The sequence below is a fragment of the Ctenopharyngodon idella genome, chromosome 5 (genome assembly GCF_019924925.1).
Source record: "Ctenopharyngodon idella isolate HZGC_01 chromosome 5, HZGC01, whole genome shotgun sequence".
Lineage (NCBI taxonomy): Eukaryota > Metazoa > Chordata > Actinopteri > Cypriniformes > Xenocyprididae > Ctenopharyngodon > Ctenopharyngodon idella.
This window is the reverse complement of record NC_067224.1, coordinates 9,321,590-9,607,500: the sequence shown is the minus strand read 5'-3', so window position 1 is coordinate 9,607,500 and position 285,911 is coordinate 9,321,590. Positions and strand designations below refer to the sequence as shown.

Genomic DNA, 285,911 nt, shown 5'->3' with positions numbered 1-285,911 from the left:
GGTCATTCCATAAACTCTTGATGGCATCTACATAGGGGTTGACGAACAAGAAGACCTTCTCTACATCTACTTCTCTGACAATGTTTGCATTGGCCTGTGAGGAGAAAAAGCATTAAAAAAAACAAAGCAATGCATTTTAAAACCGTGTTAAGAAGCTGATGCTTCAGCTTTAGAGACGCAATCAACACTACATCCTAGCCCACTTATACGTAACCTGGTTACAACTTTATTGACCCATTTTACTTGAGACTCAAATTTGTTAATGTTCCATTTGTCTAAAGTTGTCACTTCACCTGACCCAATAAGATGGAAATTGATTGAGGCTGTGTTCCATAATATTTCAACTACGCACAATGGAAAATGGGTTTGCCTTTGGGGGGTATCTACAAATGGAAAAAAAGCGTGACGGCACATTTCTGGAAGGCAGTAAAATGGTATAATTAATTTCATAGCTTGGAGGAGTAAGTGTGTTAAGCCTGGCCAACATGATTAGCCAAAGTGATTGTATCTCTCTCAGGGTATTTGACTCTGTTTAACCTACTTCATGGCAAAGTTATTTGAGTGGCACCTAATCATTTTGAACTTCAGTATGTAGTTTTATACACATAAATGCATTTGGAGCAGTGGCAGTTAGCACAATTGCTCTGACACATTAAGCCATGATTCTCTTCTCTGAACTTTCATATCTATAGAAGATGCAAAAAGATGCCAATCTGTAACATTCACAGCACTGTATAACATGCAATCCTTCACTATGAAATGCCTTGGTTTACCCTTTAAAAGTTTGCATAACAAATCCACAAAAACATCACAAAAGAAAGAGTGATTGGGTACGACAAAATTACTGTACCTTATTATGTTCATACTTGTAGAGGATCTGGAGAGTTTCCATTGCTCGTATCATGGACTGCATAGATGTGAAGATGTTTTGGTAGACCAGCTTGGTAAAGCTTCTCCTGTCCTCTTCTGAATAGCCTGAGCCATGGATGATTCTCATCTGTTTAATAAAAGTGCTTTTCCCACTCTCTCCAGTTCCTGAAAGTGGAAACATGCGAAAAGTGAAGTGTTAGCAGTTGGAAAAATCCATTAAATTGAACAAACTGGTTTGTTTGAATGGTTCTTTCCCATGAATGCCAGCGATACACCGATTCACTTAAATCATCACATCGAATATGTTCCCAATGTTTTGGGTTTGTATAGTCTAATAATAAGTTATATTAAGTAATCAATTAAGTGAGCCTGTTTTCAATAAGGTTAAAGATTGTAGCTACGTTTTGGAACACGGTCGCTCGTTTCTAGCTGGCCATTGGCTGGACGACCATCAGTCATGTTCCCAAAACCAGCTTGACCACTTTAAGATGATAACTGGTAGCTGGTCTCTTTCTGGTCCAAGATAGAGAACTTGCACCAACTAAAAACCAGCTAATGACCAGATTTTAGGCAAGTTAAAAAAAAAAACAAAAAAAACAACAACAACAACAACAACAACAACAACAACAACAACAACAGCCAAGTTAAAAAACAGCTGTTAAACTGAATTTTCCAGCATAGAGGAGGGGGGGGAAAAAAGAGAGAAAAAAAAAATCCTCTCTCTATAAAACATTCATATTTGGAATTTAGGAATCAGTCTTAAAGGATCTTTTTCTTTCTTAAAGGGCAATTTTTTTTACAATATTATATTGTTAATATATAGCTGTCATAAATGTTTTGCGAACCGACTCGAGTGAATATAAAAGATTCGAATAATAATAAAGTTGATGCATCAGATTTTGTTCACAAGCACTGAAACACAAGTATGTTGAGACGAACACATCCCACCGCACCTGCAACAGTTGTCCCACCTGTCGAGCTTGTAAGATTCTAAATATAGAGGGCAGATCTTTACTTTGCACTAAAAAAGACGTGCAGTGGTCAGAGACTAAATCAGTTACAACATATTTTAATTATTGTTTTTTTTTTATTCTCAGATGCCTGTGTAAAACTAAAACTATTTGCATTTGTTACGCCTTGACACAGGCACGCAAGTTTGGTAGAGTCACACGAAAGCACCTCGTACCCAACAGGAGCAGTTTGAGCTCGCGCCGAGCATCTCTTTTGTCACGGCGGAGCTGTCGCTCGATCTCATCGTTGATCCGCCGAGCTTCTTTCGCCTCCTCGCTGAGGCAGCACGCCATTATGGAGTCCAGCGTCATGATTCTCCGCGACAATTTACAATTAGGAGCTTTTCAGCAATTCCATTGAAAGAACATCAGTCCCAACTCAAATGCAATCATTCAGATAAGGCAAGAGAAAGAGTTTTCCTGTAGCGCGTTGAGGAGAGAATCCAAACCGCATTCAAAATGTGTCAGTGACTGAAATCCTGAAGCGGTTGAGCTGTGTTTTAGATCACTCACAAAAGCAACAGATCCTTTGGACTTAACTCCATTGCACATAGTTTTTTTATATTTAGTGTTCGATATTTAAAGTCTTCCTTCAATACAGTGATAGTTCCTTTTTAGACTGTTAAAAGCTGTCCATGAACTTGTGGTGTGGATTATTTGCATGAATGGTGTTGCCCCCGTGTAAAAGTCTCCACTCCGGGCGTGGTATCGCTGAATATGGCCGACAATTCCTTGGAATGCCGTTTCCGAACGTTGTGAACGCTACAACACTGTCGTACAGCGGACAGAAGTCCACGCGTGTGAAGCAATTGTGTAAATTAGTCCATTGAGGTCTTCACTCCTGTTGATTTAAATCCCAGTTTGAATAGGCTCGATTTTGACTCTCGGCTCTTCCATATGAAATAGGGATGTCTGATTCGTGAACGAATCATTCTTTTGAGCCGACTCTTCTTAATGTTTCGAACGAACCGATTAGCACGCGTTTGTGAATAAGTAAACTGTAAGAACTTTGTTAGTAAACCGTATAGTTTGCTTTTTCAAACTATGTAAATTAATATAATATAACAATCACAAACGCCAATATTTACCTTAACATATATTTTGCTACAAAAGTAACGAGTAAAATGAGCAGAGGTACTTATTCTGGTTTGACTCAAATGAATCGGTGTTTGAAATCGACTCAATAAAATGAACCGTCCGAACCAACCGAATCGCTAAAATGATTCGGATTCGGTCTGCTAACATGTAATGTTAATTAAGAAATCAGAATCATCCACTCCCCGTCAGGGTTCCTACGCAGTTTGTAAAAGTATGGAAAATAATGAAATTTGATTTGAGTAATGTACAGGTCTGTGGAAAAAAGAAAACAGGGTAGGGAAAAAAATTCCTTCCAGACTACTTAGTTAAAATATAAAATTAGGAATTTCTAAAAATACATTTATTATAGATACAGAGTGTTTTCAAGGCACACATTTTCATTATGCAAAACTGTCTCTTTTGAACTTCACAAATAAGGTTTACTCGAATTCCGCTTGAACCATCAACAGATAAAGGAGCAATCATCTAAATCAGACTGTACTTTACTGTTTGGTGATCGTGTAACATCAAACCATGATTACAGTATCAAACCTATGTGTCAAAGGTAAACATACAGTATGCCGGTTATAAAGTGTTCTAGGTTTCTTCTCATAATGTAAGCACACTTTATTACTTCAAGAAAACCAATGAAACAACAACAACAACAACAAAAAAAAAGTATTTACAGATGACTACTATATACCAAATATAATGCTGAAAATAATGCTATATGAATTATTTATGTTAAATGTGGTCTGAAAAATCCACAGAGAGGTTTGTAAAAGTATGGAATTTTAAAACTGGAAATGTGTAGGAACCGTGCCTATTGTGTGATGCGCACATGACTTGATGAGGAGCTGGTTAATATACACAAAAATAAAAATAGTTCAGACTTCAGACAGTGGACGAATCTTAATACAGTTTAAATTAATGTATAAAAAAATTATATTGGATTTTAATAACCAATAATTTGTAAGTAATCCTTTCTTATGATTCCAAAATAGCACAAAGCATATCGGAGACAACTGTCCTACAGGGAGCTACTGTATATGATTATTAACAAAAATAATTGAATGAAAATCTTTCAGGATTTTAGCTATTACATTAGTTTCAAAATAAACCCTTTTTCTCAGGGTTTACTTTGTGGTAGTGACAGCTGACTGATTACAGAGTTACATGACTTTTTACACTTCCTTGCATTGTTACACAATTTCCTTTTATTGTCTTTCCAATAAAAGTAGAATTCTAATAAAGACAATATTCAACAGGATATATTTTAGGAACTTGACCTATCGATCTAGTGTCTTATTGCGTCATCATGATTTTTATAATTAATGGTTCCCAACTACACTATATTGCCAAAAGTTTTGGGACATCTGCCTTTACATGCATGTGAACTTTAATGACATCCTATTCTTAATCCGTAGGGTTTAATATGGAGTTGGCCCACCCTTTGCAGATATAACAGCTTCAACTCTTCTGGGAAGGCTTTCCACAAGGTTCAGGAGTGTGTTTATGGGATTTTTTTGACCATTCTTCTAGAAGTGCATTTGTGAGGTCAGACACTGATGTTGGACGAGAAGGCCTGGCTCGCAGTCTGACAGTCAGTCAGGTCAGGATTCTGTGCAAGCCAGGTAAGTTACTCCATACCAAACTCGCTCATCCATGTCTTTATGGACCTTGCTTTTGCACTGGTGCGCAGTCATGTTGGAACAGGAAGGGGCCATCCCCAAACTGTTCACACAAAGTTGGGAGCATGAAATTGTCCAAAATGTCTTGGTATGCTGAAGCATTAAGTGTTCCTTTCACTGGAACTAAGGGGCAAAGCCCAACCCCTATAAAACAACTCCACACCATAATCCCCCCTCCACCAAACTTTACACTTACACGCAGTCAGGCAAGTACCGTTCTCCTGGCAACCACCAAACCCAGACTCGTCCACCGGATTGCCAGACAGAGAAGCGTGATTCGTCACTCCAGAGAACACGTCTCCACTGCTCTAGAGTCCAGTGGTGGCGTGCTTTACACCACTGCATCCGACTCTTTGCATTGCACTTTGTAGAAGCAGTCTGCATGACTAGTTGCTTGATTTTATACACCTGTGGCCATGGAAGTGATTGGAACACCTGAATTCAATGATTTGGAGGGGTGTCCCAATACTTTTGGCAATAATAGTGTATGTAGGACATTTCAAAAGAAATCCTGTATGCATTTCTTTTGATGATTAAAAAGCTGGTCAGACCTCTAAAACAACTTTACCTGTGTTGGGAAGGTACACTGAGTGCTTTTTTCTTGACCTAAATTTTATTTTTAGTTAAATATAATTTTTTTTTTTTTTTTTTTTAATTGTATTACCAATATCAACAAATACTTACAACAAATCTTCTCACACCCTTGAAAAGTTTGCTCTGCCATAAAATGTTCCTTTAGTTGTTTTCATATTTTAGTTCTATGAAATGTAATAGAATAAGGAAAATTTCATGAAATTACCTTAACCTCTTAAAAAAAATCTGCTCTACTAGTACCAGTGTAAAAAAAAAAAAAAAAAAAAAAAAAAAAAAAAAGTTATTCGTTAAAGCTGCAGTCTGTCAGTTTTACCTGTTTGTCGTCATCTCTAATTGCAGTTATTTGCGGAATTATCATCTTTACGTGGGTTGTGCATCGGCACGGCTCCTCAACGCAGATGAATCTAATGTATGTGTGGGTTGTCTATGATGATTGTCGTTTTAAACTTGCTGGATTACAAACCATCATCAAAATGATGTTTAATTATTCCAGCTGCTGTAAGAAGAGGCTACAAACGATCCACCACCTGCTGCATCCACACACACGCGGTATAGCCTGCTAGCCGAAACTCCTGTATGTATACAGACGTGACGTAATGACGCAAAGACGAACAGCGGATGCTCGTATTTCCCGCGAAATCCTACCAGTACCACTGAAATTATAAAACATTATTACAAGCTTACCGTTGTGAATCGGGCTAAGGTAAGGAGATAGTTTTGAACACTGGCTGGTTACATACTTGCTCAAAAATTGATTTTGGATAATTTTTACCAAACAAAAGTTATGGACTGCAGCTTTAATATTTTTAAATATGTGTATATGGTTAAGTTTTAGTTTAGTTATTTTAGTACTTTAAACAAAAATGAGAAACATTGCCATGGCAACCAGCTGAAATAAAATATATTATAGAATAAATAAATATAGTATAAAATTATATATATATATAAAATATTTTTATGGTATTAGTTAATGAAAATAACAATGACTACTACTAGTATGCACTGCTAACAAGCTAAGTAGCTTTAATCATTTGATTCCTCATTCTATTATGTATTATGACTTGCTTAAGAAAAAAATGCAATATACTATTTAGCAAATCTGCTAAAAATATAAAAGTACATGGCAGACATTTTCCTTTGAGCTGCCAAGATCCATTTGAAAGGGGACCTATTATGCCCCTTTTTTACAAGATGTTATACAAGTCTCTGGTGTCGCCAGAATGTGTCTGTGAAGTTTCCGTTCAAAATACCCCACAGATCATTTATTACACCATGTTGTAAATGCCCATTTTTGAGTGGAAGTTATCTTGAATGCTGTTTTCATGCATGTATCTTTAAATGCAAATGAGCTGCTGCTCCCCACCACACTTTCCAGAAGAGGGCAGAGCCTGTACAACTCATGCCTCTGATACTCTGACAAAAATTAACAAAATATCTGTTTGGTTTTGATTATCATCTCTATCGCGGTCACGCTCACGTGACATTGCAGTTCTCATCATTAAAGTTAATTATTTGCATGTATTTTAAAGCCATAACAGTTTACACTTCTGATGTATGGTTTTCTAAATGCACACATCCGAAGCACGCGCACAGAAAGCTGTCTATCAGACACCGTGTCCTGCGAGTATTAAACTGATTTCTCTTACACGTCTTATTGTACTTATACTGTCAAAAACACACAACGTAAACAGAAGGGAATGAAAACGCCTGTGTATATTAGATATCTATTAAAGTGACAGCAGCGTAATATACAGTATCTACTGCTGTATATGCTGTTAATATGAATCAAACAACAAAAGAAAAACTGCTCTCGATTAAATAACTTTAATATAAATACATTTCTTACTTGAATGCTGATGTTAAATGTTCTGGCGAGGAGACAAACACGGCAGACAGTTCACTCATGGGAGGAGCTAAACTAATAGGACAGATTCCATCATGGGCAGGGCTTCCCTACTCTATCGTTAGAGTATAGGGGAAATCTGGAACCACTCGTTTGGAGAAACGGTTTATGATTTATGGGGACTATTTAAAAAAAAAAAAAAAGGAGTGGATGGATTATTACTATTATAGGCTGGTTGTTTATACACTGTGGACACACATCTGTGTTGAAACACTTAAAAGTGAATTTTGCATAATAGGTCCCATTTAAGATGTGTATCTACTACATCCTTAAGGTGCAAACACCAGGGGCCTGTACCATGATGGTAGTTGAGCAAACTCAGGGTTATAGGATTAGTTTCGAGTTGACAAAACCAAACCACTCCAATCCAGCTTTGTTGGTACCATGATACTGATCATCAGCTTTCTCTGTCAACTCAGGCTTTGATCCTGAGTTTGTGGAGCGCGTGCACACGAATGCGTGACATCAGTGGTGAACAGCCAATCACATGCCTTGCAACAGAGAGAAACTCTGATTCACTTCTCACGAGAGAGCCAGCGTGATTCAAAACTCTTTTGCTGAAGGTTAAGAGATTGAAGAAAATGAAGAATTTAAATGCATTTACACTAAAGAAAATACTTGTCCACGAAAGAGGAAAAATAAAAGAAATGATCTTGCTCTATTAGTGCAAGTGAAACTTGTGAAGTTAGTTTATATAGTTGCTTGATAATATATAGCAAGAGACTCAAACATGTAAGGTCACATGTAGTCATTTTTAAAGAGTTATCTATTGATTTTACAGCTTATTTATATTACATATGATCTGTATATATTAATATTCATTTAAATTCATTGCTTAATAATAACTGTTAAACTAAAATTGTTTGTGTGTAATGGATTAATAATAATATAGATCATATAATAATTATATAAATCATAAAATAATTCTAATTATCATTAAAGCCAAACAATTTCATCTTTAAATATTAGTTTATACTATATAGTGACCTTTAATTTGGAGGAAGTGAAACCGGGGTCGTGACTTTATTGGGTTGGATGTGTCAGTATCACTTTGCTCACATCTGATCGGTCCAATTTCGGTTTGAGATCTCTTATCCAGAACATAACCTGCCCCAGAGCAGGTTAGCTGTGGAGCGTAAGTTACTATGGTGATTAACACCGCTAAAAGCCAAGTCACTTTCATGGTACCTAAAACCCAGGATTGGCGCAAACTAATCTGAAACTTACCTGGCTAGCCAGTGAATCCGGCTTCATGGTACAGGCCCAAGCTCTACAACTCAATCATGAGTCATACTCCACTTCTCAACAGAACAACTCAACATTTGAATTGAATCAGTCTCTTTAAATGGAAATTCATTGGAAAAGCACTACAACCAAAACACAAACACACACCCAACAAGTCATGTTTTAGTAAAAGGTGGCACAGACTTTATTTTTTTTTTTAGATTTGCAGCACATTCTACAAAGACACCAGAGGGGACAGAGAGAAAGAAAGAGGTACGAGAACATGGAAGAGACCTGCCACAACGTTTTTTTTTTCTTTTTACAGAGAAGCTTTTATTCCCCCCCCCCCTCCCCCAAACTGTGGAGAGAAAGGCATCTAGAAAGATCCATCTAAAATGGTAAAAATGCTTACAAACAGACGTACAAAAGCGCCAGCAAGATTTAACGGATCCCAATGTCAATGGAGTACAAACGGACAATCCATCTCATGAAGTTTTACGAATCTGAAAATCGGGTTGAGAAAACTAGCACAAAAAAAAAAAAAAAAAAAAAAAATTCCCCCTCAGGAATGAATCCTTTTCCCACCCTGAATATCCCCATTTTTCAAATCAAAATAGATGTTCATCCTTTAAATAAAACTGCACCGATATTAAAACTTTAAAGAACTGAACTGAATATTTACACTTCCCCCAAAAGTCTCATCATCAAGAATACAAGAAAATGGAACAATAAATTCATTGGCAAAAAAAGAAAAAGAAAAATCATATATGATAACATTCTGCATGTTGCACAGACTAAGCATGCAGCTCTGGTAAGGCCAACAGCGGACATCACAGATGGGCTCCCCCTACTTACGAAACAGTACAATCAATAATGGAAAAATCGCGTGCAGAAAGAATATGTTAAAGAAATAAGAGGATCCACTTGCTTTTGAGAAAACTTTTCCCTCAAATATGTTGTTTAAAAAAATATTGTTGTTAGGAGAACTGGCAGGGAGCACATCTACCCAAGAAGCAGAGGAATGTAGGTTCTGAAAACAAGTTGAAGTGAATGGGTATGGCAGTTTGGCTTCGATCTCCACCCTCTAGAAGAACCGACCAGAGTACTGCTTCACGCTGAAAGAGGAAATGACATGGATGAAAACAGAGACAAAACCTCACAGTGCTGGGTCAGTTCAGCCAGCGGCCAAGTGATTTTTTAGTCTGAAAATGCTGTTACAATAAACAATATTAAACAAACTGTATGCATAGCATTATAATAAAATAAATACAGTATTCACAAAGCAGGAGTATATCATCTGTGCAGGAAAGATAATTAAACATGTTGATTTACTTTGAGCATTTCAAGGTTGTTTCCTGACCCCATTAGTATCTTTAAGGTGTACTCATACTAGCATGCAACAGGTATTAAAGTCAACATAAAACATCATTAAGGCCTGGGTATACTTCACTTTCCGCGCCCGGATGTGTCTCGCGCGCAGTCGTGTCCGCGCGTCTTTCAAAGTACACTCAACCGCGGATGCGTGCGGATGACTGAGTTCGACACATGCGCAGTACAGTTTTTTTCTATACTCTACCAGACATCATGTCATCAATGGGACATTTGCTGGGCAGGATCGGAGAAGTGTGCGGACGTCCGTGAGCTCTACGGATGATGAAAATTACCTATTTACATTTACTAACTAGGGATGGACATTTTTCAAAAATATTGTATTTGAACATTTGGGCTCATAAAAAAAAAAAAAAAAAAAAAAACGAATATTCAAATATTCATTTATTTAAATGACATTTAATGAGAAAAACACTATTTTTTAAATCATCAAGTTGTCACCATTTCTGAACAAGCTTACGATTAGGCAATAATATACACAATAAGCTTCCATTATATATGTTGAGGTTTTTAGCAGAAAACATTAAATAATATGTATAAACTAATATATATATATATAATATGCAGAGCAAACAGGAAAAAAATACTAAAAGCAGACTGCGGCAATTATTGTACAGAACGTAGGCAACATTATACACTCAAGAGTTGTCATATGGTTTTCGTGTTTATATTGTTTCACATGCTCATGTTGAGAAAAACAATAATATCCACATGCTCAGGTGAAAGTTGGCTCCACAGTTTGATAACAATAGGTAAGGCCGGCTGCAGAGAAAACACACTCCACTGACACAGATGTTGCAGGGACACAAAGATAACAGCTAAGTTTCTTACAGTGCTGTGTGTTTTCTGTTCTTAAATCTGTCTACCTTGATGAAAGTTAAAGGAAGCACCTGTCTCGAGATCATTTTGCTATCAGATAAGTTACCTTCTCGGCTCACTCGGGGGTACAGCTGCGCTTACCTGCAGTCATGAGTGCAGTGATGGACAGCTGTCTTTCCTCATTCAACTCGTGTTTGGATTTCAGCGATTTCTCATTTTGGTGGTGATATTATTATAACTCAGTTTCACTGATTAATTTGATCAAAAGTAATTCTGTTTTGTAAGATTATTTATTAAGATCATTCTGATCTAAGTAATTCCAAAGTTTGCCAGGCAGACAACAACGCTCTGTGATGAAATATAATCAACATGCTCCACAACGCCACCCAGTGCATTTAGTTTTAACTTTTGTGCTTGGGATTTATCATTGATTCACTGCATTTACGGCCAGATTGCCAGGATGACTAGTTTTAGATTACACAGAAAACACTATGTAAATAAATTTCATTTGACTGCCATCTAGCTGTTTTAAAACGCATGTAAACACCCTGTAAGAAATGCATCCAAATGAACTCAGATGAACCCAAAACTAGCCTAACTATACAGAGCTTCCTTAAAGGGATAGTTCACCCAAAAATGAAAATTATTCCATGATTAACTCACCCTCAAGCCATGCAATATGTATATGATTTTCTTTTTTCAGACAAATACAACCGGAGATATATTAAAAAAAAAAAAAAAAAAAATCCTTTTCCAAGCTATATAATGGCAGTGAATGGGGGGGGGACTCGAATTTGAAGCCAAAAAACGTGCATCCATCCAGCGTAAAAATACTCCACACTGCTGGATGTAGGAGTAGCGCAAGCTTAGATGCCTCTCGCAGTTCAAACAAATAGGACTGTGTAACAAACTCAAGCTCCTCTTCTCTTATATCGAAAACCTCTGACATTTCTCTTTAAACTTTATAGTTAATAATGTTTTAAATGTTATTTATATATATTTATATTTATATATTATATATATATATATATATATATATATATATATATATATATATATATATATTATATATATATACACAGTTATTTATATATACACTGGACTTTTATTAACCCCCTGAAGCCGTGTGTAGTACTTTTACGATGGATGGACTGATGGATAGATGCACTTTTTTTTTTGCTTCAAAATAGGGCCCCCCATTTACTGCCATTATTAAGCTTGGAGAAGCCAGGATATTTTTAAATATATCTCCGATTGTGTTCATCTGAAAGAAGATAGTCATATACACCTAGGATGGCTTGAGGGTGAGTAAATCATGGGATAATTTTCATTTTTGGGTGAACTAATCCTTTAAGTCAATTTTGAAGATATGTATCCCTAGCACAATTCAGGCTATAAATAAATAAATAAATAAACATTTTAACTCTAAGGCAGGACTAAAGCCACTATACTGAGTTATGATTTCTCCATTAACTATTAAGGCAAACTTTGTAAAAGGCTGCATTACTGACAACTGCAGCATGAACCAATGAATAAACAGCTGTTTGGCAATTGCTTAACCAATAGACCTTGATAAATGACATTAGCCGAAAAGTAAGGGTGCTCCGATTGAACGGCCGATAATAGTTCTATATAGTTTAATCAGTGGTTTCTATAAATGCCTATCAGATGACACAAAACACGCAAGACAATTTTTCTATGCGCAGCTAAAATGTCTTGACTATATTCAACGGTCTCGTCTGGCAGTTCTACCAGGTGTCTGAAAAAGACAATACATTTGCAACGCTATTATGGAGACATTGCAACGACAGCAGTCCTACAGCAATGACAGCAAGAAACTAGAGCTGTACGATTTTAGTGCATTTCTTTCTTCAAAGCGGTGCGCTTTCGTTCCTCCCTAAAAGCCCAAACTTAACGTCCAAATCAGCTAGATCAGTGACTGTCATTAAATGCAGTCTACCATTTGTCAATGACGCTCAGGATCTGTTAAAACCTCCGGCATCATCTTGCCAGTCATCTCTCCTTACTCTCTTGATTTGACAGTTGGGGGCGGTGCACACTGACTACCACAGCAAGCCTAGCGTTGACTCCTCCAGACTGTAAATCGGGGCAAAAGTCATGTAGTGTATTCCAGCCTTTAGTTTTGCTGTGATATTGAAATTGGTTTTGAGAATTGTGAAATTTCAATGGCATCTAAAATTTTGGTTTTGTAACAACCTTATTTCCAGCAAAAATAACTGTATATCATTATCATGAGATAAAGTTACTAAGATTTTGGTTATACCGTCCACCCCTAATGTGCACCTAGGAATCGCTCTCAGTAATACCACATCAATTAAGAAGAGTAAAACAGGGTCAATTTCGATTTCATGCTGACTTTAAATTTAACAAAATTACTTATTACTGAATACCCATGCAATAGATAATACGAGTGTGAATAATAAGAGCGTTTCATTTGCATGAGATCATCATTGCATGTTACAGACAGGAGCCAGTTTTTCATTTTGCATTAGAAAGCAGTTACGCTAGCATGTAACAGCAGAAAGGCTGGTTTACGTTCTGTTTGTCCATGCTGAATTAACAAACGTTACAGCAGAGACACTTCAAATCAGCTTGATTTCAGACAGAGTATAAACCAGCAAAGACATGGTCAGATGAGTGTACAGATGTTAGTCAGAGTAGGTTAAACTGGCAGGCCTCTTCAGTTAAGGTGGGTGAAATGTGTTTGAGGGTAGGGGCAGATGATGCTGGGCCTGTGCTGTAGGGCAGACTGTGATTTGTTGTCACTTCATCTAACTAACAACAACAAAATCACAAGTCTTCCACACAGAAGCAAGCCAGCGTTTACTCCACTCTCCTGGGTCCCATTCATTTGCCCCTCTGTAAATTATGTTTGGATTCTATCCCAAATGGAACTAATAAAACAAACCCTTTTGTACACATTTCACAAAAGGAAAAAAAATATGAAAGGTCAGGCAAAGAGAAGTGCATGAAACAGCAGTCAAATGTATATGAAGCACAAAGCAAGTGTGTAGAACTACTGAAAATACATTTTAGTTCCACATACAAACGCAAAAAGAGACAGGCAATTTGGATTAGCATTTCAGAACCTGATAGGGTTATAGGGTATAGGGGCTTTCACACAGGTTAGTTATAGGAACTCCGTTACAGGAACTAGCCATCAGGGCAGTCCCCTAGGGCCGTTTTCCTGGATGCATTCGCACCGCCAGTAGAAACTCTGAAGTGACGTAAACCATCACAACGTCCTGCTACTCTGGTTGTTGTGCGGGACTTGTATTTGACGCCGCTGAGAACGCCAGATTCTGAGCACACAGTCTTCCAATTCTCCGTCATCATTAGACTAACAATCTGTTCAACAGTCCTATCTAATACTCTATTAGATAGACCAGTTAAACAAAGAAAGTAAACAGTATTTTAGTATTATAATGTTTGTCGTGTGGTTGATGCCCAATGGATTTGGATTTCCTCCTTAGCTTAGTTGAGAAGTGCCTAGACTTCACCGTCGGTCCATCTATCGCTGTTTTCCATATTTGTGGAGTTAGTTTGTGGAATAAGTATACGTAAACTGTGCATTTACACAGCTTTTTAAAAATGGCGGATGCCAGCATTTCGTATGGCATGCGTTTGGCCAATCAACTTACATTTTCATCACTGGTAGTTCCAATTGTGCTGGGTTAGACCCTACTCTGATGTAGGTGCTAATTTAGTCCCCCAAAAGGCGTTCCTATAACTAAAATCGTTCCCAGTTCCTGCGGTGCGAACACGCCAAAAAGCGGGTACTTCCGCCAATAGTTATAGGAACTATGAAAACATTCCTCCGGTGCGAAAGCCCCTCATTTTCACCCTAACAAAATACAAGACTTAGAATACTTAGGAAAAAAAGATTTGTTTGGTTGTTAAGTGTAAGTGTTAAGTGTGTTCAAACCAGGTTTGACAAGATAAAGCAGATGAAAATCGATTTTTTATGTGCTAACTAGCCTTGGAAATAGAGATCTGGTTCCTATTCAGAAGCAGTCTATAAGGATTGTTATTGTTAAGTAGAATCAGAACCCACACTGAAATCTCATTAGTCCAAAATCCCATTCTGATTGGCTATGATTTAGTACAGCATTTTTGTTGTTTCATTGAGCACAGAAAAGTTGCTGGAAACCTGTCGCACCTGGTCCAGACACATGACGGTTAGGTGTCAGGATGGGGTTGTGGAGTGCAGGAATATGTGATAGACTTGCCTGTTCTGTAGTAGATACTGGGCATTCTGAATCTGGTCCTGTGTGCCTGTGATGGTAATAATCCGGTCCTCTGAGCCCTCCAGAGGCTCATCGATTTTGATAGAAGCTCCTGACTCATGACGGATCTGCTTGATCCTCTGTCCGCCTTTCCCAATGATTGAGCCGGCCAGCTAGAACAAGAGTTGGGCAAAGCTTTAGTAAGTACGATTCAGGGATATTATGGTATGCTAAAAACAAATGATTTGAAATATCTGTTAAATTAAATAAATATTTGCCATTCCACTAAAAACCAAGCTAAAAACTGGTTGAAAACTAACTGAAACAACAACAATAAATAGTTATTTTTTAAAAGGCAGTATTCTGGGTGTGAATTAGGGCTGGGTATAGACCTTTATCATAGTACGCATGTCATCACATCTGGCTCCGATTAGTAGCGGAATTGAATTTCTGCCTGCGTTGTTAATGGATAATCACCAATTTTGCCAAGAAAATAAAACTTAGTTGAACTTGACAATAAATGTATTATGTAGCCTTATGTGATACCCTAGCATGTATGTGTCTTCTATGATTTTAATGTGCAACATTATCTGAGCGATCCAATTATCAGGGCTACTCGTTATGAGATGAATAAAGATCTGCACACTGTTCAAGTTGATACCAGAGGAATAGTTGTTTTAATTTTATTTTTCTTATTGTTGCTGCATATTCATTATGATTAATCTCCAATTTTGTCTACAATATACTGCAATGTGATTATTGCACTCAAACTTTGAGGTCTCATTTAAGATGATTTTTCAATAATCAACTCTGGGCTGGAAATATTCCTTTATTATTCCTTTATAACTTTTCCACTAATACTTGATTGTATTGGAAAGTAAAGTAAATGCATAAAACAATGCAAACATTATCATGAATAAAAATTACTAAAACAGAAATTTAAAAAATTAAAAAAAAAATAAAATAAACGAAGCAATTCCAATAGGGTCCTCGTATCATCGGTGGTCTGGCCCTAGTTAAAGCTATATATATATATATATATATATATATATATATATATATATATATATATATATATATATATATATATATATATATATATATATATATATATATATATATATATAAAAAATTTATGAATAAATGATTAAATATGGTAACAATATATAAATAATACTAAAATGACACTGGAGCTTAAGTGTGGGCAAATCAGACATCATTTCCCAATACCACCTGCTTGGCTTACTATTTCCACTCACTTATGTGTACCTCCAAATAAAATGCAAAAACTCACAAAAACAAAAACCAAAAATTAATTATAGTTATATAATAATATATTATAGTTATATTAATTATAGTATGAATAGTATGAAAACACAAACTATAATAACCTTGCATGTTTTACCATTTTTACAAATGTTTCATTTTACACTCACATCTTTAGGGATGGTCACTTGTGTTGTAATAACAGGCCCACCAATGTCGCTGTAAGAACCTCGACCACCTGATGACACAAACATCTTACTGTGATTCAGCCATTTCATAGTTATATGTAGGCCTCTCATTCACACTCTTATACAAGCATAATTAAAATATATAATTCATATTCCATTATCACAGTAACTGACACACTCACCAGATTGGAAGGGCTCCCAAGAAGAATTATTGTCTTCAGATGAAAAAAGAAAAGAAAAGATGGAAAAGGTGATCAAGATATCAGAGCTACGACAGTGAAGGATAAAGAGAGAGAAAAGCAGGAAACACTACGCTATCAAGAGGAGTGCAGTGCTCCGTTTGACTGGAGGTAACCTTGAGCTAGTGTGTGTGAGTATGTGTGAAGCTGAAAAACACTCACCATATCCACCTCCACTCTGTGTACAACGATGGGGGAAAAATAAACATGGAGTCAATTCAGAGAGCACAAGTATACATTCAAAGCACATTCTACATGGATAACTGATTCTTCAAGCTCCCAATCTGACATGTCTATTTAAAATTAAAGCAATATAAACCACTCAAGACCATGCAATACAGTAATTTTACCACGCTTAACCCAAAAATTAAAATTATGCCATGATTTACTCACCCTCAAACCATCCTAGGTGTATATGACTATCTTCTTTCAGACGAACACAATCAGAGTGATATTTATTTTCATTATTTTCATTTTTGGGTGAACTAACCCTTTAATAAAAGCCTTCTGAAGCGAAGCGATGGGTTTTTGTAACAAAAATATCCATATTTAAAACTTTATAACCCATCGCTTCACTTCAGAAGGCCGTTATTAATCCCCTAGAGCCATATGGATTGCTTTTATGATGGATGAATGCACTTATTTGGCTTGGAAGAGCCAGGATATATTTTAATATAACTCAGATTGTGTTCGTCTGAAAGAAGATAGTCATATACACCTAGGATGGCTTGAGGGTGGGTAAATCATGGGATAATTTTCATTTTGGGGTGAACTATCCCTTTTAAATTGGTTTCAGGTCACTGCTTCACCACACACCTAACACTCCTTACCACTGTACAATACTTATAAGGCCTGGGTTCAAGGGGCATATTACTTTTTAAAAACTGTGGCAACAGCAATATGACGTAAGATACTAGGGATCAATAAATCATTAAACATTTTCATTGCATTGTGACATTTTCATGACAATTAAGCACAATTACCCTAATTTTCATTTACAAATTTTTCACAATATTTAATTCACTGCATTACAATTTCTTTTAAATATAATTACTATATTACGGTAGTGAGCCCACTGAACAATGAAAATGGAAGGAATAAGCTATGGTATTAGGAATCAAAGGAGGAAAATGTATTAGTTTGTCATGAATTTGCCAGAATGCCAAAAACCTTAATAGTTCTTAAACAGCCTTTTTTATTGCAAAATAGAATTAATGTATTATTAAAACAGCAATTTATAACTATTCTAAAGAATTTATTACATAATTGATATTATAGACGATTGATAGATCATTGATAAAATTATATTATAGAAACAAGACCTGGATGCATTTTTTTGGTCCAGCTGAGCATATTGGCTATATTACAGCAGCTTCGAATGTACCTCATCCAATTAGAGTCTAAACTATCAGTTAGTACAGCAGAATTCAACATGCATGTTCTGATCCTCTATGTGGACAACGACAGGCTTGCCATCTTCCAAAATGCTCAACTCACTCAGAGCCCAAAGTTCATTGGCGAGTGTGATGGCTTTCACCTACGTATTTAACTGCTCCTTGGTAACCAAGGCAACAAGTGATTCAAAAATCTGTTGCCAAGCAACAGCAGGCCAAACCAGTGCACTAGGCATAAGAGCTTCACATATGCATCTATTACACTGTCACTTCAGAGAGAAAGAACAAGCTATTCCACTTTATTCTGAAAGTGCCCATTAATGAAAGGAAAAAGACTTTCCTTCACAATTATAGATGATCATCAAGTAATGAGTCTCAGTATATGTTGCAAAAATACAAATTCACATGCAAATTTTTATTTATCCTCACCATGCTCTCGTAGCGGTCTCCAGGTCGCCCCCTTCGGTCACTGCTTACAGGAAAAGAGACATGCTTAATTTGATATGCTTGTAGAGGGCATGCAACTTAAATCTCTGAAATAGCCCAACATCCTGAGAGGCCAAAAGCTATATATAAATAAAAACCCACAGAAAACTAGAAATAACACAAAAATTACATAAATGTTTAAATTTAAAAGGCTGTCATTTGATTAAAATTTTAATTGAATAAAAGCACTATCATTTTAACACATTGCTAAGAGAGCATATTCACTAGGAACGAGACTTCCTAAAGTCATTTTTACAGAAAATGTTCACAATGTGCATGTCAATTATTTTTTTCTTTTCAACCAATATGATTTATCAGCTTTTAGACCACACATAACAAACCCAACTTGAGTCCTCAGGAGTCCTTAATTATGCTTTCTCCTTTTATGTTGGTTTGCAAAGATGTAGTGTGCCAATAAATTTTACTTCTTTTCAGGTCAACAGTATTCATTTCACATCATGTGTAAAGTTTTGCATTTTGCGCCTTTCTTTCTTTCGCTCTTAGTGTAAATAGGCTGTAGGGCAGTTAAATGTACTGCTTTTGTGGTTACTTACTTTGGTCTGTCGTCCATATTGCTGTGATAGCTCTGGTGGGAAAATCGATCACCTCTGAAAACAAAAATGGCGTAATAAGTTATTCTGGTATGATTCATGATATACAAAATAGGACAGAGAACTCACAGAAGCTGCATTGATTCCCTCATCTACATTACATTGCAAACTGCATTGATTTCCTCATTAACAATATCAATGGTAATCAATTAAAACACAAAAGCTGTGGGAAAGATAATAAAAGGCACCTAATTGCATTAAAACATTTAAAAAAAATAAATAAAAAAAATTAAATGAACATGGGGGGCTTCCTGCACTTGAATCTGGACAAAAACAACAACAGCAATAATAAAAACAAGATATTATAATAATAATAATAATAATAATAATAAAAGATAAATTATAGCTCTCTAATAACAATAATAAATTACAGTTCTAATTATTATCACTATAATGATGCCCTTGTTGCAAATATAAAAACATGTAGGTTATAGAAAACACTGCAATGCACAATGAGCAACATTCTCTACATACCCTCCTCTAGGCGGTGGTGGTGGGGGCAGAGGCAGATTTCGGGCCCTACTGCCCCCACGTCCTCCTCTCCCTGGTGGGGGTGGAGGTGGTCCGCGGCGTGGGCTCATATCATCATAATCTCTTCTGGAAGGGGGCATGGGACGACCACCACGGCCAGGAGGCATGCGATCAAACCCTCCCCGGCCTCGCATCGGGAACCCACCCATAGGCCGTCGCCCTCTCTCTTCATACATCATGGTAAAGCCGCCATAGTCATATGTCTCATCATAAAAGTTTGGGTCATAGGGCTGTGCTCGACCTTTAATAGGAGCCTAGAGATAACACAGGACAAATAAGCTTTATTTATTAAGCAAAGTGTTTACATTATCTAATTAGACTCTGGATGTTGCTAAAATGCCAAATGAGAAGAAAAAAATATATATATTATTTGGTTATTTTGTTTTAAAGTGCATCTCTGTCATCTTCTCACCTCTGAAATCAGCTCCAGAATGACCTTGATGCACTCAACCACACGCTCAGGTTTACCCCCGACTAACACTACACGGTCAGTGGAGTGGGGGCAGCATTCCTGGAAGAGCTTGATTGTAGTCTGGGTATTCTTAAAATTAATACAATTTCTCATCAGAGAAATGCATTTTTTTGGTTAAGCTGATATAAATATGTTAAGATTCCTGGTTCCTAACTCTATTATTTTAAGACATGTGGTATTTTTAGCACTGTGCTTACCTCCCTCAGTTCCTTGATCTTGGCACCTTTGACTCCGATAATGCCTCCAGCCAAACTCTGATGAATCAGCAGACGCAGCTCACAGTCAAAGTCAGTCCCGCTATAGTGCTGATACTGCCAAATATACCAAAAAAAAAAAAAAAAAAATATTTAAGGACACGTGCAAACCAAAATACATATTTTTTTTAACAGTTTATATATTTTTAGTACTGTATACAAACAGTATAGCTTTCCAATTTGTAACAGAACATTGTATAAAGTTGGACTTAAAAATTTAAGTTATTGAAAATAAAACTGAAAATGTCCAAATCATATGCTTTTGGAACAATGCATCAACTTTTAGAGTAGACTAGCGTACAGATGGTCTCAAAGTTAACAGATATGGACTTAAGACCTTCGATACTGGGTTTGGTATGCTCACCTCCTCCAGTGTAGGGATGATCTTCAGCAGAATCTCACCAATGGTCTCTATATCTGCACTCACACTCAGGATACTATAGCAGCACATCAAGTGAAATGAAAGACAAAAGCAAAACAAACGGATACAAAACTTTAGATCCTGAGCCCTGCTGCATACCACAAAGCAATGAAGTAGGGGGAAATAACACTTTGAACCAAAAGAAAGTAAATTAAAAAGAGGACTGCTGAACACATGTTTTAAGTCTTCCAACACTGGACTGAGATACGGGCAATTGACATGCACTCAGTTCTCGTTCATTCAATTAATACAGGCCTTGAAGAGATGGGCGACAGTGGAAGGGGCTGAGACTGAACAGGCACTGTATGGCTACACGAGCCGAGAGAGAATGAGAAAGAGCAAGACAGGCCTGCTTATCACTATCCCACCACCAGATCATTTGGGAGAAGAAATTAAAAAAAATAAATAAATAAAAATAAAGTCTTTTGCAATTCACTCTATGGTGCCATCAGCACGTCACATTCTCTCAACGACGAGAGAAACCAAACCAAAAACTAACAGAAGCAGCAAAAGAACAAGGCGAAGGGGAAGGGAAGAATGAGAGATTTTTGCAGATTAAGAACCTGAACATATGTGGGCAAAGAGAGAAAAAACAAGGGGAAGGAAATGCAGCACCAGAGAAAAATCAAAGACAACAGTGATGAGTGACAGAGGGCCGCGCCACAGCACTAGCTCAGAATCATGGACAGTGATGTTGTGAACAGTGAGGGAGGGGGGCTCAGGGGTTGGGGGCAACAAGGACAGAGCGAAAAAGAGATGGGCTTTTCCACAGTTCACTGTCGGCATCATCAACAATGAAAAGAATCATCCAAACTAGGGCTGGGCAGTATAATGATGCATAGGATGCAATAAATTTTGATAGATATTTTGTTGTATTATGGCAGCTATATTTGAATGCATTAATGTGACTGTTTTAAATTACCGCAAAAAGCAAGGAGTATTGCAAAAATACTAGTGATGCACTGAAATGAATTAGTTCGCAAATCATCAAAACTGAAATTAAAGTTCTCATTTAGCCGAGAACCAAACCTGAAAATAAATGTTGCTGTAATTACATTTTGGTAATTGGTAACTCTTTATGCTTTTCAGGGTGTCATGTTCTCAGGTGATAAATTAAACCAGCCGTAGTAAGGTTTGCAGTGAAGCCGCTACTCTATAGAATCATTTTGGTTGCATCTGAGAAGTGCTGATTAAACGTCACTGTTTCGTTCAATGATTTCAGCCCCCCAAAACTGTTTTGGCCAAAACTGAAAATTTAATTTTTTGCTGTTTTAGCCAAATATTTTTGATTGTCAACATTTTGGTGCATTACAATAAAATACAAAGTAGGACAACTGTGACATTTAGTGATGCAACTTCTAAAATTAATACTGAATTCAACTGAAGCGTGGTCACAGGTGTGCCTTTTTTATAAATCTGAACGCAGATTATCCAATCAGATTTTATTATTGGTTTTATAATATTAGTTTTATTGTTTTAAGTCATTCGTTTTACCAATGTTAAAGCTGTTTTTGCTATCAGACTTAATCATTTGTTATGAATAACCTGATATTTTGGTTTGTATCTATTATGTTCCAAATAAAAAGAGAAATATATAAGGTACCTTTAGCTTAAAACACATACATCATGGTTATTTAAAACATTTTTTTGTTGAATGTGCACCAAAATAACATTATGGTCATACCGCCCACCCCTAATCCACACATTTAGCAGAGACTAATATGAGTGCAGTCTCTCTCCATCTGAGCCAGGAGAAGTGATTGATTACATACAATTTTGTGCAACAAAGAAAGTTCGCAAATTATATTCAAAGACTTAATGGGGGTGTTGGGGGAGGAGAGAAGACATATATATTTAAATATACAAAAAAATACAAATTAAGAAAGAAAAAAAAAAAAAGAAAAAAAAAAAGTCAAATGGAACAATACACGTTTCTTAAAGGGGGGGGGGGAGAGACTATATGTGTGAAAATGTTAAAATGAAACAGAAGGCAGGTTATCAAAGACATGTGTTCTCTTTCTAATCAGGCAGTGAGGCAATAACTGGTGGGACATACCGCTCTGGGCCACTGCTGTCTGGGACTGATACACTGGCATTGTACTGCATTGGTCGTGGAGGTTGGCATTGGGCAAGGGCATTCAATCACATGATGTCAAGTAAGGTGCCCGTTTAAGGAGGGGCACGTTTATGGGCGGGGCCAACCGGGGTGTCAGGTGGGCGGGCGGGCGATCAGGGGCGGAGGTTGGGCCAACATCAAGGTGGGCAACGCAGGAGGGGCAAGTCGATCCAGTACATGGGCAACGGAGGAAGGTGGCCAAAAACAAAAAAAAAGTAAAGGAGAGGGAAGAGGGGGAGAAGGAATACATTTTTAATTGAATACAAGGCTTTACTCATTAATCTACTGTCCATTTTTCTTTTTCTTTTTTTGAAGAGACTTGGCAAAGAATGCACAAGAAACAGGGCTGGACAGATCTGAAGACACTTAAATGTAGAACCACTGGGCAACAGTGGTTCATACAGGACTATGGGTCAGCTCAAGAGTCAAGACATCTGTAATTGGGTTTTCGAAGTGGAGGAGAGTGAAAGAGAATGCCTTCAACAATATAAAGTTGAGAAGTACTTCCCCTTTAATACACAATGTCAAAGACTCACAAAATAGCCCCATTTCAGAGAGCTTGTCTGTCCAAATGAGCCAACCTATAGCTACAAAACGGAAGATCTGCCCTCAGGATCAAATGCATAAATATTTGGAGGATTTTAATGGGATTTTAATGGACGGATTGGTGTCATGAGTTTTGATTTGTGGGATTTCAAATCCGACTGATTTGTGTTTTTGGCTGATAAAGCTGAAATGCTCATGAAAACAACTGTTGGTCAAAGGATGTTGTCAGAAGTCTTGTTAATACTTGACCATTAGAGAACATTGTTTAAAAGTTCATGATAAGCATGCAGCATTGTCTTAATACTCACATCTGTGCGCAAGGCTTTAATGTTCTTGCCTCCCTTTCCAATCACAGCCCCTGCATTCTGAAAACACAAAATTACACTGTTAAAATGTCATCTATATTGAAGAAATGGAAAAGAAAAGTGCATGTACGGCTTTACTCACTTTGCTCTGGAGAAGCACCCTGAGTTCCACCATTTCATCTGCGTTGCGAGAGCGTTTGAATGCCTGTTCCTCATCCATGTCCTCAGCAGGGCGCTTGCCTGAGGGAACACAAATCTGGCATTTGAGCCTCAACAACAATTAAGACATTCCTGTTTATCAAACTGCTCGTTCTGAGAAAGTGCCACAATGGAATTCAAAACATAACCAGACACAAGTGGATGAAGTTCTCAAAAAAATTGAGGACCTATTTAAAGCAGTTTAACAAATAACTGCCTTTTATTTAGGTTAAAGTCCAAATGTATAAATGGAGTCCAAAGGAGACCACCAAAGAAAAATGTTTGGATTTAGCATTTTTAGAATTCAACAACATTCATATACACATGTTGTGCTGAAAGCTAAAGCTTTTGGGCCAAGTGCAAGAGTCAGGTTCTGGAAGTAAAATCCCATTCATTTTCTCCATAGGGGAATTGATTTTTATTGATAACTTATAAATCTTTAAAGACAGACCTTCTGTGAGCTCCGGAGTTGTTAATCTATGGTATATGCTTTTGTTGAATTCATCACTCCGCAATTTCAACTTAACTCTCACCAAATGAACATTTTAGTGCCCACCCACTCCCATTAAGCACTGCAAATAACACAGCGCCAGTCTCCATTATATGTGTGTGTGTGCATTGTCAAAATCTGCTAAGGGGTAATAATGGAACAATAGTTTTAACAAGTGATTATTTACAGGATCTGCATTTTCATGGGTTTAAATAAAAGATTTTTGTTATAAAGAGACAATAAAAACAACTGTGGGCATCAAAACCAGTCCTTTCCTGGTTAAAGAAAAAAAAAAATTACCTGTCAAGCTCCCGAATCTATGCTTATTAGAGTCAATTATGTATTTATTGTACTTTATTGTCTCTGACAGACAGCATGTTGAAGCCATCCTTTTTAATTTGATTGTCATTCGAAATGCTTCATGGGATTGTAGTTCTTTTCCTTGTTAAAGTTGTTAAGTACACAATCTTGTACCTTTGTCTTTTTGTCAAATTTTAGTTGGTTGGTTTGGTTCCTGACTTTTAACTCTTTAATAGGGATGTGCACAAGTACTCAGACATGACCGCGACTATCGATCATGAAAACGATGATCGCCTTGACTTTAGAATTTTTTTTTTTTTTTTTTTGTCTGATTGGTTATTGCGGCATTTTGGGCAGTATCTGAGGTCTAATTGGTTAGCATTAGGACAGCATCCCATCCAGACCGGCAAAATAAAGTGAAACCTTGGATTTGAAGGCGTGCAGTAATGCCTGGAATCACTTTGATCATGAAAATACAGTAAAGTGCAAGATGTGCAGCACCAATCTGCTATATAAATAACATTATTGGAGCAGTCGTGGTCTAATGGTTAGAGAGTCAGACTGGTAACCCGAAGGTTGCGGGTTCGATTCTCAATACCGACAGGAAATGTACATCACACCTGGGCATCACAGCAAAAAAGAAATGGTTGCCCACTGCTCCGTGTGTATGTGTGTGTGTGTGTGTGTACACTACTCACTACTCCTAATGTGTGTGCACTAACTTGGATGGGTTAAATGCAGGGGACAAATTCCGAGTATGGGTTACCATACTTAACCTTCACATGTCACTTTCACTTTCACTTATAATGAGAACACTATTGTAATAAAATGTTGTAAATTCTTTGCGCTTTTGTTGCCCTTGTTTCAGCGTTGGTTTTACAGGAAGAGCGCATCCAGAGCACGGTCAAGTTCCTGTGCGCATTCACGTCCTTTTGTGCAGATGTAAGTTGTAGTATTCCTTTTATGTTGTATAGCCTATATCTGATTAATCTCATATAGGATGCATTTGGTTGAGTTTATTAACACGCTAGCAAAGCGCTCCAGTTTACCGGTGTTCATTCACTTTTCAGCTTCACTTATTCACCAATCCGCTGTTTCTTTTAGATGTTTTTATTTTTATTTTTTTTCGAAAACATTGCTGCATTATTGATAATCTAGCAATTATTTTTCTAGTCATATTTTAATAGACATATTTTCATGTCATATTTTTATTTGTCAACATTAATTTTTGTAAGTGTTTTGATTAAAATATTTTCATTATCGCCATGACGAACATGCCTCGCCCCCAAGTACTTGTTTTTGAGACCCTATCAGTACTCGAAATGAGGAAAAAAAAAAAAAGAAAAAACGCCCATCCCTACTCTTTAACAAAAAAAAAAACTATTGGACAAATGCATCCAAAACCAAGACCACAGAAAAAGTGGGCGGGCCCTGTTGCACTATATTCAAAGACTATACATTACCGTTAGTGTCAATGTTACTGAAAGTGATCTCTTCTTCCTGCTGCTCAATTTTTGTCTCCATTGTCTTCAGCCAGCAGTCAAAATGGAATAGGCTGTCCTCGACGGGTAACTCTAAGAGACAGTGTGTTGAGTGTTAAAGCAATGAAGAAAATACACCGTTTTTAAAGTCAACATGAAATCAAAAATATCGTAATTTAATTAATACTAGGGATGCACGATATATTGGCCACCATATCGGTATCGGACGATAAATGTCCATTTTTAATGTTATCATTATCGCCCCAATAGGAAAATCTGGCCGATATATTAAAGCCGATAAACAATGAATTATTTCCTCCAGATGAGACACTTTAGGTGCACACTCTTCGCATAATGATTTTGAATTTCTTGAAATATGATTTAAATCACTTCGAAAAGGAAAATACAGTTAAGTGCAACATGTGTAGTGCAAATCTGTCATATATGCTACATAAAATTATAACGAGAACACTACTGTACAAGAATGCTGTGAATTCTTTGTTTGCCTGTGTTTTAGCACATTGTTACGGGATAAGCACATCCACAACAGCATTACACCTTCATGACTAGCACAGTTCGCTTGTGCATTCGCAGCCTTTTGTTTTGTGCAATTGTAAGTTGTACTATTGTTTATTTTGTGCATAATAACTATGATTGGGACTGTCATATTAAATAACATTTATAATAAGAACACTATTGTAATAAAACATGAATTCTTCGGGTTTAGTTGACGTTTCAATGCGTTATTACGGGAAGAGTGCATCAACAACAGGAGTTACACATTCTGACTAGCATGTAACTTCATTTGTTAAGTTTACTTGTGCATTTGTGTCATTTTGTGCAGATACAAGTTGTAATATTATGTTTATGTTGGATAAATATCTGATATCTTATGTAGGATGCGTTTCATTGAGTTAATTAACCCGCTAACAAAGTGCTTCAGTTTATCAGTGTTCATTCAGCTTTTCAGCAACAGCGCACGCAGCTAAGTGCTGATATTTGAAATGGCAGCTAATATTAATTTTAGGTGTTTCTTTTTCAAAAACACTGATGCATTATTAATAATAACTAGCAATAATAAAATAGTTTTACTATTGTCCGTGCGTAGGCTATTTTATTTATGGCACATGCATTTTGAATCTTTACTTATTTTGTCCATCAGAAGTGTGCTTTCACTTTAATTGAGCGTCAGCAGCGTAACAAAAATAGACTCGGCGCGAAACCCCCGCTTCACTGCTGCTCACGCGACGCTCCTGCTCATGTGCTGCTCCTGGTGTGAATGCACTCATTGGTTAACATGCATGCCGAAAAAAATATGCGCTGCTCACACACCGCTCATGCTTGCAGTGTGAAACCGCCGTATACACAAGTAATGTCGTCCAATGTCTTGTTTGCATTATTTAGCCATTATTTTATTTCTCTGTAAGGCAATGAATTTTTTTTTTTTTTTTTGAAAAAGAAAGTTGGCCATAGGAGTTTAAAATTACCTTTGAATGTTAAGGAATCTTGCACAGGTTCAAACTAAGCTACTGAATTGTATATGCTTGTATATGTTTGTAAGTGCTTGGGACAAGGAATTTAATGGTGAAAATGGTGAACAAATTATATAAAAATTTGGATTTAGATTTAATGGCCAATATATCCGGTTATCAGATTTCAAATATAAATAATTATCCTTATTGGCCAAAATTTTCATATCCATGCATCCCTAATGAATACACTTTCCTTTGTCAAATTGTTAACGATTTATCAATAAATTCACAATTGTTCATCAAAATGTAATAGCTTGCTCCATATCTGAAATGACTTTTAGCTGATGTCAACGAGGCTTTATATTTCTCAACACCTCCATCCATCAGTCAGTGGTTCTGATTTATATGGCGATCCAACGCGGTAACAGAATCGTACAAAAAGTAAGCGAAAGTCCTTTAAATCAAGCATTGAAATGTACTGATTATTTGAAGAACTACATATGCCCAACAAAATGCAAAATTATTAACATGATGTAGACTGAACAGGAGCGAATTTATGATGAATTTATGCTACAATACAGGGGCGTTTGGACTGGACTAATGGTCTTTGACATCAACATCAGAAAATACAGGAAGTGCTTTCTCTTGCATTGCAAAAGATAAGCCTGTTTATTCTTTCATCTTAACTATACATAATAACACGGTTAGTTTAATTTATTATTTGCATATAACACCACTATTTCCCAGAATAAACCAGTGACCAACCAGTTGAAAACCACTGACACAGAGAAAACTTTTTTCCCACAATCCAATAATTTCCAGATTAATAAAATCAAGTCCTGTTCTACAGTTTTATCCTGTTCACTCTGAAATATGTCATATTAGAGAGACAAAAAAGTCTGTGTTTGTAACCATGGAACAGGGATAGTATTAGATAACAATACTATGGTACTGAATATAACCATTTTCATGCACAATGGTATTTACATGATAATGTAAAGAATACCATGGAATTACTACGGTGTATATCTACAAAAATGGTAATATATCTTGCCACTTTTCTGTTTTTCTTCTTGTCTGATATAATACAAACATGTTAAGCACACGGTTACTTTAAAAAGCAAATTCAAAATACAAACAAAAACAAGGTATACAAGAAAAAACGCAATAGAAACATACAAGACCATTTAAACGCATAGTGCGTTTTTACCGATCAAAAAATTGGGACCTGACATTAACTAACATTCACACTGGTTATAAGGACTAGTTTAGGGTTGTGTCAAGGCCCAGTGTTTCAAAATGGTGCGCATGTAGCATTTAGCCTGCTAGCCTTACTGTTACAGTTATCATAACAGTACAAGCATTCATTAATTGACAACACAGCTGCATTTTACTGAACTTCACAAGAAAAATACGTGTCAATTTTGCGGACTATAACGAGAACATCTGTCTGAAAATTTTAAATAAACGTCCTATTTTTTGCACTTACGACCAATGGGCACAAAATGGCTTGCAAAGTGACAACACAGGATTTGGTTGGTCCATTTACTTTACTTAATTATAAACAGTTTGTTTCTGCGTGCAAGACTCTGCTTTGTTTAAATAGTAGGGGGAATTATTGTCTGATGACTGTTGCGTCTGACCAGCAGGAAACTCTCCATTTTGAGAAATGCTTATCTTAGCAAGCTAGCAGGCTAATTTATAGCACGGCGACGTATATAATGGTCTAATTAACGCTCGACATTTCTGTTATTTATTATTGCCGGAAATAACAGTAAAACTGTCAACGAAAGTGCCTTTGTAGTAATATGATTCAAAATATTTAACAAACCTGCAGGCAGCCCTTCCGTCACACCAATTTTCGCCCGAAATTTCTGCGCCTTCTACCTTGATTTCATTGTAGGTTTACATGCATTTTTTTAGCTTCGTGATTGGCTATACCGGAACTCAAACGCGCAGCTGTATTGGTTAAAAACACTGTCAATATAAAAGCTAAGAATCTAATTGGGTAACGAGGCTGTCAGCCTTGCAATATTGCCCCGCCCCTTAGTATTTGCTTTCATTAGAGGCTATCGTCATAGCAACTGAGAAGCGCTGTCGTTATCCTGCGTTTAACAGCTTGGTATCATTTATCATAAATGAAAAAAGAAAATTTGTTTCAATTATCGTTTGTGCTCGCAAATTTACTGTTGATAAAGGTTCACTCTCTCGTGTCTTTCGCATTGGACTGGTTTGGTGTACACTGCATTGTAAAAAAATAATAGGCTACAAAACTGTAGTAAAACTGATATAGCCTCCTAAGACCCATGATTTTTTTTTTTTGTATTTTTTCATGTCATTAAATTGTTTAAAGCATAAAAAACAAATTGGGGAAAAAAATGAAAAATGATATTTTATTCATATGTTATGCTATGTCCTCATAAGTGGACACCAGGACTCAGTTGTTTAAAAAATAAAATGACATGAAATGACATGTATAGGCAAAAACAATTGGATTTTTTTTTTTTTTTTTTTTTTCATTCACCAATCAATTTTTAGGTTTCAGGATTTTTTTTAACCAAACATTGTTTAAAGATGATTCTCAACTATATGAAAGATATAACACAATGAACTGATATACCATTTTACTTTATGCAATATGTAAAATGGCCATACATGGGTTTTCCCATTCAATGCAATGTATCTATACACTGTATCTAATTTGCATATTAATGTGTTCTTGTAGCAAGATATAATGAAAAAAGACGTGCAATAATGGGAGTAATAGTTGGCAACATTTTCAGAATAATATCTAATATTTCATAATAATATTAATATGTAATTTCTTTCCCTATTCACTTCTAAATCTTGTCTTCTAAAATGACTGATAAACATGATTTAAGTCCTGGTGTCCTCTACAGTGGACATGTATGAAATCAATGCCCTGTTTTGTAACAGAATGTCATAATTTTCTGAGATGTTGATTTATAACAAACAATTTGAAAATTAGTCAGATTTAAATGATAATTACAAAATATTATCATATTTCCATAAAAGAGTGCTAAATTTGATCATTCAGTCATTTTAAAGACCAAAGAGAAGTTGTTGTCCTGGTGAAACCTCCAAACATTTGGTATCTCTGAAAAGTCCTGAATGTGTTCTTTATAGGGCACATCAAGACATAAAGGGTTAGTTCACCCAAAAATGAAAATAATGTAATTTACTCACTCTCATGTCGTTCTACACCCGTAAGGCCTTCAGAACACAAATTAAGATATTTGATTAAATCTGATGGCTCAGTGAGGCCTGCATTCACAGCAATGGTACTTCCTTTCCCAAGATCCATAAAGGTACTAAAAACATATTTAAAACAGTTCATGCATGATCAGTAGTTCTACCTTAATATTATAAAGCGATGAGAATATATATATATATATATATATATTTTTGCCAAAAAAAAACAAAATAACAATCACTGATTCAATTCGTAAAGCTCCGAAGCAGTGTTTTGAAATCAGCCCATCACTATATTGTTGAAAAGTCATTATTTTGTTTTTTTGGCGAACAAAAAGTATTCTCGTCGCTTTATAATATTAAGGTAGAACTACTGAACTCGCATGAACTGTTTTAAATATGCTTTTAGTACCTTTATGGATCTTGAGAGAGGAATACCATTGCTGTGAATGCATTGAGCCATCGGATTTAATCAAAATATCTTAATTTGTGTTTTGAAGATGAACGAAGGCCTTACGGATGTAGAACGACATGAGGGTGAGTAATAAATTACATTATTTTCATTTTTGGGTGAACTAACCCTTTAAAACTGACATGTATGTTGTCAGAGAAATTCACTAAAATATTATATCCTCGTACGTGGACAGAGGGACCCAGGAGGATAGACATAAGAATACATCTTATCTAGTACCTTTGCCTCTTTTTTACGACCAAAAGGCTGGTTTACTGCCGTGAATGTAATCATTTGTGTAGAGGGAAAAATCAAATAGTTATTTCTGTGATTGCAGCTCACATTGACCGTGATAAAAACGTGTTGCCTAATGCCTTTGTCGCCCTCTCCTGGTAAAAATATAACAGTCCATCACCTTTCACTTCATCTTTTGGCTTGTGCTATAGTAATTTCCTAAACCAAAGGCCCTCAGTGTACTCATGCTGAAATTAACTCAAAATGTTTATATAATGCGTGGAATCTAGTACAGATGGGTTCTAAGTTATCTCACAAGATGAACACGGACGTAGAAATGCAAGCATTGCTGTCGAATGTGAGATTCATAGGCGCATTTTTCCAAACCCATCATAGCGCTCGCGCCGTTCCCTTCACTCACACAGATTGATAATTCGTTAAACACCTCAAAATAATATTATTGATATTATTATTAATATTACTATTTCGTCTCCTTGCCATAGACTACACTGCGATTGGAATGCGAGACTGACATCGGTACAAAAAAAAAAACAAAAAAAAACATCCTGGCATTTTTGTTTAGTAATTATTTTTCTAGATGCAACCCATCTTGTGCGTCAAACAGCACGTCACACTCCGGTTATGGCTATTCATGAAGTTGTGGTATTGCTGAAAAGAGCATGATGGAAAAGCAACACAGCCAGCTCATATTGAACTGTTAAACAGACGAAAAAATGAAAACAATCAAGTAATTTCCCAAATGACTCGATATAAAAACAATCTTTGACAGCCTATACCAAATCTCCTCGTCCCTGTCAATATAAATCTCCCAAAGATAGCCCCACCGACAGCATAGGTGATCAATTATTGCCGATATGGCATCGCTGAGAGCATCTTTAACGTCCCCCTCCACATGTAATTACAGCGATGGCTGAGGGAGATGCGGTCGGTAATCAATAGGCGCTTGCAGGTACGCGCTGCTGCCTCTTCACACGCGCGCGCACACGCACACTGTCTCGCTTGTTTTCTTCCTCAGCGCTGGATGTGAGACGTCAGCGTCACCACCGCAGCCCGTAGACACACACAGCCTGCGGCCACACATTTTACCACCGCGTCTGGAAGAAGCGAAGCCCGGGTAGCGCAACATATTGGCACGCGAACATTTCCCCGTTGCGTTATCACCTTTCTGCGGAGACCAGAAAAGGCCACTCCATGACAGTCTCGCGTCGCGCACAACGTCTTTGCGCATCCCACAGCAGCGGCGTCTCATCTCGGAATTGCTGAAAATACTATAAGACATTACACAACAGTGAATGCATCGCGCTAGACCTGCTATGACCGCAGGGGTTCATGGAATGGCTCGCTGGGGGTTGTGTGGGGTTTTATTCGGGCTGCTGAGGCTCAGCTCGGCTTGTCCTGTGTCGTGCTTTTGCAATGCCTCGAGGATCTCGTGTATCGATCAAGAACCAGGGATCGAGGATTTCCCTGTCTTGGTGCCGGAGTCTGACATGGAAAACATCACGGATATGTAAGTGGAGTGTTTTACTGAGAAATAAACCGGGAGACCTGCTCCAGCTTCACGGATGCGTGAGAGAGAAAAAAAGAAGGGGGAAAAAAAAAAAACATGCGCGTGTGTTTGTGAGCGTGTGCGCGTGAGGAGTGTGTGGGTAGATTCCTCAATTCGTCGAGGGACAAAATAAGTTTAGTGCACTGCTATTCCATGACATCCACAACCTGACCATTTCAGCCACCGCTATGAGCATGTGTGGAGTTTGCTACGATAATTCAGGGCGTGCATATGAGCTCTTGACATCAAACAAGACCATAGGGTGACATGCAACAGACATTATGTAGTGTGTGAGAGGATGAGAGCGGTTGTAAGGGGTCGGGGACACGGTATATATGCAATAAGTTGGCATAATAGCATATCTAAAGGGTGTTTTTTATAAAGATGATCACTCAGAGAATAATTTAGTGGGGCTGCTGACTCACCTCAACTGACTTTCTCTACCATAGCAGGAAAAAACACTATCGGCTTACACTCAAATGTATAAATCGGCCACATAACGACATAACTGAATTAGATGCATATCGGTGAAGATGCAGCGTCCGCTTCTTAGAGATTTATCAGTGATGATCTGATCTGCTCGAGTGCCTGCATTAGGCAGCACTGACAGACGAGCCGACTTGAGAGACCGTCAAATGGCTTGGTCATGGGGAGAAAAAAAAATGTCCTTTTAGGCCTGCCTTGAGGGAAACGCTAATAAACTGCTGTTATTTCCGAATGAAATTAAGTTTTACGTGTACATTATTCCATGAATTGTTGTGTATGGGCTAGTTGGGGAGTAGTCTAACGTGTCCGCAGAGCAATAGGCATCGGCGCCTACGCAAATATGTCACTTGGTTTCCACGACAACGGCTCACTGGACCCACTCCAGGCATGTGCGCGGTGTAGTGAAATCATGGCTTTTTTTTCACGCGCACCTTTATTAACTTGTTCATATGGTGACGGTTGATGTCAAATTACCGTGCGTCTATTTTAGCCGTCTCTGAGGAAAAATCAAAACAAAACAACAACAACAAAAAAAACTGCCTGTTGATATTGGGTGATATTTTAATTTTTGCTCTAATTTTGTAATAATTGTTTTTGCATGGCAGTGCGCCTTGGAAACAGTTGGCTTGAATTTATTTGTTAGGCGCGTAGCCATACCTTGTTAAATTATACGTTCTCATATAATATTACTGAAACGTATTAAGCTAGCTAAAAAGTATCATGATTTTCTTGAGTGAAATAAACTGCAATGTAAATACCATGGTACATGCAATTAAATACCATGCTGTAGCCTACTTTTTTGTTCACTGAAACCATTGGCTTGATTAATTATATAGTTACATATAGTTCAATAGTATATTCGAATAGTGAAACTTAGTACCCTAATGAAAAAAGTAACAAAAATACAATCAAAATTAGTTTTTTGGATAAGTATAGGTACACTACCGTTCAAAGGTTTGGAGTCAGTAAGATTTGTTTTTAAAGAAATTAATAGGCCTACTTTTATTCAGCAAGGATTCATGAAATTGACAATAAAGGCATTGCTACTTTCTTTCATTGAACTTTCTATTCATCAAAAACTTCTGAAAAAATGTATTGCTGTTTTCACAGAGTAAAAGCAGCACAACTGTTTTCATCACTGATAATAATAATAAAAAATGTTTCTTGAGTAGCCTACCTATTCAGCATATTATAATGCTTTCTGAAAGATCATGTACCACTGAAGACTGGAGTAATGATGCTGAAAATTCAGCTTTGCTATCACAGGAATAATTTACAATGTAAAATATATTAAAATAGAAAAGAGTTTTAAATTGTAAAGCAATTTCACAGTATTATTATTTTTACTGTATTGATCAAATAAATGCAGCCTTGGTGAGCATAAGAGACTTCTTTGAAAAACATTAAAAAATCTTACCAACCCCAGACTTTTGAATGATAGTGTATATATCACAGTACTATGGTACTACTATGTTTATGATATATGAAGATGAGAATCATCTTCAATAAATCATGATACTAGTGGTATATTCATAAATGTACCACAGCACTTCAGGGTAGTAATCATTCCTTTCCTTTCCACAGCTATATCTCAAATCAGAAAAGGCTATATACAATCACTGAGGACCATATGAAGTTCTACTCGAATCTCAGGAATCTGTGAGTATTTGATATTTTAAGGTCATGGAAAATGTTGACACTTTACGGAAGAGCAGGACTTATGTGAGCATTTACTGTCTTACACAGAACAGTGACCAATACTCACCTGACATATGTATCTACGATGGCCTTCTTCAACAATTCCAAACTTCAATATCTGTGAGTCTTGTTAAAAAACTTAATTATTTAGCAAATGTGTGATGTTTCCAAAGAAAATTGTTGGTACTGTTATTCTTTATTTTCAAGTAATTGGGTCTTTTTTGTTTTCTATCTGTAGGAATCTCAGAGACAATAACCTATCAACACTCTCTTGGATGGCAATTCGTAATTCAAACCTGTCGACTTTGTAAGATCTTCTTTTTAATAAAAAATATGTACAAAACTATGTACAGTGCGCTGTTTTTGCAGCATACAAAGCCTCCTTTGGTTCCTGAAGTCTGTTTGGGATTGATTTAGGTTGCTCTCTGGGAACCCTTTGCAATGTGCATGTGAGAACATCTGGATCAAAGTCTGGTTGGATGATAGTGAGAGAGAAGTTCTGCAGTGTCTACAGGAAGGAGGAAGAGCAAAAGCCCTCTCCAGACTCACTCTTCCTTCATGTGGTAATGGAACTCAAACACACTTAATGCACATCTAAGTCGCACAGTTTGTGGTAAGAAGTATTAAAGTATAGTTCTTACAAACATGAAATTTCTGTCCTTATTTCAGAGTACCCACGTGTTGAGGTCATCCCTGCTGTAGTCAGTCAAATGGCAGGAAGTGATGCTACTGTGATATGCAGTGTGTCTGGAGCCCCGACCCCTGAGCTCTTCTGGAGCTTAAATTCTAGTGATCACCCTCCTCTCTCAACCAGCCATGAGGTAACACCCTGTTTGCCCTTTAAGTATAAAGCTAGTTGGAATAGCATACTAACATAGTGTTCTTACTGTTTCTGCAGTATGCGTATTGTAGGCAGCATGCAAATTGTTTAGATCTACTAAATGTGCAGTATTCAAACAAAACATACATTTTTTGTTGACGGATGTAATTATAGCCATGATTTTAAAAGGGTCATGACATGAGAAATCAAATTGATCTTTTGACATATAAGAGGTCTTTGTACCATTAAAACATCCCGCAAGTTTCATAGCTCAAAACGTCCTCTTCATAAACAAAGCATTAATTTAAAGCTGCAGTCCGTAACTTTGTTTGGTTAAAAATGATCCAAAATAAATCTCCTTACCTTAGCCCAATTCACAACGGTAAGCTTGTAATAATGTTTTATAATAAAATTGGTACTGGTGGGTTTCCACAGGAAATTTGAGCATGCAGCCGTTCGTCTTTGCGTCATTACGTCACGTCTGTTTAAATAAAGAAGCAGTCCCAGCTAGTAGGCTATATGGCATATGAGGATGCTGCTGGTAGCAGATAATTTATAGCCTTTTCTCACAGCAGCTGGAATAATTAAATTTATAATTTTGATGGCGGATTGTAATCCAGAAAGGTCCAAATGACAATCATCAGTGACAGCTGGAGATTCACCCGTAGTCAAAAGCAAAAGACTTCGGACTGCGGAGTGGCTACAGAAATTGAAATCTACAGGTAACGCTAAGACACACTAAATACAAAGTCACGCAATGCTGATGTTGTTAACATTAACAATTTGAGAACAAAGTATAACAATAATAATAATTTGCAAGGTTTGACGTGATCCGAGCTAAGTGATCGTTAGATTTGATCACCATTGGCAGCGCGATTTATTATGTAATGGTTTTTTTCTCAGTTGGTCAGAACAAAAGTGGCATTTTCCGGTGAAAATTCTTGTTTTGGTCATATTTCCAAAGACGAAGAATCTGTGATTCCAAAGTACAGTATCCACACCGATGTGGTGACTGACAGCAAACATTAGATTCATCTGCGCTGAGGAGCCGTGCTGATGCGTAACTCACGTAAAGATGATGATTCCGCATATAAATGCAATTACTGGTTTCAAACAGAGATGGCGAAAAAGAGGCAAAACTTACGGACTGCAACTTTAATCAAGCTCCAAAAGCCTGAGACGTCACACGGGCAAATACATTTGCATATGACTGCCTCCAATGCAAGACATTAGGCTTGTTCGACTTGGTGTATGACATCAAAGTACCACAAAAGTGATTAGAGAGCAGACAACTCCTTATGCTTTTAAAAACGCTCTTGCGGTACTTTGACGTCATACACCGATCGGTCTGTGCAGCGCTGCTTCAAGTCGAACAAGCCCACTGGCATTCGGTCGCTTAACGGCTAACATTTGCCTACACTGGATGTGAGTGCTGCATCATGTCAAAAGCAAATGTAACCCATTATAATCACTGACGCTGTCTACACTGTATACAGTATACAGATCCGCGTTCAGTTTCTGACATACTCCATGCACTTGAATCTGTCGACAACAGGACAGATGGAAGAGTGAAAGAATGTTCGCTTTGACACGTCCAGTTTAAACAGCTCATTTGCGTCTCTGTGCAGCCTTCAGAAGGATCCCAGCACTGGAAACAAGTGGATGGAATCGCGAATTATATGTTTGTTCGGAGCATTTTGTTTTGTAAACAAGGCACACAACGAGTTTGCAAAGAAACTTTTGTTGAGAGATGAAGCAGCCAACTGTATTGGATCTGACAGCAGCTGCATCACAAACCATGAGTAAATGATTTCATAGTGCTTTGTCTGTAATTGTAATTTTTTTATATGGATAATGTTTTCAAAACACTTATTCACATGCATTAGCGAGTGAGCGTTGATACTGTTTCATATGCAATGATGTTAGCCAATCATAACAGTGGCCATTTACTGACAAGCCTTAAAGGAACCGCCCCTTAAACGGATCATTTCAGAGAGATGGTCAGAATAAAAGTTTAAAATAATTGTTTTTCCACATATACAGTACTGTGCAAGTCTTAGGCCACCATTAGATGTTGTTTTAGCAATGATATAATGACCATATATAATTATTTCTCTGTCTCTTTATTAGAATATAAACAGAAAATACAGTAAATTATATGCAATATTAAAAAACAGAAAAAAATGAGAAAAAACAGCTTTTATAGGCTAAAGTGGCAAGTATTTAGTGATCTCCCCTTACACTTGAGCAATAGCAGGAACCTGGCCCTCTTAAACATAAATGGAACGGAAAAGGACTGGAATGCCAAGAAAACTTTCAAAATCTGATGAGAATTTTCTCAGAGTTTCTTTTTTGAGAAAATGGAAGAAGTCCAGAAGGTCACACTAAATACTTATTTTTGCTTAAAGAAACAATTTTGTTCCGAATTTTTTTTTTTTACATTTTGTGTACATATTTCCTGTATTTTCTGTTTGTATCGTAATAAAGAGACTGAAAAATAAATATGGATGGTCATTAAAACATTGCTAAAACAACAAAGCGTGGTGGCCTAAAACTTTTGCACAGTACTGTATATTTGTAAGTTTTTTTTTCGTCATGACCCAAAGGATAGTTCACCCAAAAATGAACATTCTATCATCAGTTACTCGCTCTTATGTTGATCCAAACCTTTAAGACTTTCATTTATCCTTGAAAAACACAAATGAAGATATTTTTAATAAAACTTGAGACATTTCTGTCCCTCTATTGAAAGCCCATTCCATCAAATCTATGACTCTTCAAACAGTTCATAAAGAGATAAGAGTAAAAGTAATCCATATTAATTGAGTGGTTTAATCCAAGTCTTCTGAAGAGACACAATCACTTCATATGATGAACAGATGTAATTTAGGCTTTTATTCATATATAAAAATTGATCAACGCACAAACAAGGTAAACACATCAAATATGGTAAAGAGAAGCTCAACTGTTCTTTCTTGACCAGCTAGAACAAGCTTGTTAGTTGTTGGATGCCATGTTTGATGTGCTCTATGCATGTGTGTTGATTAATGTTTATATGTGAATATAAGCCTAAATTAAATCTGTTTAACATATAAAGTGTTTGTGTCTCTTCAGTAGATTTGATTGTAAACTGCCCGGATTAATAATAATGGATTAAACTGCTTGATTCGTTACAATGTTTTTATAATGTTTTTGAACAATGAGTTTTAGTGGAATGGACTTTCAAATGAGGGACAGAAATCTCCCAGGATTCATTAAAAATATCTTCATTTGTGTTTCAAAGATGAACGAAAGTCTTATGCGTTTGGAACGACATGAAAGTGAGTGATTGGTGGCAGAATGTTAATTTTTGGGTAAACTAACCCTTTAATTTCTCTATTTTGACTATTCTATCAATGTATTTATGCTAGTATTCCATTCCAAGATCTTGATCATGAGATCTTCCACAAAATCATAAGTAACCTTAGATCCTGATGATAAACTAGGTGGAATACTACAGAGCCCCTAAAGGGACATAATGAAGGAAAAAAATAAGAGATGGGAGGAAAAATTATTTGTCAATGCTTTCGCGTTCTCTCGCAAACGTTTTGCCATCCCCTGAGTAACTTTGAGTTTCATGGGGAGGCGCAAAGGTTTTGCGAATGAAGGCAAAGTTTCTCGAGGGAACGCAACATTTTTGTGAGCGAACACAAAAGCATTGAAATGTATTTTTCCCACCCATCTTGTTTTTTTTAAAAATCACCATGTCCCTTTAGGAGCTCCGTAGAACACAATGTTTAACACACTAATCCAAAGTACAGTGATATTTTGCATATTTTATGATAGCCCTTGTAGGAGGCCTATACAGATCTGCCATCCTCACGTCAGTTTTAACCTCTTTACTCCTTATGCCAGTTTTACACATTAAGGACATTTAAACATTTAATCTCTGTAGCATTCTATAATGGGCTTTTAAAAATCATGACTGATCACAGCTCTGAAGCCACAGATGCTTGACTCTAGCCCGAGAAAGCATTACATGTCCATTAATATTTAAAATTCTCACTGTACTACTTACATTAAAGGAGCCTTCACCCATGGTATAGCAGCCTGTATGACAGATTAAATACACTGAGGTGTAGAATAAGAACATGGATTATTTAGCTCCAGATAATGGTGCTTTGTTCGCCTGGGATGTTTGGTGTTACTGCATAGTTAAAAATGACTATGGCAACCATCGCTGACATCATTAATCCTAACCAAGAATATTACAAGTAACTCGACCAGCACAGTTTGTGCTAAAGATAGCAATGATTTTGTAAGCAAAAAGTTTTGTATTTTTGCCTAGTGATAAAATGACTGAAAAAAATCTCATATACTCATAGAGGAGGGACCGGAGTCATATCTAGAAACACTGAAAAAAGTTAAACGATCATGTAATTTATTCAAAGGGAATTTTATATTGGTCTAATTGAAAATCATGGTTTCCGGCTAAGTTAAAGCAAATAACACTCCCCACAGAAACAATTAAAAGGAGAATCAGACAACAATGACCACGGACAGCTGAGCAGCTGTCTTGTATCAGATTGTGCAAAAATTCCACTTGCAAAAAATGCAACAATTATTATCCTTAATTCCCAAACAATTAAAAAGTGTAATTAAATGGAAAGGTGATGTGACATAGTGATAAACATGCCTCTGTCCCAACTTTTTTGGAGTGTGTTGCAGCCATCAAAATCAAAATTTGTTTATATTTACAAAATGCGCTTAAGTTGGTCAGTGAAAATATTAGAAATCTTGTCTTTTTGTGTGTGTGTGTGTCAGTTAAATAAATGTTCAGGAGAATTAACAAACCACAGATTCTTGATTTTATTGAATTTTACAAAAATGTCCATATCAGATTCGAGTTGTGGTTTCTTTTTTCCAGATCAGCAAAATGGAGCTGCAGTCTGCGCTGTCTCTAAGTGGACTTTCTCCTGATGACAACGGCAGAGAGCTCACCTGCAGTGCCGAGAATATTGTGGGCCAGAATGAGGCTTCAGTCCTTCTCAATATTCTTTGTAAGAACTCAGTCTCATGAGTGGATTTGCTTTGCATTGTTTTGTTCATTTGAGTGAGCCCCAAGTTAAGTTTCATTCCAATCCCCTTCTGACAGAAGGCCTAGAGCTCAAATGGTGGGTCATGACCAGTGGTGGACCAAGCACACTAATTCTGTACTTGATTTAAAGAAATTTTGATGAAATATTACTCCGTAATTACTGTATATAAAAGTATAAATACTCCTTTCAAATTTTTAAAGAGATACTACTGCTACTATGATTACTCATTATTATTATTATTATTTTGCATTTTAATGTGCTCCTTACTCATGCTCAAAATACCCATTTAAAGAGAGATGGGTTTAATGCTCTAGTCACTCAGATAGAATAGAGCTAAAACAGGTTAGAGCCCAGTCTGACATTATTATGAATTATTAGGAGTCAGTACACTGGAGCTCTGAGGATCACATTACTCCCGGTTCTTGGCTTATTTTGAGTTGCACAAGACCAGTTCAGTGATTTGTTAACTTGTTAGACTCGCTCCAACTGGATCACTTAATCAGAGAGTTAATAACAATTGCAATTGGATCTGTCAATTAAGGAAATTAACCAGTTCAACCAATTCATTGGGGGGGAAAAATCAGCAATAATACAATCATGAATTGGACATTACTAGGATCTTGGTGCAGATCTTAATTTCTTCATTTAAAAATAACTAGCAATGGCATGTGAATTAGTAGGATTGTATTTTAGTGCAAATCCATCTCTTATTTGGTTAGAAGCAATCCAAATTTGGCAGATGCCAACATGGACAGGTTGTGTGACATCCACATCCTTTTACACCATGAATGAAAACTATTGAAGCAGCTTAAAACCACTAACTAAAAGTCAGCCAGTTTTCTTTATTTCCATAAAAAAGTAAAAATTTAACATAATTAGTTTCTTTTTTTAAAGAGTTATGCAGTAGTGTAACAGGTTACTTAGTAACCTTTCCCAACACTACTGATAACCATGAATTAGAAGAACAGAACATGTGGTTATGTTCTAATGTATGAGATAATCCTATTGTCAAGTTACTAAATTGAACAAATCTGGTTTGAATTTAACAACCTCATCATGGAAATATAGAACTCAATACTGCAATAAACAATACTATTGTTAAATGTTAAAGATACAGTAAGCGATTTCTTTTGAGAGTGGATCGGACCGAGCACCACAACACACTTGTAGCCAAACAAAAGTAGGGGGCGTATACATTCATGATGGGGGAGGAGAGAGAGTGATCAAGAGGGAGACTGTAGAAAAACTGTAGAAAGAGAGATGGTTGAGAGACATTACAAAAAGTTCAGAGGAATATCACTGGAAAAAGAAGGTTTATGATCAGGCAAGAGCTTTAGGACCCACATTAATATTGGAAAAGCTTTCCAGCGCTAGAGAGACCTAAGCGGGAAGACCTGAAAACGGAGTTGCATTGTTTCTGCTCCGTATGTGAGTAACATTGGTTTTCATCAGACTTTATTATGGCTATGTTCCATATTTTAGATTAAAAGTGAAGTCATCAAAACTATGAAATAAACAATATGAAAGTATGGACATTATGTAGTGAAAAATGTTAAATCTAAAGTATCTTATATTTGAGCTTAAAAGTCACCACCCTTTGCACTTTACAGGGGCACCATTTATAGCTCTGCATGCTCTGGGCTTCCCTCAACCAAAATCATGAGGCGCATCCTAATTTTAAACAGTATTGAAGGAGTTCAAATGTTTGCTAGACCCTTGTTGCCTGTCTTTCCTTTACAATCTGCTCCAATACATCTATTTAAAAAAAAAAAAAAAAAAAAAAAAAAACTAACTATATAGTTTTGAAAGGCAATTGATACTGAATGTAGGGACAATTTATTTTTGTCTACAAAACTAATTTGAAGCCTTCAAACATAAACCATTAGATCAAAAGTGCAAGCACCATAAATTCAAGTCAAGTATGACCAAACTTTCGATTGGTACTGTTAGTAAAAATCACTCAACCTCTGATAATTTTTTCCTTTTCCCATTATTATTTCAGTGATGGAATGTGGCTGTTTATTAAAGGTGCAATTGGCTTCTCAGAATTTGTAATGATAATTAATGTCATTGAGCAGTCACACTTACAAACATTGTAAGTGATTAATGTTTTTCTATGATTTGTATGTTTGATGTCTTCCAAGTATATTTTGACAAATTAATAGGATTTCAAACTGAATTTGAGGCTCTGGGTCATTTGACATGAATGTGTGTGGAGATTAGATGGCTTCCTTGAAGAGAATGGTAGGTTGAACTATTGGACGGTTTTTAAGAGTTCAAGATACATTTGAAAATGTGCCAAATGCTTAAGATTCAGGAAGTTTCCCCTCAAGCTATCACATTAGTCTACTGGGCCTGACAAAACTCACATTGTTGCATAATACTGCTTAAAAAACTTTTTAAACGCTTTCCCACTCAATAGTAAGCTTTAAGCCTTCTTGTAGAATTCACCCATTTTATTTTGTGTGGTTATTATTGCTACTTTTACAGTTAAAGGAATAGTTCAAACATAAAGGAAAAATTAAGATTTCAGTCCAGAATTTAGTGAATATTTAATGAAGATCATTTACTCACCTTCATATCATTCAAACCATTCCAATTCCTGGAACACAAAAGCAGATGTTTAGCACAAGGTCCAAGCTGTTCAACATACAACACAATACACTACCATTCAGAAGTTTGGGGTCAGTAGAAATAAAATAATAGTTTTATTCAGCAAGGATGCATTAACTTGTGTGCATTAAAAAAAGTGACAGTAAGATTTTTACGTTGTTAAAAAAAATGAAAATGAAAATAAATAAACCTTTTGAACTTTCCTGAAATAATAATTTTTATCATGATTTGAACACCAAATCAGCGTATTGGCTGCTGGAAATTCAGCTTTGCCATCACAGAAATAAATTACATTTTAAAATATCTAACATTTGAATGATATTGTATTTGTACAGTAAACAGGGGGGTGACAAGCTTTAAATTTTAAAATATTTGAAATGTCCTGAAGCCATACAATTCGTGCTTGCGATTCAAACATGGCACATTGCAAATGGAGCAGCTTGGAAATTCTGCAGGAAAATCATATGGTTTTGAATAAGAATTTTCATTTTCGAGTGACCTCTTCTTTTAACAAACAATCTGCTTTTATATGCACATAAAACTTTTACATGTTACGCTAACATAACGTCTCATTTTTACTTAACAGTGACAAAACAGTTAACATCCAGACGTTAGTCTTTGACAACATCCTTTTATCCGTTTTGCTTTTGGTTATGCATTGCATGTTTCTTTATGTTGTTTTGTAATACTATAGTAAGCCTCTTCATTTCTTATCATTCTCTTGTATTTCTCACCCTAGAATCCTTCTATACTGCCCCTCCATTCCATGTGCTGTCAGACACTTTCCTTTCGTCTAACTACAGCGAAATTTTCCACGTTCCTCTCGTTTACTCCTATGGTACATCCTGTGATTACACTTCCTCTCCTCCTCCCCTCTTTCCTTCTTTCTCGTTCCTCTGCTCCTTCTTTTTTCTTCTGGGCCAGTTCCCCCTACTATAGTGCAGCTGTACCAGCCTGTGTTGAACCAGGACTGGTGCATCCCTTTCACTGTGACGGGCAACCCGAAGCCTGATCTACACTGGTACCATGAGGGAAAGCTGCTGGAGGAGCAGCAGTACATCAGGACTGAAATCCATGAAATCACAGATACGGAGTACCACGGCTGTCTGCAGCTGGTCATTCCCACACACATTCATAATGGCATTTACACTCTGGTGGCCAGCAATGAGTTCGGAGAGGACAGCGGAAACGTGTCGGCACACTTCATGCACATACCTGATGTGGACCACTCAGGGACAGGTATGACTCTATAATGTGATTTATTATTATGTTATAAATAATACAGTCTATTATATTGTACAAGCAAACCGCTGTCATATTTTTGTTTCCACAGAGGGAGTGTTCTATTATGGTAAGATAATATAATCTTGTGAAACAGTATTTTGGTGAATTAAGCAAGCAAAATTTTAAATATAACAAAGTCAGCTGGATGAATCTTTTTAAAGGAAATCTCTCCCCAGCAAAAAACTTTCACTCTAAAACCGAAATAAATTATATTTTGCATAAAGAAATCTGTTTAAAACCTTTAAGATTTTTAGCATAGTGACAGAAAGCACATTTTCCCACCGAATTCTTCATTACTGTGTAATTGTAATGTCTAATCCAAGGAGGAAGAAGGTAGACAAAGTACCATGGGTACCATGAAGCAGATGGTAGTGGTGCCCTGGGTGCAGACGGAGAGCAGATGGGACCAGGCAACACCGATGGTCCTGGAGGCCGAGGCGTAACCCCAGCGACGAGAGTCTGAGGTGGAGCCAGGGTGCCTGAGGACTGAGGCAGAGCCGGTGGAACTGAGGTGGAGCCAGAGGGAAGGCGGAGCCAGACGGAGCCGAAGGGGTGGAGAGATGGAGCACAGCAGACGGCTCACAAGTCTGTGGCTCAGCCAGGGTTACGTCTGACCAAAGCAGAGCCAGAGGGACGAGGGAGCATAGTGGAGCTGTAAGGACAGTGGTATCAGTGAGGGGATCAGCCTCTGGAGGCGGAGCCGGGGGGGTCAACTTGCCTGGGCGATACTGGTTCCCTGAAGACCCGAGGAAGATCCACACAACTGAGTGACACTAGAGGACAAGTTGAGAGACTGAAGGAAACCAGCGGCTGATGGACTGGCTTAATCATGAAGTGGAGGAGGGAGAGGGAGGCTGGGTGGGATCAGTGACGACGACAGAATTTGTACAGAGTGACGAAACAGGCTTTATGTTGAGCAGAACGAGTGGTGATGAACACATTGAAGACTTAGAGCTGGGCAGGACCAGCGGCGATAATGAAGGTCAGTGACAGCTCACCCTCAGTGGCAGGAGCATGGGCGGGGACCTCCTCCATTCCCTCAAACTCCAATAGCACTCCCACGGTAGCACAGGATGTTGCCGGCTCACACACCTGGTCAGACTCACTGTGGGGCTCAGGCTCCGGGGCAATGGTTGGCTCACTCCTCTTGTCTGGCTCATCCTCTGGCTTAATGTCTGTGCATAGTATGGGGGTGTTTGGCTGGGCTCTGGATCTGGTGCGGTGACAGGTGCAAGGTGGGGCTGGACGATGGTGATGGTATCCCTTTTAGGGATGTGTGCAACGACTAATTTCATAAACATTTGAACGGACATTTTGCAACCGACTAGTCTAAACCTCACCCCACCTAGCCTTTGTAAAAAAATATAAAGCAAAACATTAAATGTGCAAAAAAATGTAAACAACTGGTACTTCCAAGTCGACTAGCAGCAGCAGTATCGTTTAATCAACTAGTCGAATAGTCTCACACATCCCTAATCCCTTTCAGCTTTGCCCACAGTAAAAGTTGATGTACTCAGCTAAAGTCTAGCAGGTATTCCCCTGGGGCATCTGGAAGCGGATTTTATTGTCCAGCCCGCACCTGAAACACTCCATAAGGGTGTAGTCATCGCAGGTGGCGCGATGACAGATGTTAATGAATTCCTCCACATACTCCTCCATCGCTGTGGCACCTTGGAAAATAAAAATAATGGTTTCTTCTGGCCTGTCAAAGTTCCCCAACAGGGCTATATTAATAGCCGCTATACTCATAACTTTTTTTAAGGCCCAGTATTCTGTAATGTCTAATCCAAAGAGGAAGAAGGTAGATGAAATAGATCCATATATATATATTTATTAATATAAAGTAAACTCAGGCAATGTAATATCGAAGAACACAAATGAAACAGTGTGGCATGCACAAACAATACTGGACGATGAATGGGAACTAAAAGTGGAACTTAAATACACAGTGGTGATGAATGAAATACAGACAGGTGTGCTGATTAATCAAATGATGAATAACCATGGTAACTGCTGACAAAGGGAACATAGGAACACAGAAAACAGGAAACAAAGATGAACGAACTAAAAGTCCTTGAAAATGAAACTAAGACAAACTAAACTGAATGTAATTGTGACAGTAGTGAAAACATCTCATTCTTATTTTCATACAGAAGTCAAAAGAAAATCATCCTGTTAGCACGCAATTATTTATTTAAAATTATTATTGTAAGTTAAGTTCAGTACAACCAATAGTATACTTGTAATTTTACTTTACAGTGCACATTTATAAATAATTTATCATAAACTTAAAGTAATATATATTTTATAATTGCATTCAAGCAATTACAGGTTTTTTTCGCATTACAATAGACTACTGGCATTTGAGGTTTGTGCTTAATTGTCATGAAAATAATGCCACAAAGCAAAAAATCATTGCAGTTCTAAAAAGAGAGTTTATTTTAGACTGCATTTTCTTTATGCATACTATAATTTCTTATGATAATGGAGTGAAATATTTCATATACATTCCTTATCACTTTTCAACAGATTTACCCAGCTGCTTTTTGTAACGCATGAAAAAATAAAAACAGATAAAATACAGTTTGTAGAATGTTATGTATCACTGTTTAATTCATTTCAATTTTTCTTTCCATTTAAATGATGTAACACAGACACAACATTTAGTCCAGGTAAGACTGTTCTTTCCTTTATCGCTCACCATTTATATTTATTTGTTCAAACCTTCAGATTTTCATAGTTTTGAACTGCAATTGTATACTTAGTGTTTTTTGTTTTGTCTGCCTTCTTAAAGAAACCCCACCACTGGAGGACAAAGTTGCGGTATGTATTTGAATAGAGTGATTAAAGGAATATTCAAGGTTAAATACAGATATCAACAATATCTGTGGCCTGCTGTCAGTTACTATAGAAAATTATTTTTTCAGTTTGTACTTACACTGGAAGTGAGTGGGGCCAGCTTTCCAGAGTGTTTGAAATCAGAAATATGACTCTTGTACTTTTAAGAGCTTCAGTAAAAATGGTTTACTTGATCTGTAAAGTTGTCTAAAAGTTGTCTAAATTAGAGGCACTTGTGGCCTAATGATTAGGGAGTCAGAGGGTTAGAGAGGGTTCGATTCTCAATAATGTAGGTTGGGGAGTGAATGAACAGCGCTCTCTTCCATCCTCAATACCTATGACTGAGCACCTAACTCCCAATCACTCCAAGGGTGCCACAGCAATTGGCTGCCCACTGCTCTGAGAGTGTGTGTCCATGGTTTGCAGTGTGTGTGTTCACTACTTGTAATGTGTATGCACTAACTTGGATGGGTTAAACAAATAGATAGGACAATTTCCTAGTATGTGTTACAATACTGGCCTTCATATCATATATTACTTTTCTAGGTGGTTGAATTTTTCCCCAAAGATTTCCTTTGTAAGAACACATTCTTTTTTTGTTTGTTTTTACAAACTGAGAGACTAGTCAAGTTATTTTCATTGGTAATCAACAGCAAGCCTCAGATACTGTTGAGAGAGCTTAAAATATATTCACTAGGAACATTCCATTAATTGTTTGATTTATTATTGGACCATTTACATTTGATATAACATTGTAGAAGCAAATGATTTCAATATAAAAGTGACTTTCTTTGATACATTGTTACTTCTATAAATTATAAACTGTAGCTTTACTGTGCTAAATCAATTCAAACCGACCCCAGATTGGAGACGTGCTTGCTAGAGTAAAATCTACTGTGTGTTTTTATATTCTAGGTTTACATTGTGGTTGGGATAGCTGGGGTTGCTTTAACTGGATGCATCCTTATGTTAGTTTTCCTCAAATATGGTAGAAGCTCCAAGTTTGGTATGAAAGGTAAGTGTATCATTTAAATTGTTTCAATTCTGTCAACATGAAATCAAAATGGATCCTATTTACCTTCTTAATACATATACCTGGTGTATGATGCTCCCAGGTATGTTATTCCAAATAAATTTAAGCATTGTTTTAGCAAATGTTTTAGGGGCCGTTTACACAACACCATTTTCAACTAAAAATGGAAAACATTCTATGCGTTTTGGCCGACAACGGCGTTTTTGGGGCCTGAAAATGCAAACTTTTAAAAATGCGTTTCAAAGTGCACGTTTTTGAAAACAATACCGTTATTGTCTACATGTAAACTACAAAAACACAAATTTGTGAAAACAGTGACATCATGCACACATGCGTATTACATGTTCAGTCTATAGGTGCATAGTGTTTCTTTATAAAGTGACATCGCCAACTACTGGCCTGACATTCATAATACAGCGTTTTTAGTTGATTTCATGGATCCGTGTGAACAGGGATTTTATTGACAACGCTGTTGTCTGTACACAAAAAACGCAAAGGAAAAACCTTTTCATTTTTAGTACATCATTAAGTTAACTTTCAGGTCTGGCTCTATTCTAATATGGAACACCCACTTTTCCACAATCCAATCTGTTCTCATTGGAAAAAAACATGTCCTGGCCTAAATTTCTTTCTAGTTGAATATCTTGTTTCACTCAGAAATACGTCACATTATGGAAGTAAAAAGGCTTTATTAATGGCAAGCAGATAACATGATCTATTACAGTAACATACAAACCACAAATATAGAATAATAACATAGAATAATATAGAATAATATGAATTTTAATATTTATTCATTCATTATTGTAAGTTGTTTACTCTCATAATAATACACTTTTTTTTTAACACATTTGTATGTTTATTCATGTGTATTGACCATACAAATGCTTTTTATTTCTATGGATTATTGTATTGTCTGTTTTTTTTTTTTGCCCCCTCCACTAGGATCCTCATCTGTCATCAGTAATGATGACGACTCGGCCAGCCCGCTCCACCACGTTTCCAATGGCAACAACACGCCATCATCCTCAGAGATGGGCCCAGATGCCGTTATTATTGGAATGACAAAGATTCCAGTCATCGAGAACCCCCAGTACTTCCGCAACCCTGGCAGTATGCTGAAATCGGACACTTGTGAGTTGCCGTGGAGTGCTGGGCTGTCAGCGGCCCCACTCCATCTTCTGCAATAGATTCCAGCCTAGGTTGCCACTGGTCAGTTGTCATAGTAACCTCCCCTTCTATCACCATGGCGATGATATCAGGGGTGGCTGACGCTGTGTAACTTAATCACTGTTAGACTGTAGATTTCTGCAAGCATTCTTCATTTAAATTTCAGGATCCAACGCAGTTCATCTGTATGTCTTACCAACACCTGATCAGTCATTAGTGGTGTTTGCTAAGGCAAGCATCCCACAGGGCTGCTCATAATTAAGTCTGCATGAAATCAAAATTTACCCTATTTATTTTCTTATTGCATGTTACTTGTAATGCTTATTATGAATGATTAATATATAAAGTATATATATATATATATATATATATATATTTACCTCTAACAGTATCTATCTTTAATCAAAATACCATAAATTGGTCTTCTTGAGATATGAGTCACTTCTCTCTGCTGATGTATGCAAGGCCGCACCAGGGTTATTATCATTAACTAGAAGTAAGACAAACTAAAACCATAAAAAAATAATTACTTGAAATAAAATAAACATTAACTGAAATATATTAAAATATAAAAAACATATTTTACTTAGTTTCCAAGGCAAAATTTATAAACTAAAAAAAAAAAAAAACACTAATAAAAATGACAAAAACACACAACAAAATTACTAAACCTTTAACTAAAATAAAAATGAAAACAGAAAATATGAAAATAAAATATAAAAATATTAACATATTATATAATAATAACATTATATTAGTATATCAGTGATTCTAAAATAACACTGGGACATGCTGCAGTGATTAAGCCAATCACATTACAGTCACCATTCCAGAAAACAAGCTTACTTTTTACAATCCATTTAAGTCCCGTCCTATGTTTTCTCTATGAATTATGTCAGTAGTAAAGTATTAAACTTCTGTTTTTTGCTTACTTTAATGACTGAACAACAATACTTAACTTATTTTCACCTTGTTGGATGATTAAATAGCTAAACAATCCCATAGATCATTAAGCAACACCCTGACAGCTGCCCACAATGCCCTAGTTTTTATGTGAACAGCCATCACTCAAATGTTTTTGGAAATAGTAAAAATCTAGTTTTATAGGGGACATGTCATGAAAATCTGACTTTTGCTGTGTTTAAGTGCTATAATCAGGTCCCCAGTGCATCTACCAACCCAGAAAATGTGAAAAAGGACCACCCAGTAACTTTGTTTTGGCAAGACTTACTCTGCAAGCATGTGAAAAAATAAGCCGCTCAGATATTGTTCCCCTTGTGACATAGGAAGGGGATCTTATTACAATATTACCACCCTTTAATCTGCATTTTTCCACCCACGGCACCATCATTTTGCGAAAACGGTGTACCAGTTCTAACGCCATGGCAAAAGTTTGAGCAAAGCATGCTAACTGTTCTGTCGCTGGCTGCACAGACAAGCAGAGAACACTATTTAGAGTCTCGTTAGCTTGGATAGCCTGCAAGTTGACCCTGGCAAGCTCGATTGCTAAAAAGGAGCGTTTCTGTCTGAGCGATATTTTGGAAAAAAATATTTGACCATTTACAGCATTTGATAGCAATCATAAACATTAGCCTGGTGTGTATGGCTCTGTTTGGCAAACAGGTATGCTTTTGCACAAAAGATTAACATGACGGCACATGCTAGTCGATGAGTTGAATCAACTCCACAGCAACTACATAAATTTATCCACTAACCATTCAGAAACGTCCATTCTAAAAGTTGTAACTTCCTGAGTCTCTCCATCAGTGTCCGACTCCGGTTTGAACAATGTAAGGCTGAACACCGTTACTGAAAATCATCATTTTGGCTGTGCGAGATTCTCCAGCTTTGTTGTTGTTGAGCAACCAAAGCACGGGCTGTTAAAGCTCCTCCCTCTTTTGAAAAGCAGGCAGGGAGCAGCAGCTCATTTGCATTTAAAGGGACACACACAAAAACTGCATTTTTTGCTCACACCCAAATAGGGGCAAATTTGACAAGCTATAATAAATTATCTGTGGGGTATTTTCAGAAGAAACTTCACAGACACATTGTGGGGACACCAGAGACTAATATTACATCTTATGAAAAGGGGCATAATATGTCCTCTTTAACTATAAGTGTTCTTTGTTTTGCAGTTGTCCAACACATAAAGCGTCACAACATTCTGCTAAAGAGGGAGCTTGGAGAAGGCGCTTTTGGGAAAGTGTTCTTGGCTGAATGCTACAATTTGTCTCCTGACCAAGAGAAGATTTTAGTGGCTATTAAGGTAAGATATATTCACACAACAAAGCATTCATTGAAATTACACAAGTAATTTCAAATATATATATATGTATATATAAGAAATACTACAAGTATATTTATATATATATATAAGAGATGATACATGACTTTCTTATCTCACAGACTCTGAAAGAGGCCAGTGAAAGTGGGCGAGCAGATTTCCACCGAGAGGCGGAGCTCCTGACCAACTTGCAGCATGATCACATTGTCAAATTTTATGGCGTGTGTGTAGAAAGTGACCCCCTCATCATGGTGTTTGAGTACATGAAACATGGGGACCTCAACAAGTTTCTCAGGTTTGCATGAGAGCGTTTATCATACCCACACTTAGTTTTTATAAATATTGATGTTCTGGGTTACATACAAGTTAAAGGGATAGTTCACCCTAAAATATATATATATTTTATATTTTATACCTACTTTCATGTTGTTTCAAAACTATTTGACTTTTAACTTTTGTCCTTAGGGTGAAAGTTAGTGGGGTCCAAAACTACCTAAAAATAAAAAAAAAAATAAAAAGTTTTGGAAAGCGTACAGATTTGTAAAGCAAATATTTGTCTACAGCAAAGGAAGTTTATGGGGCAAAAAATGTGAAGCTTATAATTCTAAAGAACATGGATTATTTCAATAAAGAAACTGTTCATTTGAACTGCAAAGTTTAAGTCTAAGCAAGCTGAAAAACTGAATATGGCTTTAAATGGTGAGATTACAAATTTATTTCTATTTCTAAACTTTTACAATAACAACAGGATACAGGTACAAGAAAATAAAATACCCCCCCCCCAAAAAAAAAAAAAACAGTGCATAATTAGAGTGCATGTTAAGGATTTACAAATGTTAGTTCAAAACATAATTCATGTAAACGTGTGTTTGTGTGACATCCACTCCCTGATCTCCAACTTTTTTCAATCATACACATATTCTCATCCTCCTTCTCTCTCTCTCTCTCTCTCTGTCACAGGGCTCATGGTCCAGATGCGGTGCTGATGGCGGACGGACAGCAGAGTTTGTTGGTGGAGTTGACTCAGCCTCAGATGCTGCACATTGCTCAGCAGATAGCAGCAGGCATGGTGTATCTGGCTTCACAGCATTTTGTGCACAGAGACTTGGCCACACGTAACTGCTTGGTGGGAGAGAACCTGCTTGTCAAGATAGGAGACTTTGGCATGTCCAGAGATGTGTACAGCACCGACTACTATAGGGTAAGTTTGGGTCACCTTGGAAATGTCCATATTGCAATAATCCTTTTGGTCTGAGGAATCCAAAATCTACTACAAATTTCTTATTTCATTTAAATCTGAATGTATAACTACATTATGATCATACAGGAATAAATTAATTATATAAAATTAAGTATAGATAATAAATTCCTTTAAACAAACAAGAACAACATTATTAATAATCCTTTGACGTGTGCGATCATACCGGTGTGATTAGAACGTTCAGTGTGTCACATGATCAACTGCTAAATTCAAATGTGTTTTCACTCTTTGGCTGGCACTGAACTAGAGACGGACATGCTCAGCACTTGTCATATCTCACAACTATTTAATGTTTTCAACCACATAATGTTTATTTTAGGTTTCAGACATTTATTAAATACACATAAGTTAGCAAAACTACAGTGACTGGGAGGGGACATGTTCGGTTCTCTTAGTTTTGTCATGACCATGACATATTAACTCATGGGATCGTGATAATATGTTGTGGCCATGAGATATTAATTTGTGGGAATGTCATATTAACTCATGGGAATGTGATAATAAGTCGTGGCCACAAGATCATTTTGTTGAGGTAACAATATCCTTATGTCATGGCCACACGACGTAAAGTCATGGCCTCGAGATCCTATGTTGAGGGAACAATATATTTTTCTCATGTCCATGACTTCATGTTGTGGAAACGACATCTATTTCTCATGGCCACAAGTTAAATGTGAAAACAAAATAGTGACCTAGAATTATCAGAAATGGCCTATAATAATATTTATAGGATCTCGAGGCCATGATTTTACATCCCGTGGCCCTGACATAAGGATGTGGTTACCTCGACAAAATTATCTCGTGGCCATGACTTATCACATTCCCACAAGTTAATATGTTGTGGCCATGACAAAACTAAGTGAACCGAACATGTCCCCTCCCTGTCACCATACAAAACAATACATTTATAGTTTGTAAAATACACACTGATGTCTATGGAAGCAGCAATGTGTTTTATTCATATCAGATACACATTGTGTAGGTAACTATAAAGTTTACTGTATTCTTCTCCCACTTCACTGGCTACTAACTTTCATGTATTTCGGGAGAAGTGGATGAATTTAAGTGTTGTAAATCTGACAGATACGATTCTCTGAATCGCGGCGCAAACTAACATGGTGGCGCCTATAGATCAGGTAACATGATCATTATAAAGGTTTTTAAACGACACAACACATTCACTTATATGTATTTGAGAATCGGAATATCAGGTACAGTAGTTGATGACATAGTTAAGTTTGTGAATATTTTGAATAAAAAAGGAAAAACAAAATATTGTGGCTGCAGTGTGTCACATGACAAGCATGACACGTTGCCATGGAAATAATAAGGCGATATGTTTTAAAGTAACGGTTGTCTTAAAAAAAAGTCATGCTGGGGGGTCAGCTAGAATATTTTAAACTTATGTGTGAATGGGTTAACAACATTATCCATCTTATAGATTGAAGGGACAAATTAATCATTGACCAATATGAATTTTTCACCGGTTGATTCTTAAAGTGCCCCTATTATGCTTTTTCGAATATTACCTTTCATGCAATGTGTACTGTAGCTGTCTGTGAATGTAAATGATCTGCAAAGTTGTGAAGCTGAAAGTGCACGATAAATACAAAGTTCTGTCATGAAACTCTAGATGCGCATGCTTATAGGTCCTTTAACTCAACCTGCTCTAAAACAAATACTTTGGTAGCATTGCCTTAGTACTGCAGTGCGCTTCAGAAACCCTCCACATTCCCCAGCTCCACCTGTATAGATCTGCTACAGGTAATTCATGTACACTATATTGTACAGCAGCAGCATGTCTTACTTGCTCACAGCAGTGTGTTGTGTATGTATTGGCTGTAGCAAGTCAATAAAGCAGCAATAAAAGCAGCAATAAAAGTCAATAAAGCAGCAGTAAAAGCAGCAGCAGCGTAGCAGATCTATTCTGCCAAGACCAAACATATCAACATTGTCATACCCATTACCATGCCAAACACTCCGAGAGTTGTCATGACAGAAATAAAGTTATTGTCTCTCAAAAAAAGAATCAACTCTGGACTGCTTAAACGAGTCATCAGGAATTCGAATTCCACTTCCGTGATGGCTACACATCACTATAGGTAACACAAAATATATACTTTTGTGTTTTATATTGTGCTAGGTGTCTGGCTAACTCACGTTAGTACTGTCTTACTGAAACATTTCTGCTAATCTGCTGTGGCCTAAAATTACGTCCATTAATGCAGATTGTCTGTCGTTCTTACTACTTTGAGTAATGATAAATGATGGAGCAAGATTTGTTTTACAAACTTTAATGTTACATCAGTCATTCATGTTAGTGCTAGGCTAACATATACACCGTTATTATGGATAATGATACATGTGCACACTCCAATGCCTCCTTTCACTTGATCTGTATCTGCCATTGGAATAAACAGGTAGTCCCAAAAACTCATGCCATTTGAGTCAAGAAATGGGATGCTCAAGCAGATCATTGACTTGAAAGTGCCACAGAGCTAGCAGTGTTACACTTTTCGCATTCTTGCTTCTCAGCAGTTCAACAAACTGTCCGAGATCTCTAGGCACACTTGTGAGATCTAAGGTCAATTCTGGCTTGGGTTATTATTTCCTGATCCCAACCTCTCCCTTCTGTTTCCTGACATTTCTCATTTGTCAGTTAAAGGCAAAACTATTTTTTTTATATGTTCTAATTTGTTGAACACAGATCTGACAAATTCATAGGGATAAAAAGAACACCTAAAAGCAAAGGGCAGTTTTCCTTTTGTTATTATGATTTATTATGACTAATGATTATTTAAATGCATGCCTATGAACAGCTGATTAAATACTGTAAATATGAAAGTGCCTCAAAAACCAACAGTTCCCCACAGTGAGTTCTTCCAGAAAAAGCACAGACCATCTGACACTGAAGGGCTCTCCCAAACCTGCATCCTGCCAACACAGCCGGAAACACTCTGCTGTGTCAGCAGCCATGTGTGTGTGTGTGTGTGTGTGATGAGGGAATATCAGCTCCCTGTGCTGTATAACAATACAAAAAAAAAAAAAAAGAGAGAAAAAAAGGATTTTGACATTGCATGATCTCCAGGATTCCTGCAATGCAATGTCATGATAATGAGGTCAAATTGTTTTAGGTTTTGCAATAATCTAGGTATTGTGGCAAAACACTGCAGTCATCAGGCACCTGGTGGACTTACATAAGACATTGCCTACAAACTGCATATTTCATATCAAGTTAATTCTCTCATGTTATGCTGTTAAAGACCAATTTGAGGGTGGATGAAGTGTCTCCAATTTACGCAAGCATAATTTTCAGAGTCACAATTCCTATTCTTCTGGTCTTTGAATGGGTAGAAAGTTCATTGTGCTATCTAATGAACTTTAGAGCAGGTACTTACTGTAGGTTTAGGTTTATGTTCAATGGGTTTGAACATAATGGTATTATTAAATAGTTACTGAAATTACTAGTAAGTATACACTACTGTTCAAAAGTTTGGGGTTGGTAAATTTTTTTCTTTTGAAAGTCTATTGTTCATAAAGGCTCATTTGATTAAAAAAAAAAAAAAAAAAAAAAAACAGTAAAAACCGTAATATTGTGAAATATTGTTAAAATTTTAAATAACTATTTTCTATTTTAATAATTTTAAAATGTAATTTATTCTTGTGATGGCAAAGCTGAATTTTTAGCAGCCATTACTCCAGTCTTCAGTGTCACATGATCCTTCAGACATCATTCCAGTATACTGATTTGCTGCTCAAGACACATTTCTTATTATGATTATCAATGTTGAAAACAGTTGTGCTGGTTTTGTTCAGGATTCTTTGATGAACAGAAAATTATAGAAGTCGTTTGTAACATTATAACTGTCATTTTTTACCAATTTAATGCATCCTTGCTGAATAAAAGTATTAATTTCTATAAAAAAAATACGCAAAAAAGTTTGATCCCAAACTTTTGAATGGTAGTGTACATATGAAATAGGATTATAAAATAAAATGCTACCAATAGTCCTTTAGTATGCAAATAATATTGTTTTAATTGTATTATTGAGAGATAGCAATGAAAGAACACAGCAATACTAATAAATTTACCTAATGATAAATGTAATTAATAAATTTAAAGTATTAGGGATGACATTTGTGAAAGATTATATTTAACAGTGTTATAAAATTATTAGTGTTTTTAAAGATTAGATGCCATTAACATAGATAACATTAGGTGTTAGAAAAGATAACATTAAGTGTTAGATGATGACCAAAGTAATCTAAATGTAGAAATCATGCCAAGTTAGCATTCACAATTAAATATAAAAAAAAATCTCTATTATTGGCAGATACCTAATATAGTACTGGTATATTGTGCATCCCTGATTATAGAGACACTATTATTGAAATGGTAGGAGATAGATAAGTGCATGTGCTTCTATCAGTCACTGTGAATCTGTATCTCTTATATCAGGTGGGTGGTCACACCATGCTGCCCATCCGCTGGATGCCCCCAGAGAGCATCATGTACAGGAGATTCACCACGGAGAGTGACGTTTGGAGTCTGGGTGTGGTCCTTTGGGAAATCTTCACCTATGGCAAGCAACCCTGGTACCAGCTCTCAAACAATGAGGTAAGACATCAGATGTTAACTAATCATACAGTATCTCATATTCATAAGTAGGGAGGGAAGTTTGATTATTCACACACATCAATTAGTTCTTCCTCATTTGTGTTCAACCTGGTACCTTGTAAAAACTACTGTTTCTAGGCAGACTGATGCACCTTAGTGGAGCCTCCATTCAGTTGTCATTCTGGACCGTGTTTGTGCTGCCTCCTGCAGGTGATCGAGTGCATCACACAGGGTCGGGTGTTGCAGAGACCTCGTACTTGCCCCAAAGAGGTGTATGACCTAATGCTGGGCTGCTGGCAGAGGGAGCCCTACATGAGACTCAACATCAAAGAAATCCACAATCTGCTCCAGAGCCTGGCCAAGGCATCGCCTGTTTACCTGGACATCCTGGGCTGATCCGTTTGCCAGTATGGGTGTGTAATTGTTAGTAAGAATGAGTGTGTGAATGCATGGTATAAATGGAGTAAGGGGTGGAATATAATTTGAGTGATTGAATATACATGTGTGTGTGTGTGTGTTCATAAAAATGGCTTGTGCTTCAGCCTTCTCACCACATAGACTAAAGGCCTTAAAGTTGACTGTGTGCATTGCTTTGAGTTTTTCCACGTCTGGACATGTTCATATCTGTACTGCATCATTGTGTTTTCTAAAAACCCCAAATGGTCTACAGGCGGAAACATCTGATTGTTGTAAATATGCGTCAGAGACAATGTAGACCTTTTGTTTAAGAACCTTTTTGAAAAAGGTAAGTCAGTTTGGGAAAGTTTACACTTGTTTTTCTGTCACCATTTGTTTATCGAGATGGACAAAATTTGGACTTGATGAGGACCCAGTCATTAGCACAACGCTGATGACGCCCTGGCGACATTCTGGCAGATCGCAATACTATTCATACCGCAAATTATCGAGTAACAATCATGGAACTGCCATTCATGTTTCATTTTGATTTTTTTTTCAACACATCTGGTCTAATTTTAGACTATTCTGTGCCAAGTTTTGATGTCTAACGCTGAGGTTGATGAAAGGCGTTTTTGGACGTCTCAGTGCACCCCATCGAACTCAGTGCAAACTTTGTAATAGAAGCACAGCGACAAAGACGCCTCCCATTTTGTTTTCCTTAGGAAGAGGCTTGAGGTTGGACACAGAGTGTTTGGAGTGAGCACAGAGACAAAGTCACCAGCAGTGGCACTGAAGTATTTACTCAGAATTTGTTTGGCTCCCTGGCCATATGCGCTGAAGTTCTGATTCAAAGGGCACTTGTCTCTCAAACTGTGGTTCGAAGAACAACGGGAGAGATGCTGTTCTTGTCTTTTTTTTTAACCTTAGGGTGCTTACACACTAGAAAATGATCTGATGGACTAGCCATCCATCCAGGGTATTTCCCTGCCTTCGGCCCAATATGCTGGGATAGGCTCTCCCTACATAGGACAAGATGGATGGATATGGAGAATGGATGGATGGAAAGAACTGGGGCAGTTTGAAATCAAGCTGGAAATACAGTCAATTGGATTTCTGAAAGCACAACTGGACCCGCCTCCCTGGGATTCTCATTGGTCTACGGATGCCTATGTCAGAGCCAAATTCAAAATTCTCTCCACTTTTCGTCACATAACAGAGCATCAAAATCGACAAATTCCCAGCGTTCGCCGACATAGCATAAACTAGTGTGTAGGCGCCCTTAATCATCATCATGTTGCAATTTGATGGACCTTGCCTTTGCAAAGACTGAAATTTTTTTCTTAACTGTTCCTGGGGAGAACAAACCATAGATGTTGTCCATAATGCAACAAACCTGCCTGAACAGCTGGATTTTATTTGCTCTCTGATTATTCATTATTATCTGTTTATGTAACAACTGCGAAATAACTGCTAAATAATATGTGTATGTGATCATCTATGATCGATTTGTTTTCGATGTATTGTGGTCCGTTTCAAAGCGATGGGCTTGGTGGGCACTGTGAAGTGAATGTTCATGTGAGAATGGCACAAGTCGTACTGTCCCTGAGGTCACGACAGGAAGACCCTATGAAGGGACCGTCCCGATTCAACTTGTATTTCAACCCCACCATACAAGTTACCAGAGGAGGACTACAAAGGACTGAACGGAAACTAAAATTGTCATTATCATATGACATTATACAATGCTTTTGGAAAGTATTTAGAAACTGTCATTTTTTCACATTTTATCATGTTGCAGCCCTATGAAAAAAATTCACATCAGTCAACACTCCTAATCCAATAATGACAAAGAAAAAAACAAATTTGTGAAAACTTTCCAAAATTTTTAAAAAAGAAAAAACTGAAATATCACAATGATTTAAGTATTCAGACCCTTAACTTAGTACTTGGCAGAATCACCTTCGACTGCAATCACATCCTCGAGTCTTTTTGGGTGTGAAGTCACAAGCTTTGCGCACCTAGATTTAAGGAATTTCTGCCATTACTCTCTGCAAATTCATTCAAGCTCTGACAGGTTGGATGGGCACTGTTGGTGGACAGAGATTTTCAGGTCTTTCCCGAGATGTTTGATTCACTGAGTTCAATTTTAAGCTCTGGCTGCGTCACTTGAGTACATTCACAGAGTCGTCCCTAAGCCACACATTTGCGTTGTCTTGGCTGTGTGCTTAGGGTCATTGTCCAGTTTGGAGGTGAACCTTTGGATCAGTCCGAGGTCTTGAGGGCTCCGGGCCAGGTTTTCATTAAGGATATCTCTGTATTTCGCTGTTTTCAGCTTTCCCGCCACCTTGACCAGTTTCCACCCTGCTTTCGAAAAACACCCCCACTGCTTCACTGTTGGGATGGTATTGCACAGGTGACAAGAGGTGCCTGGTTTCCTTCACATGTGTTGCTCAGAATTGAGGTTCATCAGACCAGAGAATCTTGTTTCTCAGTCTGAGAGTCATTTAGGTGCTTTTTTTTTGTGGCAAATTCCAAGTATGCTTTTATGTGTCTTGCACTGAGGAGAGGCTTCCGTTTAGGAATTATAGAGGCCATTGGGCTTTTAGGGACCTTCAATACAACAGGATTTTTTGTAGCTTAGTCTCTGAGCTCTGCAGTCAGTTCATTTGACCTCATGGCTTGGTTTTTACCCTGATATGCATATTCTGTTAGTTAGACCTTAAAGGGATAGTTAACCCAAAAATTTAAATTTGCTGTTAATTTCAAATCACCCTCAGGTCATCTGAGATGTAGGTGATTTTTTATTTCTTCAGAAGAACAACAGATTTTTAGCTGAAACTGCAGTTATCTGTGATTCCTATAATGGAAGTCAATGGGTGCCGTCACTGAGATAAAAAACAAAAAAAAACTCATGCAGACAAAACAAAACTAAAGGGTTAGTTCACTCAAAAATGAAAATAATGTCATTTATTACTCACCCTCATGTTGTTCTATACCCGTAAGACCTTCATTCATCTTCAGAACAACAAATTAAGATATTTTTGATGAAATCCAATGGCTCAGTGAGGCCTCTATTGCCAGTACTGAACCTCTCAAGATTTAGAAAGATACTAAAGACATATTTAAAACAGTTCATGTGAGTTCAGTGGTTCTACCTTAATATTATAAAGAGACGAGAATACTTTTTGTGCGCCAAAAAAACAAAATAATGACTTTTCAACAATATCTAGTAATGGCTGATTTCAAAACACTGCTTCGAAGCTTTACGAATCTTTTGTTTTGAATCAGTGGTTCGGAGTGCCAAAGTCACATGATTTCAGTGAACAAGGCTTCGTTTACACGATCCGAACCACTGATTCGAAATATGTCTTTAGTACCTTTCTGAATCTTGAGGTTCAGTGACATTGCTGGCAATAGAGGCATCAAAAATATCTTAATTTCTTCGGAAGATGAACGAAGGTCTTATGGGTGTAGAACGACATGAGGGTGAGTAATAAATGACATTATTTTCATTTTTGGGTGAACTAACCCTTTAATACCTGTGGCTCCTGACGAAACATTGGGGTCTTAAGAAGCAAAACGCAACCTATATAAAAATAAGATTACGCTCACTTGCGTGATCTCAGTTGGGAAGTTTGCCTTTTCACAAATTCCCAATGTTTGAGCTCATACGTCTTTATGCGTCAAGAAGCTTGTGTTTCAGACTGCTGTGAACGCACTTAGGTGTTGTAAATAATGTTACGTTTCTTGCTCAGAGCGATCGTTTTGCTTCTTAAGACCTCAGTGTATCATCAGGAGCCGCAAATATTAATTTTGTTTTGTCTGGATATGTTTTTTTGAATCTCAAAGTGATGGCACCCATTGACCTCTATTACATGAATAACCGAGGACCACGGTTTCAGCTATAAACCTTCTTTATTGTTCTACTGAAGAAAAAAAGTCACCTACATCCTGGATGGCCTAAGGGGGGAATAAATTAACAGCAAATATTCATTTTTTGGGTGAACTATCCCTTTAAATAGACATGTTTGTGCATTTCCAAATCATGTCCAATCAATTCAGTTTGCCACAGGTGAACCCCAGTCAAAGTGTAGATATATCTCAAAGATGATACAGAGAAATGGGATGCAACCTGAGCTAAATTTCAAGTGTCTTAGCAAAGAGTCTGAATACTTATGTCAAATTGTGATATTTCAGTTTTATATTTTTAATAAATTTGAGAGGCCCATTCAGAGTTATCCCCATCACATACTAAACTGACATTAAAGAATTAGCGGCGAAAAAAGCTGAATGTGTTGTCACCTCGTATCATCTGTGTTTGGGCCAAAAATGTGAGCTTGAACACAACAGCCAACTAGCTCCTCTTATGTTCTGTGCCTGCATGAGCGGAAATAACTGCTTATACCAGCAGGTGGCAGTAGTCTATATTCATCATTCGTGCTTGCTTACAATTTTGAGTATGATTCATGTTGATCAGTTTGTCTTCACTTTCTTCATTTTAGATGGTCGTTGTAAAAGCCCTGTGCAATCGCACACCCCATGTGACGGTTCTGTTATGTGGTATGGAGTGTAGACTGAGGTAAAAAAAACTTAAGCTTTTAGATTAAAGGTTAGGTCACATTTACCACTGTGAATTTTTGCAGAAATCCAGTCACTTCAATTACAAGTGATTTCCCCCACGCAGATTTCAGAGTTCGCTGCATCAAAAGCTGCTTGGTTTGAAAGTGACTAGCTCTGACTAGCTAGTGACTAGTGAGCTGTATTTCATACATCACTACATTATTGAAAATGGACATTTTTTTGTCCAAGATATTTCACTACTGTGACTGTACCTTAAGGGTGAAACAAAAAAATGAAGGAATCTAAATACTTTCTGAATGCACTGTAGGTATTTCCATAGTGGAGTTTGCTAAGGCAAGCATCACTATTACTGTTGTTCATACTTAGGGCTTACTTTAATATTACACAAAGTACACATCTGAGGCCAATCAAAACTAAATCTCGTTGAGTTCCTCAACCTGACTATCATTACTGTTGACTAACTCCAGGGCTACAGTACTCGACTTGTCCTCCTCTGCAGGAGTAAATTTCTTTCTTTTTTTCCCAATTCAGATTGATGGGGCTCCTCGTGGTCCCCAGCAACACATTTTGCACCAACTGACTGATTCTTCAGGGTGTGAAGTACTGGAGATGTGTTGCTTTGAAAGCGTCTGTATATATGCAATTAGACTGTAAATATACATGAGCAGGATCAATCATTCTTTGTACACTGATGTCAAAAAAATCTTTCCAAACAGTCCATTGGCAGGACCTACTTTTAACAGCCGACATCACGAGTTTGTCGAACAGTGTCCAATCGAGTCAAGTGTCGGTCATTGCGGTCATGATCTTTTGAGCAGTGACTTATGACCTCTTAGAGCTTTGCACTTTCTTTATAGATGTACTGCTCATATTTTTGTAGTTTTCACCCTACAATTGTAAGCACTGCAAAAAAAAAAAAAAAAAAAAAAAAAGGAAAAAAAAATGCACTGAAAGAGGTTATTTACATTGAAGGGGAATATTTGCTAATGTTACAGATATTGAAGAAATGTATTCGGTCAGTTGCGCAGTTTTTCTTCTGTTGTGGCAGACTGACTTTACATGAAGACTTTATTGAACAAACATGGCATTTTCTCCATTTTTTGCTATACAGATTTCTGTCTGTTCTAATAGCCAGCCTGTACTTTATAATCCATTCTGTACAGTTCTAATAGATGTCTATATAAATAGTATGTTCTCTCTATATATTCTGTTTTAAACAGGCATCATGTCAAATGTGTGACATTATAAAGAGAAGAAAAACACATCTAATGGGCCTCTGGCAATATGTGAGTGTAAATATAGTTTATTTTTTGTATCAGTGTATTATTTCTTTTTCCTGTAGTTGTTCATAATGAAAATACGATTTTTTTAATATCTGTAATTGATCAACTAGCCTTTTCCCCTGTGTAGTAAACAATTTGACGTTACCAACGCTTACTGCGCCCTTTTTTGTTAAACTAAGGGTTGATTCACATCCAGGGGGAAAGAGCCAAGAGAGCCCCCCATCCTTATTTGATTACTGAAAAGCTCTTAACATTGTATATGAAAGAAGAACTGTGATTGAGCACTGGAACACTGTTTATGCATTATTTATCTTGTAACCCAAGATTTTTTTACTTTTTGTGATCAGTTGGGTGAATCCCACTAAAACATTTCTTTGTGAAATGCATCCGTTTAGGCAACGGGAATTAGACATTTATGTTGCCCTTTTCTTTTATTGGTTTAGATGGATCACTGGTTGTGAGTGAATGTGTGTGTGTGAGTGAGAGTGCGTGCTCCCAGCAGACTCAATCTCTCATGGCTTTAGGTGTCAGTACTCTATGCTTGTGCATCCTGTGAGAAGCTTCTGTGCAGTCAGTGGAAATGTTCCTTGTAATACTGTGCATTTAATAAAAGTGGTATGTCTTACAACATTGTTTATATGTTGCAAATTATATTCATACCTTTAAATATTTTTTATATATATATATAATATGTGAGTTTATTTTGCTATCCTCACTTACATAAATGAACTAGAGTGTCCTGCAGCCACTAGTAAAAATATATCAAAAATGTCTGAATAATTTTTGGTTTTTATATATATATATACACACTATATATATATATATATATACACACACACACACACACACACACACACACACATCTATACATATATATAAAAAGGTATCTATCTATATACTCTCTCTCACACACTCTCTCACACACACACCCATTTAAAAGTTTGGGAGCAGTAACATTTTTTTAATGCTCTTGAAATGTTCACCAAGGCTGCATTTATTTTATTTGTTCAAAAATACAGTAAAAAAGACTAATATTCTGAAACTATTTAAATTAACTACTTTCTATTTTAATATGTTTAAAAATGTAATTTATTTCTGTGATGGCAAAGCTAAAATTTCAGCATCATTACTCCAGTTTTCAGTGTCACGTGATCCTTCAGAAATCATTCTAATATGCAGATTTGGTGCACAAGAAACATTAATGTTGAAAAGAGTTGTACTGCTTAATAATTTTGTGAAAAATGTTTTTTAACAGGATTCTTTGATGAATATAAATTTCAAAAGAATAGCATTTATTTGAAACCAATTTGTGTAATATTATAAAGCCTTTACCGTCACTTTTGATTTAATGCATCTTTGTGTGTTTAATGCATCTGTGTGTATTTATTTTTTTGGGATATATATATTTTCCATGTGTAGGAACCAGTCATTCATTGTCCTACAGATTTAAATAAAATTATGCATTCTTTGTCAAAACAATGCCCTAAAATAAGGCATTATTTACTATTTACTAATAAGAACTTAAAGGGTTAGCTCACCCAAAAATGAAAATTCTGTCAATTACTCACCCTCGTGCCGTTTTACACCCGTAAGACCTTCGTTCATCTTCAGAACACAAATTATGATATTTTTCTTTAAATCGGATGGCTCCGTGAGGCCTACATAGGGAGCAATGACATTTCCTCTCTCAAGATCCATAAATGTACTAAAAACATATTTAAATCAGTTCATTTGAGTACAGTGGATCAATATTAATGTTATAAAGCGACGAGAATATTTTTGGTGCGCCAAAAACAAAACAAAACAACGACTTATTTAGTGATGGCCTTTTTCCAAACACTGCTTCAGGAAGATTCAGAGCATAATGAATCAGCGTGTCGAATCATGATTCGCATCGCGTGTCAAACCGCCAAACTGCTGAAATCATGTGACTTTGGCGCTCCGAACTGCGGATTCGACACGCTGATTCATTATGCTCCGAAGCTTCCTGAAGCAGTGTTTTGAAATCGTCCATCACTAAATTCGTCATTTTGGGGGTTTTTTTGGCGCACCAAAAATATTCTCGTCGCTTTATAATATTAATATTGATCCACTGTACTCACATGAACTGATTTAAATATGTTTTTAGTACATTTATGGATCTTGAGAGAGGAAATGTCATTGCTCCCTATGCAGGCCTCACGGAGCCATTGGATTTAAACAAAAATATCTCAATTTGCGTTCCGAAGATTAACAAAGGTCTTACGGGTCTGGAACAGCATGAGGGTGAGTAATAAATTACAGAATTTTTCATTTTTGGGTGAACTAACCCTTTAAGCTAAACTCATTTCTCTTCTTTCTATGAATGATTTGGTTTTGAATGTTTTGTACTATGGAGTTGCTCACAAAGGGTTATTTTGGTAGAAAGGCCACTGTAAGGCATGAGAGGCATCCCAAGGGTAATATTTAGGTCTAACAATAGCCGGTGAAATGACAGGGACAGTTGTTCCAAACTGAGGCACGATTCACAGAGACAATCAATTGTAGTTTGCACAAAACTTCTTGTGGCGAAGTGCCCATGGTAAAATGGCATCAGGTATCTTGAGGCTTGAGGGCTGACATCTTAGTGGTGTTTGTGATATTGCCTGTGGTGGGGACACAGCTGACAAGTCAAGCACTTTTTCTTTTTTTTTTTTTTTTTCAAAGCAGCAACTTTAATATAATTGGGCTCTTCTTTAACTTAATAAAGCTTAGAGATGAAGTGTGAATTTTTTTGACATTAAAATACTATTCAGTCAACTTCTGGTCCAAACAATGATGCGAGTTTGGGGCAGGACTACCTGTTTGACGAAACAAGAAAGACAGGACGCGTATCCCAATTCGCATATGTATGTTATTTTGTAGTATGAAGTGTGAGTAGTGTTCACACTGAAAATTCCAACAAGAAGCGCACTTACCTTACCCAGATGTTGCACAAAAACAAACAAACAAAAAAATAAAATCACTCAGCTTTTTTTTTTTTGTAGAGGCAGGGGTGCCGATGCTGGATGACAAACAACCCTTCTAAAATTAATACACTAGTACATAGTACGTCATTTGGGATACAACTTGGGAGCACGAGGCGATATGAGAAATCCATTCAAAAACAATCAGTGGTGTTTACTAGGCTGAATAGGGAGTATGAGTAGTTTCTAAATAGATTCATGTGACTAGTATTCAGACCACAGCCACAGAGAGTAAGAGGATGGGGTTTGGTTTTCATCAAAAGCTGTGCGCCGTTTTTATTGTAGTATTCTAAATTTACATTAAAAAAGAAAGTCTGCCCATGTCCTAGATCCATTATGAAAGTTAACGCACAAATTCCATATACATCTCATTGTATTTTACATAGAGGATAAGAGTATAGGCATGGAGGTGGCATGACCAATCACAAAGCTTAAAAAAAAAAAAAAAAAAAAAAAAAAATCAGATTAAAAAAACCCCCAGAATAAATAGAAGGTGCTGTCTATTAGCTGAGAGTATGTAAGCATGTCACTCTTTTGAGAAGTTCAACATAAAGCCTGTAGCATGGCAAATCTCTCGCCCTCCTTTACCGATGAAGAGAGACGGGTTCCAAGCGTACTAAAAGCAGAAATGTGAGGAGTAGAGCGAAATGACAATGGAGAGCTTAACTTGTCTGTACAGGTGCATAAGTTAGAGAGTACATCTGGTGGTTACACAGACACTAAGACATCGACGTCTAGTTAAAATGGTAAAAAGCAGGTTATCTTTTGTTGATACCTGTATAGTCTTTTTCTCGTAGGCAACAAGACATTGTTAAGGTGTTAATTCGCCACGGCCAATCAGGGCAGACCATTTAAACGTCCAACAGAGCGCAACAGTGGGGTTTCGGAAGTATAAATCTCATTTACAAAGAGAAACTAATGTAAACAGATAAACAATGAGCTCAGTTTGATTTTTTTTAAAAAAAGAAAGAAAGCTGAATTTACAGTGAGGAACTATAATACCCATAATTCTGAATAGAACTCCACCAATCAGAGACGTCACTGCTACTAAGGGGGAAAAAACAAAACAAAAGCAAACAACATTCAAAGCAAGAGTTCCCTTAAAGGGTTAGTTCACACAAAAATGAAAATTCTGTCATTAATTACTCACCCTCATGTCGTTCCACACCCGTAAGACCTTCGTTCATCTTTGGAACACAAATTAAGATATTTTTGATGAAATCCGATGGCTCAGTGAGGCCTCCATTGAGAGCAAAGCCACCGAACCTCTCAAGATCCATAAAGGTACTAAAAACATATTTAAAACAGTTCATGTGAGTACAGTGGTTCTACCTTAATAAAATAAAGCGACGAGAATACTTTTTGTGCGCAAAAAAAAACAAAATGACTTTTCAACAATATCTAGTGATGGCCGATTTCAAAACACTGCTTCAGAGCTTTACAAATCGAATCGGTGGATCGGAGTGCCAAAGTCACTTGATTTCAGCAGTTTAGCTGTTTGATAGGAGATCCAAATCACTAATTCGAAACAAAAGATTCGTAAAACTCAGAAGCAGTGTTTTGAAATCAGCCATCACGAGATATTGTTGAAAAGTCGTCATTTTGTTTTTTTGGCGCACAAAAAGTATTCTCGTCTCTTTATAAAATATTAAGAACACTGTACTCACATGAACTGTTTTAAATATGTTTTTAGTACCTTTATGGATCTTGAGAGAGGAAATGTCATTGCTCCCTATGTAGGCCTCACGGAGCCATCGGATTTCATCAAAAATATCTTAATCTGCGTTCTGAAGATGAACGAAGGTCTTACGAGTGTAGAACGACGGGTAAGCAATAAATTACATTATTTTCATTTTTGGGTGAACTAACCCTTTAAAGCACTATGAAAGACATAATCAAGTAAAGGCCTGTTCACACTAAGATTTCATTGTGATGAAATTTTTAATTTGAATCAACGGCTTGCCGTCAATGCGTTTTTTTTTTTTTTTTTTTTTTAAAGGGAGGGGTGTTCTAATCTCTTTTCCATCGCACTACAAAGAAAACTGGCCAACCACCAACAAAAGCCACTGCTGTTTCAAAGTGAATTTGCATTTTTCATTCAATTTTCATTGCATTTTCACTCCTTAAATTACTTCTATATTTGTTAAATTATTTTGCTATAAATATATAATGAAATGTAATGTTTTTATCCTTACAATGACAAGTCGGTAATTTTACATTGACTTAATTTTTATTTGTATATTATGTCACTCACAATGCTTTGATGGGTTGAGGAGTTGGTCGGTTTGTTAATGGCTAATTTTTTTTTTATCCTTATGAAGAAAATGAATGGGAAAAACACTTGTGAAACCCAGGTCGTTGATAAAGTGGGCGGTCACTGTTGCGCTCTATAGTGTCACAGACGAGGAGAGGCAGATTGGAGCCGAGTGACAAAAGCATATAGCGTTTTTTCTCACGAAGCTAATGCAGGTTCCAATTTTGCTGTCGATTTCCATTTTAAACAAAAAAGAGAATCCTACATTTTTTGATATTTCACCCATTTCAAGTGGGCTCTGTTCAAGTAACCCTGGGAAAAAATAAAGTTAAAGAAAGCTTTGGGATATTTTGCCTTTTTAATGACAAGGTCATTAAAAATCATGCACGCTGCAAATAACCTCATGCAGTAGTTATGGTAAACCATCCAAGCACTTTTTATTCATTAATATTCATAAATACACACAGCAGCTTCATTAGAGAAGGTCTCTTGTTTCCTCTTCAGTTTTTGAATGTGGAGTATTTATAAGGAGAGCCTTTTGCAAGACACAGGAAGCAGAGGTCTGCCACAGATACCTACGCTCACCTGCTAAAGGAAAAAAATTAGTTATGTGGAATTGATTATCAACTTATATATATTTATATATTTATATTTCTTATTTTCTCTCTCGCTCCGTTTATCTGTCTCTCGGTTTCGCTCACTCTCTCACACGCCTGTTCTGATGTATTTTGATTTTTTTTCCTCTCGCTCTCCTTTCATGGATTTATACAATGTAACAAAGGTGACAGACCTGAAATTACAATCACCGAAAAAAAAGAAAAGAAAAAAAGAAAAAAAAAATTAGAGAGAGCTGTGTTTTTTGCCCACCGTCATTGGCAGTTACAGCACAGAGGACATTGTCTGCGTTGTGGTGGGATATCATCAAAGAGGAGGTGGTGGAGGCTCCTTGCCTGTGGAGCTCTCCTTCAGGTTGAGGCTCTCCAGAGCCACGTCTAAAGGCATGATGTCCACGCAGCCCATGGCGCCGAAGTCAGCAAAGTCTCGCCTTTCGTCCTCGTCGGAAGACGAGCTCTCTTCTCGCATTAGTGTGGACAGCAGCAGCTCCTGCACGAACAGGCTGCGGTCCGCGCGCTCGCTCTCCAGCGCCTGCCGTTCTGCCTCTGACATTTTCGGCTCGTTCAACCTGGTGGAATTAGATGGACAGAGGGTGACTACTGAATTACAAGTACTAATCTCAAATTACAAATCTATAACGGAGCAGCCCTATGAAGCCTGTTTTATGTTTTCCCAAATTCCATTTATTTTTTTTAAATTCCATCTGCGTTTTTTCCACATTGCGGAAATCAATAACACCCTAAGGGGCCATTCACATGCTGCGTCTTTCGCGCGCTCAAGTTCGTTATTTCAAATATAAGCATGTGGCAAGCGCGCTCATAATAGAAGCGACGTGCATGCAGTGCGACGTGCTAACTTTTTTCAGGTGCAACGAGATGAAAAATTCTCAACTTTTCAGAACGCCACAAGCGCACCACAGCTAATGTGACAACAACCAACCGATCAGCTTTGGCCTTTCCGTAACAACATCGAAAGCTCAGCCGAACAGCTGATCATAGCTGTACAGGGCGGGTTTTTATTTCTCATCTCCATGAATATATCTAGTAGTAGAGCTAATGCAAGGGCTAGAAAACAATTTATCCGTTGCTAAAACTTCATTGTCATGGAGAATGCAGTTCATGGTTGCATAGCAACGACAGATGCCACGGAGAAAGGAGAAAACTGCATGGCCGTGCTTTCCATGCATTTTTAGATGCGACATGTGAACAGCCCCTGATAATACCACATTAACCTTGAGTGTACGTTTTTTGGGGAGTTTTTTTACAACCTGAACTAACCTGGCCTTACGAGTGGGCGATATACAGGTAGACACGATTAACTGGTAGAAATATGTCAACTGGTAGAGATTTTGGCCTATCGTCTCTATTGCGATTTACACTCACATGACGTTGGTGCGCTGCACCGTCACAAAAGCTTATCATCTGAATGCCTTGCCGTTTAAAAACAAGTGATATTAATCCATTCAAGCGCAATAAGCAGCGAAAGAGAACTCATTTTGGTATAACCGCGCACTGTTTCTGAGCGCACACACCTGAAATGCGTGCACATAAAGCTGCTGCTCATAGAGCGTGTGAGTACTGAACGGAGTTCTTTTTGGTGCCTTATTGAGCTTGAACATCAAATGCACACACTTGTGAGTCAAAATGCACATCTTTGTGAAAATCCTTGTACACATTACGTGTAATATTACCTGAAATTAATTTCTTTGTTTCTATTTTATCACTGACTTTACTTGTCTTCAGCTTGCTTTTTTTAATTTTATTTATTCATTTATTTTACTTACGTTAGTTAGGCTAGTATTAGCTTTTTGTGATATTAAAATTGATGAAATTTATAAAACTGCAATGGTATCAAATTGATATAAAAATTGTATTATTTAAAGAAAAAATAACTTATGATATATATCGCTATCGTGAAATAAAATTACTCACATCGTTATACAAGATTTTTGTCATATCGCCCACCCCTACCTACTCAAATTATTTTTAGTCACTTTTTTTCTATAATATTCCTGCATGCTTCTGCAACACATGACTGATCTAGTGGACAAATAAAAAATTCAAACATTCCAACTTCTAATTTTTTGTAAAAAAAAAAAAAAAAAAAATCATAAAAGATGTCAAACTATTAAGTTAGCATGAAACTTGCAATTGTCTTTTCCCTTATTGTACAGGGGTTGGACAATGAAATGAAACTGGTTTTAGACAGTTACTCCTGTTGGATGAGGCTCATCCTACGTGGTGGTATGCCGACATTAGCCTGGATACCATAGCTCTCCATACACCACAAAGACTTGCCAGTGAGACATGCACCAACAATTTGTCCTCTTCTGAACTCTGATGTCTCCCATTATATTGTATGGATTGCAGTATTTTATGTACAGCTGTGCTATTGCTCTGCTAATTCAACCTTCACACTCTGCTCTTACTGGAATGTGCAATCAGCTAAGATTGTCCACCAGATATAATCTACATTGGCCAGTGTTTCAGTTTCATTGTCCAATATATATCTGAATATCATCCATGTATATCTGAATAAAATGACTTCTTGAATAAGAAAAAAATATTAAGGGTGGGACTTAATTTTTCCCATCAGGAGCTGATTGAATCATTGGATCATTTCATAGGCTAAATGCTGCAATTGTTCCTGGAGGGGAGGGATTGAAAATTGTATGGCTATTGGACAAATAGGCTAATATACTTTCTATTCTTTTAATTTTATTTTATTGATATCAGGACAGTTTATCACCCTGACATGTTTGACTATATGCCAAACATATCTGAAATTTAAATACTTCATAAAATTCATATTTTTTGGAAGTATGAATTAATAATTAATGTAAGAAAAAAAGCTTCATGCAGGGTTCCTACACATTTTCCATTTCAAAATTCCATACTTTTCCAGACTCAAATCAATTCCCAAACCTCTCTGTAGATTTTTCCGACCATATTTAACATAAATGGCTCATGCACTATTATAATTATTTTTTCATTGGTTTTCTCGGAGCGATAATGTGCTTACATGATGAGAAAAAAAACCTAAAAAGCTTCATAACCTACTTGGGCTGGGACAATAAATCGATTTGCGATTCTGATATTTTCCGATGTATCGCAATCCTCTCTCGAATCGATTCTGAGCTTAACCACTTACATGACTCAGCCGAACGCTTGATCGCTGTCCAGCATTCTTCTTCGTGAGCATTTGAGTGTGCGGTTCAAAACTAGCCTAAAGCGCGATCTGCTGTTAAAACTCAGAATAGATTCGAGAGAGAAAATATCAGGATCGATCCAGATTCATTGTATCGCAAACCGAGAATTGAGAATCAATGTATTGTCCCAGCCCTATAACCTACACATAATCACCTGTAACACATTGGTTAGATACTGTAATCTTTGTTTGAAGTTACATGATAACCAAACAGCAAAGTGCAATCTGATTTAGATGATTGTTCCTTTATCTGTTGCTGGTTTGTGTGGCACATGCACATTTGTTTAGTGAAGTTCAAAAGAGAATCACTTATGGCAAAGACAAACAGTTTTGCATAATGAAAATGTACACCTTGAATTTGTGTTTGACAATCACAAAATTTTTGCCATGAAAATATTCTGCTTGTATTATACATTTATTTTTAGAAATTCTTAATTTTATATTTTAGAAAATAGAATAGGGGCAATAGTCTGGAAACACATTTTCCCATATTTGGTTTTCTTATTTTCCATACTTATCAAGACCTGAAAGTTATTTTATAAAAAAAAAAAAAAAAAAAAATATCCATACTTTTCCAAACTGTATAGGAAGCCTGTTCATGTCATTGGCCAATTGACTACTTTTATAAAGCTATTATAAGCTTAAAAGCCGCAACTGCCATGCACTTCTGACTACGTGTGTGGAAATGAGCAGCCTGAACTTATTTTGAAAAACAAAACAACAACAACAAAAAAAAAACAATAGATACTAGAGATGATGTCACAGTGAGTAAGACCCACCCCTTTAACAATGCATCAACAATCGTGAGCCTATGGTGAGGTCTGAGCCTTACCGTGTGAGAAGGAACTGGGAGCTGTGGGAGGCCAGCGGGTTGCTCTCAGTCATGGCTGTGTTTGTGGCGGTGCTGGGAGGCGGGATGCTGGCGCTGATGTTGCTAGGGTTGCTGCGTTGGCGTGTAGCGTTGCGGGCCGTCTCCAGCTGCTGGCGTGCCGCCTGCGCCTGCTGACGCTCCAACTGAAGCTGCATTTGCAGCTGCTGCAGCTGCGAGGCCGAGGGTCCAGAAGAGTTGAGCTGCCCTCCCGCGGAGCGCCGGACACCCGACAGCTGAGAGAGCAACTCTGGTGATGTAGACACAGGGAGAAAGAGAAAGATAGCAAAAAAAGATTGTGTGAGAAGGCCATCAAAACAGACAATTTAGGAAAGACAACACTTGGTACACATAAAAGAACGTGAAGAACTTGGTACGTGAAAATCTAAGGTAATTAAAAGTTCTGTGTACATTCTTCTTACTTCCTGTCCTTAACACATTACACACCTGCTATGGGGTCCATGGCTTCCCTATTGCTTGGAGAGTAGGAGGAGCTTTGTGAAGAGGAGAGCCCACCAGTGGAGCTGCTGGTAAAGTGCATGTTAGTCCTGCGTGCCCGAGGACCGCCCAGCCCCCGTCCAGGGTGGAACATCCGACGGACGTGCCGCACGCCGCTGCTCTCATCGTGCACACGCTGGTTAAGGAGCAACTGGTTGAGAATGCGTCACCACACACCCAATGCAGAAAACTCATCACATCTTATGCTGATTCAACTAATATTGTCATAATGCATAGACAGACACAATGAGCTGTGGCGTTTATGCAGTTTCGAGTTCGAGTCCGATTAATGTGTCCGGATTTTATTACTCTTTTTGCCTCCCACTATTTCCTGTCACTTTATCACTTTACTACACATACAGAAGAAAAGAGGCAAAAGCCTAAAAAATAATAAATCAAACAAACTTTCAAACCTCCAAGCATTAACATGCACAATTTGCTGCTGGCAAGATGGGGCTTTAAATAAAATTTGGTTGTCTATGCAGTATAAACTTTTGAAATTGGTGCTACATGACTAGACAAAAAACAAAGAAAACTGTTGCATTCCCTTTTGCCAAAAACTTCAACACCCATAATTTACTTTTGATTTTGGTGCCACCCCTCTGTTGATAGGAATGTCTGTGGGTGGGAGTACAAAAATGAAGAAATTTAATCTGTAGTTTTAAAGAACCAAAATTATGCTCATTTACAAGTTCATAATTTTATTTTAAGAGTCTGCTAGAATACATTTATATGGTTTAAAGTAAAAAAAAAAAAAAACATTATTTTTCATACTGTACAAGTTAACCTCTGCCTGAAACGCTTTGTTTTGGCTCCTTTCTCTCTAAAGCTAGCCTTCCGAAATACCAATCTACTCTGATTGGTCATCTCTGGGCCAGTCTGTCATGATTGGTCAACTGCTTAGAGCATGCGTCAGAAATGTAATGCCTTAGCGCATATATATATATATATTATATATATATATATATATTATATTATAACATAATAGGTGCCTTTTACAGGCATGAAAACGGGTCAGGGGTGAAAAAGGTGAGAAGGATATTACCCCTCTAGGGGGGTCCGGGAGCATGCTCCCCCGGAAGAAAAATTTAAATATTCCATATTTTAAAGCATCAATCTGATGCATTTTCAGATGCTTTTTTTGCCAACCTGGGGAGAGCTGGAGAAACTTAACTTCAGCCATGAGTCAAAAATTATTATGGCCTCCTTACTAAGTATTATGAAGGGGGATCGAGCGGGAATCTTTATTGGTGTCGATTTTCAGTCTCTTTTAATGATAGGCTTTACGCATCTGTCAATCATCCCCACTTGCTATTTGGGGGAAGAACCTAGCGCTATGATTGGTCGAACTCTTCTTATTTTGCTGTTGCTTGATTTGAGGACTGCGCGTGCACAGAGGTGTCACCAGGTTTTTGCGTAGTTTAGAGTGACAAATCGTACCAGCGTACTTTGAAGTCAAAATGCGTATCCGCTACGCAAATTGCGTACAGGTTGGCAGGTCTGCTTATTGATAGAACGGTGGACCACTTTACCTTCTGCCTTGTCAGTCCCCTCACCTCAAAATCTACCTCCTCAAAAATGGTAGCGTTAGCTAATAATTTTCCACCGGAGCTTTAGCTAGCTGGCTAACGTTGCGTTCTCTCCTGCTGTGTTCAATGACTCAATTTATCAAACCGTAGCTAACGTTAGCTAAGTCTATGTCAACAGAGCTCCTGGGTAACTTAACTTAGATATACCAGAAAATATTAAAATTATTGAAACCATCACTCACCAAATTCAGTCCGGTAAATCGCTGAGGCCAGGCGTGCTTTCAGCTTCTGATGGTGGTCTGCACTGGTGATGCAAGGCCCTTCGCGTTAATATTTCACTCGCGCTCCGTTCTGGCACGCGCACCTGTTCGCAATTCACTGAATCGCAGTTCGCAGTTCACTGAATCTCGCGATCCCTTCTGGCACGCGCACCTGTTCGCAGTTCACTGAATATGCATACCCCCCCCCCCAAAAAAAATTCTCTCATCGAATCTACACGATTCACGTAGGTCACCTATTTTGGTTTCAAAACGGCGAATTTCGCCGAAAGGTGAGGGTTTTTCCATGTATGCTTTTAACAAAAGACCTAGAGCTGTCAAAAACAAGTCATATTGCAGACTTTAGATATGGAGGCAGGTGATAAACGGAGATGTGGAGGCAGGTGACATGGAGAAAGTACATAGTTCATTTGCATATACTACCAACATTGTAACAATACAGAGCTGGCTGAAAATCGGCAAAGTTATCCTTTAAAAGATTAGAGGATTATAATAGTTCATAAATTGAATGAATGAAATTTCTGTCATTTACTTTCCCTCATGTCAATTCAAACCTGTATGTCTTTCCCTTCAAGGAACACTAAAGCAATTTTCATGCTACTTTTCATGCAATTATGACAAATGCCAAATGAATTTTTAAAAATTCAAATATAGCACAAAAGCACCATTAAAGTATTTTAATAGTAATATGAAATTCAATTTCAATTTAATTCACACTGAAATTCAAGTAACTACTCACTGATAATCTTCACTGCCAGTGAGATCTATGCAAGTTGAGTGAATTGAACTCGATAAGCGAATCAGTCCAGTTTGTGAACAAATCATTCAGACTGCTTTTTTTTTTATAAATTGGGTCAATTGTTTTACTGAAAAGATCCAATTCAAAAGAACATTTCATTTATGAATCAGACATTGACATTCGTTTTGACGCTTAAAAGCCTCCCCCATTCATTGCAATTGAATGGAAAAGATCATCCAGTACAAGATGATGAAATATCTTTTGTGATCCACAAAAATAAAGTCATACAGGTTTGGAACGACATTAGTAAATAATTCAGAATTTTAAGTTTTGTGAAAATGAATGCAAAGATGCAAAGAAACCACATTGACATCATGCAAGCATCGAGCAGAGTCGATAAACCTTCGTAGCAGAGACATAAGATTACCTCTGAAGTGACTTGAACATATACACCGATCAGGCATAACATTATGAGCACTGACAGGTGAAGTGAATAACACTGATTATCTCTTCATCACGGCACCTGTTAGTGGGTGGGATATATGAGGCAGCAAGTGAACATTTTGTCCTCAAATTTGATGTGTTAGAAGCAGGAAAAATGGGCAAGCGTAAGGATTTGAGTGATTTAGACAAGGGCCAAATTGTGATGGCTAAACGACTGGGTCAGAGCATCTCCAAAACTGCAGCTCTTGTGGGGTGTTCCCGGTCTGCAGTGGTCAGTATCCATCAAAAGTGGTCCAAGGAAGGAACAGTGGTGAACCGGCGACAGGGTCAGTTTTTTTTTTTTTTACATCACATGGATACCCGGGTGCGTGTGCGTCGCTTACCTGGGGAACACGTGGCACCAAGATGCACTATGGGAAGAAGGCAAGCCAGCAGAGGCAGTGTGTTGCTAAGGGCAATGTTCTGCTGGAAAAACTTGGGTCCTCTGTGTGTATATTACTTTGACACGTACCACCTACCTAAGCATTGTTGCAGACCATGTACACCCTTTCATGGAAACGGTATTCCCTGGTGGCCGTGGCCTCTTTCAGCAGGATAATGCACCCTGCCACAAAGCAAAAATGGTTCAGGAATAGTTCGAGGAGCACAACAACGAGTTTGAGGTGTTGACTTGGCCTCCAAATTCCCCAGATCTCGATCCAATCGAGCATCTGTGGGATGTGCTGAACAAACAAGTCCGGTCAGGACTTAAAGGATCTGCTGCTAACATCTTGGTGCCAGATACCACAGCACACCTTCAGGGGTCTAGTGGAGTCCATGCCTCGACAGGTCAGTGCTGTTTTGGCAGCAAAAGGGGGACCAACACAATATTAGGAAGGTGGTCATAATGTTATGCCTAATCGGTGCACACACACAGGCCTCAGTCATTAAACATGCGCTGAACCAATTTACACAATTTTATGTATATACATATTGGGTTCAGATTAAAAGGATATTAAATCTCTAGGTGCTCTGTGTTCAAGTGTGAGATGAGCAGCAAAGTCATCTGTCACATGATTGGGGTCGCCACCAGGCAAAGCTGCACAGATTGGGCAAATCTGAAACAGAGAAAAAGAATCCTTACAAATTAGAGTTGTGGAATTTATCAGTTTTTACGATGCTGAGGTGAACGATTCTTTTACTGTTTTATTGTAAATAAAATACTCTTATTATAGGCTATATTATTAAAAAGTTGCGTATGTCCTTCATAAGCAGTTGCACCTGATGTTTCAGTTTTTACGAAAAGAACATGCATGAATGAGAAAAAGTGTGGGACATGCTTGATGTTAAAAAGAGTTAAGTGCAATAAGCCACGGAAAAGATCTCAATGCTTTATTTGCGCTGACTGACACACCTGAATCGCGCACACAGAAAGATCCGTGCATTAGGTCTTAATATAAACCTGCTGCTGTCTGTGTCATTAATGTTAATCAATCAATAAAAGAAAAGAGGGAATCACTCACTGGTCTTGACTGAATAACTTCTGTAGCTTTAATAATAATCAGTTTATTTGTAATTAATACATTAAAGACTATGCAGTGATTCAATTTCTGTATTATTTCTTAATTGAATGCTTCAGATGTTAATTCCATTTCTTTCTTATTCTTATGTTGTATTTGTTCTATTGTTTATTTCCATCATTGTTGTTATTTTTAATAAAGATAAAATAACAAAAATAACTATTTTGTGATTATTAATGTAATAATTATTATTAATAAAAGAATTGGAGGAAAAGATGCTTAGTGATGCATCAAGAATCATTTTATAATCTAATTGTTACCCTCTGAATCGTAATTGAATCGTGGGGCAAGTAAAGAATCACACCTCTATTACAAATATCAGAATATAGTTGAGCTTGATACTTTAAACTACAGTCAAAATCCCACATGAAACAAATCTAAAAGGTCTGTTCACACAGAGCATTCTGTCAAAAGAGGTAATATAGAAAGCAACTGCAGATTATTATTATTATTATTATCAGAAGGTTACTATTATCATTATTTTCCTGTAATATATCCTTTTATCTCTCTATCATATTATTCATAATCCATTCCAGAAGAGCAAGAGCATATTTAACATTTTAAAGCAAATGTACCTTGTCAGATTAGTTGCATTTTGCATAAAAAGCACATAAATGATTAGTTCAGGAATGTGAACTTTTCTCTCAGTGGTTGATAAAAATTCCCTTCACGTTCTGTTAGTTTTGGTGTGAATTCCTGCAGGTGATTTGTGTTTGCTGTGAATACGCTTTATAGTAGTGTTGTCAAAAGTACCGGTACTTCGGTACTGAAATTTTGAAAATGTGACGATACCAGCATTTCTATAGTACCGGGAGTACCGAGTATCCGGGTATATTCGGTACCCACTGATAGGGCTGTGCCAGTATTTTACATGAATATGACACGAGTGAAGCACAAAGCTTTGTTTACAGAAGAAATAGGCTAATAGGTTAGCAATTAAATGTGACATCGCAGCCATGGAAACATTTTGGTTCATACTGAATGAGAGAGGTACATGAGTCCATACATTTAAACTTTGTTGGCTTTGTATTCTGTTTTTCGAATCGCGATCTGGTCACCCGATTAGCAGAGAATTTAACAATATTCCATTAGTTATTCCACTAGACATGGAATCTCTGTTTATTTTCCCAAATCTTCACTCACGAAGGGGATTATAAACGTTTCTTCCTTTGGTTCGCTCTTAATTAGACCTATTATATTTGCATTCTTTAATGTGGTAAAGTAGAAAAAACACCGTAGTTCAGACACCTTTTTGCCTTCGTCAATTTCTATTTAACACAGTTTGTGCTTCTTATTAGACTTGATAAGGCGTGTGAAGTTTATTTGTATAGCGCGTTTCACACATGTGGGTGATTTTTAGTTTTGCTTTCTCTGGCAGCGCAAAATCAAACATAGCTTGAATGTCTGAAGATAAAATTAGCTCTTCAGACCTTTTACAACAAGTGTCAGTTGCTTGTAACATCAGGAGATAACATGAAGATATTATTAAAGAGAAATGGTCTCTTTCCTGCTTATGTCCCACATCAAAGCGCAGAGCGGAAGGCTATATGACACATCTTTGTGTGGAAATAAAAAAAACTAATGTTTTTTAGAATAATATTTAACTTTCTTATTATTAGGTTACCATTATTTACTGATATTTATTTCATAGTTTTACAGGCTGTAGTGTGTCCTTTCACTGAAGGAATAGCTAAAATAAACGCACATCTGTTTCAAAATGGATGTTTGAGCATTTGTTTATTTGTTTATTTTTTTTTATATATATTTTCAAATTTATTTCATTGAGGTATATATACACAGACCAACATACACACACACGCTCCAAATATTTATATGTATGATTACCATCATATTTTATGTTTTTAAAAATAGGCTAGTTAAATAAAATAGTAAAATAGTTCCAACAGATTTTCCTGTGGTACCAAAATTGGTACCGAGAACTGTAAAATTTTACTGGTATTGGTAACGACTACTGGAATTTTGGTACTGTGACAACACTACTTTATAGTAAACAGTACATCAAACATGGAAAATAAAGGTCTTGAGAATTGTACAACAGTCATCATGGGACAAAACAAACAGCAGCTTCACACCATGTCCAAACTAGACTCTGTGATGCGTGATAAAAGGTATCTTTACCATGATCATTTTTCACTCTAACCAGTCGCAACAGCAATACATGACACAGGAATTATTTATTTATTTTTTGCAGTGTCACGGCTGGCAATAAGAAGACACAAACTGCTTGCTATGTGGAGAGAGAGCCCACCCACAAGCTCCTTTGATTGGCTGTGACTGTGATTGATTTTGTTGCATCTTTTAGCCTCGTCACGTCTAGTGTGGACAGACAATTTGCTTGTCGCTGGAATCTTATCGCATTGCATTTAGTTAGGACACGGTGTCACATGACTTAAACATTTCAACAAAGACAGCATGTGTACTCACCACCTCTGTAGAGGTCTCTGCATGCTCTGAGGTCACGTGCTCCTGTAGAGATGTTTCCGTGTAGCCCATTTTACCACAGTAAGGACAAGTAAACGACTGAGGCTGCTCTACTGAGAATGCCTCCCCCCCATAATACAAGTCTGTAGAGAGGTCAAAAACATTTTCTTCAATTACCATCAACATCATCATTACCAAGACTTAGTCAGGATGGTTTGTTCACATTCTATAATGTTTGAAACATTATTTGAATGAGGTAACATAATTATCATGTGACAGAGTAAAAAGCATGACATTATTTGACATTACTGCTTACCAAAGTCTACCCTGGTTAGTATGCACTGCATTGGGTGCTCCGTGGTGTGTCTAGTTGTTGTGGCTCCACTTTCGTAGCAAGATGCACAAAGGTCGTAGTCGTAGCAAATTAAACACTTGTATCGGCGCCCTCTGAAGTTCCCTTTTAAACACGCATCACAGCTCACACCTGCGGGAGAACACAGAGGCATTTAACTCAGAACAACAGCAGAAGCCCCTCTGAAGACCCCGATCACATTCATCACAGGCAGGATTTGCCTGGTTAGTTTCTATCCATTACAAAAAAAAAAATACAACATCAACAATTCACATGACTCGCAGAAAACTTATTCAAAGCAGCTCTGCCTTGTTATGGATGATGTGTGTGTTTTGTCTTGTGCAAATCAGAAGGAAATTATATCACAGCACTGACCACTGAATTTTTTGACATTTGGACAGTGGACTAAAAGAGTTAAATTTACACTGTCAAAACAAATGATTAAGAACATGACGCATTGTAACTCTCTCTTTGAGGGAGCAATAATCCACACTAGGGCAATGCACTGAGAATTTATACTGTAGCGCCGCAGACTAACTGAATTTTTGAGATTGTTGTGATTTGCTGTTCTTTCCTTTGCTTAGGCATTTATGTGGTTAATGCATTGGATTTTCAGATACGGAAGAAAGCACGTAGAGATTAATTTTATTATTGTTTTGATCTAAGCCATTCACTGTAATCCTGAATAAAAGCTTCAGTGAGTTGTGTTTTGTCATCAGTAAGACATTACAACACGTCTACATTTATTTAAAACACAACACTGCAAATGACAATGTATAAGTTTTTCACTTTATCGCAAACAATGGATGATGAATAGTCTATAAGAATGATAGTTTACTTTCAAGTCTTGAATGCGACACGCACATCAAAACAGTGTTTCAAAGAGAGGGTCAAAAACAGGATAGAAAATTGCCCATTAGCTCTAAATTAGGACGTTTTTTTTTTTTTTTTTAATGTAAAAATCTTGACAACATTATAAGTGGACCTCAGAGAACAACATAAAATTAAAACAAAATGCAGTTCATGACCTCATTAACAAAAAGCATGCCTTCCGTTACCATACATTTGTGCTGTATTTTACAGATTTCTTTAAACTTTCTCAATCTATTTGCCAACAATGGATGTTTGGTGAAAAAAAATGTTCCTTTCTGATTTAATATATATTTATATATAAAAATATTCAAACAAAAGGTTAAAAAAACATTAAGCTATTAAGTGTATATTATCCATTTCTTCTGCACATTGTAATAAAGCAGATATTTACCATGAACTTGGCGGTAAACTGATCCAGTGTTGGTCTTGTTAAACCTCAGGGTTCAAACAGCTGGAACAACATCAGCATAACTTCTGAATACTAGAGTCCTAATTATACTGAGCTGATCAAAGTTCAGATAATCCACGTCATTCTGTCTTCTGACCATTATCAACAGCAGTGAAGAGGAAACCAGGCTGCTGCTAAACACCCGGTGAATCATAACAAATATTTCCATCAGGCATAAACCTACTTCAATTCATTAAAGCAAAGTGAAAGAAACATCTCTCTATAATCACCAACACAATGTCCAAAATGACCTAGAATGGACCTAGAAGAAATAGCAAGCAACAATTAACCTCTCTGTAACCAGGAGCAAGACAGTAAAAGACTAAACTCCAGACTTAGATTAGATTTTCATGAGGTAATGTCATACTGCAGGTTTGCAAATGAGTTGCATCCCAATTTGTATGCACACCAACCGTTTGCTAGCTCCACCCCTTTTGGTTACTGTAAACAGCTTTACAGAACATCCCATCGGAATAATGAGTCTTTATTTTACCAATTTATTAATATCTCTAAGCTACTGTCTGGTAACTGTTGTAGCTACAGCAGTGGTTCTCAACCAGGTGGCCACAGCAAACATCCAAGATTACCGCAAGAATGCTTAAAAGTATTTGCGTTAATAAATTATTATTTATTAACACAAATATTTTTATATACAAATATATATTAAATCAGAAAGGAACTTTTTTTTTTTTTTTTTTTAAACCAAACATCCATTTTTTGACAAATAGATTGAGAAAGTTTAAAGAAATCTGTAAAATACAGCACAATTGTATGGTAACGGAAGGCATGCTTTTTATTAATGAGGTATGTGATTTAAATAATTGTATTATTAATTTATTAAAATAACCTAACTGTAATCTAATTTAAAATGCTAAAAAAAAAAAAAAAAAAAAATGAATTTAGTTATTCTTTAGTAAAACAATAGCAACTGTTTTACTAAAGAATATCCAGTTCTCAAAACCTCTGGAATTACAAAATAAATTGTGGTTGATTAAATATATCAATACTCCCAGCAGCTTTGAAACACTGAAAATATCTTATCTGTAAAGGAGGGAGGGGCTTCATATCCAAAAGGTTGAGAACCACTGAACTATTTATTTGGTAAGATTTCCTAATTTATTTTCTCTTACATTTTTGGTTAGGGTTTGGATGTAATTTTTTTTTTTTTTAAATGTTTTAACAACTTTTTCAAAATTCCACCCAGCTGCTCATTAATGCTCAAGCTGTTCAAGTCTTACATACACAACCCCTAAAGCCCCGAAATCCGATCAGACGTAGCAAGTGTGAACGACAAAAAGAAAAGAAAAGTTCTCACGAAATGTGATTTTTACAAATCCGTTTCAAGTAACATTCACATGTGGTTGCGGTTTTGGCGTATACCTACCAACGCACCGTCATTGCAATAGAAACTAATGCAGATATTCAGAAAAGTTAAAGAGCGGCATGGGACAAATGCTGAACAGCTGCGATACACAATGTGGACAGTCAATAATTTTAGATTAGATTCCAATCAGATACACAAATAATCAGATTTGGACTAACAGTGTGCACATAGCCTAAGAAATGCTTTTGATTAGTTTAAGGTGAACCCCAAACTCCACATTATACAAGGCTTCCTTAAGCAACCCTCCACACTGCGAGTAAATCACTCTCATATGCGACGACTATATATATATATAAAAAAAAAGTATCTTATTAGCCAATGGCTAGTAAATTGTACGATTTAATTGACGTCTAATTGAGTTAGAGGAAAAAAATAAGTTAACGCAGATATAATTTCATTTCCTGCTGAGTTTTACGCACCGTCATTTGGCTAAGAGCGCCCTCTGTTGTCTTCTCCCACACACGTGCAGTCACGTTGAGAAAAAAGAGAGAGCACATGCAGGGCTCGATGAAAGAACTGTCACTGTCCCGATCGGACCAGTGCTGCGTTGTTATGAAAGTTTATCATATTCACATGTTTTTAAGCCTTGCCAATTTAAACATTCAAGGGCAGGAAGACGCAAAAGATAATTCACACGCACTGTGGGAAAAGTTTTGTGCGATCCGAAGCGCGCACCAAGAAAAACCAAGTCTGACAGTACGTGAATACTGAATTGGGCTTCTCTTTCGTATCTTGCGCTTGAACGGACAATTTCACACAAAATTATGTTAAAATGCCTGTCTTGGCGAGTATCTTTCTTAGTAATGTCTTAAGTGTTATGTCTTAAGTGAATGTAAACAGCTGAGAAAGTAAACGTGTGTATAAGTATATTGGATCCGTACATTAGACAAAGTGACAGCAGCCTAATATTCCTGCTGCTGTCTGTGTTTTAATGTTAATCAAACAACAGACTCACTGCAAAATATATATAAAAAAACTCACTGCTCTTGACTGAATAACTTTTTTAACTTTAAGTTAATAAGTTAAATATTAATCTATGTTTAATTTATACAGTGAAGGCTATGCTGTGCTATTTTACATTTGATTACTTTATTCAATTTCTGTACCTAATCTACATATTACTATACTGTTAGATCTACTTGAAAAGCACTGTTTATTTAATTGGCATCTTTTCTATTGTGTTTATTTGTGCTACTGCTTGTAGTTTTACAATTTTAAATATTAGTTTGACTATTACCAACTGTTTACTTGGCTTTGTGTTTGAAATTTATATTTTATATTATATTTCTGTAAATTTTTTTCATTTGCATTGTTCTTGCATTCCATGTCTGGAAAGTAAAATAAAAAAAATTACTGGCCAATGGCGACTCAAGCTTCAGTGTGTCCGTAGAGGGTTGTTAAGACTGATTAGTCAATTATAGTATGTGAATTAGGATGCACCCACAAGTCTTTATGAATGAACAAGAAGAATGAGAAACACAAAGCAGACAAAAGCTTCTAACAATAATCCACACACAGAAACTGCAGCGGTAATGCACCGCTGGGAGGAATTAGCACAGGGAACTAATTCCAGATTCAAATAATGAAATGTTTGCTTGTAAAATTGAATCTGATAGCCTCTTATTCCCTGAGAGGAAATATGTAGACTAACAGATTTCCAATGTTCAGTGCTAACCACATTTTTAAGTCTCATACTGTGGTCTCACATACCTTTGCGTTAAAAATGAGGTTTGGGGAGTTATAACTAGCATTTTTCTTTATGACCTGCCAAATGACCTCTGTGGTCTATTCACAGCAGAGTCCTGCAAACAAACCAAACTACATATTCAAACTAAACCACAAGAGGAAGATCTCCATTTGCTCCAACTGAAAAATGTGGAATGGATGTGTTATTACATTTACCCAATAGCCTTTAAGGATTTGGGCTTCAGTTTGCATTTCTACAGGTCTTTTTTTATGATTGACAACATCAAAGTAACAAACATTAACATTTACATTTTTTCTAAGGCATATTTATAAAAGCTACTTAAATATCCTAAATGAAGGTCTAATTCTGGCTTAATCTAAGCCCTGTCTGTGAAACCAGGCCCAAAATTTTTTGGAGCTGAATGTTTTTCAAAGTTTCAAGATACCAAAACTAATTAGCATGTGAAACTTGAAAGTTTTTGCGAATATACAAAGCATTAACATTTCATGAGTCAAGCATTGTGCATGATTGGTTGTCCCGTGCCTTTTAACATAACAGAACTGCTTCATACTTTTAGCACAGTAAACTCTCTCAGAAGTTGTCTCTCAATTCATTTCCTTTAAAGCATTACAGTTACCATCAAAGCACAGATGTCTTTGGCCACTGCGTCTCACACCAGCAGTGCTTCATTTTATAAGCAGCGCGTCAAGTCAAAAATAGTTCTAAAAAACTGTTAGACAATCCACTGGCTAGGTGATTACGAAAAACTGTCGTTTGAACACTCCTTGTCTGTTGCCTTTTCGTTTATACAAGTGTGCTAACTTTAATATAGCTGTAACAATTTACAATAAGGTTCCATTTGTTAACATTACTGCTAACAATGATGATAATGATACTTCTTAATCTTTTAATAATATTAAAGTCATCGTGAAATCAAAATTGGCAATTCTTATTTTTTTTTTTTTTACATGATGTTGCAGTGTATATTTTAAATAATTTATCAGTGAACATTTTTTTTTTTTTTTAATTCACATTCCCTCATAATCGTGAATCAAAAATGCTAACCTCCACTCCCCTTGCAAATGACATCTGTTCTTTAATTAATTAATTGATTTTTTATTTTCGGCTTGGGTTTTTGGCCAAGTGCGTCGTGAATTTTAATTATCATCCTAGAGGTTTCATTTTGGTGCATCCCTAGTTATAATGTCAGAGTTGTATGGCACGTTGGCAGAGGCTGTGCAGCTAGCTGCTCTGTCTCACCTGTTTGCGTCATTTGCCAGATCACATTTGATCTAGATGTCATTAAATGACCTAAAATGCATCACAGCAACTTGCCCCATCAAGCACCACAAAACCCTTCCACTAACCAAGGGTAACAGTGCAAAAATCATGTCAAAAACCTGTCTGCACTGTATTGGACACGTTTTCTGAGAGAATCAAAACAGCACCATGGTTTTATAGACAGCGCGTCAAGTCAAAAATCAGTTGCACAACTGTGAGCTTGAGGGCCTTTCATCATTCACTTGCTTATTTCCCATTACAGAGGTTGTAAGTTCAGTTCTCACTCAGAGCAAAATGCAACCTGTAACAGTAGTGCCATGACCAAGATGAGGCACTGTGATGAGCATTAGAACAGGGAAATGGATCCTAACTTGTTTATCATTTACTATTTTGCACTGCAAAGAACAACCTACTTGATTTATCTCCTATCTCAGGCTCCCATACTACAAATCCAAATTTTGCTTTATGCAAATGTGAGATCGATCACATAAGACATGGCATATGACTTCATCTCTTTAGACATTCAATGATCAAAATTCATTTATAAAATAGACAGATCCAACTTTAAATTCTGTCTGATCAAATTCAATTCTGGAAATTATCCAATAATTTACTCACCCTCAAGCAATCATGGGTGTATATGTCTTTCTTCTTTTAGCCAAACACAATAGGAGTTATATTAAAAATTATCTAGGCTCTTCCAAGCTTTAGAATGGGAGTGAATGGTACCATTTGTTTTTTGTTTTTTTTTGAAGCCCAAAAAAGCACATCCATTCATCATAATCATAATCCATACGGCTCCAAGGGGTTAATAAAGGCCTTCTTAAGGGAAGCTATACATTTTTGTAAGAAAAATATCCGGTAAGACTGAACGCGAGTCTAGACGTATTTACAAACACGGAAGCGCAGAGGATAGAGTGAAACAAAACACCAGTCACAAATTAGAAACCTAAAACGCGAATTTAAGAGAAATGTTGGAGGAGCTTGAGTTTGTTGCCCAGTCCTATTTGTTTGAACCGCGAGACTGTCTACTTTCACCTAAGCTTACGCTAAACCTACATCATACGCCGTAACTCAACTCTCTCGTGAACACGCAGATGGATGTTAACGGAAGCTATTGATTACAGTTTATAAAGGGTTAGGGTTATAATTACGGATATTTTTCTTACAAAAACACATCGCTTCACTTCAGAAGGCCTTTATTAACCCCTTGGAGCAGTATGAATTACTTTCATGATGGATGCGCTTTTTTGGGCTTCAAAAAAAAAAAAAAAAAAAAAAAAAAAAAAATGGCACTATTCACTCCCACTATAAAGCTGGGAAGAGCCAGGATACTTTTTAATATAACTCCGACTGTGTTTGGCTGAATGAAGAAAGTCATATACACCTACGATGACTTGACGGTTAGTAAATTATGGGATCATTTTCATTTTTGGGTGAACTATACCATTATTGTGCCAAGTTGCTACATTTCTAAAGCTCCCAGCGTTCCTGTAGAACACAGAGATGAACATAGCACTAGCACTGTCAAGGTTCAGTTCCCAGAGAATTCAAGAACCGATAAAAAGTTCAGGGATTCAAAGCTTTGGAAAAAAGCATCTGACAAATGTGTAAATGTAAGTGGTGTTGTGGTTTCCATAGACATTCTACACTAGTCTTGTGTAGCCAGACAATTCAGACCTCCGGCAGAAGGTCTGGGTTCTATCGCAGCTTCATTGGCCAAGAACCACCCAGAGGCAGTCTGACCGACATGTTAAGCAACCAAGCACAGTTCCTTTTGTTCTGCGTCATGTTTAGGGGTGTGAAAATGTAAAGTTGATTTCCTTATGATAACAGACTAGCGTGCATCTAATAAATTATTCATTGTGCAAGTTTACTGCAATGGCGCTGCAAACTTCACATACTTTTGAAAATCCAGCATTCAAACATGACAGTGTTCTTCTTCCATTAGGGGGTTTGGTGTCACAATGGCTTTGTTTCCAGGTAGACCGTTAAAAAAAGCAACACACACGTCTCCTGGAAATCCTGTAGAATTCAATCAATCGATGAAAACTTTGAAACTCCCGAAGTGTTTCCTATTTTGTGTTGCCTTATCCATCAGACGGTCAACCTATGGTCCATGAGTGTGACGTCTGAGGATGCGACTAATTCTACAATAACTAGTGTAATATAACCTGGTGGAAAAAAAAAAAATTTATTATTATTATAATTTTGTGTAATATACAAACATAATAAATGTGTCTTATCAAATTGCTGTTGCTGTATATTAAATTAAAATAATGATTATTAATATAATTAAATAATCTAACTCTAATCTAAATTAAAATGCTAAAAAAATAATAATAATAATAATCAAGTTACAAACTGAAATCATATTTCTTTTCCCTCCTCAATAACTTCAGCTTATATTGAAGAACAGTGCTGGAAACTTCTGAAATAATAAACCTTAAATAAATTTTGTTCAATTTAACAATTTAACACTTCCAGTTTCTGTTTGAAAACATGCAGACTTTTCATAATTAAATCAGAAACACAGGAAGTCTATATATAGTATGTAGCCTATATAAAGGGGCCTTCAAATATTGTGTTTGACGGTGGGGTGATTTCAAGTCAGAAAGTTTGAAAACCACTGGTCTCGGGTATGAAGGGTGCAAAATTTAAATAATAGTAATTAAGTGTGCTGGGTTGGCAGAAACTGAATTATTTTGTGTTTAAAAATTTGTAAATTTATATGTAAAAGTCACTGAATGGCTGATTCGAAAAGTAATCAAAATGAACAACAAACATTACACATTACACAAAAAGTGGCAGGTCTATTATTTTGCATTTACACTTAAAGACTTAATGCACAGATCATTTTACATACAGTATCAAATTGTTTGTTCCATTCATTGCTATGATTATCAATCAACCATTTAAATGCAACTGTCAATGAAGAAACTTTGCAATGTGTAGGTAGCAGCATGAAATTACAGCGTGAGGTACACAAAGCTGCACTCTTGCGAAAACTCCTGTACGCTGTGCAATTAATCTCTTATTGTCATCGTGTTTATACTTTGTTGTTAATGAAAGGATTCATGCATGAGAGTGCAGAACTCACACTGAACAAAAAACTCTGCCATGACTAACTTATACATCTGAATTGTCACTGTGTTCATGCACTCAACAGCCGGCTATCAGCAGGTACCGGCACTGCAGAACTTCAACGGCATATATCATCACATTAAATAATTAAATAAATCTTTGGCGGGACAAAGATTAGTTTTGGCAGCCGCCAAAAAAAATTCATTGCAGGAAAAACCTGTCTAATAAATAAGCTTAATATGATGGCAAAAGTTTAAATTCCAGTGAAATTTCACAATTGTTGTTTCCAATTTCAATACCAAAGCAAAAACTACCAGCTTAACTAACATAAAAGTCCGCTTTTTATTAATGACAAATGAACAGCCAGTAATACAAAAACAAACAAAAGTTTTTATTGGAAGGTCTAACAGTAGTATTCCGGTACAGAAATTGAATTATCAAATGTAAAATAACACGACAGTGTTCGCTGTATAAATTAAATATAGGTTACTCTTTGTTAAAGCTACAGAAGTTATTTAGTCAAGAGCAGTGAGTGATTTTTGCTTTGTCTTTTGTTGTTTAATATTAATGACAAAGACAGCAGCAGGTATATTAGGCTGCTGTCACTTTAAGACCGAGTGCATGGATCCAATATAATGATACACATACGATTTCTTTCTCAGTTTACATTCACTTAAGACATAACCGACAGCTAGGATACTCGCAAAGATGGATATTTTGACATAACTTTGTGTGTATTTGTCTGTTCAAGCGTCAACTGTCAATTGCGTTGACTGTATCCAAGCATCTTTCTCGCTGGCCCTATTGGACTGTCCTTATTGTCGAGCCCTGAACTCTGTCTCATATAAAATCAGAATATATTTGTTATGACACATTTTGTTTTTTAGTTTTATTCCAATGACCTATTTGAAACTAAAACTATCGTCCATGTTAAAACTAAATGTAGCCTAAAACAAATTCTAAATCTCACATATATATTTTAAAAATGACGGCTACAAAGAAGGAAAACTGGAAATGTCTTGGGGGGACTCCTTAAGTTTGGACTTGTCCAGTCATATATGAAATGTCTGTATATAATATACCTCAGATGAGTTCTACAATCAAACGTTAAGCATAAATTACAGAATCCAGATCCTATCTCAAATGTCAGACTGAATCTGCCACTGCGCTTGAATCAAAGAACAGCTGCCAAACTATTACCAATCCAGATATTATAATAATAATTATCTGAGGTGTCACATATCACTAGGATCCTCCCATTGTAAGCTACTCTCAAGCACCATGTGCTGTTTGCAGAGAAACTAGACGCACATGTAAGCAGTGTTCATTCACAGGCAGGTGACATCTGCTGTCTTGAAATCTAGCGAGCTGCCACCAACCCAGACAGCATATTTGGGAATCAAAGGCACATATGATGATGCACAGACATGTTGTCTAGGTAGGCAGCTCACTAGGTTGAGACAGACATAAAAAGCAAGCACTTTACAAATGTCTAAACAGATTATACTTCAAATAACTTGCATTGAGTTACTAAGATTTCAGTTTAATTCATACATATAAAATAATAAGAAAAGAATAATAAAATGTACTATGATCAAATATGTAGGGCACACTGTGGTGTTTTTGGATATGAACTATTAAAGTATTCTTTGAAGTACCAGTAAAACTATGGTATATCAAAAATGTATTAGATGGTAATAATACCATACGTCAACTTATCATGATAAACGTATACATCACCTAGGAGTTTTAATATAGGTAAAAATAAACACAGAAGGCATCACACGTTTTTTCTTTAACATTCCCATTACAAAAAGTGCTGTGGAAGTGCCATGGTATATGTCCAAAAACATGCAAATACCAATGTAGAATGTCAAAAAACATGGTATTACCATGGTACCACCATGTCCAAAAGACTATGGTAATACAGTAGTAATAATGACTTGTGCTTATAGCATAAATTATGTCAGACCCAAACCGATATTTCATTGTAATGTCATTGGCATGTTATTCATTTTTGAAGTATCACTATTCGCTACACTAGCTTATATATTCCAAACTGACAGTCCTCACTGTGGTTCTGCCGACTTTTAAGCGCACTCAAAGTGACTTTTAACAAATGTGTCTGAAGCCACATGATCAAGCCATAACTTGAATGCTGAACCTCTTCCTTGTATCTAAACATACTGGTTTGACTAAATACTGAACGTCTTCACAAAGGGAGCTAAAAATATAAACGTTTCTGTTTCCAGAAATAATAAAATAAGATTCGTAAGCAATCACAGCTATGGCTTCACTGACACCAGCTAATGCTAAATCCAGACGTGCAAGTCATTCACTTGTGCTGGCCTGAAACATGACATGACTCAAGACGCTCTCTCACACACATACACCCTAACATGAGCTCCAGAGCGGTCTGACTGAGCTCTACAACCGCTTACCCAGCTGAGTTCTGGTCTTTGGTCGTCATTCTATCAGTGCTGAGTAACTTAAAGCAGAAAGCTTTAAAATTAAGTGTCTTAAAACAGGCCCTGCAGAAGCCCTGACCTCTCCACGGGCTACCTGCGGGAACACACTCACACTCACTCCCGCGGCCGAGCGAGCCGCAGAAGGCCCGGCCTAGCACACAGGCCCAGCTCAATATCACACCAAGCGGCTCCAAGAAAACGCCCTGTGCGCTACTGATGCGGTCTAAGTACATAAAAGGTTACAAAATTCACGGCGGCCGCCATGATGAGTCTTTCCCAGTGCATTTGAATTGAAAACATGGCAACCCGCGGGTCAGCACTGGCCTGCAATTCAAGCCAACGACGCAGCGATCGGCGGTTTTTTCGCACCTACCTTCATGTCGGGACATCCTACAGACAGTGACACAGCCCCTCCTCGGGCTCCCTAACGTCTATAAGTCGGAAAGGTGCCGCTAAAAACGAAATAAAAGTGGGACGCGGTCTTTCTTTCCTATTTTCTCTCTTGAAGATGGATCCGGGGCTTACTTCTCTCCGCTTCCCCCTCCCCGTCTGTCATCAAGCGAATGTGTGTGTGAGAGACGGACCGGGTGCGGATGCGGTCTGCCGGCAGGGGGCGCAGGACTCATCCACTTCTTCTTCTGTGGTGTTTGAAGGGCGGTAAACTCGTGTAGCTCTTGAATGGGGTTTCTGTTAGTGTTGACATCGCCATCTACTGTAACTAAAGATTTTTTATTATTATTCAAAACGCAGAAACAGTGGACCCAAAAGTATCAGGACTTGTGTGAATTTAATTGCACTAGATAAAAAAATATCAAAAGCAAGTGGTAGCCTATTTATCTAGCGTTTCTCAACAAATTTTGTTAGGTTTTAAATGATGAAAAAACTTTCAAACAATTTACTGTTCAAAAAATTAAATAAGGCTTTTGGACACTTTGTGGTTGTCAAACTGTATGAACTTGATGATAACCTCATGCAGCCAATAAAAAACAAACACCTGACTGAAAGTCATTGCAAAAATATCTTTGAAATGTTAAGTTAGTTCTGAAAAAGGTCTTGCATCATTTGCTTACAGATGGTTTGACATTTTGTTATCGAATGCAGTGACTCAGACATTTAAGTGTGACTTATGTGCTTGAAATTTTGGGGCCTGTAGAATGAAATTTTACATTTGATACCTATATAAAGGGGCCTTCGAGTGTGCAGGGTTGACAGAAAGACTAAATAGCCTATGTTGCAAAGAATTGAGCAATTTTATTATATACAAAGGAACAATAAGAAGCTATAAAGATTGCATTGCAAAAATTATAACTGCATGAGTTACGGTGTGCCTAAAAAGTGAAGTTGGTCTAAGAAAAGGTGTAGCATCATTTGTTTATAGATGGTTATATTTTTTTTTTTCAAATTTGATTCTGACATTCATAAGTGTGGCTTATGCACTTCGATTTTGGGGCCTCTGTAGATTGAAACTGTACAATATAGAAAAATAGTCCTCACAATTAATAAATTAATAAAAAATATTTTCTATTGTGTTTAAATAATTGTTAATTAGGCAATAAATAAAATGACAAACAATAATAAACTAATAAATACACAATCTTCTAAGTACACTTCTTCTAGGCCTAAGTATATTTTGTTATGCATATGCTTAAATTTATACATGCATTTGGAATATATATATATCAAATACCATAATACTTTGATATATATCATGTTACAATGGTACATGATACAATTTAGCTGCCATGGTACCATGGTACTTGTCTGCAGTGCATTTTGTTAGTATAGAGCAGAGAACCCTCCACTCAGGCTCTCTGTCCACTTTTCTCAGTAACACCTTATTATAAATGTTTAAATTATGAACATCATTATTATATAATTATTAATTTATGAACAACTGACTTCACTGCATTATTTAATGCTTAATAGATCATTAGTTATAAAGTTAGAAAGTAAGTAATAATTATGTCATGAAAATATACAGTAAAGAGCCACTGAATTACCCTGGTTAAAAACACTGGTTATAGAGTATTAAATCAACAAGCTACATACATAAAATAAATAATGAATCGTACCCATTCAGAACTTAAAAAGGGATCCAAACTAGATTGTTTTGCATTCTTTATTTCTGCAAGTAATATACAGTGCTATCTTATTGGCATTTTTGAGTCCTTAGACATAGAAACAGGCAGATAAACAAAGTTGACACACTAGTGTCGTGTACAAAGTGACCGTCAAATGGCCTCCAATATCATTCTGTTAATTAGACAGCAAGTTTTTTCTGTAAAATACAGTGCATTTAAAAAGACAATTGCAGCAGTTAAGATAAACATTCCTACATGCAAAACATGAACCCCCGTATATCCACATTACATTCCTTACATGTGATTATCAGATTATCAAACAGCATTCCCTCATACCATATATTACAAGCATGCGTTAAAGAATATTGAATAGGATCAAACCTCCTTCATGTTGTTCTGTGTATGTTTTAAATCACAGATTCCTTGGTAAAGCTCTGAATTCTGAGAGGAAGTCTATTGCCAGTAAGTCATTTAGATAAAAACCTGATAGTTTTTATTTATTTTAAAGGGAAATTCCTAAATAAGCAAGACTTGATGGTGAGAGTGTACTTCAAATAAAGAACATTTTGGCACAAGGGAGTGCTTTCCATTGCAATTTTTGTGTTAGATATGCCTGTTATCCTGTCTCAACACAGATTTAGACAAAAGTAAAGAAGAAATTACCATTTCTTTATTTAACAAAGCACAATATGCTTGTTGTCTAAGTTTAAAACAAATTGTTTAGTAGTATTTCTAAAATATTAAATAGCTTTGACTCATGAAATATAAAAACATGGTATAAGGCATTCATTTTAAGCTTATGTAAAGGTTCAGTTCAATGTCCACATATTTCTCTACCAGTGACCAATATCATGTAAAAAACCTTAACAAATAAAATTATTTCAATAAAATGCAGCACAAATGTGATTTATACAACTAAAAAGCAACATATGCCCTTGAAAGTACTATGATAATTTGGCAATTATCTCAGCAAAAGCATGATGATATAAATATTAACTGATGTACAGTAGATGTAATGATTTGGTTCTTCTCATTACCATCCAATGATGCTCATTCACTGTACAAAATCAGAATTTACAGACTTATCAAATGTTGGCATGGTATGGCAACTGGCTGAGTCACAACGTGGGACGTTTCTATAGACAAACAGTCCGCATGCAGAAGAACCAAACAAAGCCCATCGTTTCTGTCCTTTATAAGGCCCACTGCAAAAAGCAACATGTTCCTTTCATGAAGGGAAGAATTTTGAGTTCCAGTCATGCTCTGTTGAGATCTAAGAGACTTCATTCTGAGTCTGAGGCTGTTCAGTGTCTGGCTGATCATCTGCCGTCTTCTCTTTGACAGAGGAGGGGCTGCAGTCGGTTTTGTTGCTGTCTGGGTTGCCATGGCTTCCTGCGCTGCCCAATCGAGATGAAGCTACCACCGCTTTGACTGCTGCCTGTGGAAACATAAACATAGAGGTGTGCATTGTGTTTAGAATTTGATCACTTTTATATTTAAGCACATTTTGATTACACAAGTGCATTTATTCAGAGATTACTTCAGTGCATTTATTCAGCAACCAAAATCGCAAGCAATATATTCAAGATTCATGTTTGGATTTATTACAGTTCATCACTGAGAAGATTTGCTCACAGATTTAGCAAATAGCACAAGCAGCCTCATGAAGGATCACAGACTGGCTGTGTAGCACTTTGAGCAGAATACTGCAATGGAGATCAGAAATTAAATGAAAAATTTTTTTCAGGATAAATAACCTTCTGATTATGCTTCCGAGAGAAACGGCAATCATGATTGCGATTGAAATTTTGTCTGAGTTTGAGTTTTGTTTGAGTTGTATTCTTGGTTGTTTTGGACTGTTTCCTGCTCTGTTACCTATGTTTGTATTAGTTTCTGTGGTGATTCATTGTTTGATTAATTCGCAACATTAATTCTCATTTCCTTTCATTGGTCTGCGTTTGTATATACAGCCCTGTGTTTGTAGTGTTCTTTGTTCGGTCTCGTCTGTATTTAGTGGTTGTTCTGTTTGCTATGTTGTTTTTTGTATTTTGAGAATCTGAGAAGTGTTATTTTGAGTTTGCTTTCATTACTGCTTGCGATTAGATCCAGCCTCAACTCGTCCCTGCTGCAACCCTAGCCTGACAAGATTGGATCAAAAGAATGGACCTAGTAGCAGTTCAGATACTCCTCCTCTCCCAGGGGGATCTTTCCCTCGAGGAGCACATGTAGAGGTTTGTAGATATGCTCCATCTCATCCACTAGGACAACGACAGCCTCTGCTCGTTTTTCCTTGAGATGGCCCTTGAGGGATGTTCCAAGAGTTTGTTTTACTGGGTGCTTTTACAGTGAGGATCACCCTACACCATCTGTGAGATTGAGGAGGATCATTCATTGCCAGTGCCTGCAGTTGACACGCCCCCAACAGAGCACAAACTCACGCCCTCCGCAGACTCAGAGCCTGAGCCTGCCACGATTACAGAGCCAAAGTCCAACGAGGATGTAATGCCCGGGCCCACCGCAGACCCAGTGCCTAGTGGAGCCAAGTCTGACCAGGTGTGTGAGCCGGCCATCAATAGCTTAATGGAGTTAACCCGAGGCCACGATCGTCCCAGAGATCTAGCCAGAAAGGAAGTCTGACCAGATGTGTGAGCCGGTCCCTGTGTCTATTCGAGTTGGAATACTGATTGAGTATGAGGGCATGGAGTGGAGCCCCACCCACACCCAAAGTTGAAGTGAGTGTGCTGAGCTCGAACCACATTGTGATAATTAAGAAATGTGAAAGGATCAGTTCCAAGTCTCCTTCGTTATCCAGTTCCCCAAGTCTCCTTCATCGTCCAGTTCCCCAAGTCTCCTTCGTCTGCCAGTTCCAATTCTCTTTCATCGCTGATGCCGCTGCCCAGCACCAAGTCTGTGTTGTTGATGATGCTCCCACCCAACCTCCCACTCCCACATTCTCTGCCTATGCCATACAGTTATTCGGTTCACTGCTCCCTTGGCTCCACTTTGGCCTGTTATCCCTCAAGCTCCACAGGGCTCCCTCATCCCTCCTGCTCCAACTTGGTCAGTCATCACCTGGTTGCACCGTGGACTTCCGGTCCTCCAGCTACGCCTCATCCCTCCACCCCTTTGGCTCCACCATTGTCCTGGCTCCCTCCTGCTCCACCATGGTCTGCCGAGTCCCTGTCTCCAGCTCGGTCCAACGAGCCTTTAGTTCCGCCTCGGCCCTCCAGTCCATTGGTGTCACCCTGGGTCTTCATCTCATTGGCTCCACGTGGTTCTCCACCACCCTTATCTCCACCTCAGTCAGTCAGGCTCTTGGCTACACCATGGCTCCTCCCTCCTTCGGTTCTGCCATGAGCCTGCATTCTAGTCGCACTGTTGGGGGTCACTCCTTGCTCCTCCAGTCGTTATCTCCTCCCTGGCTCCTCCCTCGTCCTTGGTGGTTCCTTCTGCCAGCTCCGCATCCACATTTTTTTTTTGGTTAAGGTGTGTGGACATGCCTTTTTGAGGGGGGTGGTAATGTCCTGTTTTGTCTGAGTTTTGTTTGAGTTGTATTCTTGGTTGTTGGTAATCAGTGAGATCTTTATAACAATATAGCAGGCTACTTACATAAAATGCATATAATATCAGTTGTCACTCTGTATTTCGCAATAATATATGCAAAACATATAAACAATGCAATGATAATTGAGAGATAATTTTCTAAAAAATGATGTATGCAAATGTAACCGGTCTCCGGCATGAGAGAAAGGTGCTCTAACAAGGGCAATAAAGACCGCTGTCTCTAGTGTCAGTTGCTATTGCACTTCATGAGGTCTCTTACAAGCTTGCCTCCGCTACACTCAACTCTCAAAACCTTACTCCCTTCTGGGTCACGGCACCAAACGGAACCGGTCCTGCTTGACCCGCTCCGAGCGGGATTCGAACAGGCATCTCCGGCATGGGAGGCGGTGCATTAACAAGGACGCTAAAGACCACAGTTGCTAGTGCGCATCATGAGGTCAGGGGAGAGAGGTTTACACGAACAACTCTTACTTGCTTGCCTCCATTAAACATATTTAATAAGCCTAAGTTGCTTCAGTTTAGTAAGTGTTCATCTTGAAATATTACTAATAATATAAAAGTTCTTATGTTTACTAAAAATCAGTGAAGATTTCATAGCATGTGTACCACAACCTAAAAGACGTGTATCACAACCTAAAGGTGGACGTTTTTACAATTATACTAAAATGCCTTTTACTTGCAAAAAACAAACAAACAAACAAACTAACTAACAAACAAAAAAACTATCAATCAGATGACAGAGGCATGTATTAGATTGTGTACAAATTTTTGATAATTTTGATAATTTAGAATTTTGTAAATCAAATATGATACATTAGGCTTTATAGGGTTAAAACCTTCATAAAAATGTGCCATTGAGCCCAAAGCTTCAAACCTTGAGTTTTCTTCGAGCATTGAACTCCAGGAGTTTCTTCTGAGCAGTGTCCATATGGGTGAAGTTAACAGCCTTTCCAGTCACCCAGGGGTGCTGCAGCGCCTGCTGTGTCGTCAGCCGTTTCTTTGGATCCTGGACAATCAGTTTCTTCACCTATGGAGCCAAGAAAGACAAGTTACACTTTCAGTAACACTGAAGGCAGTGTTTTCTTTTGTTGTTTTTTTTTTTTTTTTTCCCACAAAGATGTGTTTTTGGTGTTCCAAAGACGGCTGTTTACTGTTGCCAAGCAACACAGCAACTTGGTGTACTAAAAAAGAACTGAACTTATGTGCACTCACAGGTGTGCGTTTATTTCAGGGGCAAACACAGATCATTAATTCATTCATTAGAAATGAACATTTGAACTATTTTAAAGAATAAAAATGACTTAAAAGACATCAATAAACTTCACTCTATGTGTGTGCTGTTTGTATACTTAGGCATTTTATATGGGTTTATAAGGATTTAGGTTATATTGAGATTTACTCACAAGGTCCTTGGCATTGAGAGACACATTGTCCCACCAGGGGGAGACAAACTCATATTCACAGTTCAAGATGCGTTTAAACATGTACTGGTCTCCTCTGTCATCAAAAAAGGGTTCAAAACCACATAACCTATAGAGAGAACAGAAACAAAAACAATACTAGATTTAACAGCAACCTCAACAAAAATACCGTAAAACAATATCAAATTCAGTTAGATTGTGAAATATTATTACAATTAAAAATAACTTTTAACTGTTTAATAGATTTTAATATGTAATTAATTATGTGATGGCTAAGTTGATTTTTTTTTAGCAGCCATTAATTCAGTCTTTAGTGTCACATGATCCTTCAGAAATCAATATAATATACTGATTTGGTTCTCAATCATTAGTAATTTACATTTATAATACTTAATATTTTGTGGAAAGCATGAAAGTTGAATGAACAACACTTATTTGAAATAAAATTCTTGATTATTATATGATTATATGATAGATGATAATATATGATATATGATTATGATTTCAGAAATAATCTTGTGACACTGATGACTGAAGTAATGGCAATCACATGATTAGATTACATTTTAAAATTAAAATGGAAAAGTTTTTTATTGTAATAATATTTTACAATATTACTGTTTTACTGTATTTTTAAGCAAATAAATTCAGCCTTGGTGAGCATAAGATAATTCTTAAACACACACACACACACACACACACACACACAAAATCATAATTATTCCAAACTTTTTATTGAATAGTGTATAATATGCAGTGCAGCTTGAATGTTTATGAACGCTTTAGAATTTTCTATATTTATGCAAAAATATGACCCAAAACATCTTCAGATGTTCAAAAAAGTAAGAAGACAAAAGAGAACCCAATCAAACAAATGAGACAAAAATACTTTGTCAATTATTTATTGAGAAAAATTACTCAGTATTACATATCTGTGAGTGGCAAAAGTATGTGAAGCTCTAGGATTATCAGTTAATTTGAAGGTAAATTTAGGCTCCACCTGTTCTTAAATGTTTCTCAATCAATGGGTTGACAATCAGGTGTCATAAAATCATCTCTAAAGAGTTTGGACTCCACAAATCCACAGTCAGACAGATTGTGTACAAATGGAGGAAATTCAAGACAACTGCTACCCTCCCCAGGAGTGGTCGACCAACAAAGATCACTCCAAAAGCAAGACAAGTTGGACTAAAGGCCTCTCTCACATTGGCTGATATTAATGTTCACCATCAGGACAACACTGAACAACCATGATGTTCATGGAGGAGTTGCAAGGAGAAAGCCAAAAAGAACACTGCTGCCTGTCTACATTTCATTCCTGTCTACATAGATGGCTATTGGAAAAATGTTTTGTGGACGGATGAGACAAAAATAGAACTTTTTGGTTTATGTTTGGAGAAAGAAAAACACTGCATTCCAGCATAAGAATCTTATGCCCTCTGTGAAACATGGTGGTGGTTTATCATGTTTTGGGCCTGTTTTGCTCATCTGGGCCAGAATGAATTGCCATCATTGGTGGAACAATGAATTCTGAATTATACCAGCAAATTCTAAGGGAAAATATCAGGACATCTGTCCGTGAACTGAAGCTCAAGAGAAAGTGGGTCATGCAGCAAGTCAATGAGCCCAAGCAAACAAGTCGTTCTACAAAGGAATTGTTAAAGAAGAACAAAGTTAATGTTTTAGAATGGCCAAGTCAAAGTCCAGACCTTAAGACAATTGAAATGTTGTGGAAGGACTTGAAGCAAGCAGTTCATGTGAGGAAACACACCAACATCCCAGAGTTGAAGCTGTTCTGTACTGAGGAATGGACTAAATCCTTCAAGTCGTTGTCCAGGACTGATCAGCAGTTACCGGAAATGCTTGCCATTATTGCTGCACAACATTATTCCAGATACTGAAAGCAAGAGTTCACATACTTTTGCCACTCACAGATACAGTTGTGGTCAGAATTATTGGCACCCCTGGTAAATATGATATAAAAATAAATCTGGTAAACAGGTAAACATGATGATAATGGACAAATGAACTGAACAAAACACATGGCTTACATAAACAGAACATCAAAAAAAAATGGAGAACAGGTGCAACTGATAATCAAACAATGAAAAACCATGGAAACAAATGAAAACCAAGGAAACTGAACTAAAATGCGAAAAACCCACCCAAAACATAAACAAACCATGAATACCTGACAACTGCAAACTGAATTACTGCAAAATACTAATTAAAATTAAAACTAAAAGACTAATGTTTTTCTTATTATTGTGTACTCCTAATAGTAAAGATTTACAGAATTATTCTGGAACTGAGCAGTTTTCTTTTTCTAATTTGTGCTACTTTGTTTTTAAGATCATCTTATACACATCTAAATATTATCATCTGTGGTTTGAAAGTGCATAAATACATTAATGTCTATTACATTGAATTTCATTGGAATACATATTGAGAAGATTTGAGAGCTATGGCAGAGTTTTTCAGTGAATAACGACCTAAATTTCAGCCGGTTCCTTACAACTGGGTCATATGGGTTTTTAACAGCAAATAGGTTAAAAGACGACATAATTTTAAAAACTTGGGCTAAAAACTTTCTTCGATTTATTGTTTTTGTAAAAGAATGCATATCCAATTCCTGGAATTACACCCAAAAGTTCAAAACATGCTTCACACTTTTCACCAGTGAGGCTGATCTGAGACAAAAGCCAGCCTCTCGCAATTAATATGACAGAGAGATTGAATAACTAAGCACAGCATTCTTGTGAAAGAATAACTTTAGACAAGTATGTCGTGTCACTCACAAAATGTACGTGATAACTCCCACAGACCACATGTCAACCTCAGGGCCATAGGCACATCCCCGTAAAATCTCAGGAGCTGAGGGAGAGAAAGAAAGAACATCAGAAGAAAAGAATAAAGGGGGGAGGTGACGCACTGCTGCAATGATGCTGTAAAAAGACTACATTTTTTCTGTAATTCTCTTTGTTGAACTAAAGCCACAGATGGTGCTCTGTTTAAAAAAAAAAAAAAAAAAAAAAAAAAAAAAACTCTTTAATGAACTCACCACAATAGCCTGGAGTCCCACACACAGTCTTCATTGTTACCTGATCGTCTACAATTTTCGACAAACCAAAATCCGCTGTAAAGATAAATCACACCAAATAAAAACAGTTTTTACATTTGAGGTGCTTGTTTATGCAAAACTTCTAATAGGGTGTTTGGCTGGTCTGTCTGTCTATCTATCTATCACATTTTTTTTTTTTTTTATCTTTTTTATTATTATTTTCTTAGTATTAAAATTAGAATTGTTGATACATTCTTGCTAAATAAAACAGTTTATTTCTTCAAAAAAAAAAAAAAAGTCATAAATCTATATATATTCAAAAGTTTGTGGTTTGTGGTTAGTAAGATTTTCTTTGAAGAAATTAACAGTTTTATTTAAGCAAGAATGTATCAACAATAAAGTTACAGTGAAGACTTTCATATTGTTACAAAAAATAATTCAAATAAATGCTGTTCTTTTGAACTTTCTATTCATCAATTTTTCCTAAGCACCAAATTACCAATGTAAATATGTGTGTATAGTGCTTAGTATATAAAAATACTGGTGCTTAATATTTTTTTCTGCATTCCATTAAATATGGTTTTGGGATGAAGCATGACCTGGACATGTTTTTATGACATAAGTGTCTCGTTTCCACCTAGCGGTACGGTTCAGTACAGTACAGTACGCAATTTTTGCCATTTCCATTGCCAGAAGTTGTGAATGGTACCCTAATTCCGGGGACCTTTCCATTGGGGTACCTAGCACAATAGTACCAATAGCACCAGTACCAAAAGGGTGGAGCTAAACTCACTGCAGAATGTTGATTGGTTGACAGAGAATTGTCATTTGCGCATGCTACAAGGGGAATGCAACACAATGTATATTTTTCGTCTGTTTTTCCTTGAAGCCTTCAGCCTTTGCTCAAACAAAGCTGCTGTATGTCCTCCATTGTTGTTTACTGTCGCATTCTTCTTCACGCGAGAATGGCATCGATCGCAACTTACCGGCATACACCATGCCTATCAAGTTAGAGTGCTGTTGGCGGTGGAAACGCAAGCCGGATAAGGGTTTACCATCCTGAATAGTACTGTACTGAACCGTACCACTCGGTGGAAACGAGCCATAAGTCACATGCTGAAGTTTAATTCTTATGAGTTTTTTTTTTTCAAATCCTTAACTCAAACTATGAATGAGCATCAAAAAAATACTAAGGAAATCATTACAAATGAACAGTGAAAGCAACATTTGAACATGACAATTTCAGTGATTATTCTTCCTTTAAATCTTACAGCGAATGTACAACAGGATGATGTTGCATTTTTGCAAGCTAATTCACCAGCAAGAGATGTTTAGCCAAACTGCAGTTCCCCCCATCAGACAAATGGAGAGCCTTACCTATTTTGAGCGGAGCATCTGGCGCTGATGTGGCGTACAGCAGGTTCTCAGGTTTCAGGTCTCTGTGCACTACACCGTTCTCATGCAGGTACTGCAAACAGACATGTAGACACAAGGGGCTGCCTCTTATTAATCTGTGTGGTACACAGACACATGTGACTGTACAATATAGTGATACTAATTAGCATGTATTACTTACTTTGTGTAATAATATTTATAGTTTTTAAATTCGTAAGGGAATCTCCTCTGTAGTTGGTAAACAGATTAATCTGGGCCTGATAATAAGCAAATTCAAAGTAATGACCAAGCTGTACTGATTAAATGTGTTTTATAACTGACAGAATTTAGTGCATCAAGAGATCTTTCCTCTGCTCAGAAGGCCATTTAAGTTTTACACTGTGTGCAAGGAAGCACTGTATTGATATTCCTCAAACATTTTCTTTCTAGACTGTTTTGTAGATCATTATAGTGTTAGTGTCACACTTGCTGTGTATAATCCAAAAGACGAGAGGAAATGAAAGCAAAAGGAGTTTTAATAAACATGGGAACAGAGTAACACACTAGCATAACAATATCAACATCATTGCAAGACAAAAGACTAAAGAAACTGAGGGCTTAAATACACAGGGATGGCAATCAACAGAACAACGAACAGGTGAGGACTAATCAGGAACCACAGTAACAAACAAGTGGCAGGAAAACTGATAACAAAGAAATCTATAGGTCAAACCAAAACACAGGAAACACAAGAACTCAAGCAAAACAGAAAATACATGTGACACTTAGATGATTTATTTAGGTGTGTTTGTTTTTGTAAACTTTGGATGCAATAGGTCAACCACATACTGAAAAAACAAGCCATTCTTATACCTTCAAGGTTTTTCAACCCTTATCCATAATTCTATATAAACAATGCCCTCTTTAATTTATGACATAAACAATTTAATAATTTGTGAATACTAATTTCAATAATTCATGCATCAAAGTGTTAAGATTAAATGTTGAAAATCTTAAAATGTTCACTATTTAAAATCTATCACTCTAAAATCTTGTTCAACCTAACACTTTTTAGTTGACTTTATGTCCAACAATTTGTTGAACTTAACTGTAAAAAAATCAATTTTTGATGCAGGGCAATCTTACTAGAAGTTTAAATCATTTTCCCACACTTCTCAGTTACTCTTAATTTGCATTCATTCATTTTCCAAAGTCATACTGAATTTTGTCAATAAATTTTTTGTGAGTACACAGATCACAGAAATTGACATAGATTCCTTAAAATGGTTGTCGTCACCATTATGGTGATTAGTGTTCCCTTTGGTTAGGCACTTGGAATTTCTTTTACTTTACTATAATTTTCTTCCTATCAGTTCAGTAATGTTACAAGAAATCAGTTATATATGTAAATTGGTTCATTAATCATTAATTACTCAACAGTGATGATGCCCATCAAGGTTGCCAAGTTCACAGGAATTGGGTTACTTTTAAACTGTTGCTGTGGGTTGGAGCAAGGTGAGTAAAACAGATAAACTGAAATACTGCTTCCGTGAAGCTCAGAATAACAAACACAAAGACTCAAGTTTCAAGGGGAAAAGTATCTTCCAAAAGGTTGGCAGGCACAGAGTTGAAAAGTTCACAAAGATCCAAAACACAAGTGGGTAAACAGGGAAGTAGCTCACAGGAGCAATGGAACTATAATAGTTTCAGTCGCCAGACAACGAAACACTGGACACAAGGAGTTTATATAGGGAGTCTGGGAAGCAGCGGGAATTGACTGCAGGTGCATTCAATCAGTCATTTGGGGAGCGTGAGAGGGTAAGTGAGAGAGTGAGGGAGTGCGGCGGTGAGGGAGGACCAGTGCACTTGTGACAGACAAAACTGTGCTAGATGGATTTTGATAGGGAGGAACACTTTTAAGGAGCCTTTGAGCGCCCGTGAGCTCCTTTATGAAAACAGACTGTGTTTATGATTACTGCTAGTCATTTACAAGTTGAAATTGTGTATAATGCTTAAAGGTGCAGTAGGAGATCTGGGAAATGCTAATGTTAGCCTGCTAGCATTGAAAGCATATGATCCCACCCTCCCTGCAAATCGCCGTCCAAAGCTACGCCTCCTCCAAAACACATGAACACAGCTGGTCTCGGAAAAGCATCACAAGTGACAGCATTAAACTACCTCATGTCTCAGCACACATAACATTACAATAATAATGAACGTGAACAACTTAGAGAGCTTGTAAAAACTGTTGACATGGAAACACATAATTCCGAGTCTGAGGACGTGAACAGCACCTACGTGGTCCTATGCCTTCCACAGACGATATATATTTATAAAAATACATTTAGATTGTTTAACATAGTGATTGCTATCAGGATATGAAGAGACTTTCAACCAGTATAACAAAAAATGTCTCTGTAGATAATCACCTATTGCAGCTGGCTTAACAGTGACTGTAAAATATGTATTTTAGGTATGGGAGAGCCATATTTAGAGTTTTGATATTTGGTTGCCTTCAGTAAGTGTTGCAATGTGATTGCTAAAGTTTTTCGAGTGTTTTTAGCAGGATTTAGTAGGGTTTTCTGGGTTGTTGCTAGGTGTGTGATGTGAGGTCAATTCATGTCCATATAACAAATTGACCAGTTAAATATGTAGAATTCAGATATGTATAGAATAGAATACATATGTAGAATTAAATATGTAGAATTCAGAAACCCTTGTTATTAGCGACACCGGTGGCCATTAAGTGAGCTGCAGCCAGCAACTTATTGCACGTGCTCGAGACTGAACGTGATTCAATGCCCCAATATACTCACAGCGAAGTTCTTTTTCATTCTTTGCTTAGAAGTAAAAATAAGTTGGAAATACTTTAGCAGCGATATACTGTTAACAAACATCCAGATGCCATGCACGCTGCTAAGAGTGATGTTTAGATGAATATGTAAATGTGTGCTGCATGCTTTTGTCAATAATAAGATAAACACACAACAAAAATAACAGTGGTGAGAAAACAACAGTTAAGAAAGCATCTGATCATAGCGATGTGGATATGCTTGCACAAGCTCTGCATTTCACCGCCATCATGTCGACAGAAGAGGTCATTAAAATTACACTGTTATGAGTATGTTTGATATAAAAAAATGTTTGAGACTATAGACTATATAGTTCTGGCTATGTGAGACTAGTTAGAATGAATCCCTTTTCTTTGCATGACACTGGCATTTTAGTACAGGTGTGTGTTTCCCGTACAACAACGTGACTCGCTGCTTAATCACTGAAGAAATCAACTAGTTAGTCATGACTGTTTCCCGAATCCGTTTTGTAGCAAATCTGTCGTTCAGACACGTTGGTTAATGATATCACGCAGGTGGTGGAGTAATAACTTATTTTAATGAATCCGTTTGAGATCGAATTAATGCTAGATGTTTTGCTATAAATTACGGACATGACGGAGGACTCATTTTCATTTTTCTCAGTTATTTTACTTTTTTTTCCAGATTCAATCATAGGCTCGTTCTTACATACTAAAGCATGTTCGCACATGTATGTAAATGACATTTGTATGTATTCAAAATAAAAGATACAGATTGTACTGAATGTCAGCTTGCTTATTTTTTTTTTTCAAGATAGGGATTTACTAAGTCCACATGTCATGCAAACAAGACCACAGGTCAAATGCTGTTGTTCCAACCACACAACTTTGCAATGCTGTTTGCGAATGTTTGTTGGAACTATGGTTTCGGGAAACATCGACTCATTGAACTATGCTGATAACGACAGAACTTGCGACCATAGTTGGCTAACAATGCTTTCGGCAAACACACCCCAGAATAGCTCTTTCGGCATTATCCTCAACATTGTATAAGCATTCATTTCATGTGTCATAGAATGCAAGAGAGGCTCTTGTGAGTGTGCGTCCTCTGTAACATCCTCTGGATTTTCAGTCTACAGGCTTTCATAGACAACCTAGGAAGTTGTTTTTTTAAAGTTTCGTTAAGCTGTTCACACACTGGCAATTCAAAAAGCGATTAATACATGAAAATACTTATATATAGCCTCTAACCAAAGTTAAATACTTAGTGTTAGAATTTAGTTCAAATCACTATTCCTCAGAATGATTAATGCTAAAAGTGACGCTTGCCTTAGAAAACACCAGTAATTAGACCAACGTCCATCGCTTACAACAGATCTGTGTTTATAATCAGCCCGACGCACTTGCCAGTGCCTTGGTGAGTGTTACCACGGAAACTCATTAAACAGAGTAGCATGGGCAATAAGTCTGCCTGGTTACAGAGAAACAATACGTGGTCACCATCTAACATGTGCTACCGAGAGAACTGATGACCATGATAGAGATGTCCAACCTGAAGAATATGTGTGGAAGATATTAATACCAGAAACAACAACAACAAAATGTATTTATTTATTAGCTAGCTCATTTTGCTAAGGCAATAATTTACAGTCAGCAATCTCCTTGTAACTACCTACTATAGAAAACACTAGCAACTGAAAAATTCTATTAGAAGAAAAGCTTCTATATAGAACCCCAGGGTTCTTGACTTATTTTTAAAGAACACTTTATGCCAAAAAGGCGGTTTATGCCATTTCAGGGGTTTCATCAAATTCATAAATGATCCCATGATGGAACCCCTGAAATGTTCTATATGAAGTTCCTGACAGAATCCTTTAAGGTTCTATATAGAACCTTTTTTTTTTTTTTTTTTTTCTAAAAGTTTGCAATAAAGTGCAACAGTCATTTGCCCCTTAAGCAAATATAAATCATTAAAGACAGCCCTACTGTGAGATGCAATGTTGATGGTTACAGCCATCAGCCCACATTATTTCAACTGATTTTTTTAATCATGTTAAACAATTCTAGATGAAAAACTACATTACCCAGGAATCTCCCCAAATCTCCACCAATTAAAGAATCGAATCAAGCAAATCACACCAAAAGGGTTTTTTCCCCCTCCACTACTGTCAACTGTTAGAGTTTTGGTTCCTTGCCAATGTAGCCTTTGGCTTACTCAGTTGGGCTTAACATAGTCTCATGTAGCCAGACCTTCAGACTAACTGCAGAAGGTCTGGACTCCATAGCAGCTTTCATTGGCCAAGGACCACCGAGAGGCTGCCTGACTGACATGTAAAGCAACCAATCACAGTTTGTTTTGTTCTGCATCATGTTTAAGGGCATGAAAATGTAACGTCAATGTCCCTACAACATACCGGTGTGTAAAATTCTATGACGTATTTTAAAGAGTTTATGCTGCGAACTTTACATACTTCACATACTCAAAATCCAGCACTTAGTTGATCCTGATATGCACTCATTGTCACAGTTAAACATGACGGCGTTCTTCTTCCATGAGGGAGTTTGGCGTCACAACATTTTTGTTTCCAGGTGGACGCAAAGAACGTGACACACACATCTCCCGGACATCCTGTAGAATTCAACCAATCAGATGACGACTTCGAAACTCCTGAAGCGTTTCTAGTTAAGTGTGCCATATGTATCAGCTGTTCAGCCAGCGGTCCATGGGCGTGACGTCTGAGGCTGAGACTAGGGTTAACAAAACATTTAATATTCAGTAATATTATAAATTTGACTACACTGATTGAACTGACTTGAGCTGAAAAACGAATAGCTGCTTATAACTGTTTTGATTATGTCTTGTTTTGATTAAGGTCTTGTACCTTTGCCTTTTTGTGTGATTTTCAAATACTTTTTTGTTTTAAATAAGTTTGTAAAGTTTTGATTCACCCGATGGTTCGGTTCATAGCTTATAACGCTTTCAAAAAGACTTTTTTAAAATCCATATGGGAAAAATAGCCTACTTCTGGAAACAAGGCTGCTGAAAAAGTGGACAGGCATAGCAACATGCTGGCAACAATTTGCAACACATTGTTGTGGCTAGTATTGCACTCACAGCTTTTTAGAAAATGTTTATCTTTATTTAAAGTATACTTTGGTTTGCAATTAAGCAATGCTAAGCTAAAATGCTAAAGTTTCCGTAAGGTCCATTATATACTCACGCCATATCTGTCGTCTCTAAACATGGATTGTCAGGTTTAAGTGCTCTCCCATATATAATTCACATGGAAAAATCAAGCCTTACACTGACAAAAACTTCTCTTAACTGTCAAACTAGTATGCACGACTGCCCAAATAAAGGCAGAGTCACCACAGTCCCCAGTGTAAAAGCATTCCAACTGGTTTGTTTGCAATAGAGCCGCAGAATGATTCCTCAGAGGAGGAGCAGTACAGTGTGCCAGCTTCCCAACACCAATTATTATGGTGACATGAAGGAGTGTTATCTTTTAGTGGGGTCCGAGGGGAATACTACCATCCTGTTCAATACTCAGTGGAGCTGACACACATAAAGTACATCATCTCTCTCCTTCTCTTCCTCCTCTCATCTGACAAGAGCAGGAGGTCTGTAGCTCGCCACTGCTGCCATCTGTGTCCCCACGCCATGAAGATTATTTTAGCAACTAGTCTCGTTATGTAGGTCCACACAGATAAAGGTGAAGTGTGTCATTTCAGTGCTACTAGTGGCTCCAAATGTAACTGCAAAATTAATGAATTAATGTTTTAAATTTTTTTGTTTGAAAACAGTCATTGTCAACTGTTTTCAAGTTACTGTCTTTGTAAAGGCTAATTTACACTTCACTGCAAATGTCAACCAGATACGTTCATTTGGTTTTGTCAGATTCGTCTGGAAGTGTTGGTCGGCATGCTTTTTTCGTTTAGTTTTTTTTCAGTCTGCATTTGTTGGGTATTTTGTGTAACAGGGAATAAAGTAACATGGAAATCATTTGGAGTGACACGAGTAAACAAGTAAATAATGGCACAACTTCCATTTTATGGTGAACTATACTTTTGAGGCATCGAATGCAATTGCGAACTATTGGCTATGTTCGGCTGCGTTCGGAATTAAGTAAAAGTTACTTACTGAATACTGCTCAGAATATTATAGAAGCCTGTTCCCAAACGAGATTTCTCGCAATTCCAAGTTTATATCTTGCAATTTTGAGTTAGCATCTCGCAATGTTTTTGCAGAATTGTAAGTTTACATCTCGCAATCCTGACTTTTTTCGTAGAATTCTGATTTACATCTCACGATTCTGACTTTTTATTTAGAATTGAGTTTACATCTCGCAATCCTGACTTTTTCCTTGAAATTCTGAGTTTACATCTCACAATTCTGACATTTTTTCTTAGAATGCTGAGTTTACATCTTGCAATTCAGACTTTTTTCTTGAAATTCTGATATTTCATCTTGTAGTTTACTTAAATATCTAGCAATTTTAAGTTAACATCTCGCAATTCAGAGATCATAAAAGTCAGAATTGCGAGATGTTAACTCAAAATTGCGAGATATTAAGTCATAATTGCGAGAAATAAAGTCAAAATGTACAATTCTGAGAAAAAAGTCAGGTCACAGTTTAGGGTCCAATTCTCACTAATAACTAACTATTAACTATGAATTTTTCCTCAATAAACTCCTAATTACTGCTTATTAGTAGTTGCTAAGTTTAGGTATTGGGTAGGAATTAGGTAGAATTAAGGGATGTAGAATATGGTCATGCAGAATAAGGCATTAATAGGTGCTATATAAGTACTAACAAACAGCCAATATCCTAGTAATATGCATGCTAATAAGCAACTAGTTAATAGTGAGAATTGGACACTAAACTAAAGTGTTACCAAAAGTCTGAATTGTGAGATGTTAACTGAAAACTGTGAAATATAAATAAAGTCAGAATTGTCTGTTTTAAACTCACAATTCTGAGAAAGAAGTCTGAATTGCGAGACGTTAGGGCAATAGTAAACTTGGAATTGCAAGAAATAAAATCAGAATTATGAGATGAAAAGTCACAAATGCCTTTTTATTTTTAAATTCATGCCAGAAACAGGCTTCCATAGTATACACTGCATGCTGCCTACATTATTTATTAAATAATAAGTGAAAGAATGTGCATTATGCCATAACAGCCATTTCAAATAGTAGCATGCTACATTGCTGCCACATGACAAGATATTAACTTGGTGGCATCAACTAGTTTCAAACCTTCTGAGTAAGAAAGATTCTCAATTCCAGCAATAAAAAATACATCATTTTCGAGAGCTCCAGACTTCAAAAGGAAAACTGCAAAGATATTGCAAAGTCCCAAGCCACTGAGGACATCCCAGCCAATCAGACTGGCAGAAATCTACAAAACACAGATCCAGAGGGATGCCACACAGCCAGCTGGCTTTGATGTGACAGACACACAGATTCTGCTGTTGTGAGGGAAACTGTGAAACTCTTCACATAATAACACATTAAAAATGCTTCCTGGAAAGTCAGGTCACTTCAAAAGGGACTCACAGCATTCACTTTTCCTTTTCTCTGCTCTGTTTTATGCCCCGGTGGGAGCTGTAGAGTTGGCGTTCTTATATTGCAGCCCACCAACTGAATCCAGCCCATGAGAAATTTGCCCACTTTCTTACCATCTCCTTGGCAACCGCCATCTTTGATGAAGTGAGAGCCAGTGGTGGAGAACACACTTTAAACGAAATGCTTTTAAAATACATTCACACAGATGAAAAACAGGCCTACTTTCTAATTCAGGCAACTATATCAATAAGGCACATGGATCCGTGACTGATATAAACAGAAAGTGTATGCACAAGATATACAGTAGATGACAAAGTAGATAAGACTCATTATACATGAACTAACAAACAAAACACAAAGAAAGAAGGGAGAGAGAGAGAGAGAGAGAGAGAGAGAGAGAGAGAGAAAGGGAGAAATATAGTAGAATGGCTTTCCCCTTCCAGAAGAAAAACGATAAATGGTCTCCTGTGGTCCTCAAATGCAATCTAGATCCACTTATGGTGACTTCATATTGGAAAGAGGATTCTCTTTCCACTAATAATGATTTCACTGATGATCTATGCATATACTGTGAGGTTGATGGACAAAAATCTCAAAGCATGATACATATGAATGAGTTACACAGTATCTGGTCTCTAGATATTACTAGGTGTTTTCAGCCTGTTTTATCATCGGCCAGAAGATAATTGTACATTTGATGACTCAGAAAACCACTGAACATTAAAATCTTCAATACTGCAAATATATACATACAATACATATATATTTTAAATATATGCTAAATAATATGTTGTACACAGTGAAGCTCAATGAAATATATTTTTGAAATTTAAAATATATTCAGTATCAGCCTTCATATACTAAAATATATTTTGAAATGTATTTCAGGGCCAAGAAAATACATATCCTATCCTACAGTAGCCTGCATTTAGGTTAAATACAAATGTAAATGGAACGGCCTCCTAGAGATCAAAACTACATTTTGTATCCACAACTTAAAATTACATTCTAAAATACACTGATCAGCCACAACATTAAAACCACCTGCATTGTGGCAGGGTGCTTTTTTTTTTTTTTTTTTTTTAACATTTAAGTATGTGCTGATTTGGAAATAAAATCTAAAACTTAACTAAAACTAAAAATCTAATAAAAATACACTAAAGCTAAATAGTGACACTTTGAAAAAAGAAAAAAAAGAAAAAACTTAAAGGGTTAGTTCACCCAAAAATGAAAATTTTGTCATTTATTACTCACGCTCATGCTGTTCCAGACCCATAAGACCTTCGTTAATCTTCGGAACGCAAATTGAGATATTTTTGTTTAAATCCGATGGCTCCGTGAGGCCTGCATAGGGAGCAATGACATTTCCTCTCTCAAGATCCATAAAGGTAATAAAAACATATTTAAATCAGTTCATGTGAGTACAGTGGTTCAATATTAATATAATAAAGCGACGAGAATATTTTTGGTGCGCCAAAAAAAACAAAATAACGAATTATTTAGTGATGGCCAATTTCAAAACACTGCTTCAGGAAGATTTGGAGCATAATGAATCAGCGTGTCGAATCCACAGTTCGGAGCGCCAAAGTCACGTGATTTCAGCAGTTTGGCGGTTTGACACGCGATCTGAATCATGATTCGACACGCTGATTCATTATGCTCCGAATCTTCCTGAAGCAGTGTTTTGAACAGGGTCAGAAGGCGAGTGTGGCTGCCCATGCCCGACTTGTGAGGAGTCAGGGATCGAAACAGCGTCCTTTCGGGAAGCCAAAAAGGGATCTCAGGGAAGTCGTTGCGACCAGGAGACAGCAGAAGTCTAAGCCCTGAGACTTTTTTAGTGGATAAAGAGGAATCTGCTCCAGGCAGACTAGATGAATGTTTCCTCAAGGTTCATAATCTTTTCCCTCCCGTAAGCCTTACATTTCTTCCCGATTTCCATGACAAAATGTTGAGATCATGGAGGAAACCATACTCGGTTCATTTGTTAGCCTTCCTTCATTCAAGCTATGTGAATGTTAAGGGGTTGGCTAATAATGGGTATGTGGGATTGCCCCAGGTTGAAGAGACTCTTGTGAGTTATCTCCCCTGGCATAGCATCCTCACTGAAGGCTTCAGTCCTGCCCTCTATGCCATGCCGGCTTACAATGTGGCTGGTGGGCAAAGCATACACGGTGATGGGCCAGGCTGGTGGCGCACACCATGGCGGTGTTACATGCATATAAGGCCGACTTATTGAGGAACTCATATCTAAGACAAGGGGTGTCCCCAGACGCAGTCCTGGAGCTTGGCATACCACAGACCGGTGGCTCCATCAGAACACCATCAGACGTTCTCTTGCTGCAATGGTTGCCACCGAGCTGCATCTGTGGTTGAACCTTGCGGGGCTCAAGGAAAAGAAAAATATTTCCTCCTTGACACCCCACTCTCATCTTCCGGGCCGTTGAGACGCTGGTCCAAAAGTTCACAGCAGTGAAAATCAGTGTTGCTCTAAAGGCTAAATTGTGGCATTTGAGTGATACACCTCCCACTGTGGTCAGGGTCCTTCAACCCAGACTTCTGGCCCTAGCTGGAGACAGGGTCAGAAGGCGAGTATGGATGCCAGTGTCCCACCTCTGAGTATTCAGGGCTCAAAACGATGACCTTGCGGGACGCCAAAAAGCGATCTCAGGGAAGTCATTGCTGTCAGAGCTGGGACTTGAACTTAGGTCTCTGGCGTGAGAGTCAGGCTCTCAATCCTTGAGCCACTGAAGGGTGATGAACCCAATAGTAAGACACACTTTCGTTGAGATGCAGAATTTATTTTATTAAAAATTCAAGTAACAAAAACTTCATAGCTGGAGCAAAAACAGCAAAAAGTAATTCTCAAGTAACAAAACCAGTCCAAAAAAGGGTAGTCCACAAAAATATTCCAAAACTCCAAAGATCTTAAAGCAAAAAACTCCAGAGGAGAAAGTCCATAAAAATAAAACAGAGAAAGGTATAATCCAAAGGCAAGAGAAATAAAATGTATCAGAGTCAGAGAACACTTACTTTGGCAACTGGCTTCAGAACAACTAAACACCAAGCAAAGAAACTAGCAGACAGTCACTTAAAGGTGAAATAGGTGATTCTCTTCAGAAACATGTTTTGTTATGCTGGTTGAAAGTCTCCTCATATCCTGATAGCAATCACTATGTTAAGTGGTCTAAATGTATTTTTATAAATATATATAGTCTGTGGAAGGCGTAGGACCATAAATTGTTTGTTCAATCATTGCATTCGGTCTGAACCGAATCACTGTTTTGTCGTCTGATGTCACCTGATGGAGTTTGGGTTCCTTGCCAGCGTCGCCTCTGGCTTGCTTAGTAGGGGACACTTGATATTCAACAACGTTTTTGATCTGCCTGCATTGACACCACTGTATGCGAACAGATCTGAGCTTGGACGATGACATCACTATTTTCTCCAGTGCTGATATATAGATAAATGAACTAATTATTGATTTTTACAACCGAATGAATCAATACTGAATTTACTTAAGCTGGACAAAATTATTCACCAGTTATCACTGTAAAGCTGCTTTGACACAATCTGCATTGTAAAAAGCGCTATATAAAAAAATAAAGGTGAACGAAATTATAGTATGTATTCCCGGTCAACGTGTGTTTGCATACCACTGCACAGCCTGTTCACGCAGGCATCATAAGTCATCATCGCGTATCTTGTACACTGTGCAGAGTCAGAGTGTGAATGACAGGCAAACAGCAACAGCCTAACTTTCCTTCTGAACCCAAAACAAGTGGCACTGTAAAAGTATCGGCCAAAAGAAAGACAGTCTTAGAAATTGCTACAATGGGAAAAAAAAGGCTGGATCTTAAAAGAGCTAAAACCCTGAATTAATATCGGTGTTGCTTTTCCACGCTGGAGACAACTGCAGGAGTCAAAGGGTCTAAAAGTTGATGCCATGGTTGCAGTATTTATTTTGGACAGGTAGGTACATGGTATGATTCGATTTTGATGTGTTTTGATAGTGAGGCATAAGCTTATGTAGTTTGTGTACCTTTACTAATTAGCTCAACAACAGCAGCACTCAGCGTCTAATCGGGAACTATTTTTTATGTTTTTAAAGTTGCAAGCAAACTACAACATCTACACCTTTGGTGCATGGATTCATAGGACCACCACCACCAGATGTTTCTAGCATTGTTTCTGAGTCTTGCTACAAACAATGATTAAAACGTTGTGTTTCCTCCCTCAAAGAAAATACCCTGCGGGTATTGTGCATGGTGTCCTTAGCACAAAAGATAGTTTTGTGTTGTTCTTTCGCTTGATATTCTGACAATGTTCACACTGTATTTTTGCTGAAATACTATCATACGGTGGCCGAGTAGTGCACAACACAACAAAATTAAAAAAGCAAACATAAGTTCACAACACGAAATAAAGCCACAACACAACGAAATCGAGCCACAACACAACGGAAATGCTCCCAACCACTAGGGGGCTCTCAGAGCTCGGGAAAGTTAGTTTTCCTTGCCACTGTCGAAAAGTCAACAGTCTTACAAAGATATCAGCACCATGATTAGTTTTAACAGTATGTAAACACTGTATATTAAAATGAAATATTAATTCAAAATCACCTACGTGCACAATAGCTTCATATTTATACATGTGAATAATTTGACGCGCTACCACGGCGCATGATGAAGGGAACGTCTGCTAATTCCACCAAGTGGTTAAAACTCACTGATCACCTACTGCACCTTTAAATACACACAGCTGAACGAGACACATGTGAACATAATAACACTAATTACAAGTTGAGTAAGCTGGGCATGAGAGCACCATGTGGATCTCTAGAGGCCAAAACACAACACGATTTGCTACTGACACATTGCGACCAGGAGACAGCAGAATTCGTTACGCCCTGTTAAAGATCAGTGATAGAGAGCATGAGGGTGTAGAGCTGATGTAGCGCTCCACATTTGATGATCTCTTGGCAGGTCTCCCGAAGAACATTGCCATGTTCCTTAGGTAGAACAGGCAGATGAGTGAACAAGGTTCTCTCCTGAGCCCTCACCTGGGGCCAGTTGCACCAGCTGTGCCTATTACATCTTAGCTTAATTTTGACGCAAATGGGCACTAAGTTACAACTTATGCACTACTAAATATTTTTGCATTGCTCCATTAAACTAAGTTGAAGCGTAACATCTCTGTATAAACGAAATCTTTATGGAAGCCTCAGACAGGAGTAATGGTTACAATAAAATAGCAGACTGACTGAACTGCATCAATAAGCTTTGGTTTTACCCGACATACTTCAATCCTTTAGACATACATGATAATGCTGACATTTACACTCCCTTACATTTTAAATGAGAGAACATTCTGTGAATAGATTACTTTGTTAGTGGCTCTTCAACACGAACCCATTCTAAACAGCGCTTCTTTGTGTGCATGTTGTGCTTTTTTTAAATAAAATCAGTCATAATAAATAAATGTCATTTCTTATGTTTTTTGTATCAGTATTTATTTATTGATCCTTATTAGTTTCGAATACAGTTTCTGAATGTTATTTACATATAAAAATACCTATTATGTTATTCATGATTAAAGGCACATTAAAAATATCCAAAAACCACTAGAACACTGTTATATATTTTGTTGACTTGTGTACTTAGATTATTCCAAATGTTTCCAAGAATGTTTAAATCCAGAGAATTAAGCAATTTTGTCCGTGCGTCGCCTATCAATGACATCATACCCGCGTTACCCTCGATTTCCGGTTTTATTTTGTATTAACCATGGAAACACCAAAGACGCTTTAATATATTATGTGTTTTATTAGACAGGTGAGCAACTGTTTGGATACAGTTATCGATAGAAAACTAATCATTGTTTTATTGCTCAACACATTAAAGGATTAGTTCACCCAAAAATGAAAATAATGTAATTTATTACTCACCCTCATGTCGTTCTACAGTCGTAAGACCTTCGTTCATCTTCCGAACACAAATTAAGATATTGTTGATGAAATCCGACGGCTCAGTGAGGCCTCCATAGACAGCAATGCCATTCAAAGGTCCATTAAGGTACTAAAAACATATCTGAAAAAGTTCATGTGAGTTCAGTGGTTCTATCTTAATATTATAAAGCGACAAGAATACTTTTTATGTGCCAAAAAAATAAAATAAAGACTTTTCAACAATATCTATATGGGCTGATTTCAAAACACTGCTTCAGAGCTTTACTAATCGAATCAGTGAATCGGAGCGCCAAAGTCACGTGATTTCAGCAGTTTAGCCGTTTGATAGGAGATCCGAATCACTTATTCGAAACAAAAGATTCATAAAGCTCAGAAGCTTCATGAAACAGTGTTTTGAAATCGGCCCATATAGATACTGTTGAAAAGTCGTTATTTTGTTTTTTTGGCGCACAAAAAGTATTCTTGTCGCTTTATAATATTAAGAACCACTGAACTCACATGAACTGTTTCAAATATGTTTTTAGTACCTTTATGGACCTTGAGAGTTTGAATGGCATTGCTGTCTATGGAGGCCTCACTGAGCCATCGAATTTCATCAACAATATCTTAATTTGTGTTCTGAAGATGAACGAAGGTCTTACGGGTGTAGAACGACATGAGGGTGAGTAATAAATGACATTATTTTCATTTTTGGGTGAACTAACCCTTTAAGGGCCCTATTTAAGCACATGGTCTGAAGCGCATGGTGCAGGTGCATTTAGGGTGTGTCGGAATCCTCTTTTGCTAGTTTAACAACAGAAAAAAATGGTCGGCGCATCAGGCGCATGGACCAAAAGGGTTGTACCTAGTCTCTAATGAGTCATGGGTGTGTTTTGGGCATAATGCAATAAACCAATCAGAGTGTCATCTTTCATTCCCTTTAAAAGCCAGGTGCTCTTGCACCATGGTGGATTGCTATTTACATGGCGGAATATAGACACCCTCAACCTGACATGTCAGTTTTAATACATGTGTATATTGCCACGAATGGGTCAAATAATTAGCCAATTTGATTCATCATAACTGTAAAGAGGTAATTCTGATAGATGCAATGAATATCCATTATGACATGTAGGCATTTTTATCTTTATGTACACAATAATAATCTTTTACATTGTAATCCTTTTATTTTTAATATTTGGCATGTTTGTGCCCTGTGTAACAAGCAGAGTGTAGGCGCAAATTACTAACGTGCCATTTAAATAAGAAAAAAAATACTGCGCCATTGACTTTAGACCAGGATTTGTTGGTCAATGGCGCAGACATTTTCAGTTGCCTCAAAATAGCAACACGCCAACAATGCGCCTGAACACACCTCGTTTTCAGACCAGCATGCCCATGGGCGAACAGATGGGCATGAGTGCATTTGCTATTTAAACAAAAGTGATAACTGCGTCGGGCTGAAACTAGCAAAAAAACATTGCATCGTGCCTGGCGTCGCATTGTGCCAGGTGTAGGGCCCTAAGTCTTATTGTTTAAATGTTGTTTTCTTGATTTACCGTGTTTTACCATGTCTAATATTAATCTAGCTTACTGCAGTGTGCAACAAGTGTCTCATAGTAGCTGCCGAGCGAATGCACAGAGTAGCATTATAACAACTTTCAACACACAAATGTATCTAATAAGAGAAAACAGTGTTAACCCACATACTCAGGAAGAAGGACCGGAAGAAGCGGTTGTCTGCAGCATAATAAAAGCTCCACTGCTTTCGAGCCGTGTGTTGCACTTGTCTCTCATTAGCAATCGCTCCAGCAGCCTCGTTCAGCTCCAACGGCTTTCAGCCATGCCCTGCTTCATACTACAGTAATGTTAATACATTTTTAATACATTAGCTCATCCATTAATATGATTTCTGCCTGAGCCCCGTCAGATTATTTTCTTCCGGCTGTAGACGTGAAGACAACACCTCCCATGATTCCGCGAAATCAAGGTGTCATCAAGCTACACCTTTGTTTTGAATAAGCGACCTCTAGCAGCGAAAAATTACATATGGTGCCTTTAAGTAGTATTGTATTTAATGAAAATTTTTTTTACTGTTAGTTACGTGAGGTAAAATAAACTGAAATTCACCCATTTAAACACAACTTCTGCTCACATATTTGAAGGCTGTTATTGAGGGTAAACGTCATATCATGCGACTACGCATTACTGTACTGAGAGCTTACGACCTACTAGCTACATGCCTTAAGAACAAATGGCGCAACCGAATAAAGTACAGAGTTAGTTACAAGGTAGTAGTTACTAAGCCTGTTCCAATTTAAGTAAGAACTTACTAATGGCTGGTGCAACCCTACCCTGGTCCTTAAGACGGGATGCTTAATACTTTGCTACCTTGGAGTAGGTTGCCCTTTGGAGCTGATGGCCGAGAGTATGGGTAGCAGTTCCATAGTCTGCCCCTCCTTATTGGAAGCTGCTGGCAGACGCAGTGCTGCTGCGATCGACCTAGTCAGTTCTGCCCCTGTATACGGGAAGTGCGGGCGGTATTGAGCTGCGGATGTCGTACCTCAAGCTATTTTAGCCCTTGGTCACTAGGTGTGCTGTATAGAAATTTTGGCTATAGTATATTGTATTTTATTTTAATTAACAAACATGTTTTAATAGTTTTCGTTTTAGTTAACAATAATAAACCTTGTTCCCAAAATGCCTGTGGGTGGAGTCTGGTCAATTTAAACAGAGTTTTGTGGATAGTTATATGAGTCAAGACTCTTTCTGATATCCTTGCAAGATGGTTAAAGAAATTGGCAGTAAAAGGGAGAAAACGTTTACCATATTTTTCTTGGTGAGGTCAAACGTCGTGCATCCAGTCAAACTCTACAGTATCCTACAGTATCATCTGTCATTTAGTACAAGCTAGCCAAATTAGGTAGATGCCAACATGGACAGGTTGCATGGCATGCTCCAATTCTCAAAAACCGTGAAAAACTACACACACACACACACACACAAATATGGGCTGCAACAAGAATAAACACAGTTTGACAGTTTACTGAAATCTGAAATCTCTCTTACTGAAATCTTTGTGATATATTTATGAATTTAGTGGCTGTGCATTTCTCATGTTCAGCATCCTAATATAATATTTGGCCCATTGTTTGTTTCATGTGTTAGGCTGATAAATCACACCTCTGCTGTTGTTTATGCATTTACAAAATTGTCAGATTTCTTATTCCATGTCTTTTTAATAATTTTACACACTTTTGGGTCTGGTTCAGAGCAATAATAATGTCCAACAATTTTAGTATTTTGTTGGGTTGCCACACAATGTCCATTGTAAAATCCTGAAGCAAAGCCAATTGAAAACCACAGGTATAACGCATTCACCTAGCTGCTAGTTCAGGAAAAGCAAAAACCAGAAGAAGAAAATCGCTTTCAGACAGGAAATGTGAGACACTCACCGCGACTGCCTCGAGCACTTGTTTAACCGCGTCAGCAGCGTCTCGTTCGCTGTAGTAGCCCTTCTCCACCACCCTGAAAAATGGAAGGCACCATTTGGTCTCCACTCTCCAGTGTAACTCCATATTGAGTGTAAAAAAGCTGGCTGATTCTTTTTTCCAATTTTCACTTCATTATTTTCCAGCCTTAGTGTGAGTCAACCACACCTCAGCACACACGATGAATGGAGACGTTTCTATCGATTGTCCTTAAGAATAGGCTTTTCTATTAAATGACTCATGTTGACAACTGTATGGAAATGGGAAATAAGATAATCCCGAATGAGGATAAAATAACAGTGAATAACAGTAGAATCAGTGGGTTTCACAATCAAAAGTGTTCCTCTATTAAAGTGTTATTCGGCTATGTGATTAGTTCATGACTGCCGAAATGCACCTGTTATTTTTGTAACAGATGATGTAGGTAAATTCAGGTCTTCCAGCTTTTACTAAATGACCTTTCACTAGACCAACTAAAAAGAACATTTGATTGCCAGGGCATTGCTATATGTCACTGATAAAGTTTTCTGCACTGTAAAATGTGTTGTATTTCTACTCCCTAGTTTTGTTGGTATAAAATAATTTAGGTCGATTCAGTGATGTTAAACAATATTTTTTTGACTTGAATTAAACCCTTTTAATTTAAATTTTACCTTTTCAGATCACCACTTTCTCAGTGTGAGTGTTTTTTTCACATGCTGCTATGCAGGTCCAACTACGGTTGCTAGCCCTATTTTACTTTTAATACTCTTATTATACTTTTATATATTTTAACTTATACATTTTTAACTAAAAGCCTGTTTTAGAACTGTATTATTTTGTTTGTACAGTATTATTCTTATGACAAATTATTTAATTTAAAATGTATATCATTTTATCTATGATACAATGAAAACAATTTGACAATGCAAAAAATATTAAAATGTTAAATACACTTACTTTTCCTTGCTATATATATATAATTTTCTAATATATATTAATATGGTTAATATATATTAGAAAATTATATATATATATATATATATATATATATATATATATACAATTTCATTATAATTAATAATTAATCATTATATTTTTAATTATTATATTTTGAAAGAAATGCTTTATTCTCTCCATTTCATCAACTTGTTTCTGTAACTGGTATCAATTATAAACAAACATTACTCAAATTAATATTAACACACATTAACTAAATTCTGAAGATTAAATTAATATTTCTTAACTCTCTGAATGTTATTAATTAATATAATTACTATTAATACTGAACATCAAACTGGTTTCTTAGCATTTTCTTTAGACAAAGCCCAAATGCAGTGCATTTTCCTGCCCTCTTTTGATTGACAGGATATATCGGGATATATCGGATAGCAAAATAAAGTAAACTGTGGTATAATATGTAAAATTCAATAATAATTGTTTTGATGAATAAATATTGGTATATATATATATATATATATATATATATATATATATATATATTCTATTTATTTTCAGAGAAAATTTGACCTTAAAAAATGTTTTCAAGTGTTTTTTTTCCACCCATTTTTTTCACCCACTAAACATTGAAAATTTTGCTTGCTTTGAAAAGTAATAACACACCTCTCCTCACCAAGGTATCACAAACATGTTTGTGCTTACAAAAAATCCCTAGTATGAGCAATAGAAATAGTGATGCTTGCCTTAGAAAACACAATTAATCACAATTCTAGGAAAAAAGTGTCAATGCACAGTATGGAGTTCACAACTTAATCAGCCATTATTAGCTTGTAGCACTTTACCCCCATGGTGAACTGACCTGTCAAATAATTCTCCGCCAGTAACAAGTTCTAACACGAGACTAATCTCCGCAGGGGTCTCAAAGATCTCCTTCAGTTTGATCTGACAGAAAATGGCATGAAAAAAAAGAGAGAGAGCGTTACACTGGAGGAATTCAAAAACATCATTTGATTAATTATTGATGTAGTCTACGGTAGCTATAATGTCTGACTAACATTTGCATAATCAGACCTTACTAAATCAAACACAGACAGTACTGCAGAGACAGGACGAACATCTAAGCGAGTGTTCTTGTGCATATTTATGCATATTTTAGGCTGTGTAACTGCCATAGGACACAAGTAGACAAGGCCCTGGATTTTTCCCTTTTAGACTTACTATATTTGGATGAGAGAGGCGCAGTAAAACTCCTATCTCCGTTCGTACAATCTTCTTGTCAACCTGCAAGCACAACCAAGTTATTGCCTGAGTACAAAGTGAACAAGGTGCACAATTATGAAGCCATTACAATCAGGTAAAGAGAAAAACTTAAAAAATTCAAAAAGTAAATCAAACACTTTTCCACATTTAAAGGGAATATTCTGTCATCATTTACTCACCCTCATGTCAACTTTAGCTTTAAAGAAAACTTGTATTTTCTTCTATGGAACACAAAAGGGGTTATTTTACATGACGCTCTTTGTCCTTTTTGGAGTTTAAAAGTATCCGTCCTCATTCACTTTCCTTAAAAGGAAAACAACTTTCTGTTCCACAGAAGATGTCATACAGGCTTAGAACAAGAGGGTAATGATGACGGAATTTCTGTTTTGTATTTAATTTCTTTAAATATTAAATATTTCACAATTTTTCAAACAAAGCATGCATACTAAATCATTTTCTAGATATTGTATAATTAAAAATACCTGACGTACTACCACCGACATTAAGAAAAAAAACCCCTTAAAAATACTTTCTTTTCATATTCTTATTCTTCTTCTGTTCTGGTTCACTACTCACTACTCCTAATGTGTGTGCACTAACTTAGATGGGTTAAATGCAGAGGACAAAAAACGAGTATGGGTTATCATACTTGGCCTTCAAGTCATGTCACTTTCCATTTCAACCATGTTTAGTTGCTGTAACTTGACACTAGGTATACAGCATTTATATGCAGCACCTTAATGCAATGCCAAAATGCCTTGTATATGGCATCAAAATATAATTACATATGCACTAGAGAGGCTTAAGATAGCCTTAGTATTCCATACACAGGTACAAGAAAGCACAAATGATGGTATGTTACAAATGGTAAGATATGTGGAGTACTGCTCTGACAACAACACTGGCTGACAGCAATTATTACCCATCATGCATCAGAGTGATGTAGAGAAATGGAAGACAACAGCAGTGAGGTCTTTAAGATCTTAGCAGCTGGAAGGAAGTCCTGACCAGAAACTCCTTGGCTATACGTGGCAGAACAAAGGCAAAAGAACAAAGCATGGTAACATGTGGAGAGAAATCTGTCAGTGCACTTACTGTTTTTTTCAGCATTTTCACAGCATAGTGCTTCTGGGTGCCTTTCTGACGGCATCGGAACACCACTGATGTAGCTCCCCTGCAAGAGAGAAAAATAGCGAATTACTCATTTACATAAAATTCAGCTGTATCCCATTAATATTTACCCCCATAAATATACCGTTCAAAAGTTTGGGATCAGTAGGATTTTAAAATGTTTTTGAATAAAGTCTCTTATACTCACCAAAGCCGCATTTAAACAGTAAACACAGTAATAATGTGAAATATCATTAAAATTTAATTTATGTCTGTGATGGCAAAGCTGAATTTTCAGCATCATTTCTCCAGTTTTCAGTGTCACGTGATGCTTCATAAATTATTCTATTATGCTGATTTGGTCCTCAAGAAACATTTACCCCCATTATTTTTATCAAAGTTGAAAACACACATTTTTGGTGGATACATTTGTTCAAGATTTTTTGATGATAGAACAGCATTTGTAAGGTCAAAATTTTTATATTTTATTATAGATAAACAAATCTTTAAAACATGTTAGGCAGCATCTGCGACATGCTGTCAGGTATCAGACACAATGTCTGTGTTTACATGTACAGCAAAATAACTATCAAATATCAGATCATATTTTTGTTAAAGCATTAAAAGTGTTCTTCCATACAAAAATGTTATGTTGTCTAAACTATTGCTGGGACTACTGATCTAGGTGGACGAACATGTAAACAATAATTTGCCATCACCACACAGCTTGTAAAAAAAAAAAAAAAAAAGAAGACAATATTAACTTTAATATTAATATAAACAGTTTTGAAATTATAGCAACAAGAATGTATATATTTTATATTCTAAATTTGTCCCCTAATCAGAAAACCTACTCTGTATTATCATACTCCTTGTGGCGTTATACATTTTAATTTAGATAAAGCCCATGTTACGGGTTCACTCCAAAGGAAGACGAGGACAGTAGATACAAGTAATACAACGTAGTTTAATCTCAAGGAATGGAAGTACAGGCAACAGCAAACATGAGTAACGCAACAATACCAGACACTGAACAGAACACAGGCAGGAACTTAAATACACAATGCAAATGACAAACAGCTGTGAGGGTAATCAGTGTCCATGGTGAATGATGAGTGGCGGGAACTGAAAACAAAGCAGCACATGACAATCAAAACAAACAGGACGAGAGGGTGACTGTGACAGCCCAAGACAATTATCCAATTAATTTTTAAAAAATTATTTAATAAGAAAAACATGTTGCAGCAATATCCTGAGTGTAAAACGAACACTGCTTAGTTTTCATATCGGTCCCTATCTAATCTATAGAGACTAAAAGTAACACTAAAGCAGTGTTGTAGAATGAATCTACTTTATTTCACTAACTGCAAGTGATGATTGACCATTAGTGATGACACACCTACAGTTAACAAGCAGAATCACTGAAGATAAGAGTAACAACAAGAACTGAAAAAAGAGAAGAGACGAGCAGACAGCAGAACAACTACAACTGACTCACAGGTAGATGAAATCAACCACAAATAAAATCATTGATATCTCACCAGAGGATGTTTGAGTATATCATCATCAACATGTTCACTTATTATAAACCAGTTTGGCTTTATTTACTTCATATGGTACATGTATAAAAGTTGTTGAAGTCTGTTTGAAGTCACCATTATGGTGATTAGTGTTCCATTTAGTTGGGCACTTGGCCCTTGACTTTAGTTCAATTAAATGTCTTTCAGCAATTGTTGAAAGTACTATCACTATTGACTACAATATTTTATGCTCCTGACTGCAATGACACACCTTTTACTATGTACACTTTTTTTAATCAGCGACTGACAGCTGGATCTCTATACACGAGTTCCCAAATGACCATTAAAGGCTTTTAATAGCTACTTTCAAATTGAATATCCATTATCAAGTTGTTATTAGCAATCCCATTTAAAAAGAGCTCTTCTCATAACCCCTGTTATTGAACTGCTAATGATTATGCTGTTATTTTGCATTTTTCTTTGTTTTCATATCTCTAAATGTTTTATTTTGCAACGCACACAAGCTCTTTTTAATTGATTTTAACCGATTTGTGTACAGTTCTTTGAAACAGGAGACAAATCCTTTGACTCTTCCTTTCACCTGTTTGAATTTTTACTTTATTCAAAATTTCAGATGACATTTATTAATAATATAATCATAACTAAAACAATTAAAATTTTTAATTCTACTTTCAATAGAAGGAGCTGGTAACACTTTAGTATAGGGAACACATTTAACACATGTACACATATAAACTATTAACTACGAGTTTTCCCTTAATAAACTCCTAATTTACTGCTTATTAATATTTAATACGTTAGTTGTTAAGTTTAGGTATTGGGTAGGATTAAGAATGTAGAATATGGTCATGCAGAATAAGGCATTAATATGTGCTTAATAAGTACTAATAAATAGCCAATATTCTAGTAATATGCATGCTAATAAGCAACTAGTTAAAAGACCCTAAAATAAAGTGTTACAGAGGGAGCTTTTGTTTTGGGAAAATTGTTTTACAAAGTTATATATTACAATAAATCACATGTTAAATCATATAGCCTATTGTTTTTTCTTTACATCATTAATGTGTTAAATATAGAAATAAGCAAGCAAAAACAATGCTTACCCCAAAGCACTGCTTATATACAGACAGCTGGGCCTACTCACAACCAAACCCCTCAAGACCATGCTGGTGAACCAGCTTCACCAGCTCCGTTTTGCTTGAGAATAGCATGACTATGCTGGTCCATCAGCTGGACCAGCACTTTACCAGCATAAACCAGCCTGGACCAGCACTATACCAGTACTATACCAGCAATAACCAGCCTGGACCAGCATGGAATTCATGCTGGTTTATGCTGGATTTTTCAGCAGGGTAGTGAAGGTAAAACACCAACAACTTTTAGTCCTTTTCACAAAGGTAAATCTTGTTAGAGGGAGTGGGTTGTTTTACCCTATGCCAGAATACAATCACTTAACAACCACTCAGAAACACACCTAGAAGATCCTATGCACTGGCAAGCACCCACAACACCCTAGCAACCTATTAGACATAAATAGACATAAACATCAAGTTGTTGTTTAGCTTTGTGAACTCTTAATATCTTCTTTATAATCAGATCTCTTACTACGGTATTTTTTGCTGGCACAGGACCAGCACAATATGTTGGAAGCAAGAAACAGCCAGCAGTTACAAACAAGCATCTCAGCTGGAAAGTGTCCAGTGTGCAAATAAATGAAATTTGGGTGGACAGCTTGGCTAATGCAATTAAAGTGGAGAGGCCACCTCAGTGTCCAAGAACTAGCATCTGGGTACACATTAGGAGACCGGTGCCAGATCCACAAAGCTATAGATCCTCTCTCTCTCTCTCTCTCTCTCTCTCTCTCTATGCTAGCCGTACCCTCCCACTGACTGTACATGTGAATAGACATCAGGCGAGTGTAGCAACCGGCTTACGACTCCAATCTGCTGCACATAATCTCCAGGTCCCAAAAATATTGATTTCAGTTGGTTATATAACCACATTAAAAGAATCTATATACCTACCAACATAATCTGGCAATTATAGTAGCTCTGAACCCTTTTTGGACTTTCTCTAGATCCTTAGCAGAGGCTTAAAGTACAGTACTTGAGTAACTGTTCTTTGATACTAGCCTATAAACTTTGTATGTAGAGTAAACGGAATGCTTATTCAAACACATTTCCAAAGAAAAAAGTTAGGTAACACTTTATTTTAAGGTCTTTTAACTAGTTGCTTATTAGCATGCATATTACTAGAATATTGGCTGTTTATTAGTACTTATTAAGCACATATTAATGCCTTATTCTGCATGACCATATTCTACATTCTTAATTCTACCCAATATCTGAACTTAACAACTACCTTACTAACTATTAATAAGCAGTAAAAAAAGGAGTTTATTTAGGGAAAAGTCGTAGTTAATAGTTTATATGTGTTCCCTATACTAAAGTGTTACCAAAAGTTTTACTATCAGTCCATAATCAACTAATTATTTTAAAAGATAACAATTTCAGGTCGAAGGTATCAGTTTAATATCACATAATAATTCAGTTTAATATTTAATATTTTCCTAGAGACTTACATAGTCAGGGCATTGAAAATTACCATTAAAGGCACAGTTCACCCAAAAAAATAAAATGTATTTTAATAATTGAAATGAAATAAATAATTAAAATAAATTATTAAATAATAATTTCAATTAAATTATTTTAAAGAGATTTAAGTAATAAAGATAAAGACAATAACTTCAAATCATTGTAAACTAATCAGTTTGAACTATCAATTCACATGGATTTCTTTTATGATCTCTTCAAACTTTTTGACATCAGGGTTTTGGTATAATGGACTTTCAATGGAGGGACAGAAATCTTAGATTTCATTAAAAAAATATCGGTCCCACTTAAACAGTGGCCTTAACTACTATGTACTCACATCAAAAAATAACTACAATGTACTTATTGTGTTCATATTGTATTGCAAAACACTTTTGCTGCCATTGAGGTGGGATACGGGTAATGTTAGGGACAGTTTTGGTGGTATGGGTAAGGGTGGGTTAAGGTGTAAGGGATGGGTCAACAGTGTAATTGTAATTACAGAAATGAATTACTGATGTAATTACATGCTGGAAATTTTTAAAATATAAGTACAATGTAAAAACATGCATGTACACAATAAGTGCATTGTATCATATTATTAATTTAAATGTAAGTACATAGTAGTTAAGGTTTGGAACAATTTGAGGGTGATTAAATGATGGCATAATTCTATTTTTGGGTAAACTTGACTGAAGTTGATTTACAGGTGCAAGATTGTAAATTGAAATTTGCAAAGTTTGCAAAAGTCTATTTTTAGTTCTAAAAACTAAAATTTTGACACTGTACCAATACTTTCAAACCTCTGATCCTGTTATTGGGACTTATAATGCTTTAGTTCATTTAATCATTAAAAGTTAAAAAAGGACATGGCAAAAAGATCTATATTAATGAGGATTCTTGGCTCGCTGGTTGATGACAGGAAATGGACTGGCCACTTCCCCTTCAGATCCTAAGTGTCTGTCAAGGACTCATTCAAAACACATTAACGCAAAACACATAACCCTAACAAAAAAATATACACAGATAACGTGGGACACCAGTTTTGTGTGCCTGAGAATATCTCTGGTGACCAGTCGACTTTATACTTGACTTTAAATGAATTGCATTACCTACGACAGTGTCCTCATTCCATAATGAGCTATTTACCTGTTGGTTAACATTATTCTGGTGAAAGATTAATAGACCAGGAACCTGTATTTTTTTTTTTTTTTTTTTTAAAGAAAAAAGTTGAATAGTGTCAAATTTCTTTATGTTGTTGACTTTTATTTAACACAGTATCGATAGAAAAAGATAATCCATTATGTTAACCCAAGTTTAAAAATCTCAAGAGTGAAAAATTGTTCTTGAGAAGAGGTTTTGAGAGAACCATTAGTTTCAACTTTGTGCAAAATCATCTTATCTTTATCACGCAATAAATGATTTGTTGAGATTTTAACAAGTCCTGATAAGTCACTCCATCTCTATTAATGAAGTCAACCTCATTCTACTGAAGCATTCAATCCTTGGAATAAGATGCTACAGGGATTTCCATCTCATTAATTCCAACTGGACTATTTAGCATTGTTTGATTAAGCCCTTGCACAGGATTAGAGGCATTGTATTGTAAAGTGATTAGACAGGGGAGTTGTCCAGGAGTGAGAGCTAATTTAGAAAATGCAGCTTACAACCACATTTAAAAAAATAAGGTATTTTGTGGTGGTCACTACTAGCACAAAAACTAGAGGAACATAAACATTTGACAACTGACTAAAGCATTAACATAAAAGGATAGTTCACCCTAAAATGAAAATCATTTAGTCACCCTCAAGTTGTTCCAAACCAGTATAAATTTCTTTCTTCTGCTGAACACAAAAGAGTATGGAAAAATATTCAGTGGGGCCCATCAACTGTTTGGTTACTGACATTCTTCAGAATATCTTCTTTTGTGTTCAGCAGAAGAAAGAAATTCATATAGGTTTGGAACAACCTGATGGTGTAGGTTTGGAACAACTTAAAAAGACTGTACTGGCAGACTATATTAATGAAATAAAAGGCCACTTAAGTATAAGAGAGTACACTTTCATGACTGTTTCTGGTTATACTTTATTTTAAGGTGTCCGTGTTACAGTGTAATTATGCATTTAAGTACTGTGTAATAATAATAAACTACATGTACTAACTATAGGGTTAGGGTTAGGGTTAGGATGAGGGTTTGGTTTAGGGTTAATTGCATGTAATATACATAATTTATAGTTATTATTACAGTAACTACATGTAACATGTAACAAGGACACTGTAAAATAAAGTGTTACCCTTTTTCTTAACACACTTAAGTACACTTTTAAAAGTGTACTTTGCAACCATTTTACATTAAAAGTTTTACTTTACATTTAAATCATTGTTTTGATAATCTTTTGTGCTGTGAAAAATTGCATGTTTAAGTACACTCTGCTGACTACCATACTAAAGCACATGTAAAGTAGGCCTATTTGATTCTAATTTTAACTGTAGTATGTTATTCAATATTCAATATAGTTCTTGCTATTTTTGTGTACAATATGGTCTATAAACTGTCCATGGGTGAGTCAGGGGCTGAGACTAGTTTAGAATCCACTTAACTTCCACATCCTGTTCCGGGAAAAAGGAGATGAAATGACCTGTTGAAAGAATGAACTCTAATGCACTCCTTTTGAAAGCTAACAGGCCAGCAGATGGGAGCCCTTCCTGTCATAAACCTCCATCACTATTAACGGCTCAAACTCAACCAATATTCATTACGTTAATAATATCACATTGTGAATGGGAGATACACACAGGGCAAAACAACTGCATCCACCAGTTATGACAGATCATTATGAAACACATATAAGGTGGTGATACAGCCTGATTACTCTCAGGGGTACTTGATCCACGGACTAGCGCACTACAGCACCATGTGTTGATGTGTCTGACATGATTGTCATTTTTAGATCATTTACAAAATGTAATAACATGTGCTGATTGGCACATGGGGCTCAGATATGTACACACAATTATATGGGGTTAGAATTGTTGCATTATTCCAAATAAATAGATTGAGATTCACAAATAAAAGTAAAGAGATTCACAAAAAATAATCAAATTCACAAATGTAAATGTAAAGAGTTTCACAAAAATTAATACAATTCATAAATAAATTCACAAATAAATCACTTCTTGTGCATTTGTAGATCCCCGCATGCATTTGTGGATTTTGAAACATTTCTAGCGTCACAGTGTGCAGACAAATCCACAAATAAGTGGATTCCACCCACCGTCTACTTACGTCAATCAGATAACAGCCATTTTCGCTGACCAATCATAGCATGCTCTTGCTCCAACCAATCACGATTTGCTTTACACTCAGGGTGGTTGCCGATTGTTCAGTACATCATTCCAGTTAATCTAAAACAAAGACTTTATATATAGAAAGACAGTGCACTCGCATTATAATGAATGGGAGAAAGTGCAACGCACATTATGCCGGAATAAGTCCAGCCTTCTAAATAAGAGCCAATCACCGATTGGTAAAGTCATTGCGTCACTGCAGCTGCCGTTAGAAGCTCCGGTTCCTATAGAAACAGTCATACGTGCGCTTCCTATAGAGATGCGCACTTAGGACTGCGCATGTACGTTAGCTTGATCCAGAAAAATGCTGTTTTTTGTCATGATTCGAAACTAAATTTATGAGACAGTTGTTGTCAGATTTCATTGGTGATTTCAAATATTTAATCGAAAGCTTGGCAAATAGCTTTGCAGAATTGGATACTTCCCCATTCAAAGAGATAGGAGCAGCACTTGCATGCCTGAGAAGCTTTTCAAAGATGGCCGCCAAGTGAAAAGACTTGTCTTAAAAGGACTTTGGTCTAAAATACACCACATAGCCAGGACTATATTACAATATAGCAAAACCACTCAAACCTTATTGCTTAAATAAGACTTAGAAGATAAATTTTATCCACTAAATTCAATTGCATTATGGCCTACAGGTGAATTTCAAACAAGTCCATGCAAAAGGTTTTTCAATCATAAAATATATTGTGTGAATTAATGTAATCTTGATCTAACGCTATATACGCACTATATCTCATAGTGTATAACTGTAAATAATGTTTTGGATGTGGCTCTCTCATTGTAATCACATCCATCACATGGATTCTTAAGAGTAGCTGTCCTATGCACTTAATGCACAGCTGAGTCAGTGTAGTGTGGAAGTGTATGTTACACAAGCTGCTCCTGTTTCTGTTTTCTACTTTCCGAGCATTATATAATCACAGCAGAGACTGAGAGAGAGAGAGAGTGTGTGAGTGTGAGAGGGAGGAAGAGTAGCTCTCTGGGGAGCGTGGTAGGCTTCATTATTCAGCTCGCTCTGCTTTCTTCAGGACCTGGGCGGTTTGCATCTGGCCCCATTTACGAGAGTCCAGCATCTATGCCCATGCACTCCAAAACGATTGGCCAACTGTGAGCTGATAATGCTAATGTATGAACTTCTTTGAACATCTATTCATGGCATTCTTTGCTTGAGATCCATCTTAAATCCTGATCTAAAGCATAAATATTACTAAAGGAATAGTTCACACAGAAATAAAAATTCTATTTTCATTTACTCACCCTCATTCCAAATGTATGCATTTCTTTATTCTGTTGCACACAAAATAAGATATTTATCTCAGTGTTTTTTGTCCATAAAATGAATGCAGTCAGTGGGTTGCAATGCGTCACCGTGATTTTGACAAGACAGGAAAACATTACTGTCTGAAAATTTAGTTCTAACCCTATCCCTACCCTTAAACTTAACCCTACCCATAACTTATCCTTAAAATCAGAGGGAAATGATAGGTGAATAACACTGATGTAGAAGCACCTAACCCTGGTTGTAAGCCTAAACTTGACATAAACTGTAAACTTGTCCCTCAAATCTGATTGTCTGATTGGAATGTTGTTCCAGTATTAATAAAGATGTTGATCCAGGAACATGTTGTACTTAATCACATACACTGTTGCAAATTGCAATGCAGTGTTGTTAAACTAAAATTTAAACTATTAAAAATAGTTTTTGGCAATTGAAATAAAATAAATGTTTTCTAAAACTAAAAGTGAAAAAAATAATACAAGCTATATAGAAAATATTTTTTTTTTTAAAAACTAATAATAATGATAAAGCACATAGAAAAATTACTAAAACTTAAAAACTAAAATTAAAAGGAATAAATATTTGTTAGCTCATTCAAAATACTAATAAATACTGTCATAGTAAATAAATAATACTAAAATAACACTGTTTTTCAATGTTTTTGTTTTGGACCCCACTGACTTTCATTATATAGACCAAAATAGTGGTAACGTTCTTTAAAATATATTTTTTCATGTTCCAAATTTTCATTTTCTATCGATTTAACATCCCTATTGCTTATACTTAGGGCTACAGATTTCAACAAACCCATAACCCTAATTATTACATTTTGGCACAAGTCCACAATCATTTATGCAAAATGAATGATAGTTTAAGATCAGACTTACAGTTTTCACCTAGCAGATCACAAAATGAAAAAAAGAAAAATCCAATCCAATTATATGGATGAAGGGACAACCCGGGCCATATATAGGGACCAAAATATCACAAAGATTTGGAGTAGGCCCATTAGACCAGTAAGTAACTAACTATAATATGCTAGCATCGCTCGAACAACCACCCAGAACACCATAACAACCACACAGAAATTGCTAAAAACACACTTAATACCTTAGAAATAGCATACACATACAAAAAGTCCCAAAAAGAACCATGGTGCTATGGTATTCTCAGAAGTACCTTGGAGAACCATGTGCTACCATGTTACTAGCAATCCCCTGGAAACCACTAGCATCTTGGCAGTGATTTTTGCACAGGCAAGAACCACTCACATTTTTCCAGAAAATTTAGAAATCTGCGTTCATTTGTAATGTTGTGCCCCAGCGCTGTCCGGGAAGTAATCACATCAACAGATATATAACCCCCGTCAGCACAGATGCATGATTCTTTTATTCCAAGATTAATTGCATTAACTGAATTTATCGTTAAGTGCCTGGAGATAAGCATCACTCTCAGCTGAGCGGATGGCAAAATTCATTTGTCTTGCTTCCGCAGGCTGTACCAGCTCCATATGCGGGGTGTTGTGCTGTAATACGTTCATGAGCTGGGTTTCCGTTCCTCAAATTAGACACCTTGATTGCGATTGTTCAGCATCTGCCATAAAACCTCACAGCAGCTTTATAATTAGGCCTTATTCAATTTCACCAAATGTCATTTTTACTTTCTGAAAACAGTATTTTTGTAGGATACATATTTTAATTCAGTGGAAGAATATTGTTTTACTATACAACATGTCCAAGACATTTATATATTCATGCTCCCTTAAAGGATTAGTTCAGAATGTTAAAATGTAAATTACCCCAAGCTTTACTCACCCTCAAGCCATCCTAGGTGTACATAACTTTCTGATGAACACAATCAGAGTTATATTAATAAATATCCTGATGCATCCAAGCTTTATAATGGCAGTGAACGGGACCAACGAGTATGAAGCTCAAGAAAGTGCATTCATCCATTATAAACATACTCCACACCACACCGGGGGGTTATAGAAGAGAAGCGATGTGTTTGTTTAAGAAAACTATCCACATATAACAAGTTATAAAGTAAAATATCTAGCTCCCACCAGACCGCCTTCCGTATTCAACATACGAAGAAAGCGTAACGCCTCTCGCAGTTCAAGCCGCTTACGCTACATCCTACGCCTTCAGTATTCAACTTACGTTAAAAGTGTAACTAGCGCGACGTCAGTTGAATACGGAAGGTGGTCTGGCGGGAGCTAGATATTTTACTTCATAACTTGTTAAATATGTATATTTTTCTTACACAAACGCATCGCTTTGCTTCAGAGAAGGCCTTTATTAACCCCCCGGAGCTGTGTGGAGTATGTTTATGATGGATGGATGCACTTTCTTGAACTTCATACTCGTTGGTCCCATTCACTGCCATTATAAAGCCTGGATGCATCAGGATATTTATTAATATAACTCCAACTGTGTTCATCAGAAAGAGGAAAGTCATATACACCTAGGATGGCTTGAGCGTAAGTAAAGCTAATCCTTTAAGGGAACTAAGCATCCATTTCCTGTTGGACTGTGGCCCATGTCTCTCCAAGTGTCTAGAAAGTACAGACTGTAACTCTCATCTTGGCTGATATAGTACTGTGGGGCAGCCATTGTTACAGAGAGACAAACAATTTATGGGCATTCAGCAACAATTCATGGGCCACCCGTCACAGATCGATGAATGTTCCCCCTCCTACGCACTGTGCTGTGCCCAGTCCAGAGAGGCTGAAACATCACAATCTGATTATCCAAGACAATTTGGGTTCAGCACAAACACGGTTATATTTCCGATATTTAAAAAAAGAAAATCGAAAAATTCAAAATATCATGGTATCCATACTGATACTGCTATTTAAACCTGTTTGCAAAAAAAGTACCATGAAGTACCATGCCTAATATCTTGAATTAATTTATTTAAATAAAAAATAGTTGTTAAGGAAGCAAGTGGTTTCTACATCTTGTCCTAGATTGCCTGCCAAACAAACTGCACTATGAAGTTCAGCTGATTTAATGATACCGCCAAATGTTTCACACTCAGTGTCCTGGAAACACTTTGTACTTTGAGGATGTCCTATCCTAGTATTGCCTGGTGACAAATGAATAGGTGGCAATGTAAACACCACTCAGGTTTAGACTAATGACTCCTGTCTAAGACTAATGAGTCGTTTTTCTAATGATGTAACTTTTCCCATGAGTCTCATTGAAATATTTCAACAGACTGCAAATGTCAACCAACTTTGTGACAACCAATGAATGCCCTTCCTGAAAGAATTTGTGTTAAATCCAACTATCCTAAATATTCAGATCTCTACATAAAATATAGAGAAGAGCAAAAGCCTGACACCACTTGAATCTGAATCTAATTCTACAGGAATATGACAGGAATATGTTTTATGATACTCCTGTAGAATTAGACTCAGATTCAAGTGTGTCAGGAGTTTGTATTCCAATTGTAAATATAGCACTTTTCATGAAAAATGCACAAATTTGTGTCTGATTGTCGCAACATGGTGATGATTTTTTTTATAGTCAATTGACCCTTCGCAAAGACCTGCCTCCTTAGTTACTGTTGCTTTGTCCGACAAGCCATGGCGCTGTCACGCCACACAACATCGCGGAAAAATACACCGCGAAGCAAAGAGGACACTGACAACACGTCGACAGACAAGACAGAGCAGGTTACTTATGATATTAAACAAAGTCACAGCTTTCAAATTGTGTTATTTTTTAAGAAATTCGAACTATAAAAACCGTTTTGTGGCTCTTTAATGTGTCATGACAGATTGCTGTAGCGCCTCAGCTCAAGCGGCTCGTGAACCGATCATCTCTTCCTACTAGTTAATTTATAGCATCAAATAAACATGAATGAACATGAGAAGGAATGTTGTTTCAAATGCAGAAAGACGTCAGTACACACCATTTTTCAAGTTCAAGTCCACCGAGGTTAATCAAAGACTATAGAATAACACAAGACACGTCACTCGTGTTACTTTGAATGGGAGAAAGTGCAACGCGCAATATGGCGAAATAAGTCCTGCCTTTTAAATAAGAGCCAATCACCGAATGGTAAAGTCATCGCGTCACTGCAGCGGCCGTTAGAAGCTCCGGTTCCTATAGAAACAGTCAGACGCGCGCCTCCGAAATGAGGCACAAGAGACGCGCATTTACGGACTGCGCATGCGCATTAGCTTGATCCAGCCTGAAAAATACAGATTTTGTGATGATTCGAGCGTTTACAAACAAAATTTATGAGACAGTTGTTGTCAGATTTCATTGGTGATTTCAAATATGAAATTTAATCGAAAGCTTGGCAAACAGCTTTGGAGAATTTGATGTTTCCCCATTCAGAGAGATAGGAGCTGCACTTGAATGCCCGAGAGGTGTTTCAAAGATGGCCGCCGAGTGAAATGACTTGTCTTAAAGGGACTTTGTGCTAATCTTCTAACTCCTGACTGCTTTGTCGGACAAAATGGCAGATTCAGCGTTATGATTGGTTAGATCGCTTGTCAATCAAACTTCCGGAGAAGGGTCAATTAGACAATTTTTATAAAACTTTTAGTGTTGACTACATTGGTCTGACTCAATGCCTTTACCAAAATTATTTTTAAAAGGATAAGCAAACTAATCTTTTTTTTTTTTTAATATAAGGTAAAAAAAAATAATAATAATAAAATAAGTGTATTAAATACCTATAAACCAACATTTCCAAACTAGCTGACCGCTACTAATGCTGCCTTCACATGCTATCGGAAATTTGATAATTCCCACTTCTGACGTAGTGATTACGAGGTCATTGCATTCAAGTTTCGAAATGGGAGGGCGTTCATGTGCAAATTTTACCTATGAAACTCTTTACGATAATTCGAGAGCACGTGAAGGCAGCATAAGTGACAGCAAAATTTTGGTTAAATTCCTGGTTAAAATAGGCACAAATCCCACATTCTTTGGAGTGAGAACTATTAGATATGTTATATACTTGTCTTGTCAAGTTTTACAAAATTTTGTATTGTTGACTGTATTCGTCAAGCTCAACCCTGTTACCAAAATTACAGTACTGCAACAAAGATAAACAAATCAATACTCATATTTAATTTAAGGGGAAGTCTATCAGTAGGCTACCTATAAACTAACATTATAGGTGTATCAATGTCTATATTTAAAAATGACAGGTAAATTTCAGCTAAATTCTATTTCCACAAATATTGTACAATAAATACACAAATGCCACATACTTTGGCTATAGATAGATTAGATACTGGTCTAATTTGCAACAAGAAATGTTACACACATTTTATTGTTGACTGCGTTTGTCAAGCTATTGATACCAAGATGAAAATGATCAAAATAATACTTTGTCAAATAATCAATATTTATTAGAAAAATAAGTTAATTAATAATAACTATAAACCAACATCTGGTCCCATACCAGCTGGCCGCAACAGAGTGAGAGCTTAATTTAGGCTAAATCTGTTACATATTCTGGTAGCCTATATTTTGTTAGGGATCAAAGCAGTGAATATTGTCTTTGAAAAGCTGCTTATTTTCAGAGATGCATGCATACACCACATCCACCCCCAAAACTCATCTGCACATTACTGCTGCACTTCCACTTACCGTCCCAATTCAGACTCCAGCTCATAGAAGTCGGCCAGCGTCTCTTTCTTGGATCCATCGATCCAGTATTCAGGAGCGGCTCTAGAGGCGGGCATCGTCACTTTCAGCATCCCCTGCGCTTCAGTTCACTATCAGCGGAGCGCCGATCTGTACTGAAACAACAACATCAAGGAATAACGTGGAAAAAGCGGACACACAATCTAGAGAGGCAAATGATATACAGCATTTTCGAAAGTGTTTCGCATTACCTGTAATGTTTGTTGGTGAGGTGTGCTGAGTGGCCGTGAATGTGTAGCGTCAGTTGATCGCGGTTGTCATGTCGCTCTCTGAACGGGGCGCGCGGCTTCCACTGGGTCTTACTGTCGCCTATGTAGGGCGCTTCGTGTGTGTGTGTGTGTGTGTGTGTGTGTGTGTGTGTGTGCGTGCGTGCGTGCGCGCGCGCTTGTGTTTTACCTGGATTCAATGGACGTCACATAATTACATAACACTACTCCGGTATATTTTTGGAAGATGCATTACAATATCATTATGGCAAACGATAGTTCGATTTAACAAAGGACACCGTTCTGTAATGAATAACTGGCAGATTGTAATATATCTAGCTGGATGAATCTGTCGAAGTTACATTTCACCCAAAACTTTGAATTATGGGTTGACCTCTCTGATTAAGGTTTTAATCTCGACAAAAGTAGTCAAAAACAAAATGTTCTTGAAATGTAGGCTACGCAAGTATATTCTTTTTTTTTTTACATTTATTTTCAACTGTACGAAAAGAGGGCGCTAAATATACGCTATACGCTCGCGAAGACCGCTGAGGTAACCATAGCAACAGTGCACCTCAAAGGCGCGTTCCCATATGGATTAGTATGAATATCGATAATGTGCAAAAAACCTATATAGTATAACAATAAAAGCATATGATACTCATGTACAATTAAATTCAGATTCAAGTGGTGTCAGTATTTTGTATTCCAATTTTTAATATAGAACCTTTCCATGAAAAAGGTACACATTTGTGTCCCATTGTCCAAAATTGGTGATGCAGTAATGTCAATTTTTATAAAACTTTTAGTGTTGACTACATTGTTCTGGCTCAATTCTGTTACCAAAATTATTTTATAAAAGTATAAGCAAACTATATATTATAAACCTACATTCCCAACAGTTGACAGCTACTAAGTGACAGCATAATTTTGGTTTAGCCTTGTCAGGGGCCTTCCCCATGGATTACTATGGAATGTATATCGATAAAGTACTGCCATTATTTATCACTTTATTATAGATTGTTTACATTAGTAGGTCTAATACATAAAAAAACACAAGCCCTAAGCCTTGAAAATTACTGACAATTTTCAATAAAATGCATACACTGCCTAATTAATAAATTATATTTTGCATCAATTAAACAAAATCTCTACTGTAAATAATAATAATTAATTTTGGACAAAATGTACATTATAGTAAGATTTATTGTTGCAGTAATTTTTTTAATGTCTGGCAGAATGATTTACATTATTGTTTTTGTTATTACCAGTTTTCATGTATGGCATGAATATGGCAATCTTCAAAACCCCCAATACTTTTGCCTATCCTTGTTAGATTATTAAAGTATCATATGGCATAACAATCTGATCCCAAGTACTTTTTTGAAAGTGCTGTTTAAAATTATTCTGAAAAACCAGAATGTTTTATTAATACATTTACCCCACACCTCTAAAGCATGTACATTTACTTCAGTCTTCTTTCATTTGACAGCAATCCCCTTACCGACTTTGACTTAATGTGCATTATTGAGAATCTTTTTCCTAAATGTTTCAAATATGCCACTGTCAGTGACAATTTTAATGTGCTATGAGGAAGAAATCACCCACACGGAGTCCAAATCTGTACTGGCCTGCATGACTGGTCATCCTTTAAAGCTCAAGCAGTGCAGGAGTGTTCTGGGCTCCCACACAGAGAGACCCATCTGTTCAGTATCTGCTCAACACAAAACAACCACAATCCCAGCTAACCACCAGCATCACTCATCTCACACATTCACTTCCTTGCTGCTCAGTCATACAAAATGAGAAGAACTGGAAGATGATATAGGATTCTTTTGGACGTAGGTGTGTGCATATGTATAGCAGATATATTATGTAGGGTATTGTATTCGGACAATTAAACATGTATGAGCATCACTGCTTTAGATGACAAAATAAAAGGCTTGGTTTGATATTTTGTCATCCATTCAAGACCCACTGTGTAACATATATGAGTGCCATGACAATAGCAGACAAATCACATATAGATTTGGAATACTTTTAATATGTATTAGCAAAATAGGGCAAGGACATTTAGTCTGATACAAACATTCAACAACATTCTCAGAAATGCAAAATGTCTACATTGGAGAAAGGTGCTTTATAATAACGCACTCTTGATATAAGACAACAGACAAATGTTCTGGTTTAAGAGCGTCTGCATGGACATCCACATCTCCTCCAGGTTCGCAGACACGCTCTCTGCCTCCTTCAATAGTTCGGGCTGGTCTGCGATGAACCGAAGATGGAGCTGACACAGAAAGACAGCAAAAAAAAAAAGTCAAAGTCAAACCAAATTGTTGAATTACTAGGTGATGTTTAGATGTAATTAAAATGATTTTATATCAAGTGACTACTTTTAGTAGTATTTATAGTGCAGAAACTATAAACCATAATGGGAAATATTTTCATATTCATTTGCTGCCATCTGCTGTTTAAAAACCAAACAAATCCAGTGGGTCCTATCCAGCAACATTACAACTTTCATGCATAAATTAATTTTTCTATGAATGTAAAAATGTGACAAAATCATAACAATCAGAACATATCTGATGGTTGTTGTTGCCCTTTTATAAAATGTAAGGAATGAGAATTTGTCAATGTTATAAAAGTTCATTTAATATTTACATTATTTTTAAGTTTATATTGTATAAATACATAAAAGATCACATTGTACATTTTTATTAACATTAATTGATGCTACAATAATATAAACACTAACAAGGACCCATATTAAGGTCTGGGTAGATTAGATAGTAAGCAAACAACCAGTTTTCGTAATCACCGTATTGGATGCAGGACAATTGGGCAGGAATAAAGATCTGAGCGACTCTGACAAGGCCAAATTGTTATGGCAAGGCAATTGGGTCAGAGTATCTCTGAAACGACAAGGCTTGTGGGTTGCTCCCGGTCAGCAGTGGTCAGAGGAGGGACAAACCACAAACCGGCGACAAAGTGTTTGGTGCCCAAGGCTCATCGATGCACAAGGGCAAAGAAGGCTATCCCCTCCGGTCCGAGCCAATAGAAGGTCTACTGTGGCTCACAAAGTTTTAATGATGCTTATGGGAGGAATGTGTCACAACACAGTGCATTTGGGCTTTGTAGCCGCAGACCAATAAGAGTGCCTGTAATGACCTCTGTCCACCATTCAATCCGCCTACAATGGGCAAGCAAGCGTCAGAGCTGGAACTTGGAGTAGTGAAAGAAGGTTGTTGGTCTGATAAATCCCGTTTTCTTTTCCATCACGTGTACGTGTGCACAGTTTACCTGGAGAAGTGATCAGTGCTTAATTTGTAAATTGTGAGGTCCTGGAACAAGGGGGGTGACAGAACATATGCACAATCTCAGTCGGGTTTCCATCCAACTATTTTGATGTGCATAAGAAATCTTGAATGAAAACGGACATCGCGTTCAAATACACGTTAAGGTGAAGAAAACAGTTTATTCTCATACTGATGATGTGTGACCATCTGTGCTTATAAAACACCATGGCGTTTAGCATTAAGCTCAACAAAAGGTCTGACCAACATAGCTCTTGACATTCCTATGGAATTCGGAAGTTTAAACTCTAGTCATTTTGCAAAGATTTAAAGAGGCTCAAATGTGAATAATATCCATAGCGACTTGCATGTGTAAGTTTCAGAAACCGCTTCCCACAAAACAGAAGTGCAGCGAAGTTTATATATATTCTCTATAAGTTGCTTGTCATGTGTTGGAAATGCGAATAGCGGTCAAATCCAATAAATCATTGCCAAGACATGGCATGGACCACTTTGTAACTGCATTTCTTACACTTCTTCTTTTTTTTTAGTTCACCTAAAAATTAAATTTATGTCATTAAAGGGGGGGTCTAATGCTATTTCATGCATTCTGACTTATTTACACTGTTAAAGAGTTGCATTCTCATGCTAAACATGGCCAAAGTTTCAAAACACGAGTTGGACGTATTTCTGTGCCAAATCCACTACTTCCGGTTTCGGTACAGGATTCGGAGAGTTTTTTTCAAGTATGGCCCTTTATCACGTAATAAAGGATGGAATTCCTTGTATAGGCACTTCTCCCTGATAAGCATGCACACACACATCACCCAGAACAAGAGCAATAGCACTCCCATTAACGCGTTTCGTTCGGGATACGGAAGCTGAGAGATTTTTCAACAAGTGTCCCAATTCAGGGGCTGCACCCTTTCAAGGCTGCATACATCATCGAGGCAGTCTCATTTAAGAAAAATAACCGTTGCAACGTAAGAAATAAATGACAGTATTTTACACCTCACAATGAATATCAGTCAATTTTATTACGGTTACTTTTCTTAAATATGACATCCTTGATGAAGTATTCAGCCTTCAAACGCGACCTCCGGAGGACGCAGCCTCCGAAGATGAGCCTCAGATGCGGAGATGCAGCTCCTGTAAACATAGGAGTGTGTTTTTGGTTGTGAGGGAAAGATGACCTTTTTCAGCTTCCCAAAGAACCCAGCGTTAAGGGAACAGTGGATGAAGTTTGTTTTTCCCGGGGCAGCAACGAAGCTGTGCACGTATGTTTGTTTGTTCCCGGGAATTCAGTGATGAATACTTTGATTTGCAGATCGCGGGTGGTGAGTAAAGCTGCATCAGATGTCTGTGTTTTGTTGCCAATCGGCGCGCAAGTGCATATAATGTAAACAACACAAATGTTTTTGTTCCCTTTGTATTTATAATGATGTTGCAGCTTGCATGCGATCTCTACGCAGAAGCTGCGCGCTCGTGACTCTTTAGCTCCGCCCACAGCCCTGACGGCAGACACGCCTTCAGGATCTCCGCTTTTTTTGGAAAGACTCGGTTCAGCGTATCTATCTTTTATAAATATGACAAAACTAAAGACTTTTCGGAGATATGAAGGATGCATTGTTACTCTTTATGTACTCAAGATTAACATGAGATTGGCAGAAACTGTGTGTGATACCCCCCCTTTAAGTACTTACCCTTGTTTCGTTCCAAACCTGTAAGACCTTCATTCATCTTCAGAACAGAAATTAAGATATTTTTGATGAAATCTGAGAATGTTAATTACGTTGTTTTCTATGGGGATAAAAAAAAAAATAAAAATAAAAAAAAACTCTTGGATTTCATCAAAAATACCTTAATTTGTGTTCTGAAGATGAATGAATGTCTTACTGGTTTGGAACAACATGAGGGTGAGTACTTAATGACAGAAATTTCATTTATTAACAACAAGCTAATTATTAACAACATTATCATTACTATATTTAATTATCCTGAACATATGTACACAGGTCAAAACATAAATATCTTTCAGTGGTGTATGAGATGGGTGATCCCCCAAATGAGGTGCCAGATCAGATTTCGGAGGCTTGTTCCAGCACAAATTAAGCCCTGGAAGTGATGGCACCAAAGTGCACTATGGCACGACGACAAGCCAGTGGAGGAAGTGTGATGCTCTGGGCAATGTTCTGCTGGGAAACACTGGGTCCTGCCATTTACATGGAAGTAAATTTGACCTAAACATTGTTGCAGACTACTAAATGCTGTTGCAGGTACTTTCCCTTCATGACAATGGTGTTCCCTGATGGCAGTGGCCTCTTTCAGCAGGATAATGCACCCTGCCACACTGTACACATTGTTCAGGAATGGTTTGAGGAACATGATGAAGAGTTCAAGGTGTTGCCCTGGCCTCTAAATCTCAATCCAATTGAGCATCTGTGGGATGTGCTGGACCAACAAGTTCAATCCATGGCGGCTCCACCTCGCAACCTACTTGACTTAAAGGATCTGCTGCTAATGTCTTGGTGCCAGATACCACAGGACACGTTCAGGGGTTTCGTACAGTCCATGCCTCGGCAGATCGGCACTGTTTTGGCAGCACGTGGAGGACCAAAAGCATATTAGCCAGGTGATCATAATGTTTTGGCATCATTATGCTTATTATGATGAAGATGATTATGTTTACTTTATATTAAATATTGCGAAACAATGTATTTATATTAGGGCTGTCGATTGAACACGTTAATTTAATTAAAGGTGTTTATAACAGTATGGGCGGACAGAGTACCGTCAACATGAGAAGTGTCGGTATGCAAGAAAAAGTGAGGGTACGCTACAGATTAAAATATAGAAGTGCCAGTACTGCCGGTACAGCCCATTTCGAGCACTGTATACACACACACACATCATGGTTGGCAAGTTTAAGTGTGGAGGAGTTTGTTTTCAACAGAATTATTGAGCCCTTCATTGTTTATAGCAAATTTTCTGGATTTAAAATAATTATTAATTAAAATAATAAAATAATTATTGAAAACTATTAATATGCAGCAATGTGGAACAGGATTTTATATCACTGACTGACTGTGGATGGGGGATTCCCAGCGTGATTAGAAAGAAACCGAAACCAAGCAACCAGCATTCATTGCTAGATGGGCCGGAAACTAACAGGTCCAACAAAAAAGTCTTATAGTTTTGTATTGGAACCTAAAGCCAAAGCTAATGTGTTAGTTTATGTTTTAAAAAGTGTGTGTAGTTTTATTGAAATCTAAGGCAAAAAACAACAGCAGATGGTTTATATCGTACCTTGAGGAACAATGCAAGGTAGGCTTGAGCCAGGTCAAAATCTCTTTTGGTCTGAAGAATGCTGCTGATCATCTTGAGGAAGCTCTGCATAACTCTGACATCTCCACCCATATCTGGAGACAGTGCCCGAAGCTCTGTTTCAATGGCAGAGGGGCCCAACTCTCTCAGCAGCTTCACTGGCTCCTCATCTATCATCAGAAAACAGATGATCAATACAGTGAATGTGTTGCAAATTCAACAGTACAGAATCATTTCAAATAACAGCATAACAGACTTACATGAGTTGCTGTCTAAAGCATTCTCAAGCTGAACGTAAAAGGTGGACTTCTGTGCCAACACTCCCAAGTTGACAACTTTAGACTAAGAAACAAACAAAAAAAATAAATACAAATTTAAAATGTCAAATATGCATTTTATATAAATATACTAGTGCTGTGAAATTGATTAATTGCGATTAATCACATCTAACATAAAACTTTGTGTTTAATTAATATATGTGTGTGTGTTCATTGGCAAGACCATGTGTACACAAATGTGTATAATAACATGGGTATTACAACGTAAACACTTCCTCGTAAACCAAATGGCTTAAAAAACATACTAAACGGTGTTTTTTTGAAATTCAAAAAATGCAGACAGTTTCCTGTGATGGGTAGGTTTAGGGTTAGGGGTAGTGTAGGGGGATAGAATATACAGTTTGTACAGTATAAAAACCATTACGTCTATGGAGAGTCCCCATAAACCATATATACAAGTATGTGTATGTGTGCGTGTGTGTGTGTATCTATACACACACATATATATTAAGTAAACACAAACTTTTATGTTAGATGATTAAATCGCAATGAATCGGTTTGACAGCCCTAAAATAAAACATAATTCATATTATATTTATATATTACATAAAGTTCATATTATATATAGTTTCAACTTAATTATAAATATTTTCCAGTCAATATTACACCTAAACTTAGTGTTTTGATTTTTCTGAGGCATCAGAAAATTGAAAACACCTGATTTGTATAATCTGTTTAAACTGATATATTTTCAACAACAATAAATACTATACCAAACTCAAGAGAGACACCATCAAAGGAGAGTTTACCTGGTCCTCTGAGGGTGTGTTGGGTAGAGCAAACTGGGGCACCAGCCCTGGAATGGTGGGAATGAAGAAGGGTGCCGCTTTGGGTAATTTTGGAGGCTCTTTGGGTTTGTTCTTTTTCTGTAGATGAAGATTTTTAAACATTTTAAGGGTTTGTAGTGGCATTTCACTTAACACTTAAGCACTTTTGTTTTTTTTGCCGTTTTACACACATAATACCTTGATGATGTCAAGATGCAGCAGGTTCTTCCAGCGAGAGTCAGGAAGCAGTGAGAGTGTGACCAGATGTTCATCCAGCTGTGCTGGTGAAATGTACTCAGCCATCTCAGAGTCAACATCTAAAACTTCCTCTTCTTCTGTTTCTGTTCACAAGCACAAAATCAAGGGGATTTATTATCAAGTTAAATGATTTTAAAATTATAATCAATTTGATACTGTGATTGCACCTTTACTCGGGCAGGTGCCTGGCAGCATGATCACAGTCGGCTCATAGTCTGCAGGTAGAGGGCGCAATGACACCATACTGCACAGTGTGTTATTGGACCTAGAAAAGAAGCAGAACAAAATTCCTTAGGGAATATACAATATTTCATAGAGCAACTTCTTTGAATCATGATACTTGGGTCATGAGAGGCTATGTTTGGAACAGCACACTACCATACCATTAATTTGGAAACACTTTACAATAAGGTTCATTAGTTAACATTACTTAACTACATTAGTTAACATTAGTTAACTACATTAGTTAACATGAACTAATAATGAACTGCATTTACACAGCATTTATTAATCTTTGTTAATGTTAATTTCAACATTTACTAATACATTGTTAAAATCTTAACATTAGTTAATGCACTGTGAACTAACATGAACAATGAACAACTGTATTTTCATTAACTAATGTTAACGAAGATTGGTAAATACAGTGACAGATGTATTGCTCATGGTTAGCTCATGTTAGTTAATACATTAACTAATGTTTAACTAATGAACTTTATTGTAAACTCCTAATTTACTGCTTATTAATAGTTAGAAAGGTAGTTTTTGTAGGGGTTAAGATATGGGGTTGGATTAAGAGACCAGTTGACTAGATTAGTCTCCGACTAATGTCTTAGTAAGATGATAAATACTTTGTTCTATGACCAAAGCTCTGTAGTTTTTATTGTGGGGGACAAAACATGCAATATATATATGCAATGCAATACAATGATGCTTGAGAGAAGTACAAAAAACATTTAAAAAAAATATATTTTATCATATTTGATATTATTTTGATATTAAATCATTTTAATATGTTTGTTCTAAACAATTATGTATGGATAGTCAAGTAAACCTAAGTTGCTTCAGTCCAGTTATTATTCATCTTGAAATATTACTAACAATATAAATATTATTCATAAATTTACTTTATTATACAGGGTTTCCGCGGGGCATTAAAAAGCATTAAATGGATTTTGCGAAAATTAAGGCCTTAAAAGGCATTAAAAGTCATTAAATTTGATTCCTACAGGCATTAAAAATTTTAGATAGTTTTGAAGAAAAATAATACCGGTTTATTTTGAATATAACCTTCATAATTAATAACTTTTATTTGCTGCCTGTCGCAAAATATGAACATTGGTGTGATACACACGCGGAACCAGTTTGGTTGCCTCCGGCCGGTGCAAAATTGCCGTAACGGTGTTTTGGACAGCGGCCCAAGTAGAGTCTCCAGTACTGCCGCACAAGCACGAGATCTTGCTTTCCTGCCGCAGGCGCACCTCTATCTGCGTCTGCTCTGTTCATTTATTATATTTAGTGCAAGTGGCGATCGATAGTGGATAATAATAGGTTATATAATGTATAATGAACTGACGGTAACAGGAGAAATAGAAATAAATAAGCGCAGCACAGACAAGAAACTCTGTTAAATACTGCGGTAAAAATGAAAATGTGGAGTTTTTATATTTATTACACGATACAGTTAAGCAACAACACACGACCAAGAGTGCTGTCTTCTTGAATACTATTGCGATTGTAAACGTGACACTGATTTCCTACAACAGTTAATAAACAAGTAGTTAATATTAAGTCACTCACATTTTAGAAGAAATATTGACTGTTTTTGTTCTGCTTCATCAGCGAAAATAGTTCCAAATAAACATCACAGCAGAACCATAGCGCATCTTGCAGCAACACTCAACCGTGTTTTCTTTACCGTGTTTTTGAGTGATTCAGCGTTTTTGAGTCAATGATTCAGTGACCCATTCATAAACAGCTGCCTCATTCTTGAATGAATCAGCCGTTTGAACGAATCATTTGAATGAATGACTCACTTATTAAGACGGTCACTTGCCGCCACCTACTGGCGGTTTACTATCATTTTCACCCCAACATTTCTTGGATTTTCAAAAAAATACTTAAAACAATCTCATAGCATTATTTAATGCAGTTGTATTTTTTTATTTTTTATTGTAAATTATTTAATTTGATTGGTAACAGCCCTATAGTGTTACTATTGTTATTCTAATTAAATTTATTGATCAAATTTAAGAATTTAAAATGAAAGATGAATCACACATTTAATTAGATTGGGGGGGATGCCCTTTATAAAGGTAAAATCATATATGTCAAAGCTGCAATATTCTGAAAGAATATTCTGAATGAAAGAATATTGCTTCAGAATACATTTATTCACACCACACAAAAATCCCATTTTTTTCCGATTTACTTCTCCATAGGAAAAGCACATGAGAAGGCTTAATGTCGAGCCCTGCATGTAGTCTTAATGGGCCACGTTTCAGTCACTATTTCACATTGTCTGACAACAAAAAGAAAAATAAATAGATTAAATAGTTTCATTGGGATTTTGGCTGCATTAAAATACATTATGTGAGCACAAAGAGTAGCAGCAGAGAAGCAAACAAATCTACAGAGCTGACACTTGGCAGAATGCGAATGGAACTTAATGACATAATGAATATTATAATTGCCATATGATATCATTTATTGACTTTTAACGAATAATATATATATAAGTTAAAAGTCGATAGATGATGTCATATGTATATATGGAACAACCACTGGCTCTGCACCACTATACCTAAACTCACTACTTCAGACTTATGCGCCCTCCAGAAGCTTGCGTTCTGCAAGTGAATGGCGTCTTGTGGTGCCATCCCAAAGGGGCACAAAATCACTCTCACGGACCTTCTCCTGGTCTGTTCCTGGTTGGTGGAATGACCTACCACGCTCTATCCGAGCAGCTGAGTCTTTAGCCATTTTCAAAAAACAGCTAAAGACATATCTTTTTCGCCAACACTTGACCCAGTAATATTAGCACTTTTTATTTATATTTTTCTTTTCTTTTTTCGATTTTCTATTGTCTTTCTCCATCTATTTGCGTATATATTTATAAAAAAAAAAAAAAAAAAAAAAAAAACCTTGCTACGAGCACTTTACTGATGAAACTGTGACTTGACACAGCACTTACATACTGTTGTACTCATGTTGATTTGATTGCTTCTACTATTCTCATTTGTAAGTCGCTTTGGAGAAAAGCATCTGCTAAATGACTAAATGTAAATGTAAATATGGCATTAAAAATTTAAAAATTGGCATTAAAAAGGCATTAAAAATCATTAAATTTGATTTGATGAAACCTGCAGAAACCCTGTTTATAAAAAAAACAGTAAAAATTTTACAACAAAAAGACTTCATTTGCATTTACTTACTAAAAAGTATAAACTTTATCAATCTGATGAGAGAAGGCATGTCGTAGATAGTGTACAACAGGTATTTCAGTAAAGTTGTGTTATATTTGTAGTAAATTTCCTATACTACACATGTGTGTGTAACTAATTCAACTATTTCTTTAAAAATGGTAAATTCTTCAAATTTAAAGCCATTCATGCATCAGCAGACTCAGTTTGCAACCTCATGAACTCATAACCCACAATATCTTTTCACTGCTCAGTCATGATGAATGATAAGATAATTGTGCTTATTGTTTACCAAAATTCAACCACTCTAATCTTAATCTTGTGTGTGCGAAAAAACCAATTGAAAAAGTAAAAACAAGAGCTGACAGACAGTATCTGCAAGGCAATCTCTTACCATAAATAAACACCTAGACCGTCAACGTGCGATGAGGCCAGGAAGTTCCCGGTAGGGGACATACTGAGACTGACGGCTGCCGCATCTACCAGGAAACAGTCGACCAAACTATGAAAGACAGCAAGAAAAAAGTGGAAGGGTGTGAAAGTGTTAGAGGAAATCATTCAATCATTCATTTGGGCCAGAGGGGACTTCATCGGCTGGAGGAATCCCCGTTAGACAAACAAAAAATATCCGACATACTAAATGTCACTATGGCCGCATCTATGAAAGATAATAATTATCTCTGAATTTGGTTTCACTGGTTACTAAGTGACTCACAAGTTACTAACAAGTTACTAAGGTCATCACAAATATCTAACCAGTCAATAATATAGAAAGTGGAAAAGGTGTCACTGGACTGGCCTGGTCTTTCCCTCCTTCAAAAGGCTACTTTAGTGGTTTGTAGTAGAACGACAATGATGCAATCTCACTTACCACTCTAAGCATTACCTGTGACATAAATGTTACAAGACACGAAAATTTAGGTTTATGCCTGGGCTCTACAATTACTTTCAGGGCCAGATTATCCAAAATGAAAAATCGAGAGGGAGCTTTCATTAGGTCTTAGCACTTCCATTGTAAAGTAACATGTTAACAGACAACAACTAAACATCCCTATTGTTAAAATATTTAGAAGCTTTTTAATGGTCTTGCCAATGAACAATAAATACCTTCAAAAACAGTAAAATTCAATTTACAAAATTAAATGTTTACAAACACTGTATACAACATAACTATGCATTTTAGTTCCCCTCACTCCAAATTATTTACATTTAACAGTATTCAGAACAGGACGAAAAAATATGAGTATAAAACAAACAAAATAAATTATAGTGGCATTTATTATAAACAAAAGATGAAGTGGGTACAATTTATCATGTCCAATCCGTATGTACACTTTCTTACTATCTTTAACAATCTGAGTTTGAAGCACCACCTTCATGGTTTCATGTATAATGACTTGCAAAGCCACTTATTATGTCTTTACTCATCAGCCACAATAATGTAGGTTAATGTCTTAGTAAGATGATAAATACTTTGTTATATGACCAAAGCTCTAGTTTCTTTTGTGGGGGACAAAACATGCAATATATATGCAATGCAATACAATGATGCTTGAGAGAAGTACAAAAAACATTTCTTAAAAAAATATTTTAGCATATTTGATATGCACATTTTACATTATTGTTCTAAAAACTATGTATGGATAATCAAGTAAACCTAAGTTGCTTCAGTCCAGTAATTATTAGAGATGCACCGATACTAAATTTCTCTGCCGATACCCGATTATTCACAATGATATCAGCCGATGCCGATAGTTTTGTTTTTCTAAAGGAAAAAAAAGAAATCTCTCCCAAATAATGTTGCAAACTATACAGGGAACCCTCTCATTTGGTACACTACAATATTAGAGGTTACAATTAACAGCAGAGGTATTATATTCAGCTACTGTTTATTTTCAGATATAATAATTACACTCAAATAAAAACTGAAATGTATAAAACTTAGTATCACATAAGGTAGTTTTCATAAGCACTTGTCTTCATGGCAAATTTGCACAAACATATAATTAACAGTAAATAAGATCCTCTCTAAAAGTGACATGATGTGACATTGTTCACAAGGCGTTTTATTGACATCTTTCTGCGGTTGAAACACAAATAAAGTGATTACATGAGACATGATACATTTTGGTAAGTTGTACAATATATTTCAACATACCTTTGATGTTCATTCATGTTTTTCGAGATATAACTTATAAAAAGACTCGCGCTCCGAGCTGCCGCCTGAACTGAGGCATTACAGCGATCTGACACGTCACATTTAAGAGCATCAAAACGCCATTTATTGTTTGAATTTCATGATAAAATGGACAGAATTTGAAAACTGAAACTTTAATTCTTATCAGATGTAATAAAGCACAAATCTTTTTTGCGATTATTGGATGGGAGGCGCTACAAATATTATTTGATGCAGGAAAAAAAAAAAACGCAGACCTATCAACCCTGGCTTGAACTACGGGTGATTCATAGGGTCAAAAAGAGCCTGCTTTCACGTCACTATTTTTAAACTGCTAATGCGTTAAAATTCAACACAAGAGTGATTTTCTTCACACACAGTATGTATGAGTTGCAGTCTGAACACGTCTCACCTTTTGATTGACAGGATATAATCGGCCTTGATCATCGGCAGTTTTTAAATGATAACAATAATAATAGCTTTTATCGGCCGATACCGATTGTTGGCCGATACGTCGGTGCATCTCTAGTAATTATTCATCTTGAAATATTACTAACAATATAAATGTTATTTGTAAATTTACTTTATAAAAAAAAAAAAACAGAAAAAAGACACGTGTACCACATTTGCACTTACTAAAAAGTATAAACTATCAATCAATCTGATGAGAAAAGGCATGTCGTAGATAGTGTACAACAAGTATTTCAGCAAAGTTTTGATATATTTACTATACTACACATCTATGTGTGTGTAACTAAAACTATTCCTTTAAAAATGTTTAATTCTTCAAATTTAAAGCCATTCATCCCAAAGCCATTCAGATTCAGTTTGCTGGTACAGCAATTTCATCCATTAATTGTAGGGCCCACTGGCTGCCAGTTGAAATGCCCTGGTTTATGCTCTAAACTTTGTACCTGCCAGATGGAAGATCCCATGTTCTGATGGCGCAGTCCATAGATGCTGTAATCAGCCAACGTCCATCTGGACTAAATGTCTGGACAAAAAGCATAATGCACACTTCATAACGTATACTTAATTCACCCAAATATATCACTCAAAAACAAAAAGTCATTTACTCTCCCTCATGCAAAACACATACGACTTTCTTTCTTATACAGAACACATTACGAAAACTAATGGTAACCAGGACCTGTCAAGCTCCAACAATGACAAAAAATAAGCACAATAGTAGTCTAAGAGTCATTTCAAGTACAATTAATGGTTGAGAATAGCCAAAGACTAGTCAAATTTAAATTATGTAGTTGAAGCTGACGCTCACCATGTCATTGATCTGCCCACGATGTCCAGAGAATCTACGAACAATCCTCCTGGTCTCCATATCCAGAATGTGAACAGAAAAATCATCCAGAGCGATAGCAAGCATCCCACTGTTTGGAGAAATTAAGTATAAATCAACATCCCTGTCATCCTAATTAAGTCTCTATGACATGGGTTAATAATAATAATAATAATAATCTGTACATGTGTACAAGTAACGTGTACATGCTATAGTAATAACAGTAAATTATGCATAATTGCATATAACTAACCCTAAACCCTAATGGGGGGGTTGGGGGGGGGGGGGTCTTATTGGTAAAAATTATTTTATTAATTATTAGGCTTAAATGAAAATATTCTCACAATGAGACTTGGTAACCACAGGTAAAACCATACATGGCTGCTCACTACCACTCTCAAATGATATTCTATTATGATATGTTATATAGGCCAATAAAAAACTCCTAAACACAGGTACAGACTACACCTTAAAGACATTAATTATATATTCCCCTACCGACCTAATACATATATTGCAATATAAATAGCTATAGCATAGTTTTCAATAGAAATATTCCACATTTCCACAAACCATGGTAATTTACTACAGTTCATTCATAGTAAATGTTTGTAAGGGTGATGATTTTAGGATTTAAAAGTCTTCTTTCTTCATTCATGGCACGTTTCTCCTGTTTTCCTCATCAGTCTTGTTGGGAATGTTGATGTTTAAAACTAGTTTAATCATCGAGTGATTTGTAGTTTGTAACCGAGAGGTGTGTGATGAATTGAAACGCTTCTGATGTCGTAAAGCTGTTTAATAATGGTGAACGGGAATAAACGCAGCTCCTTTAAGCTTATGTTTCGTTATCCACTGGGCCGTGCAGCGTAGTTCAAAGTAAACTAGTGAAACACATGAAAACAGCGCTATTCGTTCTGTATTTGTTGTTACTGTCCGACAAACAACTACAGATGATTCAGTGACAGAGCGGTCCGAACAAATCCAAATAGTTTCAGAACTTTATGCATGCGTGTTTGGCCAATTCACGGAAAAGAAATAATTGAGTCAAAAGAATGATTAATTCATGAATGATTGGTATCGCACATATATAATAACTGCTGAAATATTTGCACGGAAAACGTTTCTCAGGTCAGTCGGAGGAGCGTGCATGGTACGAACAGTGCGTATATATCCGTACAGCTGCAGGCGCCACTGCGGCCACGTATATAACCAAATTAGCCGCACTGCCAGGAAAAGAGGAGGGAAATTGGGGTGCCGCGAGCCGGATGAAGATGATTGGCGGGCCAGATTTGGCCAGTGGGCCGCCAGTTAACGAGCCCTGGCATAAAACATTTGCAAATAAAGCAATGTTTGTTGTCATTATACCAAATCATTCTCATGACAGACTTTGGCTCAGGCTTTTCAGAATGATCAAACCAACATTTGAGATGTTGTACAATGAAATTGACCCGCTTGTTAGTCCAGTTTTCCAATCACATCCACTGTTGGGGCAAAGTCACATGAGTTTTTTTTGGTTGCGCACTGAGGGATTCATTCTGTAAATGCATTTCCATCGTAGTTTATGCGCGTCTCCTTATCGGATAAAACATTTATCCACCTATATTGAGCACAAATGTTTTTTTATGCACATTTTTACAATTTATGCACATCTTGGCGTTTCCAAACTGTTTTTTATGTGATATCCCAAAATGCGCATGATAATGTGTGATTGGAAACACAGCTAATGAAAACAACAATAGCACTAATGTTTATTAATAAAGGTACACCACGTTACTTGTGGCCCTCTAGCAGTTGTTTTTGTTTTGTTTTGTTTTGACAAAGCCATTACATGCTTCTGGATTAAAAGAAGCAAAGTTGAACCAAAGTCACGAAAACTAACTATGGGCACAAGGGCACTCTAGTTGGTGACTGTGACAAAAAGTGAGGTATATGCATTAATTAGGAGTAGTGATTGGCTGCCGTGGCTGGAGAGTGTGTCTACGTCATCAGTTTCTGAGCTTTTCTCAGCATTACTCATGACAACACTAACCCTTTTAATCCAATCATAGCCCTGTATTATGCACAAGATTGCATTACAGCTGAGAATTCAAATGACACAAAAGACAGTTTAAGCACTGTTTGTTCATCTCTGCCTGTTCAGCTTTGAGTTGTTGTCCTTGAGACACATGCATTGTAAGTGCATGTTTCCTCAGTACAGAAACACAAAAGTGTTGATTGCATTTTCCCCACAATATGGTCAGAACTGGAGTTTGACCACCAACACATGGAAAATAAGATTGTAACAATATTTAATAATATGTTACAATACATGGAGCATGCATGAGAGCGGTTTCTGCATGGAATGCTGCGATAAGTTTAACAACACTCGCAAGGCAGATCACAGTTCATATACACCCTGGATCAAGCGTGTTTCAAGTTTTTATGGACATATTTCATATACTCTAGTGATCCAAACATGAACCAGCACCATGTATGTGCACACATTTCTATATGTCTTCTTCAAATGAAATATACACCAATTAGCCAAAACATTATGACCACCTGCCTAATATGCTGCTGGTCCTCCACGTGCTGCCAAAACAGCACCGAACCACCGAGGCATGGTCTCTATAAGGCCCCTGAAGTTGTCCTGTAGTATCTGGCACCAAGACGTTAGCAGCAGATACTAGTCCTGTAGGTTGTGAGGTGGACCTTTTTAGTCCAGCACAAACTACAGATGCTCAATTGGATTGAGATCTGGGAAATTTGGAGGCCAGGGAAACACTTTGAACTTCATCATGTTCCTCAAACCATTCCTGAACAATGTGTGCAGTGTGCAAATGGAGCAAATGTACACGGCCATTTATGTGATGTAAAAGAAAATGGGACTCATCAGACCAGACGACCTTCTTCTACTGCTCCAAGGTCCAGTTCCAACACTTATTTGCCCATTGTGCTTTTGATGGTGGGCAGAGGTCATCATAGGCACTCTGATTGGTCTGCGGCTATGCAACCCCATATGCAGCAGAGTGCAACGCACTGTGTGTTGTGACATTCCTCCCATAAGCATCATTAAAATTTTGTGTGCCACAGTAGACCTTCTGTTGGCTTGGACCAGACAGGATAGCCTTCTTTGCCCTCATGCAACGATGAGTCTTGGGTGCCAAACCAGTCTTGGCTGGTTTGTGGTACATTCTCACCACTGCTGACCGGGAGCAACCCACAAGCCTTGCCATTTCAGAGATACTCTGAACCAGTTGCCCTGCCATAATAATTTGGCCAATGTCAAAGTCGCTCAGATCTTTAGTCCAGCCCATTTCTCCTGTATCCAACATGTTGATATCTAATGTAACCATCTAACCTATAGTCTCAGCCGTTAGCTGAATGTCTGATGCATGTGGCACACTTAACTGGAAACACTTCAGGATTTTCAAAGTTGTCATCTGGTCGATTGAATTTTACAGGATGTCCGGGAGACGCGTGTAATGTTCTTAATGGGTCCGCCTGGAAACAAATGCCGTGATGCCAAACCCCCTTGTGGAAGAAGAAAGTCGTTGTGTTTACAACTGTGATAATAAGCGCTTACCAGATCAACTAAACGCTGGATTTTCAAAATATGTGAAGTTCACGGCTCCATTATTGCAGTAAATTTGCACAATGTTCTTGAATGAATAATTTATTAAATGCATGCCGGTCTGTTATTGTAGGGACATCGACTTTACATTTTCACAGCCATAAACATGATGCGGAACAAAACGAACTATGATGGGTTGCGTTACATGTCAGTCAAACGTCGTCTTGGGTGGTCTTTGGCCAATGAAAACTGCGATAGAGTCCAGACCTTCTGCCATCAGTCTGAAGGTCTGGCTACGCGAGACTATCTAACCCAGAGCTTAATATGTGGTCTTGTTAGGAGATTATCAATGATATTCTCTTCATCTGTGACTGGTCATATTTTATTGGCTCATCAGTGTACACTATATTGCCAAAAGTATTGGGACACCCCTCCAAATCATTGAATACAGGTGTTCCAATCACTTCCATGGCCACAGACTGCTTCTACAAACATTTGTGAAAGAATGGATCGCTCTCAGGAGCTCAGTGAATTAAGGCGTGGGACCGTGATACATGTAGGTCGCCACCTGTGCAATAAGTCTATTCATGAAATTTCCTCACTACTAAATATTCCACGGTCAACTGTTAGTGGTAACGCCAACTTTCTGCAGATTCAATAGCTACACATCTCAAAACTTTGTGTGGCCTTCAGATTAGCTCAACAGTGCGTAGAGAGCTTAGTGGAATGGGTTTCCATGGCCGAGCAGCTGCATCCAAGCCAAGTGCAATGCAAAGCGTTGTATGCAGTGGTGTTAAGCATGCCACCACTGGACTCTAGAGCAGTGGAGACGTGCTCTCTGGAGTGACGAATCAACCTCAACCTGATAGAACACCTATGGGATGAATTAGAGGGGAGACTGCGAGCCAGGCCTGACCTCACAAATGCGCTTCTGGAAGAATGGTCAAAAATTCCCATAAACGCACTCCTAAAGAAATTTTGTTTGTATGTAATTGTAATGGAATGGTAAAAGGGCGTGGATACGTGACAGGAGGGCCTCCACTCAAGGATAGAATATGTGGAACATTCTTAGACTTGTTCATCATGTCAAGTCAAATTTTATTTTTTAAAGCACAAATTTAACACAACTGTAGTTGATCCAAAGTGCTTTAAAGTGAATCAGAAATTAAAATAGAAAAGGAAGTGAAAAAACAGATAAAAATATAAAATATCAAAGTCAAACAAACAAATTGTCCATAAATAAATCAAACAAACATAAATTGTCCATGTGGTTGAAAATACCATCATTGGCCTAGAGAGATAACATTCTGAGATGAGACTATAAGAGAGGAAGGATGCCCTCTCTTCACTGTCACACTCTCATGACAGTGCGTTTCCAAAATGCAAACTACTTTAAAACAGCTTTAAAGATCTTGAAAGAAAAGAACAAGAGATAAAAATAAGGTCATAAAGTCTTAAGGAATTCCTTTTTATAAAAAGTTGTTTATTTGAAAATGCATTTAATTGCAATAATCAGCAAAATGATTGGAGAGTGTGACATCTAGGTCCAAGCCTCTCATCTTTATCTACAAAAAACCAGCCTCAACAACCCCACACAGCATAAAGTGAGGGATCAAAGGTCCATGCTGGTAACGCCCTTCCTCACCAACGAGGGAAAGCCCATTGCAATGGCTCACAAAGAGTCACCCTGGTGAAGATGGAATGTCCATGCAGACAAACAAGATGATCAACAGATGTGGAAGAAGTAACTAATGGTTTAAGCTGAGTATCTCATGATTTGATTGGTTATTGATTAATTAGAAACTTCAGGTATATGTAAATCGAAAAGAGGAAAATCTCTTAACTAATTCTATAGACTATAGGGAGTCTCACTAGGTATTTTATTGTGAAAATAATATCTAATCTAGGGATTATTATTGAAGAAACTTGAGGGTTTTGAAAATCCTAATGCAGACATTAGAACTATAGATGCTACAAAATATATATATATATATATATATATATATATATATATCTGCAACAGTTGTTGTAAGTAAGAGAGAAACTCTTTAAAATAAGGAATGAAGAGTATAAATGTGATGAAATGACTTAAATTTGCTTTAATATTATTTAGTTGTCAGTTAATGATAAAAGGGGTGATTGTATATGAACTGAACAAAGGTGCAACACTCACTCTTACAGCGCTCTAACTTTATGGAAGAAATTTTCCTTATTCTAATATGTAATTGTAATGGAATGGTAAAAGGGTGTTGGTACATGACAGGAGGGCGTCCACTCAAAGATAGGATATGATGAATATGGTTGACTATTGATTTACACTTCTCTCCAAACAGCGGTTATGATGATTAATAGGGCTTTGACGATTAATTGTCCGTTTCAGGGCTTTAACTATTATTTTTTTGTTCGTTTAAAAGCTTTGCCATACATTTTTTGTGTGCTTCCTTCATTAAATAATCATTCAATTAATCAAATTATTTTGATTAATTGAATCCTTTGTTAGTTGTCAGTCAACACCTTTAAATACAAAAGTAACCCCGGGAAGCGAATGCGAATTCAAAAGCGAAAGCGATCAGATGGTAATTTAATAAATCGCAACAGGCCTAAAGGGTACACAGCCGGCTAAGCCTCAAACCATCATATGAAGCCCAACTAATTAACAAAACTATGCTGCGCTTGCAGATTTATGCCTCAACCGATAGAGGGTAAATTCTTCTGTACCATAAAAAGTGTTTTTAAAACTGGTGGGGAAATAACTATGCATTAATGTCTCTAATACCTGTCCCTGTGAAGCTGAGATGAAGCTGGGGCGGCTGGCAGGCTGTGTGTATGTAACTCCTCCTTGGATTTGAACTTCCAGATTTTCAGAAGGCGATCTGCTCCCACACTAACAGTCAACTGGTTTAGAGCATCCACAGCGACCCCACGCACAGGCCCTGCATGCGCTGCGCACACACAAAATGCTATTGAGATCAGACTTGAATTGACACATATTACACATCTGATGTTAAGGATGGGGTTAACTCACCCTTGTCCTCTCCATAATGTCCTCGGTGAAAACCAGACTGCATGTTGTACACATCAATGTGTCCTGAAGACAGCGCAATCACTGCAAAGTTCCCGCAGGAGGTGATATCCACAGCCTGGAAAACATATGACCAAATCTGTTTTGAAATCATCTGTTATATAGCTAAATGATCACGTAAACACAAACATCACATCTACACACTTACGGTTGCATGGACATTGAGGCTGCGGTTCCTGTTAAAGCGTTCAGGCTCCAACCTGTGAGCACCCATTGAACCTTTCTGATAGTTCCATGTCGTAGTCATAAGGAAACCGCGGTGGCATGCAATAATGCCATCCCAGTCACTCTGACGAGCCGTTTCTATACAAAATAACATCAGTAGGCTTAAATGCATATCAACAGCATTAAACACAGTTATGGCTTTCAGTATTTTAGTTGTATTGAGTTATTTATAAGGTAATTCCAACACTGTTTTGGCTATAAAGAGATGATCAGAGTTTAAAAAATGAAAATTCTGTCATCATTTACTCACCATCATGTCGTTTCAAACCCATAAGACTTTCATTCATCTTCAGAAAACAAGTGAAGATATTTTAAGGAGTTCAATATTTTCAGGAAGCCCAAACGTATGTGCATGGGTTTGTTCCCATGCCAAGCATGCATGATTGAGCTTCCAATTACTATATTTAATGTGCTCTATGCATGTGTGTTGATCAATGTTTATATGCTAATTAAAGTCTAAATTAAATCTGACTTGGACTAAATCACTTGATTCATATGAATTACTTTTACAATGTCTTTATGTACTTTTTGAAGCTTGACAAATTTTGGTTTTGTAGACTTGCAAATGGATGGACAAAAATAATGAGAATATTAAAAATCTTCAATTGTGTTCCAAAGATGAACAAATGATGACAGAATTGTCATCTAATCATTTTAAATATATACATTATTAATTTAAAAATTAAATCATAAATCACACCTGAGGCAAAAGTTGTGATGGCTGGAAGTTTTTCCGTGTCGTTCCTCACACCTTTCTTTTTAGCTTTTGTTTTGTTAAGGGTGCCTGTTGATAAAAATGACCACTGAAGTCTTATATAATACAGATACTACTTGACATCAATAGTCTTTATAATGTGAAAATGCCTATAATTAAAGGGTTAGTTCACCCAAAAATGAAAATAATGTCATTTATTACTCACCCTCATGGCGTTCCACACCCGTAAGACCTTCGTTAATCTTCGGAACACAAATTAAGATATTTTTGTTGAAATCCATTGGCTCAGTGAGGCCTCCATAGCCAGCAATGACATTTCCTCTCTCAAGATCCATTAATGTACTAAAAACATATTTAAATCAGTTCATGTGAGTACAGTGGTTCAATATTAATATTATAAAGCCATGAGAATATTTTTGGTGCTCCAAAAAAACAAAATAACGACTTATTATAGTGATGGCCAATACACTGCTTCAGGAAGCTTCGGAGCGTTATGAATCAGCGACACGCTGATTCATAACGCTCTGAAGCTTCATTAAGCAGTGTTTTGAAATCGGCCATCACTATACAAGTCGTTATTTTGTTTTTTTTGGCGCACCAAAAATATTCTCGTCGCTTTATAATATTAATATTGAACCACTGTACTCACATGAACTGATTTAAATATGTTTTTAGTACATTAATGGATCTTGAGAGAGGAAATGTCATTGCTGGCTATGGAGACCTCACTGAGCCATTGGATTTCAACAAAAATATCTTAATTTGTGTTTCGAAGATTAACGAAGGTCTTTCAGGTGTGGAGCGCCATGAGGGTGAGTAATAAATGACATTATTTTCATTTTTGGGTGAACTAACCCTTTAACTGTTTAAAAGGTGAAGTGTGCAATTTTAAACTATTAAAAATACCTTTTCCTTATTTTAATGGGCAAAGACAAGAAAGCCATTTGTAGGCTGACTTTGTGAAGAGCGTGAAGATAGTTTTAAAACAGAGTGCTGTTTGTTTAACTGACAGATATAACAGCATTGGGCACATGATGTGAATTTGGGAGTGGGACTACCTATAATAAGTTTTGCAAATAACTGACTTGGAAGTTTGAATGATGGAAAGCTAAGGCTGAAGGGTTTTTAAGAGGGTTTGGAAAACAAGGTAAGCATTGCTATTACTAATAATCTGAATGATCACAAAATTATTAAACTCAAAAGTATAAAAATATTAAACTTCAAGTACACCCCACCAAAGCATTAAAAAAAAAAAAAAACTTCAGAAAACATAAAAATGTCATTAATTTTGATGCAATTCTGTATGGTGCTGCTAGTTATAAAAGGCATTACACACTTTACCTTTACATGCACTAACAAGAAAATGCCAAGTAGTTATTACCGTGCCCCAAACTCTTGTTGAACCTTTCATGAACGGTTGAAAATGACTGCAAAGTACCATCTTGACCTATTATGAGGAGTAGACGCATCAAGATCATTATGCTTAAACACATTTATCTGCACTCGTATGCCTTGTGTCTTCATAATGTACTGGTTATGACAGTACCTGCACTAAGAATGTGCAAGCCGCTCTGGTCATGGTGCTGAATCTTTGCTGGTGGAGCACTGTGACCCATCCGATGTCTTAGAAGACGGCCGTCCCCTCCGGCAACGTCAAAAATCCACACCTACGTCATACACACTATTGTTTACTGGCATAATGCACATTTGAATTCTATTGTTGCAGTCACATATGAATAATTTGCATTATGAAAAACAAGCCTGAGCAGATAACACAAACCCGTATGGCATTGTCCGCTCCATTGGTGATCAGGAGGGGTTCATTTTGAAGAAATGTGAGGCCAGCGATGGCTGTTGTATGAGCATCTCGCATTTGACTGACTAGTTTCTTCTCCTCTAAATCCCACAGCCCTATGTGTCCGATAGGACTGCCAGATGCCATTATTGGATGCCCATCTGCATGGCAAGGACAAAGTAAGTGCAATATAATGGGCTGAAAAGTATAGTATACACTTTGTGAAGCCTAGGTAACAACATTACCTGTCCTGAAGGATAAAGCTGTGACTGGACCCCAGTCTTGTTGGAACTTCATCAGTGTTTCATCAAATCTGATATTGTGAATGATGATCTGACCAGATGCTAAACCCACACCCACAACATCCACAGCTGGAGTCTAAAGAGATTCATTTCGACAGAACACATTACACACTAGTTATCATTCAGGGGTCCAGACAAAAAAAAAAAAATTAAATCAATTGGCTCCAATAAGACAAAAAAGACGCCAAATAATTTTTTAGTTGCCAAATAATAAAGAGATGTTTTACATTTTTCAAACATTTCAGTCATCCTGTCATGCGTTTACATCTGCCCTCATTTTACAGCATCAGCATCATTGGTGAAAGGCAGCTCTTCACATGCATCATATAGGCAGTGTTGAATTTTATTTTTAGCTCCTTTCATTCTTTCTCATCATGTAGACAACAGGTAAAAGTGTAATTACACTGATTTTCAATGCGCTTTGTAGTGTTACAATGTCGGTAGTATATGTAAATTAGATTTTTTTTTTAGACTGGTTACGGTCACATAGCCGAGTTACGCCAGAGTTCATTCCTCAAGTTTGTGTTACACAACATTTTAAGATGAAGAGGCGCTCTTTGGTTTTCAACTGCGTTAACTAATGTGCTCACTCACAGAATCAGACACTGTTGCTTTTTATATAACATATTTCCCATTATGAATTATGTTTTTGGTCCGTTGTGTCGGATTGCTTTCTCACCTCAACCTAACCGCCCCAGAGTTTGTTTTCAATCAGCCCGAGACCACCTCGTTCAGGCGATCTCAGAGCGATTGTTTTGGTGTGGATCTGAGCGCAACTGCCAAGTTCATTTATGCCTTGACGAACCGAACTAAGGGAGAAAACGCACCAGGTTCCAAAACAGACGTTCCAAACTAGCCAACTGCGGTCACGAAATCTGCGCTTCGGAGAAACACCGTAAAGCCCATTTTGCCAGTGGTGAAGTACCTCTTTAAGTAAAAATATAATGAATATGTAATATTGTCACGGAACATAAGGCAGCAGACAGTTCCAGAGAGTTGAATGACTTAGCTGAAGATTGACTTGTATGTTCTTACAGGTGAATACAAACTGACAAGACAGGCACACAAAGGGTAAGGAGCAGACAACAGAAGACTGGTGATGGAAGACGGGATTCTGGATGGCAGGTGAGTATCAGGTATAGAGGTATAGAGTATAGAGTATAGAGAGACGAGACCAGACAACGGAGTGCAGGATGTGAGGGCTGCTATGTGGTGACTTGATGAGGAAATGCATGTGTGGTGAGTCAGTATTCAGGGGAGAGTGAACAAGTGGGCGGATCTAGTGATGATGGGCTGATTGGTGTCTGTGATGGTTGTGAATCCATGACAAATATAGTGCATATTTTTAGCAAATGCTCCTCTCTATAGTTATTTTTCTAGCTAACTATCAAGTTTATGTACATTGAATGGCTTTTCTGAGACAAATGTAAAATTACGCGACATACTGTTTACAAACTGTTTTATTGAGACATTTTAGTAAGTTGTACTGTATTTTTCAACATACCTTCTGATGTTCATTCATGTTTATTTGGTGCTGTAACAACAGTAAAGAGTAGGGATGGGACAAAATATCGATATGGCGATATATCATCGTCCTTCTCTGCACCAAATATCAATATTTTAATTAATAAAATAAAGCGCTATAAATAGATTTCGCAGCAGCTGAGTATCTCTTCAGCAAGCTGACGTGCAAACTGCCGCAAATGAAAGTGACAAACACACAATTACCTTCATTAAAAGTAATGAGACCTTACCAGTGCTGTTGCCACTCTCTCCTATTGCGGTCTTTGATTTTGAAATTAGCTAATGGTCAATAAAATGCACCTCATATTTGTTGCTTTCAGTGATGTGAACTCCATTAAATCTGCATTTAGCACGGGAACCGAAGATCGGATTTATCCGTTTTGCAGATAAAGAGAGAAAACATAACCTTTTCACTGGCATTTTGTTTTCATAGACAGATATCGTGATGTATCATTATAGGATTGTCTAGCAATATATCGATTATCGCAGAATCGCGATATTATCGTTATCGTGAGCCATGTATTGTGATTGTATCGTATTGTGAGGTACCCTGCGATTCCCACCCCTAGTAAAGACATTAGAGGTTGACCAATTTATCGGTTTTGCCGATTTATCGGTTTTGCCGATTTATCAGTTTTGCCGATTAATCGCCACCGATAGCTGACTGGTGAAACAATCGGTTATCGGCAAAAATCCTTGAAAAATCCTGAAAAGTGCTGCTCGTCATCATAGAGTAGAATGGCGGCCTCTAGAGGCCAAATAAATACTAACACTGCGCTGTTGTTTACTTTAACACGTGAGGCTGTGCACTGCTCAGAGAGCACACGCTGCAGGAGATCGCTGTCACTTCAGATACGCATTTAAAACACCGACAGCGAAATGGTATAAATACAGTACACTACAGTACATGTCATATCATTATAAAGTAATTAATTTGCTGACTAGATGCTGCATTAGCAGAGAAAGAACAGCAGCACTTGGCTACCCTATGTTTGCGATCAGGCTGGGAGGACGCTAACATTAGTAGCACCTCAAGCGTTTGAAACAATATGACAAAATGCACGCAAATCCGACCCAAATGTTTAAATGTCACGATTGTTTTCATCTATTTGCACTAGTGTATATTCAGCTGGTCACTTTTATGCTTTCATTAGCCAGCGAAGTTGCGTTTTTAAAGCGAATGTGAAAGCAAGTAAGTTCACACAGCCGACAGAAACATAAATCAGAAACGCATCCGTTTTCTTTTCTTTATCATCACTGCAATACATATTTTGTTATTAGGATTAGATGATCATCAAGTGTTCTAAAATAGAGGCAAAGAAAGTAAGAGACTATAAGCTACATATGATGTACATTTATAATATTTCAGTTCTCTCTGTAGATATTTAAAGATGATCATCTTTAAGCATGACTGTTGAAATGGCAACACTTAGGGTTAATAAATGCTGTAGAAGTATTGTTCATTTATAGTTTGTTAATTTTAACATTTACTAATACATTTTCAGTGTTACATTTTGTTTCAGTTTGAATGTCTTTTGTTTACTTCAATATTTATTCATATAATTAATATATTCATATTTAATTTATTTCATTTAGCACATTTTCATGGTTCAGTACTTTTTTTTAACTTATTTTTTTATCCAGTATCATTTTAAAATTTTAATTTCCATTTTAAAAACTTTCGGCTGATTAATCGGTTATTGGTAAAATCCAATATCGCTCGACCTCTAGAAGAAATGATTGGTTCACGTGCCGCTTGAACTGAGGAGCTACAGTGATCTGTTACACCACATTAAAGAGCATCAAAACCACATTTATTGTTTGTATTTCATGATAAAACTGCTCAGAAAAAGATCAGTTTACAGTTTACATTTATTAAAAGTAACATATTAAAAGTAACAAAGCTGATTGTGATTATTGGATGACAGGTGCACTACACATAATGTGAAGTTCACAAATTTTAATTTTGACATGTTTTTCTGACAGAATGCTGATCCGTGCTTTCTCCATGTGTATTTCAGCGCTCAAACTCAAACACAAGTGAGTGTAACAGGGTTTCTTTGACTTTTTGATGTGCATTGTCTCATTTTATTACATTAACATAAGATGTGATAGGCTACTCATCACAGAACACGTAGGTAAAAAGGCATCACATGCAAATTTTTAAATCATAACATGTAAATTTATATTGATGCCAGTGGTGATATCAGCAAAAATATCACACACAAATTCATATTTTTGGTTGCAAATGCAAGCGATTTAGGCGCAGTCTGTAGCCCTGTCATTGATCTATTAAAGTAGGGATGGTTGATGGATTGTACACCAACTGACTTGGTTTTAACTTTAATACTTTCAGCAGCAAAGCTGGGTAAATGGGAAGCAACAGCTTTTAGAGGATTTTAGCATCTTTGATAGTTTTGTGCAAAGGTTACAGATATGCAGTGCATTTATTTGTTTGAATATCTGTGTTACTCGACTCAACCATGCTCATGGATTCAGTTTGTGCTATTTTTTTTTTTTTTTAGTGCTGTTTTTGAATTAGTCAATTATGAATATGTGTAGATTTAAATGTAGAATAGAAAGAATAATAATAATGAAAGTAACGAGACCAACCTGTTGAAGAACAGTTACAGCAGTTGCCCATCCAGGAAATGTGAATAGGAGTTTGCTGGATTAAGAGAGGAAGATTTGTTTTATTATTTCAAACAACATCACAAGTAACACTACATAATTAACACAAAGGTTGATCCTCACAAAGTCTGTCAATAAATGTGACCCTGGACCACAAAATCAGTCATAAGTAGCACAGGTATATTTGTAGCAATAGCCAACAATACATTGTATGGGTCAAAATTATCGATTTTTCTTTTATGCCAAAAGTCATTAGGATATTAAGTAAAGATCATGTTCCATGAAGATACTTTGTAAATTTCCTACCGTAAATATATCAAAAATTTATTTTTGTGAGTGGATATGCACTGCTAAGGACTTCATTTGGACAACTTTAAAGGTGATTCTCAATATTTTGATTTTTTGCACCCTCAGATTCCAGATTTTTAAATAGTTGTATCTCAGCCAGTCCTATCAACCAACCTATCAAAAAACCATACATCAATGGAAAGCTTATTTATTCAGCATTCAGATGATGTATAAAACACTCTCTGTGGTCCAGGGTCACAATTGTCCTGGGCTGTGTTTCCCAAAAGCATTGTACACCTAAGTAGGTCATACAAACACTGGTACTAATGGTTGCTGCGATCAACTTATCTCACAATGGTTTCGAGAAACGCAGCCCTGGTCATTTTTTAATCCAATAAAAGGCATAAAAAAAAAGATATGACATTATGACAATTTTCATGATGACTAAGTACATTTTCCCTCTCCTCTAACATTCTCAATACTATCATGTGGAAAAAAACCTTTAATTAACCTACCCTTAAAACGTTTGGAATCTGTAAGGTTTTTTTTTAAATATTTTTGTTAAGGTTTTGTTTAATGTTTTAAGTCTCTTATGCTCACCATGGATGCACTTATTTGATCAAAATTACAGTAAAAAAGTAATACTATAAAATATTATTACAATTTAAAATAACTTTTTTTTTTAAATTTTAATATATTTTAAAAGGCATTCTTTTTTCTATCATGGAAAGCTAAATTTTCAGCAGCCATTACTCCAGTCTTCAGTGTCACATGATCCTTCAGGAGTCATTCTAATATGCTGATTTGGTGCTCAATTTTTTTATTATTATTATTATTATTACCAATGTTCAAAACGGTTGTGTTGCTTAATATAATATAAAAGTATATTTTTGTTTTAAAGTAAAATAAAACAGCATTTATATGAAATAGAAATGTCTAATTATTAATAGGGGTGTAACAGTACATGTTTCGTCCCAAACCGTCACGGTACGGATGTCACTGGTGCATACAGTCAGACAACGAATACAGTCAGTCACAGGCAATCCACACCCCAATCCAGAAGGGGGTGAGTGGTAATGCAACACTGTTTGCTAACCACCACAACAGGAAAAATTGCAGAAGAAGAAGAACAGACGATCTATGCACATATATGATTACTTGTAATCTCTCAACCGTATTACCAGTGTTTCTATCACTGAAAGACATCAATAAAACAGCTTGAGAATAATATCTCACGTATGTATTTACTTCTAAATTCTTCATTTAGTGTCCACAGCATGTTAGTTCACTAGAGAAATGAACTCTAGAATGGAGTATTTCACTAAATATATGCATGTTATTTGCGTATATATTCATTATATTTACTTTACCTGTAGTAATGTCTTAATTATTTAATGTTTAAACAAATTTGCCATGAAAACAAGTTATGACAGTAACTGTGTAAATGATCATATTTCAAAAATGAATTGAAGTACAAAAATAAATGAAAAATAATTTTATAATTAGATTTAGAATTTAATGCAAAACCTGCCTTATGTGCAATTCATATATTTTTTAATTGAGTGTTGATTATTATATCTAAAATTAAATAGCAACTGAATTTAATTGTTTGGGCTCTGTTGTTAATTGTAACTTGTAATATTATAGTAATGTGAAAGAAAGGGCTCCCTGTATATAGTTTACAGCATTAGTTGAGACAGATTTTTTAAATCCTTAAGAAAATGTTGATAACTGAATTTATTTAATGAGAGATACAACGTCCACTGTTTAATAAAAAAAGAAGAAAAAAGAAGGAATTTTATGTTTAGTTTTCTCCCCCTGCTGTACCGAATCATGACTTCATACCGAGGCATGTACCATGTTTTTGTACCGTTACACCCCTAATTATTAATGTTTTTACAATTAATTTCTTTAACTTTTAAAGTTTTTTTTTTATTTTTTTATTGTACATCATAGTTTAGGCTGATTTTATTTTTTTTATTTTTTTTTAAATCACTGACTCCAGATAGTACTATTCTTGTTAACGTAGGTATTAATGAAAATCATCATTGAGAATAATGAGAATTACAAACAAAATAAAAAAAATATTCGCATTGTGACACAATTTCTCCTTTTTATCTTTAGAAACGTTGTGGAGAGGCATAAGACTAATATCACCAACTGCATTCAGAATTCATTAGAGGTGCACACTTTGATTTGATGTTCCATAACTGAAGACTCCCTTGACTGCTTCCAAACAGGATTTTGTTCAGGTAGGTGCTCGGGTGCATCAAAGCAGAGACTTCAAATGATGCTTTGTCGTATGAAATCTGCAGGTATGTGTCTGCAGTGAGATTGACAGAACATATTACATACATTGTTAAGATAACCTTGATTCTGCTGAAAGCAATGTAAACCTAGCAAAAATAACAAACCTACCTTCAGACTCGACATCCCAAATAATGACAACATTGTCCTTGTCAACAGAAATGAAATGATCTCCAAAAGGCAACAGTAAGTGCACATCAGCTTGATGGCCTGTGTATGTGTGAACAACCTGGATGGAAAAGACAGTAAAACATATTACCTCTGACTAATTCTTGTTTCAAAGTCTCTTTAGTGTTATGCATCTTTATAGGCGAAATATGTAGTTTCTGGCACCTAGCGGAATTACAAAAAAGTGGCCCTTTCGCGAATCGCACTTCCCCAACTCATATATCACAAACAGCTCTTACGGGTACTTGTGAAGGCATGTCTCAACGGGTAAAAGCAGGCTACTTTCAATAAAAGGTTCAAAATATAAGGAAAACTTTTAGCTCTGTTGCTATGCGTCATGAACAAGCAAACGTATAGGCTAATACTCTGTCTAGAGCGCATGTGAGTGTCTCGATTATAATAAACCATCCAACATATCTGCACCGGGCGCATTTTACACTGGACACATCAAAGTAAATATTAAACTGATAGATTAGTCTTTCTCTGTATGGTATTGATTATTGAAACGTTCTTTGCAGCGCATTGCCTTGTTTGCTTTGACACGTTCATGAACTGTGTCATTTTGAAGATCTAAATGAAGTGAACTTTGGCTTGCACTTTTGTAACTGAAGCTGAATGTCTTTTCCCATGTACCGCTTCAGTCATGGTCCCACATTACTACAGTAGCCATGCCCCAAACTCTCCCTTTAGGACGAGTAGGAAAGAGATCTGAGCAGACCTCTCTCAATGTTTTGATGGTGCCTGGGAGGCTCAATGCTTACACTTTTGTTGGAGATAAATCCATGAATGGCATACTAATAGTAGTCAGTGAACAAAAAACTGGGTTAAGACTAATTATAATTTCATATACTTCACCTTTAAGAGCACAGTAACTGTGAACTTTTATTCTTTACCTCTTTGTTTTTTGCAAAAGCTGAGACAAGTTTTCCATATGCAGCATAGACAAGCATACGGTCCGCCGCTAGGGATGAAATGTCTTCTGGGAGAGCATTACCTGTATAGGTGGTTATTACAACTGTTTCAATCAAATGCATATGGGAAACTATAATTGTTTGATCATGTATGTTCAGAAAATGTGCTGTAATCAAGAAATAAATGTACTGAATCCTACTTACTGACTGCAACAATTCCAAGTTTCTTTACCTGCCAGAAAAAAGACGAGATCATTTTATATTGCACTGAAAGCATTACCATAAATAATAAAAAGCAATATTGTATTACTTATTTCTGCATTCATCACAAGTTATTACACTATTATTACAATTATTATTACACAACATAGTATTTTAATTATAACACCATATTTGGCTAATTACTCTATCTAAAAAAGTATGGCTATGCAAATAAATACTAAGTAATACTGATATTGAACAGCATGTATATAAACAACACAAATAGATGTAACATGGTGCATCTAAGACAATGTAAAATAATGTAATGCCAAAGTATGCACAAAATGAATCTGTCACTTTGAGACAAAACAAAAACATGCATATCTAAACCGTTTTCATTAGTGCCTAAACTACTGATACTGTGCTAGCAGAAAGTGACGTCATTTTTGCAAAAAGTACTGTAGTACCACGATAGTTACATGGTATTAGACGTAACTTTGGTGGCATTAAAATGGTACAAAAGTTTATTGAAAAGCTTGTTTAGAGTTTTGCACAGTACCATGGTATTACCTTGTAATTTTGGACATGGTAGCATGATACTAATATCGTATTTTGGACATATACAATGGTGGTACTATGGTATTTCTGGACATGTCATGATACATAAATCTCCATACCAACTGTACCATTCGCGCTTTGATATAGACCAGAAAACAAATTCATGCACCAAGGTATTTACATTGCATTCTAAGGTACGTTCAAGAATACCATGACACGGGTCTTACACGCATGATAGGCTACTACACTTCTGTTAAGTTACATTACCATGCTTTTTAAATGCTTCGCCCAAGTACTTCAAATAATGGCATGGTATTACCACTGAACGTGTTGAAAACACGTCAGACACTAAGAACTTAGCATGTAATATTTTATAAAGAGATTGTTTTGACTGAATGCCATTAATTGAATTCGCACTTACATTATATGTGTGGAAACACTGTCCGACTGCAGTGATCACATAGAACTCTCTGTGTTTCTTATGGAAGCGAAGCACGTGCGCCAGATGGTTAGAGTAAAGCCCCAGCGCCCTGAATCCAGAGAAGATTACGCTTCCTTTCTTTCCCGTAGACATACTGATCATGTATTTTCACCCGCTGAACCTTAAACTTCACAGGACTGTGCACGAAATCCTAATAAATGTTTAACTCCGTTTCCCCCACATTTCTGTCATCGGCATTTGGTGTTGTCGAATAGTGTTACACTAAACACGGTTCGTCTGGAAACGTTCTACAATGGGTTCCTACTCAAACCATTAATCATCCCATTTTCAAACATTTTTTCCTACATTGCAACATTTATTTTTCAATTTGTTAAAAAAAGAGAACACATGGCTTTACTGAATGATTATAAAGGCATAATTCTTTATTGTCATACACTTTGTTGTATACATATATAGTGCATAGGCTTATATATTAGTAGTCTGTTAATATAAAAATGTAAAAAAAAAATAAAATAAAAAAAAATGTAAAAACAGTGCATTTACCATAAAACAAAACATATAAATATTTAACTGATTAGCAAATACTTGAAAATAAAAAATTTGTGCTGTGCACATTGTGCAGAACAAATACAATCATCAATTTTCTTAATGGATTGATGCTTGTCCTATGTAGGGTTGTTGGGATTCTAGAACAGATCAATCAGCTTAGACCATTTTATAAGTTAGAGTAACAACTTTAAACATATTTGTTACTGGCTTTTCTTAAAAAGAAACCTACTCAAGCTTCACTGTCAAAAAACCACACCAGCATTCCAGGAAGGATTTAATGGAGCAATTTTTCGGTGATTTTAGGGCTGGTTTTTTGGCACACTTCTCCTAAAAAAAATAAAAACAAAAAACATTGTAATAACAACATTACAAAAAAAAAAAAAAGAAAGAAAAGAAAAAGAAAAAAAGAGCAGAATAATTACAAAGAAATAAAATGCTTTTATTCTGAATGTTATTATTAGCAACTGTAAAGTAACACATTTGTTCTTACACTGCTGTCTCTTATCATCTCTTGTATTTTCTGCAACACTGTGCAGGTTCCAGCTGAAGCCCAGTTTAAGATGCACATAATATTTTTTTTTTGCACGTTCTGGAAAATAAAAATAAGTAGGCACTATTAAAATGTATGTTCTCTTTTTCCAATATTTATTTTTTATTTATTTAGGAAAAAAGCTGCATGTGAACAAGGAAATAACTTACCTGGTTCCGACAAGAGAGTTTAAATTCCTGGCAGGGAAGAAATTACAGATAAATGTTATCATTAAAAAGCATTAAACATTAAAATGACTTGCATTACAAACGTCACAGACAGCGCTAGTCCCAGACTAAAATGCATGTTTGAGCTGTTTCAACTGAAAGCAACTTGCACTGATAGATCTTAAAATATGCCAGAGCCATTGTTTTGTCTCAAGATGCACACCAGTAATGTTTTTTTTTTTTTTTTCTATGGAACATTCATAAAAGGTTCTTAAATGTCCTAATTAAACTAAGGTATAATCCTGGCTTAATCTAAGCCCTGTCTGTGAAACCAGGTCTAAAGTTACCAGCATAAAGACTTACCTCCTGCAGATGAGGTTTTATTATAAATATGGAATCATTTTTAATAATCTTGAGGCATGATGAGACATCAGAATCTTTTTGAAATGACCTGGCATTTGACCTGACGAAGTGTATTGTGAGAACTACAAGCAACAACTCTGTAAAAAAAATAAAAAAAATAAATTTTAAAAAAATGTTAGTAATAAGAAAAAAAATCATGACATATGCTCAGTAGACGAATGCAAGTGAAATATCTCTTACTACAAAGCTTTCTGTTGTCCATCTTTTGACACTATTGCAAATCACAAAAGACACCTCTTTTATAGACCAAACAGAGTACAAGTTTTACCTCAAGAATGACTTTGTGTATGACAAATAAATGCTTTCTTGCACAAGGACTTATTATACATGATGACTCAAATCTCATTGCTTGTTTTCACCCCACACATTTTCGTAGGAATTCCACAGATGTAACAGAATCATCCAGAAACTAGGCAGGTGTGGATATTGTCAATACAGTAAATTTGAAATGTTACAACAATATTATAAGATTAATTTGTTGCGGTGTTGCAAATCACGTTTGATAAAGATCACTGTAGCTGTCCCAAAAAATAAGATTAGAACTGATACAATCTCCTATAAACATTTTTTACCTCCCCATAAAAAAAAAAAAAAAAAAGTTCTTAATCTTGATCTTCTTTTTAGTAGGAAATTCTGGCCCACACAAGTACAATCTCACAAAGTAAGAGTCTATAAAAAAAAAACTGTTTAATGGCAGCTTCCCATTGTGACAACTTACCCCAAATACTGTGACAACAAGCTTCGCTACGTGTGTTAAGTAAACTGGATCTATTTCCTGGACAATAATGATGAGAAAAAACTAATAATAATAATAATAATAATAATAATAATGTTTTGCCAAACCATTAGGGTATGTGTCAATACAGAAATTGACTTTCAAAAATAAACTACTACTCTGAAAACTATTCACTGGAGTCAAGTTTGACATCTAGCCCTAGTCTTACCTAAATCAACTTTTCTCAATAATGGCAATGAACAAATATTGACAAGGTAGATCTGCTTTACACATTCGCTTCAAAATTACTGGATAATATCAAAGACATAGACCACAGTTCAAATCCCTGGGGTCCATAACATTTTAATGCTTTTGAAAGAACTCTCTTAAAGCATTAGTTTACCCAAAAATGAAAATTATGTCATTTTTTTACTCACCCTCATGTTGTTCCACACCCGTAAGACCTTCGTTCATTTTCAGAACACAAATTAAGAATTTTTAATGAAATGCGATAGCTCAGTGAGGCCTCCATTGAACCTCTCAAGATCCATAAAGGTACTAAAAACATATTTAAAACAGTTCATGTGAGTACAGTGGTTCTACCTTAATATTATAAAATGATGAGAATACTTTTTGTGCGCCAAAAAAACAAAATAACGACTTTTCAACAATATCTAGTGATGGCCGATTTCAAAACACTGCTTCATAGCATTATGAATCGAATCACTGGTTCGGAGTTCCAAAGTAACGTGATTTCAGCAGTTTAGCCGTTTGATAGGAGATCCGAATCACTCATTTGAAACAAAAGATTCATAAAACTCAGAAGCTTCATGAAGCAGTGTTTTGAAATCGGCCATCATGAGATATTGTTGAAAAGTCGTTATTTGGTTTTTTTGGCACACAAAAAGTATTCTCGTTGCTTTATAATATTAAGGTAGAACCACTGAACTCATGAACTGTTTTAAATGTTTTTAATACCTTTATGGATCTTGAGAGGTTCAGAGGCATTGCTCTCAATAGAGGCCTCACTGAGTGATCAGATTTTATCAAAAATATCTTAATGTGTTCCAAAGATGAACTAAGGTCTTATGGGTGTAGAACAACATGAGGGTAATAAATGACATTATTTTCATTTTTGGGTGAACTAACCCTTTTAGCTCACCAAGGCTGCATTTATTTGTTAAAAAATACAGTTAAATGTAATTTATTCTTGTCATGGCAAAACTGAAATTTCAGCATCGCTACTCCAGTCTTCAGTGTCACATGATCCTTCACAAACCAAAAGGCTGATATGGTGTTCAAGAAACATTCTGTATTATCAATGTTAACAGTTGTGCAGCTAATTTTTTGTGGAAACTGATACATTTTCTTTAATGAACAGAAAGTTTAAGAGGACAGCATTTATTTAAAATAGAAATCTTTTGTAATATTATAAATGTATTTACTGTCACTTTTTAATTAATTTAATGCATCCTTGCTATTAAAGGGTTGGTTCACCCAAAAATTAAAATTCTGTCATAAATTACTCACCCTCATGTCGTTCTACACTCGTAAGACCTTCGTTCATCTTCGGTACACAAATTAAGATATTTTTGATAAAATCCGATGGCTCAGTGAGGCCACTATTGCTAGCAAGATAATTAACACTTTCAGATGCCCAGAAAGGTACTAAAAACATATTTAGTACAGTCCATGTGACTACAGTGGTTCAACCTTAATATTAAAAAGTGGCGAGAATACTTTTTGTGTGGCAAAAAAACAAAATAACTTTTCAACAATATCTAGTGATGGGCGATTTCAAAACACTGCTTCAAAACACTTCGTGATTTCAGTAAACGAGGCTTCGTTACATCATAAGTGTTTCGAAATTTCAATAGTTTACATGACTTTGGCAGTTTGATATGTGCTCCGAACCACTGATTCGAAACAAAAGATTCATAAAGCTTCGAAGCAGTGTTTTGAAATCAGCCACCACTAGATATTGTTGAAAAGTCATTATTTTGTTCTTTTTGGTGCACAAAAAGTATTTGCATCGCTTTATAACATTAAGATTGAACCACTGTACTGTTTTAAATATGTCTTTAGTACCTTTCTAGGCATTGAAAGTGTTAATTATCTCGCTGGCAATAGAGGCCTCACTGAGCCATCGGATTTTATAAAAATTATATCTTAATTTGTGTTCTGAAGATGAACAAAGGTCTTACGGGTGTAGAATGACATGAGGGTGAGTAATAAATGACATCATTTTCATTTTTGGGTGAACTAACCCTTTAATTAGTACAATTTAAAAAAAAAGTACTGTCCCCAAACATTTGAACAGTAGTGTATAGGCTATATATTTATTGTAACATATGTAACATGCAAAGGCAGTAAAACACATGAAACAGATTGTAGACATTTATTTTATTTTAAAGCATGGTGCCCAATAATTTAGAACTTGATCATTTACTCACCCAGGAACCAGAGGTACATTATTTTTACACATGCATTCTTGTGTATATAATGGCTTCTATTCAATGAACTGAAATTTTAATCTCTTATATTGTGTTAAACCTGGCAAATAGAAACATTTTCACTGTTTGAAACACTGGCACAAGTTTCACTAAGGTACAAATAATAATTTAATGACATAAAGAACTTGGCACAGGGCTTCAAACAATAGCTACCAAAAAACAACCACATTCTGAAACCTAGTGATGATTGACGAAAACAGCATGGAAGTATAATTACTTCAAGGTCAATGTTTTATAAATATCACACGTTTTGGCGCTGGTGCCGAAGAATGGTGGAGGGTTGGGGATCACCATAAGAATAAATCAAATCCAGTGCTAATATGAGAGCATATTGACTAATTTGCAATCAATGAGACAACCAGTGCATTATGAAACAACGTACGGAAGTAGACTGACAAATCACAGGAAGAGGTTAAGAAAACCTTGCATAACTGCACTTATCAATTCATACTAGGAAACATTTTTTGGAATGTCCAACTCAACCAAAACAGGACCTCTCAGTGAATAAGTAATCAATCCCTTCAGAATCAAGCATTTCGAAGCAGCGTCGAGTAGATCATCTTGGTGATCTGCAGCACTGCGGCATGAAGCGAGTACTGCACCACGATGGAGCCGAAGCCCTTGTAGAAGCCCATGGTGCCCTCCTCACAGCGAATGGCATTAATACAGTCCCTCATTCCTTCATATTGGGTGTTTATGGGCAACACTTCAAAACCCAGATCGGTGTTGTCGATGATAGTGCGCGTTCCCTGGATATGGAGCCTGTGCAACACAGTTTCCAAAGGAAACAACAGCACATCTGCACACAGGCTGGCGGCAAAGCTGGCCATGAGCTCAGGGAAGTATGCATCCAGCATAGACTGGACCGTGTCTGCTCCAGAGTCAGGGGACGAGTGCTTCGGTGAGCCATTATTCCGACGCCGCAGCAGATAAAGAACCAACCGCTGCACGCTGGAACTGATTAGATAGTGGAGGATGCCGTGGAGGACTGTGGGGAACACCAGGTTCCAGAGGGGAAGGAGACGCTTGCTGTGAGGCACTCCCATACCCATTACACGTCCCAGACCCTCTTTCACACAGTCCAGGATGCCGGGGTTGTCTCGGATTATTTCACTCTGGTGAGGGAACACCAAGAGGAAACATTAAATGAAGTCGCGCTGGGCGATATAACAACAACAACAACAACAACAACTTCTCTGTATTTTTCAGATGTTTCACAAAATCTAAATATATTTATGTATTTGCAAAAATGGATATTTTTAAGATAATAAACATATGCATTCACTTAAAATTTTCTTCCCCAATCAGAGAAACCACTATGACAACAAACAGCCATTGTTGATTCAAAATGTTTAATCTAAGTTTAGTTAAAAACTAGTTACAAATAATCAAAGCACACCGTTTTTCAGCAAACTGTTAAATATTTAACTATTTACACTATTGTTAAAAAGTTTGGGGTCAGTAAGATGTTTTTTGTTAAGAAATTCATACTTTTATTCAGCAAGGATGCATTAAATTGATCAAAAATTGTTACAAAAGATTTCTATTTCAACTAAATGCTGTTCACAGTATCCATACAATATTAGGCAGCAAATCAGCGTATTAGAATGATTTCTGAAGGATCATGTGACACTGAAGACTGGAGAAAATTCAGCTTTACATCACAGGAATAAATTACATTTTAAACTATATTCAAAGAGAAAACAGTTAATAATATTTCACAATATTTCTGTATTTCAGACTTTGGTGAGCATAAGAGACTTCAAAAAGATTTTAAAAAAATCTTACTGGCCCCAAACTTTTGAATGGTAGTGTAGATTTACAAAAGTTTTTTATTATATGGAAAGTGCTATACAGCGACTTCCACGAACATTTCTGAAAGACAACGCAAATAATCACCAAATAAAAGTTTTGATCAATTCATGCAAGCGGACAACTTTAACCAATTAATGGAAATGAATTAATTAGTTAATCACTATCAGTCTTTATAGACAACTACCAAAATTAACTTGATTTTGTCCTTTCAACCTCCAAATAGTTTGTAATGTTCACAATGGCACAATTCCAACAGCAAATTCCAAAAAGTTAAAGTCAAAATGAAAACAAAGCAAATGTGGTTACTGCACAGCAACTCAGATTTTCCAATAATCATCAGATGTAAAACTGCATTAGAAACTGACGCATTGAAGAGGTAGTTACCCAAAACTGCTTTGCTCATTTACCACAAGATCAAATCAAACTGTGTTTACTAAAGCATCTAGTCTGATTTTAGTGCCTGAATAAGATGTTTTTCAAATGTAAAAGCACTTTATTCATTGTTGGAAAACATATTTGTAATATTTCATTTTTTTTAAAATGTGATTTTCAGTATTTTTATAGAGCAAACATTATTTTCTTAATCAAAGTCTTGTTTTCCTGTAAAATTATCTTTCAAACAAAACATATACATGAGAAGCAAAACTACACTATAGAATATATCTTGTCTTGTTCTACTGGCAGTTATTTTCACTTGTTTTAAGCAGAAAATTCACAGAATATATTATTTTATTTCCTATTTTTTAACATTTTGTTGCTATATGCAAGAAAAAACAATACAAGACAAGAGTAGTGTGTTAAAATATATTACCTGTACAGTCTCTATGAGACTTGCTGAGTAAAACGGCATTGCAACCACATATGTCAAACTGGAAAAAAACACAATGATTTCACAAGATCAAAAGACACAAAAAGAGATAAGGAGAAGATAGATAAATTTAAATGTCAAGCCTATGGAATTCCCTTTCCGTATTCTTTGTGGGACTTTGTTTTATAAAAAAAAACTACCTGCATATTAAGCTTAGTCAGAAGCTTATTCAAATAGATCCCAGATATGGAAGAGTGAGGTAAAATTATGACTCAAAAACAAGAGATAATCAACTTGCAGCTTAAAGCATTTTCCAAACAATACCAAAAATTCAAGTGAAATCACATAGCTTAACTTACCCTTTGAGTACTAAGTGTCCCACAACTTGTTTAGGGTTCCACTTGTGTGATAACTCCCTGTGAACATACATGACAATATTAGACAGAACCTTGATTTACCACAATAATGGCAATGGAAACAACATGAGAACTGATCAAATAAATTCAAATCCTGAAAACTGGCCTTTAGCAAAATATCAAGATCTAATTATAGAGGTCATTATTCCATTAACATTATTATGTTGTGTTATAGGACATAGACTGCAAAACGAAATAAGCAGTGACTGATCTTTAGAAGGTGTTTTCATAGACACTAAGCATTGATGGCTTATACTGTATATTTCTATACCTTGGTAACGGGGTGCATTCGCTGATGATGCCCTCTGTTCCCAGCGTGACCCCCTGTACCACAAAAGTGCTGCCCATTCCTTTCCATAAAGCCTTTGGACCCTGTGAGTGTGTGTGTGTGTGTGTGTGTATAAGAGAGACACATACACAGAGAGAGAGAGAGAGATAGATGGACAGAAGACAATAAATTATGGTATTAAACATTTTATTTTTGATGGGATTCTTTCAGGGGTTTTCTCATTTCCCAAAGTTATGAGGTGCACATGGAATAAAACTGGATGCTTTTGCATTTACATTTACTTATACACTGTCTGCTTAAAAAGACAGTAAAGCTGTGTGTCATCACTATAGCAATGGTAGGATAAACTCTGTGCCTGTATAATAGATAGGTCCAAGCACCAAGCCTTGAGGTGCTCCAAGGGTACCCAAACTGCCCTGCTTTCAAACCAAAAGATGGTATTTCTGAGCAACAACACAGCAACAAAGGTATGATATATATATATATATATATATTACCTGAGTTTTGGTGACATTGTACATCACGCTGATGGCAGTCAGTGGGGACAAGTGGTAACACCTGGCATGGTAATTCACCTAAAACAAAGTTTCACAATTTTAAATTATCAATTATTTTTCAGGGCTATGCAAAGCAAAACAAGTAAGTTTCAGCAACACATACATATTTATGATACAAGCATCTAAAAAGCTTTTATGACATGGAGATTGTAGGATTTGTGTGCTCAGCGTTGTTCTCCCTGGGTTTAACCTACCTGACACTGACGCCGAAACACGATGCAGGGATGGGCCAGGACATTTTCTGTAAAGAGGCTAATTCAAACCATACGAAAATGATTTTGAGTTTACTAACATTATTTCACATATCTGAATCTTACTAGAACATTACTTTAAGTAGTGATTATTGGGTTTCATTACCTTGCAAGACCTATCCCGAAACCAGCAAATCTGTTCAGTTGCTCTGAAAGACAGATTAAAGATGACATTTTAAGAAAGAAAAAAAAAAAAGGTTGAATTGACCAATATGCCTTGTACTTTTTAAAGGTCTCTGGATAAGTCATGTGTTTGCTTATACCTAGTTCAAGAAAATAACACTTAGAGTGTTTGTAAGAATGATAAATTTTTAAGTGCCAGCTGCATTAGAAAAGTCCATGACCTGCTTAACAACACTTTGTATTCAACGTTGACTCAGAATTTGTCATGTGCAAAACGATATTTGTATAATAAAATTAATGTAGAGTAAAGCTCTAGATAATTTATCTCATATTAACTGCAAATTTACTGTTTATGTTGTACAATTCTGTACCTGTACAGTATGAGTCTTGCAGGAGGTACGATTCACTTGATCACTTCAATGAGCCTTCATTTGAGTTATTATGAAGTCACTATTAGAAACGATAAGTTTCTTTTTTGTGTTATTAAACACATATGGAGCAAAATACTGCAGTTATGACTATCTTGATTCGATTATATAAATCAGGCTGTGTGTAATGACCCCCTACAACAGACCATAAATAACCCCAAAAGCCCGATTATTTCCACAGCAATATTACGTAACATATGTTGCCTTAATTAAAAAATGCTCATTAACTGGAAGATTGAGTGATATTTTAAAGTGATTTCCATCATTTGACAGGCAATATATATATATATATATATATATATATTGTATTTACCTGCTTTAGAAACACTGCTAATATGATTAGAAGTGAAAAAGGGAAACAATTACATTTTAAAACATACGTGTGAAAACAAACCTGGACAGAGACGTAAAAGGTTTTGGGGAGGAAAAAAAATCTTGTTACCATGTCACATTAAAGTGCAAAGTGTCTATTGACGTCTGAAAATAGAACATTACAGTACAGTTCATTCAGTCAAACTGACCAGCAGGAGCTGTAGAGCAACCTTATGATTTGTCTTTTAAATGGAACTTCCCCAAACCAGAAGTACCACCCATAATCTAAAACGCTGTAGGAAAAAGGTGGACTCCTTTCAATCTCACTTGCATGCACGATCATAAACTGTACTCATTGTTACCGGACGGTGGAGCCGCTGACTGCGCTTCGTCCGCTGCTCCTGGTTGGGCAGGTGCCGCCTCAAATTGGGGTGTACGATCGCCAAAATGCAGGTTTCTGCTGCCAGGTATATCTGGAGGTGTGGTGACCCAGTGCTGGAGGTCAGAGCTGGATGAATTATTGAATGACCTGCCCGAATACCCCCCGGTGAATGACGGATCCTCTCTGCCCCTGTAACCCAAACCCTCAAAGCTGTCAGGCCGACGAGAAGTCATGCTGGGAATAGCTAGGGAAACTACACTGAAATGACAAGATATCTCAGTCTGCCTTCCTACGATGTATAACCTTTGTGATGTGATACGAGTTCATTGAAAATTATAGCAATCGAAATCGAAAATGCGAGAATTAATTTCTGGTTGACCGAGGCTGTGAGCAATGCCAGTGCTTTAGCAAAACAACCCAATACCCGTTCGAGTGACTTTTGTCAGTTGACAGTTTACTTCCGGTTTGAATGTGGCCTTATGGGTTATGTAGTTTATTGCATTTACAAACGAATATAAATGTCTAAATCTGTTGTGTAAATACCCAAGCCACGAAATCCGGAAGCATACATATTAGATGCGATATAACGTATTTAATTCACAAGAGACAAACTAATTTGGGCCTATATTGTGAAATGACAGATAAACGCACAGTAAAGATAACATTCAACAGCAGACCTCTATTTCTTTCCGCCATACTGTGACGTGAAAGATGTGACATAAACAGTAAGTTTTGCATAGAAATATTATGCAATATATCAATATACGACTAGGATAAATATGGGCAAGAATAAATAAATAATTGCAAAATTATAGCCCATATTCAAAATTGAGTCAGTTTTGTATCTCAGCATTATCCTGATAATGCAATGTTTTGTAGCTTCTGGCTACGAATTCAGTGTTCAAACATGGTGGCAAATTAAAATACTTTCTCCTGCAAAGAAAAGTTGAAATCAAGGACAGATTCTTTTTCAGAACTAGAGCGCAAAACAAAAATTTACAGCGCGACCAATTCTCAAACGAATGAGGGCCGATATGAATTTGCAGAACATCACAGTTATTCTAGGTGAAATAGAGGGGGGTAACAGATTTCGGTGGTCTTTAAAATAGCCTTATCAGATTTGGTGACCCTACTGTACTTCTGTTGCTGTTTGCGTCAGCCCAAAATGATTTCTACTGTATGAAACTGAGGAGAACAAACATCAGGTTAGCAGGTTCTTATTAGTGAAAAAGCATGATGAATCCATAGGGGTTTATACTGAATTAATTAATCACTCACTTGAATCGCAAATGAATTTTATTTATCATCATTAGTGTAACCCCTCTACCCACATCCTACTCGCCCCGCCCTGGCGGGCCTCGAACCTGGGTCTCTGGCGTGGGAGTCGGATGCTCTAACAAGGAGGCTAAAGGCTGCAACCCCTAGCGTCAGTGAGGTTTACTTGCACAGCAACTAGCTGGCCTCCGTTACATTAGCAAGAATACCTCCTGCTGAATGATGACTGTCAACCAGCATGACCAGCTCAAGCTGTTTTGGAACATGGTAGCTGGTATCTGGTAGAATAGATAGCTGGTAAGACCACCCAAAACCAGCTTATAGCTGGGTTGATTTTCTCTTTTGGGGTTGAAGCTGGTTTATCAGCTTGGTATAGAGCTGGATTCTATAGCAGCTGTAAGTTACATAAGCTTACTTCCAGTGTTGGGGTAACACATTACAAGTAACTTGAGTTACTTAATCAGATTACTTTTTTCAAGTAACTAGTACAGTAACACATTACTTTCAAATTTACAACAAAATATCACGTTACTTTAAATAAGTTAATTTGTTTTCCCATGTATTGACTGACAGCTTTCCTGTCCCCATGTTGAGAGAAATCGGGAGTAAGTGTGAGGTGAGAAAAAGTAACGAAAAAGTAATGTAACGCATTACTTTCCATAAAAAAGTAACTAAGTAACGCAATTAGTTACTTTCTTAGAGAGTAACTCAATACTGTAATGCATTACTTTTAAAAGTAACTTTTCCCGAACACTGCTTACTTCTGATAATTTCTGAAAACTTTAAGAATAAAGCACACAATAGATAAAGAGGATATTACATTTCTGAATATCAATGAAACATCTTCATTAAAAACATATATTTGTGTTTCCCAAATAATAAATTACTTAAATGGCAGCAGTAAAAATTAACATTTAAGAACTTAGCTTATTCAAAATCCTACAAACGCCTCGATTTATTATAGCCTTCAGCTCATCCCCCAAATGTTTAGTCACCTTTGAAGCAACCTAGGAAAAAATAAAAGGTTATTTTACCTCAAATATCTTCTTAATAATTTGATATGAGCATCATAATTTATTTAAAATTTCAGTAGGCCCTATAATTTTTGTAGCTCGTGTACGCGCATTCATTCAGGCAAAGAACACAAACCAAAGCGAACATTTTCAAGCGAAAGCACCATTGAGAAGTAACCACCGAGACGTTTATTTTCCCCCAGCAATGTATAAGACAAAATCTATAAAACACCCCCAATTTCCTATAAAATCTCTATTTGATTCGTACCGTAAAGTTTTTAAGTTCAGTCGTTGTTTGAATTTGATGTTGCGTCGTCCATAGCAACGCTGTATCAGATCGCGCGCTCACGCAGCTCACTGAAACCACTCATGCTGAGTCTATACCAATTTTTTAATCATATTTCTATAATTCGTTCTAAAACAGGTCCACACAGGCTGATTCTTATTTTAAGAAAAAATAATTTAAGTTAGTTTAATTTAACTTTTGGAACACAATAAATATTTTGTACATTATCAAAGAACTTATATTGACAGTAGGCCTATTCAGACCTTCAAAGGCAAGTGCTACTTATGTTTTTAAAATCTTCATATTTTTTATTTAACAAAGATTATATTTTATGTATAAAATCTTTGTTATATTTTAAATTATATTTTCCCTTTTTCTTGTATTGTCAATATTGTATAGATACTGACGTCTATTGGACATACCTGTCATGGTCACGAGACACACAAGAGCCAATGCCATTTCACAAAGCTGACGTATCAGCTTGGCCAAGCTGGTGGTGCTGAGCATAGACATTATAATAAATGTTTATTATGATGTCTATGGTGCTGAGACCCTGGTTGAACTGGTAATTAGCTGGTCCAAGGTGGACCAGCTTGGCCTTGGCCTGGTGGATACCTGGTCAAGTTGGTCCACCAGCTCAGCCAAGTTGGCAATTAGCTGGTCGTTATCTGGTCCAAGCTGGTGGACCAGCTTAAACCAGCTACCAGTTTGAGTTATTGTTTTTTTTTTTCTTCTTTTTTTTTTTCCAGTATGTGTACGTTTGTGTGTGTGTGTGTGTGTGTGTGTGTGTAAATTACTGCCAAGAATATCATACGCAATGTATCACATTTAACCCTTATAGAAATACCATATCTGTGCAGGCGCAAAGGGAGAGGAGGGCGCCCTCTGTTGATGAAGACTGCAGCTTGAGATGCAGCAGAAGCAGCATCCGGTTAGGAGCCGCGGGGCCTGCGGTAGGATCATGCTTTTACATATCAAAACATAATATCTCAGCAATGACACACTAATGTACGGTAGTTCAAATGCTGTAGAAACACATATGCTGCGTGTGTAGGCACATAAATACGCAGAGAAGGAGATCTTTGCCGTTTTATAAAGTTGTTTACTTGCAATAGCATCTGCTGGGTAGCTTGCAAGCTACACGATGTTGAGTTTTATCTTTAATAATTATTGCTTTAATCATTATATACTGTAATTTCGTTCACTTATTCTGTATACCATAGTTATAATTGTAAACATTTATCTGGTCAGTTTTGTCGTTCTGTATTTGCTAATGTGACATTGAGGCTGATCTGGGCTGAAGAGGACATTATTAGTACGGCTGTGTCAGGTTGTTGATCTGACTTGTGCTTCAGAGGATCTGTCATCTCTCAGATTAACCGATTACAAAACTACCTGACGTCTTTGTTAGACGTACCATAACCGCATTTACATTGAGAAAGACTGGATAGTAATGTTGAAGTCAGTGTAACTTAAATAAGAGCTCTCCCACAATGATAATATCATAATTACATTATATAGTTTTACTATTTGTTAATATCACTGGGAATTTTTGGCTTTACACTATACACATTTAAAGCAAAGGTTTATGTGGTATTTACATTGTACTGCAAGAGAGTTAAGTCCTTTTTACTCAAATATATTAAGTCGATGGCAGCCTTCAGTGTAATACTATAATGAAATAATGTGCATTACATATTTTTAAGTCATACATTTTTATTTCGTAACTATTATTGCAAACATGCTGTGTCACTACTGTGGTTTGTTTGTAAATGCATATGAAGAGTGACCCTCAATTCAATTGACCCTACATTGATAACTGTATTTCAGTAAAATTGTATCTTTGTGTTGTGTAATCTTTGCAAACATCTTTTATTAGTGTCTCATGTTTTTAAACTAGATCTTTTTGGTTGTTGGCATTCGGCGAGCCTCCAGATGTAGTTGAAGGAGCATCACGTTGCCCCCACTGGTCCACATACCCCCACACTGCATGGCTTCACTTGCTGGTGTCTCACACCGTGTCTCCATAAGTCCCGACCTGCACACCCTCATGCTGGGGTCTCAGGCCTCTCACAGACTGACCAATGACTGCCTGGATCGTTCTGCCTGTCAGCCTGTCTGCCTTTTCCATCACAGGGATATGGATTGTGTGAGTAGAAGGAGAAATAATTATTTATATAATTAATTACTAATATATTATTAAATTTAATTATTAAATCTACCTCTCTACTGTTTATTTGTTTAACTAATATACTATACATTCAGACAAGTCATGTACTTCTTACAAATAATCATAATTTTTTTTTTCCAGTTACGCCATGGCAGTAATGAACCACCATGTCTGTCCTGTTGAGAACTGGTAAGTTAACCCTATAAAGCCTTTTGTATCTGTATGTAAATTATCAAAATGTTTGAAACTTTGCTGAAATACCTGTTGTGCACAATCTACTACATGCCTTATGTCATCTGATTGATAGTTCATACTTTTTTAGCAAGTAATTGTAAAAACAACCGCCTTGAGGTCGTGGGAAAAACATCTCTTTTTGCTGTGATATCTTTACTGATTTTGATATAAAATATAAACGTAAGAATAAATTTTATATTGTTAGTACTATGTCAATATGAACGCTTACTGGTGTAAAGAAACATATGTTTATTTAATTATACATACATAATTTAAAAAAAAAATCACAAAAAAATTACATTTTGGCCATATAAATGTCTTTTTTTTTTTTTTTTTTTTGCTTAGTTTGAGGTGGGTTTTTTTCCTCCTTAAAAAGAGCTCCATATTCTCCTATGTCATATTAAATGAGCCAATAAAGCCTGATGTATCAAATATTAAACTCTAAATAAATAAATAACACCACACATATGCAAACCTTTTTTGAGGATTTTGTTTAAACTTTTAGCAAACTGTTGCATTAAAAAAAAAAAAAAAAAAGATTTTTCAGACTATTTTTATGTACAGTATGTCAGGATTTACATGGTTAAATCCCAAATCTAAAAAAACACCATGTACTGTTGTTTAATCTTTTGTGCTTGGTTCCTTGTATAATAGGTCATACAATTTGACATGTACAGAGGAAACGGCTAAGAGGGGCTTCCCAAAGACCTGCTGCACTCTTCAAGACATCCCCCTCATTAGGTAAAAATTACTTTTAATTTATCTGGAATACCACAAAATGACCACATTTTCAAGATTCCTCCTTAGTAGAACTGTTTTGCACCAACTTCTCATGAAAGTGTTGTCCAATATCTCGTTTTCTGCTCTTTTGACAGTAAATGTGGTTGCTATCCACCAGAGAGCTGTCTCTTCAGTTTGATAGGCAATGTTGGGGCCTTTATGGGTAAGAATTACAGTTTGAAAAGAAATAAATAACTATAACTTATTTTTAAATCCGAAAATGTGTTGATTTCCTAATCTGGGCCTGTATTACAGAATCATCTATTTCAGAATCCTATCCTATCTGTTTAGTAACCATAATTTCATTTAAGAAATGTAACTTTTCTTTTCAAGTCTAATTAAAAAATTAAGATAAGTTGTTTCTGTAATGCAGCTCCTGTTTTTTATATGTTTGATATTGACAAACGTGATTTGCCAGTATCACTTCTATTTGTCTTAGAAATATACCTCTGTCAAAGGCAATAAATTATTCTAATTATTATTATTATTTTTTGTGATGTGTCCCTGCAGTGGTTATGGTGTGCATGTTGCGTTATGCTCAAGTGATTGAACATAGCCATCATTGCTGGACCAACACAAGTTCTTTGGTGTCCGGCTGCATTAATGCCCTGGGTTTAGTCATGGTTGGCAACTTTCAGGTGAACAGACGATAATAGACTCATAACTTCAGCCCGTTACATACGAATCTAAATAAACTTGCATTCATATCACCCTTTCTGTTTTTTTTTTTTGTTTTTTTTTTGTTTTTTGTTTTTTTCCCCCCCTACCTCAGGTTGATCATGCCAAGACACTTCATTATGTGGGAGCTGGTGTAGCTTTCCCTGCCGGCTTGTTGTTTGTGTGTCTGCAGTGCGTTTTGACGTACCGTATAGCAGAGACAGCGCTGGATTACTGGATGGCTCATGTGCGTGTGGCTCTCTCAGCTGGAGCTCTGATATCGCTTGTCCTCAGTATCCTTACCAGGAGTTCATGAGTCATAATCTAAAACATGAAAATCAAATTTGGGTGAGTACATTTGAACATGAAGTGAACAGCTTAAAACACGGTGGCTTATTGGATTTTTCAGTGGATTTATTTTCATTTTCAGTGGAAGATAAAAGATACAATGTCCAGTAAATAAGTTTATTAGTAGGGTTTTCACAATATTTTCACAAATATTTCTGTAGCAATGTCAGCGAAATTGCAAGAGTTGCAGTACCGTTTCAATACTAAAGCAAAATCTTTTAAATTCTCTGCTTTATTTAAAAAGTAAACTATTAATGTGCAAATTAATACAATAATTAACTAGTTTTTCAAGTAAATATTTAAGTAAACAGTCTGAAACTAAATAAACAAGCAGTAGAACAAAGAAATAAATAAACACTCTTAAAGTTTTTCCAAGTATTTATCCAACAAACAATCCATAATAAAATAAAAAATAAAATAAAACTAATACAACAAAGAAAAAAAGTAAATAGTGCTTGAAGTTTAAGTGTTTTTTGAGTAAACAGTCTGCAATAAAATAAAGATCAATGGATTTAAATAAAACAATAGAAGAAAATAAAACAATGCTTTGCAAGGTTCATGTATCTAGAGAAGTAGACATTGAGTAATCGTTGAGAAATGTAAACAAAATCCAAACGTTATCATGCTGCTATTAAAAGTAGGGTAGGCAATTTTGGAGAGGCTAGCAATAGCAAGCTAGCTTTGAAAGCATGAGATCCCACCCTCCCTTCGGAGAGCTCAAAGCCACGCCTCCTTCAAAACACATGCACACCCACAGCAGAGTCTGCAAAGCGTCCCGAGATGAGAGAGGGCATTAAATTACCTCATGTCTCAAAACACATAACATTATAATAATAATGAATGTAAACAACTTACAGAGCTCTAGTTGTACAACCTGACTGCTGTATATTCATTTCAGTGTTGACATAAAAACGTATAAATATGAGTCTGAGGAGGTGAACAGTAAAGAACGTCACAGGTTTCCGTCTCGTAATTGCGGTTACGACATGAACGCAGCATAAGCTCATTGTTTTGGTTCAGGAGGAACTGTAAAAGCTGGCTGATGTTTGTGGCGCTCGGTGACTGTGTGTCTACAACTCTGCATAGCCTCATGGAACATGCTGATGATGTATGATGTCTGGGTGTGCGGAGGTATGGAAATACATACGTTGACAGGCAGGTAGGACATCGTATCATTGCATTCAGACCAAATGCAATGATTGGACGAACATTTTTTGGTCCTGAGACTTCCATATAAGATATACATGTTTTAATATTTAGGCCACTTCTGTTATTGATTGCTATCAAGATGTGAAGAGAGTTTCAACCAGTATAACAAAAAATGTTTATAAGAAATGCCTACCCTACCTTTAAACAGCATGTGGTAAAGGCAGAAAAAAAGCCACTTTCACACATTAAAGGGTTAGTTCACCTAAAAATGAAATTTCTGTCATTAATTACTCACCCACCAATGTAATTACCACATTCAAGGTCCTGAAAAGTATTAAAAACATTAATTAGTCATTTAAATAGTCCATTTGACTACAGAGGTTCAACCTTAACTTTTCTGGACCTTGAATGTGGTAATTACGTTGCTTTCTCTTGAAATGAATGAAGGTCTTACGGGTTTGGAACGAAATGAGGCTAAGTAATTAATGACAGAAATTTCATTTTTTGGTGAACTAACCCTTTAAACAGTAAATTACCATACAATTACCAGATTGACTTTTCCGATAAATGCACAAATGTGCTTTTTACACAATCAACTGCTTTCCATCTTTTTACTGATAAGATACCATTTACACATAAGTACCAAAATACCTGTAAACTCTGATGTCAATCATCGAAAAAATTTTATCTGAGTGATAGGCGTAAGGGGATGATCACACATCATCTGTAAACTGTAATTTACTAGTACAGACTGTATGTGTGAAAGGGGCTGATAACAATCGCCTATAGGCGATTCCTGAAAATAGCGGCAATTTCAATGACATAGTCCTGTGAAAACATGTATTGCAAATTATTTTTCTCACACTTCATTGTTCATAATGACACATTCATTCATTAAATTCATATTAATACGCTAACAGTACAAAAAAATGAAAACTTACATTACAATTAACAAAGCTGACGTAGCCTTGTAGTAAAAAAACAGGAACACTTTTGAAATCTATTTTTTTTAATTTGTAATGAACAGTCATATCACAGTTATACAATTTACATGTTTCAGAAGATTCTATTTCTTTAACTGTAAAAAGTATTACGCTACAGGTTACAAGCAATTTTATTAATTAAATTCAACAAATAGAGTTAGAATTAATCAAATTAATTCCTTAAATGTCAACCATTTAAGTAAAATTTAGACAAAATATCTGAATAACAGACGGACGTCAAAGATGAATTAAGAACATTGAAGACACCTGATGATAACAAGCAGAATCACTGAAGGAAAAAGAAACACAAGAATTAACAGAGGTTTAGATATTGATGTTGATTTTATTGAAAATGTTTGGTCATCAGTATGGTGATCGGTGTTTTATTTAGTTTGGTTGTTTGACTCTTTGCTGTTTATGTCAGTTTGTGGTTTTTGTAATGTTTTTTGCTAATTTTACACATTTTAAATGGTTGACATTTAAGGAATAAATTTGATTAATTCTAACTCAGTTCTTATATGTTGAATTTAATTAATAATATTGCTTGTACTCTGTTGCCACAATTTTATTGTAGCTAGTGCGTATTACTTTTTACAGTGTTGAGCTAAATCGTATGCCACCACTATTCCCAACACCTCAGAAACGGAACTCAGAAATTTCACGAGTTGCAATACCCTGGAAGTATTTTTGAAATCTTGAGTCAGATCTTTGTTTTATAATAATGTTTTTAATGCTGAAGGTTACTGTGCCTATTCCTTAACATCATACTTGCTATTCAAGGTGGTATCTTCTTCGTCCATGAGAGTTTTGTATTGCAGCACGCCGCAGCCATCTGTGAATGGGTCTTCACGGTGCTGGTCCTGGTGTACTACGGCACCTTCACCTATGAGTTTGGCACTGTCAACAGTGACACCATCATGGCGGCCTTAATGAAACGCAGTCAACATCACCATCCGGGGTCAGCGATCATCATGGGGGGTATCGGGAAGGGTGTTGCAATGGGATGTGGTGCCCGCAGTCTAAAGTCACCTGGTGGCAGCAGCACTTCCACACACCTCAACTGTACACCAGAAAGCATCGCCATGCTTTAGGGGTTAACCGCTATGATATTCTCTCAGACCTCAGCGTATAGACTCAGAACTCTTCTTCTGGATCACAGATTTGTGAAAAACTGGTGCAAGCAATACAGAATTACAGTAAGTTTACAGACTTGCTGATTATAATCCAACAGTAATGACCAGTTGGTCATAACTAAGGTATTTTGCATGATATTTTGCATTCATTTTTAAGATAACTCAAAGTACAGCCCCAGTAACCAGCACAGGCAATTCTTTCCCATGGTTCATGGGGCCTCTGATGGAAGTGTTTCGATTTACTCTGTTAAATCTGCAATAACTCATGTCTAAAGGTGCATTCACACTGACAGCGATTAAATTGTTTAGGGTCAACGAGTTGACTGTTGGTGGCTAGTAGTATTTCTGCATCAGGAAATCTTATGGAATACTGCAGGGATGACATATTTTTGTAGGCCAAAACTTGGAAATGAGTTAGCATTTTAGCACTTCCGGTTCCAATGTCCTGAAAGTCAATTGGGTTTTTGCCTAAATTCCTGAAAAAGGGTCTGTGGTTAACTCAAGATACTTTCATGTTTTCCCCCTGAGATTTTTTTTTTTTTTTTTTTAAAGCTTTTACTTGTCTTGAAAAAGGCAGCTGCTAATAAGTGGCTAAATGACACTACAGAGGTTGTCGGAGAGATTAAACATCACACTGAACGGGTAAACTTATACTCACTAGGCCGCTTTTTCAGCCTCGTTGTGTTTGTAATTACGCTCTTGCAAACTATTCTAAATCAAAATTTCAGGGAAAATGTTTTTATTTATTTTTTATGAAGACTTTGTCTAAAGTTGTCGTAAGCTTAGTGATGGTGATTTTGGTAAGTCGTGACAGTGGTGTAGTTTGCTTAGCGTCTGTTTAGCTTTTTACTTCTGCTTTTAGCCTTTTATTTAGGCTTCAAATTTCATAAAAGTTGTTAATTATTTTTGTTGGACACAGAGTTTATTTTCTGCAATACTCCAAAAGCCAATGAAAAAAAAATCTATTGGGTTTTTATGGAGGGAACCAGGGTGATGCTAACTACTTCAAAAATATGCCATCACTGCAGCACTCTATTGGTAGTCGGTGCATTGTATCTCTGCCTTTGCATGAAGTTACGAAAATCTAATGCAATTTGTTGCAGCGGTCTCCGACACTCATGTCGCCCTAAATCTCCAACTCTCATTGAAAATCAGTGACTTTGGTCACTTTGTCTTTGTCAGTGTTAATCTGTTACAGAACTGCCAGCAATACCAAGACACTCGTCTACTCAGAGAAGATAATTGGCTAAACCCATAAAACCTTTCGTAACCCCTTTTAATCTGTAGAAACTGTGATTACACAACAGGTCAAGCCATCACTGTAGCAGTGGAGATGTTAAGTCAGTCGCACCAGCCATTGCTGTCAATAGTTGGGTTACAATGAGGTTTAGGAACTTCAGTCTTCAGTTTATGTATTCATTCCAAGTGCTCACAGCTTCGTTTGATCTGTGGCACGGTATTGGCATGACATCAGGTGCTGTGGGCCTTCTGTCCTATAGCTCTGGATACATTGTGGCTGTATTGAATAAGATTTATGTGCATCTCTGTGCAACCTTTCAAACGTTTTGGTGCTTTTGCCAAGTTTTTTCATCACTTGATCCAAAAACTGCCTACATTGATCAATCCCAGGTATCTTGCGAACAAATTCTTAAAACTTCAGGATCACAAAAAACAAGACTTTGTCTATAATTCTGTTGTTTTATTTTAAGCACAGTCATTTTTAGATTATATTTCACTTTTAAAAATATAAGGCGATATTAATCAGTTTTCCAAGAGATTCATCTTGATCTTGATCCCTTTTATAAAAACTATGCTTCTGTATGATTAATTGAAAATACCATATTTCATTGCTTTTGCGAACAAACGCAAAGTTTCTTCGAGGAAACCAATACATTTGCAAGAGAACTTTAAATGTTTGTGAGTTCAACACCACTTTTCAACAGATCTTTTTTGTGTTCCAACAAGAAACTTTGTATTCACTCACAAAACTTTTGTGTTCTCTTTCACATGTTTTGCATTTGTTCAAAAAACTGGTGAAAACTGTTTGAATGCTTTTGTGAGCAAATGCAAAGTTTCTCAGGGTAACGCAATACTTTTGCAAGAGAATGCAAGTTTTGCAAGCAAACACAAAGTTTCTCTGGGAAACACAATTTTTTATTCCCCCCCGAGAAACGCATTTGGAAAAGCATTGAAATAAGTTTTTTTTTTTTTTTTCTCTCCATCACCAGTTTCCCAGGTAAACACAAAACTTTTGCAAGAAAATGCATTGCATTCCCACAAGAATCTTTGCATTCACTCGCAAAACTTAACTGGAACTGGTGATGGAGGGGAAAAAAAGTGCTTTTGCAAGCAAATGCAGAGTTTCTCCGGGAAACACAATTTTGCAAGAGAACACAAACCTTTTGTGAGCAAACCCAAAGTTTCTAAGGAGAATACAAAAAGTTTTGTGTTCCTGAGAAACTTTGTTCGCAAACATTCTGCGTTCGCTTGTAGAAGTATTGCAAGCTAAGTTTGAGGGAAATTTATTTTTCTTTCTTTTCTCATAATTTTTCCATCACTTTGTCCTCTTAGGGAATCAATAGAACATTTTGGACTTGAGAAATATATCCATTTCAAAACAGGAAATGCTTTTGCTACAGAAAATGCAGGCAAGCTTTTATATCTGCATTTGAGATGAATGTTTAGATGGTGAAGCAAACTATTGGTGTATATTTGGTGCTGTTGACTGCTGATGTGAGTCTCTCAGCAGTCAAACTATATTATTTTTTTTCTCTTTTCAGGTGGATTTGGAGATAGTTTTGTGTAATTATTTCTCCAACATGCCTAGTTCCTGTCACTTTGATATTAATCTAGCATCAAGACAGAATCAGAGGTCTTATCCAGTTTTTTTTAGTGTTTTGTTTTAAAATATTACTATTTGTAAATGATGTGCATTTGTTACGCAGAGCTGCTTGTAAGTGAATGCCTTTAGCTGAGCATAATATTGCATAGAATATCAGTACTGCGATTGAGACTGGGGTCTAGTCAGTAATTATGAAATGAAGAAAGCTTCCTAATCAGCATCATACCATTGTTAACACCTCAGTTCCTACACGTCATTTTGTAATATATAGAATACTTCAAAAGAAATTCTTATAATGTATTGGAAACGATGTAGTGCAGTAAAGGGGAAACCTAAGTATTTTTTTTTTTTTATTATTATTTAGTGGACCCGAAATGTGAAATCCTCCATAATAAGCTGTATTTTGACTACACAGTATTTTAGTTTTTTGCTCATATTTTAGTATATTGCTCATTTGAAAGCAATACGTTATATTGAGAATTATTATAAAAACCAATGACAGTTGGTTATGTGTTGTATCTGTTTGTTTATAATTTATACTTTGTAATGCCAGACAATGAAACAATGCAATATTCAACTCCTGTTCAAGTACTTGCAAAATACCTCTATGAAAATCCTACTGTGGTGAGATGTTCACAGTTTCTTAAAGGAGCTGCTAAGACATATGGTACAGAAATTTACTATTTATGTTGTTTCTGTTTTGTGTGAAAGGCCAAATTCAAACATCTGTAGATATCCTGATGCCTCATGAAGCTCAGTCAAATTAATTATATTTATAAAGATAACAGTCCTCTCTTTGATTATACATAATTATATATACATCCTATGAGAACAACAGTGCAGCTGTTTGAATAATGCCCTGATCACCTTTTGGGCCTCAATAATTTAATTACTTTTCGTTAGATGGAAAATTCACAAAATGGAAAGACTTTAAAAACAGCTTCTTTTTTTTAGTAGACAGATTGTTTGATAACCTTGTGAAATGGAAACTGAAATAGAGCTATCTACTTGTTAGTTCAAACTGCAACTTTCGGTTGAATTATGACCCATTCTGCACGTTTCCTTATCTTTCACAAGGGTTTTGTTTTGTGAAATAAAATGTACCTAAATTTCAGAGACACTGTTCACTGAGAAGGATGTTTGCTACCAGTATTAAACTGTTTACAGCAGTGATGTCATGTTTAATATATAATTTAGGTGACCATGAAAACCACTTAAAAATGCAAAATAAATTATATTTCAGACACCATAAAAGTGATATTCTGCAGTGCCTCCTGTAGTTATTCAAACATATTGGTCTTGAAGTGTGAGGGTAGTGTTGTAGTAGTGATAAGGTATATGGCATCAATTGAGCATCATTTAAATGCCACAGCCTACCTGAGTATTGTTGCTGACCATGTCCATCCCTTTATGACCATAGTGTACCCTTCTGATGGCTGCTTCCAGCAGGAAATGTCACAAAGCTTAAATCATCTCAAACTGGTTTCTTGAACATGACAATGAGTTCACTATACTCAAATGGCTTGTACAGTAACCAAACCTCAATCCAATAGAGCACCTTTGGGTTGTGTGTGTGTGTGTGTGTATATATATATATATATATATATATATATTTTTTTTTTACACACCGATCAGGCATAACATTATGACCACCTTCCTAATATTGTGTTGGTCCTCCTTTTGCTGCCAAAACAGCACTGACCCGCATGGACTCCACAAGACCCCTGAAGGTGTGCTGTGGTATCTGGCACCAAGATGTTAGCAGCAGATCCTTTAAGTCCTGAAAGTTGCAAAGGTGAGGCCTTCGTGAATCGGACTTGTTTGTACAGCACATCCCACAGATGCTCGATTGGATTGAGATCTGGGGAATTTGGAGACCAAGTCAACACCTCAAACTCGTTGTTGTGCTCCTCAAACCATTCCTGAACCATTTTTGCTTTGTGGCAGGGCGCATTATCCTGCTGAAAGAGGCCACAGCCACCAGGGAATACTGTTTCAATGAAAGGGTGTACATGGTCAGCAACATTGCTTAGGTAGGTGGTACGTGTCAAAGTAACATCCACATGGATGGCAGGACCCAAGGTTTCCCAGCATAACATTGCCCAAAGCATCACACTGCCTCCGCTGGCTTGCCTTCTTCCCATAGTGCATCCTGGTGCTATGTGTTCCCCAGGTAAGCGACGCACACACACCCGGCCATCCACGTGATGTAAAAGAAAACATGATTCATCAGAACAGGCCACCTTCTTCCATTGCTCCGTGGTCCAGTTCTGATGCTCACGTGCCCACTGTTGGCACTTTCGGAGGTGGACAGGGTCAGCATGGGCACCCTGACTGGTCTGCGGCTATGCGGCCCCGTACACCTACTGCCATGCACTGTGTATTCTGACACCTTTCTATCAGAACCAGCAGTAGCTCGTCTGTTGGATCGGACCGCACGGGCCAGCCTCGCTCTCCACGTGCATCAATGAGCCTTGGCCGCCCATGACCCTGTCGCCTGTTCACCACTGTTCCTTCCTTGGGCCACTTTTGATGGATACTGACCACTGCAGACCGGGAACACCCCACAAGAGCTGCAGTTTTGGAGATGCTCTGACCCAGTCGTCTAGCCATCACAATTTGGCCCTTGTCAGACTCGTTCAAATCCTTACGCTTGTTCATTTTTCCTGCTTCTAACACTTTGAGGACAAAATGTTCACTTGCTGCCTTATATATCCCACCCACTAACAGGTGCCGTGATGAAGAGATAATCAGTGTTATAATCAGTGTCCTTACTAGTGTATATATATATACAGGTGCTGGTCATATAATTAGAATATCATCAAAAAGTTGATTTATTTCACTAATTCCATTCAAAAAGTGAAACTTGTATATTATATTCATTCATTACACACAGACTGATATATTTCAAATGTTTATTTCTTTTAATTTTGATGATTATAACTGACAACTAAGGAAAATCCCAAATTCAGTATCTCAGAAAATTAGAATATTACTTAAGACCAATACAAAGAAAAGATTTTTAGAAATCTTGGCCAACTGAAAAGTATGAACATGAAAAGTATGAGCATGTACAGCACTCAATACTTAGTTATGGCTCCTTTTGCCTGAATTACTGCAGCAATGCGGCGTGGCATGGAGTCGATCAGTCTGTGGCACTGCTCAGGTGTTATAAGAGCCCAGGTTGCTCTGATAGTGGCCTTCAGCTCTTCTGCATTGTTGGGTCTGGCATATCGCATCTTCCTCTTCACAATACCCCATAGATTTTCTATGGGGTTAAGGTCAGGCGAGTTTGCTGGCCAATTAAGAACAGGGATACCATGGTCCTTAAACCAGGTACTGGTAGCTTTGGCACTGTGTGCAGGTGCCAAGTCCTGTTGGAAAATGAAATTGCATCTCCATAAAGTTGGTCAGCAGCAGGAAGCATGAAGTGCTCTAAAACTTCCTGGTATACGGCTGCGTTGACCTTGGACCTCAGAAAACACAGTGGACCAACACCAGCAGATGACATGGCACCCCAAACCATCACTGACTGTGGAAACTTTACACTGGACTTCAAGCAACATGGATTGTGTGCCTCTCCTCTCTTCCTCCAGACTCTGGGACCCTGATTTCCAAAGGAAATGCAAAATTTACTTTCATCAGAGAACATAACTTTGGACCACTCAGCAGCAGTCCAGTCCTTTTTGTCTTTAGCCCAGGCGAGACGCTTCTGACGCTGTCTGTTGTTCAAGAGTGGCTTGACACAAGGAATGAAACCCATGTCTTGCATACGTCTGTGCGTAGTGGTTCTTGAAGCACTGACTCCAGCTGCAGTCCACTCTTTGTGAATCTCCCCCACATTTTTGAATGGGTTTTGTTTCACAATCCTCTCCAGGGTGCGGTTATCCCTATTGCTTGTACACTTTTTTCTACCACATCTTTTCTTTCCCTTCGCCTCTCTATTAATGTGCTTGGACACAGAGCTCTGTGAACAGCCAGCTTCTTTTGCAATGACATTTTGTGTCTTGCCCTCCTTGTGCAAGGTGTCAATGGTCGTCTTTTGGACAACTGTCAAGTCAGCAGTCTTCCCCATGATTGTGTAGCCTACAGAACTAGACTGAGAGACCATTTAAAGGCCTTTGCAGGTGTTTTGAGTTAATTAGCTGATTAGAGTGTGGCACCAGGTGTCTTCAATATTGAACCTTTTCACAATATTCTAATTTTCTGAGATACTGAATTTGGGATTTTCCTTAGTTGTCAGTTATAATCATCAAAATTAAAAGAAATAAACATTTGAAATATTTCAGTCTGTGTGTAATGAATGAATATAATATACAAGTTTCACTTTTTGAATGGAATTAGTGAAATAAATCAACTTTTTGATGATATTCTAATTATATGACCAGCACCTGTATATGTATATATATATATATATTTATAGGGGGAGATTTTAGATGTACATTTGTGCAACTGTAATGTCTGAACGGTGCAATATTTATAAAAAGTTAAAATAAGGTAAATATGCTCATAATTATGAACTTGAAATTTGTAGAAGTAACATATTTTTATAGATTAGATGGTGCCCTCTGCTGTTCATGCGCTTTGAGTGTCCACAAAAAGAAAACCAATTAAACAATTTTGCAAATTAAAAGATGTTTTAATATGCATGCAATGCACCTCTCAGATATGTTTTACATTCATGAGTCTGGGGGAAAAAAAAAAAAGGGGGCCAAGCTTTTTTTTTTTTTTTTTTTTTTTTTTTTTACAGAAAGAAGAGTCAGTGTTGTTCCAGTCAATGTTAATGGCTTCAAACAATTCATGAGTAGTTGAAAAATGTGTCCCAGTTAGTTTGAGTTTAAAGTGTGACCAACTATTCACTATAGGGTTCATATCTGGACTCTGAAGAAAGCCAAAACATCAGCTTAATGGACTTGTTCTCAAGCCACTTTTTGGTTGTCTTTGCAATTTGGCAGGAGCATTCCTCTTTAGATGTGGGAAGTAAGCCATTCTGCAATATTGTCCTGTACTCCAAAGCATTAAGTGACTTTTCACAGTGAAGTAGCTCACCAACACCCACCGCTAAAAAGGCTCCCCACACAATGACTCCATGCTTCACTGTGGTACTGTAGAGATGCATTTATTATTATATTTCTCACCAAATGTTCGAGGACACCATTCCGGAGCATTACCATGCAATTCGTGTTTCATTGTGATTCATAACTCTGCTGAACCACTCTGAATCAAACTTCCCATATTCTGCCAAATCTTTATCCTGCCTTTGATGTTTTTCTGAGACAGCAATGGCTTTTAAGCTAATTTCATGACCAATAATTTGTGGGTAAAACAATTAAAAACTAAATTACAATTACATTTAAAAAGTGTTTAGCCATTTTGTAGTTGGCTCTTTTTTGCCCAAAAGTGTGTGTGTTTGTATATATATATATATATATATATATATACACTGTATATAGCATGTTTACATAGAAAACAATGAAGAATCAGCACAGTGGAATACAAAAACTCATTCTCTGTGAAGAACTCATTCTCCTTCTCTGTTTTGCTTTCTCAGAAAGGGGATTAAAATAGAGTTAGATGTTTGTATTGAATATCTTCCTCAACACAAAGTTAAAATCATTTCCGAGCAGGGTGATTCTATGTAGATTTCATATTGCATGGTTTTGTATTTCTATGTTAACCACTAATATCAAAGTTTATTTACATAATATGCCAGCAGAACATGACAACTAATACTGTTAAATATTAAAATAGTTCAATTTAGCCTTTTTTGGAACAATATACTGTCACAAAAGCAAAAAGCAAAATGTTACTTTTACTTCAAATGAATTGTAAGAATAATATTGAAATGGGTTCATCAAATATGTCAATGTTGCAGGATAGAGAAAATAGTGGCTGCTGAAACAAAATTTTTGTTCGCAATTGAATGAACTGAGAACCCATTTGTCAACACTTTGCTGTTAAAGAAACTCATGAGAACATTCAAACACTGAAGCTGACTCAATGATAACAGCAGATAATAGATTTCTGCATTTATTTTCACATTCATCAGAAATTACGTTTTTAAATCAAACATGATTATGACAGCTTGAGGTGGTTTCCAACATACAAAATTTGGTTGTGAACAAGAAACGTTAATGCTAATAAGTGCTTTTTATAAATAATCTTTGGCCTCAAACAAAGCCTGTCTTTAAGATGACTCGTTTGTAATCACAGCAAAAACAAAAAATCATGTTTGTGCTTCTTTTGTCACTTTTGTCAAAAGGATAAGTGCACTTGACCTTAGAAAATGCCCTTGCTTTCAATCACATCTCCTTATGTTTACATACCAAACTATCAGCACAATTTTCATGGGGAAATGTGTTTTTTCTTGATAGCCTGTCCTGCTGAGTCATGTTTATATGACAAAGTGAAAATAATGAGCTTAGTGAACAAACTTGCTGTGATTTTTTTTTTGTGTTTAAAGTGTGTTTAAATCATCGTCTTTATACAAACAATCTTAAAACTATAGCCCCTAAAGTGACATGGTGATTTTTCAACCCGACCTCACGGCAATTCGTATGTATTTTTTACGAGGTGGCTAAATCGTTAGAATTCGTACGACCTCACTTATACGAATTCATATGTTTTTTTGCTAATTCGTGCATATTTTATGACTTGCCAAATAGAGTACCTCAGGGATGACGTGTTTTTGTAGGCAAAACCCGGAAGCAAGTTAGCGTTTTAGGACTTCCGGTTCCATCGCCCTAAAGTCTATGGGTTTTTTGAATGGGTTTTTGCTAAATCGCCTGAAATAAGGTCTGTGGTTAACAAAGCCTCTAAATATTTTCACGTTTTGATCTATGACATAAAACACACCAGTTATAACCCGCTTTTGATTTTTTTTAAACCTTAATTGTGTCTTAAAAACGGCGGTTGCTAACAAATTGCTAAAAGGGACTACTTCCTTTGGCGGGGACTTTAGACGTCATCATGACAAACAGGACATTTGGACAGCATTTCTCATGAAAAAAGTGGATAAGTATTCATACACAGCGCAGATCATAATCAGCGAGCATGTTTTTAAATAAAGTTGTTTTTTAAATAAAGTTTGAGGAAGCTTGGTGGTGGTGACGTTGATCCACGACCATGGTGTGCTGTAGTCCGTTTATAGCCTACTGTTAGCTTTTTATATCTGACGACTTTATTTAGGCTTCAAAATGTATAAATGTTGTGTTAACTTGTAAAGATTATCTTGATAGACAAAACGTGTAAGTGTCATAACCCTTTGTTAAACACAGAGCTTATTTTTTGCGATTTTCCAAAAATCTATGGGAAAAATGCATAGGCTTTCGATCGAGGGAACCCGTGCGCCGCTAACTTCCGGGTTGGCCTACAAAAACACGTCATCCCTGAGGTACTCTATTCGTATGAATTCGTACGAATTACCTACCCCAAACCCCGCCCCTAAACCTACCCGTCACTGGGGTTTAGACAAATACGAATTTGTATGACCTCACTCGCCACCTCACAAAATACGTACGAATTGGTCGTGAGATAGCGTTGGATTTTTCCTCTCATCTTATGTTTTTTCTCCATTCCATACTAACCTGTATCATTTTGTTTCTTTTGTGGTATACACAAATGAAGATATTTTGAAATATGTAAATAGGCCCAATGTTGTTGAAAATAGGATTAACTTCCCCTTTAAGTATGTTTAAAACAGAAAATGTCATGTTAGATCAGAAGACACTTTATAACATAAAACATAATTTAACATCAGAAAACAAAAACGGATTTGTCCCACCAGTCTGCTGCAATTGTTGCTATGGAATTTCTGTGGCATTGTGCACTTTTGAGTGACTATGCCCATCTGTTTCTTTAGTGACAAGCATGGCAACCACAACAGTGAATATAATAACAGCTGAAATCAGTACAGTGGCTACGAGTCCTTTATTAGCCCGCAGGTACTCCATCTTCTGGTTCCCTTTCGGCTTTGCTGCAGATTCCTTACATTTTTTTCTCTGAAATTGAAATTAAAATAGAACTGGATATGAAGATTATGAATCTTTAACATATAGTTTAAAAGTGTGTAAAGTTGTCCTTTAAATGATACAGAATACTGTGAGTAATAATGTTTATATGTTCAGCTTATACCAGTAATAATATGCCTGTCACATCAGTGAACACAGACTGTTCAGCTGTTTAGAGTTGCACTCTTAAGTATTTGGCACAAACCTTGAGCTCTTTGAGCAGGCTTAAAGGGTTAGTTCACCCAAAAATGAAAATAATGTCATTTATTACTCACCCTCATGCCGTTCCACACCCGTAAGACCTTCGTTAATCTTCGGAACACAAATTAAGATATTTTTGTTGAATTCCGATGGCTCAGTGTGGCCTGCATAGCCAGCAATGACATTTCCTCTCTCAAGATCCATTAATGTACTAAAAACATTTAAATCAGTTCATGTGAGTACAGTGGTTCAATAATATTATAAAGCGACGAGAATATTTTTGGTGCGCCAAAAAAACAAACAAAATAACGTCTTATATAGTGATGGCCGATTTCAAAACACTGCTTCATGAAGCTTCGGAGCGTTATGAATCAGCGTGTCGAATCAGCGGTTCGGAGCGCCAAAGTCACGTGACTTCAGCAGTTTGGCGGTTTGACACGCGATCCAAATCATGATTCGATATGCTGATTCATAATGCTCCGAATAATATTATTATTATATTAATATTGAACCATTGTACTCACTGATTTAAATATGTTTTTAGTACATTAATGGATCTTGAGAGAGGAAATGTCATTGCTGGCTATATAGGCCTCACGGAGCCATCGGATTTCAACAAAAATATCTTAATTTGTGTTCCGAAGATGAACGAAGGTCTTATGGGTGTGGAACGACATGAGGGTGAGTAATAAATGACAGAATTTTCATTTTTGGGTGAACTAACCCTTTAAATAAAAAGATATCCATATGTAATTGTAATATTGTAATAAATATAACATGATATATTCAATCTAGATATGATAGGCCTATATATTTTGATGTACTGTACACTAAGGAGACTCACGGTGCACTGAGGCTTTTCAGCTTTTTGATTGACATCCTTGTGTTCTCCTGCTCCATTTGCATTTTCCAGCATAGTGACTTTCACCTCTTCTCCCTCACTCTTAGCATTCTCAATTTTATCCTAAAACAGTTGCAAGTATTGATAATATTTAGGATTTGAATACAACATTCTGCATGAAAGTACGTTGCTTCTCTGGTGCTTTATATACATAAAAACCTATTTGAAACAAGTTAAATGTTTATTTATGAAAGAATTAAGTTCAATAATACAAAAAAACAAAAACACATGATTAAATATAGGAATAGTTTGGGATTAGCAGTAACAACAGGTGTAGTTCATTACATTAACTATAAGCATGATCCACTTACATCTGACAACAAGTCTCACTACACTTTTTGTCCTCAATTTGTACAGTATACATATTATTTTATCATTTAAACTGACACTTTTTTTTATGAAATGTTTTGTTTGTAAAGTGTGCTTGTGTCTTGATGAAATAAAGTCTGTTTTTATACATTGTATCTATTGCAATATTCATACATTTTAAGTGTGGCTAAAATGTCATTTTAGGGCCACTGTATTTCCAGAAATGGTGCTTATATTTTGCTGTCTTAAAAACACAATAATCTGTACTGTCAGCTGAAGACTTTACTGTATTACTGTCTCTGATAAGCTACTGTTTGGCCTACATATGAACAAAAGTGAAAACCCACAGCCATTGATTGCAGATGAAGATAAAGTGCATTATACATATTTTGTTGCATAGCATGACATAGTAACATTTTAAAAAGTTCTACAGTTTACTGGAATGTTAGACAAATGGGTTATTCCTTGAAACAAAGACAGCTGTACACTGAATATTGTTTTTCTTATTTTTGCATGAATAAACTCACCATACTACAGCAGTATCGCGGTGGAGCCTGTATTTGTGCGTGATCCTCAATGTGCCAAAAGAGAGAATGAAAACACAGGTGAAGTATGAGCAAAGTCCGTATATGGCACGTCAAGAAGATATGCAGCTCAAGGCCCCTCCTTGCCCCGCTTTAGAGGCACTTCCTCTTTTATTTGCTTTAGTGTTTCAACTAATCACTGGGTGATTCACTGAAAAAGACCGGCCATAAATAATAGGGTAATTCTTAGTAAACAGTGCCATTTGTGCCAGGCTATTTTTATTTAGCATTTCATTTGAAAAGGTACCTGTTGGATTTTCAAGAAGTCAAATGCTCCCACCACAGGCCCCAACACATCTTGTCAAGTACAGATGGTTATAGCTACATTAGTTTGTACTTCTTATACTTATAGTAGGTAGCATGACCTTTCTGTGATCCTATGACATGCGATTCATCTACATTTAAATGTTGAACATGAGTCTACACACACCCCACACATATTATGATCAAATGCTAACTTTCAGTGAAGATTCCAGATGGACTTATAAAAACCACATCATAAGATGCATTTCAATTGGATCGCTAATCATCCAGATGGACTATTAGTGCTTGGATGCCGATGATTGCCACTTAAGGCTTATGCTCCAAACACATACAGTAAAAAGACATGAACTGTGGTTCAACCTTAATATTATAAAGCAACGATAATACTCTTTGTGTGCCAAAAAAGTAAATAAATAAGTAAATAAATAACGATTTTATTCAACAATATCTAGTAATGGGCGTTTTCAAAACACTGCTTCATGAAGCTTCAAAGCTTCACAACCTTAATTTATTCTGTTTTTGTACAGTACAGTATAGATATGCTTTGTTTACATTTGATTTACATTGTTTGGTAACTTCTAAGTCAGGCTATAGGCCTATCGAGTTATTTTTGACATGTAGGCCTACCAAACTTGCTGATGTTTGCAGTATGTTGAAATAATGAAAAAACAGGCTATAAAAATATGAATGAAGAAACTTTCAGCCTGTGTCAACATCTTACAACTGAAAAACAAACAAATGTTTCACTTTGTCAAACAATGTTAAATATAGACACTTATAGCCCTTTTTCTCATTTTGTGATACACGGAAGTTGTCGTTTTATCATCTCATGTAAACCGATTGTGGGTAAATTTAGTTTTGCACTAGCCTATCAGATGCAAGCTTGACTCGATTGTAATGGTAAATAAGAGTTTTATTTACCCTCTGACCACAAAGGAAATATACATATCCATTGCCAAATTCGTAATTTTTGAATTTATGTAGGTTTGATTTTGATATTAGACTGGGTACAAGCATAAAATTCAGGGACTGACATTTAGTTCTGTGATGTTATAAGTTAAAGGTAAGCATAGCGTCAAGAAGGCAGCTTATTTTAATAGAAACTTTAGCTTCGTTTTTAACTTCTCTGTGGAATCGTCAACATACATCAGTATTCAGAATGCATAATGTAGGCCTATGTGGAACACAGGCAGGGTGCGAATTACATTGATTTTCGGGGGTCAGAGTCCCCTTAATGACGCTGTACATCACTTTATTTTATTATTTAAAATTACAATAAAAACATTTTCTTTCCCGTCATCCAGTTAACAGTTTTTATAAAATAGTGCAGATATGTGACCTAACAACACCTGCGTCTTGTGGCATCATATGAAAATGACGGACGCTAGTTGGCGCAAGTGTCACGCACACTAGCAGTACCAGATTCTGACACCAATTCACCTGCAGAATTACCGCGTCAAAAAGTTTGTGTTGCCCTAAAACATATGCACAATGTCAACAAACGGCAGGACCTCGAGAATATTACAGTTTATGGCCCCAGATGAGCGCCGTCAGTTTGGAATTGAGGTAACTGCACATCAGTAAATAAGCTGCTTAATCTTCTAATGATGCATACATAAGTTTACAACAAAGCACGCTAGCAAGCAACTCACTTCTCATTATGAGTGCATAAAATGAGATTTATATTAACGTAAGTTCTCTACAACGCTAAAATTGCAAAAATTACACATTTTAGAGTGCATAAAATGTTAAACAAAGTCAAGAGCTTTTCAACCTCCACGTGTGATCCATTTGGTGGTGGCCAGGCATGGAGTTGACCTCACACGTTGACACGATCAGTGCATCCACAAAATGTAGGCCAATTATGTTACCATGTAGTGTTGCGGTTGTACCCTCATGGTGCCTTGATACCACAATACTGAACAATTAGCATATTCACCTCCCATGTATTTATGTGCTACTCCAATCATGGTACTATGTCCAAGAAGACCCATTGTGTATAACGTTACCTCTTGGTGTTTATTTGATAGTGGGAGTTCATGTTAAATGAAATAATATTTAATACTGTCACATTTTTGATAGCTGTGTTTCATGTTCAGTCACATTTAGCAAAATATGGCAAGTGCAACTTATCTAATACTGTTTTATAAATTGTAAAAATAGTTGCTCAACTTGGATAAATTAGCTTTAACATGACATAAATAATTGTAATACATTTTGTATTAATGTTAATAAATTTTTATGACTTAGACTCCATTCCAGCGTCTGGCTTGGCAAATGCAAGACATATTAGGGGATGGAGGAATTCTCAAAGAGGTCGTCCATGCAGGGGAAGGTCCACCAGTACCCATGCATGCTTCTGTATCAAGTAAATGAGGCAATTGAACATGGTTTTAATGGAGTCATAGTTTTAGCTTCTCACTTATAATAGCCCAATAGTCCAGAGATAAATGATTCTTAGCATACACTACTGTTCAAAACTTTGGGGTCAGTAAGATTGTTTAATTTTTTTGAAAGAAGTCTCTTCTGCTCACCAAGGCTGAGCATAAGTTAAAACTGTAATGTTGTGAAATATTATTACAATTTAAAATAACCTTTCTATTGTTTTCTATAATACATTTTAAAATGCTGAATTTTTAGCAGCCATTACTCTTCTTCAGTGTCACACAATCCATAAATCATTTTAATATGCTGATTTGGTGCTCAAGAAGCATTTATTATTATTATGAAAGTTGAAAACAGGTGTGATGCTTAATATTTTTTGTGGAAACTGTGACACATTTGTTTCAGGATGTTTCAGAACAGCATTCATTTGGAATAGAAATCTTTATTAGTATTATGTCTTAACTGCCATTTTTGATCGATTAAATGCATCCTTGCTAAATAAAAGTATTAATTTCTTTCAAAAAACAACAACAACAACAACAACTTTTGATTGGTAGTGTTTGTACTTATTTTAAGTTCATACATTCTCTTTTTTGTTAGTTTCTCATTAGCTTTTCAACATTAAAGGGTTAGTTCACCCAAAAATGAAAATAATGTCATTTATTACTCACCCTCATTCTATTCCACACCTGTAAGACCTGTGTTCAATATTAATATTATACAGTGACGAGAATATTTTTGGTGCGCCAAAAAAACATAATAACGACTTATATAGTGATGGCCGATTTCAAAACACTGCTTCATTAAGCTTTGGAGCGTTATGAATCTTTTGTGTCGAATCATGATTCGGATCGCGTGTCAAACCGCCAAACTGATGAAATCACGTGACTTTGGCGCTCTGAACCGCTGATTCGACACAAAAGATTCATAGCGCTCCGAAGCTTCATGAAGCATTGTTTTGAAATCGGCCATCACTACATAAGTCGTTATTTTGTTTTTTTGCTGCACCAAAAATATTCTTGTCGCTTTATAATATTAATATTGAACCACTGTACTCACATGAACTTATTTAAATATGTTTTTAGTACATCAATGGATCTTGAGAGAGGAAATGTCATTGCTGGCTATATAGGCCTCACTGAGCCATCAAATTTCAACAAAAATATGCTTTGCGTTCTGAAGATTAACGAAGGTCTTATGGGTGTGGAACGGCATGAGGGTGAGTAATAAATGACATTATTTTCATTTTTGGGTGAACTAACCCTTTAACTCATTTCATCCACAGTTCATTTCTCTGGTTTCATTGAGTACTCTGACACACCATTTGAGACCACCAACCACCTCAAATATCCACGTATGATGAAGCTTGGTAGAGGTAGGATGGAAATTGAATTTTCCCATTAGAATTATAATCATTATGATTCCCCTTTTTTTTCTCTTGTTTGTCCAGTGCCAAGACACTCAATCCTCTTTCTCTGTAGATGTTACTTTGTATGGCCTAGAGCTCGGCCTTCTTACTATGAAGAAAGGCGAGTTCTCTCGTTTTCTCTTCAAGCCCAAATATGCCTATGGGGACCTTGGGTGCCCCCCACACATACCTCCATTAGCCACAGTCCTGTATGAGGTGCATGTCCTTGATTTTCTGGACTCAGCACAAGTGGATGAATTCATGGATTTGACTATGGTAAGATTTAATGCATTTATTGTAACTTTCTCATTTAGTTTGTTTGTTATATCTAAGATTGTGATTTCAACATTCCCCAGGAAGAGCAGAACACTGTTCCTCTGTCCACCTTGCTCAATGTGCTGGAAACACAGCGCAGCTTTGGCAACCTCTGCTTCAATAAGAAGCGCTATGAAGATGCTCGAGAGAGATACAAGCAGGTCTTATAAGTATCTTATTTGTTTCTCAAGTATGAGAGTTTGTAAATGGATAGAAGGAAAATGTGCTCTGAAAATTTGCAGTTTATTCTAGCTATAGACTGTGATTTTTTTTTCCAGTGTAACATCCTGTTGTCCCATGGTACAGGCCATGACACTTTTGCAGAATCGTGAGCCGGTGGATGATGAAGAGAAGAAGCGTCTTGAGGAAATAAAGTTGCTTTTCCTGCTCAACCTCTCACTCACGTACCTCAAACTGGAGAAACCCCAGAAGGCCCTTTGCTTTGGTCAGAAAGCACTGGACATCAACCCCCAGAACACTAAAGCTCTCTTCCGCTGCGGCCAGGTTGGGCAATATTTTGTCATTTTTATATCCTTTGTTGAAAATCCGATCATAATTTTTTAGTATAAGGCATATTGCTCTGTAAAATCTAGGGCTGTCAATCAAAATTTTAATCAAATCACATGATATGCTGATTAGTTAATCACAAATATGAATATTTGCAGAGAAAAGCACCCAAATTAAGGGTGTTTTCAGACCAGTAGATCATTTGTTTTTGTTCTGAAACAGGAGCTAAAATTGTAATGTTGCATTTTCTCCAAACATTTTTTTCGGTTCACTTTCACAAGGCAACATTTCAAAGCTTACCAAAAAGTGTTTATACATCAATATATCTCAATTAGATTATATCAATTAGAGTGGGAATCAGTGCTTCGTCAGCACAGCATTCTTGCAGACAGTGCTGCTTTTTTTTGTAAAAAAAAATTCCCATTATGAATTATGCCACAGCTTGGTTCGTTGGTCCGTCTGGTCAGATTCCTTTCTCACCAGAACCAAACTGCTTGAAAGTCAGTTGGGTTAATTTTCAGTCAGACTGAGACTACCTCGTTCAGGTGATCTCGGATTGATTATTTTGGTACTACTCCGAGCGCAATTGTTGTGTTTTTATATGCCGATATATTTTACACTGTAAACCGGTACTGAAAAATACCGGTATAAATTATATTTCAAATGGTACAATATAACAATTTCGCTAATTTCGGTACTTGATACACAGAAGTTCACCACTATGCGGCAGTGTTACCCAAACTGATGCGAAATTGGCAAATGTGACAACAGATAATTGTAAATACACGTAATACACGTAATTGTGCTAGTGATATAAAATAAGAGAATATAATGAATAACTATATAGTGTTAATACTCCCATGTGTATTTTTGTATGCGCTTTGTGAAGAGTGGTTTCTATTTACAACATACTGTATATTTGCAGCGTTGAGCATTGTAGACAAATCTGTTGAGCATGTGAACGTAATGGCCAGTCAGATGTGCTCAACACTGCTGAAAATGCTGGAGTTTGTTTAGAGCAAGCTCATAAATTTCATCCAAAGCACATTCGCTAATCCTTTTATTATAAAAAGACAACACAATGTAAATAAGATATTCATTGTGCAGTATTGTCAGATTCATTGATTATAACGGGAGTTTTCGCTAAGTCAGTAAGGTGGCAGCGCTGAGCTTTAGTGATTATATATAATATACATTTATCATGCTGCTGCTAACTGCACATTTCAAAGTTTCTGGATTAACAACCTTATTTAAATGGTGGAATGAATCCGAAACTGTGATGATTGACTGTGATAATCATCATAACGGACAAAGAAAAAAAAAAGAAAAAAACCCTGATACTGTATATCAAAATAGATCTGTACATGCAGTTGAGGAGCGTAAATGCAAACTAATAGATCTGCAACTTGTTCTGTGTAATGTGTTACTTATAGGAATATTGCACTTTTTGTACAATTCAGTAATAGTAATTCAATAATAGTTCAATAATAAAAAATACTATTTTAATTGTATCTCTTCAGTTTTACTGAGTATGGAGCATTGAGAAGTGCTGTTTATGTTGTTTATATATAAATGCTTGAAAACAAGCAACACATTTGTTACTGCAGTTTTTCATGCAGTGTTCTTAATAAAATTGCTTTTAATTCAGTTATCTTTTGAGGAGGCTTAGTCACCTATAGTATTGATTTAGTATCAATACCGAGATATTAGATTCTGGTATTGTACTGAAGCCAAGATTGTGGTATCTAGCCAACCCTAGCCGAAACAAACCAAGAAAACATGAAAACATGGAAGGTTCCAAAAAAGGTCTCTGGTTATTGAATGTAATGTCTCGTTCCCTCATCTCAGGGTATCAAGGTTACATTCAGTAACCAGGGACTTTCCTTTTCGATTTCAGTTCACTCTACATTGTGTCAGAAGCTATGGGGAATGTATAAATCCTGCTGTGTTACTGAGAAGGGTTGCTTGGTGTAAGCGAAGCTAATGGCCCAAAAGAAAGGCTTTGTAAAGAGGAAGACACCATTAAACTCAGATAAGATGCATAAGCACAACATATACTTGGGACATTACGTCCCAATAACACAGAGACTCATAATGAGTCCTACAGGACCTATTTGAGCACCCCCATGACAGGGGTTCGAAACAGGTAGTTCACTTTCAGATAAAAATTAAGTTCAGCTGAAATAAGTCTTACGAACAGACATACTCAGGCCATAGCAGCCGTGCTGATATGAAGGCTGAGTAATTAAGTAATATGGCTCGATGCAGGAGCATGTATGACCAATATGGATGTGTTCTTTTAAGTTAAAAATGTAATAAGGAAGCGTCAATAGTCTGTGCTTAAACAAAAAACTTGTTTCCAAGGAAGGGAAGTAAGTCTAGTAAAGTATAGCATAAACACTGCTTATAATTTAGCAGAGGAACATTATAGGATTTAGTTCTGCACAAACTATCTCTCTTCTACTGACAGGGCCCGAGAAGCTATCAAGGAAACATCCAGATTGTAAAACCCTGCTGCTAAACTTACCACTTACCTATGCCTATGAGGAAGCCATACCCGTTGTGGAGTGGGCTCAAACTCCTATCGGGCATTCCAAGCTTTGCAAGCTGTAAACCAGCGCTATCACATCTACAATCCAATGGGATAGTCGCTGTTTTGAAGCAGGCTGCCCTTTGGTGCGACCACCAAAGCATACAAAGAGCTGATCAGAGAGTCTGAATTGTCTGTTTCGCTCAACATAAATGTGCAGTGTGCAGACGGCATAATAACTGCATCTCTCACAACTGGTTCCCTTGGAGCGAAAGTTATAACCTGGGCTCTAAATGGAGTTGAGAGCAATTTAGGTAAATAACCCTTTTTTGTTTCTACTCTACAGTAATTAGGGTCAGATGCGAGTGCGAGCACAACCGCTGTCTTCAATAGCTGGTTTTCCACTGTCGGGCTAAAAGCGAGCACTGGTCCGACAGTGGAGAAGTGGCTAATGATGCTGAACGGAGTGGTTCAAACGGAGAGCCTGTAAGTCCCATAACCGGGACTGTAGAAGGACACGACAGGTTAAGCCTTCTCACACTGCATAGAAATTTAATCACCAAGTCATTCTTACCAATGGGCGATTATCTTCGCTATGGAAGACAGATATAGCGACCACATACTGTATACTTTGAGCGTAGAGGTAGCGCGGCCGCTGTCCAAACGCTAACTGGAGCCGGAGAGTTTACAGAATATGCATTCTGTGAGATTCACCAGCTTTCAAAGACTTTCCATTTATGAGCATAGAGACGCCTGGTAGAAGAGGCTCTTGCTTCAATGCTGGTGCACTCCACCCAGCGGCCAAACATGCAGATTCCACAGCTCGAGATTGGGATGCCAGATTGAACCTCCCGCTTAAGAGAGGAGGTCCTTCCTCAGTGGCATGGTCCAGGGGAGCTGTTGGCATTCCCACTAGATCCAGAAACCATGGCTGAGGAAGGAACTAGTTCCAGTAAACAAAACCTGGAGGAGAGGCTGGCTCAGCTGAATGGGAGGGATGCGGGCATTGAGCCGGCGTGAGCTCGCCACTAGAGTCATTGAAGTTCACCTCAGGATATCACTTTTTTTTTCCCCGCAGCTCAGAGAAGATGGTTCTCACTGCAGAACACGAGATCCAGGGGACGAGGTTGGATGCAGATCCAACTCCTCCCACTTTACATATCCCTAAACCTACCCGTCTCCACCCCCTGGATCTAAACCTACCCATCTCCACCCCCTGGATCTGGATCTGGATCTAACTCCTCCCACTTTATATATCCCTAAACCTACCAGTCTCCACCCCCTGGATCTCTTGTTCTGCAGTGAGGGGCTACTGGCTCAGAGGAGGCAGCTGAAGGACTCTGTGTCAGGATGGCAGTGAAGGCGTTGCCAGTAACAAGGGGTATCCTGAGGAGAGTTCTGAGGCTCATGGCTTCGCAGAGAGGGCAAGCAGTGCCCTCTAGAGCGGCCTCCAGTATGGGCATGGCCCAGGCAGAACACCCATCTGTTGTGGCCATCTGAGAGCTCAAAGGGACCCAAAGAGCCTGCGCAGGGTTTGGTAGCTTTTTTTCCATGCCTTCACTGTAATGCAAAAGGGAATTGGTGCAGAATCGTTGTCCGCTGAACGTGATGAATCATGACGAGGCTTCTTGAAGACTTCTCGTTAAAAAATTCTGAGGCTATGTCACTCAGCGCCGCTTTATATAGAGAGCAGGCCCGTCCCTATTTTGCGCGTTTGAACGCCATTGGCTGTTTCTGGTGCAACAGCGTTATTAAATCAGGCTTCAGTATGTCTCTGTGAAGTTTCCCCCACAGCGTCAGCTTCTGACACAATATCGAGTGAACCGAAATTGAAGGGGAACAAACACTCCAAATGAGCCAGTTGTGAAAATGCCCTAAGACCATTAAAAGTCATTGTAGCGAGCGATTAAATCCTTCAATACACTAAAAATGTCTTTCTCTTATTCTCACCAAGGCTGCATTTATTTGAACAATAATACAGTAAAACTGTAATATTGTGAAATATTAGAATTTAAAGTAACTATTTTCTATTTGAAGATAATTTTAAATATAATTTATTCCTGGGATGAAAAGGCTGGGGAAAAAAGCTGAGAAAAAGCTGAACAGCAGTCATTACTCCAGTAGTGTCATATGATCCTTCAGAAATCAATGTAATGTGCTTATTAGTTTTATTATAATTTGAACTTTTGACCAGTAGTGAATACTACTTCCAGTCAGGTTTTCATAGTTGTGGCAGTTTATTTGTTTTCAGTTTGCCAATTAAGGCCATATATTGATCTGACATTTAGAACTTTGTTGGATTTTTTTTTTTTTTTTAATGAGGCCTGTTTGGAGATGAACGACTATGAGAAAGCACAAGATTACCTTACACTTGCTCAGGCGAAAAAGCCATTTGACCCTGACATCAACACCTTGCTGAAAAAGCTTGCTCTGTAAGTTTTCACTATCTTATATTTTTGTCAAGTCTTCTTACACGTGTAAATGTGAAAGCTAAACAAGTCTACCGATCTTTTACAGCTGCTACAAGGACTATTTGGACAAAGAGAAAGAGATGTGCACCAAGATGTTCTCAGGTTTAAAGCGAACAGAAAAGTGAAGCCATGTGTGCAGCTTTCAGTGTACATAGTAGTGGTCTTCACCATTTTTCAAACCCTCCAGATTGACCACAAGTGGGCAGTATAAACCCAACCAATTCTAATTTTGGTTTCAGTGGCCAACATTTCATCAAATATTGTCATACTTTTAATCGATTGTTTAATTTTATTTTGCATTATTTTGTTTTTTTGCCATATATACATTGTTTGCCTCAGCTCTTAGCATTATGTTCTGTATGTTACTTTAAGATAAGCTCTACTATAACAGTCCAACTTTTGCAGTATTGTTAAGTATTATGTTCAAAACTCTATATAGAGCATCAGGATGTTTTCCAGGTGCACTGTTTGAAGTTTCAGAAGTCAAATAGAGTGTTTAATTTCTTAAACCTATTTGTCATGCTCTTAATTTATTTATTTTTTTGTAGGCCATGCAAAGTCTGTGCCTGTTTGTTTTTTTTTTTACTTATAATGTTCAGACTAATTCCACTGTGTCGTCACTGACAGACTATTTTGTGTGTTAAATTTTGAAGTTAACATGTAAACATTAAGATGTTCCACCTTGCTCTGTGTTTTGAATTTTCCTTAGATTTATATGGAAAGCAATAATATCATATAAGATTGAAAATACATATACATTTTGTGTTTACTTAAAAAGCAAAAAAAGTCAGTATATACTGTATATATTAAATCTATTCTCATACAAGTCCTTTGAGTCTTCTCATCTTACTTTACTTTTTACTGCATAGTCTTTCCTCCCTGTGCTAACAGAAATTCCTGCAACAGCCCTAAAACATATTTGGATACTTGAGGCTCGATTAAAAATGTAATTTCATTATCGCAAAATATGAAACCATGTAGTGTCTGCAAAAAAAAAAAAAAAAAAACTTTTTTCAGAAAAAAACTTCACCTTTCTGAGCCATTTACTTAATTACTTTTATTCTGGTGTTGTGGTTATTTTTAGTGGATGTATGAAGTCATTTCTCTAAGCAAGCCAAGGGCGACAGTGGCAAGGAACCCAAACTCCATCAGGTGACAGAATGGAGAAAAAAACCTTGGGAGAAACCAGGCTCAGTTTTCCTCTGGCCAACAAACGAACAGTGCATGATCATGATTCAGGCAGCATTACAGGTCAGACGTCAGAGACCTGAGAGACAAAGTTTTGGGGCGAGTTGACCGCAACAGCTTTCAGTTTTTGTGAAGGTTTGTGCTGAAACATCCCATGTGAGTTTACCTCAGTGTGGAGCTGTAAGGATACCCTCTTTTATGAAAGCCAGGTTTTTGACCACAGTGACCTATTTGAGAAAACCCCCACATTGATTTGTTGAGTGAAGTTCCACTCCTATTATATGTAACTGTTATGAATAGCCTTTTCTGTGCCTGGATGTGCAATGCAAACATAATTAACCTTAAAACAAGCAACAGGTCTGTAAATCCTTCGACTACAGATAAAGACAGTGCTTTGTTTGATTTCTTCTTCATTGGTAACTTTAGTCCAGTGCAGTCCATCCTTTGTTTGTGTTTCTTTTTGAGTGTTGGTCCCTTGCTGACATTTACCAGATGTGAAAATGTAATTATGTGTGTACAAAGTAACGTTTATTATTTTTGACCCACACCTCTGTGTCCAGGTTTTAGGGGTTTTCTCCTGTACTGAGTTCTTGGTGCTTGGCAGTAAGTTAGTTTTTCAAAACCAGAGGTTATTTTTTTATACTGCTGTTTTTCTAAAACTACATGTACAATGTTCTCTTGATGTCTAGCATCCTGTCAATGTTCTGAGTTAAAGAGATAATCAACATTTACTCAGTTTCAGGCAGTTCCAAACCTTTATGCATTTGGACCCTATTGACTTTCATTGTGTGTATTTATCATGTGTTCCAAAGAAAAAAGTTATACAGATAATTTGTACAGGTAGATTTACTATGACTTTCACCTCAATACACCCTTAATTACTGCTTATTAATAGTTAGTAAGGTAGTTGTTAAGTTTAGGTATTGGGTAGGATTATGGGATGTAGAAGGATAAGGTCATGCAGAATAAGGCATTCATATCTGCTTTATCAGTACTATTAAACACACAATATCCTAGAAATATGCATGCTAATAAGCAACTAGTTAATAGTGAGAATTAAATTAAAGTGTTACCTGACAAAGAAACAAATCCACAATGCTAGGTTTCTTTTATTTTATTTTGAACAGACAGTAGTGCAAATCAGTTTGTTCCACCTAGCGGCATTTAGTCCCTTAGTTGGTACAGTAAAGCCTCATATGATGTATTAAGCACTAAGCAGTAAACAGAATGCACTCTTGCATAGGTCTTTTTTTTTTTTCTTTTTTTTTTTGCAGGGCTGATAAAAACAAAAGGTATTTTGTCACAATCAGCTACAAAACTGAAAAGCATCTTGTGTTATACAAGTATAAAATAAACAGAATAATGAAAAATAAAACTTGTGCATTAGGAGTGTTACAATTTGCTCCACTTAAACTATATTTAAACATTCAAAGCTTAAGCCCAACCCTCCTTTACTTAATTTTCCGCATTCCACGCCATTTCGCGCACAATTGAGTGTGCAAGCCTTTCAAAGTATTCTCCTTTGTCCATGAGCGCCGAAAGACGCATTCGCCATGTGTGCACTACCTAGTGGACTTTGTTTTCAAGTGCTCAAGTCATTCACATATATGTTGTTCTTCTCTTTTTTCCTGTTGTTGCGGTTAGCAAACTGCATTGTATTACCATGCACGCCCCCTTCTGGATTGGAGTGTGGATCGCCTGTGACTGATTGTATTCGTCATCTAACTGCATAAACCGAACCTTGATGTCCGCACTGTACGGTTCGGGATGAATACATGAACCATTACACCCCTAATAGCTACCATTGAAAAAAGTAAACAAAAATAGTACTCATGCAGTGTTTTTGTTATTTACCTCAATAATCAGACATTAATTCAATCTCAAACTGATTAATTTGTCAAAAGTTATTACTCCACTACCTGATATAATTAAAGGATTAGTTCACCCAAAAATGAGAATTCTGTCATTAATTACTCACCCTCATGTCGTTCCACACCGGTAATACCTTCGTTCATCTTTGGAACACAAATTAAGATATTTTTGATGAAATCTGATGGCTCAGTGGTTCGGAGCGCATATCAAACTGCCAAAGTCACACCCCCCAGTGGTGAACCATAGAAATTTCAAAACACTTATTACGTAACGAAGCCTCGTTTATTGAAATCATGTGACTTTGGCAGTTTGATACGCACTCCAAACCACTGATTCGAAACAAAAGATTCATAAAGCTTCGAAGCTTTATGAAGTGGTGTTTTGAAATTGCCCATCACTAGATATTGTTGAATAAAGTCGTTATTTTGTTTTTTGGTGCACAAAAAGTATTCTCGTTGCTTCATAACATTAAGGTTGAACCACTGTAGTCACATGAACTGTTTTAAATACGTCTTTAGTAGCTTTCTGAGCATTGAAAGTGTTCATTGTCTTGGTAGCAATAACTGAGCCATCGGATTTCATCAAAATTATCTTAATTTGTGTTCCGAAGATAAAGGAAGGTCTTACGGGTTTGAAACGACATGAGGGTGAGTAATTAATGACAGAATTTTCATTTTTGGGTGAACTAGCCCTTTAACAGCATTTCTATATTGTTGAACCAATGTGGTTTGAATGATGTCTGACAAAGTTACTGTGGTTTCGGGAAACAGCTGTGACTAGCTAGTTTATTTCTCCACTGATGCACTGTACTATGGTAGTTAAGCAGCTAATGTGTTTTTTTATGTAATGTGGACTGATGAATTGTGAACAATAAGACCTGTACTTTAAGAAACTTAAATTTTGACATTGAAGGTAAAGTATGCTATTTCACCTAAAAGAGAATTGCAGGGATAACACTTGTTTCCAAACAGGTTTTCAACACACCCCTACCACTTTTGACCCATCCATTGCTTAGCAAAGCAGGCAGTCCAGCCCCAAATTCCGCTATTAGTTGAGGCAATAGTTGAAACCTAGATTCTTTCTCATTTAGATACCAAGACCATAATGTTAAATATCGGAAAGAAAGAGTATAATATTACGATTGTGTGTGGAGAACGTGTGGTATGTCTGGACTGTGACCATGATTTTGCCAAGTAAAATATGTTCCTCAAGCAGACTCCTATTAATCCTGGAACAACATTCCTATCAACCAATTAGACCTTTAGGCTCAGACTGGGGCTTGAACAACATTTGTATCAACCTAGCATTTGTATCATTTCCCTCTCATTTTAGTAGTAGTTAATGGTTAGGGGTACGAATAGGATGAGGTTATCATTCCAGGACCAAGAAAAGTTGCTGACCAGGAACACATACTGCAAACGTGCTTGTGATTTTTCCAAGTTGGATGTGTTCCTTTTCTTTTTCCTGGATCAACATACTTATTGGGATAGGGTTACGTTGATGATTGGGTTATTAATGAACAAGGGATTAGGATCCAGGAACATTTCCTTCCTGGGTTTGTATACAGACTTCTGCGTGCAAACACGAAGCAGATTCCGATCTCCAAAAGGAGCTGATGGCAGTCGACACAAAGACCCCATTTATTTCTTCCAGTCCATACATGTTTAGAGAGCTTGTGAGTGTGTGTGTGTGTTCGGTCTGATGAGGATCCGAAGGATGGCCTGCCCTGATAAGATGTTCTGTTGGCCACCCATCACTGCAGATACTATCACAGTAAGAATTCCATTGACAAAGTCTATGTAACAGAAAACTTTTTCCAGACAGGTTAATGTTGGAAGCAGAAATGTATCTCTAAATTCCATATGCACAGTCTCCAATAATAAGGTTCCATACATGTTTAGCATCATGGCAATTGGTCTTTCACAGTCATTCAAGTGATGATGGCACTCAATCTCATGTCCAACAGATCCTTAGATTAGCACTTGTGGAGTTCTTCCTAGCTGAGAAGCACTTGAGCAGCTGTTGCATGTAGTCTAATCTGGCAGTCGTGCAGACACGTCTGGCCTCTGTCTGAAAGGCCACAGTGTTCCACAGTGAAAGACATACAGGTGCTCGAGTCAGTGGTCAAGTGTCAGTCGAGTCAGGGAGTGTCAATACAGGTCATTGATTCTTGATTTACATACTTAAACTCTCTATACTGCTATTTTTTTTACAGAAAAAAATGCTTCAATATTGCATTAAATGACATTTTACTGTACAATACTGTTGAAATTATTGTTTTGGGGAAATAAAAACTATGAATTACCATGAATAATTTACAATAAAAAATAAGTAAAAAGACATTCCCTGAAGTCCCTGTGTGGCACATTATTACATATGATATCTTATTTAAATGTGTTTTGTATTATATTTTCTGTTATGTAGTTAATGTTTATTATATTATTAGGTAACACTTTAGAATACTGATCCTTCATTAATGAATAACTACACAGGAACAAATAAGTAATGCATTATTAACACTCTAGTAACTACTATTATCTAACAAGAAACTCTGATTAATGAATTAGTAAGTAACAGTGCTCAGTTGAAGGTGGTAGTTCACTATTAGCTAATCAGTAACTACTATTTTTTTCATATCTCCCAGAGAACTACTAAGAACTACTATATTTAGATCACTTATTTGGATCAAAAGTTTACAATGACTCCAGTAGTTACTAGAGAGTTATCATGTTTCTCACTTTAGAATACTGATCCAAATAATTAGTAATTCCTTCTGAAGGATTTGGTAATACTTCAGTCATTACTAGTGGGCATGATCTTCACTTTAGAATTAATTATACATTATGCATTATTCACATTAATTATGAACCTGTATATAGTAGTTCTTAGTAGTTCTCTGGGAGGTATGAAAAAAATAGTAGTTACTGATTAACTAAAGTGAACTACAACCTTCAACTGAGCACTGTTACTTACTAATTCATTTAGTAAGTTAGTTAGTTAATAGTAGTTACTAGAGTGTTAACAATGCAATACTCATTTGTTCCTGTGTAGTTATTCATTAAGGATCAGTATTCTAAAGTGTTACCTATTATTTTAGCGTCATGTGTGTTACCCTGATGGTGTTTTGTCTTTGTGTGCATGACCCTGTAGAGTAGACCATCTATATACGAGCATGTTTTATGGACAGGCCACTTACTGTAGCCAAATTCTGTTTTTTCTGCTTCAACCCACTACCTACCACTAACTAGACAAACCCTAGAGACAGACCCCCCCCACTGCAGTTTTGCCAGATGTATGATAATTATCGTATTTGTAAGATCATTTTGACTTCTGTATGATGTACGATCAATAATGAAAAAATCCCGTAAACGATAATTTCAAAATTTTGTGACACTTCAAATGATGGTCATTGTAATCATAGTGTCACAGTTCCCTCTGTTCCCGGACTCCAATTCCCATCATCCTCCTGTTTCCACACCTGCACTCACTTCCTCGTCATCTCCCCATCAGCACTCATCACCTGCACCTGGACTTCATCATCCACACACCCTTTATAATGGACTCACTCCCTGCACTCCTTGTCTGTTCTTATGTTAATGTAATGTTAAACTAAGTGTGTGTTTCTCCTTCGTTATGATTAAATACCCTTTATTGTGGATATCCGTATACACTTCATCTCTTCAACACCATACACCCGTAACACATAGGGCTTCTATACTCATTGATCTAGCTGTGGATCAATGAGTACAATGCAATGTATAATTGTCTATTTAAGTGATATAATGTTAGTATACGAATCAATTTGAACTACCAAAATCTGCTTTTTACCTTAACAGATAACCAGCATGATAATATATGTGGTAGAAAACACGTGATGAATCAGAGTTCATTGTACTGTGTATTAGTAATGAAGTACTGCATACTGAATAATAAGGTTTACTGGACACAGTTATTTTTTTATAGGACTGTGCATTGTTAAAATTTCAAATTGTTTTCGAATGATCTCACCATGCTCATAGACATTATAAGAGGAGATGGACCACTTAAATGGTTCACAGATGGTTCATTTAAAATGAATGGGGAAAAGAATAATGCTGAATATAGCTGTCACAGGATCTGCCACATCACCAGCCACTCAATCCACCCTGTCGTTCACAATCACCTGAATACTGACACAATTGCAAAATGCATACATTACTAAAAAATGATGGTAAAAAAAAACACCCATTATGAAACCTTATATAACAAAATATGGTCACATTTCAGTACCAAGGGGTACAATTAACTTATATTCTTTAAACATGTGCACAATGCAGTGTTTCAGTAAACTGTAAACTTTTCTGTAAATCAGCTTCTGAAAACTTAAGGCACATATTACAACTTGGCCAACTTATTTTATGTAAACATGGAAACATTTGAGTGCTTAGACCTGGTTCATCTTTAATGCAAAAGAAGTGAGCAGACTCCTCTGAGCACTGATGATGTCCCCAGCAGTTGAGAACATTCGTTCTGCTGATACACTAGTCCCTGGGACACACAAGTACCTTTGTGCCAGCTGGGACAGGAGAGGGTACCCATGTGCTTGAGATTTCCACCATTGCAATGGATCATCTGTCAGTGGTAAAGATGGAGCCTCTTGGTATCGTTTCATCTCTTGTTCAGCTATGGAGGCAGCTGAAAGCATGGATGTACTGGTACTACTGCTGTTGAATATCTGTCCAAGGAGATCAGCAAGCGCAGATTTCCTCCTCTTTGGGCAGTGTGAGGTGGAAAGATCTTTTCCAGGCTCACTGTAGTCTATCATCCCCCCAGCAGCACTCTACTTTTTCTGAAAATAGGCTCATTTTCCAACTCCCCTAGAGTTAAACAGTTGAGTTTTACCGTTTTCAAATCCATTCAGCCGATCTCCGGGTCTGGCGGTACCACTTTTAGCATAGCTTAGCATAGTTCATTGATTCTGATTAGACCGTTAGCATCTCATTAAAAAATGACCAAAGAGTTTCGATATTTTTCCTATTTAAAACTTGACTCTTCTGTAGTTACATCGTGTACTAAGACGAAGGAAAATTAAAAGTTGCAATTTTCTAGGCCGATATGACTAGGAACTATACTGTCATTCCGGCGTAATGATCAAGGAACTTTGCTGCTGTACCATGGCTGCAGCAGGCGCAATGATATTACGCAGCGTCTCTCACAAATGTCTCCATGGTTGCAAGGCACGCTCCCTGTGCAAGCAGGGTTCACAGGCGCTGCGTAATATCATTGCGCCTGCTGCACCCATGGTACGGCAGCAAAGTTCCTTGATCATTACGCCGGAATGAGAGTATAGTTCCTAGTCATATCGGCCTAGAAAATCGCAACTTTTAATTTTCTGTAGGTCTTAGTACACGATGTAACTACAGAAGAGAAGAGTTTTAAATAGGAAAAATATTGAAACTCTTTGGTCATTTTTTAACGAGATGCTAACGGTCTAATCAGATTCAATGAACTATGCTAAGCTATGCTAAAAAAGTGGTACTGCCAGACCCGGAGATCGGCTGAATGGATTCGAAAACGGTAAAACTCAACTGTTTAACTCTAGGGGAGTTGGAAAATGAGCCTATTTTTTAAAAAAGTGGAGTGTTCCTTTAATGGTTTAAAAGTATAAAACTTAAACTGAACATTTAAAGGAACTTCTCTGATTAATAAATGAATTTACCTTAAGAACAGCCGCCCTTGACACCACTTTGGTAAATGTCTCATGCATGTCCTCATGCATGGTAATAGCAAGAGCAGAGATTTAAACCTAGGGTCTAAGGCTGACAAGATGTAGAGGTTGCTTTTCTCCTCTGAAGAATTATATCTCTTTGAGAGGTCTTGGTAGATGGCATTCTTTAACTCTTTGATAAGAGGGGAGTCCTTAGCAGTGCTGCTCATGTCACTCAATAGTTGGGTGTAAAGCGGAGAAATGATAGAAACTGTTGGGGTCCTCTCCTCACACATGACATTTGTTGCCACTAGCATAGGCTTGAGGGCTTGTACAACATCTTCAGCATATGATATTTCCATCTCAGTCAAGGTGCAGATGTCAGAGACACTCTTTCTCACCGTTAAAAAAACAGCAGAGTGCAACATTAATTATGAATTTAAGCATTCAGTTGAAAATAAGAAACTTTTCCTAAACTTTAAATAACAGGACATAACACATTAGCAACACATCAAAAAAATGAAATGAAATCAATAAAATTCACAAGGAATTTAATCTTGTTTAAGGCACTTTAGTAGTAACAGTAATGAAAGTTACAATAAACAGCTTACCTCAGGAGATAAGAGGACAGCACAGAAAACGGGAGAGCATCTCATATGCACTGTTCCAGTGTACTGCAACATCTGTTATCAACTTGTGCTGTGGAGGTTCCAACATTGTCTGATTCCTCTTCAGTGCTCCTGCTGCTGTGGTGCTCCTATGGAAGAACACAGAAATCCTCCGAATCTTCTCTAGCAGTCGAGCTACAAGCTACTGTGATGCAAGGTTCAGTATGCAAAACATCGTATGTGCTGGAATCCTGTCAGCTCGACAGCCAAAATCATGTTGGTTGCATTGTCTGTAACAACTACAGGATCTTTTTCTGTTAGACTCCATTCCCCTGAGGCCCCCTGCAACACTTCTGCCATATGAGCGCCGGTGTGGCTATCATGCATTGCCCTAGTTTGGAGAACGTAAGCATTCATTTCCCACGTGTCGTCAATAAAATGAACAGTAATTGTCACGTAGGACTCCGTGCCCCTGGATGTCTGAAGGTGAGGGCAACTCTCACAGCAGATTCGAGTGCACTCTCTACCTTTTCTCTGGTCTGTGTGTACAGAGCTGGAACTGCCATTTCGGTAAAATACTTTGACTCGGGATTTTGTATCTTGGCTCCAGTATTTTCAGCATTCAGCGAAAACCTTCATTTTCCATCACACTGTAAGGCCGAAGGTCCTTACAAATAAACGTGGCAATGGAATTTGTAATGCTAAGTGCCCTTGGCGACGAAAAAGGAAGCTTTGCCTTACAAATGTCATCCAGCGTTGGCTGATTCACTGTAGCCGTAGTGTTGTTCTTCGTTGTCTTCTTACACAATTCGGAATGATAGCGCACGAGGTGGGAATGTATGTTGGTTGTGTTGCTATTGTATTTTATTTTTCCGAGACAGTTCTTTTCGTATCATTACTACGAAATCCAAAGTGGGCCCAAACTTTTGATTCAAAAGACGTGGGTGCATTTCTGATTTGTTGTTGGCCTCCCATTACACTCGTATTTCTTCTTCACTGTGAATTACAATTTCTGTTCATCTGACCACCCCATCCGCAATCTGGGAAGCACCACCACAAGAAGCCTGGGGGTATTGCTGCTCCGGAAAGCCAAAATGGTAAACAGCCACAATGTAGGTACATGAATTTAGATAAATCGGCATATCGATTTTTTGTCCCATCCCTATCTCGTATGCCTCATTCACTAACCATTTTAAAGAGGTGTTCGGACAACACTGGTCTCAACACTGAAGTGCACCACCAAATGGTCATCTACGATGATATCATCGGCCTTGAAGGTTTCATTCAACAAGCCATTCACATTTCCCAACACCTGACAGCCTGCTCTCTCAATAAACCCGCTCCGCATCCTCCACCCGCCGCTCCAACTGTTGCCCTTCCAGTACCTGAACCTATGCAGGTCCACTCTTACAATCTTATCCATGGGGAGCGAACAAACGGTGAAGTATCGCTATCCCCTTCCTCTGGTACCTGCCACCTTAGAACAGCTGTGTGGAGCTTGTATCTTTTCCAAACCTGGACCTGTGGAGCACTTACAACCTGCTCTACTTACCACAGATACTGACCTGTCTTTGCCTTCTTCAGTCATCTGTCTTCTGTTGTCCTTCGCCAGCCTCCTGTAGTCATCTTCTATGGTCCGGTTCCACATCATCTCCATTAACCAGCTTCATTTGCACAAAGAACTCAGTTATCTGCAAGCTAAGTTTAACCAAACTATCAGACTGCTATATACTCACCCATTCATCTCTCCTTCTGCTTCTCCACTACCTGCTAATAAAGATACCAGTTCTGCTACTTACTCATCTTGCCTTCTTCTGTTCCCTGACAATAACAGGTGTAGTCCTGTCTTACAGTTAAAGGAGCCAATCATCTTTTTCATAGAGACATGCATGAAAGCTGGAATACACTAGATGACTCTTAAAACCTGAACTGATTTTAAATCACTCATAGGCATCATACACTTGTTAACTTTGTAAATGGCTACAGAATAAAACTGGGCATCACACACTAACAAACTGGGTCACACACTATTAAACTTGTAAGTGGTTTTGAAGACAGCAAACTCATGCAGAAACATATGCCTTGTAGCATGACATGATGAATAAAAACAATAGCCATGTTTCCACCGAAATTACCCGGAACAATTTGTCCCAGGAACTTTTTTCCCCCAAGACCTGTTGCTGTCTTGGGTTCATCGCAGTCTAAAGTACCACGAAGATTAGGCAAATTAGTCCGGTAACATAGGACTGCGTGCGACTTTCCAGTTCCCGCGGGATTTCATCCTCCGCATATAAGCTTAATAAAGCCTGAACCTCGTCGTCTGTCCATCGGTTGTATTTTTTAAATTCCGTTGTTGATTCGAATAGCAAACAACTTTTACTGCACGCACTCTTACTGCACACACCACGGTGTAACCTCGCCACTGAGAGGAGGATGTGGTGACACGGCGGGACTGATGGGAGATGATTATGACTGGTTGACAGGCTTGGCGGAAGTCTGGAAGTAAAGAGTGGCACAGAAACCCCCCAAAAAAACAAAGTGTCCTTGATGGCAGTTAGTAGAGGTGGTGGGAGAGGGAGGCTGGGTGGGGATAACAGGACTGACGAAGAAGATTTAGATACAGGTTCAGATTCAGAAGAATTCCAGGGACATTGATCTCACCACACTCAATTAAACTGTCTAGTATGTTCTGCCAGTGCTTGCTCTCAGTGGCGGGGGGTGGGCAGGGCTTGCTTCCATCCCCTCGAACTCCAAGAGGACTCCCACGGCGATGTGCGGCGACGTCGGCTCACACCCCTGGTCGGATTCACCGAGGTGCTTCGGCTCCGGGGCGATGTTGAGTTCCGCCTTCCCATCCTCGGGCATAGGCTCAAACGTCACGGCAGGCTGAAGCTTCAAGTCTGCGGGGGGCTCAGGCGTCGTCGATCGCGGTGGTGACGGGCTGGGCTCTGGGTCTGGCCGGGTTCTGGATCGGGACCGCATACACTCCAGACACCTCACACCGTGTCCTAACCAGACGCGATGCGATAAGATTCCAGCGACGAGCAATTTGACTGTCCACACTAGATGCAACGCGAAAATGAGAAGCGATAAAATCAATCAAAAACCACAGCTAATCAGAAGAGAGTGTGGGCGGGCTCTCTCGGCAAGAGCACAGCGGACACAATGATATGGGTAAGTACTTAGTAAAATTCATAAATATTACACAATTTAAACATTATTTAAAGTACATATGGAGTGACTGAACCAATCTTTGTCATAGAATACACTTGTTTGTTCGCATTGAGTTGACAGTTTGAACGTTCTTGTGCCCATTTATTTATTTTCAAGATCTGAGGTGAATTAGCCAGTGTTGTTTTCATTACAGCTAAAAAGCTGGTAACACAGAACGATATTCAAACTCATGTTAGACGCTTTTAACATTAAATAAAGCACATAAACAGTACCTGATATTATCATTGCCATACTTTGTGTTGCTGTTCCAGCCGCAACGTCGCGGAGAAATAGAAACAGTTTCTAAAATAGAATATTCGCGTGTCGCCGTCGCCGTCGCAGCTGGTTAGGACAAAAACTCAGATTAACATGGAAAAGATACCTTTTATCGCGTGTCGCGGCGTCGCGTCGCGTCTGGTTAGGGCACGGTGTTAAGACGGCTTCCCACCAACTAAATCCGGTGGTGTCTGGAAGGTGGATGGTGTAGTGGAAGTTTGCCCCGATCCAGAACAGGGTGTTAAGGGATTCGTCCTCCAGGATGCTGTTACTTGCCAAAAAACAAAAGTTCTTAATGAAAGAAAAAAAAAATTGTGGCTTTCCTGGGCCATGGTGATGAACTTTGCCCGTTCACCAAAATAGGTCGATCCGATCTGTCATGGTGGTTGCAGGAAGGCAGACACAGACGAAGATAATAAATCCAAAATACTGGTTTTAATGATAAATCCAACAGGCAGAAGATCAGGTGCAACACACACTTACATGGACGGTGAATGGACAAGGAGTGACTAAACAGGAAGGACTTATATATGTGCACAAACAAGGTAATGAACTACACAGCTGAAGACAGATGAGTAGCGGGAAACTGAACAAAGGAACGTGACAAATGAAAACAAACTGAAAGTCCAAGAAAACTGAAAGTCCATACAAACAGAAACTAAACAGACTGTGACAAGGCTACAGCTATAAACGATTTATTCTTGATTTATAAGCATATCCATAATGTGCTTAATAATTGTATTTTCATACTTTATTAATGATCAATTTATCATTTCTAAATTAAGTATTACATTATTTATTAGGAGTTATTTAGGAGTTGTCAGTGGTTCATATGATCATTTAGAAAGTGTAAGTAAATTATTAATAAACTAGGGTGAATTCAAGTTGATTGGGACACTTTTTGCCATTGAGATGACTGGGAAAAAGTGTCCCATTTAACCTGAATTCACCCCTATTTAAATGTACATTTATACATTTATTATTTAGACATATAGAAATAGTTACTCAGTGTTTCAAAATAATTGCTTTATTAGCATGTATTCCTACTGTAATTCATGATTAATTTAGGTAGTTATAAAACATTTAGTATTTGTTAGTTAACTATTTTTGTGAGCTCATCTAAAGTGAGGACTATGCCTTGTAATGCTTTTACAAAGGAGATTTAAAGGCTCGGTTATCTTCTGCACTGCTGTTCTCTAATGGTTTAAAGTTAGTACTGAGGTAGTTTTGACACTGAAATATTGTATTATATTATTATTGTTTTATAAAAATTTTATTAGTTGTACTTTGGCACTCCTGTCATCCAGTGTTGGCACTGGTAATTTTTTTTTCAGCAATGTTTACAGGAATTTTTATTTTCTATAATATTGCAGATGTTTATTTTTAATTTTATATCAAGTTACCAGTTGTACAGTTTCATTTTTTGCATTTTGAAATAAACATTTCTATATTTTGGATCACTCTGTGTTGTGTTTGCTTCCTTTTTCTGTTTAGAAGATAACTAAGCCTTTAAATCTCCTTTGTAAAAACTGTATGAGGCATAAATAGTCCTCACTTTGGGCTCACAAAAATAGTTAACTGACACCTACTAAATGTTTTATAACTACCTGAATTAATCATGAATTACAGTAGGAATACATGTTAATAACGCATTTATTAAAACACTAACTATTACCATGTCTATATAATAGAATAGTTTATTAATCATTTACTTGACCTTTCTAAATGATCTTATAAACCACTGACAACTCCTAATTAACTGGTCTGTAAATAATGTAATAATATAGAAATGATAAATTGATCATTAATAAAGTATGAAAATACAATTATTAAATACATTATAGATATGCTTATAAATCATAAATAAAGACTTTATAGCTGTATTTATAAACTGCTTATTAATGTTTTATAAATGATGAAATAACTGTTTACCAATGCTTAATGAATGCTTCATAGCATGCAGTTATGATAAAGTGTTACCCACAATTGTGCTATGTTGCTATCTATGTGACAAATTATTAAAATAATACTAATACAAAAATTGCATACAATGCACTTCATATACATATACTATATGCTGCAGATGTAATAGTATGTTAGAGTTCCAAAGTAGCCCATGTTTCCATTTTTTTTTTAACTTGATGGCCCATTGTCCTAACTAATAGGTTACTGTTTGTGTAAGTGGGTAGAGGGGTCCTTCTTCCCCCTTTTTCTTGAGTGGGACTGCCAAAAAGTATGTTACAAACAGTACTGTTATTGTTGTTAAGCTTCATGCATATAAAACTTCCTTTTTTTAAGTGTACCTCAACCACTCTATAATTAGTTACAGATCTCACTGCCCTTGCCAATGTTTTAATCCAAGTATGTTTCATATATTGGCCTATTTGTTTAAAATTAGTTATTGCACAATAAAAAACATTTTAATCTTGGATGATAATATTTCAAGAAGCTGGAAGGTTTTGGGTTATCAGGGCATGCTGGGAAGCTCTGTTGGGCAGAAACTCCATTTAGTACGAAACTGCAAGACTAGTTGGGCACTCTGGGGCACTGTTTGTCCTGGCTCAGGGCTGAGGAGGTGGCACGATGCCCCATGGTTGCAGACAAGTTGGTGCCCTTAGATGTTGAACATGAAAAGCCAAAGGGTGTTTTTTTTTTTTTTTTTCATCAGGTATGAATGCATATATTCAGAGTGATGCTTTTAGCCCACTACACTTATGACAAATTTGATTTCCCTCTTATTAAATAAAACTTGAAGACTCTTTGATGTATGGGGAAAATGCCAGCACTAAAATATATTAGGCTATATGTTATACTATATAAGTTGTTCTTGTGTGCTCTATAGTTTCATACAATAGCCTTTGTATCAAATGTGAGTTGGCCAGCAAAATAGTTTGGCAAAACCCCCCACATCCATCCTGCATAGTTTTAACAGGCCAGTAGAGACTATTATCTGTTGCCTCCAAATGGACACGTCGTACGGCAAAACACAAATCTGCACTCAATGAGGCTGTGCCTCAGGTCAATTTCCTTCATTTTGCTCATTTTGTGCTCTCCATTTCACATCTATGTTATTATTGGTTCATGACAAGCGTTGCTTAAAAATAGATTTTGGTTTTGTTTTGATTATAGAATATATCTGGCTTCTAATAAATATATTCTGTGTACAGCCGGGTAACTATATGAAAATTGGAAAATGGGGGGATTTTAAATACAGTATGATTAAGTTTGAAAATTGTCCAAAAGACTTTGTATGATTACATATTGAGAATTTCATTAAAGATTGCTTTGGTTTAATAAGGGTCTGTGTAGCATTGTTTAAGTGTGCAGGTGTCAGAAGCATGTAGTAGGAACATTCTCTTTCTACATTAAGTGGCACTGTATTGTGCTAGAGTGCCGCCTCCATGTGCATGATGCCATTTTCAGATAGTGGTGAGGTATCGGTGCCATCTAAGGCTTGTTCAGACAGGAAAGACAGGTTTAAGAATTTTGTCTTTCTTTTACAAATTTGTCAGTGTTTATCTTGTGAATCGTGTTCTGTACAGAGGAAAAACCAACATATTCCCCTTTAAAAATTCTGTAGTTAAATCACATCTTCTTTTTACATATTTATTTATTAATGATGCTAACATTTTTAGAGGGTTTTAATTTTTATTTTTATACCATTATATTGCCAACTATTATATTTTACTTTTTATTATGGTAACACTTTATTTTGATGGCCCCGTTTAGACATTCTGTTGGCTATAATAACTTTGCACCTACATGTCAACTAATTCTCATTAGCAGGTAATAGTAGGCTGTGCTTAAAGGGGACATATCATGAAAATCAGACTTTTTCCGTGTTTAAGTGCTATAAGTGAAAACATGAAAAAGGACAACCCAGTAACTTTGTTTTGGTAAGCCTTTCTCTGCACGTATGTGAAAAAATGAGCCGTTCAGATTTCGCTCCCCTTGTGACGTAGGAAAGGGATCTTATTATAATATTACCGCCCCTGAATCTGTATGTTTCCACCCACGGCGCCGCCATTTTGTTTTTGCTAGCAACAATGGTGTACCAGTAGCACTGGCCCTGGAGTGCAGCTGTCCTGCACAGTTTAGCTACAACCCTGATAAAACACACTTGAATGTCTTCAGGATTACTAAAGCTATGTGAAGGAAGATGAGTTGGGTCGGAGCAAAACTCTGCAGGAGAGCAGCACTCAAGAACAACCGTCCCTGAACTTGTGATATGTCTCAGCTATGTAAACATTATCACTGATCTGTTAACGGCTATAATAGTAAATATTAGTCTCCATAAACTCCTGGCATCTGAACCACTAAGGACGCAGTGGTGTAATTTTATTTATGAAGGGAATGTGTCAAAATATATTCATATACCAGTATGTGCAAGCCTACTGTAAATGCTGCTTCTGTGCCAGCTTTGCAGTATAACTTTGACATGATAAGACAATTTTGCCTGGCAGACAAAAAAAAAAGAAGAAGAAAAAAAAGTTTTTGGCTCTTTTGACTGCAACTAAACAAACACTGCAACCACCCAGAACACCTTAGCAACCACGCAGTAACAATATAGCAACCACCCAGAATCACTGATAGGAGAAACTGAGCTTTTTGAAACTGTATGTTGAAATACTGAATGTTTTTGTGAAAGTGAGATGAGTAAATGTTCACATTAAGTCTAGTTAGTCTAGAACTACAATAACTATCATGTCACACACAACGCCTCTGCACCCTATTTCTCTCAACATGGGGACAGGAGAGCTGTCAGTCAATAAATGTGAAAACAAAGTAACTTGCATTACTTATTTGAAAAAGTAACTTAGATATTTTGTTGTAAATTGAAAAAGTAATACGTTACTTTACTAGTTACTTGAAAAAAGTCTGATTCACTAGATAAGACCCTTATTCCTCAGCTGGGATCATGTAGAGCCATTTGAAGCTGCACTGAAACTGCAATGTGGACCTTCAACCTTTTGAATCCTGTTGAAGTCAACTATATGGAGAAAAATCCTGGAATGTTTTCCTCAAAAACCATAATTTCTTTTCAACTGAAGAAAGAAAGGCATGAACATCTTAAATGACATGGGGGTGAGTAAATTATCAGGAAATTTTAATTCTGAAGTGAACTAATCCTTTAACGGTAAGACTTTACAATAAGGTTCATTCGTTAACATTAGTTAACTACATTAGTTAACATGAACTAATAATTAACTGCACTTGTTCAGCATTTATTACCTTTGTTAATGTTAATTTCAACATTTACTAATACATTATTAAAATTTTGTTAACATTAGTTAATGCACTGTGAACTAACATGAACAAACAAGGAACAGCTGTATTTTCATTAATGTAAGGAAGATTAGTAAATACAGTAACAAATGTATTGCTCATGGATGTTAGTTAATATATTAACTAATGTTTAACTAATGAACCTTATTGTAAAATGTTACCCCTTTAACTAACGTTAACAAATATACAGTAACAAATGTATTGCTCATGGTTAAATTATGTAAGTTAATACATTAACTAATGTTAACAAATGAACCTTATTGTCAAGTGTTACCAAAAAAAGTAACAGAAATTTTAAAATCTAGTTTCTTTCTCTTAATGCTTGGCTGCCCTTCTTTAATATTTGAATTCCATTACAGGTATTCAAAGTCTTTCAATGTCTCATTTTGAATCTGCACAGGAGAATGTGAGCTGTCAGTATGTTTTATTTAGCATCATAATTCTCCATGAAGCTATACTGCAGGTTTGAAGTGATATTGTGATATTGTGTAGCCTTTGCCAAATAATACCATTTTTTTTTTTTGTTCACTCCCCTGCACACGGAGAAGAATCAGCTCTATGTGAATATGAGTCCTGTGTTTATGTTAGCCTAGCAGTAACTGGAACAAGGGCATAGCAGAACAGAGAGGAGTGAAGAGAGAGTGAGAGGGGAGGTAAGATGAAGAAAAGCAAGTGTTACGGTGATGGAATGAGAATAAAGAATGTGATTTTGAGTGACAAATGAAAAGAAATTGTAGTGGGATGACTTCCTTAAGCTCCAAGCACAACATGCGGAGGGGTGGGAAGAGTGCAGAGGTCTGGAGAAAGATATCACCGATTGCCACCCTGGCAGATGGGAAGTAGCATCTCACGTAAACGTATCTTAACATGTTTTAGGGGAAATTCATGGCTGAGAAGGGCGATATGTGTAATTTGTCAGATTAGTTATGTTAAACTTTTAGGATTGAATATCTTTGCATGTTCACTTTTGTATTTTTATCATATTGCATTTCAGTTTAACTTTGTTACCTTTTTAGTTTTTAGTTTTTTTATTTAAATGTTTTAATTTTATGTAATATAATAACTGGTGTGCCAGAAAGCCCATCTAGGGGTTTTTATAATATTTTTAGGTAACACTTTATTTTACAGTGTCATTATTACACGTTACATGTACAACCCGAATTCTGGAAATGTTAGGATGTTTTTTTAAATTGAAATAAAATGAAAACTAAAAGACTTTCAAATCACATCAGCTAATATTTTATTCACAATAGAACATAGATAACATGACAAATGTTTAAAATTTTACAATTTTATGCACAAAATGAGCTCATTTGAAATTTGATGCCTGCTACAGGTCTCAAAATAGTTGGGACGGGGGTATGTTTATGGTGTAGCATCTCCTCTTCTTTTCAAAACAGTGTGAAGTAGTAATGCAGTGTGTGCATTGAGGTTATGAGTTTCTGGGGTTTTGGTGTTGAAATTTGGTCCCATTCTTGCCTGATATAGGTTTCCAGCTGCTGAAGAGCTCGCGGTCGTCTTTGACACATTTTTTGTATCTTTGACGTCTTTGACGTATTTGAAAGATCTGGACTGCAGGCAGGCCAATTCAGCACCCGGATTCTTCTACGACGAAGCCATGCTGTTGTAATAGCTGCAGTATCTGGTTTTGCATTGTACTGCTGAAATACACAAGGCCTTCCCTAAAATAGATGTTGTCTGTGTCAGACACAGACGGGAACAAGAGGGTAAGTATTCAACAGGTGGTTTATTCAGAAACAGAGGCACGAACACAGGAACAACACAGGTGAGTAGTTTGCAGATATGAGCACATTGAGTATAGTCACTTAGCTGAGCAATAACAGAGTCCTTTCTCTTTTGCAGAAGTATCAACGAGGGAAGACAAGACTTGATGAAGGAGTGGGAGCACGGAGACATCGGAGGAGAGGTAAGGAGTCCAGGTAAGTATAAAGAAGACCAGACACTGAAGTGTGGGAAGTGAATGTTCTTATAGTGCTGGTGTGATGAGGTGCAGGTGCCGCTGATCAGTACTCTGGTAATTGTGAACAAGTGGGCGGAGCGTGGAGATCCGGTGACGATGTGTGCTGAGTGTTGGTGGTGGGAACTGACTCTGTGACAGTCTGGAGGGGAGCATATGTTGCTCTAAAACCTTTATATACCTTTCAGCATTCATAGTGCCTTCCAAAACATGCAAGCTGCCCATACCGTATGCACTAATGCACCCCCATACCATCAGAGATGCTGGCTTTTGAACTGAATACTGATAACATGCTGGAAGGTCTCCCTCCTCTTTAGCCCAGAGGACACGGCGTCCGTGATTTCCAACAACAATGTCAAATTTGGACTCTGACCATAGAACACTTTTCCACTTTGAAACAGTCCATTTTAAATGAGCCTTGGCCCACAGGACACGACAGCGCTTCTGGACCATGTTCACATATGGCTTCCCTTTTGCATTATAGAGCTTTAGTTGGCATCTGCAGATGGCACTGCGGATCGTGTTTACCGACAGTGGTTTCTGGAAGTATTCCTGGGCCCATTTAGTGATGTCATTGACACAATCATGCCGATGAGTGATGCAGTGTCGTCTGAGGGCCCGAAGACCACGGGCATCCAATAAAGGTCTTCGGCCTTGTCCCTTATGCGCAGAGATTTCTCCAGTTTCTCTGAATCTTTTGATGGTGTTATGCACTGTAGATGATGATATTTGCAAAGTGTTTGCAATTTGACGTTGAGGAACATTGTTTTTAAAGTATTCCACAACCTTTTTACGCACTCTTTCACAGCTATGCTCATCTTTACTTCTGAGAGACTCTGCCTCTCTAAGACATCCCTTTTATAGCTAATCATGTTACAGACCTGATATCAATTAACTTAATTAGTTGCTAGATGTTCTCCCAACTGAATCTTTTCAAAATTTCTTGCTTTTTCAGCCATTTGTTGCCCCCGTGCCAACTTTTTTGAGACCTGTAGCAGGCATCAAATTTGAAATGAGCTCATTTAGTGGATAAAAGTGTAAAATTTCTCTGTTTAAACATTTGTTATGTTATTTATGTTCTATTGTGGATAAAATAATGGCTCATGTGATTTGAAAGTCTTTTAGTTTTCATTTTATTCAAATTTTAAAAAAATGTCCCAACATTTCCGGAATTCGGGTTGTAGTTACCGTAGCAATACTATAAATGATGCATAATTGCATGCAATTATTAACCCTAAAAACTAACCACAAATTAAATTATTAACCCTAACCCTAAACCACACAGTACAGAGTTTAGTTCCAGCCCTGCTTCAACACACATACCGGGGGTGCTTCTCAATAATCAAATTAATGCTTCCTCATTTCCTCGCTCCTCTGTCCTCCAGCCCTTGACCCGGAAAACGATCAAACTCAGCCATTTTGAAGGGCATCTCAATTCTCTAATTGCACCACGAGGAGGTGAGGAACAAGGAGTGAGGAATCTTCCTGGGATGTCATGAGCAAGGATACACAGATGTGTATCCTCCAAGACTGGCTCTGATTTTATTGGTTAGGGATCAGTGAAGGGATAAGCTATACTGAGAAATAAGTGAATTATTTACGTTTTCAAATAAAAATGTGAACATAAATGAGTTGTTTATTAAAAGTCTTATTGGTAACACTTTAGTATAGGGAACACATGTAAACTATTAACTACAACTTTTCCCTTAATAAACACCTAATTTACTGCTTATTAATAGTTAGTGAGTTAGTTGTTAAGTTTAGGTATTGGGTAGGATTAAGAATGTAGAATAAGGCCATGCAGAATAAGACATTAATGTGTGCTTAATAAGTACTAATAAATAGCCAATATTCTGGTAATATGCATACTAATATGCAACTAGTTAAAAGACCCTAAAATAAAGTGTTACCGTCTTACTTTGTTGCATATGATTCACCTTTTCTAGTGCAGACATAAAAAGGTTTAATGCAGTATTTTTAGAAATATAAAAAAAATACACAAAATTGTTTTTTATTGGAATGAACAGACTAAGGCCTTATTATTCCACATTCCAACTAAGGTTACAGGGAAATATGAAATATTGCTCCTTACTTGCTGCCCATCGACCCTGACTAGTGAATAACAAGTCCTTCCCGCCAACACAGTCAAGGTACTTGGCATGTATCAGGCAGTATGTCACGGTCTGTCTGCATATACCCCACCACAGTCTTATGAACTCAAGCCAGTGAGATGACACCTGATTCCTGTTGCCATCCACACCGTATTAATAGGACTTGTTAGGTGTCCGTGACATGCTGGAAACCCAAGCGGGGGGAGGCTGGCATGAGGCAGGAGTGTTAGGCTGTCCAATTTATTTTAATCTACTAGTCAAAGATACTCATTGAAAACCTTGCCACACCTGGGATATGGTTTAGTTATGACATTCAAACATTTTTTAAGCATGACTTATTTGTCCAAATACTTTATGGGCCCACTGTAAGCCTATAAAGTGTCCCATGATGATATATAAGCTTAAAATTTGAATTATAACAAAATGTAATGCTCCTGACCTGCACTGTCTTTCATAACCCTATGTGCTCCATTGACTGCTGGGCCATAGTGTTGTTTTCCATCATTCAAAAGCAAGTGTGTGTGAATATTCTATTTAAGTACTTTTGTGTAAATGTCATTTTTATGGCACTTCCAGTTGAGACTTTAATGCTGCAAATTGCGCACAACGGATTCAGCCATTTTTTTTTTAAGTATTCGCTTTCCTTGGCATCGTGTGTTGTTCTCATAGTTTGGACGAGACTGGCTAGTCCTGCTGTCTGCCAGAAAGACTGAGCTCAAATAAGAATCGTGTGAAGACATAAGGCCTTCCCTGCCTCAGGCTGATGGTTAGACTAGGAATATTCATAATCATACTGCACTCATACACAAACAGAATGAGATCACTGACGTCTGGATCATTCTGATTCTGATTTATTCAGGATAAAGAATGTTTCTACTTAAACATTAGTGGATATTATACTAGCGGCCTTGCTCTCTGATTCTCTGATTCTGAATATCTGTATGATATTTACTGTTAACTGATACTGATGACAAAGATTGCTTTAATGACAACATTGTCATTTTTTTTTTTTTTTTTTTTTTTTGCTTGAGCATCTTATACACCTGGCCAGAGCAGAAGTGTGTAACCCCTCATTTGAGCCAAGTGGAGTTTGAATTTCCAAAAAAATGTAATTGTATCTTTGTATATTGCCCAATTATAATGGTAGGTGAGTTAGTGACAATGTGCCTTATTGTTTTTGACTGTATATAATAATTTATCCAAACATATTTTAAAAATTCAGTATCATATTCATGCTATTCATTCAGTTCATGATTTGAATAGACCTCTTCTATGATTGTCTCTGAAATGCATGTTTTTCCCTTTTAATGATGCATGTTTTTAATTTTCTAATAAGGGGCATGAAATAAAAAAAAATAAAAAATGTCAAAGATATACAACTGTCCTTGATATAATGTAGTAAAATGACTCCATAAAAGAATGAAATTCAAGAAAAAAAAACATATTTAGAAGTTTGGTATAATCTTTTACAAAAATAACAAAACTAAACTAAACAAACAAACAAACAAATATGAAAAAAAATTGGGAAACCTTAGTGACTCTCAGTAAGTATTATAAAATATCAGATATTTTGAACTTTTTATGATAGAGCAAGATTACTTCAGGTATAGTGCAACTCCCAAGAAAACATACAGTATAAATTAACGATTTGTGATATTTGTGTGAAAGAATTCCCTGAAAAACATATTTAAAGTGCCTTTTTTTATTATGATTTAAGCTGCAAGTAAAATGTGTTAAAATATGTAAAATCTTTTTACTCATTGAACTTAAAAAGATTCAACAACTGAAACATGAAGTGAATAAGTTTCACAGATATTTGAAGAACAGAAATGGAAAATAAGTCCCTGAACAAAGGGGTGGGGGGTATCAAAAGTAGCAGTCAGTATCTGGTGTGGCCAGTAGCTGCTTTAAGTCTTACAGTTCATCTCATCCTCATGGGCTGCACCAGATTTGCCTGTTCTTGCTGTGAGATGTTTACACTCTTCCACCAAGGCATATGCAGTTTCTTGAACACGTCTGGGGGGAACATATGGTTACACATGGTTTGGCACTGCAAGGACGATCAGACGTCCTTCCTGTCTCCCTGTAGCACTGCCTTACGCACCTTACATTATGGACATTGCAGTTTATTGCTCTGGCCACATCTGTAGTCCTTATGCCTCCCTGCAGCAGGCCTATGGCATGTTCACACAGATGAGCAGTGACGCTGGGCATCTTTCTTGTGGTTTTCAGAGTCAGTAGATAGGTCTCTTTTGTGTCCTAAATTATTGCAACTGTGACCTTAATTGTCGCCAGTAAACTGTTTCTTAAGTGTCTTAAAGGGTTAGTTCACCAAAAAATTCTGTCATTAATTACTCATCCTCCTGTCGTTCCACACCCGTAAGATCTTTGCTCATCTTCAGAACACAAATCAAGATATTTTTGATGAAATCTGAGAGGTATGACTCCATAGACAGCAATATAATCAACAATTTCAAGGCCCAGAAAGATACTAAAGGCATTGTTAAAACCGTCGACGTGACTGCAGTGGTTTAACCTTAATTTTATGAAGTGACGAGAATACTTTTTTTTGCGCAAACACAAAATGTTTTTTCAACAATCTCTTCTCTTCCCTGTCATTATCCATATGCAAGTGACGCAGTTAGCACTGTGAAGGCTTCTGTGTTTACGTCTGAATGCCGGCTCAGTATTGGCCAAAGCTGCACACGTGAGCAGCACGACATATGTGTGTTGTGTGATGCTGACACAAGAGCCGGCCAATAATGAGTTGGCGTTCTGATGTAGAACCTGGAAGTGCTGGACGTAAATAACGTATGAGAATGGCACAGAAAAGAAGATATTGTTGAATAAAGTTGTTATTTTTGTTTTGTTTTTGCGCACAAAGAGTATTCTCTTCGCTTAATAACAGGTTGAACCACTGCAGTCACGTCGACTGTTTTAACGATGTCTTTTGTACCTTTCTGGACCTTGAAAGTGTTGATTATAATGCTGTCTATGGACGAGTCACAGCTATATTACTATATAATATTAATTTGTGTTAAGAAGATGAACAAAGGCCTTACAGGTGTGGAAAGACATGAAGGTGAGTAATTAATGACAGAAGTTTCATTTTTGGGTGAACTAACCCTTAATGACTGTTCCACAGGTGCATGTGGAATAATGCTTTATGGTTCATTGAACAAGCATGAAAAACATTTAAATCCTTTCCAATAAAGATCTATAAAGCTTATTTGGATTATTACAAAATTTTACTCTCTCTTTCTCTCTCTCTCACTAAATATATATTATACACTTTATCATGGATAATCTTATTTGCAATTGACACAGATTAAAAAAAGATACAATTATAGTTGCATGACTGCTCTGGACCAAAATGACTCAAATTGTGCACAAACTGATATAGTGATAAATTACTGTTTGGATATGCTTTTTCAACTTAGTTCCTATTACTTTTGGAGTCCCCATAGAATTTGGTGCACTTTTTCTTCCTGTCCTTGTGGCTGTGACATTTTGGTATCATTTGTCCTAATTATTTTATAAATTCAGCTAAGTAGCATGTTTTCGGTTCACATGAAAGCTCTTCCCAGCTTTAATGGCTATATTTGTAACTCTGACTGATTGCCCTTGTAGATGTGATTGCACTGCTTTTATTTTTTGCTCCATTCAATAAGCATGAAGAATAGGCTCTTTCATGGCAGACTTGTGGTCGTGGACATGGAAAGCAGTGCTTAAACAGCTCTGAGCCAAAACAAAATCTGCCGCCAAAAGGAATCCCATTTCATTTATACGAGCAGGAAATTGACCCGTCAGAGTACGAGAAAACCAGGGAACCGATACTCTGTATTGCAGGAACATGTCCAGTGCATCTGCATCCTGAGTGCCATGCTGAGAGCTAAGTTTAGGGATAACAAATGCCCACACTAAGACTCTAGAGGCACTCCGCTTCTCTTCTGTTTAGCATGAGAATGGAGGAGAGATGTGCCATGTATTGCAGGTTGTGGTTTCCTTTCCCTATGCTCCAGACTGAAAATGCAAGCAGACACTAATGGTGAAGTAAGAGCCTCCTGGGCCTCATATAGATCGGAGGATGAAACTGTGGAATTGTGTTTAGAAACAGAAAAGGTTTGTTTGGGAGTGGCATTGGTGCCACTTCACAAACAACAGAAAACAGGGTTAAGGGCAGAAGGAAATCAATAAATCAATCAATCAATCTATCAATCTAATTTATTAATTTATTTATTTTTGTCATATTTTTGTTGAGATAAAAATAAAATTTAATTTAAAATTTAAAATTTAACAGTCTCACACATTTAATGAATACCTACCTCGCAAAATAATACATAATTAAAACATTTAGAAATAATATTGGATTGCCTTGTTTTTGAACTTGGTATGAATGCATTTATGATATCAAGATTTTAGGTTAAAATGTATCATCAGGCTATAGTATATTTTTAGTTGCTGTAGACGGTGAATTTTATATTGTAGCCTAATATGAAAATGGTAATATGACAAGCATTTTGTTTTTACTTTTTTATATTATTAATTTGCGTTTCTGTGAGCATATATTAGCCTAATTTTAAAATAAACGAATAATTAATATTGTTAAAATAAACGAATAATAAGTAATATCATATTTAAAAAAGGTAATTCGTCACACCACAGGACAATATTTAAGTGAACTGGAAAAAACGTCCGTTATATTAAGTATAGTCACTGCTTGAAATGTCATGTCAACTATCAGTTTTGCTGTGACATTTAGTGTTTCTAACAGAACGATGAATTCTCAATCATTTCAACATCTGTCATTGAACAAACGCAGCCCTGTTCTGTACAAGCAAGCTGTGATCTCTGATTTCTGTGACTGGGAAGACTGTATTTTTATAGTATCGTGGAGGAGGTGGAGTGTTAGGAGGAGCTTGTCAGTCTGTCACCGATCAAGAGCCCGTTTTTAAGAGCACAACGAGGAGTGAATGTGAAGCGCAGTGTTACTATGCGTGGAGCCGCATGACATCGGAAGTTTTCACAGATGGACACTTTCTACCCGTCCTGCTGCCTACTGAAAGTTTATTCTCGTGGATGTGAACGGGAACGGAGAGTTGAGCGAAACTCTTTTGAAAGAGCGTGTTGTAAAGGGCTTTAAAGTTTCAAATACTGTACCAGTGCACGAGATGTCGGTTTTGACATCCAGTATTGATTGTTTCGATTAATCGCGCGGACTGACGGTCTTTCCAAATACTTCCTGAAACTTTAGACGTTTTGGATATATTTAAAACTGAATCACAAAGGATTTGTTTTAAAACAATATCAAATGAGGCATGACAATGAAGATATCCAAAATCAACATCATTTTTTCTTCAAAACAATTGAACGTTCAATGTCAATTACTGTATGGTGGACCATGAATTGACTTTTTCCTCTTCAAAATACAACAAATGTTACTAATTTCTGTTAAAAGCAAAACAAGAGAAATATCATCTGCATGGCATTGGATGTATTAATCATTTTCAGACTTTCTTGAGGTTGTCATAATGGCCCATTGCATGAAGATTGTTATTGTACTTTTTCAGTTCTTGACTACTGGATCTTCACTGGAGATCGGAGCATATGATTTGGAGCGTGGTCGCCCGGCAAAATGTGAACTCATCACAATTCCCATGTGCCAGGGAATCGGCTACAACATGACACGGATGCCCAACTTCATGAATTATGAAAGCCAAGAGGAGGCTAATATTAAACTAAATGAATTTGCTCCTTTGGTAGAGTACGGATGTGATGTTCATCTGCGATTTTTCCTGTGCTCTCTGTATGTGCCGATGTGCGCTGATCAAGTGTCCAACACTATCCCGGCATGCCGTCCTATGTGTGAACAGGCAAGACAGAGGTGTTCACCTATAATGGAACAATTCAGTTTCGGCTGGCCGGACTCATTGGATTGCTCAAAGCTACCGACCAACAACGACCCAAATGCATTGTGCATTGAAGCTCCCGAAAATGATACTCAACCTGAGACTAAAAAAGGCGAGGGAATGCTGCCGGTACCTCCAAGGTCCAGGCAACCTGCAGCTGGGAGTGGACGTACCTCAGTTGACTCGCGGACCTGTGATAACCCGGAGAAGTTCCAGTACGTGGACAAGAGCGAGTCCTGCGCGCCTCGTTGCACTCCTACAGTGGATGTCTACTGGTCGAGGCAAGATAAGGACTTTGCGTTCATTTGGATGGTTGTGTGGTCAACACTTTGCTTCGTTTCTACAGCATTCACAGTTCTAACCTTCCTCCTCGACCCTCAACGCTTCCAGTATCCTGAGCGGCCCATCATCTTCCTCTCCATGTGTTACAACATCTACTCGGTGGCCTTCATTATCCGCTCGGTGGCTGGGGCTGAGAATATCGCCTGCGATCGGGAAAACGGAGAGCTCTATATTATCCGGGAGGGTTTGGAGAGCACCGGCTGTACCATAGTCTTCCTCATCCTCTATTACTTTGGCATGGCCAGCTCCATCTGGTGGGTCATCCTCACCCTCACCTGGTTTCTCGCAGCGGGACGAAAATGGGGCCACGAAGCTATTGAGGCGCACAGTAGCTACTTCCATATGGCTGCCTGGGGTATTCCTGCGGTAAAGACCATAGTCATCCTCACTATGAGGAAGGTAGCTGGAGATGAGTTGACGGGATTGTGTTATGTGGGAAGCATGGACAGTAATGCTCTCACTGGCTTTGTGTTGATCCCTCTTTCCTGTTATCTCATTGTTGGGACTTCTTTCATCCTTACGGGTTTTGTAGCCCTCTTCCACATCCGCAAAATCATGAAAACCGGCGGCACCAACACAGAAAAACTGGAAAAGCTCATGGTTAAGATTGGAGTCTTTTCCATTCTCTACACTGTGCCTGCTACTATTGTCATCATATGCTATTTCTATGAAAGACTCAATATGGAATACTGGAAGTTCAAAGCTCTGGAAAACAAGTGTGTGTCCTTTCCTGGTCGCAGGAGCGAGGATTGCTCTTTGGACTCGTCGGTTCCTACAGTAGCTGTGTTCATGCTGAAAATTTTCATGTCTTTAGTGGTGGGCATAACCTGTGGGGTTTGGGTATGGAGCTCAAAGACACTTCAGACCTGGCAGGGGTTGTGCAACAGGAGGTTGGCCGTGCGGACAGGCCGCAAGCCCTGCTCCAGTGTCAGCTGCAGCAGCTCCCACTGCCATTATAAAGCACCGGCTGTGACACTTCACATGAACAAACCAGACGTGTACACAGACAGTCTCACACATGTTTGAGACTAAAGGCCTCTGCTTTGGAGCCATGCAGACTTACAAGGCTTGTATCGTGATGAGATGCTCAGGTTGGACTACAACTGATCATGGTAAATGTCACAACTCCTGTCAAAGGTGGCATTTACAAGCCTTTCCTTGAAATAGCAGACACAAAGTAGAGGTCACTTCAGTAAAGAGAAGGTTTGTTGCATGGAATGAATGTAGCTGAACCAGAAAACATGCATGGCAGAATGCTTTATTTATTGTGGTTATTTAAGTAAGTATTGATGGCTGTATAGTTTTGTACTGTATGTTCTATACTGTATATAAGGAAGAGTATTAAATAATTTGGCATTATATTTTTATCAAAAGAGGAGCAATAAAACATTTATTATGATGTCTTTCTTTCTCTATTTTTTTAGTCATCCCAGTTTTTGTCATAAATAAGGATCTATATTGTTCTTTAGGGTTACATGTAAAATGTTGTACATGTACAACTTTTTCTTTCTCTCTGAATTAATTAACACTTCTGATTAAAATGGATTTTTAATGGTAAGAAATACAGTGAAACCACATGTAATAACTAAACAAGTTCACATTCCTCAAGGACTGGTAGGAATAATTTTCTATACTGCAGTCAGTTAAATGTAACTGATTAAGAATATAAAATATTTTAAAAAAAAAATCAGGACTGGAGTTCTCAATATTCACCACTTCCCTGTTCACACATCTATCTAGTGGGAATTTGGTGAATGTTACAACTGGATCCATTATATTAACATTTATCAAACCATCTTACAAAATCATACACATTTAACCAAGCCAACTTAACTGCAGTCATTAAAAGAACTATGACAAGACACTGAGAATGTATGATGCTGGTATGAATGTATGCAGAATTAAACTTCCTTTAACCTAATTCCTTTAACCTGAAGTTAAACATCAATTTACTGCTATTTGTGGCATTCATTGTTTTTTTCCGCATTCAGAATTCTATTGTCAAGAGATCATAGGCATATATAAAGAGGAAATATGTTTAGAGTACTTCTGTGCATAACCCGCATCAAATCGTATAACCTTTTACAGTGTTTTCATAACTTGTATTTGTGGACATGATATGTGCTTGTGATGATCATTTGTGATTCACCTGAAATGATGAGCTACAGCTATCAATGTGAGATGAAGAATAGAATAAGGTTTATAAGAATAGAAAACCAAACAGTTAAAATTTAAATTGCAACAGCTGATATTTAAAATTTAACCCATATACAGTAAATAGTGTGTGTGCATATATATATATATATACAGTCAAACCAAAAATTATTCAGACATTTTTGATATTTTTCAGATATTATTCATTTTTGATATTTTTGATATATAAGTGGGTGCAGGACACTATAGTTCATTTATGTAAGTGAGGATAGCAAAATAAAGTAAACTGTGACATATTATACCCAAAAATTCTTCATACAGTGGACTACCAGTAAAATTGATAAAAATTTGGAACCAAAAATTCTTCAGACACTTTGCCCTGACCATTTTTTGCTTAAGTGTTATCTGACATAATTAAGATTAATTTTTTCTGACACAGTTTAACTCTGAGATCTTGTCATATTTTATTACCATTTTTTAAACTATAGTGAATAAACTGTATTAATGAATAAAATGTTCAAGGTGTCTGAATAAATTTTGGTTTGACTGTATATATATATATATATATATATATATATATATTATAAAATACACTTCTTAAATTAACTCATAACTCTTTTATCATTACTGTTTTTTTTTTTAATGCATCTATTGTTTTAATTGATTTATCCTCTATTCCTGTGCCTGTGCAGATATTGTCCAATGTTTTGGCAAGTCTCAGGCTTTGGAGCTTAAACTGCTGTTACATTTGGTCGTAAAAAAGGCATGTTTGTCTTGGAGCTCATAGCCTAAACTTCACAGTGCATTACCCACATGTAGCAGTCTGTATAAAGTTCAATTAACGCATGGCTGTTTTCAGTTTTCAAGTTTACAGTGCAGTAGCATTTATAAACACTAGTGTTCTGAGTCAAGAACACAGCATGCTGCATCAGGCAGCAGACTAGGAAAAATTTAATGAAATGTTCATGTACTGGAAGATGAATGTTTAGCTCTTATTAAATACTACCAAGATATTACTAATTTGGCAACATGTCTGGTTAAAGCTGGGCTGTTGTTAAAATAGGAAAATAATTAGTTTTTGTTAACATTTGTGGAGTACATTAAGCTTTCTTTGGTGGTCAGGTTTTTATTTACATTTATTATTTTAGCAGACATTTTTATCCAAAGTGACTATGGAGAAACATATGACATGACAAATGAGGAGCATCACAAGCAATTTATTAGAGCCAACAATATTTGGAGTACACAATTCCATTCCAAGTCTACATTATAAGAAGGTGCCAGAATTGAATTGATAACAGATTTTAAATTCTTGTTCAATGTGAATTCAATTTTAATTATATGAATTACAATTATTGTATCTCCTGTAAGTGTTGTTTTTAGTAATATACAGTATTTCATTTTTTCAGTATACATAAACATGTATCATGGACAGAAAATAAGCAGAATTTCCACAAAAGTTTTCAGAAGTTTAGGGTCAGTAAGATAAAAAAAAGAAAGAAAAAAAAAGAAAAGTTTTTAAAAGAAGTCTCTTATGCTCACTAAGGCTATATTTATTTGATCAAAAATACAGAAAAACACTAAGACTGTGAAATATTATTAAAATTTAAAATAACTATACATTTTCTATTGTAATTTTTCTTGTGAAGCCATTACATAAAAATCTGATATGCTGATTTGATGCTCAAGAAACTTTTCTTATTATTATCAATGTTGAAAACAGTTGTGTTGCTTAATATTTTTGTAGAAAGTTCAAAAGAACAGCATTTATTTGAAATATAATTTTTTTTTTTTGTAACAATATAAATGACTTTACTATCACTTTTGATAAAATTAATGTGTCCTTGCTGAATAAAAATATGAATTTCTCAAAAAACTTTTGAACGTCAGTGTGCATATATATATATATATATATATATATATATATATATATATATATATAGACACACAAGTTCTTTCTGGTTTTCAAATCTGATTGGCTGAGAGATCTTTCCAGCCATGCAATATTCTACCAGTATCGCCACAGGAACCGTTTCACCTTTTAAATCACTCCACTTTCAGCATTCTCACAACGAGTGTCATGGCAGACAAAGTTTTAAAAGTTTTTTAGGTGAGAATGTAGATGTTTAGACCTGAAATATGCGACTCATATTTAATCATAGCACCTATTTTACAATTTGTTTAGACGTTTTCGGAGATGCGAGCTCCAGGCCGTCAGCAGCCGTTCAGTGCTCGTGTACCCGCCGAGAACAGCGTCATCTTGGCCAGTGCTTCGGGGATTTGCCGCTGTCTCTTATAGAGGATAAACATGAGATATAATTAATTTTGGGTACATAAAAAGGGCAATCTTTGGTCTTAATAATATATTACTTATTCCTGAGCAAATCGAATTGGGCTATGTTAAATTGAATAATTTAATATTAAGGCTATATTTAACTTACATCCTGCAGAGTACTGCTTTTGTACGTTTGACTGAATTGTACTTGTGTTTATTTCCTATTGTCATTTATAATGGCTATTGTTGTTAATTTAAATGTTGTTCAATAAATATTACTTTATATAAATAAATTGTATTTAGTATCGAGAAAGGGTCCATTAGTGCATAATATGGATTGAGTGAAAGTTACATTACTACACCATTAGATGGAGGAATGAATCAGTAGCAAGAGACCTTTAAATTGAAAGTGACTTTTGTAAACAAAGGACGTTGTTTTAGCGCTGTTATGGAAAATTCCCTTAACTGTAAAAAGGACAAATACAAAGATCGCTTTCCTCAGCAGGCATTCAAACTGATTTTTATAATGGATATAATATTATGGACATCAACCTGAGGAATGAATGTTATATCAGACACAGGTAATGCTCACGACCTCTCTTTCTCTCAATAATACTGTACAAAATACAATATGGCTACTGGTGTGATATTGCTCATATATTTCCATTTTGTCATTTTCACTGATAATCAATTAGACGTGTGTTAGTTAAATAGCTTGTGATCACAGTGTCACGCCACATGGAACCGCTGCTCAAATACACACAAAGGCCATATTTATTATGTAGATTCTGCCAAGATCAACTCCGTATACACGAATGCTCTTAGGTGAAGCAGTTGTACAACACCAGCACATTTGTGTGGAAAAAAGGCTTTCCGTTTATATAGCAACAGGGTTCATTATTTTGCCCATCAAAACCTTGAGCATAAAGGCTCCATTGTACACCTTGATGTTTAAGGTTTTTAGTTCTATTTTAGGCAAAGCACAGTCAAAAGAAACCCTTTTTGCCATTTGAGTCCATTATCAAGTGAATGTTAATGGGCTTGTAAGTGAGCTTGAGAACGGACAAGATAGAATAGCATTGTAACTGTCTGCTAGTTTTGAGGAGAAACCATGTGTTTGGTAAAGGGAGGATCATTAAAGCATCAGGGACTTTCCCTCCTCTTAAAGAAGCCAGAATAATCGAGAACAAGAATAAAGGAGTGGTGCTCATTACTCTCTACCCCATGGGTAGTATCCCGTTCCTTATCATTTGATGTGGAAATGAGGCTATGGTAAAAGACCATTGAGAAGCTGTTGTCACCAGAAGGACTTTTCACCAAAATGCATGAGTCTTAGCTTGAGCCGTGAGTGTTATCCACACAGCCACGTCCCACCTGCCCAACGGCTCTGGCTTTCACTTGTGTTAAACACACACATACACACTTGTTTTATATTTGTTTTTGATAAACAGTTGACATTGGACTTGAAACCGTACAATTTGTAAGGGTTTTCATATTTGCATGGTTGCTAATGGGTGGCATTCCTTGTGAAAAAGAAGTACTGTACACTTACTTTCAGAAAGAGTCATTATTATGGAAATAATATATTTTAAAAGAATATACTCAAGCGTGAATTGAATGTAATGTTTTTTGGAAACTTAATTGTGTGTTATTTGCAATTAAATGAAACTGCTGTTTAAATTTATATTAAATGCAATTAGTTGAACTCAAGACTGTACTTAAGTACATCTTTCTAAGTAATTTCATAATTATATCTATTGTCTTTGAAATATGGTGTACTGCCGAATATATTGACATATATGAAAACTAAAATATACTTCAGTGTACTGAAACTTTTATGTCACGTATTTAAATATATTTGTTATTACACATTTGTAGTGATGAATGCGCAACTGAGTACATTTACAAACCCTTAAATGTAATACTGAATAACACACTACAATTAAAATTAGTACTTTACATGTGCTATGTAGTATGTTAGTCAACACATCAAAATAAGTGTACATCTATGTACACTTTTTATTTACTCTCTCTCTCTCTCTCTCTCTCTCTCTCTATATATATACAGTGCATGCATAATTATTATGGAAGTTGATTTTCTGATCTTATTTTTTTTACCAGGCACATTTTACCAATTCCAAACCACACCAATCTTAATAACTACTATTAATTTTGTATTTAATCATTTATAAGTGATATATAATTGTTCATGAAGGCTGGAAATGAAAAATGCCTTATATTCAGGTGTACAGAATTATTAGGCAGGTTTTCTTTTTACAGGCGAAATTAGCCAAAAAAGAGATTTAACTCAGACTAAAAAGTCAAAAATTAATAAATGCTCATGAGAGCTCATGAGAAGGATGCAATACTAATGCCATACTAGAAATTGCAAAGCTAAGTCATGACCAATGAACAGCAAAACGCTCATTGGGTCAGCAGGGTCAGACAAAAACCGGTGGAGAAGAAAAGACACATGTTAACTGCAAAAGAATTAAGAATTTAAGGTGAATAGTTAAGTGTGAAACCATCAGGAACCCTTTAGTCTCTAGCGCCACCATTTTCTAGAACTGCAACCTACCTGGAGTCTCCAGAAGTGCAAAGTGTCAGGATCTTAGAGACTTAGGTTAGGTAAAGAATCCTAAAAAATTACCCCCACTTAATAGTAAGTTTTGGGAGTTCATTTTTAGTTCATCTCCTTTCCTGAAAAGTCTGTATTGCAGAGATGGACTGTAACAAAATTAGTAGATGTGGGAAGGAGGAGGCGGGAACCGACAAATGTTCAAACACTTTAATAATCATAAAATAAACAAACAACAAAACGAAAGTAAAATGTAATAAACAAAAACATAATAAAACATGACATAAAATCCAGGCCTCTCGTCCTTCACTGTCGTCGCTACTCCTTTTATCCTTCCGGAGTTCCTCCGTGAGATACGAGACCTCGCACCGTTCTCTCACGGCTCTCATCCCTCCTTGCTTGTCACATGGACTAAATGATCTTCCAAAACTTGCTGCCAGATTCTGGAAGATAAATTCTTCAAACAGTGGTACAAGAGGATGTGGTGCTGGTCCTTCAAGAGTCACTCTCAATCTGTCTGTCTATAAAGCCTATAAAAAAACTTTCATGTCTTCATGTATTTCACAATACTTCAGCTTGTGATTCTTATTAAGTGGGGGTCATTTTTTAGGATTCTTTACCTAACCCAAGTCTCTGACATCCTGACACCTTGCACTTCTGGAGACTCCAGGTAGGTTGCAGCTCTGGAAAATGGTGGCGCTGGAGACTAAAGGTTTCCTGATGGTTTCACACTTAATTCTTCACCTTAATTCTTAATTATTTTTCAGTTAACATGTGTCTTTTCTTCTCCACCTGTTTTTTTCTGACACTGCTGACCCAATGAGCGTTTTGCTGTCCATTGGTCATGCTTTAACTTTACAGTTTCTGTATTGCATTAGTATTGCATCCTTTCCATGGGCATTTATTAATTTTTGACTTTTCAGTCTGAGTCATATCTCTTTTTTGGCTCATTTTAACTGTAAAAGAAAACCTGCCTAATAATTATGCACACCTGAATATAAGGCGTTTTTCATTTCCAGCCTTCATGAACAATTATATATCACTTAAAAATTATTAAATACAAAATTAATAGTAGTTATTAAATTGACGTGGTTTGGAATTGGCTTGGAAAAATTTGCTTGGAAAAAACAAATATGATCAGAAAACCAACTTGCCTAATAATTCTGCACACAGTGTGTGTGTGTGTGTGTATATATATATATATATATATATATATACAGTGGGTACGGAAAGTATTCAGACCCCCTTAAATTTTTCACTCTTTGTTATATTGCAGCCATTTGCTAAAATCATTTAAGTTCATTTTTTTTCCTCATTAATGTACACACAGCACCCCATATTGACAGAAAAACACAGAATTGTTGACATTTTTGCAGATTTATTAAAAAAGAAAAACTGAAATATCACATGGTCCTAAGTATTCAGACCCTTTGCTGTGACACTCATATATTTAACTCAGGTGCTGTCCATTTCTTCTGATCATCCTTGAGATGGTTCTACACCTTCATTTGAGTCCAGCTGTGTTTGATTATACTGATTGGACTTGATTAGGAAGGCCACACACCTGTCTATATAAGACCTTACAGCTCACAGTGCATGTCAGAGCAAATGAGAATCATGAGGTCAAAGGAACTGCCTGAAGAGCTCAGAGACAGAATTGTGGCAAGGCACAGGTCTGGCCAAGGTTACAAAAACATTTCTGCTGCACTTAAGGTTCCTAAGAGCACAGTGGCCTCCATAATCCTTAAATGGAAGACGTTTGGGACGACCAGAACCCTTCCTAGAGCTGGCCGTTCGGCCAAACTGAGCTATCGGGGGAGAAGAGCCTTGGTGAGAGAGGTAAAGAAGAACCCAAAGATCACTGTGGCTGAGCTCCAGAGATGCAGTCGGGAGATGGGAGAAAGTTGTAGAAAGTCAACCATGCAGCCCTCCACCAGTCGGGGCTTTATGGCAGAGTGGCCCGACGGAAGCCTCTCCTCAGTGCAAGACACATGAAAAAACACTTGAAGGACTCCAAGATGGTGAGAAATAAGATTCTCTGGTCTGATGAGACCAAGATAGAACTTTTTGGCCTTAATTCTAAGCGGTATGTGTGGAGAAAACCAGGCACTGCTCATCACCTGTCCAATACAGTCCCATCAGTGAAGCATGGTGGTGGCAGCATCATGCTGTGGGGGTGTTTTTCAGCTGCAGGGACAGGACGACTGGTTGCAATCGAGAGAAAGATGAATGCGGCCAAGTACAGGGATATCCTGGACGAAAACCTTCTCCAGAGTGCTCAGGACCTCAGACTGGGCCGAAGGTTTACCTTCCAACAAGACAATGACCCTAAGCACACAGCTGAAATAACGAAGGAGTGGCTTCACAACAACTCCGTGACTGTTCTTGAATGGCCCAGCCAGAGCCCTGACTTAAACCCAATTGAGCATCTCTGCAGAGGACCTAAAAATGGCTGTCCACCAACGTTTACCATCCAACCTGACAAAACTGGAGAGGATCTGCAAGGAGGAATGGCAGAGGATCCCCAAATCCAGGTGTGAAAAACTTGTTGCATCTTTCCCAAAAAGACTCATGGCTGTATTAGATCAAAAGGGTGCTTCTACTAAATACTGAGCAAAGGGTCTGAATACTTAGGACCATGTGATATTTCAGTTTTTCTTTTTTATTAAATCTGCAAAAATGTCAACAATTCTGTGTTTTTTCTGTCAATATGTGGTGCTGTGTGTACATTAATGAGGAAAAAAATGAACTTAAATGATTTTAGCAAATGGCTGCAATATAACAAAGAGTGAAAATTTTAAATGGGTCTGAATACTTTCCGTACCCACTGTATATATATATATATATATATATATATATATATATATATATATATATATACACACACAGGTGCTGGTCATATAATTAGAATATCATCAAAAAGTTGATTTATTTCACTAATTCCATTCAAAAAGTGAAACTTGTATATTATATTCATTCATTACACACAGACTGATTTATTTAAAATGTTTATTTCTTTTAATTTTGATGATTATAACTGACAACTAAGGAAAATCCCAAATTCAGTATCTCAGAAAATTAGAATATTGTGAAAAGGTTCAATATAGAAGACACCTGGTGCCACACTCTAATCAGCTAATTAACTCAAAACACCTGCAAAGGCCTTTAAATGGTCTCTCAGTCTAGTTCTGTAGGCTACACAATCATGGGGAAGACTGCTGACTTGACAGTTGTCCAAAAGATGACCATTGACACCTTGCACAAGGAGGGCAAGACACAAAAGGTCATTGCAAAAGAGGCTGGCTATTCACAGAGCTCTGTGTCCAAGCACATTAATAAAGAGGCGAAGGGAAGGAAAAGATGTGGTAGAAAAAAGTGTACAAGCAATAGGGATAACCGCACCATGGAGAGGATTGTGAAACAAAACCAATTCAAAAATGTGGGGGAGATTCACAAAGAGTGGACTGCAGCTGGAGTCAGTGCTTCAAGAACCACTACGCACAGACGTATGCAAGACATGGGTTTCAGCTGTCGCATTCCTTGTGTCAAGCCACTCTTGAACAACAGACAGCGTCAGAAGCGTCTTGCCTGGGCTAAAGACAAAAAGGACTGGACTGCTGCTGAGTGGTCCAAAGTTATGTTCTCTGATGAAAGTCAATTTTGCATTTCCTTTGGAAATCAGGGTCCCAGAGTCTGGAGGAAGAGAGGAGAGGCACACAATCCACGTTGCTTAAGGTCCAGTGTAAAGTTTCCACAGTCAGTGATGGTTTGGGGTGCCATGTCATCTGCTGGTGTTGGTCCACTGTGTTTTCTGAGGTCCAAGGTCAACACAGCCGTATACCAGGAAGTTTTAGAGCACTTCATGCTTCCTGCTGCTGACCAACTTTATGGAGATGCAGATTTCATTTTCCAACAGGACTTGGCACCTGCACACAGTGCCAAAGCTACCAGTTCCTGGTTTAAGGACCATGGTATCCCTGTTCTTAATTGGCCAGCAAACTCGCCTGACCTTAACCCCATAGAAAATCTATGGGGTATTGTGAAGAGGAAGATGCGATATGCCAGACCCAACAATGCAGAAGAGCTGAAGGCCACTATCAGAGCAACCTGGGCTCTTATAACACCTGAGCAGTGCCACAGACTGATCGACTCCATGCCACGCCGCATTGCTGCAGTAATTCAGGCAAAAGGAGCCCCAACTAAGTATTGAGTGCTGTACATGCTCATACTTTTCATGTTCATACTTTTCAGTTGGCCAAGATTTCTAAAAATCCTTTCTTTGTATTGGTCTTAAGTAATATTCTAATTTTCTGAGATACTGAATTTGGGATTTTCCTTAGTTGTCAGTTATAATCATCAAAATTAAAAGAAATAAACATTTGAAATATATCAGTCTGTGTGTAATGAATGAATACATATAAATAAATAATAAATATACAAGTTTCAATACAAATAAATAATATACAAGTTTCACTTTTTGAATGGAATTAGTGAAATAAATCAACTTTTGATGATATTCTAATTATATGACCAGCACCTGTATATATATATATATATTTTTTTTTTTTAAATTTTATTTTATTTTATGTTATTTTGAAGATGCCACAAAAATTGATTTTTTTTTTAAACATTTTTTTAAACAAATTCATATGTTTTAAAGTGTGGTTGTCTTTTTGGGACCATGTACAGTACTACTATTTTCTATCATTTTTAGATGAATTATATTCACTTAAGAAGGTCAAAACAGGAGTTGTTAAAATCTGATTTATTCTCTTTGATAACCGTGTGTGTATGTATGTGTGTGTGTGTGTGTGTGTGTGTTTTAAAGCTGTTATCACATTCTTTGGTTAGGAAAGAACTTGCAGCAGATTTATGCAGCAATCTGGATAATGTCACGGGAGTTAAAGACAAATTGCCTAATAGTGAGGAGGACATTCCTGCAGATTTTATATATATATATATATATATATATATATATATATATATTGTCTGTATATATATATATTATATATATAAAAACACTGGTACACTGTCTAGCAATACCTTTTATAAATTATTGATCTACATCTTTCTTTTTGTTTAAATATATATCCAAACTGCCTTTTTGATTTGTTTTTATGGGTTTCTGTGTTATGACCTATTGCTGAATTCCTCTCAGTCATACAAAGCAAGCAAACTTGATTTGAGAGAATTATCAAGTCAGTGAGAAACCAGCCAACCTGAACCAGAAGTAAAATTACCTCAAAGTGAGATCATAAGTTTTCACACTAAATCCAGAAAGAAGTAGGCTGGTATAATTCATGAGGAGTCTGGGTAGCTTTTTATTATTGTGCCTTTTATGTCAAATTAAATTACAAATTCTTTCTTTGCCTCATTTGTTTGGTTGACAGCTTCAGTATAAGCATTTTTCAAATCTGGACTCTTTCACCTGCAGAAGGCCACTTCAGGTCCTCAACACTGCTACTTTAAACCAGCTGGAACCATGAGAGGCATTTGTGAGGCTTGAAGTTTTTGTTCACATACTTCTGCATGTTTCACACTTAAAACCTACACAGTGGAAAAACTCACTAGGTAATGTCTAGCTTGACAAATAGATTGCTTTACATTTTCTGTTCAGTATCAGTATATTAATAGACTAGTTTAAAGATTTTTAAAGTAATGTACAGCTTTTCAAATATAAAAACAATCATGTGGACAAAACATGCTTGGAAGTTTCTAGTCATCCTGAAGACCTTGATTAGTTAAGGTGTGTTTAGAGCTAAACTGTAGAGATGTGAAAAATACTGCAAGCCTTTTCACACCTCTAAACGTGAAACCCACAACAGTTTCGCAGTATGACCACCTAGACACGACCAAGCCTCATACCAGCCTCCATACTGGCATAAAAAGTGGTTACATATTGACATATTCTGGGCTGATGGCTCTTCTACTCACACTTGTTGTGTGTTTACATGCACTACTTTTGGTAAATTGGAATAAATCCTATCCGATTTCAGATTCTTAAAGCTCTATTTATATAAACCCTAAATGCTGCAATCTCACATATAAGTTTAAAATGTTGCAGTCTCACATATACCTTTAAAATCTTTTGGATCACTATTTAATGAATTACTGCTGCTATCATAAAAAAATGTGCACACAGACATTTATTTTTTAATAAAAAACTTAATTTACATTAAAAAGCACTGAAAATACTCCTCAGTACTATTTCAGATTGAGCCTGGTTAAACTGAGATTTCATATATTTATATATTTCTAAACTGAATCCTACCATATATATTTGTGATAGAATTACTTGCTGAATTGAACATAATAAATCGAATACTACAGTATGTTTAGTGTTTTCAAAAACAAAACTGTGAGACTCTGAAAATTGCATTGATTTTATTTGTTGCATTAATAAACAAAGTTTTATAGATTCTGTCACACTTAAGCTTCTCAGACAAATAGGCGTCAGTGATTTTTTTTTTTTTACAATTGTAAGCACAAAAAAATAGCATTTTTTTTAAGGTTTAAGGCTAAAAATGTATAGCGTGTACCCTTGTAAATGAGAGTAAACCCATGGGAAAGGAAAAGTGCCTAATTAGTAACATTAGCGATACATGGTTTTTATATGGATCTCTGTTTACAACGAAAACTTATAAACAGCCGTCCCATGGTGTCAGTGCGCTTGTGATTAACGAGATGAGACACTAATAAAGCAGGAAACCCCCAGCTGGGGCATATGCTAATAGTTACCCCCCCTTAAAAGTAGTGAACTAGGTACACTGGCACCGCACTCTGGTTTCCCTGGAGCTCTTCGGACTGGCTGGCGTCACCAAAGCCTGGCACAAGACACACATATGGAGACTGAACATGCAAACAGTGACCCGGATTGCTTTTTTTCCCATGACTTCGCAAGTTTACTTGCCTTGCCAGTTCAGGAAGAGGCAATTGGTTATTAAAGTGTCTCAAAAGGAGGCAGGCTGGTCATTTTTGTGGGACCCAGTAGAACTATGAAATTTTGTTCTTTTGGCTTCATTTGCCATCTTCTAAAACTACAATTTCCATGGTTATCCTGCAGAACAATGATGAATAGTATTTAATGACATTTGGTGCATTAATTTACTGCATCTGAACTGTCCAATGTCAGAGCTTTAACATAAATTCATGCTATACATATGTCTTATCATTTTAGTGTAATTTCAATGTATTATCTGCCACTGAACTCCAAACTTTAAGAATATGCTTTAATTACCACAAATTTCTTTATCTTAAAGGTGCAGTAAGTATTTTCTTTCCACTTTCCACTTAAAAAAGTACTTTTGACAAATGTTTTTTTAAAATGATGTAACTAAAGAGATGTAGTCTTAAATCTTATCAGCGGCCTAGAAAACAGTGACTGTTTAATTCTACGTAAGACGAGTCACCCCACAGGGCCGCCATGTTGAGATCACATGACCAGCGAAATGCATATTAATCATGACTGACAACTGCTTATGAATTTCTGCAAACACAACCAGCAATTGAAAACTTGCGTCTATGATGCATCCACACCTATAGGTGTCACTGTCATTGTCAGCAGAAGAAACAAAAAAAACTTACTAGTGCACCTTTAAAGTGCTTACATTTCTTAAAATCATACACTCTTAGTTATATCACTGTAATGAGCAAACTTTCCCTTGTGAAAAATTACACTTTAGCATATTTAAAAAATACTTATTATAAAAACAATATACTTAAAAATAATATACTGAAGTGCGAACTGAATGTAATGTTTTCGGACAGTTAAAGGTGCTGTATGTAAGGTATGTAAGAATGACAGCTAGAGGTTGAAATGGGTACTGCAGTCTAAATTCAAAATATTGTTTGCCCCCACACTCTCCTCCTCAGACTGGATGCTCACGCGGGTTGCCAATTTGAGGACACAAAACAGGAGCGAGCTCAATTGACCCTTCGACAGGCGATCTAACCAATCATAACGCTGAAGCTGTCAGGGGAGTTAGCAGATTAATGTAGGTGGACTTGAACTTGAAAAATGGTGTGTACTGACGTCTTTCCGCAATTGAAACAACATTCCTTATGATGTTCATTCATGTTTATTTGATGCTATAAATGAACTAGTTCCCAAACTGGGGTACGCGTACCCCTGGGGATACGTGAGGTGACAAATTAGGGTACGCTAACGAAATGCTGAGTAGTTCATTTAATTCTACCTTAAAATAATATGAAAACCGAGCATGTATTTCTAACTGCCAAAATGCCATAAATCCAGTACATTTAATGAAATTACCTCATCATTTGCAGTCAAAAATGACTGCATCCACACAAGCAGCATGCATATGATAGATTGCAGAGCCTGCTGCCTTAAATCGCGCTAAATTACTGTCGTTCTCGACAATGCACCTTTGTAAAAGTGAATTTAGCACTTAACGTTACTCGCATGAAGAACAAATATAGACACAGATAGTGGATTAATTTCGATTTAAGACTCAAACTTTCTCCGATACAAAAAACATACCTTGTGTGAGTTCTTGTATTTAATGATGATAACGAGCAAGAATGCAATTGTTCCCAAATATCCAGATGACTGCAAACGTGACATTATTATACAACAGGTCAAAAAACAAAACGTACATTTTAAACACAGTACTGTCAGTATTTACTCTATTTTGCAATGAAATAATAGTTCTAACGAAAACCACAGCAGAACTACAACACATGTCTATGTTTCACGAACAATTCTGCGGCTTTGAACGAATCGTGAGAGTCAATGATTCAATGATTCATTCACAGCCACTTGCTTTGTTTCTGAATGAATGACTCGATGACTCACTCATAAAAACAGTGACTTGCTGCCACCTACTGGCGGTTTTAGTTTAATATTTAAAGTTTTACTTAGATTTACCGTCATTGCATATTTCTCTATTGAACATTTTTTATTTAAAACATTATTTATTTTATATAGTTATTCATAAAGGTAAAAATATTGTCCCTTAATGGTAAAGGTGTGACTGCAGTCTAAGTGGAAGAGAGGGGGTATGCAGAAGGATGGTAATCCCTTCAGGGGGTACTTCTCTCTAAAAAGTTTGGGAACCACTGAACTAGTAAGAGATGATCGGTTCACGAGCCGCTTGAACTGAGGCGCTACAGCGATCTGTCACGACACATGAAAGACCCACAAAACGGTATTTATTGTTTAAATTTCTCTAAAAATTACAACATTTGAGACTTTGTTTCATTTTAAAAGTAACCTGCTCTGTCTTGTCTGTCAATGCGTTGTCAGTGTCCTCTTTGCTCCGCAATGTATTTTTCACTGTGTGAGAACATGATGTGTGGCGAGAGATTGGCATGGCTTGTCGGGCATAGCAACAGTAACTAAAGGGGACGGGTCTTTGCGAACGGTCAGTTGACATTGGAAGGCGAGGAGACTACACACTAAGATTAGTTGAATTATTTATTTATTTATGATGAGTTGATGTCGAGTTTTAATATGCTCCCGTTCATAGAGATTTTTAGATGGATGCTGAGGCTTTTTAGGTCGGGTAGAATCTGCGATCTCTGACCCAGTTTGTTCGCAGGCTTCCATGGCTGCAATTCGCAGCATGTGTTTTCCGCCAACTGGCAACCCAGGGTGGCGAAATACTATTGGGTAAATTGGCAATATGCGATCTTGCACAAACCAAAACAAAAACAGACATTCTGACACGGAACACACATTTCAAAGTAAAATAACTGGCTGTAGCATTGGTTTTCAGAGAAACGAGTATGTGAACTCAGCATGTTTCCTAAATATCTGCAAACATGTTATGATATTTTTATGCTTTAGTACAGTCAAAAACTTACATACAAGACCTTTAAATGCATGTCATTTACAATTACATGAAAATGTATTCTAGTTTAAATTTACATGAAATGCAGTTAGTTGATCTAAGGGGTGTTTTTTGACCCACTTAAGTGGGTTATTTTTATTTCAAATTGACTTCAATTTTTTCATTATATTCATGTTCGAGGCAGGTTATTTCTTACCCAGGCAAATGTTGTGCACATAAATTTTTTTCTTATTTGCCACCATCTGGAACACTCCCACTTGCAAAAGCATCCATTGTTTGTATCCTGATCTCCCTCGTGTGCCTGTCTGCCCCCGCAGATCAGTGGACTATGCTGGAGCTCACACTGCTGCTGATTATGAAGAAATATCGCCATGACCTCATTCTCGCAACAGCTGATGACTCACACATCACTGCAACTGAGGATGAACATTGCATTCGGTCATTCTCCTCATTGGCTTGACACACTGGCTTCAAGTTCTTGCTGTGATACAGCTGTCTTTCAATGCTATTTTCTTTTCAGATGAAAGTACGACCTTTAAAGCCATTTAAAGAAAGGGTTTGACGTTTTTCTTTCCAGTGCCAACTACTTCCTGCTAAAACAGGAAGTTGGGGTGGGTCATATTAATGTGTTTGTCCTTTTTAAAATACTTAATAGCCTTTAGTTGATGTTGCAGCCTGGAAAAAAAAAACATGATGTGACAATGTAACTGAAGTAAAATGATTAACCACAGTTTGTCTAAAATAGATCATATAACAATAATAGAGTGGTGCAGAAAACTCATTCAAAATCACCTGGCAAACTTTGGCAAATCCAGTTATTAGTTCTTCCTCACATGAGCTCGTAATTGCAACCCGCTGCAGTCAATTCACAGTGAGGTCACTGGTAGGACAGAGAGTGGGAGTGGGAGTGGGAGGAAGATGATGATGCCAATAGCATTCTCACAGGTGCCGACTCCGGTACAATGAAGTCCAGAAGGATGTGGTTTCATCTGTACCACCACACACCCTGCCTCAGTGCTGAGTAACTGGGAAAGCAGAGGCCTAATTGACGAGGCCAGCAGGATTTGTGTTTGGCTAAGCTAAATTAAGCACATGTGGCCATAATCTAACCTCTCTGCATCAGCATTTCACTATAGGGACAATCTACTTTATTGCATTGGCTTTCTTCTGGCATGTGTCTGTCACTTCTGATCTGATTAGTGGTTTTGGTGAACTTGTTCTCATACAAAAGGTGAACTGCTGAAACAACAATGAACTGCAGCAGAAAACACATCAAGTTAAATTCAAAAAGTCTATATGATCCCTATCATTTATGCACTTACGTGTTCGTGACACAGATATTAGTGTTGCTTGGATAGTTACACCTCTTTGTTCCCACTGTATTAATTTCATATTCATGTTTTTAATTTATGTGAGGCCTTCATTGTATTGGATGAAACTGTGCTAACCACTGAAGGTAACAGCTAGAAGACAATATAAGCATTCTGCTCAAAAATCATGGATGAGCAGTTTCTCAGACAATAACTACAAAAAATAGAGGGGTCGAGGGTCTTTAAACGCCCCTCGTCCACATGACAAAGTGGAACACACTTTAAAATGGCAGCAGGGATTCCTATGAGGGGGAGTTCTAAGGGAAGTTTGCGAATTTCTAAAAGCAAAGTGGAATGCAGATAAGTAGACCAAAAGACCTTGATTAACTGGTTCAGGTGTTTTTAATTAGGAGCTAAATCCTGCAGGATAGTGCCGTTCCAGGAGAACAGTAGGATTGGACACCTCTGCTGGACCTGAAAGGTGAACGTCACATGTTCCCGGATCAATATTATTGTTGATCCTGGAACAACATTCCATTCAACCAATCAGATTTGAGGGTCAAGTTTACAGTTTATGTTAAGTTTAGGCTTATAATCATGGTTAGATGCTTCTACATCAGTGTTCACCCATCATTTCCCTCTGATTTTAGGGATAAGTTATGGGTAGAGCTAGGTTTAGGGGTAGGGATAGGGTTAGGATTTAATTTTCGGACAGGAATGTTATTCCAGGATCAACAAAATATGTTGATCCAGGAACATGTCTTACTTGGCAAAATCACGGTGATTGTACTTGAAATGACAGCTAAAGCTCTATAATCCATATATTTACATAAAGCAGGGGTTCTCAAGGTGTCCTCGAGGTGTACTTTCATGCAAAGTTTAGCTCCAACCTTGATTAAAATCACCTACCTGCTACTTTCTAGTAATCCTGAATGCCACGATTAGCTTGTTCAAGTGTTTTTGATTAGGGTTGGAGCTAAACTCTGCAGGAAAGTGGATCTGAGGGCCAGAGTTGAGAACCCCGATACAAAGAGTCTACCTGTAGAGAAAGAGTCCCAGAGAAAGTGTTCATTAGACATTGTGTGCTTGTGTTTGACTGTGATGGTCAATAACATGGGTGTGAACTAGAGTAAAAGCACATCAACATGTATTAAAAGGTCATAAGTATTGACAGCAGTGGCATCATTTTACAAATCTGCATGCATCTGCAAACATGACCCACTTTACAGCTGCTTGCAATTTTCACGTTGGAAAAAAACATCCTTCAATTTTTGTAATTTTATATTTATTTTTTGACATAAAAATGATATTGTTAGGGATAATCTGTGTCTGTTTCTGTTTTGGGTGAGTTTTGACACGTGTTTTAGTTCAGTTTCCTGTGTTTCAGTTTGTTTCTGTTTCTCATTGATTGATTAAGTTGTACACCTGTGGCTTGTTTTGTTGACTGGTTTGTTTGTTTGTGTATTTAAGCTCTTAGTGTATAAAAGCTTTTTTTTTCAGTTCATTGTCCATCCTCTTCACAGTATGTCGGATGTTAAAATCATTACTAGTGATGCGAAGTCCGATTCATTTCCATGAAACGGTTCTTTTGGACAGCTCATTTCAATGAACTGGTTCAAAAAACCAATTCATCAGTTCCTTATGTCATCACGCAATGATGTCACTACGTATTTATTTTCTAACAACTCATTTTCATTTTATATCAATGAAAAAAAAAGTCATTTGCATCAACACATATTGAAACATTTAAATAAAGTTATTTGTGTGAACACAGCTGTTCACTTTCAGAAGTTGTAGGGATGCTTTCTTCTCTTAAAAAAATAGAATGTGAAATATGTACGCTGGTTATATCATTCTCCTCTGTAATCCTCGGCAAACTTTGACAGTTGGTTGAACTGGCGTGGTGACAAATCTGGTTCTCCCTCATTAGGACCCCAAGCGATCCTTTTGGCTCAAACTACTTTTAATAGGTACTCTATTTAGCACCTGATTACAATTCCTACAATCATGTTATGATAAGTGTTGTTTTCAACTATATTATAATGACCATTAATGTCTGTTTTAGTTAGCTTATGTAGCATAGCATACAGATACCTGATTAGCCTGATAGCTTAGTTTATACATTGCGCATTTGCAATTACCCTACATGTATTCACAATCATCTTTAATGTAATTATGTGTTAAGTGTTATAAAAAGAACAATACAATAATGCTCAATATGTACTATATACAGTTGCAGTTCAAATTATTTAACCCCCTTGCAAGACATTTTGCTGCTAAGAACATTTTATGAAAACAATTCATCAAAGGCATCAGTAAACTATTATACAAAGTTTATTAATACACATTTGAGTAATTCTGAGAATGTAAAGTTGATTAAAAAAAAAAATCTAACTGCTCTAAACATACTGTACGTGTGAGAGCAGAAGAACACCATCTCCATTATCAAACATGGAGGTGGTCCAGTCTTGTTATGGGGGTTCTTTGCTGTTGCAGAAAGTAGAAATCTTGACCAGTATGAAGGACATCATGAATTCTTTGAACTATGAAGCCATTTTGGCAAAGATGGTGATGCCTTGGGTGCAGAGACTGAAGGTTGATGATCAATGGACTTTCCTGCAGGACAGCCGTCCCAAAGTATACATCCAAATCTACTTAAGCTTGGTTCAGGGATCAGTCATAGAATGTTCTTGAGTGGCCTGTACAATCTTCAGATTGAAATCTCTTTGAAAATATTTGGTGGAATTGTAGAAAGCAGTGGTAACATGGAAACCAAAGACTATCAGTGATCTGGAAGCTTTTTCAAGCGAGGAATGGGCCAAGATCGCAGTAAAAGGTGACAGAAACTTCTAAGCACTTAGAAGCAGCGTTTATTGGAGGTTATAAAGAATAAAAGATTCTGCACAAAATTTGACTTTTGGGGATTGAATAATTTTGTACACGTATGTTTAGAGCCAGTTTGATTTTTTCATTTTTCATCAACTCAAATGTGTATTAATAAACTTTTTTGTCAAATTAACTGATTTGACAGAGACCCAGTTTCGATGAAGGACCCGATTTGTCATGACACCGGCACATTAGGTTCTTTCTGAGTCTGATGTGCTACTTTGGCTGTGCTGCTGTGCAGAAATGTTTGTTGGAGCAGGGTTGGAACTGTAGCCCTCCAGGAGCTGAGTTTGACACCCCTGCTTTAAACCAATTTAGCACATTATTGGAATCCATAAAACATCATTGGCACTGAATTGCAGTGAAGCTAGATTCCTTTCATAGTGGCATCTAGATCCAATAAGTGTGAATGACGCTCACTGCTGTGAAAAATAAAGAGCATGGGAACAGGTGAGATAGCATCCTCATGTTCCTGCTATATCAGTGATCTGGCTTCACTGGAAAGCAATCGGGACCACTGTAAGGTCTGCCTTGACAAACAATAGTCTCCTACCTTTTAAGATATAATGATCTTATTCTCCTCTCAAGTTGTTCATCAGGGATGCAGCTGATGATGGGAAGTGTCACAGTATGAATGTGTCTGGAAGGGTGTTGCTATGCTGCATGAAAGGACATTGAAACCAGAGCTGAAATAGTGGGGGATCATGTGGCTGAAAATTGAAACAGTACCAAATATGTAAGTTTAAGGTCAGATATCAACAAGCAAGGACACACTCGTTTTAATATGAACTCTGGAATGTTGTCTGCTCCTATTATACCAATGTAAACAATGCCTCTGGACGCGTCTACACACTTGAGCATACTTGCACGCACACAGCATGACTTTACATAATTGCTGTAACAATTCCAAGAGCATTAACTGCACAGTGGTGATGCAGACTCCATCTGCTTGAGTGTTTATGGGAATGGCAACATATGCCAGTGTCCCACAGGAGTTCTCTCAAACACCCTCCTCTCTTGACTGGTCAAGTGGTTCAGTCTGGTAGCTGTGCCCCTGTAACTCCTTCATCCACCCAGAGGAAAGTTCTGAGCTCACCCAGCGGGCCATAAAAAAGTTTGGCGCCAGACTCTGGGCCTGCATTTTCCTGTTAACGCATCTGTCAGCAGGAAACCAAGGCCAGATTAAGAGGACAGTGGGCCATGTCTTGTTTGTTTCCATGTCATGCCCCTACTCTCTCAGCTGTTACTGTTCTTACCATTAATGCTCAGCTATGACAAAGGATGCCAGGCACTCAACAGCATAGTCTGATTGACCCTCAAATGCTGGATATCTTGATTTGCTTATTTTATCAGGAAAAAAAAAAAAAAAAACCTATTCTGTCCTGGAATGACTCCAGTGTTTGTGGATGTTCTTATACAGTAACAGTGGAAGATGTTTTGGTCCTCTTGCTGCAGACTTCAGGCTAGTCAATGCAGACAAAAAAACAGGAGAGTCTACTAGTCTACTAGAGTCTACTAGTTGCTATTCTAGCTTAGTCAAAGCAATATGTCACAGTGCAGCCCACAAGGTTATGGCTCTGACGGGAAGTCTTGAATGGAAAGAAATTCAGTCAATAGCCTCATACATTTTTAACTAATGTGTTGTCCTTGCAGCCTTTCTGGACTTCTGCAACATTAAATGAGTAAGATACCACTTGCATGTTGTACTACACTGCACATTGCCCACACTTGTGGTAACATTAATTTCAAATTTAGTCACCATTTTTTACATAATGTAAAAATGTCTATCAGACAGCCCCTGCCTGTCTAAGTGATGTTTCCTGGCTGGAATGAGCGACTTGTGGCTTCATCCTAATTTGTATATTTCCAATAAGCATGAATAGCACTGGTAAAATTCCTAGTTTAAAGTATGAAATAAAGTAGTATTGGACAATGCTGCCACACCATAAAATTCTATCTTGCTATAATAGACCTTCTACATAAAGCACAAGGGGCTGTGGTTAATATTTACCCCAAAAGCATGTACAACCCGAATTCCGGAAAAGTTGGGACTTTTTTAAATTTGAATAAAATGAAAACTAAAAGACTTTCAAATCACATGAGCCAATATTTTATTCACAATAAAATATAGATAACATAACAAATGTTTAAACTGAGAAATTTTACAATTTTATGCACAAAATGAGCTCATTTCAAATTTGATGCCTGCTACAGGTCTCAAAATAGTTGGGACGGGGGGATGTTTACCATGGTGTAGCATCTCCTCTTCTTTTCAAAACAGTTTAAAGATGTCTTGGCATCGAGGTTATGGGTTTCTGGAGTTTTGGTGTTGAAATTTGGTCCCATTCTTGCCTGATATAGGTTTCCAGCTGCTGAAGAGTTCGTGGTTGTCTTTGACATATTTTTCATTTAATGTTGTTCTAAAACCTTTATATACCTTTCAGCATTCATAGTGCCTTCCAAAACACGCAAGCTGCCCATACCGTATGCACTTATGCACCCTCATACCATCAGAGATGCTGGCTTTTGAACTGAAGGCTGATGACACGCTGGAAGGCCTCCCACCTCTTTAGTCCAGAGGACACGGCGTCTGTGATTTCCAACAAGAATGTCAAATTTGGACTCTGACCATAGAACACTTTTCCACTTTGAAACAGTCCATTTTAAATGAGCCTTGGCCCACAGGACACGACGGTGCTTCTGGACCATGTTCACATATGGCTTCCCTTTTGCATTATAGAGCTTTAGTTGGCATCTGCAGATGACACGGCGGATTGTGTTTACTGACAGTGGTTTCTGGAAGAATTCCTGGGCTCATTTAGTAATGTCATTGACACAATCATGCTGATGTGTGATGCAGTGTCGTCTGAGGGCCCGAAGACCACGGGCATCCAATAAAGGTCTTTGGCTTTGTCCCTTGCGCACAGAGATTTCTCCAGTTTCTCTGAATCTTTTGATGATGTTATGCACTGTAGATGATGAGATTTGCAAAGCCTTTGCAATTTGACATTGAGGAACATTGTTTTTAAAGTATTCCACAATCTTTTTACACACTCTTTCACAGCTCTGCCCATCTTTACTTCTGAGAGACTCTGCCTTTCTAAGACATCCCTTTTATAGCTAATCATGTTACAGACCTGATATCAATTAACTTAATTAGTTGCTAGATGTTCTCCCAGCTGAATCTTTTCAAAATTTCTTGCTTTTTCAGCCATTTGTTGCCCCCGTGCCAACTTTTTTGAGACCTGTAGCAGGCATCAAATTTGAAATGAGCTCATTTTGTGCATAAAACTGTAAAATTTCTCAGTTTAAATATTTATGTTATCTATGTTCTATTGTGAATAAAATATTGGCTCATGTGATTTGAAAGTCTTTTAGTTTTTTCATTTTATTCAAATTTAAAAAACGTCCCAACTTTTCCGGAATTCGGGTTGTAGATAGATTTCAAAAAGCTTAATATTGTACTTCATCCAGGCACCTTATACACCTTAACACATATGTGCCAAATGAATCACTACCAGTTATTCTATTTACATTAAGAAGGACTATAGATAATAATATCTAAGTAAATACAAGAAGGGAACTTTTAAAGCACTAAAAATTCATATTAACCCACTTTATGTTAAATCATCTCTCTAACATGTTTGTTATTGAATAAATTTAGTGTGTTATAAAAGTCTGTCTTGCAGGACTAGGGGGAACTAAGAAAAAGACTATAACAGAACAAACTTGAGAAAATAAACTTGATTGAAGAACTAAGAAAATGGTTGGTTGACAATAATTAAGGTGAGGTTCTCAAAAAACCTCAGTGTTTTGGATCTTCAGATCGCATTGCTAATCCGTTTTACAGGGTGAGGACATTTTCTGCAGTCATATTAAAAACTGAAACGCAATATGTGAGTAAAATGAGCTTGATTGTTTTACTTTGGCTGGAAAAATCAAGTGCTTACAAGGGGATATAAGAGATTATTAAAGATACACATACAGAGTTCTGATGGAATGGCAGTGTGCTGAGTAAGCCAGAACAGACACAACTCGACCTCAGCGGCACATTCCAGTGGACTCATGGGTATTCTCAGGAATCTCTCTGGCCAGCTGGCTCAGCTCAGGGACCTGTGCTGGAGGAGAACACCATTGAAATAATGCATCTGAAAAATGTTTCACCAGATTTACATGGAATCAGATGTTTCATATCACCCTGTCTGGAGGTGCAGTACTCCCTTGGGAATGATGTGATACTAGAAGAAACTAAATATTTATGAAAGCCAAACTAATGTTAGTTTTAGTGCTGATAATATCTAATGTTTACTGAACCTGCAGTAAGTATTCAGTTTTTCCAGGTTTGTCAATGTAAACAAGGTTTTATCTTTGAACTACAGAAAACGAAGGTAAATCTACATGCAGAATTAAAGGAATAAAGGATCAAAACAAATATGCTCAACGCCTACATGCAAAGATTTCTTTTTTATATAAGATTTTCTTACTACAAAAATGCAGACATTATTCTGTGTAAATTTCCCATGCTGAAGGCACATCCTGGAAAATCTTTACATGAAATGCCTGATTTACTATTTACAATCAATGGTCAAATTCACTGGATGAGCATACGCGTCTGTTGAGCACGTTTGCAATGGTTAATTAGAGGTGTTTAAATGAGTCAAGTCTCATTTCTGTATATAATAAATTCATAATTTGAATAAAAGTTTTCATTTTTCATGCTGCTAAGGAACCAACCGCCATGTACACAAGTTTCTGCTAAGTTACTCTTCCATGAGTGAGTCACCGATGGAAATGGTGATGATTGACACAGTGTCAAGTCAAGTCAAGTCATCTTCATTTATATAGCGCATTTCACAATACAGATTGTTTCAAAGCAGCTTCACAGTGATAATAGGAAAATTAATTGACAGATTGTTTTGGCTTTACAGCAGCTCTAAGTAAATATTATTATCGAGCTAAAGTAGGTTTTTTAGTGATAACCATAGCAACATTTTGGCATCTTGTGGCTGTGAATCTTGTTTTAAGTTTGCTATTTTTGACAAAAGTAGTAGGCTATTAGTGTCAAAAGACGCATGTGCAGCAATTTTTCTGTTTCTAAACAATATGCTCTAAGGACTGGTTCAGTCCATAATTTAAAGGCCTAATCTAAAGAATATGACATGCAGTTCCCCCCACAAAATATTTCAGTTAATTTGATAATACTTTTTAAATCTACTCCACATTATTTTTCAACAAATCATCACAGAAAATGTGAATAAAGTATGCAGATACTCTAGGACCTGCTGTGATTTTCATCATTTTAATTTATGCATATATCATAGGAAGCAGTATGTGTAGGATACAGTTGTAGAGTGTCCCCACACTCATAACTAACAGTGTTGGTTTACTTTTGTGTAAAACACTTTTGTCAGCTGCTGCCTAAAGACCTCATCTAAACTCAGGACAAGAGGAGATTTTGTGGAACTGCTCCAAATGTTAGAAATTCTTTACCATTCATAAAAATCATAACATTTCAAGGTGAGATTGAGATCTTTGTTTCTTCATATCTCACAATAGTGATAGTGTAGAAGTGTTTGTGGTGTAGAAGCTTTGGAGAAGCTTTGGAGAGAGATTAAATTGCCTTGCTGAAACAACTACTGAATCTTCCCAAACCCAAAGTGTCCAGCATATACAGTTGTCCCTAAAACTGAGATTCCTGTTTGATTCATTCTCTTCTTACCACATGTTACAGAGCAGCTGCTGTGCAAAAAAAATTCAAGGAGGGGATGCAATGCATTCATCACAGGGGACACCACAGTAGGTCATCATCATTGGCAGAGACTGACACTAAAGAGGTTTAATGCTCTAAGCAGAATTGCTCTAAGCTCTAAGCAGAAAAACATTACATCAGTGGACGGGACATGTACAACATGTCTAGACATGTGCCAATATACAGTAATACGATTTATCATGATAATGAACATGCACTGTATTGTTATTGTTGGCACTTCAAAATACCGTGAGTAATTCCTCAGTATGAATTATTTAGATTTTTAGAATGCATTTTAAGAATACTTTTCCATTTACCAGTTAAATTTTCAACACTCTGTGTATGCTGGATGAAAGAGGCGTGCACACTCTGATGTAAACAACCCCAACACGGATGAGCAGCATGGCGGAACATGTAAAGGAGATGTGCTGAATGGAAATGCACATTCACTCTCTGACAGTATATGGCGATCATGGAACAGCAGAAATGCAGACGTTGGTAACCCCCGTAAACAAAGCAGCTGTGCTACTTTCTGTTTCTGAATAGTATTTTAATGTTCCAAACAGCAATTTAGATTTTTGTATTTGCTATGGAGTGTATCACATCACCAAATACTTAATACTTAAAGACATAATAGACTATATATTTTCAAACTTAAATGTTTTTACATTTAAATCTGGACTAAAACATGCCCTAGATATTAATTGATAATGTCTCGGTTATTGTTGTAACCTCTGTTCTTTGACGGAGGTGTTGATGTGATGACACTAGCGGTCGCAAACACCTCTGATATTTCAGAAAAGGCCAATGAGAATTGGCGAGTGAAATTTGCATGCCACTTCCCTGCTGTTACTTGACGTGTGTATATGAAGGAACAAGGACAAAGGAGAATACGAGGAGTAATATTTAATAACAGAAACAAGCAGGAACTCACTATACACAACTAAACATGAGGGAAAACACAGGGTATATATACACGTGACAAACAAAGGGAACTTAACAAGATAATTAACGGGACACAGGAGAACAAAATGACTAATTAAACAAAATGGGGGAAAAACTAGGTCACAGAAAACACGAGACATGTGACACCTGCATACAGCTATATAAGGAGCAGCGTGCATTCACTCATTCAGGTTTGTGCTGAACCTGAATGTGTCCCAGTGATCAGTCCAGTATTGTGGCAGTAGGGACACCATCAGGGAACAGAGGTAACCGAGATGTTCCCTGTCTGTCAGTCACTTCGAAGTGGTGTTGATGTGATGACACTAGGGGTCCCTTTGAAAAGCACCACAATGGCTGAACTGAGCTACATAGTTTCAGCAGTGCAGATGTAGACAGGCCACTGCATCCAGGTTAACAAATGCACTCACAATGACATAACCTTATCAGTGCCCCATGGAAACCTTGTAGTCCCTCATACCACTCTGAGAAGACGGTACTGAGAAGACGGTAATTACAATGGGAATAGGTCGCAAGAGCCGGACTTCCGTGACCTTTATCTGTTCTTCATCCTACCCGAAGGGAGGTTAGTATGTAGAGAATGTATAGATAGAGAAAGCACACATGGATTTACCACCTGAGAAGTACCACACATGGAAAGAAAGTACCTGCGGTAGGTCCAACCTGAAAATGGTGGGGTGGGGTCTACTACAAACTGGGGGGGTCCACTAGCTCCAGTATACAGGCTGACCCAACAGGGTATGCATCACGAGTTCTGGGCCTGGCAACAAATTCCTTTGCCAAATCCGGCTGCAGTAGAATGTCTGTTAGAGAGGAGCCGTTGGCTAAAGCCCAGGCGGATACAACACTCCTTGTGGAGTGTGCTCGGACTCCTGTGCCTAATAAGCCAAGGCCATCCACAATCTAGTGGGCAAACCTCTGTTTGGAGACAGCCCCTTCTGCTTTCCCCCCAAAACAGACAAAGAGCTGCTCAGAGCTTCTGAACCTCTGCATGCAGTCCAGATAAGGTGCGCAAGGCACATACTGGACACAGCAACGATAAGGCTAGGACTGCCTTGTCTCGAGGCAGTGCTTGCAAGTTCACCACTTAATCTTCAAAAGAGGTAGTGGGAACTTTGGGCATGTAGCCCAGTTGAGGTGTCAGGATTACATTAGAATAAGCCGGACCAAACTCATGGCATTTTAAGAGAATGCTTATAGGTCCCCAACTCTCTTGATGGAAGTCAGCGCAGTTAGGAGCGCCGTCTTCAAAGAGAGGGCCTTAGCTCAACTAACTCCAGCAGCTCAAAGAGAGCTCTCTGCAGGTCCAGCAAGACTACAGAGAGAACCCACGAGGGAATGAGGCATGGCCTAGAAGGATTTAACCACCTGGCTCCTCCGAGGAACCTGATGATCAAGTCGTGCTTCTCTAAAGACTTACCATCCACTTCATCATGATGTGCCGCTATGGCAGCCACATAAACTTTCAAGGTGGAAGGGGATAGCCAGCCCTCCAGCCTCTCCTGCAGGAAGAAAAGGCACTGACCCGACTGCGCATCTCTGTGGCTCTTCCCCTCGGGAAGCACACCAGTTAGCGAACAGGCTCCACAAGTCCAAAGAAGGTTCTTCCTCAGGAGAATTCCCCAAGGAGGGGCTGTCGCAAGGAGCATGAGAACAAAGCCGGGTGGGTAATTTCTGTTTGATTATTAATAATTGTTGTTTAATTATTCAGCATGTGCATGTAGCATCTATTTGTAGTATACTTAAAGCTATGAAATGGGTATCCAGTTGGTGGCAGTAACCAGGCAGAGAACCCCAGAGTTCACCTAGAAGGGAAGAAAAAGAAGGGTTAGCAGCCATTCACATTACGACTGTCAGTATTGTACGGAGCTGTAGCTGTGACTGGATCTGTGAATGATTGTGCAAATGGTGCTGGCTGAATAAAGAACCCAAAAGACTCACATACTTGTTGCTTCTTTCAAGTGTGCTACATTAGTTGTCTTTGTCTGTGCTCATAAAGCTCATCATTATTTGTGCTGTGAACATGAATAATACTTAAAATTGTGCTGCTTGTGGAGAAAAGGTCTGCTTTTTCAATTGAAGCAATCAGACTTATGATTTGCGCCACATCTAGGGGGCAAAAGCAACCGCTCAGAGCACCCTGAAGAGGTGAAAAGCAACATGCTAAAATATTCAGAAAACAATAGCAATCGCACAGCCACCTAGCTGTATAGCTACTTGCTAACAACACTCAAAACACCATAGCAACTGCATAGCAACACTCTGGCAACAACCCAGCTGTACAGAAACATGCTAAAACACTCATAACACCATAACAACAGCATAGCAACCACCCAGTTGTATATACTGTAAACATGATAAAAGCAACCAGAACACCATAGCAACTGCACAGTAACGCTCTAACAAGAAACCAGCTGTATAACAACATGCCAAAACACTCAGAACACCACAACAACTGCATAGCAACACCCTGACATCCACCTAGCTGTATAGAAACATACTAAATAGGTCCAAAACACAATATAAACTGCATAGCGACACTCTGACAACTACCCTAGCACCCACAGTGAACACCTTAGCATCATGCATGATAAGCAAATTATAATGTTTTCAATATGCTGTAATTTTATTGCAATTGTGAATAATGATGAAAAAGCAGACTGCTACACAGAACTGCCACAAAAGCTTGACCATTGTCGAATATAAAGGCACAAAGGAAACAGGATCTTTACTTGGCAGACGGCCTACACAGTGTTTAATCCTCTCTTTGACAACACATTACCAGACTTACAAACACACTCTCTTTCACTGCCAGACCACTGAGAGTAAGACATGGCCCTGTGATATTGTGTGACAACCTACCATATGTGAGCGTATGTTGTCAAAAATAGGATTAAGTCACCCAGAGGGTCATATGCCATTTAGAGTGAAGAATTGCTTGCTTGCTAGGCAGGGATTAAACATATCCTATGAGGCTTGGACAATAATTGGCCTGCTGCAATGCCTTAGAGTTTTCCCCAAGAGGACTGACATAATCACAAAAATAGCATTAAATAAATAGTTCATCCAATAATAAACATTTTGTCATCATTTACTCACCCTCAAGTTTTGTTTTTCCATGGAACACACACAAAAAAAAGTTTACATCAAATTTCCATATGATGTAAATGGATGGTGACCAAGACTTTCAAGGTCCCAAAAGAAGTTGATAGGACATGTGTAGTCTATTTCAAATCTTCTAGAGCTTTGTGTGAAATTCAAGTCAGCATGAAATGAAATCTAAATGCATGTTATAGATCCTATTGTGAACCATCATGTATATGTTTCATTTTTAAATGAAATATGAAAGACTTCTCCAATCATTTAGTCTGCTTAAAATTAAAAACATATTATCAAAAAAGAAAAAATGTAGGATGGGGACTTGGTTGTTGATTGGATTTTGAGACGTGGTCAATGCACTCAAAAATGGAAGCAGATAAATGCGAGCTTTCACTGCAAGCTCGTGTTTATCTGCTTCCATTTTTGAGTGCAACCCTCAAAAAAACAATGTTTTTGAGTACAACCATTGTAGAGAATCAAGTCCCTTGTCCTATATTTTTTCTTCTTCCATAATCCGCTACAATCGAATATAAAAATCTGTTGCCATGTCCATCTCATCGCGACTTTAAGTCTTCCAGAAAATTCCACTTTCTGACTTGCTTTCAAAACTCAAACTTCTACAACTTATGATTTTGTTCTTTTATTCAAGCTTGAGAGCCCCATTACCTGTTTCATTATATTGAAAACTGGACATTGTACTAAACTATTTAAATATAAAATAATAAATATAAATAATAAAAGAAAGAAAAACCTTTTTTTTTTTTTTTTTTTTAAGTTAAAGAATGTTTTAGGGGTGGGGGTTATCTATCCCTTTAATACCAACACTAATAATAGTACTTGCACTATTAATAATAATTTTCTTAAGAGTGTGGGAATTGTATTCTCTGTGGTATGAATTCAGTCGAGAGTTCTTGACTTTTAGTTGGCACAGGTCGGCTGTGGCCTTAGATGCCAGCACACTCCACCCACTCTGGAAAACTGCTGTGGGTTTCCATGCTTCGAGTCAGAGTGTCCAGTTGTAGAATTCGAATGGACCCCTACATCCCCTCTGAAACAGCCTGTTACAGAAGCTGTTTGTCTCAAACTTTGCCTAAACCAGATGTAAATGAAAGCAGTTTTAATCTGAACTATGCAGCCACAAAAACACGATTTCATCCATGTATTTACTTTCCTTAATGGATCCCTGTAACTGACCCAGAGACATTTATTTGCAAAGCTGATTTGTGGAAACAGGAATGCATTCCTTGCAGACATCAATATTTGCTTTTTGATTATCCCCTTTTTGATAGCTGGAGCGAGGCGGCGTGTGAAGTTGCAGAACGTTGGGAAAAAGAAAAGCTGTCCACTGTTACAGCATTAAAATCACAGACATCACAGCCGTGGCACAGAAGGTAATGCTGTTGCTCACAAAATATGAGATGTTGGATCACGAGGACCGGGATTGAATCCAATTTGTGTCCTTTTCCTAACCATTGCTGCACTTTCCTGACTCCTTTTAATGTTCTGTTTGAAGGCTAACAAATATTTACAATTATGGTCATTCAGTCTGTCTTTGATTGTGTTAACCCTTTCGCCCCAACATTTAATTGTTTACGGAGCCTCACACATGCTACAGAAGAAAAAAAATAGTTTTTGTGGCTGCGATTTATTAATTTGTTCCCTAGTTTTAATTTAGTTTGGTCATGGCCATGATTCAACTAAAATAAGGAAACAAATTTTAAAATCTTGGCCACAATATGTTTTTCCTTCCACATCATTTTTTAAATATATATATATATACTGTTTTTATATATACTGTAGCTTTTATACAAAAGCTACAGTATATAGCTATACAGTATGTAGCTTTTGTGTAAAAGCTACAGTATATAATTATAATATATACAATATATTATATTTTTTATTATAAGTTTTCATTTTCATTAACAATAATAACACTGCCTGTAATTTTTGAATGGCCACAGGAAAACAGAGCACAGACTAATTTGGGATGCCTTTGTGTTGTCCTTGTTCCCTGAAGATATGTCCCAGCTGTAATGGACCGGCTGGGCTCCAGAGTCAGTGTTAAAAATAAAAAGCAGAACAGTTGCTCACAGCTGTGAGCTCTACTTTCACCCTCCACAGCTGCGCCACTTCACTTCTCCTCCTCTCTCACACCATCCTCCACCACACAAAAACAACAACACGCACACAGATGATGCCCACCACATGAGCTGAGTTTTCATCAGCAGTTTGCTATGTTACAAGTGTGAATGTAAATACTTTACTAGAGTTCTTTGGACAATCTTCCCCACCATAGTGAATGTTTCCAGCAATAATACAGTTTAATATAGACATGCCTAGTCTGAACATTGTCTACCAGTGGTGTGAGTTTGGGACAGGACCATCTCGACTGACTAAGGCTAACATAACAAATCAGGGATGATATATTTTTGTAGGCCAAAACAAGTTAGCATTTTAGCACTTCCAGTTCCATCGTCCTGAATTCAGTGGCTTTTCAATGGGTTTTTGAAAAATGGTCTGTTAACACAAGATCAAGATATTTTCACTTTTTATTCTATAACCTAAAATACATCAGTAATACCCGCTTTTTAAAGCTTTTAACAAGTGGCTAACTGTCGGGGACGTTAAATGTCATCATGTTGAACAGGTAAACTGATCTACTCACTAGTCAACTTTTACAGCCTCATTGTGTTTTATAATTGCAAATTATTCTAGCCCAGTACAGGGGCTGACCGACCAGGCATGCATCTCAAGCCATGTCTGACTCTAATCCAGAGTTTGCCAACTGGGGAACTCTCTAGGAGAGCACAGAGGGGAATGGCGCTACAAGCAACACACCAAGCCAGTCTTCCCGCACTTTACCTGTTTGTACCCAACACACAGGAAGAAACCAGCTTCACCCAGAGATTAGAATCTTGCGAAGGTATTAGGTGCCGCCCAGCCTGCAGCCCTGCAGATGTCTGCTAGAGAGGTGCTGTGCGCTACAGCCCAGGAGAAGGCAACACTCCTAGTGGAGTGAGCCCTCACTCCGAGGGGGCACGGGAAGTCTTGCGTTTGGTATGCCAAGATGATGGCATCGACTAGAGCCAGCCTCTGTTTGGAGATAGCCTTTCCCTTCTGCTGACCCTTCAAAGCAGACAAAAAGCTTCTCAGAGCTTCTGAAGTTCTGCGTGTGGTCCAAGTAAATGCACAGGGTGTGAATGGAAAATAGCAACGCAAGGGCTGGATCTGCCTCCTCCGAGGGCAGTGCTTGCAAATTCACCACCTGGTCCCAGAAGGGAGTAGTGGGAACTTTGAGCATGTATCCGGGCCGGGGACTCAAGATCACGTGAGAGAAGGCTGGCCCGAATTCAAGGCACATTTCGCTAAACGAAAATGCCTGCATTAACTCCCCCTTGATGGAAGTGAGCACGGTAAGGAGCATTGTCTTTAGAGATAGGATCTTAAGCTCGACTGACACCAGCAGCTCAAAGGGAGCTCTCTGCAGTCCCGAAAGGACTACAGAGAGATCCCAGGATGGGATGAGGCATGGCCTGGGAGGATTTAGGTCCTGGTGGGCCAGTAAGGCGCAACCATCAAGACCTGGTCCTCGTCCTCCCTGACCTTGCACAGTGTCTGTGCAAGCATGCTCACTGGGGGAAATGCATATTTGCCTAAGCCCCAGTGCCATCTGTGCTCAGTGCCTCGGTCAGGGAGTAAAAGAGCAGACAGTGGGAGGATTCCTGGGAAGCAGTTCTACCTGAGCATCCCCGAACCGACACTAGATCAGCTGAACCACCTGTGGATGGAGTCTGAGCTGAGTGTGAGCTGTCATGAAAGCGCATCGGCCGCACGATTGTTCTCGGCCGAAATTTGAATGGCGCAGAGCGACCTGCGCTGTTGCTATCTCCAGAGGAGATGGCGGGTGAGTTGTGACATGCGTCGTGAGCGCACTCTGGCTTGGTGGTTGAGGTACGCAACAGTCGCATGTTGTCCGTCCAGACCAACACGTGTTTGCCTTGAAGCAGTGGCTGAAACTGGCACAGGGTGAGCAGCATTGCCAGCAGCTCAAGGCAATTGATATGCCACTACAGTTGAGGTCCTGATCAAGAGCCCAAGGTTGTGTGCCCACTGCATACAGCGCCCCAGCCCGTTCTGGAGGCATCTGTTGTAACAGCATCGTGCCTGAACACTCGTTCTAAGGGCACTCTCACCCGTAGAAAGGCATGGTCTGACCAAGGGCTGAAAGTTTGCTGACAGATCGGTGTGATGGTCACACAATGTGTGCCACGGCTCCTCATCTTGGGACTCAGCTGTGCAGCCAGTGTTGAAGCGGTCTCATATGCATCAATTCAAGATCCGTTACCATGGCTGTGGATGCCATATGCCCCAGGAGCCTCTGAAATTGTTTCAGTGCAACCGCTGTCTTCCCCCTGAACGTATTCAGGCCAGTTCAGCACTGACTGTGCCCGCTTGTTCATGAGACATGAGTCCAGCTCCATACAGAGAAATAGATGCTCTGCATAGGGGAGAGCTTGCTCTTCTCACGGTTGACACAAAGCCCCAAATGGCTGGGGTCTGAGCACCAGGTCCCTGTGTTTGCACAACAAATCTCGAAAATGAGCCAGAATGAGCCAGTTGTCAAGATAGTTGAAAATGCGAACGCCCACTTCCCTTAATGGGGCAAGTGCAACCTCGGCAACTTTGGTAAAGATGCGGGGAGACAGAGACAGCCCAAAGGGGAGGATCTTGTACTGGTATGCCTGACCCTTAAAAGCAAACCGAAGAAATGGTCTGTGTCGAGGTAAAATCGAGACGTGGAAGTACGTGTCCTTCAGGTCAATCTCTGCAAACCAATCTTGGTGGCGAACAAACGTGAGAATGTGTTTCTGCATTAGCATTTTGAACTGGAGCATGTGCAGGGCCCAGTTCAAGACTCGCAGATCCAAGATCGGCCGTAACCCACGTTTTTCTTGGGTACGATGAAGTAAGGGCTGTAAAACCCTAACTTCAACTCAGCTGGAGGGAAAGGCTCTATTGCGTCTTTCGCCAACAGGACCGCAGTCTCCGCTCGCAGGACAGGGAGGTCTATTGCCTGCCACCGAGGTAAATGGGATGCCACTGATCCTGGGGGGACACCTGGCAAACTGAATCGCGTATCCAAGTCTGATTGTCCGAATGAGAAAGCGCCATGGGCTGGGAAGCACTAGCCAAGCTCCCAGGCTCCATGCGAGTGGCACCGGAGGGACAACCGATGTACGTGCGGAGGGGCAGTGAGGAGGAGCGCTGGGGCCTAACCTAGGAAGCATAGTGTCCCAAAGTAGAGTCAGAGAGTGTGGTATGACACTTACCTGGCTCCAGGGAACACGTGATGGGCTGGATGGAGACGTGTGAGGAAGCAGTGCATCCTCTTGCCTGTGGTGATAGAGGGGGTTGAGGCTGGGAGTGAGAAAGCATAGTGTCTCTCAATGGCAGTCTGCACCCACTAAAACAACTGACCCAGAGACCGAGGAAACTGCTCTTTTATTGTTAACTTGGGTACTGCTGGCCGATGGACCGATGGACCAAAACAGCAATTAACCGCACTTTGGACTCTCTGAAAAACGAAGTGAACAATGAGAGCACACTGTATTCACCAACATAAATCAACAAAAAATAATCAAAAAAGACAACATATTATAAAAAACAATACAATATCAAAATAATCACAAAAAAGGTTTCAAATCAAAATCTGAATTAAGTCCTTTTGGCTACGTTTGCAGTGTGCAGAATTATTAGGCAAGTTGATTTTCTGATCATATTTTTTTTCCAAGCACATTTTACCAATTCTAAACCACATCAATCTTAATAACTACTATTAATTTTGTATTTAATCATTTATAAGTGATATATAATTGTTCATGAAGGCTGGTAATGAAAAACACCTCATATTCAGGTGTGCAGAATTATTAGGCAGGTTTTCTTTTACAGGCAAAATGAGCCAAAAAATGGATTTTTTTTATTTAGATTTTTTTGGATTTTAGGATTCTTTAGCTAACCTAAGTCTCTGAGATCCTGACACCTTGCACTCCTGGAGACTCCAGGTAGGTTGCAGTTCTGGAAGATGGTGGCGCTGGAGACTAAAGGGTTCCTGATGGTTTCACACTTAATTCTTCACCTTAATTCTTAATTATTTTTCAGTTAACATGTGTCTTTTCTTTTCCACCTGTTTCTGACCCTGCTGACCCAATGAACGTTTTGCTGTCCATTGGTCATGCTTTAACTTTGCAATTTCTAGTATTGCATTAGTATTGCATCCTTCTCATGAGCATTTAATAATTTTTGACTTTTCAGTCTGAGTTAAATCTATTTTTTGGCTCATTTTGCCTGTAAAAGAAAACCTGCCTAATAATTATGACCACCTGACTATGAGGCGTTTTTCATTTCCAGCCTTCATGAACAATTATATATCACTTATAAATGATTAAATACAAAATTAATAGTAGTTATTAAGATTGATGTGGTTTGGAATTGGTAAAATGTGCTTGGAAAAAAAATATGATCAGAAAATCAACTTGCCTGATAATTCTGCACACAATGTATATATATATAAAGCCTCTCTTTGTAAAAGTAATTTGTTGATGTCACCCCTTCTTCTTGGTATCTTGTACAGTTGCTTCTATGTTTGGCTATCCATGTTTTTAAATTATGTTGTGTTTTTCCTATGTAGGCCATACCATAAAATATAAATACCATAACGGGCAAATAACTGTTATACAATGTTACATGAAATAACTCCATTCATTTTACATTGTTGCAGAATGCAGATGACTAAAGAAATGGCACTTCGTTATAAAGTTACACTGTACACAGTTACCGTGCCACATCTATTGTTAGGTGTGAATGGGCCTTAACATCGTGGTCACAAATTTTCATAAGAAAGCTCCACTCAGAAAAAAAAGTGAAAAAAAAAAATAAAATAAAATAAATAGTTCCTGCTATTGTCACAGAAATTACACACTTTACTTTTAAAAGCAAAAGTTTAGGGACTTGTGAATGTGAACATCTTGTGCTTTCATGTGACTTCCCCCTTCCAGGTGGTGCAAGATGCAAGTTCGTCCCTATAGACGGAGCAGGGCTATAACTTGTGCTGTGTTGGCTGATCATTGGAGAGCAGGGACAGAGATGGGACACAAGGTCAGCTTGTAATCAGCAGACAGAGCAGCAGGCCTCTCTAATGAAGATGCCTGGCATGGCTGACAAGCTAAAGCAGAAGCCGGAGGGTTGAATGAAAGAGAGTCATATGCTAATAGATGTCACTGTGATGACAGGATGAGGCCAAGCTGTGCCAGGCATATTGCCTCCATACCAGCCACCAGGAATTCCATTTCATCTGCTTTAAATTTTTAGCTATCTTTATAAGAGAATTCTGTCATTTCTGACACATCACAGAAGTTAAAAAGATAACTAGATTTTCTTTAAACAAAATGTGAATACTTATGTACAATTAGTGTTGTGGGTAGTTACCAGAGTCAAGGTACAGTCACATTTACAGTTGTTCAGCAATTTTTCGAAAATCCAGTAATTTCAACAGGAATCCACATGATGGAGGATTTAGCATTAAGGTTGAACATTTTCCTACACAGATTTTGCAATGGATTCACATTGGTTGTGCCAATTCGCCTTGTTGACCAACAGAAAGCTTCTTGGATAGAAAGTGAATTCTGTGTGAGCTGCGCTTCATACTACACTATTGACAATAGACAATGAACCAAATAATCAATGCAATCAATGTTTTAAAAAAAATATTCCAGGTTCAAGCTCAAATGACAACATTGAGGCATAATGTTCATTACCACAAATAAAATTCCAACTCATAGTTATGTTGAGGCACTTACAGTGAAAGTTGGGGATTTCTGAGGAAAATGTAAAGCATATAATTTTATAAAGCATGTGCATTCATTCTTCTGTTACAATTTATTTTATTTGTATTACTTGTAATATTTGAGCTGTTGTTTAAGTGTGTGTGTGTGTGTGTGTGTGTGTGTGTGTGTGTGTGTGTGTGTATGTGTATGGGTGGTGGTGGGGTGGGGGGGGGGGGGTGGGGGGGGTGGGGCTTATTATGAGTAACCTTAGATGACAGACTCTGTGGCACTATTAAAAGAGCCCATCAGCAACTTGCCTACCATGTGTGCAGTGCCTGCTACAATTTCATTAGCGGCAACTGAACAATGCACCGCATGCTGAGAAGACTTCTTTGTCCCTAGCTGTTCACTCATACAAATGAAACCTTTGCTTTTCTCTCATTTATCTATGGCACTCTGACCTTGTGTCTCTAGTGACGTGAGGTTATGGGCAGGATGTATTCTGACAGAAGCAGGTGATATAGGCGCCAGGACTGATTGGGGCAGTTTGGATATGGCCACCGCCTTTAGACTCTTTAGTACACACTCAAAAATAAAAGTTCCTGGATGAACTAAAAGAGCTTTTTGCAGCAATGCCAATGAAGAACCAATTTTTTTGTGTGAAGAATCTTTTTATAATATAAAGATTCTACAAAAAAAAAAAAAAAAAAAAAATCCTCTACAAAGAGTGCTGTTGGAAGTTTCCATTAATTTTTAAAGATTCTGCACCCTAACAAAAATCAATTTAAGAACCTTTATTTTTAATAATGAAAATGGAGAACACTTCACACAGCAGCATGTTCCCCAAAGAGTCTGCACACTCCGCTTCCTTTTACACAGGGACAGGTGGTCTGAGGGACATTGAGCTCTGTTTAATCCAAGTGCCTGCTTCAAGGGCTGTGAACACAGGAGTGCTGATAACTGACATTATGTTCTCACTATATCCATTCAAATCAGATGAAGGCCTTGTGATCATGCGTGTCTTTCAGTGCTGGGTAGTAACCGATTGCATTTAATCTGGATTACATAATCAGATTCCAAAAATGAAGTACAGTACTAGTAATTAAATTATATTACATTTTAAAAATACTCATAATCCGGCTACAGTTACTTTTTTAATGATTACATGATTATATGTTATTTTCAGTAAATTATTTATAATTCATTGATTCTACTTCTTTGTTATATTTAAAATTGTCCTTTCTATAAAAGTCTACAGCTTATACATTTAGAAGGTTTTCCAGGTTTGTGGAATTGCACACAGGCACTAGTCATGTGCCTATCACTGAAAACTGAGACCCACACAGCATTTGATCACTGAATTCACAGAAATCATTTAACTTTTTAACTTTAATGTTTTCTCAACATT

The 285,911-nt window shown here is 37.1% G+C and overlaps 10 protein-coding genes and 1 long non-coding RNA gene across 17 annotated transcripts in view; 4 read left to right on the top strand and 7 right to left on the bottom strand.

Annotated features, from left to right (window-relative positions):
* Positions 1-2,805, bottom strand: part of gnaq (guanine nucleotide binding protein (G protein), q polypeptide) — a 9,386-nt gene extending 6,581 nt beyond the window's left edge. Inside the window, exons 1-3 of the mRNA XM_051895052.1 lie at positions 2,057-2,805; positions 851-1,035; positions 1-94 (exon numbers count right to left, since the gene is read on the bottom strand). The exon at positions 1-94 is cut by the window's left edge and continues 61 nt beyond it. Coding sequence (XP_051751012.1) covers positions 1-94; positions 851-1,035; positions 2,057-2,192 — 415 coding nt within the window. The 5' untranslated portion in view covers positions 2,193-2,805. The remainder of the gene's footprint in view (positions 95-850; positions 1,036-2,056) is intronic.
* Positions 2,806-8,550: 5,745 nt separating this feature from the next.
* hnrpkl (heterogeneous nuclear ribonucleoprotein K, like) lies at positions 8,551-29,571 on the bottom strand. 5 transcript variants are annotated; one of them, XM_051893950.1, is made up of 16 exons: positions 29,426-29,571; positions 26,105-26,215; positions 23,796-23,893; positions 23,657-23,713; positions 22,743-22,786; positions 20,630-20,702; positions 20,209-20,322; positions 19,952-20,080; positions 19,483-19,793; positions 18,952-19,005; positions 18,341-18,383; positions 16,680-16,695; positions 16,461-16,493; positions 16,261-16,328; positions 14,828-14,997; positions 8,551-9,484 (listed from the first exon to the last, which is right to left on the bottom strand). In XM_051893950.1, exons 2-16 carry the CDS (start codon positions 26,163-26,165, stop codon positions 9,454-9,456), a joined length of 1,302 nt encoding a protein of 433 aa, XP_051749910.1. In that variant the 5' UTR covers positions 26,166-26,215; positions 29,426-29,571; the 3' UTR covers positions 8,551-9,453. The 5 variants fall into 5 exon arrangements, with proteins under 5 accessions (XP_051749910.1, XP_051749911.1, XP_051749912.1 ...); XM_051893951.1 differs by having other exon boundaries at positions 18,341-18,380; XM_051893952.1 differs by lacking the exon at positions 16,461-16,493.
* Positions 29,572-32,367: 2,796 nt separating this feature from the next.
* Positions 32,368-65,133, top strand: ntrk2b (neurotrophic tyrosine kinase, receptor, type 2b). The gene is made up of 18 exons (XM_051894892.1): positions 32,368-33,020; positions 35,130-35,204; positions 35,292-35,363; positions 35,482-35,550; positions 35,661-35,806; positions 35,913-36,064; positions 40,970-41,102; positions 44,679-44,993; positions 45,088-45,105; positions 47,693-47,710; positions 47,833-47,861; positions 48,792-48,891; positions 49,855-50,043; positions 52,215-52,345; positions 52,486-52,658; positions 53,324-53,564; positions 58,084-58,242; positions 58,453-65,133. Exons 1-18 carry the CDS (start codon positions 32,806-32,808, stop codon positions 58,636-58,638), a joined length of 2,421 nt encoding a protein of 806 aa, XP_051750852.1. The 5' UTR covers positions 32,368-32,805; the 3' UTR covers positions 58,639-65,133.
* A 5,022-nt stretch (positions 65,134-70,155) lies between these two features.
* kcmf1 (potassium channel modulatory factor 1) lies at positions 70,156-94,108 on the bottom strand. 2 transcript variants are annotated; one of them, XR_007930300.1, is made up of 8 exons: positions 93,873-94,108; positions 82,239-82,406; positions 81,926-82,065; positions 78,917-79,018; positions 74,881-75,058; positions 74,398-74,683; positions 70,611-70,926; positions 70,156-70,328 (listed from the first exon to the last, which is right to left on the bottom strand). XR_007930300.1 is itself a non-coding variant. In XM_051894449.1 (7 exons), exons 1-7 carry the CDS (start codon positions 93,886-93,888, stop codon positions 70,665-70,667), a joined length of 1,152 nt encoding a protein of 383 aa, XP_051750409.1. In that variant the 5' UTR covers positions 93,889-94,108; the 3' UTR covers positions 70,156-70,664. The 2 variants fall into 2 exon arrangements, 1 of the variants encoding a protein (XP_051750409.1); XM_051894449.1 differs by having other exon boundaries at positions 70,156-70,926.
* A 1,492-nt stretch (positions 94,109-95,600) lies between these two features.
* On the bottom strand, positions 95,601-140,914 carry camk4 (calcium/calmodulin-dependent protein kinase IV). Of its 2 annotated transcripts, none has more exons than XM_051895279.1 (12): positions 140,757-140,914; positions 140,509-140,655; positions 126,111-126,189; positions 124,974-125,036; positions 124,615-124,697; positions 122,781-122,853; positions 105,004-105,094; positions 103,627-103,701; positions 103,364-103,439; positions 100,548-100,674; positions 100,019-100,171; positions 95,601-97,018 (listed from the first exon to the last, which is right to left on the bottom strand). In XM_051895279.1, the coding sequence occupies exons 2-12, from the start codon at positions 140,616-140,618 to the stop codon at positions 96,854-96,856; spliced, it is 1,095 nt and encodes a 364-aa protein (XP_051751239.1). In that variant the 5' UTR covers positions 140,619-140,655; positions 140,757-140,914; the 3' UTR covers positions 95,601-96,853. The 2 variants fall into 2 exon arrangements, with proteins under 2 accessions (XP_051751239.1, XP_051751238.1); XM_051895278.1 differs by having other exon boundaries at positions 140,509-140,660; positions 140,757-140,911.
* Positions 140,915-142,795: 1,881 nt separating this feature from the next.
* wdr36 (WD repeat domain 36) lies at positions 142,796-174,639 on the bottom strand. Its single transcript, XM_051894752.1, has 23 exons — positions 174,334-174,639; positions 173,358-173,385; positions 173,136-173,236; positions 172,186-172,303; positions 171,958-172,090; positions 169,462-169,516; positions 165,268-165,400; positions 165,008-165,183; positions 164,774-164,894; positions 164,609-164,674; positions 163,213-163,296; positions 162,436-162,590; positions 162,231-162,345; positions 161,982-162,147; positions 155,635-155,743; positions 155,270-155,349; positions 152,574-152,681; positions 148,925-149,022; positions 148,698-148,840; positions 148,482-148,598; positions 147,655-147,736; positions 147,377-147,564; positions 142,796-143,061 (listed from the first exon to the last, which is right to left on the bottom strand). Exons 1-23 carry the CDS (start codon positions 174,493-174,495, stop codon positions 142,912-142,914), a joined length of 2,688 nt encoding a protein of 895 aa, XP_051750712.1. The 5' UTR covers positions 174,496-174,639; the 3' UTR covers positions 142,796-142,911.
* A 4,482-nt stretch (positions 174,640-179,121) lies between these two features.
* On the bottom strand, positions 179,122-185,084 carry slc25a46 (solute carrier family 25 member 46). The gene is made up of 8 exons (XM_051895032.1): positions 184,612-185,084; positions 183,493-183,535; positions 183,330-183,387; positions 183,076-183,153; positions 182,561-182,661; positions 182,233-182,289; positions 181,877-181,934; positions 179,122-180,365 (listed from the first exon to the last, which is right to left on the bottom strand). Exons 1-8 carry the CDS (start codon positions 184,862-184,864, stop codon positions 179,778-179,780), a joined length of 1,236 nt encoding a protein of 411 aa, XP_051750992.1. The 5' UTR covers positions 184,865-185,084; the 3' UTR covers positions 179,122-179,777.
* A 2,862-nt stretch (positions 185,085-187,946) lies between these two features.
* tmem150ab (transmembrane protein 150Ab) lies at positions 187,947-198,005 on the top strand. Its single transcript, XM_051894367.1, has 8 exons — positions 187,947-188,158; positions 189,106-189,354; positions 189,517-189,564; positions 190,264-190,350; positions 190,485-190,552; positions 190,900-191,027; positions 191,162-191,339; positions 194,307-198,005. The coding sequence occupies exons 2-8, from the start codon at positions 189,290-189,292 to the stop codon at positions 194,615-194,617; spliced, it is 885 nt and encodes a 294-aa protein (XP_051750327.1). The 5' UTR covers positions 187,947-188,158; positions 189,106-189,289; the 3' UTR covers positions 194,618-198,005.
* Positions 198,006-203,498: 5,493 nt separating this feature from the next.
* LOC127512969 (uncharacterized) lies at positions 203,499-207,603 on the bottom strand. The gene is made up of 3 exons (XR_007930292.1): positions 207,449-207,603; positions 206,556-206,675; positions 203,499-205,501 (listed from the first exon to the last, which is right to left on the bottom strand). It is a non-coding gene; the product is annotated as an uncharacterized LOC127512969 (long non-coding RNA).
* Positions 207,604-209,133: 1,530 nt separating this feature from the next.
* On the top strand, positions 209,134-218,795 carry fkbp6 (FKBP prolyl isomerase 6). The gene is made up of 8 exons (XM_051894313.1): positions 209,134-209,335; positions 210,020-210,137; positions 211,440-211,529; positions 211,636-211,838; positions 211,919-212,038; positions 212,184-212,381; positions 217,237-217,346; positions 217,432-218,795. Exons 1-8 carry the CDS (start codon positions 209,261-209,263, stop codon positions 217,508-217,510), a joined length of 993 nt encoding a protein of 330 aa, XP_051750273.1. The 5' UTR covers positions 209,134-209,260; the 3' UTR covers positions 217,511-218,795.
* Positions 218,796-244,564: 25,769 nt separating this feature from the next.
* fzd9a (frizzled class receptor 9a) lies at positions 244,565-247,257 on the top strand. The gene has a single exon (XM_051892904.1). It carries the CDS (start codon positions 245,135-245,137, stop codon positions 246,878-246,880), a length of 1,746 nt encoding a protein of 581 aa, XP_051748864.1. The 5' UTR covers positions 244,565-245,134; the 3' UTR covers positions 246,881-247,257.
* Positions 247,258-285,911: the final 38,654 nt, after the last annotated feature.

Coding starts and splice junctions, on each gene's coding strand:
- slc25a46 (XM_051895032.1), bottom strand. CDS start 184,864: ATGACTTCTCGTCGGCCTGACAGCTTTGAGGGTTTGGGTTACAGGGGC. Junction 183,388..183,492: donor TTCGGGATAGGTCTTGCAAG/GTAATGAAACCC, acceptor GGTTTGAATTAG/CCTCTTTACAGAAAATGTCC. Junction 181,935..182,232: donor GGACACTTAGTACTCAAAGG/GTAAGTTAAGCT, acceptor GTTTTTTTCCAG/TTTGACATATGTGGTTGCAA.
- ntrk2b (XM_051894892.1), top strand. CDS start 32,806: ATGCATCGCGCTAGACCTGCTATGACCGCAGGGGTTCATGGAATGGCT. Junction 35,551..35,660: donor AATTCAAACCTGTCGACTTT/GTAAGATCTTCT, acceptor GGATTGATTTAG/GTTGCTCTCTGGGAACCCTT. Junction 48,892..49,854: donor CTCCAAGTTTGGTATGAAAG/GTAAGTGTATCA, acceptor CCCCTCCACTAG/GATCCTCATCTGTCATCAGT.
- fzd9a (XM_051892904.1), top strand. CDS start 245,135: ATGGCCCATTGCATGAAGATTGTTATTGTACTTTTTCAGTTCTTGACT.
- fkbp6 (XM_051894313.1), top strand. CDS start 209,261: ATGTCAACAAACGGCAGGACCTCGAGAATATTACAGTTTATGGCCCCA. Junction 211,530..211,635: donor TATGATGAAGCTTGGTAGAG/GTAGGATGGAAA, acceptor CTTTCTCTGTAG/ATGTTACTTTGTATGGCCTA. Junction 212,039..212,183: donor CTCGAGAGAGATACAAGCAG/GTCTTATAAGTA, acceptor CCCATGGTACAG/GCCATGACACTTTTGCAGAA.
- hnrpkl (XM_051893950.1), bottom strand. CDS start 26,165: ATGGAGACAAAAATTGAGCAGCAGGAAGAAGAGATCACTTTCAGTAAC. Junction 23,714..23,795: donor GGGTGCTTCTCCAGAGCAAA/GTGAGTAAAGCC, acceptor TTGTGTTTTCAG/AATGCAGGGGCTGTGATTGG. Junction 19,794..19,951: donor TTCTGGAGCTGATTTCAGAG/GTGAGAAGATGA, acceptor TGTTATCTCTAG/GCTCCTATTAAAGGTCGAGC.
- tmem150ab (XM_051894367.1), top strand. CDS start 189,290: ATGACTGCCTGGATCGTTCTGCCTGTCAGCCTGTCTGCCTTTTCCATC. Junction 189,355..189,516: donor ATCACAGGGATATGGATTGT/GTGAGTAGAAGG, acceptor TTTTTTTTCCAG/TTACGCCATGGCAGTAATGA. Junction 190,553..190,899: donor CAATGTTGGGGCCTTTATGG/GTAAGAATTACA, acceptor GTGTCCCTGCAG/TGGTTATGGTGTGCATGTTG.
- kcmf1 (XM_051894449.1), bottom strand. Junction 82,066..82,238: donor ACTAACCAGGGTAGACTTTG/GTAAGCAGTAAT, acceptor ACCTCTCTACAG/ACTTGTATTATGGGGGGGAG. Junction 70,927..74,397: donor TCCCAGTTCCTTCTCACACG/GTAAGGCTCAGA, acceptor TAATTCCACCAG/GTTGAACGAGCCGAAAATGT.
- camk4 (XM_051895279.1), bottom strand. CDS start 140,618: ATGCTGAAAGTGACGATGCCCGCCTCTAGAGCCGCTCCTGAATACTGG. Junction 125,037..126,110: donor TGAAAATGCTGAAAAAAACA/GTAAGTGCACTG, acceptor TTGTGCTTGCAG/GTTGACAAGAAGATTGTACG. Junction 103,702..105,003: donor AGATGCTCCGCTCAAAATAG/GTAAGGCTCTCC, acceptor TTATCTTTACAG/CGGATTTTGGTTTGTCGAAA.
- wdr36 (XM_051894752.1), bottom strand. CDS start 174,495: ATGATCAGTATGTCTACGGGAAAGAAAGGAAGCGTAATCTTCTCTGGA. Junction 169,517..171,957: donor TTATGGAACATCAAATCAAA/GTGTGCACCTCT, acceptor CTCTTAATCCAG/CAAACTCCTATTCACATTTC. Junction 149,023..152,573: donor GGTCTAGGTGTTTATTTATG/GTAAGAGATTGC, acceptor CTTCTTTTCTAG/GTCCAATAACACACTGTGCA.